The following is a 283,437-nucleotide window of genomic DNA, read 5'->3' on the forward strand; positions in this document are numbered from 1 at the left end:
CTGCCCCGCAGCCTCCAAGAGAGACACCCCCGGGCCCCCCCAGACCCCCCTCTCCCCCGCCTAGACGCCCCTTCGCAGCCCCGGAGCCCCAGGCAGAGAGAGGGGCTCCTCCTCCCAGACACGGGTTCCCCCTTCCCACGCACACGCGCCCAGTCCGGCTTCTTCCCGGCCAGGCGCCCCTCCTCTCGGCCCGGGGGCCCCGCACCCTGCCAGGCCCCCCCCAGGCCCCCCCTCTTGCTGGGACAGGGCTCACTGCCCCGCAGCCCCCCCCCAGAGAGACATCCCCATCTGGGCCCCCAAGACCCCCCTCTCCCCCGCGTAGACGCCCCTTCGCAGCCCCGGAGCCCCAGGCAGAGAGAGGGGCTCCTCCTCCCAGACACGGGTTCCCCCTTCCCACGCACACGCGCCCAGTCCGGCTTCTTCCCGGCCAGGCGCCCCTCCTCTCGGCCCGGGGGCCCCGCACCCTGCCAGGCCCCCCCCTTGCTGGGACAGGGCTCACTGCCCCGCAGCCTCCAAGAGAGACACCCCCGGGCCCCCCCAGACCCCCCTCTCCCCCGCCTAGACGCCCCTTCGCAGCCCCGGAGCCCCAGGCAGAGAGAGGGGCTCCTCCTCCGGGACACGGGTTCCCCCTTCCCACGCACTCCGCTCCCCCATTGCGGGCCCAAGGGCGGCCTCTTCCCCTCCGAGGGAGCAGCTCTGCGCCTGCGCGACGCCTCCGCCGGGAGAGAGAAGGGCGAAGGGGCGCCGAGCTGGCTTCCTAGAGAGGACAGGAAGGGAAGGCGGGCCGCTCCTCCCCCCCTCTGACGTCCCTTCCGGCCTGGCCTTCGCCTGCCGGGCTCCTCTCGGGGGAAGCCTGCGGAACTCCCTGCCCCGCGACGCTGAGGTAAAAGCTCCTTGGCTTTCCTCTTCCTCGGACCAGGCTCGGCCTGGCTTCTCCTCCCGGAGGGGGCGAAGGAGGGAGGGAGGGAGGGGCCTTGCCGGGAAGGGGGGGGGCTCTCTTTCCCAGGCTGGACGGGGGGGTCTCCGAGGGACTCTCGGCCTCTGGGGAGTCTGGCTTGGCAGATGCAGCCCGGGCGGGGGGGGCGGCGGGGGGGCTCTCTCTCTTTTATTTCCCCTTCTTTTTCTTTCTTGCAATAGACCTTGCTCATGTCTGGAAGGAGAGGGGCGAAAGGGGGCATCCCAGAGCCCTTGTCTCTTTTTATCCAAGAGAAAGTCATCTAAAGAAGCGCCCAAACAGAAAGGAGGATCCCGTCCTACGTCTCTTTCCTGGGCATCTTGCAATAACCTCCATTTTAACTTGGCATAAAAAGAGGTAAATATTTCTGCATCCCCCCATCTTGACATAGGCTTTAATTTCAGCACATAATGATTTTGAAACAACATAAATGGGTATTTGTCACAGTAACACACAAATATTTTATCTTCAGTTTGAAACCCTGTTTCCTCCACCAAAACCTTCTGGTCTTCTCCTCTCATATTCTTTGATAACCTTTTCCTTTTCTGGTGATTAATTTAAAGCCTTCTAACATATCAGATGCAACACAGATGGAGCCTGTGTGTGTGTGTGTGTGTGTGTGTGTGGTTTCCTCTTGTTTTTTGAATAACTTTTTATTGGGTTTTATAAAGAAGGATCATAGGAATAATAAAGAATACAGATAAATAAAGCAACTCTCCTCATGCCATCTGTATATCACAAAAGCAGCATAATAAATTTGCGACATCAGGTTCATTATCAGTGGTCAGCGTATGACTTTTGGGTTAATGAATTGGTTTGAACGCGACCAAAAATAAAGGGGAAACGGAACAGAGTGAACAGAGAGCATTCCACATGGCAAAGCCCTTGTGGTTGTGCTTCGATTAAGGGTGAGTCCTGGGCCTTTCTCCTCTTCCATTGACAACTAAACAATATAAAGTGTTGGTCTGTTGATGAACTTAGGCCCAGAAATGAACTGGCAACCAATGCAGGTACCATATTTTTCGCAACATAGGACACACCGGACAATAGGACGCACCTTGTTTTAGAGGGGGGAGAACAAGGGGAAAAAATTATCCCCCTCTCTGCCCAGTGCCCCTTCAGCGAAGCGGCAGGAGGCGCTGCGCAGAGAGGGGGAGAATTTCCCCCCTCTTGTTTTCCCCCTCTAAAACAAGGTGCCGTTTAAGGTGCGTTCAGACGCCTTCAGGCAGCTACCTTGGAATTCTGGAGAGCGAGAGGGGTCGGTGCGCACCGACCCCTCTCTTTTTTTCCCCTTTTTTTATATTTTTTTATTTAATAACTTTTATTTCCAATATTCACTCTTTTAAAATCACAATAGAAAAGAAAAAAAAGACATCGCAAAATAAACAGATGTAGACAATAAAATATCAAGAGACCCCTCTCACTCTCCAGGCTTCAGGTTCCTTTCGACCTGCTCTTTGGGGCTGGCGGGGGGGAGCCCACCACCAGCCCCAAAGAGCAGGTCAGGGAGCAGCGCAAAGGTGCGCGGCTATAGAGGCTCTTGCCATAGCTGCGTGTCACCTCTCCAGCCGGGGGAGGGTTGCGGGGCTATGCTGTCTTCGCCCCATAGGACGCACACACATTCCCCCCTTCATTTTTGAAGGGGAAAAAGTGCGTCCTATGGTGCGAAAAATATGGTATTTTAAAACAGGAACTACATGTATGCTAAAGGATTTTCGTGGGTCTTCAATGAGGAGGGGTAGATGCCACCTGTCAGGCTTCAGGGAATCCCATCCCTCCCCCAGTGGCCAGCCAAGAAGTAGACAACAAGAAGAGTTCCTGCCGAGTCCTTTATTCAATATTTACAGAGAGAGACTTTGAACAGCGCCTCTCCATTGCAGTAATGGCGTTGTTCTGAGTAAGGTCCCACCCCTCTGTCTCTCCTCTTCTACGTCATCCCTGCGTCGGCTGATCTGTGCTTTCTGCCTCTGAGCTTCCTGTTCTCCTACTCTCAATGCACGCTGGATCCTGGGAGAAGGAGGGTCAGGAATGCTTTCTGAAGACACGGAGTCTGTCAGCTGTCTCTCCCCTGGTGCTGCTTCTTCCTCCTGCTGCAGCTCTCCCAATATTTCCCAGCTTCTCCCCTCTGCAGCCTCTGAACTATGGCCTTCTGCAAACCACTGTTGTCAATCTATACTGTCCTCCTCTTCTCGGGAAGGTTCAGGAGGAGGGAAGGGGGTCTCCAGCATTCCTCTTGGGTCCAGTCCCTGACACCACCTGGAACCTGTTGGAGAAAAAGGTGGGATAGAAATGCCATTAGTAAAAGAGGGAACCCAGTTGAGAACCCAACCGCTGCATTTGGGTCCAGTTTCCGAGGCGTCTTCCAGGGCAGTTCCACCCAGAGGGCGTTGCAACCTTCCCATCGGATCCAGAGCAGGAAGTCCCATGGCCACATCCTGTCTGTGCCAAAGGGATGGTGGCTGGAGCTAGACGTGAGCCCTGCTGCTCACCAAGCCACCCAAGCAGATATGGCTGGGTTGGAGTGAAGCTCTGGACTATGAAGTGGGGTTGGGAGGGACCCCACTGTTGCCTTGGCTCCAGATTACACGTTATATAAATGACTCACTTGTCATTCACAGTTATGACTTCTTCCTCCTCCTCCTTTCCCCACGCTTCCTCAGGGAACATTCTTCTTCTCTTGGCTGTGCTTTGATCTTATAATAGAACGTGTTTGATTCGTAGGATTTGCTGCAGCTTGCATTAGGACACACAAAACTTGGCAGAGGACCAAGGGGCTCCTTCCGATCTCTTGGAGACTTCCCGGGAGCCCAGATGGATGAGCAAGACTCAGCTGGCCCTGAAGCAGGAAGAGGCCATGCCCTGGAAACTGGGAACAGTGGGGGATTCTGGGAAAACTCTGTGAGGAAGAACCCGGGTCAGGAGGACACCCCTTGCTCAGAGGTGCAGAGCCAGCAGCTCAGGCAGTTCTTCTCCCAGGAGGCCAAAGGACCCCAAGAGGTTTGCAGCCAGTTCTACCATCTTGACCATCAGTGGCTGAAGCCAGAAAGGCACACAAAAGCTGAGATGTTGGACCTGGTGATCTTGGAGCAGTTCCTGGCTGTCCTTCCTCTGGAGATGGAGAGCTGTGTGAGGGAATGCGGAGCGGAGACCACTTCCCAGGCGGTGGCCCTGGCCGAAGGTTTCCTCCTGAGTCAGGCAGAGGAGAGGAAGCAGGCAGAGCAGCAGGTGAGAGAGACTTTCCTCTGGATACTCCCCAGGGGCTCCAAAGAGGAGGGAGAGTATTCCCAAATCATTTCCTAATGGCCCATCCTTTTTTTGGAAAGCATATTATTATTATTATTATTATTATTATTATTATTATTTATGACACCCATGTGGCTGGGTGCCTTCCAGCACATGTAAAAGCATAAGAAGACATCAGATGTCTTCTAAAAGTTATGCATTTTCTTATCTCCTTCTCACCTGATGGGAGGGCATTCCCCAGGGTGGGTGCCACTGTGGAGAAGGTCTTCTGCTTGCTTCCCTGTAACTTCGCTTATCAGCAGAAGACCCTCGGAACTGGACCTCAGTCCATGGAGACGCTCCTTTGGGTATACTGGGCCTTTGATGCCAACACTTTGAATTGTGCTGGGAAACGTTCTGGGAGCCAGTGAAGATCCTTGAGGACCAATGTTTCATGGTCCTGGCAGCCAACCCCAGACACCAGTCTAGCAGAAGCAGGAAGCAGCTTTCACCTCTGTCCCCCGAAAGCGCTTGCCTCCGCCATTCCTTCTCTAACCCTTCTCCCCATTCTCTGTTTTGAATCCTTGTTGCTCTTTCAGAGGAAGGATCTTTTGGCAGAAATGGGTCTTGATTCTTCTGAGGCAGAGAAGACTCCACTGGACGCCAGAGTGAGGCCTCTGGGTAAGGAGGAAGGAGGGTTTTCTCCCCCGTTTTGTCACATTCTCTTGGTTTCAAAACTAATCTCTGAGTTCTTTGCATCTTTTAGGGGAAGACACCTGGAGCCCAGAGCTCGGGGGGGGGGGGGAGATGTATTTTTGCACAACTATTATGTGAAATGGGTACAAATGTCCAAATGTACGCAGCAGGGGAGACATTTATGATAGTAATTTGATTAGTTTAAAATTACAGTTCCTTAATGGCCTCATTATAACAATGCGAAATTACAATACGATTAGTAATACCAATCTTTAAGATACCAAATTATATAATATAGGTCCCCCCCAGCATGCTAAAACTGATGGTTTGATGATTTTCTTGATTTCTGCATTCCAAAATCTTATTATTTTCTTTTCTTTTTTTATAATAATATTTTATTAAGTTTCACAATAAAGAAAATTGACAACAACCAAACAAAAAACAATAAAAACACAGGGGAAATATAAACACAACAATTTCACAATACAAAAATACAAACATTTAACCTAACAGGGGGAAAAGAAAGAGTTAATAAACACACACACAAAAAAAAGAAAAAACATATATCCCTCTTTTCTAGTTGTTCATTTTAAATTAACTTATTTTCCTAACTTCCTCACACCTCCCTTTTTTGTATCCCTCTTAAAAAGTTAGTTCAGCAAATTCATCCAATTTACTTTATCCTTAATTATTTTACCTCCCGAATTTATAACTTCAAATTTTTATCTATCTTGTTGCTAGCACCCCTTCATTTCATTTCAATGTCATCAGCATTCATACATTTTACAATATTTCTGTAAATAAATTTTAAATTTCCTCCAATCTTCTTCCACCGACTCTTCTCCCTGATCTCGGATTCTGCCAGTCATCTCAGCCATTTCCATATAGTCGATTACTTGCATCTGCCATTCTTCCAGAGTGGGTACTTCTTGTGTCTTCCAATGCTTTGCGATGAGTATTCTTGCTGCTGCTGTAGCATACATAAAGAAAGTTCTATCCTTCTTTGACACCAATTGGCCAACAATGCCCAGGAGAAAGGCCTCTGGTTTCTTCACGAAAGTATATTTAAATACCTTTTTTCATTTCTGTAGGAATGAAAATCAGGACAGACGAGTAGCAGGTATGATGTGAGAGGCGTCTGCGGGGCAAACCCCGGGAACTCTCTTTTATTGAATATTACAAACATTGCCACAGGTGTGCTCGTGGCTGATTGGTTGATACAAACACAAAGCAACTTGTTGATGATTGGTTAACATAAGGACAAGGTGGGAGTTACATATGATCATCAATCTCCTATAGATTAAAGGCTGGGAAAGGGAGTTGGGACTAGACAGGCATGGAAGCCTCCTAATTAAATTATAACCAATGATTAATATATTTAGACTAAAACAATTACATTTCAATATATGTGGTCAACTAAGCATTAAGGAATAGGTCAAAGTGTCATGTTGTCTTGAACTCAAACTGAACTGGAACATTTGAACTCAAACTGAACTGGAACATTTTGGGATGATGAGAGAATGTCCCAAGAATGGTTTGTGCAGTGTGTGCAGAGGCAGAGAAAAGCTTATAAGTGAGACTTCCCAGAATGCCAGAGAAAAGAAGCAAGACTTCCCATAAGGCCACAGTTATGTGCAGGAACAGAATTTCCCTTCACATTTCATTATAAATCATCTCCCAGAAAGCCTTAATCCTTGGGCACGTCCACCAAAGGTGAAAGAATGTGCCTTCAACTTCCTTACATTTCCAGCATTTATTATCAGGCAGATGATAAATTTTTGCAAGCTTGACTGGGGTCTGTTGGAATCAAGCCTTATCAGAGGAATTGGCCACTCTCCAGGCACCGGGCTTAATTCCTTGTTTACCTCCCCATCTGCGACTCCCGGCAAGACCAGGGGAGATCTTCTATCGGCGATCCTCCTCTAACGTGAGAAGAACACACCACTCTTCCCCTCCTCCCTGCCATTTCCCAGGGAGGGGAAAGAGTCAGACAGAAATGTATTTACATGCCTTTTATTTCTGTCTTTCAGCAGTACAGAGAAACGTGTCTATTCTCTTAACACCAATAGCAGAGAGAGAGAAACTCCTCCCCTGTATTTCCTGTACTTCCAGTACAGGTCAGATGACACTCTGAGCTAACATCCGGTGCTCAGCACAGTGAATAGACTGCCCCTTTGTTCCCACGGTACAGTCACAAGCATCAACATCCTGTCTGGCATTCCAGCCATCTGGAGCTCGCTTCTGCATTGCTCCTTTTTCGTAACACCTGTACATCATTTTCATAATATTCTCTCTTAGGGCATTACATGCCGTAAATTTAATCCCAGTGGTCCACAATTGTTCCCATTCAGCAAACATAATGTTGTGTCCAACATCTTGTGCCCATTTAATCATAGCAGATTTTACCGTTTCTTCCTCAGTACTCCATTTCAACAGCAAATTATACATTCTTGATAGTATCTTAGCATTGGGTTCTAGCAATTCTGTTTCTAATTTTGATTTTTCCACCTGGAAACCAATTTTTTTATCTTGGTTATAAACGTCTCTTATTTGAAAATAATGTAACCAGTCTCACACCTTCCCTTTAAGCTTCTCATAGCTCTGCAATTTCAACTTGTCACCTTCCTGTTCCAAAATTTCCCAAAACTTTGGCCATTTGGCCTCCATATTAAGTTTTTTCAAGGCTTTCGCTTCCATAGGTGATAGCCACCTTGGGGTTTTACTCTCCAGAAAGTCTTTATATCTTGTCCAGACATTGAATAGTGCTTTTCTGACAATATGGTTTTTAAATGCCTTATGCGCTTTGACCTTGCCATACCATAAATATGCATGCCACCCGAATACATTATCATAACCTTCAAGATCTAAGATGTCAGTATTCTCAAGAAGCAGCCATTCCTTCAACCAGCAAAAAGCTGCTGATTCATAATAAAGTTTAAGGTCCGGCAGGGCAAACCCCCCTCTGTCTTTAGTCTCAGTAAGTATCTTAAATTTTATTCTGCGCTTTTTGCCCTGCCAGACAAATCTAGAAATAACTCTTTGCCACCTCTTGAAACAGTCCATCTTGTCAATTATTTGCAATGATTGAAACAAAAACAGCATTCTCGGCAATACATTCATCTTAATAACAGCAATTCGACCAAGCAAGGAAAGCTTCAAATTCGACCAAATTTCTAAGTCTTTCTTCACTTCTGACCAACATTTCTCATAATTATCTTTAAATAATTTCGCGTTCTTAGCAGACATATTTACCCCCAGGTATTTTACCTTCTTTACTAATGTTAAATCTGTCTCATTCTGAAACCTCTCTCTCTCAATCGGCGTCAAATTTTTCTCCAAAACCTTAGTTTTTGACTTATTTAGCTTAAAGCCTGCCACTTGACCAAACTCCTGGATTAGTTCTAGAGCCCTCTTGGTACTAGATACTGGCTCCTGTAGTGTCAATACAAGATCATCTGCAAAGGCTTTAAGTTTATATTGTTTGGATCCGACCTGAATCCCTTGTATCCGCTGGTCCCTTCTAATCATATTTAGCAAAACCTCCAGGACCAAAATAAAAAGCAATGGGGAAATTGGGCAGCCTTGTTGTGTCCCTTTCTCAATTTTAAATTCTTCTGTCACTATGTTGTTAACTATCAATTTAGCCTTTTGTTCAGAGTAAATCGCACCTATACCATTTTCAAAGTTTTGTCCAACCCCCATCCCCTGTAAGTTTTTCTTCATAAAACTCCAGGAAATATTGTCAAAGGCTTTCTCCGTGTCTACAAATATCAAAACTGCTTTTGTGTTGATATTCACTTGTAGCTTTTCCAAAATATTAACTACATTCCTCATGTTATCAGATAAATGTCTACTGGGGAGAAAGCCAGCCTGGTCTTTATGTATCATCTCTGCTAGTACTTTTTAAAATCTTTTGGCCAAAATGTCTGCAAAAATTTTGTAATCCACATTAAGCAGGGATATGGGGCGGTAGTTCTTAAGTTGTGTCTTCTCAGACTCAGTTTTAGGTATAAGTGTGATATAAGCTTCTTTCCACGACTCCGGCGCCTTTCCCCCCTCCATAATTTCATTACAAACCTCCTTTAATGGTTGAATCAAATAGTCTTTCAAAGTTCTATAGTATTTGGAGGTTAATCCATCAGGCCCTGGAGATTTTCCCAGTTGCATACTCTGTATGGCACCTTCGACCTCTTGTTCCGATATTTTGTAGTTCAGAAGTAATTTATTTTCTTGAGAGATTTTTTGTAATCCATTGGTTTTCAAAAATTGATCAATTTTAGTCTCTATCTGTGGCCCTTGTGTATAAAGTTGTTTAAAGTATCTCTGGAAGCAATTTCTGATCTCCTGTGGGTTTTGTATATTCTTTCCATTCACTTCAAGATTAGTCACAGTATTTAACTTATGTCTTTTCTTCAACTGCCATGCTAGCAGCTTCCCACACTTATTAGCAGATTCAAAGGTCTTTTGTCTCATCTGTTTAATTTCCCATTCTATCTCCTGGTTTGTCATTTTCATATATTGAGCTTGATAAAACTTAATTTCTCTCAAGATCTCCTGCGACTTTGGTTTGACTCTAAGCTTCTTCTCCCCTTCTCTTATTTTATCCAGGATCTTTCCTTTTTTCTCATCTTGAATTCTCTTTTTTATTGCATTCTGCTGGATCAAAAACCCTCTCATTACAGCTTTGCTTGCGTCCCAGATTACCCTTTTTTCCACTTTGGTCTTCAAATTTATCTCAAAATAGTCTTTCATGATTTTTTGGGCCTTCCTGATGATTTCTGGATCTCTGAACAAGGTGTCATTCATCCTCCATCTAAAAGAACAGTCGATGTTAGTTTCATTTCCAGTTTCACAGGATTATGGTCAGAGCATGTTTTTGGGCAAATTTCCACCTTTCGGATCTTTGGAGCCATTCCTCTAGTTATCCAGATTTGGTCAATTCTTGTCCAGGTCTTTTTGGCTTCAGAAAAAAAAGTCCCTTCTTTACCTAGGGGGTTCTTTGTTCTCCAAGTGTCAATCAAATCCATATTGTCTGTCATTTCAAAGAAAGATTTCGGTAGTCTTCCATCTTTTGTTATTACTTGTCTTTCTGACTTGTCCATGTTTGTCGATACCACTCCATTCATATCTCCAAGCATAATAATATTGTAGTCCATAAAATCCAACAACGTCTCATGCAGTTTCTTAAAAAATTCTGATTTCCCCTCATTTGGTGCATAAACACCTACTATCAAAAGTCTCTCTCCTTGAGATTGTATTTCAATTGCCACAAATCTTCCTTGTTCATCTTTAAAGATTAATTTTGGTGATAGACTTTCTTTCGCGTAGATCACAACTCCTCTCTTTTTTACTTTGTCTGATGAGATAAATTCTTGGCCTAATCTTTTATTAATCAACACTTTCCTATGTGTTCTAGTCACATGGGTTTCTTGCAGGCAAATCAATTCCAAATTTTCTTTTTTCAACATATGAAAGATTCTTTTCCTCTTGTCAGGGGAATTCAGACCCCGAATGTTCCAACTTAATATCTGCAGAGACATTGTAAGATTATTCTGTTGTCCCTCCAACTGCTCCCATCAATTGTTCTTGGTCAGTGGGTGGTATTACTTTCTCTATTTTCTCCAATCCCGGTGGTAGCTTCCCTGTATCCAAAACTCCTGGTCCTGGTATCTTCGGCTCTTTTTCCGCCTCTTTTTGTAGATCTTCCTCGTGTTGATTCAAAAATCTCACTTTATCCTCCTCTGATCTTATCTTCACTTTTTCCCCTCTGTAGTTGAAAGACAGGCCCTGGGGGAACTCCCACCTGAAGATTATGCTATTCCTTCTTAACAAATGGACTAGGTCTCCGTAGTTGGCTCTAAGGTCCAATAAGTGTTTTGGTATATCTTTAAAAATTTCAATTCTCGAATCTTCTATCTCCAAAGGATTCTTGTAATGGAGGCTCAATATTTTGTCTCTCTCTTCTTTGGATCTAAGTGAGATCAAACAATCTCTTACTCTGTTCTTTCTTCCCCCTTTGCCAATTCTAAAGGCACTCACTATCTTGAAATCTTTGTCCGATTCAAGGCCCTAAAATTCTTCAAACTCCTGTGTGAGAAAATCACACAAGTTACCTCCTTCCGCGTCCGGTACTGCTCTGATTCTTAAATTAGTCTGTTTATCTCTAAGTTCAATTAGAGATAGTTGTGCCTTATGGTCCTCCAGTTCCTTATTGATTGGCAATATCTTTTCCTCTACCTCCAACACCTTCCCCTTCGTTTCCTCAGCAATTTTCCTTGTCAATTTCGATTCCTGGAGCAGCCGGTCAATAGCCTGTGTATTAGAGCTGATAGTTGTAGTGTTTAAGTCAATTTTAGCTGACAATTTTTCCAAAGCTCCAAATATTTTGTCTAGTGATGCATTTAATGTCTCTCCTGTCTGCACAGTATCTTCTTTTTCTAAAGCAGAGTGGGCTACTATTGATTGTCTTCGTTTCTGCTGCCTGGTTTTTATCCTTGTAGATTTTTCCTGGGGTTTTTCCTGATCCATAACTTGTTTTTTTGATCTCAAGGTCGTTCTCACAGCCTTAGCTTATTTTGTTATGAGAAAGTCTCCAAGCCAGCTGCAATGGAAAATCCCCAGTTATATCACAGGCCTCCTCTAGGGGAGCACATTAGCAACAATGTTCTTTTCAGGGTTAGTTGTATCTAAAGGCAGCAGTGTGTATTTTTTTTGATTTTCCAACTTTCCAATAAAAGGCAACAGTTTCCAATAAAAGGCAACTTTCCAACAAAAGGCAACACTTACAAAGATAATCCTTCAATATTTTCAGTTCAATTGCGGATCAGTCACATATAGTTACAATGTCTCTAAACGGTGCAGTGCTTTCTACTGTCCTGTCAGACCAACATCAGGGATTAAGAGGCGGCGGTCTTTCTTTCCTTTCCTCACTTTTTCCTTCAATCAAAATATTTTCTTCTCCTCCCCCCCACTCTGGAAGGGAGTTCTTAAGTCTGACATTAAAATTAGTTCCTTTTAAACTCAACTTTCCCGGTTCTTAGTTCCAACAGTCTTTGCTTTAGTTCTATTTACAAAACCGGAAGACGGACTTCCTTTTTACGCCTTCCCGCTTCAGAGCCAAATTCAAGTTCTTTGTCCCGATCAAAGGCACAAGTCCTTTGATCTTTCGATCTTTGCAAAGTCTTAGTCACGGGTTGTAGTTTAGAAACCGAGATTTCAAAGGAAGAAAGGTCAGCGCTTTCCGGCAACAGCTGCACGGCTTCACTCCACAGAAGTAGCGATCGACTCTCAGTGCCGCGCCACCCCGTTCCGCTCCGGAGCCCCTCGCGGGGTCCCTTTGCCACTTGGGGGGCGCTTCTGGCACCCGCCGAGTCCCACGGCTGCTGGCTTTCCCCGCCTGCGGTTTTTTAAAGGGTCTCCGCTGTGCCGTAGCGGATAAACCCGATTTCTGCGGAGCTTCTCCCTCGTAGTTAGAGGGTGACCGCCATTGCCGTTGGCGCCGCTTCTGGAAGTCCAAAATCTTATTATTTTCAATTACCCTCCTGTCAAGATAAGAATCCTTTATACAAGTAATATATAAAACTACAAGTGAGGCACTCCGGCGATATCCTTACTCTTCCCATGTGTGGCAATCTTCCTGTTCATGATTTTTTTCCTGTCCTTGTAAAATATTTTATCTTTTCCTGGTTGTTGCTGTTCTCCATCAATCCTTGGGCGGAGCTAATATCCCATTGTGGTTTCAGAAATTGTCCATCGCTCTGTCCTGTGCTTTGTTGTTTGGCAACTTTAACAGCAGCTGCAAAAATCACACTGTCCCAATAAATAACCTCTTTTTGCCATTTTTCTTCTCTGCCTGGGAAGGAGAGGGATCGGTCAAACTGCAATTGACTCAGTAATGAACCTTATCAGCTCCTGCACAATTTTCAGATTCCTTACATCCCTCTGTCTGGCCGAAGATAAATGTGCATTTATCCAATTAAATTAAATTCCAAGTCCTTTTAGCATTAATCAGTTCAGTCTGTATATAATACAGGATGGGGAACAGTCAGCTCTAATTTTCCATCGTAAACATTTTGCAAAATAGAGCTTCCCTCCCTTTTTCCTTTTTGTTTTTACACACACAGTTCCATTTGATGTTATATTCCATATCTGCAATCCAGTTTCATCCCTGCTCACCCGTACATAGATATTTTGAACTAGTATCCAATGGCGGGCTGCCAAATCATAAATGCAGAGAAGAAAACTTTATATAAAGAAGCCATAGGCTCCCCTCCCCCCACCCACTGTCTTTTGCAGCAAATGAAGTTTATTCCCAAATTAAAACCTTAAAGACCTTGCAGCTGGTTCAATTCCGCAGTTTATGATCTCATCTCTTCCAGCAACGCTTGTACATTAGTCCAAATTGAGCTCTAATTGACAGGAGAACCTCTGCTTCTTAATGGCAGTGAAGGAGGGTTTTCGGCAGGCAAAGAGCTTTTGCACTCAGCGCCTCCCTGCCTCCCACAATCCATGCCGGAGCCGGAGCCTGGTACCGAGACAAACTGGGAGTGAAGCCCGTTCCCCCCTGTCCCTGGGAGAAACTTGCAAGGAGAATTACCCTCAGTCATCCTTGTTTTTCCTTTGCCAACGCTCTCCCGCTGCCTCCATTAAGGCAGAGCGAAACCGGAAGCTAGCAGGGGAGACTTTGACAAGCCCCATCTGTACTTAGAGATGCACTGTTTCACCTCTGAGAGAAGCAGGCGCTCACGGCTTCCACTTACCTTTGTCTCTCCCAGGTGACGGAATGATGCCACCAAGACCTGCTCCTTCATCTTTTCATGGTGGTGGAGGGGAGGCAGCAGCTGTGGACCCAGATCAGGTAGGGGGCAGGAGCCTTGTGGGGAAGGACTGCTTGGATGCAGACTGGCTGGACACAGTTGGATGCAGAGGAATGGTGGGAGGAGCCAGAGAAGAGGGAGCCGACTGGGAGGAGGAGGAGGAGGTGTCTGAAGCTGGAGAGGGAAGAGGGCTCAGGGAGCAGAGGGAGTCTGTGGCAGAGAGCAGCCCAGACTCCGAGGCAGAAGCTGCAGCAGGAGAGAGGAGGGATGAGGAAGGCAGAGAGGGGTCTGGCCGCTGTAGAAAACAACAGAGCCAAGTGAATGTTCTCTAAGAGGACAGCCTTTTTCCTGTTCTGTTAGGGTCCAGTGTGCTTTGAAGATGTAGCTGTCCATTTCACAGACGAGGAGTGGGCGTTGCTGGATCCTGACCAGAGAGCTCTCCATAAGGAAGTCATGGAGGAGAATCGTGGGATCTTGGACTCTCTCGGTAAGGCTCCCTATTGGATCATCCTATCTGTTTTGTAATGCAAGACATCTCTCTATGTGACGAACCTCTGATATTTTGATGGGGCTCAACAGCGCCACCCACAGCCCCTGGGATGTTAACACTCCCACAGCAAACCTTGGAGGGATGGCTATTGATTGTTTTCCCTGTGAATATTCTTCTTTCAGTTCTGTCGTTTAAAACCATGATCAGGCTGTCTGAACTGCCCAGGCCTTCTTAAATGTAGGATTCAGAGTGATTTGGGATGTTGAAGTAGCTTCAGTCAAGTTTCCTGCTTTTGTTCTTCCTTCTGTCTCTCTCTGGTTGACCAAAGAGTCGCTTGACCTTGGAGATGGCACAGATTCCACGACTGAACCAAACAAACTCCATCCCAAAACAGAGCCAGGCTTTTTGAATCTCAGGCAGTGAACCCTGTAGTAACAATAATGATAATTTTATTATTTTCACCCTGCCCATCTGACTGGGTGGCCCCAGCCAACAAATAGAAAAACATAATAAAACATCAAACATTAAAAACTTCCCAATACAGAGGTGCCTTCAGAAGTCCTGTAAAAGTTGCATAGTTATTTCCTTGACATCTGATGGGAGGGCGTTCCACAGGGTGGGTGCCCCTACCGAGAAGGCCCCCTGCCTCGTCCCCTGTAACTTCTCACAGTAATGTAACATTTAAGTACAGTGCTACTTCGGGTTAAGAACTTAATTCGTTCTGGAGGTCTGTTCTTGACCTGAAACTGTTCTTAACTTGGAGCACCACTTTAGCTCATGGGGCCTCCTGCTGCCGCTGCGCTGCTGCTGCACGACTTATGTTCTCATCCTAAAGCAAAGTTCTTAACCCAAGGTACTATTTCTCGGTTAGCGGAGTCTGTAACCTGAAGCTTATGTAAACCGAGGTGCCAGTGTAACGAAACTTGCATAATGATACTAATGCTGATATGACAAGTTTCTGCTGCATTCTGTGATGTCAAGAATTTAAGAAAACATTCAAATTGGTTTAAGGTGATGCACATCATCATTAAATTTTTAGCCACTAAAGAAATTTAAATTTGGCAGCTGCTACACACATTTGTTCAATATACGAAAAGTGTTCTTCAGCACATAGAAGTGACGTGCAGCGTAAATTAATAATGCAGAGTTTTAAAGAATAAGAGCTTTACTGAGTTAAAATAAACTTCTTGATAAACAACATGGTTCCAAACAGTTTGACTGAGATTCCATACTGACTCTGCTCACAACTGAGGCAGAGTGACTCTGACTGAAATCTTTCAGAGAACACACAGAGAAACTGGCTGCTAAGTCACATGTCAGAGTGACTCAACAGTTAGCAGTTAGGCCTGAATAACTTTAGTAGGCCCAAATGATGGTGCAGTCCCAGCACTTCCCAGCCTGCTTTGCTGCTTCTGCTCTCATGTGTCTTCGTCACATGATAAGAAGTTCACGTTTGCCATTTTTATTCCTTTACTCTTACATCGCCCACCACAAGGCAGCTGACTATGACCAAGTCAGTCCAGAGTCAATGTTCCCAAATATTTCTCCAGCTCTTAAAATTTGTTTAGATTTATTACTGCATACTGAACAACTTAGCATATTGAATATATCTTAATTTTAACAGGGAACTTCCACATTGGCCACCTTTTTCCATAAAAGCACATTTTATTTATTAAGATAGTAGATCCATATTTAAATTTGAACAAAATGACATTACCAGGTTAAGCTGTACTTTTAAAAACTTGAGAGAGAAAACATCTAATATTCAACTTGATTCGTATATGAAACTAGACATTTTTACAGAACAAAAGGAACATTATACCATCTAACTCCCTTCTGTTCTTCCCCTGTCCCAAGCATTAATGAGCATTGTTCCGTAATTTGGGACTGCACTTCTTCCCCAGACTCTAATCCGTTTGCCTCTTAGTTTCAGGTGGTGATGAATTGGAAATGAAGAACAAGGGAGACCACAACGAAATCCACACAGTGGAGGAGCCATATCAGGATTCAGACTGTGGAGAGAGCTTCAGTCAGAGCTCCCATTCCACTTCCCATCAAAGAAATCCCGTTGAGAAGAAACACTATCAGTGCTTGGAATGTGGAAAAAGCTTCACCTGGAAACAGAGTTTGGCTGCCCATCAAAGAATTCATACAGGGGAGAAACCCTATCACTGCTTGGAGTGTGGAAAGAGCTTCAGTCACAGTCACAATCTCACTTCCCATCGTAGAATTCATACAGGAGAGAAACCATATCACTGTGTGGAATGTGGAAAGAGCTTCAGTCACAGCTCCCATCTCACTGCACATCAAAGGATTCATACAGGGGAAAAACCCTATCACTGCTTAGAGTGTGGAAAGAGCTTCAATCAGAGGGCTAAGCTCACTTCCCATCAAAGGATTCATACAGGGGAGAAACCCTATCAGTGCTTGGAATGTGGAAAGAGCTTCAATCAGAGGGCCAAGCTCACTTCCCATCAAAGGATTCATACAGGGGAGAAACCATATCAGTGCTTGGAATGTGGAAAGAGCTTAACTCGGAGTGCCCATCTCAATTCTCATCAAAGGATCCATACAGGGGAGAAACCCTATCAGTGCTTGGAATGTGGAAAGAGCTTCAGTCAAAAAAGCAGTTTTACTTCCCATCAAAGAATTCATACAGGGGAGAAACCCTATCAGTGCGTGGAATGTGGAAAGAGCTTCAGTCAAAAAAGCAGTTTTACTTCCCATCAAAGAATTCATACAGGGGAGAAACCCTATCAGTGTGTGGAATGTGGAAAGAGCTTCCGTAACAGCCGCAATCTCACTTCCCATCAAAGGATTCATACAGGGGAGAAAGCATATCACTGCTTGGAGTGTGGAAAGAGCTTCAGTCACAGCCACGATCTCACTTCCCATCGTAGAATTCATACAGGGGAAAAACCCTATCAGTGCTTGGAATGTGGAAAGAGCTTCACTCGGAGTACCCATTTCACTTCCCATCAAAGAATTCATACAGGGGACGAACCCTATCAGTGTGTGGAATGTGGAAAGAGCTTCACCAGGAAAGAACATCTAACTGTTCATCAAAGAATTCATACAGGGGAGAAACCGTATCAGTGCTTGGAATGTGGAAAGAGCTTCACCTGGAAAGAAAGTCTAACTGTCCATCAAAGAATTCATACAGGGGAGAAACCCTATCAGTGCTTGGAATGTGGAAAGAGCTTCATTAGAAAGCACAGTTTCACTTCCCATCAAAGAATTCATACAAAAGAGAAACCCTATCACTGCTTGGCGTGTGGAAAGAGCTTCAGTCACAGTTATACTCTCACTTCCCATCGTAGAATTCATACAAGGGAGAAACCCTATCAGTGCGTGGAATGTGGAAAGAGCTTCAATCGGAGTGTCCATCTCACTTCCCATCAAAGGATTCATACAGGGGAGAAACCCTATCAGTGCGTGGAATGTGGAAAGAGCTTCAGTCAAAAGAGCAGTTTCACTTCCCATCGTAGAATTCACACAGGAGAAAAACCCTATCCGTGTATGGAATGTGGAAAGAGCTTCAATCTGAGGGCCCATCTCACTTCCCATCAAAGGATTCATACAGGGGAGAAACCCTATCAGTGCTTAGAATGTGGAAAGAGCTTCAGTCACAGCTATAGTCTGACTTCCCATCGTAGCATTCATACAGGGGAGAAACCATATCAGTGCATGGAATGTGGAAAGAGCTTCACCAGGAAAGAAAGTCTCACTTCCCATCAAAGAATTCATACAGGAGAAAACCCCTTTCAGTGCCTGGAATGTGGAAAGAGATTCATTAACAGCTCCACACTCACTTCCCATCAAAGAATTCATACAGGGGAGAAACCCTTCAAGTGCTTGGAATGTGGAAAGAGCTTCACCTGGAAAATAAGTTTCACTTCCCATCAAAGAATTCATACAGGAGAAAATCCCTTTCAGTGCCTGGAATGTGGAAAGAGCTTCACCAGGAAAGTAGGTCTCAGTGCCCATCAAAAATTACACACAGCAGAGAAGTCAGATCAGTGTTAGGAATGTGGAAAGAGCTTCAGTCAAAAAGGAAATCTCATTTCATCAAAGAATACATACAGGGGAGGAATCATATCAGTGCCAAGAGTGTGATCGGAGGGATTTATGAAAGTCTCATTTTTAAAGCTCTCTAAAAAAAATACAGTTGTAGCTCTTAAAAGGACTTAGAGCTGGCTGAAAACGCTAAAATCAAGACAGGCTTCGACAAGTTTGTTTCTCTTTGAAGGAAAATATTTCTTCTACTCAGAGCCACTTAAAGAGAATTGGATTCCTGCAAGACAACCACTCATATCTGGACATCTAAATTGCTAGGTCCTCTTGGACACATTATTTCTTTTTTCTGTTTTATGGTTCCTCTCTTAAAGTAATTATTTGGTTTATTTGTTTAATTCAAATCTTAATTTAAGAAATTGGATTTTATGTTAAACATCTTTTGTGTGTTGGGTATCAGGCTGGAAGGAAGAGGGAGGGCTGGAAAAATGCAGGAAACAGGATCTCTTAGGAAAGATTTATTCTGTGACCTTGACAAACTGATAAGGTGCTACTGGAAAATAGGGAGAGGGAGATTTTGAATATGGCAGTTCAAAAACAGTTTACACCAGGCCTGTGTTAAATTTGGAGAAGCTATTAGCCCGAATTGATAGAAATAATGAAATGGAGACAAATTTGACCACTAAAGTAGAGGCACTGACAAAGAAAACAGAAGCACTAGATATCTCCATGAAAGGAAGGGAGGTGAAGTCTGAAAAGCTGGAAAAGAAGAGAAACAACAGCCAAGTAGGTTCCTAGAATGCAACAACTGATTGACTTGCAGGAAAAGACCAATCAGGCTCCAGGAGGGAAGCAGAATCAGCCAATCAGAAGGGACTAATTGTGTAAATAATGTATACAAAAGCCTGATCGTGGTCAAGGGGTGCTACGTTAGCTTACTGGGGTTGGCGTGGTTTGGGCCACTGGGGCTAGCCATCACCGGGGTGAACCTCACCAGCTCCCACGTGGACGCCATGTGCAAAGAGTTTCCGGAGGTTTTCGATGGGCCATTGGGATGATATACTGCCCCGCCTCCCCGTTGGCCTACAACTGGGCCCCGCCATCAGGTTCAAGGCCCACCAGGTCCCGTTCACCCTCAAAACCCCGCATTGACGAGGAATTAGACTGGCTTGTGGAGCAAGGAGTGCTCTAGCCGGTGCCTAATGCCCCCTGAGAAACCCCAATCATATTAAAAAGATAAATATGGAAGGTGAGAGATTGACCTATGAAGATCTACTGGAAAGGTCAGAAAGAGGATGGAAAATTAGACCCTATGAAGAGTTGAAAAGTAGATTGACAGGTTGGCTGCAGTACCATCAAATTAATGTCTTATGGAAGGAAGATAGAAAGATTGGAATGAATGAGAAAAAATCTAAATTTCAAGTAGAAATAAAAGAAAGCAAAACTAAACTGCTATCTAAAATGTATAGTCAACTGTTAGATTGGGACACCAAGGATGAAGAGGTTAAAAAAGTTATGGTAAAATGGGCCATAGATATTGGATATAATTTGGATTTTGAAAAATGGACGAAGCTGTGGACTAAAGGAATGAAATTTACAGCCTGTACTGCCCTCAGAGAAAATATGGAAAAGATGATGTATCGTTGGTACATCACTCCTGTGAAACTGCAAAAAATGTATAAGACCGGGGACAGAAGGTGTTGGAAATGTAAATCTAAAGAGGGAAGCTTCTACCACATGTGGCGGAAATGTGAAGAAGTTAAGAAATTCTGGGATTCCATCTATAATGAATTAAAGAAAATACTTAAATACACCTTTGTCAAAAAGCCCGAAGCCTGCCTTCTGGGAATGATCGGAGAGGAGATTAAGAAAGAAGATTATGTAATATTTCAATATGCAACTGTAGCTGCCAGGATTCTATTAGCACAAAATTGGAAAACCCCAAATATCCCGACCGTTAAAGATTGGCAAATTAAATTATTTGAGTATATGGAGTTAGCAAAAATGACGCAGAACATTAGACAGCAAAAAGGGAGAAAGTTTATTGATGAATGGTCTAGATTTATAACATATATAGAAACAAATTCTAAAGATATAAAAATCACAGTAGGTGTAACATAATTCTTGTGACGTGTAGATGTTTTATAATGAAAAACTGCAGATTGGATTTAATATTCATATAACCCAAAACCGAGATGGAGGGAAGTCAATAGTTAATTGTTGTAATGTTTGTTTTCTGGTTGGTTTAGGGGTTTTGATTTGGTTGATGGTCTTTTTTGTCTTTGATATGTGATTGTTATTTTACTTTTACTTTTTTGTTGTTGTTTGGTAATAGAAAATGAATAAAAAATAAAAAAAGAAACCCCAATCATCACACCCGTCAAGCCCAATGGCTCAGTCCACATCTGCGTAGACTACAAATGTACCATAATCAAGGCCCTTATGGCTCATGCATCCCCGGTGCCAATGGTCAGCCATGTCCTCGCCACCCTGGCGGGTTCTAAGAGTCCACCTGATCGGGGACAAGGTGAGGGCTATTTGCGTCGCCCCTGCACCTAAGGGCAAGGCGGAACTCCAAGCCTTCTTGGGACTATTGAACTTCCGAATGATTCCTGGGGGGGAACTGCAAGGAGGGCTGGAGAGAGGAATCCCAAGGGGATAGCAGAAGGGTGAGGCCCATAGAGCAGGAGGAGCGGGTAAGGGAGGCAGAACTAGGAAGTCCAGAAGTGACCGAGGCTGAGCAGCGTCCAACCCAACGATCCCATCACAGCCGGCAGCCCTGGAACAAGAGCCAGAACCAGGGATCCCTACCGAGACGCCCAAGACCACAAGGCATACGTAGGTGACCGGCATATCTCAACGACTAGGAATGCTAACCTCCTGGGCACAGCGGGAACTTAGAGGGGAGGGGGATTATGTACTAAGCTTTGATCCTAGAACAAAGGTAAGTAGGATCCTAGAATGCAGCAACTGATTGGCCTGCAGGAAAAGACCAATCAGGCTCCAGGAGGGAAGCAGATTCAGCCAATCAGACAAGACTCATTGTGTAAATAATGTATATAAAAGCCTGAGGTTTGGGGGCAATTAAATCACTGCTTTACAAGCTGCAATAAAGAGCATGAAATCACTACAGGACTCCTGAGTAGATTTCAGAGAATCTAATGCATCTTTGGTTGGGATTGTCCAGGAAGGAGATTGGAGATGGTTGCCAGTCAAAGGGTAGTTTAAGACGCGGGGGGGAAAGACCTCCTTGTGAAAGGGGGGCAGTTTTGGGAGACATTCCAGCTGTGGCATTGGCAGCCAGATGAGGAATCCTGGAAGAGGACACTCCAGGCTCATCTAGTCCGACCCCTGCAATTCAGGAACCCTGGTTCCTAGTCCCGCCAGCTCCCTTGAACTGGAGCAGCGCCCCGTTGGAGAGCAGCCTTGGGTCGCCTCTGGAGCTGGCTGGACCTTTTGGACGGCTGTTTCCATCCCCCCTGCCTTCTGCTGGCAGGCCCGGTTGGGAGTTGTAGTCCAAAGCCCATTGAGGGTGCCTGGTCCTGGAGGTGGTTTTCAAGTTGGAACTATGTTTTGACCCTTTGCCAAAAGGAGATGCCACAAAGTGTGTGTCGGGAGGGTGTCTTTTCAGTGCCAGGATACAAGGTGCTCTCTTGACCCGGGAGCCCAGTCCCTCTCCCCCACCCCTAGAAAAGGGGGTCTTCCCCTCATCCTCTCCTTGCAGGACCCCCTTTTCCTTCCTCTTTGCAACTCTCTCTCAAGGGACCCTGGAGCCAAACACTTGCAGAGTTTTACTTCTCAAGCAAAGGGTGGGAAGGAATACATTCTTGTTACTCTTGAGATGTACAGAAATCTGTTCCCCGTGGAAGGAGAAGCTTGCAAGTCCCCCAAAGTCCCCCGATGGAGCAGCTCTGCGCCTGCGCCACGCCTGGGGCTCCTCCGCAGGGAGAGAGGAACCAGCAAAAGGGTTAAGTGGCACCAAGCTGGCTTCCTAGAGAGGAATAAAGGGAGGAGGCTATCCAGAGCACAAGCTCCGCCCCCATCAGGGCTTTTGTCTCTCTGCTCTGCAAGTGCTGCCTGGGGGCGCCTTCTGGGATCTGGTGAGTGGTCTTGGGGAGATGGGGGGTCCTAGGGCTGCAGGGGAGGGTCCCCCCAAGAAGACCCCTCGGGGGCCCTGGCTCCTGAAGAGAGAGAGAGAGAGAGAGAAGGGAGCAGGGCGAGCTCCACTTTGCAAGGGCTCAGAAGAACAGCCACGAGGGCCAGGGAGTCATGATGAGGGACCCCCAAAGTCATTAGCCCACCCCCGGCCAGGCAGGAATCTTCTGCCCAGCCTGGGTCTCGAACCCAGGGGCCTGAGATCAAAGAGACCCGTGCTCTACCCACTGAGCTCTCCTGCCTTGTTCGGGTTCATTTCTGGAAGAGTCTGAGAGAGAGAATGTGAGCTTGGTTTGCTCCTCCTTGCAAGGGTTAAAAGGAACTGAGCTGGATTCCTAGAAAGGACAGGGAATAAGGGGAGGGATGAGGTCCTCCCAAGCAAATGCCCCTCCCTCCTTCCCAGGATCCTCCCTGCCAGAGGGTGAGGGGGCTTTCATTTCCTCTGCAGGAGCTTCCTCAGTTTCCCTTCTGGCATCAGGTGAGTTTCCTCTCTTTTCTGCCCTAGGGTGCATTGGGGAGAAGTGGGGCGGGGTGTCCCAGGGCTGCAGGGGACGGATCCGTGGGGATTTTGCTCAGCTCCTGCAAGGGGATCCCCAAGCCAGGGCTAAGAGGTTCTGCCCCCCTTCCTCTCTGCAAAGCCAGGGAGGCTGCAAGTAGCAGGAGGTCTGCAACTCTTGTCTTGCTCCTTTGGGGAGGGGTCCCTGAGTCAGGAAGAAAAGGGCCTGCAAAGGAACCCTGATGGGACTGAGGAATCAGCCCAGGTTGCAGCCAGATGGAAACATCTGGAGGCAGAAATAAAAACTTGGCCTCTGTGCTAAAGAAAGTCCTTCCATCTCCCAGTGCGCAGTTAGACCCATGGAACTCCCTGCCTCAGGAGGAAGAGATGGCTTGAGAAGAGGACGAGGCCCATTCAGGGAGGAGCAGAGGGCTAGCGATGGCTCCAGGCCCCCCAATTGGAGGCAGCCATGCTTCTGAAGGGGGAGAGAGTTGCCCTCAGAACAAAGACAGAGGTCTGTCTTCAGAATATGGGAATATGGTGCTTGAACTCCGCGTCTGGGCTGTGATTCAGACTCATCCATGCTGGCCCAGGGAACATTTCTCTTCTCCTGACTGTGTATCAATCTCGTAGTAGAAGAATGCATTTGCTTTACAGGATTCTCTGGCACCTCATTAGGACAGGCGGAACTTGGCAGAAGACCTAGGGACTCCTTCCGATCTCCTGGGAACAGAGATGGATGAGCAAGACTCAGCTGGCCCTGAAGCAGGAAGAGGCCTTGCAACTCACCATGGGAGCAGTGGGGGATTCTGGGAAAACTCTGTTTGGTCACATTATGTGGATTTTGAAACTAATCTATGAATTTGTTTAATCTTTGGGGGTGGGGGGGAGTCACAGGGGCCAAGAGCCCAGAGAAAGAGAGATGTGCTTTTGCACTGTAGTATGTGAAATGGGTACAAACGTGTTGGGAATCAAGCCTTTATCAGGAGAAACTGGCAACTCTCCTAGGCACCCGGCTTGATCTCCTGTTCACCTCCCTGTCTGCTTTCCCGGCAAGATCCAGGCAGAGGTCGCGATAGGCGATCCTTCTCATACGTGAGAAGAACACACCCCTCTTTCCTGCCCCCCCCCCCCCCGGGCAGGGGAAAGAGATAGGCAGAAACGTATTTACATGCCTTTATTTCTGTCTTTGCAGCGTTACGAAAAACATGACTGCTCTCTTCAAATTCCAACAGTCGAGAGAGAAACTCCTCCTGTACTTCCTTTACAGCTCATATTACACTCTGAGCTAATTCCGGTGCTTCGCACTGTGAATAGACTGTCCCTCTGTTTCCCACGGAACAGTCCCAACATTCCCATTATTTTTTTGCTTTCAAGCTACCAGCAGCTCGCGGGTGCATTGCTTCTATATCGTAACATACTTCCCCATATGAATCAATGTGCGCTGCGAGCAAAGCGTGATCCAGAGAAGAAAACAAACAGTTGTTATTCATCTAACACTCCCCTGTTGTTTCAGTTCCACCCTTGGAACTACCCACCACTGGTTTCCCCAGTGTACCTCTCTGGTTGTCTGACTTCCAAGGAATGAGTGCATCTGCATTACCTTGGCTAGGGAATGTAGTGTTACGCTTAGCAACTCCCTGTTGTGTCTTTGTCTCTGACTTAGACACAGCTTCCACCTGTCTTGAGTTGTCAACAATAGTAACACATGCAACAGCTGAGTTAGCAAACTCTTTTGAATACCTCTTGGGTGGTACACCCTTTGTAACTCTCTCAGACCTACGTATGAGGTGCTGATCCTCTCTGCTCACTGGTTCAGTTTCAGGACTCTTTGGAGAACCAGTTCCAATAGTAAACAGTGGTTCATCCTTCACCTGTGAAGGTCTAGCCATTGTGTGAGATTTCCTCTCAATGACCGTGTCAACTGAGCTCTTTGAGCTATCACTGTCACTCTCAGTACCACTGTAATCAGTAAAATCATCATCATCATCTGAGTTGTCCTCTGTTGGAAATGTGTGAACAATTACTCTCTCCTGTTCAGGAGCACTCTCTAGAAATTTCGTGAGAATCACCTGACCAGATTCAGGCAAAATTACTCTGTAGATACCCTTTTCATAACCCACAAAAATGCCTCTAGCATTCTTTACTCCACCTGGAGCATTAGATTTTACATGAGACCCAAAAACCTTAAAATGGGCAGCAGAAGGTTTTCTATGGAACAGGTTCTCAAAAGGAGAACTTCCCAAATCTTTTGAAACCTTTCTCATCCAAGTGTAACAATAATACATTATCAACTCCGCCCAAAACTCATGTGGCAAATGTGAACTCAGCAATTGCACCTTCATCCCATTTTGCAATTCTCTGTTCACTTTTACACAAATACTTTTGTTCCATGCTTCTGCAGAAACAGCAGTCTTGTGCCTTATCCCTTTCTTATCCAGGAAATCCTGAAAATCCTGTAAAAGAAAAACTGGCTTTTCATCTGTGAAAAGACAATCAATGTTAGCATCATGAACATTTTCAACCTTGTCACAAAACTCTAAACCTTTCTAAGGCTTCTTTTGGTTTCTGCAATATATATATCCACACATAATGAGAAAAATAATTCACACACACAAGATAATATATTGCATTGCCTCTAGATGGTGCTAGAGGACCAATCACACCAGCATACACTCGCTGAAATGCCCTGTCAATTTTGGTCGCCTTCTGGACGTCCTTCGTCATACCTGCAAGAGAAATCATGTTAGATTCAGATGCATTACAATTTATGCAATCACTTTGATCAAAAGTCAACAAATACAGTCCATCTTTCTCTCTGGCAGAAAGATACAGCTCTCCATCTTTGAAGATTTTGCAGCTTTCTCTATCATAGGACAAAGTCAGTCCTTTCTTTGTGATCTGCGAAACACTCAGCAGATTAAACTTTAAATCAGGAACCAAATACACATTGTTTATAGTCAAGTTCAGACTCTCAAGATACACAGTTCCAAACCCGGTCGCTTGCAGCTCCTGGCCATTGGCCTGTTTCACAGTGAAGCTTTGCTGCTTAAATGTTGAAAACAGATCTCTGCGCGACGTCATGTGTTGCGTGCATCCCGTGTCAAGAACAAAAGCGTTCTCCGTTGAAAATGCGGCTTTTGTTGACAGCAATGCCTTTGCAGGTTTCATCTGGGACTTGGTACGGCTTTTGCCTGACGCCTCAGGCTTTGCAGAGCTCCCCTTAGCTCCTTTCTGCTGACGTGGCCTCTTACAGTTCCGCTGAAGATGCTCAGGTAGGCCACAATTGAAACAACGGACAACGTTCAAAGCAACAGCCTGTTCTTCACTTGCAGTAGCAGTGGGGGTGTCAGAACTCCAAGCTTCTCTCCCCCTGTCTTTGACATCTATTGCAGCAAGTCTGTCTCTCTCATTGAGAATCACAGCACAAATTCTCTCTGCCGTAAGATCTCTGGCAGGTAGAGAACCCAGCTGACTTGCAACTGTTTTATAAGTCTGATTAAGGCTGTTGATAATCATGAAGCAGAATATCTCTTCCTGTAGAGGAAAATTCCGTTGCGCCATCTGCTGGCGTAAGAATTTCATCTCTGTCAGATGAGCTTGTACATCTCCATCAGGTGCTAGTTCACATTTAGGTGGCAACTCCTACTTGTTTGAAGGCGCACCTGTAGTTTCCTTCGGAGTGAAGCATGCGCTCTTGGCTTCCCACTTACCTTCTTCTCTCGCGGGAGACGGAACGAGGCCAGCAAGACCTGTTTGTCCATCTTGGTGGCGGAGGGGAAGCTGCCCCTGTGGACCCAGAGCAGGTAGGAGGAAGGAGCCATGTGGGGAGAGAGGATGTCATGGACTGGTGGACACAGAGGAATGGTGGGAGGAGCCGCCAAGGAAGGAGGGTTGAAGGCTGAAATAGGCTTCTAAGCAGTTCACACCCCATACCAAAGAGTGGCCAGGATTCACCCCATCAGTCCCACAATGGGGCTTTCCCCCTCTCATTCCCCTGCGCACCTTGAGGATGTCTATAGGGCTTCAGGAGGGTCCTCCCTGTTGTGAAATTTTTGCGGCGCTTTAGCAGAAATGCTTAGAGTTCCAGGTTCTTCAGTGCAGTATATTTATTGTGAGCTCTATATCTACAAATATCTACAGGCTATAATACAGGAGCAGTTCATACAGTCAAACGGAGTACCTGGCTGCACCTTAAGGCAAAGAGGAAGACTCTCTCTCTCTCTGACCACACTCCTCTGCACCACCACCTTGACTGCTGGACAGGTTTCCCTTTTAAACCAAGGACAGCCAATCAACTGACAGCACGTTATTCTGACCCACATCATTCTGACCCTGAACTTGCATAGAAAGTATTGCAGGCCGATTGCATCAGCCAGTTGCATCAGCTAGCAGACTCAAGCCTGCAGACCTACTATCTCACACAGCCTTCTGGGATCCCAACACTCCCCACCCGGCAAGAACAGCACAGAGGGACAGAAGAAGGGATCCTTCCATGTGGCAAACGGGAATGTTTGTGCACAGGATTTGAAGAATGATTTGAAGAACACCAGTTTCTTAATGCCCCTCATTAAAATACACAACGAATAATTCCATTAAAACATCAAAATATGCATCCATAAAATGTACAGAAAAAGAATCCAAGTAATACAAAACATCAATTAAGAGGCAGAAAACAACAGAGTGTAACAGTTCACCCTTATGTTATCTAAGAGGACAACCTTTTTCTTTTAGGGTCCAGTGTGCTTTGAAGATGTAGCTGTCCATTTCACAGACGTGGAATGGGCATTGCTGGATCCTGACCAGAGAGCCCTCCATAAGGAAGTCAGGGAGGAGAATCGGGGGATCTCGGACTCTCTCAGTAAGGCTTAATATTATGCCTACCCCCCTCCAAGATGGCCCCTTTTTGCTCTTGAAGGGCTGGCCTGTCTCCAGCCCCCACAGCCTCCCATCAGGGCCCCTTCACGGGGGCAGAAGCAGAGGAAGGGCCTCAGGAAAGCAGCCATGGCTCTGGCCAGATGCACAGGAGGAGGAGGAGGGGCGCTGACCGCTCTCCTTCCCCCTCAGACTCCATCCATCAGCAGCCCCTCATCCCCTCATTGGGGCAGGGCCACCAGAGGTGCAAGGTGCTGAGCAGGGGGGAAGATCCTCCAGGGCAGATAAGACCCCCCCATAAAGCTCATCTTCTGGAATCGCCTCAATGTGATTGACGACCTGAGCCTCTGATAAGGCTCCAGGCACATTCCCCATTCAGCAGAGTTTCCAGCACAGGGAAGAGACGAGAGGTTTGGGCTACATTGCTAGGGGTTTTATTATCCAGCTATACATCCTCTCTCTGTGAGAGCAGAGAGCAACTGAACAACAAAGGAACAAAGGAAGAGGAATCCGTCTCCCGTGAGACTTCCAACAGTATGGAATGTGTGGAATGTAATGAGAGTCTTGTGACTCCAAAGCACTGCTCAGTGGCAAACCGAAACTAACAGCTCCGTCCAGCTGCCTGAATGGGAGAGAGAGGAAGCAGGGCTCCTCCAGGGACCTCCTAGCCCTGACGTCTTTCCCTGCCGGCTGGCCATTATCAGAAAGACTCTTTGACTATTGGGGGTCTGGGCTGGCTCTTTCCCATGTGGGGCATTCCTTCTGCCGTGGGGCATTAGGTGAGTTTTACGTGTGTTTCTTTCATCACACTTAACTCTGGACATTACCATGTTTACATTTTTCTGTGTTTTGCTGTTTCCTTTGCCTTTAGAAGTATATTTTATACCTACTCACTACTTACTGAGTCTTGATGTATTAACCCAAGTGGTGAATAGAATTCTGTCGACAAAGGTGTGGAAAATTCCAATTCTTGAAAGTCACGAAATAGTCGTCATCTTGCCCCCACCCCCCGCCCTGATATGCCTAGCTTACCTGGCCTGCAGCGCAGGAGGTTGCATGGATCATCTTCCTTCCGGATGCAATTGCGCAGCCTCCGGACCAAGCGCTGGAACCTCCCCTTGGGCTGATGTACAAAAGCCCGATGCACAACACAGATGGCGCTGCCCTCCTCCTGCTCATGTTTAAACATCCCTTCAAGCCCTGAGGGGGCAAGAGAGAAAGGCCGAGCTGGTCAGAAGCAAACATTGTAAATCTATGGTCCTCCTTTTTAAATGCAAAGAGCATTAAATGATAAATCACATTGCAAAACCAAGAAATGGAAATGGACAGCTTCACCCATCGCAAGCGTCCACAAGCAGTGGGGGTTTCCGTTTTGGAGGAGGGACCATTCTTGTCCCCTTTCCCTTCAACTATACAAGGTTTTGTCAAGCCCACCCCAAACTCCTTCCATCCAATAGGGGGGATGTTTGAGGGCAGTGAAGTCCCTTTCAGGTCACTTCAGATATGAATCTCTCTTCACTCCACACCCTTCTCAGCACAAGCATTTTCTCCTCACTTACAGGAACAGTGGGAAGACAAGCTGGCCTTGATGTGAGCCAGGTGTCCTAGAGAGACTCTGAAAGGCCCATGGAATCAAAGGGAGGCTGGGGAGGAGAACTGGTCCTCTCAGGAGTGGCTTCCGAGGGCCATGATGCACTGCCTGCCAATCCAATTCCCCGAAATTCATCACCCATCCTGAGACCCTCAGAAGAAGATTCAGGAGGGGCCTGGGCCCCTGACCAGCTACATGGCTGGATGGTCATTTCCACCATTCCAGAGGCGAGACCCTCCATCCTAACCAGGGAGGGTGTTGCTTTACTTGCCAACAAGCAGGACACACACGCCTGTTTGTTGGCATCAGGCTGCAAGAAGCTCAGGGGAAGTGGCAGGTTGGGGCACCTAGGAGAATATCCTACACCCGTTTAGCGGACAGACTAAGAGCCCTGGAGCTGGAGGAGGGAGACCTGGGCCCAGTTCCCCCCATGGCTAGGAGCTCTGGAGGGAGGTGGGGAAGATGGGGAGTGAGAGGAGCTGGTTCTGGGTGGAAACATCCACTCTGAGGAAAAGATCACCAGCTAGAGAAAGGAGTCTCTGAGCTTAGTGGGAAGGACAGTGTGTGGTGTCCTGGGAGAGTAATTCAGGCCAGGAATGAAGTGGGAGGCTGAGCCAGGAGAAGGAGGAGCTGGAAAGAGACCGGCTGCTGAGCTCTCATCCCAGTCAGGAGGGGAGAGATCCTTCTAGAAAGAGAAGACTCCCAAACCAGAGATCCCTTGGGTCTTTTGCTTGGAGTACCTCGGGAGTAGGGTGACTGGCAGAAAGTGCCACCTTGTTAAGAGCCAAAGTCTTACGTGTGAAACAACTGAGAAAACCTTGAAGGGAAAGAACATTGTAAACTGAAATATCCTACGTTTTATCCACTCGTGTCATAAACTTCCTTGTTAAATAAAATCGTTAATGTTTATTTGAAGAAATCCTGCCTGAGACTCCCAATTAGTAAGTTTTACCTCACGCGAGTCCCCCACAAGATAATCTGAGGTAGTTGGAGGGCATTTGTGGGAATTGTGTTCTGTGAGGGGGGTGCACTATATTTAAGAGAGAAGACGGGCCCAAGGCTGCCGGGGGGGGGGGGGGGAGAGCCCTTGCGTCGTCGCATATTAATTGGGGGCAGAGGTGGGATAGGAAGTTAAAACCCACACAGATCCTATTTAGTTTTGAGCAGACTGGCAGACTTAAACATTCATGAGGAAAATTGGGTGCTGCACTTACGCCCACAGATATGAGGAATATACTCAGATCTCAGAGAGGACGAAACCTCTGATTCCCTCACATTTAAAGAGAGAGTGAAAGTGCGCTTTGGACTGAGTGCAGAACAAATCCAAAAAGCCTTTCGTGAAATTCAATGGAAACCAGGAGAGACTTAGGCCCAACTGGGTAGCCGAACTGACCAAGCTCTGGACAGATGGGAGGAAAGTGAGAAGAGCTCAAACAGCTCATCACTTTAGAGCAATGTTTTCAAGAGGTTCCTGCTCATTTAGGCTGAAAACAGTAACTGAAGTCTCTACCTTGGGAGATGAAATCAAAGGAGACTCAGGGGGAGCAGTAATACTCAGTCCCTTCCAGAAAAAGCAACCCAGGGAGGAAGTGGGGTCTCAAAACGACAGCCCTGAAGGGCGGGCCCAAGGGTGCCGGGGGAAAAGGGCCGTGACACGAAGTAAAAACCCACACAGAAACGTACCCAGAGACACAGAACAACCAGTTTAATAAAGGAGTGAAGTTCTTTGATTAAAAAGAGAGAAAATTCCTGTCAGAAAATGACCAGCAAGCGCCAAGCCAAAGAGACTTCACACGCACACGCGCCCAGTCCCGGGTTCTGGGTCCGGCTTCTTCCCTGCCGCCCTCTTGACGCCCCGGGCTCCTCGGCAGGGAGAGAGAAGGATGAGCGGGGCGCGCCCGGCTCGCCAAGGGTTAAGAGGCGCCGAGCTGGCTTCCTAGAGGGGAGAGGAAAGGCGGAACGCTCCTCCTCCTCCTCCTCCTCCTCCCCTCTGACGTCCCTTCCGGCCAGAGCGGCCTCGCCTTCGCCTGCCGGGCTCTGGTGGGTCTCCTCTCGGGGGAAGCCTGGGGAACTCCCTGCCCCGGGAGGCGGGAAGGGGAGGGAAGAGAGGCTGGGGGTCCGGGAGGGAGCCAGAGGGACCTCAGGCCCTGGCCAGGGAGGTGGGACTGGAAGACAGTGAGGAGGGAGAAGGACATTCGGAGGGACATAATTGTGAGGGAGAAGGATATTAGGAGGGACATAATAATTGTGAGGGAGAAGTATACAGTGGTGCCTCGCAAGACGAAATTAATTCGTTCCGCAAGTTTTTTCTTCTTGCGAGTTTTTCGTCTTGCGATGCACGGTTTCCCATAGGAATGCATTGAAAATCAATTAATGCGTTCCTAGGGAAACCACCTTCAGACCAGGTCCGGGGACAGTCTGTTCCCCAACCTCTTCTGAAGGCTGGGGGGGGGGGGGAACAAGGGCTTTTTTCCCACTGCCAGCCTTCAGAAGGCTGTTCTGAAGGCTGGCGGTGGGGAAAAAAGCCCTTCTTCCCACCTCCCGCCACGCAAGCTCCGGGGACAGGAGGGCTTTGCTGCCGACCGCCAGCATTTTAAAAGCCCCTGCTGTCCCGGGGCGATTTTAAAATGCTGGCGGGCGGGAGCGAAGTCTCTGCTGTCCCGGGGAGATTTTAAAATGCTGGGGGGCGGGAGCGAACGCTTCGCTCCCGCCCGCCAACATTTTAAGTTCGCCCGGGGCAGCAGAGACTTCTCGCCCAAAGCAAGGGGAGCTCTCCGGAGGGCTCCCCGTGCTTCGGGTGACAGGCTGCCGCCCCAAGCCTCGCGCACCCGGCGGGACCTCCTGCGGGGTGCGCGAGGCTTGCAGACACTCGCCCGAAGCAGGGGAAGCCCTCCGGAGGGCTCCCCGTGCTTCGGGCGACAGGCTGCCGCCCCAAGCCTCGCGCACCCGGCGGGACCTCCTGCCGGGTGCGCGAGGCTTGCAGACACTCGCCCGAAGCAGGGGAAGCCCTCCGGAGGGCTCCCCGTGCTTCGGGTGACAGGCTGCCGCCCCAAGCCTCGCGCACCCGGCGGGACCTCCTGCCGGGCGCGCGAGGCTTGCAGACACTCGCCCAAAGATTTTAAAATGCTGGGGGTCGGGAGCGAAGCGTTCGCTCCCGCCCGCCAGCATTTTAAGATCGCCCGGGGCAGCGGAGAAGTCTCCGCTGTCCCGGGAAGGCAGGCGGGGGGGAGCAAAGACTTTTGCCCCCCGCCAGCCTTCAGAAGAGGTCCAGGACCTCTTCTGAAGGCCGGCTGTGGGCGAAAGTCTTTGCTCCCGACCACCAGCAATTTAAAACAGGTCCCCGGAGATTTCCCTATGGGCTTTCGTGTTGCGAAGCAAGCCCATAGGGAAATTCGTCTTGCGAAGCGCCTCCAAAACAGAAAACCCTTTCGTCTTGCGGGTTTTCCGTCTTGCGAGGCATTCGTCTTGCGGGGTACCACTGTATTAGGAAGGACATTATTGTGAGGGAGAAGGATATTAAGAGGGACATAATTATTCTGAGGGAGAAGGACATTCGGAGGGACATAATTGTGAGGGAGAAGGATATTAAGAGGGGCATTATTGTGAGGGAGAAGAAGAGTTTGGATTTGATATCCCGCCTTTCACTCCCTTTAAGGAGTCTCAAAGCGGCTAACATTCTCCTTTCCCTTCCTCCCCCACAACAAACACTCTGTGAGGTGAGTGGGGCTGAGAGACTTCAAGGAAGCGTGACTGGCCCAAGGTCACCCAGCAGCTGCATGTGGAGGAGCGGAGACGCGAACCCGGTTCCCCAGATTAGCAGACTACCGCTCTTAACCACTACACCACACTGAAGGATATTAAGAGGGATATTATTATGAGGGAGAAGGATATTAAGAGGGATATTATTATGAGGGAGAAGGATATTAGGAGGGATATTATTGTGAGGGAGAAGTATATTAAGAGGGATATTATTATGAGGGAGAAGGATATTAAGAGGGACATAATTGTGAGGGAGAAGGATATTAAGAGGGACATAATTGTGAGGGAGAAGGCTATTAAGAGGGGGATTATTATGAGGGAGAAGGATATTAAGAGGGATATTATTATGAGGGAGAAGGATATTAAGAGGGGGATTATTATGAGGGAGAAGGATATTAGGAGGGACATTATTATGAGGGAGAAGGATATTAAGAGGGGGATTATTATGAGGGAGAAGGATATTGAGAGGGACATTATTATGAGGGAGAAGGATATTGAGAGGGACATTATTATGAGGGAGAAGGATATTAAGAGGGACATTATTGTGAGGGAGAAGGATATTAAGAGGGACATTATTATGAGGGAGAAGGATATTAAGAGGGACATAATTGTGAGGGAGAAGGATATTAAGAGGGACATTATTATGAGGGAGAAGGATATTAAGAGGGACATTATTATGAGGGAGAAGGATATTAAGAGGGACATTATTATGAGGGAGAAGGATATTAAGAGGGACATTATTATGAGGGAGAGGGATATTAAGAGGGACATAATTGTGAGGGAGAAGGATATTAAGAGGGACATTATTATGAGGGAGAAGGATATTAAGGGGGGGATTATTATGAGGGAGAAGGATATTAGGAGGGACATAATTGTGAGGGAGAAGTATATTAAGAGGGACATTATTATGAGGGAGAAGGATATTAAGAGGGACATAATTGTGAGGGAGAAGGATATTAAGAGGGACATTATTGTGAGGGAGAAGGATATTAAGAGGGGGATTATTATGAGGGAGAAGGATATTAGGAGGGATATTATTATGAGGGAGAAGTATATTAAGAGGGACATTATTATGAGGGAGAAGTATATTAAGAGGGACATTATTATGAGGGAGAAGTATATTAAGAGGGACATTATTATGAGGGAGAAGTATATTAAGAGGGACATAATTGTGAGGGAGAAGGATATTAAGAGGGGGATTATTATGAGGGAGAAGTATATTAAGAGGGACATTATTATGAGGGAGAAGTATATTAAGAGGGACATAATTGTGAGGGAGAAGGATATTAAGAGGGACATTATTATGAGGGAGAAGGATATTAAGAGGGACATAATTGTGAGGGAGAAGTATATTAAGAGGGACATTATTATGAGAGAGAAGTACATTAGGAGGGACATAATTGTGAGGGAGAAGGATATTAAGAGGGATATTATTATGAGGGAGAAGTATATTAAGAGGGACATAATTATGAGGGAGAAGTATATTAGGAGGGACATTATTATGAGGGAGAAGTATATTAAGAGGGATATTATTATGAGGGAGAAGTATATTAAGAGGGACATTATTATGAGGGAGAAGTATATTAAGAGGGACATTATTATGAGGGAGAAGTATATTAAGAGGGACATAATTGTGAGGGAGAAGTATATTAAGAGGGACATTATTATGAGGGAGAAGTATATTAGGAGGGACATTATTATGAGGGAGAAGTATATTAAGAGGGATATTATTATGAGGGAGAAGTATATTAAGAGGGACATTATTATGAGGGAGAAGTATATTAAGAGGGACATTATTATGAGGGAGAAGTATATTAAGAGGGACATTATTATTAGGGAGAAGTATATTAAGAGGGACATAATTGTGAGGGAGAAGGATATTAAGAGGGGGATTATTATGAGGGAGAAGTATATTAAGAGGGACATTATTATGAGGGAGAAGTATATTAAGAGGGACATAATTGTGAGGGAGAAGGATATTAAGAGGGACATTATTATGAGGGAGAAGGATATTAAGAGGGACATAATTGTGAGGGAGAAGTATATTAAGAGGGACATAATTGTGAGGGAGAAGTATATTAAGAGGGACATTATTATGAGAGAGAAGTACATTAGGAGGGACATAATTGTGAGGGAGAAGGATATTAAGAGGGATATTATTATGAGGGAGAAGTATATTAAGAGGGACATAATTATGAGGGAGAAGTATATTAGGAGGGACATTATTATGAGGGAGAAGTATATTAGGAGGGACATTATTATGAGGGAGAAGTATATTAAGAGGGATATTATTATGAGGGAGAAGTATATTAAGAGGGACATAATTGTGAGGGAGAAGGATATTAAGAGGGACATTATTATGAGGGAGAAGGATATTAAGAGGGACATAATTGTGAGGGAGAAGTATATTAAGAGGGACATTATTATGAGGGAGAAGTATATTAGGAGGGACATTATTATGAGGGAGAAGTATATTAAGAGGGATATTATTATGAGGGAGAAGTATATTAAGAGGGACATTATTATGAGGGAGAAGTATATTAAGAGGGACATTATTATGAGGGAGAAGTATATTAAGAGGGACATTATTATGAGGGAGAAGTATATTAAGAGGGACATAATTGTGAGGGAGAAGTATATTAAGAGGGACATTATTATGAGGGAGAAGTATATTAGGAGGGACATTATTATGAGGGAGAAGTATATTAAGAGGGATATTATTATGAGGGAGAAGTATATTAAGAGGGACATTATTATGAGGGAGAAGTATATTAAGAGGGACATTATTATGAGGGAGAAGTATATTAGGAGGGACATTATTATGAGGGAGAAGTATATTAAGAGGGACATTATTATGAGGGAGAAGGATATTAGGAGGGACATTATTATGAGGGAGAAGTATATTAAGAGGGATATTATTATGAGGGAGAAGTATATTAAGAGGGACATTATTATGAGGGAGAAGTATATTAAGAGGGACATTATTATGAGGGAGAAGGATATTAGGAGGGAAAGACCATGAAGAAGGACAGAAATACCTCTGCTTACAAACCGTCCTCCTTGCAAACGCTTTAGCTTCTCTCTCTATTCATAAATCTCTGTATGTAGGGCATTTCCCCTCCCTAATTCTTTATTTGTTTGACTAAACTGCAGGAGGCAGTGAATGACAGGAGGGCCTGGCGTGCTCTGGTCCGGGGGTCACAAAGAGGCGGACACGACTACACAACAATAGGGACGGTGGCAATCCAGCCCTGGTTCCTAGGAAGACTCATCCATGCTTCTTCAGGGAACATTCTTCTTCTCTTGGCTGTGCTTTGATCTTATAATGGAAGAATGTGTTTGATTCGTAGGATTTGCTGCACCTTGCATTAGGACACACAGAACTTGGCAGAGGACCAAGGGGCTCCTTCCGATCTCTTGGAGACTTCCCGGGAGCCCAGATGGATGAGCAAGACTCAGCTGGCCCTGAAGCAGGAAGAGGCCATGCCATGGAAACTGGGAGTAGTGGGGGATTGCGTGAAAACTCCATGCAGAAGATCCTGGGTGAGGAGGACACCCCTTGCTCAGAGGTGCAGAGCCCGCAGCTCAGGCAGTTCTGCTACCAGGAGGCCAAAGGACCCCGAGAGGTTTGCAGCCAACTCTACCACCTTTGCCATCAGTGGTTGAAGCCAGAAAGGCACACGAAAGCTGAGATGCTGGACCTGGTGATCTTGGAGCAGTTCCTGGCTGTCCTTCCTCTGGAGATGGAGAACTGGGTGAGGGAATGCGGAGCAGAGACCAGTTCCCAGGCGGTGGCCCTGGCCGAAGGTTTCCTCCTGAGTCAGGCAGAGCAGAGGAAGCAGGCAGAGCAGCAGGTGAGAGAGACTTTCCTCTGGATACTCCCCAGGGGCTCCAAAGAGGAGGGAGAGTATTCCCAAATCATTTCCTAATGGCCCATCCTTTTTTGGAAAGCATATTATTATTATTATTATTATTATTATTATTATTATTATTATTTATGACACCCATGTGGCTGGGTGCCTTCCAGCACATGTAAAAGCATAAGAAGACATCAGATGTCTTCTAAAAGTTATGCATTTTCTTATCTCCTTCTCACCTGATGGGAGGGCATTTCCCAGGGTGGGTGCCACTGTGGAGAAGGTCTTCTGCCTGCTTCCCTGTAACTTCACTTGTCAGAGTGAGGGAATCAGCAGAAGACCCTCCGAACTGGAGCTCAGTCCATGGAGACGCTCCTGTGGGTATACTGGGCCTTTGAGGCCAACACTTTGAATTGTGCTGGGAAATGTTCTGGGAGCCAGTGAAGATCCTTGAGGACCAATGTTTCATGGTCCTGGCAGCCAACCCCAGACACCAGTCTAGCAGAAGCAGGAAGCAGCTTTCACCTCTGTCCCCCGAAAGCGCTTGCCTCCGCCATTCCTTCTCTAACCCTTCTCCCCATTCTCTGTTTTGAATCCTTGTTGCTCTTTCAGAGGAAGGATCTTTTGGCAGAAATGGGTCTTGATTCTTCTGAGGCAGAGAAGACTCCGCTGGACGCCAGAGTGAGGCCTCTGGGTAAGGAGGAAGAAGGGTTTTCTCCCCCGTTTTGTCACATTCTCTTGGTTTCGAAACTAATCTGAGTTCTTTGCATCCTTTGGCGGAAGACACCTGGAGCCCAGAGCTCAGGGGGGGGGGGGGGAGATGTATTCTTGCACAACTATTATATGAAATGGGTACAAATGTCCAAATGTACTCAGCTGGGAAGACTTTTACTGCAGCTGGTTCAATTCCACAGTTTATTATCTCTTCCAGCAATGCCTGTACATTAGTCCAAATTGAGCTCTGATTGACAGGAGAACCTCTGCTTCTTAATGGCAGCAAAGGAGGGTTTTCGGCAGGCAAAGGGCTTTTGCACTCAGCGCCTCCCTGCCTCCCGCAATCCATGCCGGAGCCGGAGCCTGATAGCGAGACAAACTGGGAGTGAAGCCCGTTCCCCCCTGTCCCTGGGGGCAACTTGCAAGGAGAATTACCCTCAGTCATCCTTGTTTTTCCTTTGCCAACGATCTACCGCTGCCTCCATTAAAGCAGAGCGGAACCGGAAGCTAGCAGGGGAGACTTTGACAAGCCCCATCTGTACTGAGAGATGCACTTACAGTTTCCCACTTACCTTTTTCTCTCCCAGGTGACGGAATGATGCCACCAAGACCTGCTCCTTCATCTTTTCATGGTGGTGGAGGGGAGGCAGCAGCTGTGGACCCAGATCAGGTAGGGGGAAGGAGCCTTGTGGGGAAGGACTGCTTGGATGCAGACTGGCTGGACACAGTTGGATGCAGAGGAATGGTGGGAGGAGCCAGATAAGAGGGAGCCGACTGGGAGGAGGAGGAGGAGGAGGTGTCTGAAGCTGGAGAGGGAAGAGGGCTCAGGGAGCAGAGGGAGTCTGTGGCAGAGAGCAGCCCAGACTCCGAGGCAGAAGCTGCAGCAGGAGAGAGGAGGGATGAGGAAGGCAGAGAGGGGTCTGGCCGCTGTAGAAAACAACAGAGCCAGGTGAATGTTCTCTAAGAGGACAGCCTTTTTCCTGTTCTGTTAGGGTCCAGTGTGCTTTGAAGATGTAGCTGTCCATTTCACAGACGAGGAGTGGGCGTTGCTGGATCCTGACCAGAGAGCTCTCCATAAGGAAGTCATGGAGGAGAATCGTGGGGTCTTGGACTCTCTCGGTAAGGCTCCCTATTGGATCATCCTATCTGTTTTGTAATTCAAGACATCTCTCTATGTGACGAACCTCTGATATTTCGATGGGGCTCAACAGCGCCACCCACAGCACCTGGGATGTTAACACTCCCACAGCAAACCTTGGATGGATGGCTATTGATTGTTTTCCCTGTGAATATTCTTCCTCCAGTTCTGCCGTTTAAAACCATGATCAGGCTGTCTGAACTGCCCAGGCCTTCTTAAATGTAGGATTCAGAGTGATTTGGGATGTTGAAGTAGCTTCAGTCAAGTTTCCTGCTTTTGTTCTTGCTTCTGTCTCTCTCTGGTTGATCAAAGAGTTGCTTGACATTGGAGATGGCACAGATTCCACAACTGAACCAAACAAACTCCATCCCAAAACAGAGCCAGGCTTTTTGAATCTCAGGCAGTGAACCCTGTAGTAACAATAATGATAATTTTATTATTTTTACCCAACATCAGACATTAAAAACTTCCCAATACAGAGGTGCCTTCAGAAGTCCTCTAAATGTTGCATAGTTATTTCCTTGACATCTGATGGGAGGGCGTTCCACAGGGTGGGTTCCCCTGCCGAGAAGGCCCCCTGCCTCGTCCCCTGTAACTTCTCACAGTAATGTAACATGTAAGTACAGTGGTACTTTGGGTTAAGAACTTACCGTAATTTTCGCTCCATAACACGCACTTTTTTGCTCCTAGAAAGTAAGGGAAAATGCCTGTGCGTGTTATGGGGCGAATGCACTGGACCGGAGCCATGGCTGCCGTCAGTTAAACGAAGCGGGAGCCGCTTGCAAGGCTTCTGTCTCGCTTTGCACGGCTCTAGCATTGCCTGCTTTACAGCCAGGAGGAGGGGCTATCTGAAAGTAAGCAAAGCGAGAGCCGCTTACACGCTCTACGAGGCTCTCGCTTTGCTTGCTTTAAAGCAACCTACGGAGGAGCCGGGGAGGAGGGAGGGAAGGAGAGGCATGGCAGAAAAGCAGGCAGCAGCCACTTACACGGGAGGAGGGATAGACGGGAGCCATAGCGAGCTGGAAGGAGGCAGGCAATTCAAAGCCAGCAGGCGCTTTTAAAAGCGTTGCGTAGCCAGCAACAGCTGCTGCAGCCTCAGCTAGCAAAGGTCTGCGCGCTCTCTAAACGGAGCAATGAGGCTGCGCACCGGGGACAGGAGGGCATGGGATGAGGGAGATGGGGAAATTACGCGTCCCCAGCGATCCGCTGGCTCCTTCAGTGCGCCGGAGACAGGAGGGCACGGGATGAGGGAGAGGGGGAAATGCATGTCTCCCAGCGTCTCCCCTGATCCGCTGGCTGCTTGAGCGTGCTGGGGACAGGAGGGCACGGGATGAGGGAGAGGGGGAAATGCATGTCTCCCAGCGCCTCCCCTGATCCGCTGGCTGCTTGAGCGCGCTGGGGACAGGAGGGCACGGGATGAAGGTGAGGGGGAAATGCATGTCTCCCAGCGCCTCCCCTGATCCGCTGGCTGCTTCAGCGCGCTGGGGACAGGAGGGCACGGGATGAGGGAGAGGGGGAAATTACGCAGAATAGACTGGATAGGTTTGAGCACATGAGCAGGACTTGGATTGCAGGGGATTCTCCATTAGCTGTGTAAAGCAGCAAAGAGGGAGAGAAGAGAAGGAGCAAAGCGGGAGAGGAGAGGAGCTGCTTACACTGCTGTAAGCAGCTGCTGTCCGGTTGGCTCCTTTAAAGCAACAGTGCTCTTTCCGTCCCTCCTCCCCGCTCAGCTCGCGGAAAAGCTCCTTCTCCACACACCCCACGCGAGCTCCTTCTCCCCTTAAACCCCTCGCCTGCATTATTAGAAGCATCCTTCTTCACACACCCCACGCGTGCTCCTTGTCCCTTGAGTGCTTTCCCTTCCCTCCCCACTTAAAACGTGGTTACAAAGCACGGATCCACATGGATCCTCAGGATTTTTGAATTGGGCTACCCCAAACTCACCATCAGATCACATGTCTGTGGCCACAGCATGAAGCACAAAAATCATACATCCACTGTTTTGTTTAGAATTTTTTTTCTTGTTTTCCTCCTCTAAAAACTACATGCGTGTTATGGTCTGGTGCGTGTAATAGAGCGAAAAATACGGTAATTCGTTCTGGAGGTCTGTTCTTAACCTGAAACTGTTCTTAACCTGAAGCACCACTTTAGCTCATGGGGCCTCCTGCTGCCACTGTTAGTGGAGTCTGTAACCTGAAGCGTATGTAACCTGCAGCGTATGCAACCCGAGGTAACAGTGTATATCTGAATTTTGGACAGGGAACTTTCCTGCTTTGGCCACCTTTTAAATACCGTGTTTTTCGCTCCATAGGACGCACTTTTTCTGTCTTAAAAACTAAGGGGGAAATTCTGGGCATCCTATGGAGCGAATGCAGGGGGGGAGGCAGGCAGGAAAAGCCCCCAAGAGCCGCACACAAGCTTCGCGCGGGTCTTGCAGGCTTTTCCCCACGTGGGAGAAGGGACTGACGCGGCCAGTCAGTCCCTTCTCCCTCCTGGGGAAAAGCCTTGCGCAACCTCTCCAGCCGGGGGGGGGGGGGGGGGGGAGAGGCTGCGCAAGGCTAAAGAGGAAGCCAGGGCAGCGAGCGCGATCCATCCTCTTTAGCCTTGCACGCCTCTCCAGCTGCGGGAGGCTGAGCGAGGCTAAAGAAGCCAACTTTTAAAAAAATCTCTCTATCTCTCTTTTTCTTTTTCCGTCCTTTCTCCACCCCCTTCTATTCCTCTGGATCAGTGTTTTTATCTAACGTTTTAGTTTGAAGGGGGGGAAATTAAAAAAAAGGAAACTTTGCAGCTTTTATTTTAGTATACAATAAAAACAGATTAAACAAAACTCAAAAGAAGGAAATAGCATAGAAGAGAAAAGGGAAAGAGGGGGGATACAAAGCCATTTACCAGAGGTAGATCTTAACCCTTGCCTCACCTGGGAGCTTCTCTGGGCAGGTATTCCCTCGGCTTAAGTGGGGTGGGGGAAGAGTGGCAGGTAGGGGGTACCTACCTAGACACTGAAGCCACATGTCTCTTAGATGAAAATTGGGAGTGGGCATTGTGTGAAGTGGCTGTGGATCTCCTGCCGCAGAATTGTAGGACTGTATAGAGTTGGGAGGGCCACCCGAGGGTCATCTAGCCCAGCCCCCTCACAATGTAGGAATTACAACTAAAGAACGCCAGGCAGATGGTCCCCCAACCGCTGCTTAAAAGCCTCCAGTGGTGGAGACCCCCAACACCTTCCGTGGTCATAGAATTGCGGGGTTGGAAGGGAACCCCAGGAGTCATCTAGTCAGGCCCGGTGGACAGCGGGCACGATCCATTCCATTGCGCAAGGCTAAAGAGGCCAAGGCAGTGAGCGGGATGGATTGCGCTGGCTGCCTTGTCTTCTTCTTTAGCCACGCTGGAGAGGTTTAGCTCCTGGCTGGAGAGGTTGCGTGGCTATGGATCCCGCTCGCTGTCTTGGTTTCTTTGCTCTTTGGGACTGGGGGGGGGGGGACCCGGGCTTCCCCCGCAGCCCCGAGAAGCTCTGGGAGAAGTGGACAGGCTGTGCACATCGTGTCCGTGGCTCTTTGGGTCTTGGGGGGGGGGAATAATATTTTTTCCCTTGATTTCCCCCTCTAAAAACAAGGTACGTCCTGTGGTCCGGTGCGTCCAATAGAGCGAAAAATACGGTAATAATAAAAGCACATTGTAATTATGAAGTACAGATCCATCTTTAAATTTGAACAAAATGACATTACCAGGTTAAGCTGCACTTTTAAAAACTAGAGAGAAAAAACATAATATTCAACTTGATTTGTATACGAAACTAGACATTTTTACAGAACAAAAGGAACATTATAACATCTAACTCCCTTCAGTTCTTTTTTTAAAAAAATAATATTTATTTTTAAACCTTACAAAAAAGAAAGAAGAAAAAAGAAGAAAAAAACATACAATACAATATATAAATACACGACACAACATTAACACATTAAACAAAGCAAAAGCAAAAACAGTTCAAAAAACACACATCATACCATCTCAATATCCTCTCTTTCATTCCCTTGTTTCATCGACCTCCTCTCACCTCCCTTTTTGTATTCCATTTCTATTAATTGTTTCAGCAAATCCTTTCCATCTTTCTCTATTTTCTGTCATATGATTATCTTAACATGGAATGTTGTAGCCTTTTTAGCTTTTGTCTGGAGCCCACGCGCTTCCACTCTCCGCGCTCTGCTCAGCTCTCCGGTCCAGCTACTTGCAGCAGAGTGTACGCAGCTGATAGACTGTTGCTGTGCGTGTGTGTATGATAAATCAGACTGCACGCACGGTGTCTTCCTTATCTTCTAAAAGTCTTTATTCGTGTGGAAAAACAAACCATAAATCTCCTCCTGGCGATTGAGCACACATCTTTGCTCGTCTCTCTCCGTTGCGAACGGAACAGCACTGAGTCACAGGAAACACTCCCCTCAGTAAACCACGCCTCAGAATGTGAGACGTCACTCAGAACTTCTTAACCCTGTAAGTTCTGATTCTCTCCACAATTTTAACCTTATTTTCCATTAAAATTATAATTACTTATTTATGCTTAATTCCTTAAAGCATTTCTACTAAAGCCATATAATTTCCTTTCAACATTTTTCTAACATTCATTAATTTTACATTATTTCCATATATAGATTTTAAACTTTTTCCAATATTCTTCCACCGTCTCTTCTCCCTGGTCTCGGATTCTGTCAATTCCATATAGTCCATCAACCTGGTGATCTGTCCGAGGCTCTTAACTCTTTTCCAAGTCCCTTCTGCGAGTCTTCTTCATGTTTATACATGCACTTTACTTTGTCTTCTCCTGATCTTGTTCTTATTTTCCTTCCTCTGATGCTGAAAAGTAAACCTCGAGGAAATTCCCACCTAGCAATGTTTTTATTCCTTCTCGACAAATCAGCCAGATCTCCATAGTTAAAACTAAAATTCACAAGGTATTTCCAGTCATATTTCAAAGTTCCTCCAAGTCTAGCAGTCCCCACAACTCCAGTCTCCTCCTGACCCAAGTCCAAGTCCCAAAAGTCAACAAATCCCTGCATGAAGGGATCTATCCAACTTTCCTTCTCCAGTCCAAGCGGGGCTCCAATCCTCAAAGTCTGGCTTTCTCTAGATTCCGTCATAAAAGGCATCCACTTATAGTCATCAATTTGCATCTGTGAGGCTGGGGCTTTCCCCCCCGCCTTCTCCTCAATTTGCCATGTCAAGGTAGATCCCTGTATTGATTCCTGAATAGTTTCTGTATTAATATTCACTTTTTGTCCAAAATTAGTCACTTTTTGTTCCAAGTTATCAATTTTTATAATCATCACACCCATCTTCCTATGGAGCTGTTCCAGTGAGTCATTAATCTTACATAATGCAACCACTAAGGCTTCTTCTGTCAACATTCTTAACAGTCCAAGGTCAATCCCAGATTCTCACGGTCTTGTCTTACAGCTGGAAATTCCCCACTCAGCTCATGTAACAATTTCAAAGGCTGCCTCTAGAGGGAAACAATTTCTATTTGTATCAATCCTTTTAAGCACAATTAAAACAATAAAGTTAGTTTCAATTTTCAATTACATTTACTCCTTTTTAAACACAGAAGGAGACAATGGAACCAATGTATTTCTCTTCTTTAACTTACTGTCAACAAACGATCTATTCACAGTCAATGAACATATCCAAAACTTCAGTCCTTCTAGCAGCCCGTTTCCATGTTCAGAGCGGTGGTAATTTGACTTTCTTCACTCTCTCCTGCAGGCTTGCGCGGTCTAAAAATTCCCCCCTCTCCTCTTGCTTCCAAGGGGGGTTTGATGATTTTAGCCAATGGAAGTTTAATCCTTTATGGAAAGCTTTCCAAGACGTTAGCTTGCAGCTTTTTTGCTCCAGTCTATTTACAAAAGGGGAAGGCGGACTTCCTGTTTGAAACCTCCCCGTTTCGGTACCAAATTAAGACGTTTAAAAATCCAATTTTCCGTTCTACTCACGGGTAGTTGTTTTAAAATCGAATTGTCCACACAAAAAAGTCAGCGTTCTCCGGCAACAGCAATGCGGCTTCACTCCGTGAAAGAAGCAGTCAATTTGCAGCACCGCGCCACTCACCCCACGTCGCTCCGGATCCCCGAAACCAGGTTTCCCCGCGAGTAGGGGAGGCGCAAAAGGTGCCAGCTGAATCCCACGTTCACAGGCTTCACCCGCCTGTGATTTTTTGTGGGTCCCCGCCTTCGCCGTGGCGGTCAGATCCTAATTTCCACGAAGCGAATTCCTCTCGGTCAGAGGAATTCAGCCATTACCGGAGGCACTACCCCAGAAGTCCTAACTCCCTTCAGTTCTTTGCCTCTCCCAAGCATTAATTAGCATTGTTCCATAATTTGGGACTGCACTTCTTCCTGAGACTCTAATCTGTTTGCCTCTTAGTTTCAGGTGGTGATGAATTGGAAATAAAGAACAAGGGAGACCACAACGAAATCCACACAGTGGAGGAGCCATATCAGGATTCAGACTGTGGAGAGAGCTTCAGTCAGAGCTCCCATTCCACTTCCCATCAAAGAAATCCCCTTGAGAAGAAACCTTATCACTGCTTGGAATGTGGAAAAAGCTTCACTCGGAGTGCCAATCTCACTTCCCATCAAAGGATTCATACAGGGGAGAAACCCTATCAGTGCGTGGAATGTGGAAAGAGCTTCAATCAGAGGGCCAAGCTCATTTCCCATCAAAGGATTCATACAGGGGAGAAACCCTATCACTGCTTGGAGTGTGGAAAGAGCTTCACTGATAGCTCCTCCCTCACCTCCCATCAAAGAATTCATACAGGGGAGAAACCCTATCAGTGCGTAGAATGTGGAAAGAGCTTCACTCGGAGTGCCAATCTCACTTCCCATCAAAGGATTCATACAGGGGAGAAACCCTATCAGTGCGTGGAATGTGGAAAAAGCTTCAGGACGAGCTTTGAACTCACTTTGCATCAAAGGATTCATACAGGGGAGAAACCCTATCACTGCTTGGAGTGTGGAAAGAGCTTCAGTCACAGGTACAATCTCACTTCCCATCGTAGAATTCATACAGGGGAGAAACCATATCACTGCTTGGATTGTGGAAAGAGCATCAGTCGCAGCCATGATCTCACTTCCCATCGTAGAATTCATACAGGGGAAAAACCATATCACTGCTTGGAGTGTGGAAAAAGCTTCAGGATGCGCTCTGAACTCACTTCCCATCAAAGGATTCATGCAGGGGAGAAACCCTTTCAGTGCATGGAATGTGGAAAGAGCTTCATTAGAAAGCACAGTTTCACTTCACATCAAAGAATTCATACAGGGGAGAAACCCTTTCAGTGCTTGGAATGTGGAAAGAGCTTCAAACAGAGGGCTCATCTCACTTCCCATCAAAGGATTCATACAGGGGAGAAACCCTATCAGTGCTTGGAATGTGGAAAAAGCTTCAGGACAAGCTCTGAACTCACTTCCCATCAAAGGATTCATACAGGGGAGAAACCCTGTCAGTGCCTGGAATGTGGAAAGAGCTTCAGTCAGAGGGCCAAGCTCACTTCCCATCAAAGGATTCATACAGGGGAGAAACCATATCAGTGCTTGGAATGTGGAAAGAGATTCACCTGGAAAATAAGCTTCACTTCCCATCAAAGAATTCATACAGGGGAAAACCCCTATCAGTGTCTGGAATGTGGAAAGAGCTTCACCAGGAAAGAAAGTCTCACATCCCATCACAAAATCCATACAGGGGAGAAACCCTAACAGTGAGTGGAATGAGGAAAGAGCTTCAGTCAAAGCAAAAATTTCATTTCCCATCAGAGAATTCACACAGAGAATTCAGTGCCAAGAGTGTGATCGGAGGGATTTATGAAAGTTTGGTCTCATTTTTAAAGTTCTTAACACAATTGGAGCTCTTAAAAGGACTTAGAGCTCCCTGAAAAAGCTAAAATCAAGACAGGTTTGGATAAGTTCGTTTCTCTTTGAAGGAAAATATTTCTTCTACTCTGAGCCACTTAAAGAGAATTGGATTCCTGCAAGACAACCACTCTTATCTGGACGTCTAAATTGCTATGTCCTCTTGGACACATTTTTTATTTTTTTATGGTTCCTCTCTTAAAGTAATTATTTGGTTTATTTGTTTAATTGAAATCTTAATTTGAGAAATTGGATTTTATGTTGAACAGCTTATGTGTGTTGGGTATCAGGCTGGAAGGAAGAGGGAGGGCTGGAAAAATGCAGGTAACAGGATATCTTGGGAAAGAGTTATTCTGTGACCTTGACAAACTGATAAGGTGCTGCTGGAAAATAGGCTGCTTTGAGAACAAGGGAGAGGGAGGTTTTGAATATAGCAGTTCAAAAACAGTTAACACCAGGCCTGTGTTAAATTTGGAGAAGCTATTAGCCCGAATTGATAAAAATCATTAAATAGTGACAAATTTGACCACTAAAGTAGAGACACTGACAAAGAAAACAGAAGCACTAGATATCTCCATGAAAGGAAGGGAGGAGAAGTCTGAAAAGCTGGGAAAAAAGACAAAAAAATGGAAATAAGAACAGGAGACGCTTAGGATTGATGTGGACGGTTTGGGTGGAAGATAAGAGGCAATTGCGGGCGCTTTGGCGGTTCTTGAGATGAGACAGAAATCCCAGCCTCTGAGACGGAGAGGAGGGAGGAGAGCAGGATTTTAGCAAAGGTTTGAGCAGAGTGGCTGGGAGTGGAAGAGGAATTCATGGAGGAGGCGCCACTCTCCTCACAGCCAGGGGTGGTGGCTTTTGGGTAGAAAACCAATGTGAATAAATCCCCCCAGTGCCACCCCCTGGCCGGTCTTCCTGTCTCCCTCTCCCTGTGCCCCCACCCTGCCCCAATCAAAGTCCCAGCCAGCAGCTGCCCCTCCAGGCCTTCCTCCACCCATCTTGGGGCCTCAAGGCATGCGGGCAGAATTTGGTGGGGGGCCCGGCTGGGCTCAGAGGTCTGCTTTCCTCTCCTTACACTGGGAAGCTTGTCTACTAACTAAGGGATAAAGAGTTGTTTGGAAGACTAAGCCCTCTCAACCCCCCACCCTGTTTTGAGGAAAACCCGCAGGAGGAGCGGGTAAGGGAGGCAGAACTAGGAAGTCAACCGGCAGCCCTGGAACAAGAGCCAGAACCAGGACCCCTACTGGGAGACACCCAAGACCACAAGACATACATAGGTGACCGGCGTACCTCAACGACTAGGAATGCTAACCTCCTGGGCGCAACAGGAACGTAGAGGGGAGGGGGCTTATGTACTAAGCTTTGATCCTAGAACAAAAGGCAAGTAGGATCCTAGAATGCAACAACGGATTGGCCTGCAGGAAAAGACCAATCAGGCTCCAGGAGGGAAGCAGAATCAGCCAGTCAGACGGGACTGATTGTGTAAATAATGTATATAACAGCCTGAGGTTTGGGGTGCAATTAAATCACTGCTTTACAAGCTGCAATAAACAGCATGAAATCACTACAGGACTCCTGAGTAGATTTCAGACAATCTAATGCATCTTTGGTTGGGATTGTCCATCAAGGAGATTGGAGATAGTTGCCAGTCAAAGGGTAGTTTAAGACGCGGGGGGGGGGGGGGGGAAGACCTCCTTGTGAAAGGGGGGCAGTTTTGGGAGACATTCCAGCTGTGGCATTGGGAGCCAGAAGAGGAATCCTGGAAGAGGACACTCCAGGCTCATCTAGTCCAACCCCTGCAATTCAGGAACCCCAGTTCTTAGTCCCGCCAGCTCCCTTGAGCTGGGCAACTCAGATGCCTGGAGCAGCGCCCCGTTGGAGAGCAGCCTTGGGTCGCCTCTGGAGCTGGCTGGACCTTTTGGACGGCTGTTTCCATCCCCCTTGCCTCCGGTTGGGAGTTGTAGTCCAAAGCCCATTGAGGGTGCCTGGTCCTGGAGGTGGTTTTCAAGTTGGAACTATGTTTTGACCCTTTGCCAAAAGGAGATGCCACAAAGTGTGTGTGTCGGGAGGGTGTCTTTTCAGTGCCAGGATACAAGGTGCTATCTTGACCTGGGAGCCCAATCCCTCTCCCCCACCCCTAGAAAAGGGGGTCTTCCCCTCATCCTCTCCTTGCAGAACCCCCTTTTCCTTCCTCTTTGCAACTCTCTCTCAAGGGACCCTGGAGCCAAACACTTGCAGAGTGTTACTTCTCAAGCAAAGGGTGGGAAGGAATACATTCTTGTTGCTCTTGAGATGTACAGAAATCTGTTCCCCGCGGAAGGAGAAGCTTGCAAGGCCCCCAAAGTCCCCCGATGGAGCAGCTCTGCGCCTGCACCACGCCTGGGGCTCCTCCGCAGGGAGAGAGGGACCAGCAAAAGGGTTAAGTGGCACCAAGCTGGCTTCCTAGAGAGGAATAAAGGGAGGAGGCTCCCCAGAGCACAAGCTCCGCCCCCATCAGGGCTTTTGTCTCTCTGCTCCCCAAGTGCTGCCTGGGGGCGCCTTCTGGGATCCGGTGAGTGGTCTTGGGGAGATGGGGGGTCCCAGGGCTGCAGGGGAGGGTCCCCCAAAGAAGACCCCTCTGGGTCCCTGGTTTCTGAGAGAGAGAGAGAGAGAAGGGAGCAGGGCGAGGTCCGCTTTGCAAGGGCTCAGAAGAACAGCCATGATGGCCAGGGAGTCATGATGAGAAACCCCCAAAGTCATCTAGCCCACCCCTGGCCAGCCAGGAATCTTCTGCCCAGCCTGGGGCTCGAACCCAGGAGCCTGAGATCAAAGAGACTTGTGCTCTACCCACTGAGCTCTCCTGCCATTTCTGGAAGAGTCTGAGAGAGAGAATGTGAGCTTGGTTTGCTCCACCTGGCAAGGGTTAAAAGGAACTGAGCTGCATTCCTAGAGAGGACAGGGAATAAGGGGGGGCAAGGTCCTCCCAAGCAAATGCCCCTCCCTCCTTCCCAGGATCCTCCCTGCAAGAGGGGGAGGGGGCTTTTATTTCCTCTGCAGGAGCTGCCTCAGTTTCCCTTCTGGCATCTGGTGAGTTTCCTCTCTTTTCTGCCCTAGGGTGCATTGGGGAGAAGTGGGGCGGGGTTTCCCAGGGCTGCAGGGGACGGATCCGTGGGGATTCTGCTCAGCTCCTGCAAGGGGATCCCCAAGCCAGGGCTAAGAGGTTCTGCCCCCCTTCCTCTCTGCAAAGCCAGGGAGGCTGCAAGTAGCAGGAGGTCTGCAACTCTTGTCTTGCTCCTTTGGGGAGGGGTCAAGAAGCTCAGGGGAAGTGGCAGGTTGGGGCCCCTAGGAGAATATCCTACACCCGTTTAGCGGACAGACTAAGAGCCCTGGAGCTGGAGGAGGGAGACCTGGGCCCAGTTCCCCCCATGGCTAGGAGCTCTGGAGGGAGGTGGGGAAGATGGGGAGTGAGAGGAGCTGGTTCTGGGTGGAAACATCCACTCTGAGGAAAAGATCACCAGCTAGAGAAAGGAGTCTCTGAGCTTAGTGGGAAGGACAGTGTGTGGTGTCCTGGGAGAGTAATTCAGGCCAGGAATGAAGTGGGAGGCTGAGCCAGGAGAAGGAGGAGCTGGAAAGAGACCGGCTGCTGAGCTCTCATCCCAGTCAGGAGGGGAGAGATCCTTCTAGAAAGAGAAGACTCCCAAACCAGAGATCCCTTGGGTCTTTTGCCTGGAGTACCTCGGGAGTAGGGTGACTGGCAGAAAGTGCCACCTTGTTAAGAGCCAAAGTCTTAAGTGTGAAACAACTGAGAAAACCTTGAAGGGAAAGAACATTGTAAACTGAAATATCCTACGTTTTATCCACTCGTGTCATAAACTTCCTTGTTAAATAAAATCGTTAATGTTTATTTGAAGAAATCCTGCCTGAGACTCCCAATTAGTAAGTTTTACCTCACGCGAGTCCCCCACAAGATAATCTGAGGTAGTTGGAGGGCATTTGTGGGAATTGTGTTCTGTGAGGTGGGTGCACTATATTTAAGAGAGAAGATGGGCCCAAGGGTGCCGGGGGGGGGGGGGAGAGCCCTTGCGTCATCGCATATTAATTGGGGGCAGAGGTGGGATAGGAAGTTAAAACCCACACAGATCCTATTTAGTTTTGAGCGGACTGGCAGACTTAAACATTCATGAGGAAAAGTGGATGGTGCACTTACGCCCACAGAGATGTGGAATTTTGAGTGAAATCTACCCAGATCTCAGAGAGGACGAAACCTCTGATTCCCTCACATTTAAAGAGAGAGTGAAAGTGCGCTTTGGACTGAGTGCAGAACAAATCCAAAAAGCCTTTCGTGAAATTCAATGGAAACCAGGAGAGACTTAGGCCCAACTGGGTAGCCGAACTGACCAAGCTCTGGACAGATGGGAGGAAAGTGAGAAGAGCTCAAACAGCTCATCACTTTAGAGCAATGTTTTCAAGAGGTTCCTGCTCATTTAGGCTGAAAACAGTAACTGAAGTCTCTACCTTGGGAGATGAAATCAAAGGAGACTCAGGGGGAGCAGTAATACTCAGTCCCTTCCAGAAAAAGCAACCCAGGGAGGAAGTGGGGTCTCAAAACGACAGCCCTGAAGGGCGGGCCCAAGGGTGCCGGGGGAAAAGAGCCATGACACGAAGTAAAAACCCACACAGAAACGTACCCAGAGACACAGAACAACCAGTTTAATAAAGGAGTGAAGTTATTTGATAAAAAAAAGAAAAAATTCCTGTCAGAAAATGACCAGCAAGCGCCAAGCCAAAGAGACTCAGGATGACCCAGCTGCTGCGTCTGAGGAGAATCCTAATATATTGAATTAGAGATGATGAGGCTAAGATTGGAATTGTCTAAGGTTGAAGGAGAGAAAGAAAGAGGCCAGAATGGCAGCTGCCCTTCATCTAGCAGAGATACAGAGAGAGAGAGAGAGAGAGAGAGAGAGAGAGAGAGAGAGAGAGATATGAGCCCAAGAAGAAAGAGACAGGGAGGCCAAGATGGCCCATGAAAAGGAGATGTTTCCGTTAAAAATGGAGGAGATTCAGGCGAGGGCAGAACTGCCGCAAGCAAAGTCGGGGGTGGAGATTTTGCCTCAGCAAATGTAAAGTATGTAAAAGGTGATGGTGTGCAAGCCTAATGGTCCAAGCTTCAAAATGCCAGTTTTCAAAATGAGGCAAGTCAAATATTTTGGTCCCGTCCCAAGGGGTGGAAATATACAACCTGATTGGAGCAAGGCAAAGGTCCTTCAAGAGGGGCCTAGACCCTCCACAGAAAGAGAAAGAAGAGCTTTTCTGGGGGGAGTGGGATATTGTCCTCCATTTATTTCTCCTTTTAGCCCCCATGATGCTCCTTGACATGACTGGGTGAAGAAAGACCAGCCAGACAAGAGCATTTGGAGGGAGCAGTGCCAGGCAGCGTTGGGACATTTAAAAACAGCCCTAGATCCGGGGTCAGCAAGCTTTTCCAGCCGGGGGCCGGTCCACCGTCCCTCAGACCTTGTGGGGGGCCAGACTATATTTGGGGGGGGGGGGATGAACCAATTCCTATGCCCCACAAATAACCCAGAGATGCATTTTAAGTAACAGGACACATTCTACTCATGTAAAAACACGCTGATTCCCGGACCGTCCGGGGGCCGGATTGAGAAGGCGATTGGGCCACATCCGGAAGAGGACGGAGTCTTCATCTCCTTGGTTGCCCTTCTCTGGGAGGGTGGGCAGATTGTGAGGAGCAAAAACAAGGACGCGATGATGACTCTCACTTTCAAGACTCCTCCTATAGGTAGGCTAGAGAAGCTGTGAGATGTTTTGCTGAGGGGGGGGGGCAGGAGAAGAGAAGAGGAACGCAAGTCTTCCACCCCCAGTTATGTCTCCTCCAGAACGTCTGGCCACAGACATTTTGACCAAAAAATCCACCTGGACAGAATTTTTACCCCTGAAAAAGAGGACGTGTCCTGGGAAAAGAGGACACATGGCAACCCTTCTTCTCTGGCGTCCCTCGTAGCCGAGTAAGACTGTTTTCCCTAAACACGGTTTCAACCATGAGGCCCTCAGTGACTGTGGGGGCCAATTCTGGATCCAGGCGTCCTTCCTTGCCTGGTTGAAGGAGCTGTGAAGACACACTGATTCCAGAGGATGAGGAGCGTCAAACACACCGTTGAATCCACACGGGTCTGGCACCTGGTGTTGGCAACCCAAGTCTAAACCCAATTCCAACATTTATGAAATTGAGGTATTTTGCGGGGCTTGGGCACCCACCAACTTAGAACAAGCTCACCAGAGGGGGAATAAAAGGCTTCCTAGGAAAACCCCCCTGGCTGCTCCTGGGTTGCTTCCAAGGCGACTTCACCAAGAACATACATTTATGGCTGAACTACAGACACAAAGCAGCAGGTGGGACAACACAAAATTGCCCCCCCCCAGCCATGTCTGGCAATGTCTCCCCCCTCCAGCTGCTCCTTCACCCCCTCCCCAGGACCCCCACTTGCTGGTACAGGGCTCTCTGCCCCGCAGCCCCCCCAGGGGCCCCCAAGAGAGACTCGCCCCCCCCCGGAGAAGAGACACCCCCCCGGTCCCCCATCTGCCCCCCACAAAGACACAAAGCAGCAGATGGGACAACACAGAATGGCCCCCCAGCCATGTCTGGCAATGTCTCCCCCCTCCAGCTGCTCCTTCAGCCCCCCCCCCAGGACCCCCTCTTGCTGGGACAGGGCTCTCTGCCCCGCAGCCCCTCCAGGGGCCCCCAAGAGAGACTGCCCCCCCCGGAGAAGAGACACCCCCGGGCCCCCCATCTGGCCCCCCTCTTGCTGGGACAGGGCTCACTGCCCCGCAGCCCCACCAAGAGAGACACCCCCATCTGGCCCCCCCTGGAAGGCTCTCCTCTCCCCCGCCCAGACGCCGCTTCGCAGCCCCGGGCAGAGAGACGGGCTCCTCCTCCCGGACACGGGTTCCCCCTTCCCACGCACACGCGCCCAGTCCGGCTTCTTCCCGGCCAGGCGCCCCTCCGCACCCTGCGATGACCCCCTCTTGCTGGGACAGGGCTCACTGCCCCGCAGCCCCCCAGAAGCCCCCAAGAGAGACATCCCCATCTGCCCCCCCAAGACCCCCCCTCCCCCATTGCGGGCCCAAGGGCGGCCTCTTCCCCTCAGAGGGAGCAACTCGCCAGGCCCCGGATGGAGCAGCTCTGCGCCTGCGCGACGCCCCGAGCTCCTCCGCCGGGAGAGAGAAGGGTTAAGGGGCGCCGAGCTGGCTTCCTAGAGAGGACAGGAAAGGAAGGCGGGCCGCTCCTCCTCCTCCCCTCTGACGTCCCTTCCGGGCAGAGGGTCTCCTGGGCCAGAGCGGCCTCGCCTTCGCCGGCCGGGCTCTGGTGGGTCTCCTCTCGGGGGAAGCCTGGGGAACTCCCTGCCCCGGGAGGCGGGAAGGGGAGGGAAGAGAGGCTGGGGGTCCGGGAGGGAGCCAGAGGGACCTCAGGCCCTGGCCAGGGAGGTGGGACTGGAAGACAGTGAGGAGGGAGAAGGACATTCGGAGGGACATAATTGTGAGGGAGAAGGATATTAGGAGGGACATTATTATGAGGGAGAAGGATATTAAGAGGGACATTATTATGAGGGAGAAGGATATTAGGAGGGATATTATTATGAGGGAGAAGGATATTAAGAGGGACATAATTATGAGGGAGAAGGATATTAAGAGGGACATAATTGTGAGGGAGAAGTATATTAAGAGGGACATTATTATGAGGGAGAAGGATATTAAGAGGGACATAATTGTGAGGGAGAAGTATATTAAGAGGGACATTATTATGAGGGAGAAGGATATTAAGAGGGACATAATTGTGAGGGAGAAGTATATTAAGAGGGACATTATTATGAGGGAGAAGGATATTAAGAGGGACATTATTATGAGGGAGAAGTATATCAAGAGGGACATTATTATGAGGGAGAAGTATATCAAGAGGGACATTATTATGAGGGAGAAGTATATTAAGAGGGACATTATTGTGAGGGAGAAGTATATTAAGAGGGACATTATTATGAGGGAGAAGTATATCAAGAGGGACATTATTATGAGGGAGAAGGATATTAAGAGGGACATAATTGTGAGGGAGAAGGACATTCGGAGGGACATAATTGTGAGGGGGAAGTATATTAGGAGGGACATTATTATGAGGGAGAAGGATATTAAGAGCGATATTATTATGAGGGAGAAGGATATTAAGAGGGACATTATGAGGGAGAAGTATATTAGGAGGGACATTATTATGAGGGAGAAGTATATTAAGAGGGACATTATTATGAGGGAGAAGTATATCAAGAGGGACATTATTATGAGGGAGAAGTATATTAAGAGGGACATTATTATGAGGGAGAAGTATATTAAGAGGGACATTATTATGAGGGAGAAGTACATTAGGAGGGACATAATTATGAGGGAGAAGTATATTAGGGGGGACATAATTGTGAGGGAGAAGTATATTAAGAGGGAGAAGGATATTAAGAGGGACATAATTGTGAGGGAGAAGTATATTAAGAGGGACATAATTATGAGGGAGAAGGATATTAAGAGGGACATTATTATGAGGCAGAAGTATATTAAGAGGGAGAAGTATATTAAGAGGGACATTATGAGGGAGAAGGACATTAGGAGGGACATTATTATGAGGGAGAAGTATATTAAGAGTGACATTATTATGAGGGGGAAGTATATTAAGAGGGACATTATTATGAGGAAGAAGGATATTAAGAGGGAAACACCATGAAGATGACGCTTCCCTTCTCTCTCTATTCATAAATCTCTGTATGTCGGCCATTTCCCCTCCCTAATTCTTTATTTGACGGAAAGTCCAGTTTCCGAGGCGTCTTCCAGGGCAGTTCCACCCAGAGGGCCTTGCCACCGTCCCCTCGGATCCAGAGCAGGAAGTCCCCAAGGGACGGTGGCTGGAGCTAGACATGGGCCCTGCTGCTCACCAAGCCACCCAAGCAGATATGGCTGGCTTGGGGCGAAGCTCTGGACTATGAAGTGGGGTTGGGAGGGACCCCCACTGTTGCCTTGGCTCCGGATTACACTCACTTGTCATTCACAGTTATGACCTCCCTCCCCTCCCCCCCCCCCCCGACAGCTTGGAGTCTGAGCTGTGGTGCAATCCAGCCCTGGTTCCAGATTACACTAGATACTAATTACACTTGATTCAAATGACTTGATACAAATGACTCACTTGTCACTCACAGTTATGACTTCTCCCCCCCTCCCCCCCCCCCCAGGCAGCTTGGAGTCTGAGCTGTGGTGCAATCCAGCCCTGGTTCCTAGCAAGACTCAGCCACGCTTCTTCAGGGAACATTCTTCTTCTCTTGGCTGTGCTTTGATCTTATAATGGAAGAATGTGTTTGATTCGTAGGATTTGCTGCAGCTTGCATTAGGACACACAGAACTTGGCAGAGGACCAAGGGGCTCCTTCCGATCTCTTGGAGATTTCCGGAGAGCCCAGATGGATGAGCAAGACTCAGCTGGCCCTGAAGCAGGAAGAGGCCATGCCATGGAAACGGGGAGCAGTGGGGGATTCTGGGAAAACTCTGTGCAGAAGATCCTGGGTGAGGAGGACACCCCTTGCTCAGAGGTGCAGAGCCAGCAGCTCAGGCAGTTCTGCTACCAGGAGGCCAAAGGACCCCGAGAAGTTTGCAGCCAGTTCTACCATCTTGACCATCAATGGCTGAAGCCAGAAAAGCACACGAAAGCTGAGATGTTGGACCTGGTGATCTTGGAGCAGTTCCTGGCTGTCCTTCCTCTGGAGATGGAGAACTGGGTGAGGGAATGCGGAGCAGAGACCAGTTCCCAGGCGGTGGCCCTGGCCGAAGGTTTCCTCCTGAGTCAGGCAGAGGAGAGGAAGCAGGCAGAGCAGCAGGTGAGAGAGACTTTCCTCTGGATACTCCCAAGGGGCTCCAAAGAGGAGGGAGAGTATTCCCAAATCATTTCCTAATGGCCCATCCTTTTTTGGAAAGCATATTATTATTATTATTATTATTATTATTATTATTATTATTATTTATGACACCCATGTGGCTGGGTGCCTTCCAGCACATGTAAAAGCATAAGAAGACATCAGATGTCTTCTAAAAGTTATGCATTTTCTTATCTCCTTCTCACCTGATGGGAGGGCATTCCCCAGGGTGGGGGCCACTGTGGAGAAGGTCTTCTGCCTGGTTCCCTGTAACTTCACTTATCACAGTGAGGGAATCAGCAGAAGACCCTCGGAACTGGACCTCAGTCCATGGAGACGCTCCTGTGGGTAGACTGGGCCTTTGAGGCCAACACTTTGAATTGTGCTGGGAAACGTTCTGGGAGCCAGTGAAGATCCTTGAGGACCAATGTTTCATGGTCCTGGCAGCCAACCCCAGACACCAGTCTAGCAGAAGCAGGAAGCAGCTTTCACCTCTGTCCCCTGAAAGCGCTTGCCTCCGCCATTCCTTCTCTAACCCTTCTCCCCATTCTCTGTTTTGAATCCTTGTTGCTCTTTCAGAGGAAGGATCTTTTGGCAGAAATGGGTCTTGATTCTTCTGAGGCAGAGAAGACTCCGCTGGACGCCAGAGTGAGGCCTCTGGGTAAGGAGGAAGGAGGGTTTTCTCCCCCGTTTTGTCACATTCTCTTGGTTTCGAAACTAATCTGTGAGTTCTTTGTATCTTTTGGGGGAAGACACCTGGAGCCCAGAGCTCGGGGGGGGGGGGAAGAGATGTATTTTTGCACAACTATTATATGAAATGGGTACAAATGTCAGCAGGGGAGACGTTTATGATAGTAATTTGATTAGTTTACAATTACAGTTCAATAATAGCCACCTTATAACAATGCAAAATTACAGTACAATTTCTAATACCAATCTTATACAAAATTATATACTATAGGTCTCCCCCGCATGCTAAAACTGATGGTTTGATGATTTTCTTGATTTCTCCATTCCAAAATCTTATTAATTTCAATTACACTCCTGTCAAGATAACAATCCTTTATACAACAACTGCAGTATTAATGACTTCCATTCATATGGAAACATCAAAGAATATATAAAACTACAAGTGAGGCACTCCAGCGATATCCTTACTCTTCCTGTGTGTGGCAATCTTTCTGTTCATGATATTTCTTCCTGTCCTTGTAAAATGTTCTGTCTATCTTTTCCTGGTTGTTGCTGTTCTCCATCATTCCTTGGGCGGAGCTAATATCCCATTGTGGTTTCAGAAATTCTCCATCGCTCTGTCCTGAAAGAGAGGGATCTGTCAGAATTCCAAATGACTCAGTAATGAACCTTATCAGCTCCCTCAAAACTTTCAGATTCCTTACATCCCTCTGTCTGGCCGAAGAGAAATGCGCATTTATCCAATTAGATTAAATTCCAAGTCCTTTTAGCATTATTCAGTTCAGTCTGTATATAATAAAGGATGGGGAAGAGTCAGCTCTAATTTTCCATCGTAAACATTTTGTAAAATACAGCTTCCCTCCCTTTTTCCTTTTTGTTTTCACACATACAGTTCCATTTGATGTTATATTCCATATCTGCAGTCCAGTTTCATCCCTGCTCACCTGTACATAGATATTTTCAACTAGTATTCAATCACAGGCTACCAATTCATTAATGTAGAGAATAAAACTTGATATAAAGAAGCCATAGTCTCCCCTCCCCCCACTCACTGTCTTTTGCAGCAAATGAAGTTTATTCCCAAATTAAAACCTTAAAGACCTTGCAGCTGGTTCAATTCCACAGTTTATGAGCTCATCTCTTCCAGCAACGCCTGTACATTAGTCCAAATTGAGCTCTGATTGACAGGAGAACCTCTGCTTCTTAATGGCAGCGAAGGAGGGTTTTCGGCAGGCGAAGGGCTTTTGCACTCAGCGCCTCCCTGCCTCCCGCAATCCATGCCGGAGCCGGAGCCTGATAGCGAGACAAACTGGGAGTGAAGCCCGTTCCCCCCTGTCCCTGGGGGCAACTTGCAAGGAGAATTACCCTCAGTCATCCTTGTTTTTCCTTTGCCAACGATCTCCCGCTGCCTCCATTAAAGCAGAGCGGAACCGGAAGCTAGCAGGGGAGACTTGGACGAAGCCCAATCTGTACTGAGAGATGCACTGTTTCACCTCTGAGAGAAGCAGGCGCTCACGGTTTCCACTTACCTTTGTCTCTCCCAGGTGACGGAATGATGCCACCAAGACCTGCTCCTTCCTCTTTTCATGGTGGTGGAAGGGAGGCAGCAGCTGTGGACCCAGATCAGGTAGGGAGAAGGAGCCTTGTGGGGAAGGACTGCTGGGATACAGACTGGCTGGATGCAGAGGAATGGTGGGAGGAGCCAGAGAAGAGGGAGCCGACTGGGAGGAGGAGGAGGAGGTGTCTGAAGCTGGAGAGGGAAGAGGGCTCAGGGAGCAGAGGGAGTCTGTGGCAGAGAGCAGCCCAGACTCCGAGGCAGAAGCTGCAGCAGGAGAGAGGAGGGATGAGGAAGGCAGAGAGGGGTCTGGCCGCTGTAGACAACAACAGAGCCAAATGAATGTTCTCTAAGAGGACAGCCTTTGTCCTGTTCTGTTAGGGTCCAGTGTGCTTTGAAGATGTAGCTGTCCATTTCACAGACGAGGAGTGGGCGTTGCTGGATCCTGACCAGAGAGCTCTCCATAAGGAAGTCATGGAGGAGAATCGTGGGATCTTGGACTCTCTCGGTAAGGCTCCCTATTGGATCATCCTATCTGTTTTGTAATTCAAGACATCTCTCTATGTGACGAACCTCTGATATTTCATAGAATCATAGAATCATAGAATCATAGAGTTGGAAGAGACCACAAGGGCCATCGAGTCCAACCCCCTGCCAAGCAGGAAACACCATCAGAGCACTCCTGACATATGGTTGTCAAGCCTCTGCTTAAAGACCTCCAAAGAAGGAGACTCCACCACACTCCATGGCAGCAAATTCCACTGTCGAACAGCTCTTACTGTCAGGAAGTTCTTCCTAATGTTTAGGTGGAATCTTCTTTCTTGTAGTTTGGATCCATTGCTCCGTGTCCGCTTCTCTGGAGCAGCAGAAAACAACCTTTCTCCCTCCTCTATGTGACATCCTTTTATATATTTGAACATGGCTATCATGTCACCCCTTAACCTCCTCTTCTCCAGGCTAAACATGCCCAGCTCCCTTAGCCGTTCCTCATAAGGCATCGTTTCCAGACCTTTGACCATTTTGGTTGCCCTCCTCTGGACACGTTCCAGTTTGTCAGTGTCCTTCTTGAACTGTGGTGCCCAGAACTGGACACAGTACTCCAGGTGAGGTCTGACCAGAGCAGAATACAGTGGCACTATTACTTCCCTTGATCTAGATGCTATACTCCTATTGATGAGGCCCAGAATTGCATTGGCTTTTTTAGCTGCCGCGTCACACTGTTGGCTCATGTCAAGTTTGTGGTCAACCAAGACTCCTAGATCCTTTTCACATGTACTGCTCTCAAGCCAGGTGTCACCCATCTTGTATTTGTGCCTCTCATTTTTTTTGCCCAAGTGCAATACTTTACATTTCTCCCTGTTAAAATTCATCTTGTTTGTTTTGGCCCAGTTCTCTAATCTGTCAAGGTCGTTTTGAAGTGTGATCCTGTCCTCTGGGGTGTTAGCCACCCCTCCCAGTTTGGTGTCATCTGCAAATTTGATCAGGATGCCCTTGAGTCCATCATCCAAGTCGTTGATAAAGATGTTGAATAAGACCGGGCCCAAGACAGAACCCTGTGGCACCCCACTAGTCACTCTTCTCCAGGATGAATAGGAACCATTGATGAGCACCCTTTGGGTTCGGTCAGTCAGCCAGTTACAAATCCACTGAGTGGTAGCATAGTCAAGTCCGCATTTTACCAGCTTCTTTACAAGAATATCATGGGGCACCTTGTCAAATGCCTTGCTGAAATCAAGGTAGGCTACATCCACTGCGTTCCCTTCATCTACCAGGCTTGTAATTCTGTCAAAAAACGAGATCAGGTTAGTCTGACATGACTTATTTTTCAGAAATCCATGCTGACTATTGGTGATCACAGCATTCCTTTCTAGGTGCTCACAGACTGTTTGCTTAATGATCTGCTCCAGAATCTTCCCTGGTATTGATGTCAGACTGACTGGGCGGTAATTATTTGGGTCCTCTCTTTTCCCCTTTTTGAAAATAGGGACAACATTTGCCCTCCTCCAATCTGCCGGGACTTCGCCTGTTCTCCAGGAATTCTCAAAGATGACTGCCAGTGGTTCTGAGATCACATCTGCCAGTTCTTTTAATACTCTTGGATGCAGTTCATCTGGCCCTGGAGACTTGAATACATCTAGACTAGCCAAGTATTCTTGTACTATCTCCTTAGTTATTCTGGGCTGTGTTTCCTCTGCTGAATCATTTGCTCCAAATTCTTCAGGTCGGGCATTGTTTTCTTTATCGGAGAAGACTGAGGCAAAGAAGGCATTGAGGAGTTCAGCCCTTTCTGTGTCCCCTGTTTGCATTTCACCATCTTCTCCTCTGAGTGACCCCACTGTTTCTTTGTTCTTCCTTTTGCTACGAACATACCCATAAAAGCCTTTTTTGTTGCTTTTAACCTCTCTAGCAAGCCTGAGTTCATTCTGTGCTTTAGCTTTTCTGACTTTGTGTCTACACGTGCTGGCTATTTGTTTGAATTCCTCTTTGGTGGTTTCCCCCCTTTTCCATTTTTTGTACACATCCTTTTTAAATCTTAACTCAGTTAAAAGTTCTTTAGATAGCCACCCTGGCTTCTTTAGGCACCTTCCATGTTTCTGTCTCATTGGTATTGCCTGAAGTTGTGCTTTTACTATCTCCCTCTTAACAAACTCCCAGCCATCATGAACTCCCTTTCCTTTTAGTATTACTGTCCATGGGATCTCACCCAGCACTTCCCTAAGTTTTATGAAGTCGGCTTTCTTAAAGTCAAGAAATTGAGTCCTAGTATGCTTGGCTGCTCCTTTCCGCTGTATAGTAAACTTCAGAAGAGCATGATCACTCGCGCCTAATGATCCTTCCACTTCTACCCCACTAACCAGGTCCTCAACATTGGTTAGGACCAGATCTAAAATGGCTGTTCCTCTTGTTGCTTCTCCCACTTTCTGGACAATGAAGTTGTCTGCAAGTCCAGTGAGGAATCTGTTTGACCTTATGCTCAATGGGGCTCAACAGCGCCACCCACAGCACCTGGGATGTTAACACTCCCACAGCAAACCTTGGAGGGATGGCTATTGATTGTTTTCCCTGTGAATATTCTTCTTTCAGTTCTGTCGTTTAAAACCATGATCAGGCTGTCTGAACTGCCCAGGCCTTCTTAAATGTAGGATTCAGAGTGATTTGAGGTGTTGAAGTAGCTTCAGTCAAGTTTCCTGCTTTTGTTCTTCCTTCTGTCTCTCTCTGGTTGACCAAAGAGTCGCTTGACATTGGAGATGGCACAGATTCCACGACTGAACCAAACAAACTCCATCCCAAAACAGAGCCAGGCTTTTTGAATCTCAGGCAGTGAACCCTGTAGTAACAATAATGATAATTTTATTATTTTCACCCTGCCCATCTGACTGGGTGGCCCCAGCCAACAAATAGAAAAACATAATAAAACATCAAACATTAAAAACTTCCCAATACAGAGGTGCCTTCAGAAGTCCTCTAAAAGTTGCATAGTTATTTCCTTGACATCTGATGGGAGGGCGTTCCACAGGGTGGGTGCCCCTACCGAGAAGGCCCCCTGCCTCGTCCCCTGTAACTTCTCACAATAATGTAACATTTAAGTACAGTGGTACTTTGGGTTAAGAACTTAATTCGTTCCGTAGGTCCGTTCTTGACCTGAAACTGTTCTTAACCCAAAGCACCACTTTAGCTAATGGGGCTCCTGCTGCCGCTGCGCTGCCAGAGCACAATTTCTCTTCTCATCCTGAAGCAAAGTTCTTAACCTGAGGTGCTATTTCTAGGTTAGCGGAGTCTGTAACCTGAAGCGTATGTAACCTGAGATACCAGTGTAAGGAAACTTGAATAATAATAATAATAATAATAATAATAATAATAATAATAATAATACTGATATGACAAGTTTCTGCTGCATTCTGTGATGTCGAGAATTTAAGAAAACATCCAAATTGGTTTAAGGTGATGCACATCATCATTAAATTTTTAGCCACTAAAGAAATTTAAATTTGGCAGCTGCTACACACATTTGTTCAATATACAAAATGTGTTTTTCAGCACACAGAAGTTCATTCCCCTACCACAAGGCAGCTGACTATGACCAAGTCAGTCCAGAGTCAATGTTCCCAAATATTTCTCAAGCTCTTACAATTTGTTTAGATTTATTACTGCATATTGAACAACGTAGCATATTAAATACAGTTGTACCTCGTTTTAAGAACTTAATTCGTTCCGGAGGTCCTTTCTTAACCTGAAACTGTTTTTAACCTGAAGCACCACTTTAGCTAATGGGGTCTCCTGCTGTTGCTGCCGCGCCGCCGGAGCATGATTTCTGTTCTTATCCTGAAGCAAAGTTCTTAAACTGAAGCATTATTTCTGGGTTAGCAGAGTCTGTAACCTAAGCGTATGTAACCTGAAGCGTAGGTAACCCGAGGTACCACTGTATATCTTAATTTTGAACAGGGAACTTTCCCGCTTTGGCCACCGTTAAAATAATAATGAAAGCACATTTTATTTATGAAGATAGTACAGATCCATATTTAAGTTTGAACAAAATGACGTTACCAGGTTAAGCTGTGTGTAATGGGAATTGGGGTTGCTTGTGTGTAAACCACCAACTGCTCCAAGCTGCTTGGGATGGTTGCACCTTTCCCTGGCTGAGCAGCCCTTAGGCGCGGCTACTTCAGTCGCTGGCAGAATCCGTCAGTGGGCGTTTTCTAAACTTCTTCCAACATAAAAATTCCTTGACGCCCAGTCTCCGCCTAGATTCTCTGCGCGGAAGCCTTCTGCGCAGTGTGGGCGTGCCAAGCGGGGGTCTGGTGCTCTCCCCGCTGATCTCACTTGAAGAGTCTCGGAGCCCTCCCTCCGAAGTGCTCTCAGCCTCCCCTTTCTTCCTGGTGTCTCCTTGATTGCCTTCCCCAGCGGAAGCTCTCTCTCTCTCCTTGCTAGTCCCCTCCCCTGCATCATTGGGGCGACCTCCCTCTCCTCTGGTCTCTGATGGCAGTTCCCTGACATCCACCTCCCTCCCAGGGCCCCCCTCCCCTCCCGTCCGTTCCTGGGACGGTGAAGTGGGGAACCCCCTGAACGAACTATCCTCCTCCTCAGATGATTCCAACACTGCTCTCCACCTGCTGTTGTCTCTTTCCGCTTCCCACTCTTCCCAGTCGGATTCCTCCCCTTCGGATCTTCCCCCTTCCTCCTCTTCGGAGGCGGGAAATCCCATAAACTCTTCCTCATCCTCCGTGTTGCCAAATTGCTGCTCCCAGAACCTCCCTAACGGCTTGGGTTTCCTTGGGAACCTGCGATGGAACTCCTCCTCCAGATACACATCCCAGATCTCTCCCGCTGGAACCCAAGTGTTCTCCGATTCGGGCTCCCCCTCCCAAGCCACCAGATATTCCACCTGTCTCCCTCTCCACCTGGAATCAAGAATTTCAGCTGCATGACTACTGAGTTCCCTTTCCTCCACCCGTGGATGCATGGGTGTTTCTCTTCCTTGTCCCAGAAATTCCCTCCCTTCCCTGTACGTTGAGAGTAGGGATCTGTGAAACACCGGGTGCAGTTTCATGTTGCTGGGCAATTTGAGTCTGAAAGCCACCGGGTTCACTTGTTGTGTTACCTCGAAAGGTCCCAATCGTCTTGGCCATAATTTCTTACAACCCCCTTTGAACGGTAACCCTTGGGTAGACAACCACACCTGATCCCCCACTCTTATAGTTTCCCCTTCTCTGCGGTGCTTGTCTGCCTGCCTCTTATACGCTTCTTTCGCCCTTTCCAGGTTAACCCTGAGTTGTTGGTGTAACGCCTCCATCTCTTCCACAAATTGTTCGGTCGCTGGCACACTCCACCTTCCCTCCCCCTCCCCTGGGAAAGCCCTGGGGTGACACCCGTAATTGGCCATGAAGGGACTCATCCCCGTGGGCACATGTTCCGCGTTATTGTATGCAAATTCAGCCAACGCTAGTTTGTCCACCCAATCGTTCTCCCTTTCGTTGACATAGCAGCGTAGGTACTGTTGAAGTATGCTATTAGCTCTTTCTGGTTGTCCGTTGGTCTCTGGATGTCTGGCCGTCGAGAAACTCATCTCTACGTCTAACAGGCTCATGAGCCTCCTCCAGAATCTGGAAGTAAATTGCCGGCCTCTGTCGGACAAAATCCTCAAGGGGGCGCCATGCAACCTGAAGACATGATTAACAAACAGCCTCGCTGTTTCTTCTGCTGTTACTGCATGCGAGCACGCAATAAAATGGCACATTTTGGTCATCAAGTCAACTACCACCATGACGGCTGTTTTCCCCCTGGACTTGGGTAAATCGGTCATAAAATCAATTGATACCACTTCCCATGGTCTTTCTGGTGTGGGTAAGGGTTCCAGTAACCCCGCGGGTGCTGCCCTCTCCCCTTTAGCGTGCTGGCAGCGCTCGCACCCCCGTACGTACTCCCTCACATCTTCCCTTACTCTCGGCCACCAGAACTGCCTGGTGACCAGCAACATGGTCTTGTGCTGGCCAAAATGTCCCGCCGTGGGGTTGTCATGAAGCTGTTTAAGTATTTTCCCCCGCAAGTCCTCTTCTGGTATGTACAACGCTCCCTTATAGTACAAAACCCCCTCCTTGACCTCAAAACCTCCCTGATTTTCTTCTGTGTCTCGGATCTCCCTGATTTTGGTTTGGGCGTACTGGTCGTCCCTTGTCCGCCCGGCCAGCTCTTGTCTCCCTACCAACACTCCCCCACACACCCATTGGTTCTCAGGTATGACATGACGTGCTTCTGGCACTCCCTCTCCTTCCAAGTACTATGGTTTGCGGGAAAGAGCGTCTGCTCTGACGTTTTCCTTCCCCGGCACGTACCTAATCTCAAAAAAAAACTTGGAAAACTCCTGTGCCCATCGCACCTGTCTTTGATTCACGCCGTCCTCCAATACTCAAGATTCTTATGGTCCGTGCACACCTGGATCTTGTGCTGTGCACCTATTAGAAAATGTCTCCAGCAGCGAAAAGCCTCATGTATAGCCAGCAGTTCCCGATCATACACCATGTAGTTTTGTTCGGACTTGTTCAGCTTCCTCGAGAAAAAGGCGCACGGCTTCCACTCTCCACGATTTCCCAGCTGGAGTAATACGGCCCCCACCGCTCGGTCTGACGCATCTGTCTCCAGCCTCATCGGCTTCTGCAGATCCACGTGTAAGAGTTGCTCTTCCGAAGCGAACTCCCTCTTTAGCTCCTCAAAGGACTGCTGAGCCTCTGCTGTCCATTCAAACTTCTTCTTGCTGCTGAGGCAATCGGTAATGGGAGCTGTCAGGTGGGCGAAGTTCTTGATGAATTTCCTGTAGAAATTTCCAAACCCCAAGAACTTCTGCACGTCCTTCCGGTTCTTGGGCGTCTTCCATTCCAGCACTGTCTACACCTTGCCTGGGTCCATGGCTAAGCCCTTGTCAGACAACCTGTAACCCAGGAACTCTACCTCTCGGGCGTGGAATTGGCATTTCTCTAACTTGACCCACAGCTGGTGCTCCTGCAGTCTCTGCAGCACTTCCCTGACTTCCTTCACATGCTGCTCCTCGTTCTCTGAGTAGATTAGCACGTTGTCCAAGAAAGCTACGCAATTCTTGTAGAGCAGGGACCCCAGCACATGGTGCATAAAACTTTGAAATGTGCTGGAGCCTGATTGGAGTCTGAAGGGCATAACTAGGTACTCAAAGGCTCCCAGAGGGGTGAAGATGGTGGTTTTCCATTCATCCCCCTCCCTCATCCTTATCAAATTGTACGCCCCTCGAAGGTTCAACTTGGTAAAAATCTTCCCTTTCCTTACTCTGGCCAAAATGTCATCGATTCTCGGCATGGGGAAGGTCACTGGTTCCGACACCAGGTTCAAGGACCTATAATCTATGACCAATCTGGGCTCTTTGGAGTCTCTCTTGTCCACAAAGAACACCGGACTGCCCCCCACTGCCCTTGATTCTCGTATGAAACCCCTCTTCAGGTTCTTATCAATAAACTTCTGCAACTCTTGCATCTCCCTCTCCGACATGGCATACAGCTTACCCACTGGCAGCTGGGCCCCTGGGAGTAGGTTGATCTGACAGTCAAAAGGCCTGTGGGGGGGGTAGCCTGTCCGCCTCCTTCTCACTGAAGACTTCTTCCAGGTCTGCATACTGAGGTGGCACTCTCCCCTTCTCTCCTACCGCCATTCCTGCCACTCTGGCCACTGCCATCCTCTGGGTCTCTCCCCCGTGGCAGTGCTCCATGCAGTAAGCTGACCCAAAGGAGACTGTTCGCTGGTGCCATCCCACCACTGGATCGTGCAGTGCCAGCCAGCTCATACCCAATATGATTGGTGGTCCTGCTAGTGTGGCTACGTGAAAGGCAATTGTCTCTGTGTGTCTGGAGACTTTCATTTTCATGGGAGGGGTCTGGTGGGTCACTCCCCCCCCTAGAAGTTCCCTCCCATCTATGGTCGTTACTTGCAAAGGGTGCTCTAGTGCCAATACGTGGAGCTGATGTTCTAGGGCAAATTCCCTGCTAAAAAAGTTGCAAGAGCTCCCTGAATCCAACAATGCCTTCACCTTGATTGGGTGCCCATTGGGGAGTTCTAGCACCACCTCTATGGCGATGGCTGCCTGGGGAGGGTCTGGCTTGGGCACTTTTACTGGGTGCTTGCCTGGCTGCTGTGCCCGCTCTTCGGCAGCCAAGCACTGGCGTTTCCCTGTTCCTTTTCCTCCTCCTGTTCCCCACCAACTGCCCCCACCATTCCTTGCCACGCCTTCCTCTGAGGGCAGATCCTGGCAAAATGTCCCGGCTGTTGGCAGAGAAAACATTTCTTGGCGGTTTTCCCCTCCTTCTTGCGAACCTCGCCAGAGTTTGAAACCCCGCGCGCGCCTCCAATCTCCATTGGCTCCTCTGGCGGTTGAGATTGCCTTGGCATCTCAGGAATGCGGTTGTCATGCCAACGCTCGCCTCTCCCTTCCCGCCTTTCCATCGCCCGCGTCTCTTGCCTTACTCCCACCGCAAGCGCCCTCTTGGTCAGCTGGTCCATCGACTCCGGGCGGGGTGAGCGGGAAAGTTCGTCTTTAACCCAAGGGGATAACCCCTCCTCAAATAACATCTGCACCGGTTCCGAACTCAGTTCCCACCCGTTTGTGGATCAACATGGCAAAACGTGACCAGTACTCCCTCACTGGTGGTTCCCTTGCTTGCAACCCATCAGTTCCTTGCGCGTCACGCTCCGCTCCACTTCGCTCGAAAACATATGGTCCATGGCGCTAAAAAATTTCCTCAGATCCTTTAACGCGGCATTATCGGACGCCATTAAGGCTCGAACCCATTCCCTGGCCCCGTCCAGAAGGTGCCCTATCACAAAAGCCACTCGAGCCCCATCATCCACAAAGTCATCATACTGCAGGTCCAGCGCATACTGCATCTCTGTCTTAAATGCGTTATAATCCCTTGGGTTGCCCACAAACTTCTGCACTAGTCCCGGTACCTTCCTTGCGATGGGGGTGGGCTTCCCCTGGGCATCCTGAGTCCACCTTTCATCCAGCCGCGCCGCCAGAATAGCCAGCTGCTATTCCAAATCTCTGTTTCTCTCCTCCAGAGTAGGTCCCCCTCTGGCTCCCTCCGCAGCGCCTGCTCCTCCGGTATGTCCTGCACACAAGCAACGTAAAAGACTGACGGATTGCTGTAATGGGAATTGGGGTTGCTTGTGTGTAAACCACCAACTGCTCCAAGCTGCTTGGGGTGGTTGCACCTTTCCCTGGCTGAGCAGCCCTTAGGCGCGGCTACTTCAGTCGCTGGCAGAATCCGTCAGTGGGCGTTTTCTAAACTTCTTCCAACATAAAAATTCCTTGACGCCCACTCTCCGCCTAGATTCTCTGCGCGGAAGCCTTCTGCGCAGTGTGGGCGTGCCAAGCGGGGGTCTGGTGCTCTCCCCGCTGATCTCACTTGAAGAGTCTCGGAGCCCTCCCTCCGAAGTGCTCTCAGCCTCCCCTTTCTTCCTGGTGTCTCCTTGATTGCCTTCCCCAGCGGAAGCTCTCTCTCTCTCCTTGCTATTCCCCTCCCCTGCATCATTGGGGCGACCTCCCTCTCCTCTGGTCTCTGATGGCAGTTCCCTGACACTGTACTTTAAAAAACTAGAGAGAGAAAACATATAATATTCAACTTGATTTGTATACAAAACTAGACATTTTTACAGAACAAAAGGAACATTATAACATCTAACTCCCTTCAGTTCTTCCCCTGTCCCAAGCATTAATGAGCATTGTTCCATAATTTGGGGCTGCACTTCTTCCCAAGACTCTAATCCGTTTGCCTCTTAGTTTCAGGTGGTGATGAATTGGAAATGAAGAACAAGGGAGACCACAACGAAATCCACACAGTGGAGGAGCCATATCCGGATTCAGACTGTGGAGAGGGCTTCAGTCAGAGCTCCCATTCCACTTCCCATCAAAGAAATCCGATTGAAAAGAAACCCTATCACTGCTTGGAGTGTGGAAAGAGCTTCAAGACGAGCTTTGAACTCACTTCCCATCAAAGGATTCATACAGGGGAGAAACCCTATCAGTGCGTGGAATGTGGAAAGAGCTTCACTGCTAGCTCCTCTCTCACCTCCCATCAAAGAATTCATACAGGGGAGAAACCCTATCAGTGCGTGAAATGTGGAAAGAGCTTCAGTCAGAGCTCTCAACTCACTTCCCATCAAAGGATTCATACAGGGGAGAAACCCTATCAGTGCGTGAAATGTGGAAAGAGCTTCAGTCAGAGCTCCCATCTCACTTCCCATCAAAGGATTCATACAGGGGAGAAACCATATCACTGCTTGGAGTGTGGAAAGAGCTTCAGTCACAGGCACTATCTCACTTACCATCGTAGAATTCATACAGCGGAAAAACCATATCAGTGCGTGGAATGTGGAAAGAGCTTCAATCGGAGTGCCCATCTCACTTTCCATCAAAGGATTCATACAGGGGAGAAACCCTATCAGTGCGTGGAATGTGGAAAGAGCTTCAGTCAGAGCTCCCAACTCACTTCCCATCGAAGGATTCATACAGGGGAGAAACCCTATCAGTGCATGGAATGTGGAAAGAGCTTCATTCAGAGGGCCCATCTCACTTCCCATCAAAGGATTCATACAGGGGAGAAACCCTATCTGTGCTTGGAATGTGGAATGAGCTTCACCAGGAAAGAAATTCTCACTTCCCATCAAAGGATTCATACAGGGGAGAAACCCTATCACTGCTTGGAGTGTGGAAAGAGCTTCAATCAAAGGGCCATGCTCACTTCCCATCAAAGGATTCATACTGGGGAGAAACCCTATCAGTGTGTGGAATGTGGAAAGAGCTTCATTGACAGACGCTATCTCATTACCCACCAGAGAATTCATACAGGGGAGAAACCCTATCAGTGCGTGGAATGTGGAAAGAGATTCAGAAAATGCTCAGATCTCACTTCCCATCAAAGGATTCATACAGGGGAGAAACCCTATCAGTGCGTGGAATGCGGAAAGAGCTTCCGTCAGAGGGCCAAGCTCACTTCCCATCAAAGGATTCATACAGGGGAGAAACCCTTTCAGTGCATGGAATGTGGAAAGAGCTTCACCTGGAAAGAAAGTCTCACTTCCCATCGTAGAATTCATATAGGGGAGAAACCTTATCACTGTGTGGAATGTGGAAAGAGCTTCACTAACAGCCACGATCTCACTTCCCATCGTAGAATTCATACAGGGGAAAAACCCTATCAGTGTGTGGAATGTGGAAAGAGCTTCAATCATAGTTCCCATCTCACTTCCCATCAAAGGATTCATACAGGGGAGAAACCCTATCAGTGCCTGGAATGTGGAAAGAGCTTCAGTCAAAGCAACAATCTCATTTTCCATCAGAGAATTCACACAGGGTAGAAACTATTTCAGTGCGAAGAGTGTGATCGGAGGGATTTATGAAAGTCTGGTCTCATTTTTAAATTTCTTTTAAAAAATAGAATTGGAGCTCTTAAAAGGACTGGCTGAAAAAGCTAAAATCAAGACAGGTTTGGACAAGTTTGTTTCTCTTTGAAGGAAAATATTTCTTCTACTCTGAGCCACTTAAAGAGAATTGGATTCCTGCAAGACAACCACTCTTGTCTGGACGTCTAAATTGCTAGGTCCTCTTGGACACATTTTTTCTTTTTTATGGTTTCTCTCTTAAAGTAATTATTTGGTTCATTTGTTTAATTCGAATCTTAATTTGAGAAATTGGATTTTATGTTAAACAGCTTATGTGTGTTGGTGATCAGGCTGGAAGGAAGAGGGAGGGCTGGAAAAATGCAGGAAACAGGATCTCTTAGGAAAGAGTTATTCTGTGACCTTGACAAACTGATAAGGTGCTGCTGGAAAACAGGCTGCTTTGAGAACAAGGGAGAGGGAGATTTTGAAGATGGCAGTTCAAAAACAGTTAACGCCAGGCCTGTGTTAAATTTGGAGAAGCTATTAGCCCGAATTGATTAAAATCATGAAATGGAGACAAATTTGACCACTAAAGTAGAGACACTGAAAAAGAAAACAGAAGCACTAGATATCTCCATGAAAGGAAGGGAGGAGAAGTCTGAAAAGGTGGAAGACAAAAAATGGAAATCAGAACAGGAGACGCTTAGGATTGATGTGGACGGTTTGGGTGGAAGATAAGAGGCAATTGCGGGCGCTTTGGCGGTTCTTGAGATGAGACAGAAAGCCCAGCCTCTGAGACGGAGAGGAGGGAGGAGAGCAGGATTTTAGCAAAGGTTAGAGTGGAGTGGCTGGGAGTGGAATTAGACTGGCTTGTGGAGTAAGGAGTGCTCTAGCCGGTGCCTAATGCCCCCTGAGAAACCCGTCATCACACCCGTCAAGCCCAATGGCTCAGTCCACATCTGCGCAGACTACAAATGTATCATAAACAAGGCCCTTATGGCTCATGCATACCCGGTGCCAATGGTCAGCCATGTCCTTGCCACCCTGGCGGGGTCTAAGATTTTTGGCAAGCTGGCCCAGGCCCAGGCCTGGTTTGGGTAGAAAACCAATTTGAATAAATCCCCCCAGTGCCACCCCCTGGCCGGTCCTCCTGTCTCCGTCTCCCTGTGCCCCCACCCTGCCCCAATCAAAGTCCCAGCCAGCAGCTGCCCCCCCCCAGGCCTTCCTCCGCCCATCTTGGGGCCTCAAGGCATGCGGGCAGAATTTGGTGGGGGGCCAGGCTGGGTTCAGAGGTCTGCTTTCTTCTCCTTACACTGGGAAGCTTGTCTACTAACTAATGGATAAAGGTTTGTTTGGAAGACTAAGCCCTCTCAACCTCCCACCCTGTTTTAAGAAAAACCCGCAGGAGGAGCGGGTAAGGGAGGCAGAACTAGGAAGTCCAGAAGTGACCGAGGCCGAGCAGCCACAGGAACCAGGACCATGACTGAGTGGACCAGCGGTGTCCAACCCAACGACCCTGTCACAACCGGCAGCCCTGGAACAAGAGCCAGAACCAGGAACCCCTACCGAGAGACACCCAAGACCACAAGGCATACGTAGCTGACCGGCATATCTCAACGACTACGAATGCTAACCTTCTGGGCGCAACGGGAACGTAGAGGGGAGGGGGCTTATGTACTAAGCTTGGAGCTTAGAAGAAAAGGCTAGTAGGTTCCTAGAATGCAACAACTGATTGGCTTGCAGGAAAAGACCAGTCAGGCTCCAGGAGGGAAGCAGAATCAGCCAGTCAGACGGGACTGATTGTGTAAATAATGTATATAACAGCCTGAGGTTTGGGGTGCAATTAAATCACTGTTTTGCAAGCTGCAATAAAGAGCATGAAATCACAACAGGACTCCTGAGTAGATTTCAGAGAATCTAATGCATCTTTGGTTGGGATTGTCCAGCAAGGAGATTGGAGATGGTTGCCATTCAAAGGGTAGTTTAAGACGCGGGGGGGGGGGGGGGAGACCTCCTTGTGAAAGGGGGGGCAGTTTTGGGAGACATTCCAGCCGTGGCATTGGGAGCCAGATGAGGAATCCTGGAAGAGGACACTCCAGGCTCATCTAGTCCAACCCCTGCAATTCAGGAACCCCGGTTCTTAGTCCCGCCAGCTCCCTTGAACTGGGCAACTCAGATGCCTGGAGCAGGGCCCCGTTGGAGAGCAGCCTTGGGTCGCCTCTGGAGCTGGCCGGACCTTTTGGACGGCTGTTTCCATCCCCGGTGCCTTCTGCTGGCAGGCCCGGTTGGGAGTTGTAGTCCAAAGCCCATTGAGGGTGCCTGGTCCTGGAGGTGGTTTTCAAGTTGGAACTATGTTTTGACCCTTTGCCAAAAGGAGATGCCACAAAGTGTGTGTGTCGGGAGGGTGTCTTTTCAGTGCCAGGATACAAGGTGCTCTCTTGACCCGGGAGCCCAATCCCTCTCCCCCACCCCTAGAAAAGGGGGTCTTCCCCTCATCCTCTCCTTGCAGGACCCCCTTTTCCTTCCTCTTTACTCAGAGAGTCGGAACCAACTCTCTCTGAAGGGACCCTGGAGCCAAACACTTGAAGAGTTTTACTTCTCTGGGCCCCTGACCAACCACATGGCTGGATGGTCATTTCCACCATTCCAGAGGCGAGACCCTCCATCCCAACCAGGGAGGGTGTTGCTTTACTTGCAAACAAGCAGGACACGCATGCCTGTTTGTTGGCATCAGGCTGCAAGAAGCTCAGGGGAAGTGGCAGGTTGGGGCCCCTAGGAGAATATCCTACACCCAAAGATGCCCCATGTGGTTTAGCGGACAGACTAAGAGCCCTGGAGCTGGAGGAGGGAGACCTGGGCCCAGTTCCCCCCATGGCTAGGAGCTCTGGAGGGAGGTGGGGAAGATGGGGAGTGAGAGGAGCTGGTTCTGGGTGGAAACATCCACTCTGAGGAAAAGATCACCAGCTAGAGAAAGGAGTCTCTGAGCTTAGTGGGAAGGACAGTGTGTGGTGTCCTGGGAGAGTAAATCAGGCCAGGAATGAACTGGGAGGCTGAGCCAGGAGAAGGAGGAGCTGGAAAGAGACCGGCTGCTGAGCTCTCATCCCAGTCAGGAGGGGAGAGATCCTTCTAGAAAGAGAAGACTCCCAAACCAGAGATCCCTTGGGTCTTTGGCTTGGGTACCTCGGGAGTAGGGTGACTGGCAGAAAGTGCCCCCTTGTTAAGAGCCAAAGTCTTAAGTGTGAAACAACTGAGAAAACCTTGAAGGGAAATAACATTGTAAACTGAACTATCCTAAGTTTTATCCACTCATGTCAAAAACTTCCTTGTTAAATAAAATTGTTAATGTTTATTCGAAGAAATCCTGCCTGAGACTCCCAATTAGTGAGTTTTACCTCACGCAAGTCCCCCACAAGATAATCTGAGGTAGTTGGAGGGCATTTGTGAAAATTGTGTTCTGTGAGGTGGGTGCACTATATTTAGGAGAGAGAATGGGCCCAAGGCTGCCAGGGGGAAAAGAGCCCTTGCGTCGTCGCATATTAATTGGGGGCAGAGGTGGGATAGGAAGTTAAAACCCACACAGATCCTATTTAGTTTTGAGCGGACTGGCAGACTTAAACATTCATGAGGAAAATTGGGTGCTGCACTTACGCCCACAGATATGAGGAATATACTCAGATCTCAGAGAGGACGAAACCTCTGATTCCCTCACATTTAAAGAGAGAGTGAAAGTGTGCTTTGGACTGAGTGCAGAACAAAGCCAAAAAGCCTTTCGTGAAATTCAATGGAAACCAGGAGAGACTTAGGCCCAACTGGGTAGCCGAACTGACCAAGCTCTGGACAGATGGGAGGAAAGTGAGAAGAGCTCAAACAGCTCATCACTTTAGAGCAATGTTTTCAAGAGGTTCCTGCTCATTTAGGCTGAAAACAGTAACTGAAGTCTCTACCTTGGGAGATGAAATCAAAGGAGACTCAGGGGGAGCAGTAATACTCAGTCCCTTCCAGAAAAAGCAACCCAGGGAGGAAGTGGGGTCTCAAAACGACAGCCCTGAAGGGCGGGCCCAAGGGTGCCGGGGGAAAAGGGCCGTGACACGAAGTAAAAACCCACACAGAAACGTACCCAGAGACACAGAACAACCAGTTTAATAAAGGAGTGAAGTTATTTGATAAAAAAAAGAAAAAATTCCTGTCAGAAAATGACCAGCAAGCGCCAAGCCAAAGAGACTCAGGATGACCCAGCTGCTGCGTATGAGGAGAATCCTAATATATTGAATTAGAGATGATGAGGCTAAGATTGGAATTGTCTAAGGTTGAAGGAGAGAAAGAAAGAGAAGAGGCCAGAATGGCAGCTGCCCTTCATCTAGCAGAGATACAGGCAGAAAGAGAGAGAGAGAGAGAGAGATGAGCCCAAGAAGAAAGAGACAGGGAGGCCAAGATGGCCCATGAAAAAGAGATGTTTCCGTTAAAAATGGAGGAGATTAAGGCGAGGGCAGAACTGCCGCAAACAATGTTGGGGGTGGAGATTTTGCCTCAGCAAATGTAAAGTATGTACAGTGGTACCTCGGGTTACAGACTCCGCTAACCCAGAAATAGTACCTCGGGTTCAGAACTTTGCTTCAGGATGAGAACAGAAATCGTGCTCCGGCGGTGCAACAGCAGCGGGAGGCACCACTAGCTAAAGTGGTGCTTCAGGTTAAGAACAGTTTCAGGTTACAAATGGACCTCCAGAGCGAATTAAGTACTTAACCCAAGGTACCACTGTAAAAGGTGATGGAGTGCAAGCCTAATGGTCAAAGCTTCAAAATGCCAGTTTTCAAAATGAGGCAAGTCAAATATTTGGGTCCCAAGGGGTGGAAATATTTATCCTGATTGGAGCAAGGCAAAGGTCCTTCAAGAGGGGCCTAGACTCTCCACAAAGAGAGAAATAAGAGCTTTTCTGGGGGGAGTGGGATATTGTCCTCCATTTATTTCTCCTTTTAGCCCCCATGCTGCTCCTTGACATGACTGGAGAAGAAAGACCAGCCAGACAAGAGCATTTGGAGGGACCAGTGCCAGGCAGTGTTGGGACATTTAAAAACAGCCCTAGATCCGGGGTCAGCAAGCTTTTCCAGCCGGGGGCCGGTCCACCGTCCCTCAGACCTTGTGGGGGGCCGGACTATATTTTGGGGGGGGGATGAACAAATTCCTATGCCCCACAAATAACCCAGAGATGCATTTTAAGTAACAGGACACATTCTACTCATGTAAAAACACGCTGATTCCTGGACCGTCCGGGGGCCGGATTGAGAAGGCGATTGGGCCACATCCGGAAGAGGACGGAGTCTTCATCTCCTTGGTTGCCCTTCTCTGGGAGGGTGGGCAGATTATGAGGAGCAAAAACGAGGATGCGATGATGACTCTCCTTTTAAGTACTCCTACTATAGTTAGGCTAGAGAAGCTGTGAGATGTTTTGCTGAGGGGGGGCAGGAGAAGAGAAGAGGAACGCAAGTCTTCCACCCCCAGTTATGACTCCTCCAGAACATCTGGCCAGAGACATTTTGACCAAAAAATCCACCTGGACAGAAATTTTACCCCTGAAAAAGAGGACGTGTCCTGGGAAAAGGGGACACATGGCAACCCTTCTTCTCTGGCGTCCCTCGTAGCTGAGTAAGACTGTCTTCCCTAAACACGGTTTCAACCATGAGGCCCTCAGTGACTGTGGGGGCCAATTCTGGATCCAGGCGTCCTTCCTTGCCTGGTTGAAGGAGCTGTGAAGACACGCTGATTCCAGAGGATGAGGAGCGTCAAACACACCGTTTAACCCACACGGGTCTGGCACCCGGTGTTGGCAACCCAAGTCTCAATCCAATTCCAACATTTATGAAATTGAGGTATTTTACGGGGCTTGGGCACCCACCAACTTAGAACAATGTCACCCGAGGGGGAATAAAAGGCTTCCTAGGAAAACCCCCCTGGCTGCTCCTGGGTTGCTTCCAAGGCGACTTCACCAAGAACATACATTTATGGCTGAACTACAGACACAAAGCAGCAGGTGGGACAACACAGAATGGCCCCCCCAGCCATGTCTGGCAATGTCTCCCCCCTCCAGCCCCCCCGGGACCCCCTCTTGCTGGGACAGGGCTCTCTGCCCCCCAGCCTCCCCAGGGGCCCCCAAGAGAGACACCCCCATCTGCCCCCCAAGACCCCCCACTCCCCCGTCCAGACGCCCCTTCGCAGCCCCAGGCAGAGAGACGAGCTCCTCCTCCCGGACACGGGTTCCCCCTTCCCACGCACTCCGCTCCCCCATTGCGGGCCCAAGTGCCGCCTCTTCCCCTCAGAGGGAGCAGCTCGCCAGGCCCCGGATGGAGCAGCTCTGCGCCTGCGCGACGCCCCTGACGGCTCCGCCGGGAGAGAGAAGGGTTAAGGGGCGCCGAGCTGGCTTCCTAGAGGGGAGAGGAAAGGAAGGCGGGCCGCTCCTCCCCTCTGACGTCACTTCCAGTCAGAGCAGCCTCGCCTTCGCCTGCCGGGCTCTGGTGGGTCTCCTCTCGGGGGAAGCCTGGGGAACTCCCTGCCCCGGGAGGCGGGAAGGGGAGGGAAGAGAGGCTGGGGGTCCGGGAGGGAGCCAGAGGGACCTCAGGCCCTGGCCAGGGAGGTGGGACTGGAAGACAGTGAGGAGGGAGAAGGACATTCGGAGGGACATAATTGTGAGGGAGAAGGATATTAAGAGGGACATTATTATGAGGGAGAAGGATATTAAGAGGGACATTATTATGAGGGAAAAGTATATTAAGAGGGACATTATTATGAGGGAGAAGGATATTAAGAGGGACATTATTATGAGGGAGAAGGATATTAAGAGGGACATTATTATGAGGGAGAAGGATATTAGGAGGGATATTATTATGAGGGAGAAGGATATTAGGAGGGACATTATTGTGAGGGAGAAGGATATTAAGAGGGATATTATTATGAGGGAGAAGGATATTAGGAGGGACATAATTGTGAGGGAGAAGTATATTAAGAGGGACATTATTATGAGGGAGAAGGATATTAAGAGGGATATTATTATGAGGGAGAAGGATATTAGGAGGGACATGATTGTGAGGGAGAAGGATATTAAGAGGGACATAATTGTGAGGGAGAAGTATATTAAGAGGGACATAATTGTGAGGGAGAAGGATATTAAGAGGGATATTATTATGAGGGAGAAGGATATTAGGAGGGATATTATTATGAGGGAGAAGGATATTAGGAGGGACATTATTGTGAGGGAGAAGGATATTAGGAGGGACATTATTGTGAGGGAGAAGGATATTAGGAGGGACATTATTGTGAGGGAGAAGGATATTAAGAGGGACATAATTGTGAGGGAGAAGGATATTAAGAGGGATATTATTATGAGGGAGAAGGATATTAGGAGGGACATGATTGTGAGGGAGAAGGATATTAAGGGGGACATAATTGTGAGGGAGAAGTATATTAAGAGGGACATAATTGTGAGGGAGAAGGATATTAAGAGGGATATTATTATGAGGGAGAAGGATATTAGGAGGGATATTATTGTGAGGGAGAAGGATATTAGGAGGGACATTATTGTGAGGGAGAAGGATATTAAGAGGGACATAATTGTGAGGGAGAAGGATATCAAGAGGGACATAATTATGAGGGAGAAGGATATTAAGAGGGAAACACCATGACGCTTCCCTTCTCTCTCTATTCATAAATCTCTGTATGTCGGCCATTTTCCCTCCCTAATTCTTTATTTGACGTAAAGTCCAGTTTCCGAGGCGTCTTCCAGGGCAGTTCCACCCAGAGGGCCTTGCCACCGTCCCCTCGGATCCTGAGCAGGAAGTCCCCAAGGGACGGTGGCTGGAGCTAGACATCAGCCCTGCTGCTCACCAAGCCACCCAAGCAGATATGGCTGGCTTGGGGCGAAGCTCTGGAGTATTAAGTGGGGTTGGGAGGGACCCCCACTGTTGCCTTGGCTCCGGATTACACTCACTTGTCACTCACAGTTATGACCTCCCCCCCCCCCCCCCAGACAGCTTGGAGTCTGAGCTGTGGTGCAATCCAGCCCTGGTTCCTAGCAAGACTCAGCCACGCTTCTTCAGGAAACATTCTTCTCCTCTTCATCTTACAATAGAATAGTGTGTTTGATTCATACGATTTTCTGCACCTTGCATTAGGAAACACAGAACTTGGCAGAGGACCAAGCGGCTCCTTCCAATCTCTTGGAGACTTCCGGAGAGCCCAGATGGATGAGCAAGACTCAGCTGGCCCTGAAGCAGGAAGAGGCCATGCCATGGAAACGGGGAGCAGTGGGGAATTCTGGGAAAACTCCGTGCAGAAGATCCTGGGTGAGGAGGACACCCCTTGCTCAGAGGTGCAGAGCCAGCAGCTCAGGCAGTTCTGCTACCAGGAGGCCAAAGGACCCCGAGAGGTTTGCAGCCAGTTCTACCATCTTGACCATCAGTGGCTGAAGCCAGAAAGGCACACGAAAGCTCAGATGCTGGACCTGGTGATCTTGGAGCAGTTCCTGGCTGTCCTTCCAGCGGAGATGGAGAACTGGGTGAGGGAATGTGGAGCGGAGACCAGTTCCCAGGCAGTGGCCCTGGCCGAAGGTTTCCTCCTGAGTCAGGCAGAGGAGAGGAAGCAGGCAGAGCAGCAGGTGAGAAAGACTTTCCTCTGGATACTCCCCAGGGGCTCCAAAGAGGAGGGAGAGTATTCCCAAATCATTTCCTAATGGCCCATCCTTTTTTGGAAAGCATCTAGGAACAGATCTTCTCCTTCTCCTCCTTCCTCCTCCTCCTCCTCCTCTTCTTCTTCTTCTTCTTCTTCTCCTTCTCCTTCTTGCTCTTCTTCCTCTTCTTATTTTTATCAATACCACACCCATGTGGCTGGGTGCCTTCCAGCACATGTAAAAGCATAAGAAGACATCAGATGTCTTCTAAAAGTTATGCATTTTCTTATCTCCTTATCACCTGATGGGAGGGCATTCCCCAGGGTGGGGGCCACTGTGGAGAAGGTCTTCTGCCTGGTTCCCTGTAACTTCACTTGTCACAGTGAGGGAATCAGCAGAAGACCCTCCGAACTGGACCTCAGTCCATGGAGACGCTCCTGTGGGTAGACTGGGCCTTTGAGGCCAACACTTTGAATTGTGCTGGGAAACGTTCTGGGAGCCAGTGAAGATCCTTGAGGACCAATGTTTCATGGTCCTGGCAGCCAACCCCAGACACCAGTCTAGCAGAAGCAGGAAGCAGCTTTCACCTCTGTCCCCCGAAAGCGCTTGCCTCCGCCATTCCTTCTCTAACCCTTCTCCCCATTCTCTGTTTTGAATCCTTGTTGCTCTTTCAGAGGAAGGATCTTTTGGCAGAAATGGGTCTTGATTCTTCTGAGGCAGAGAAGACTCCGCTGGACGCCAGAGTGAGGCCTCTGGGTAAGGAGGAAGGAGGGTTTTCTCCCCCGTTTTGTCACATTCTCTTGGTTTTGAAACTAATCTCTGAGTTCTTTGCATCTTTTGGGGGAAGACACCTGGAGCCCGGGGGGGGGGGAAGAGATGTATTCTTGCACAACTATTATATGAAATGGGTACAAATGTCCAAATGTACTCAGCTGGGAAGACTTTTACTGCAGCTGGTTCAATTCCACAGTTTATGATCTCATCTCTTCCAGCAACGCCTGTACATTAGTCCAAATTGAGCTCTAATTGACAGGAGAACCTCTGCTTCTTAATGGCAGCGAACGAGGGTTTTTGGCAGGCAAAGGGCTTTTGCACTCAGCGCCTCCCTGCCTCCCGCAATCCATACCGGAGCCAGAGCCTGGTACCGAGTCAAACTGGGAGTGAAGCCCGTTCCCCCCTGTCCCTGGGGGCAACTTGCAAGGAGAATTACCCTCAGTCATCCTTGTTTTTCCTTTGCCAATGATCTCCCGCTGCCTCCATTAAAGCAGAGCGGAACCGGAAGCTAGCAGGGGAGACTTGGACGAAGCCCCATCTGTACTTAGAGATGCACTGTTTCACCTCTGAGAGAAGCAGGCGCTCACGGTTTCCACTTACCTTGGTCTCTCCCAGGTGACGGAATGATGCCACCAAGACCTGGTCCCTCATCTTTTCATGGTGATGGAGGGGAGGCAGCGGCTGTGGACCCAGATCAGGTAGGGGGAAGGAGCCTTGTGGGGAAGGAGCGCTTGGATGCAGACTGGCTGGATGCAGAGGAATGGTGGGAGGAGCCAGAGAAGAGGGAGCCGACTGGGAGGAGGAGGAGGAGGTGTCTGAAGCTGGAGAGGGAAGAGGGCTCAGGGAGCAGAGGGAGTCTGTGGCAGAGAGCAGCCCAGACTCCGAGGCAGAAGCTGCAGCAGGAGAGAGGAGGGATGAGGAAGGCAGAGAGGGGTCTGGCCGCTGTAGAAAACAACAGAGCCAAGTGAATGTTCTCTAAGAGGACAGCCTTTTCCCTGTTCTGTTAGGGTCCAGTGTGCTTTGAAGATGTAGCTGTCCATTTCACAGACGAGGAGTGGGCGTTGCTGGATCCTGACCAGAGAGCTCTCCATAAGGAAGTCATGGAGGAGAATCGTGGGATCTTGGACTCTCTCGGTAAGGCTCCCTATTGGATCATCCTATCTGTTTTGTAATGCAAGACATCTCTCTATGTGACGAACCTCTGATATTTCGATGGGGCTCAACAGCGCCACCCACAGCACCTGGGATGTTAACACTCCCACAGCAAACCTTGGATGGATGGCTATTGATTGTTTTCCCTGTGAATATTCTTCCTCCAGTTATGCCATTTAAAACCATGATCAGGCTGTCTGAACTGCCCAGGCCTTCTTAAATGTAGGATTCAGAGTGATTTGGGATGTTGAAGTAGCTTCAGTCAAGTTTCCTGCTTTTGTTCTTGCTTCTGTCTCTCTCTGGTTGACCAAAGAGTCGCTTGACATTGGAGATGGCACAGATTCCACGACTGAACCAAACAAACTCCATCCCAAAACAGAGCCAGGCTTTTTGAATCTCAGGCAGTGAACCCTGTAGTAACAATAATGATAATTTTATTATTTTTACCCAACATCAAACATTAAAAACTTCCCAATACAGAGGTGCCTTCAGAAGTCCTCTAAATGTTGCATAGTTATTTCCTTGACATCTGATGGGAGGGCGTTCCACAGGGTGGGTGCCCCTACCGAGAAGGCCCCCTGCCTCATCCCCTGTAACTTCTCACAATAATGTAACATTTAAGTGCAGTGGTACTTCGGGTTAAGAACTTAATTCGTTCTGGAGGTCTGTTCTTAACCTGAAACTGTTCTTAACCTGATGCACCACTTTAGCTAATGGGGCCTTCTGCTGCCGCTGCGCTGCCAGAGCACGATTTCTGTTCTCATCCTGAAGCAAAGTTCTTAACCCGAGGTACCATTTCTAGGTTAGTGGAGTCTGTAACCTGAAGTGTATGTAACGTGAGGTACCACTGTAAGGAAACTGGAATAATAATAATAATACTGATATGATAAGTTTCTGCTGCATTCTGTGATGTCGAGAATTTAAGAAAACATCCAAATTGGTTTAAGGTGATGCACATCATCATTAAATTTTTAGCCACTAAAGAAATTTAAATTTGGTAGCTGATACATACATTTGTTCAATATACAAAATGTGTTTTTCAGCACACAGAAGTTCATTCCCCTACCACAAGGTAGCTGACTATGACCAAGTCAGTCCAGAGTCAATGTTCCCAAATATTTCTCAAGCTCTTAAAATTTGTTTAGATTTATTACTGCTGTCAGGGAACTGCCATCAGAGACAAGAGGAGAGGGAAGTCGCCCCAATGATGCAGGGGAGGGAACTAGCAAGGAGAGAGAGAGAGCTTCCGCTGGGGAAGGAAATCAAGGTGACACCAGGAAGAAAGGGGAGGCTGAGAGTACTTCGGAGGGAAGGCTCCGAGACTCTTCAAGTGAGATCAGCGGGGAGAGCACAGGACCTCCGCTTGGCACGCCCACTCTGCGCAGAAAGCTTCCGCGCAGAAAATCTAGGAGGAGACTTGGAGTCAAGGAATTCTTATGTTGGAAGAAGTTTAGGAAACGCCCACTGACGGATTCTGCCAGTGATTGAGACAGTCGCGTTGTAAGGGCTGTCAAACCAGGGAAAGGTTTAGCTATACAACCAGCTTGGAGCAGTTTGGAGTTTACGCACGAACAACCCCAATTCCCATTACAACTGCATATTGAACAACATAGCATATTAAATACAGTTGTACCTCGGGTTAAGTACTTAATTCGTTCTGGAGGTCCGTTCTTGTTCCACAGGGTGGGTTCCCCTATCGAGAAGGTCCCCTGTAACTTCTCACAAAAATGTAACATTTAATACAGTGGTACTTCGTGTTAAGAACTTAATTCGTTCTGGAGGTCTGTTCTTAACCTGAAACTGTTTTTAACCTGAAGTACCACTTTAGCTAATGGGGTCTCCTGCTGATGCCGCTGCACCACGAGGACATGATTTCTGTTCTTATCCTGAAGCAAAGTTCTTAAACTGAAGCATTATTTCTGGGTTAGCAGAGTCTGTAACCTGAAGTGTATGTAACCTGAAGCGTATGTAACCCGAGATACAACTGTATATCTTAATTTTGGACAGGGAACTTTCCCGCTTTGGCCACCGTTAAAATAATAATGAAAGCACATTTTATTTATGAATATAGTACAGATCCATATTTAAATTTGAACAAAATGATGTTACCAGGATAAGCTGTACTTTTCAAAACTAGAGAGAGAAAACATATAATATTCAACTTGATTTGTATAGGAAACTAGACTTTTTTACATAACAAAAGGACTCTAATACATTTGCCTCTTAGTTTCAGGTGGTGATGAATTGGAAATGAAGAACAAGGGAGACCACAACGAAATCCACACAGTGGAGGAGCCAAATCAGGATTCAGACTGTGGAGAGAGCTTCACTCAGAGCTCCCATTCCACTTCCCATCACATAATTCATACAGGGGAGAAACCATATCACTGCTTCAGTCACAGCCACAATCTCACTTCCCATCGTAGAATTCATACAGGGGAGAAACCCTATCAGTGCTTGGAATGTGGAAAAAGCTTCAGGAAGAGTTCCGATCTCACTTCTCATCGTAGAACTCATACAGGGGAGAAACCCTTTCAGTGTGTGGAATGTGGAAAGAGCTTCAGTCAGGGCTCCCATCTCACTGCCCATCAAAGAATTCATACAGGGGAGAAACCATATCACTGCTTGGAGTGTGGAAAGAGCTTCAGTCAAAGCCACAATCTCACTTCCCATCAAAGGATTCATACAGGGGAGAAACCATATCACTGCTTGGAGTGTGGAAAGAGCTTCAGTCAAAGCCACGATCTCACTTCCCATCGTAGAATTCATACAGGTGAAAAACCATATCAGTGCGTGGAATGTGGAAAGAGCTTCACTCGGAGTGCCCATCTCACTTACCATCAAAGAATTCATACAGGGGAGAAACCCTATCAGTGCGTGGAATGTGGAAAGAGCTTCAATCGGAGTGCCGATCTCACTTCCCATCAAAGGATTCATACAGGGGAGAAACCCTATCGGTGCGTGGAATGTGGAAAGAGCTTCAGTCAGAGCTCCCATCTCACTTCCCATCAAAGGATTCATACTGGGGAGAAACCATATCACTGCTTGGAGTGTGGAAAGAGCTTCAGTCACAGCCACGATCTCACTTCCCATCGTAGAATTCATACAGGGGAAAAACCATATCAGTGCATGGAATGTGGAAAGAGCTTCAATCGGAGTGCCCATCTCACTTTCCATCAAAGGATTCATACAGGGGAGAAACCCTATCAGTGCGTGGAATGTGGTAAGAGCTTCAGTCAGAGCTCCCATCTCACTTCCCATCAAAGGATACATACAGGGGAGAAACCATATCACTGCTTGGAGTGTGGAAAGAGCTTCAGTCAAAGCTACAATCTCACTTGCCATCGTAGAATTCATACAGCGGAGAAGCCATATCACTGCTTCAGTAACAGCCATGATCTCACTTCCCATCAAAGAAATCATACAGGGGAGAAACCCTTTCAGTGCGTAGAATGTGGAAAGAGCTTCAATCGGAGTGCCCATCTCACTTCCCATCAAAGGATTCATTCAGGGGAGAAACCCTATCAGTGCCTGGAATGTGGAAAGAGCTTCAATCAGAGGGCCCATCTCACTTCCCATCAAAGGATTCATACAGGGGAGAAACCCTATCAGTGCGTGGAATGTGGAAAGAGCTTCAGGACGAGGTCCGAACTCACTTCCCATCAAAGGATTCATACAGGGGAGAAACCCTATCAGTGCGTGGAATGTGGAAAGAGCTTCAGGAAGAGCTCCGATCTCACTTCCCATCGTAGAATTCATACAGGGGAGAAACCATATCACTGCTTGGAGTGTGGAAAGAACTTCAGTCACAGCCATGATCTCACTTCCCATCATAGAAGTCATACAATGGGAAAACCCTATCAGTGCGTAGAATGTAGAAAGAGCTTCAATCGGAGGGACCATCTCACTTCCCATCAAAGGATTCATACAGGGGAGAAACCCTATCAGTGCATGGAATGTGGAAAGAGCTTCATTCAGAGGGCCCATCTCACTTCCCATCAAAGGATTCATACAGGGGAGAAACCCTATCAGTGCGTGGAATGTGGAAAAAGCTTCAGTCAGGGCTCCCATCTCACTTCCCATCAAAGGATTCATAAAGGGGAGAACCCTATCAGTGCGTGGAATGTGGAAAGAGCTTCACATTTAAAATAAGCTTCATATCCCATCAGAGTATTCATACAAGGATATGTCAGACAATGTGAGAAACATAATAGACATTATGGAATTGTTAGAAGTAAACATTAATACGAAGGCTGTTTTAATTTTTGTGGACGCGGAGAAAGCCTTTGATAATATTTCCTGGAGTTATATCGGTCTTGGAGGTTTTGTTAAATATGATCAGAGGGGACCAGCTGGTTAAAGGAGTTCAGGTCGGAGCCAAACAATACAAACTGAGGGCCTTCGCAGATGACCTGGTATTGACTTTGCAACAGCCAGACACTAGTACAAAAAGAGTTTTAGAATTAATTGAAATATTTGGTCAGGTAGCAGGATTTAAATTGAACAAGCAAAAAACTAAAGTTTTGGAGAGAAAATTAACAAATGTTGAAAGAGAGAGGTTTCAGAGTGAAACGGGTTTAGTGGTAGCAAAGAAAGTGAAATACCTGGGGATTAATCTGACATCTAAGAATGTGAACGTATTTAAAGATAACTATGATAAATGCTGGACAGAAGTAAAGAAAGATCTAGAAACATGGTCAAGGTTGAGACTTTCCTTGTTAGGCCGAATTGCTGTTATTAAGATGAATGTTTTGCCTAGAATGTTATTTTTGTTTCAGACACTACAGATTGTGGACAAGGTGGACTGTTTCAAGAAGTGGCAGAAATACATATCTAAATTTGTCTGGCAGGGCAAAAAGCCCAGAATAAAATTTAAGATATTAACTGATGCAAAAGATAGAGGGGGGTTTGCCCTGCCGGACTTAAGACTGTATTATGAATCGGCAGCTTTCTGCTGGTTGAAAGACTGGCTAGTTCTTGAGAACACGGACATTTTAGATCTGGAAGGGTTTGACAATAGATTTGGTTGGCATGCATATATACGGTATGACAAGGTAAAAATTCATAAAGGATTTATAAACCATATTGTCAGGAAAGCATTATATAATGTTTGGATTCGTTATAAAGACTTGTTGGAAAGTAAAACTCCCAGGTGGTTGTCACCAATGGAAGCTAAGGAAGTGAAAAAACTTAATATGGGGTCAAAATGGCCAAAATATTGTGAAATTTTAGAGCAAGATGGTGGAAAAATCAAACTACAGAGCTATGAGAAATTGAAGTTTAAGGTTCATTATTATCAAATAATGGAGGTGTTCAAACAGGACAGGAAAATTGGCTTCCAGACGGAGAGGTCAAAATTAGAAACAGAACTGTTAGAACCCAATACTAAGAATTTGTCAAGAATGTATAACCTGCTGTTGAAATGGAATACACAGGATGAAACAGTGAAATCAGCTATGATTAAGTGGGCACAAGACATTGGTCATGACATTATGTTTGCTGACTGGGAACAGTTATGGACCACCGGTATAAAGTTTACGGCATGTAATGTGTTAAGAGAAAACATTATGAAAATGGTTTATAGGTGGTACATGACCCCAGTGAAGCTTGCAAAAATTTACCATTTGCCCAATAATAAATGCTGGAAATGTAATGAAACTGAAGGTACTTTTTATCACCTTTGGTGGACTTGCCCGAGGATTAAAGCCTTTTGGGAAATGATTTATAATGAAATTAAGAAGGTCCTTAAATGTACCTTTCCTAAGAAACCAGAGGCTTTTCTCCTGGGCATGGTTGGCCAATTGGTGTCAAGGAAGGATAGGACGTTTTTTATGTATGCTACCACAGCAGCAAGGATTCTCTTAGCAAAGTATTGGAAGACACAAGAACTACCCACGCTGGAAGAATGGCAGACGAAGGTGATTGATTATATGGGACTGGCAGAGATGACTGGCAGAATCCGTGACCAAGGGAAAGAGAAGGTGGAAGAAGACTGGAAGAAATTTAAAATATATCTTAAGAATTGTTGTAAAATTAACGAGTGTTAAAATGTCAAGGGAATGGGAAATATAGAATTGCAGCTGCAACTGAATAAGTTAGAGAAGAACTTAAAAAAAATAATGAATTGAATAATTAGCTAATTGGGGGGTTGCTGAAGAAATTTTAAAACAGGGATGCAGAAAAGGGGAGGCATGGGGAAGTCCGGGAAGCAAGGTTAGGAAAAAAAAGGTTATGAAATTATACATGTTTATATGTTTGTTTGTTTATGTATTGTGTATTGTTTGTGCTTATTTTGTGTTTGAAAAATCAATAAAAATTTATATATAAAAAAACAACAGAGTATTCATACAAGGGAAAACCCCTATCAGTGTCTGGAATGTGGAAAGAGCTTCAGTCAGAGCTCCCATCTCACTTCCCATCAAAGGATTCATACAGGGGAGAAACCATATCACTGCTTGGAGTGTGGAAAGAGCTTCAGTCAAAGCCACAATCTCACTTGCCATCGTAGAATTCATACAGGGAGAAACCATATCACTGCTTCAGTCACAGCCATGATCTCACTTCCCATCGTAAAATTAATGCAGGGGAAAAACCCTATCAGTGTGTAGAATGTGGAAAGTGCTTCACTCGGAGTGCCCATCTCACTTCCCATCAAAGGATTCATACAGCGGAGAAACCCTATCAGTGGCTGGAATGTGGAAAGAGCTTCAACAGGAACGAAAGTCTCACAGCCCATCACAAAATACATACAGGGGAGGAACCCTCAGAACCCTCAGACAACTCAGAATCCGACCGGGAGGACGTGCACTGAGTGCAGCAGCGCACATAAGCTGCACACCCACTACGACAGCCTCGTCCGGAAGACGGGAATTGCGCAAGTTGCAGGGAGAGCCACGAGCAGAGGACTTGCCATTTCCGCAACGCAGAATGCCGACAATGCAGGGTGTGCCGTGCCTGCCCTGCCCGACGCCTTGAACCAGATGGCCGACCCAAGAGTCCCAGGCCCCGTGGTCTGACACACCAAGGCAACTCGACGAAGACCACAGGCTGTCAGCTCACTCTAATGCGGACAAAATTTACATTGAAGCACAGATAGAGGCAGCCCCGTCCCGCCTGGAGCTTGATACAGGCTCAACCCTGTCCATAATTTTGGCATGGACATTAAGGAAATTGTGTCCCAGTGGCGGCTCCAAGTTTGGTCAGCCCCATTCACCCTCCGGGAGACTTCCACAAACACAAGGTCCCCATGATGGGGGTGGGAACCTTCAACGTACAATGTCGAGGGAGGGAGTGGCGGTTGGACTTGATCGTGGTCAAGGGGCGCTACATTAGCTTACTAGGGTTGGCGTGGTTTGGGCCACTGGGGCTAGCTATCACTGAGGTAAACCGCACCAGCTCCCACGTGGACGTGGACGCCATGTGCAAAGAGTTTCCAGAGGTTTTTGATGGGCCATTGGGATGATATACTGCCCACCCCATTGGCCTACAACTAGACCCTGCCATACGAGCCATCATGTTCAAGGCCCACCAGGTCCCGTTCACCCCTAAAACCCCGCATTGACGAGGAATTAGACCGGCTCATGGAGCAAGGAGTGCTCTAGCCTAATGCCCCCGAGAAACCCCAATCATCACACCCGTCAAGCCCAATAGCTCAGTCCACATCTGCACAGACTACAAATGTACCATAAACAAGGCCCTTACGGCTCATGCATCCCCGGTGCCAATGGTCAGCCATGTCCTCGCAACCCTGGCAGGGTCTAAGAGTCCACCTGATTGGGGACAAGGTGAGGGCTATTTGCGTCGCCCCTGCACCTAAGGGCAAGGCGGAACTCCAAGCCTTCTTGGGACTATTGAACTTCCGGATGATTCCTGGGGGGAAACTGCAAGGAGGGCTGGACAGAGGAATCCCAAGGGGATAGCAGAAGGAGCGGGTAAGGGAGGCAGAATTAGGAAGTCCAGAAGTGACCAAGGCCGAGCAGCCACAGGAACCAGAACCACAACCGAGTGGACCAGCGGTGTCCAACCCAACGACCCCGTCACAACCGGCAGCCCTGGAACAAGAGCCAGAACCAGGAACCCCTGCCGAGAGACACCCAAGACCACAAGACATACATAGCTGACCGGCATACCTCAATGACTAGGAATGCTAACCTTCTGGGCGCAACAGGAACGTAGAGGGGAGGGGGGGGTTATGTACTAAGCTTGGATCCTAGAAGAAAAGGCAAGTAGGATCCTAGAATGCAACAACTGATTGGCTTGCAGGAAAAGACCAATCAGGCTCCAGGAGGGAAGCAGATTCAGCCAATCAGACGGGACTAATTGTGTAAATAATGTATATAAAAGCCTGAGGTTTGGGGTGCAATTAAATCACTGTTTTGCAAGCTGCAATAAAGAGCATGAAATCACTACAGGACTCCTGAGTAGATTTCAGAGAATCTAATGCATCTTTGGTTGGGATTGTCCACCAAGGAAATTGGAGATGGTTGCCAGTCAAAGGGTAGTTTAAGACGCAGGGGGGGAAAGACCTCCTAGTGAAAGGGGGGGGCAGTTTTGGGAGACATTCCAGCCGTGGCATTGGCAGCCAGATGAGGAATCCTGGAAGAGGACACTCCAGGCTCATCTAGTCCAACCCCTGCAATTCAGGAACCCCGGTTCTTAGTCCCGCCAGCTCCCTTGAACTGGGCAATTCAGATGCCTGGAGCAGCGCCCCGTTGGAGAGCAGCCTTGGGTCGCCTCTGGAGCTGGCCGGATCTTTTGGACGGCTGTTTCCATCCCCCCTGCCTTCTGCTGGCAGGCCCGGTTGGGAGTTGTAGTGCAAAGCCCATTGAGGGGGGCTGGTCCTGGAGGTGGTTTTCAAGTTGGAACTATGTTTTGACCCTTTGCCAAAAGGAGATGCCACAAAGTGGGTGTCGGGAGGGTGTCTTTTCAGTGCCAGAATACAAGGTGCTCTCTTGACCCGGGAGCCCAATCCCTCTCCCCCACCCCTAGAAAAGGGGGTCTTCCCCTCATCCTCTCCTTGCAGGACCCCCTTTTCCTTCCTCTTTGCTCAGAGAGTCGGAACCAACTCTCTCTCAAGGGATCCTGGAGCCAAACACTTGCAGAGTTTTACTTCTCAAGCAAAGGGTGGGAAGGAATACATTCTTGTTGCTCTTGAGATGTACAGAAATCTGTTCCCCGCGGAGGGAGAAGCTCGCCAGGCCCCCAAAGTCCCCTGATGGAGCAGCTCTGTGCCTGCGCCACGCCCGGGGCTCCTCCGCAGGCAGAGAGGGACCAGCAAAAAGGTTAAGTGGCACCAAGCTGGCTTCCTAGAGAGGAATCATAGAATCATAGAGTTGGAAGAGACCACAAGGGCCATCGAGTCCAACCCCCTGCCAAGCAGGAAACACCATCAGAGCACTCCTGACATATGGTTGTCAAGCCTCTGCTTAAAGACCTCCAAAGACGGAGACTCCACCACACTCCTTGGCAGCAAATTCCACTGTCGAACAGCTCTTACTGTCAGGAAGTTCTTCCTCATGTTTAGGTGGAATCTTCTTTTTTGTAGTTTGGATCCATTGCTCCGTGTCCGCTTCTCTGGAGCAGCAGAAAACAACCTTTCTCCCTCCTCCATATGACATCCTTTTATATATTTGAACATGGCTATCATATCACCCCTTAACCTCCTCTTCTCCAGGCTAAACATGCCCAGCTCCCTTAGCCGTTCCTCATAAGGCATCGTTTCCAGGCCTTTGACCATTTTGGTTGCCCTCTGGACACGTTCCAGTTTGTCAGTGTCCTTCTTGAACTGTGGTGCCCAGAACTGGACACAGTACTCCAGGTGAGGTCTGACCAGAGCAGAATACAGTGGCACTATTACTTCCCTTGATCTAGATGCTATACTCCTATTGATGCAGCCCAGAATTGCATTGGCTTTTTTAGCTGCCGCGTCACACTGTTGGCTCATGTCAAGTTTGTGGTCAACCAAGACTCCTAGATCATTTTCACATGTACTGCTCTCAAGCCAGGTGTCCCCCATCTTGTATTTGTGCCTTTCATTTTTTTTGCCCAAGTGCAATACTTTACATTTCTCCCTGTTAAAGTTCATCTTGTTTGTTTTGGCCCAGTTCTCTAATCTGTCAAGGTCGTTTTGAAGTGTGATCCTGTCCTCTGGGGCGTTAGCCACCCCTCCCAGTTTGGTGTCATCTGCAAATTTGATCAGGATGCCCTTGAGTCCATCATCCAAGTCGTTGATAAAGATGTTGAATAAGACCGGGCCCAAGACAGAACCCTGTGGCACCCCACTAGTCACTCTTCTCCAGGATGAAGAGGAACCATTGATGAGCACCCTTTGGGTTCGGTCAGTCAGCCAGTTACAAATCCACTGAGTGGTAGCATAGTCAAGTCCGCATTTTACCAGCTTCTTTACAAGAATATCATGGGGCACCTTGTCAAATGCCTTGCTGAAATCAAGGTAGGCTACATCCACTGCGTTCCCTTCATCTACCAGGGTTGTAATTCTGTCAAAAAACGAGATCAGGTTAGTCTGACATGACTTATTTTTCAGAAATCCATGCTGACTATTGGTGATCACAGCATTCCTTTCTAGGTGCTCACAGACTGTTTGCTTAATGATCTGCTCCAGAATCTTCCCTGGTATTGATGTCAGACTGACTGGGCGGTAATTATTTGGGTCCTCTCTTTTCCCCTTTTTGAAAATAGGTACAACATTTGCCCTCCTCCAGTCTGCCGGGACTTCACCTGTTCTCCAGGAATTCTCAAAGATGACTGCCAGTGGTTCTGAGATCACATCTGCCAGTTCTTTTAATACTCTTGGATGCAGTTCATCTGGCCCTGGAGACTTGAATACATCTAAACTAGCCAAGTATTCTTGTACTATCTCCTTAGTTATTCTGGGCTGTGTTTCCTCTGCTGAATCATTTGCTCCAAATTCTTCAGGTCGGGCATTGTTTTCTTTATCGGAGAAGACTGAGGCAAAGAAGGCATTGAGGAGTTCAGCCCTTTCTGTGTCCCCTGTTTGCATTTCACCATCTTCTCCTCTGAGTGACCCCACTGTTTCTTTGTTCTTCCTTTTGCTACGAACATACCCATAAAAGCCTTTTTTGTTGCTTTTAACCTCTCTAGCAAGCCTGAGTTCATTCTGTGCTTTAGCTTTTCTGACTTTGTGTCTACACGTGCTGGCTATTTGTTTGAATTCCTCTTTGGTGGTTTCCCCCCTTTTTCATTTTTTGTACACATCCTTTTTTAGTCTTAACTCAGTTAAAAGTTCTTTAGATAGCCACCCTGGCTTCTTTAGGCACCTTCCATGTTTCCGTCTCATTGGTATTGCCTGAAGTTGTGCTTTTACTATCTCCCTCTTAACAAACTCCCAGCCATCATGAACTCCCTTTCCTTTTAGTATTACTGTCCATGGGATCTCACCCAGCACTTCCCTAAGTTTTATGAAGTCGGCTTTCTTAAAGTCAAGAAATTGAGTCCTAGTATGCTTGGCTGCTCCTTTCCGCTGCATAGTAAACTTCAGAAGAGCATGATCACTCGCGCCTAATGATCCATCCACTTCTACCCCACTAACCAGGTCATCAACATTGGTTAGGACCAGATCTAAAATGGCTAAGAGGAATAAAGGAAGGAGGCTCCCCAGAGCACAAGCTCCGCCCCCATCAGGGCTTTTGTCTCTCTGCTCCGCAAGTGCTGCCTAGGGCGCCTTCTGGGATCTGGTGAGTGGTCTTGGGGAGATGGGGGGTCCCAGGGCTGCAGGGGAGGGTCCCCCAAAGAAGACCCCTCTGGGGCCCTGGCTCCTGAGAGAGAGAGAGAGAAGGAAGCAGGGCGAGCTCCACTTTGCAAGGGCTCAGAAGAACAGCCATGAGGGCCAGGGAGTCATGATGAGGGACCCCCAAAGTCATCTAGCCCATCCCCAGCCAGCCAGGAATCTTCTGCCCAGCCTGGGGCTCGAATCCAGGAGTCTGAGATCAAAGAGACTCATGCTCTACCCACTGAGCTCTCCTGCCTTGTTTGGGTTCATTTCTGGATGTCCAGGGTGCACGTGGCTCCTCCTGGAAGAGCCTCAGTGAGCTTGGTTTGCTCCACCTTGCAAGGGTTAAAAAGAACTGGGCTGCAGGGATCAGAAACAGGTCCTCCCTGCCAGAGGGTGAGGGGGCTTTCGTTTCCTCTGCAGGAGCTGCCTCAGTTTCCCTTCTGGCATCTGGTGAGTTTCCTCTCTTTTCTGCCCTAGGGTGCATTGGGGAGAAGTGGGGCGGGGTGTCCCAGGGCTGCAGGGGACGGATCCGTGGGGATTCTGCTCAGCTCCTGCAAGGGGATCCCCAAGCCAGGGCTAAGAGGTTCTGCCCCCCTTCCTCTCTGCAAAGCCAGGGAGGCTGCAAGTAAAAGGAGGTCTGCAACGCTTGTCTTGCTCCTTTGGGGAGGGGTCACTCAGTCAGGAAGAAAAGGGCCTGCAAAGGAACCCCGATGGGATTGAGGAATCAGCCACGTTCCTTAGCCCTGGAAATATCTGGAGGCCGAAATAAAAACTTGGCCTCTGTGCTAAAGAAAGTCCGTCCATCTCACAGTGTGCAGTTAGACCCATGGAACTCCCTGCCGCAGGAGGAAGAGATGGCTTGAGAAGAGGATGAGGCCCATTCAGGGAGGAGTAGAGGGCTAGCGATGGCTCCAGGCCCCCCAGTGGGAGGCAGCCATGCTTCTGAAGGGGGAGAGAGTTGCCCTCAGAACAAAGACAGAAGTCTGTCTTCAGAATATGGGAATATAGTGCTTGAACTCCGAGTCTGGGCTGTGATTCAGACTCATCCATGCTGGCCCAGGGAACATTTCTCTTCTCCTGACTGTCTATCAATCTGGTAATCTGGTAAAGACCAACTAACTTAGTTGGTCTTTAAGGTGCTACTGGAAGGAATTTTTTTTGTTTTGACTATGGCAGACCAACACGGCTACCTAACTGTAACTGGAACTATGGATGCCACCACATTGAGCCGCATGAAATGGAAGTCCATCAACCTCACCAAGAAACTTGCACAGGTACAGACTGATATCTTCTTTCTTACTAAATGCAAGAACCTGGACATTATACCCAAGGGTCTTAGAATTAAGAACCCTCTACAATCCACGTATCCCACTGAATATGCAAGAAAACTATGCAACACTTTCTCTAAGAAGCTGCTCAAACATCTGATCAGCGTTCTCTACTCTAAACAGAAGCTAATAAAGGAGGAACTCCTTGTATTGGACAACTCTATCAGGAACCACCAAGCTTGGCAAGAGTTCCAAAAGGAAAAACAAAACATTTACCACTCTCAACTGGAGCTACTGAAAAAAACAGAAAAACAAGAAACTCTCTAACCTTTCCAACCTACAGGCTACTAATCAAAACAAGATCAACAATATTGTCAATCTCTCACAGCAAGCACTCAGCCCAGCTGAGGAATCAGTCCTTTCACGTGGACTGTCATTCTGCCCTGCCAAATCCCCACACATGATTCAGTTCTGTGGGGACTTGGAAGCATTTTTCCGCCGTTTACGCCTGAAGGAGTATTTTCAACACACACAACAACAAGACAAAGCAGAACAAGCAACAACTTCACAACACAACACCTCTCAACCCACTGGAGAACAACAACCACCCTCCCAACAGAACACTAACCACCATCTACCACCGAAAAAGTGTTACACAAAAAGGGACTCCACATGGACCCCTCCTGATGGACGCAATACCACACTGGACTTGTACATTGACTGCTTCCGCCACAGAATCCAAACAGATGTGACCAGAAAACACCATCGCTTACAACAAAATCTAAACCATGCTGAAAGGAGAGCCATAGATAATCTCAGAAACAACCCAGACATTATAATTAAAGAAGCAGACAAAGGTGGAGCTGTCGTCATCATGAACAAAACTGACTACATTCAGGAGGCTCACAGACAACTTTCCAATACCGCCTTTTACATAAAATTGGACTCAGACCCCACACAAGAATACAAAAAAGAACTGAACAAGATTGTTAAGGAGCTACCCCCACACATCCAAGAACAGATCCTCACCAACACACCAACAGAACCTCGACCAGGAACCTTCTATCTTCTACCTAAAATACACAAACCAGGAAATCCAGGACGCCCCATCATTTCAGGTATTGGCACTATCACAGTGGGTGTCTCTGGTTATATGGACACTGTTCTGAAACCATATGCCATCAGTGCTTCCAGCTATGTACGTGACACCACAGATTTTCTGAGGAAAATACAATCTTTAAATAATCTCCCCAACAATACTATACTAGCCACTATGGATGTGGAATCTCTGTATACCAACATCCCACACAACGATGGTTTACAAGCTATAAGGAACACCATTTCAGATAAAACCACAGCGGACTTTGCCACCAAACTCTGCCAATTTGTCCTTACCCACAACAACTTCAAATTCAGTGATGACCCGTTCCTTCAGATCAGCGGCACAGCAATGGGCACCCGCATGGCCCCACAGTATGCCAACATCTTCATGGCAGATTTAGAACAACGTTTCCTAAACTCCTACCCACTCAAACCTCTCTTGTACCTACGATACATTGACGATATTTTTATCATCTGGACACATGGTCAACAGACCCTGGACACCTTCCACCAGAAATTCAATGATTTTCACCCCACAATCAACCTAACAATGAATCAATCTACGCAAGAAATACATTTTTTGGACACTACTATAAAAATACAGGATGGGCGCATAGACACCACCTTATACCGTAAACCAACTGACCGACAAACATATCTACATGCCTCTAGCTACCATCCCAAACATACCAAACAGTCCATTGTATATAGCCAGGCACTACGTTACAGCCGTATCTGTTCCAATTCTACAGACAGAGACTCTCACCTAAGAGATCTACAGCAAACCTTTTTAGAACTAAAATACCCAGCAGATGAATTTAGACAACAGATCAACAGAGCCAGACTGATACCCAGAGAGAACTTGCTGCAAGACAGACCCAAAAAAGAAAATAGCAGAACACCTCTAGTCATCACATACAGCTCCCAAGTTAAAACAGTACAACGCATCATCAGAGATCTACAACCTCTCCTGGACAATGACAGTTCTCTTTCTCAAGCTCTGGGAGGAAGACCTTTCATTGCCTACAGACAGCCACCCAATCTTAAACAACTCCTAACCCACAATAATACTACAACCAGACTTAACACGGACACTGGCACCAGAGCCTGCAATAAACCCAGATGCCAACTTTGCTGCCACATACACCCAGACAACACCATTACTGGCCCCAACAACATCACACATACCATCTCGGGACTATTTAATTGCTCATCGTCTAACATTGTGTATGCCATCAAATGCCAACAGTGTCCTTCAGCTCTCTATATTGGACAAACAGGCCAAACCTTACGCCAAAGAATAAACGGACATAAATCTGACATCAAGAATCACAAGACAGAGAAACCAGTAGGAGAACACTTCAATCTCCCAGGACATTCTATACAAGATCTCAAAGTAGCTGTTTTACTACAAAGGAATTTCAGAAATAGACTGGAAAGAGAAGCTGCTGAATTGCAACTTATTACCAAACTTAAAACCTCGGAGAGACCTGGTCTGAACAAAGACATTGGATTCTTATCTCATTATACATGACAAAGCCATTTTTCACCTTCTCACCCCTTGCTTTTTCCTGTAAGACCTATTGCCGTCCTTAAGAGTCGTCAACAGGCTCATCACAGCTATCTGCCAATCACCCATTCCCACCACCCTTCTGAGTAATACCCCTCCCCACCTTCTCACTATATAGAAGGATCTGGCAACTTCTGTTTCAGTGTATCTGAAGAAGTGTGCATGCACACGAAAGCTCATACCAAGAACTAACTTAGTTGGTCTTTAAGGTGCTACTGGAAGGAATTTTTTTTGTTTTATCAATCTGGTAGTAGAAGAATGCATTTGCATTTGCTTTTGTTGCAGGAATTTATGTATAGGGTGGGGGGGGGGGGTTGCCCCTCCAGCAGATATCATGCATATGCAACTCATTACCAAAATCAGCACAATCACTTTTGTGATTTGTCCCCACAAAACACTTCATCACAGTTTCTTCGTATCTATTCAAAGGGCCTTTGCTGTACGATACCAAATGTAAGAATTCCCTGATAAATATATGTACTGGCTCACTGGGAAAATTCCTATAGACATGTGAGCTCAGCTCCTCAGCAGCCCCTCTGCCTGAGGGATAATCCCTGGCATCCTGATACCTGAGTGCCAGACAGGTAGCCATTCCAGAAATAACAAACCCAGATGAAGACAAAAGGGTGGGATGAACTTGGCTGGGAAACAGGGAAATGTAAATGTCTCTTTTGTGACACTTGATGGGTGTTTGGTGGAGGGCAAGGGGAACCATGGGGCAGGGTCCAGGATGTTCAGATTCCTGCCACAAGACCTCCCCTTTCATGATGTAACCATGATGTATTAGTGATGTAGTTTGGGGGGGGGGGCGTAACATGGGGATTAGCAGCTAATAAAAGTTTGGGGGCTCTTTTGTTCGGGGCTTCCATCTTGTTCCACCTTGTGGCAGGTGGGAGTCCTGTCGCGACAGTCTTCAATCAAGACCAAGCCTACTGGCTTCAGTTTTGCTCTAGTATTCCTGGCTGCTGTCCTTGTTTTTTTGTCCAAGGGAGCCCTCAGATTTCTCTGTTAACACTTTAAAGGATTCTCTGGCACCTCTCCTCAGGACGGACAGAACTTGGCAGAAGACCTAGGGACTCCTTCCGATCTCTTGGGAACAGAGATGGATGAGCAAGACTCAGCTGGCCCTGAAGCAGGAAGAGGCCATGCCCTGGAAACTGGGAAAAGTGGGGGATTCTGGGAAAATTCTGTGAAGAAGGAACTGGGTGAGGAGGACACCCCTTGCTCAGAGGTGCAGAGCCAGCAGCTCAGTCAGTTCTGCTACCAGGAGGCCAAAGGACCCCAAGAGGTTTGCAGCCAACTCTACCACTTTTGCCACCAGTGGCTGAAGCCAGAAAGGCACACGAAAGCTGAGATGTTGGACCTGGTGATCTTGGAGCAGTTCCTGGCTGTCCTTCCTCTGGAGATGGAGAACTGGGTGAGGGAATGCGGAGCGGAGACCAGTTCCCAGGCGGTGGGAATGATATTGGACAGCCCTAAATTGTTTGTCTCCTAAGTCATTCCATTTCTAATCTACTTTTTTTGAATCCTTGTTGCTCTTTCAGGGGAAGGATCCGTTAGCAGAAGTGGGTCCAGATTCCTCTGAGGCAGAGAAGACTCCCTTGGACTCCAGAGAGAGGCCTCTGGGTAAGGAGGAAGGAGTTTTTTCTCTGTCTGGTAACAAGCTGTGGATTTTGAAACTAATCTGTGATTTCTTTTCATCTTATTGGAGAATTCACAGGGGCCAAGAGCCTAGAGAAAGAGAGATGTGCTTTTGCACAACTAGTATGTGAAATGGGTAGAAATGTCCACATTTAGGTGGCAACTCCTACTTGTTTGAAGGCGCACCTGTAGTTTTCCTTCGGAGTGAAGCATGCGCTCTTGGCTTCCCACTTACCTTCTTCTCTCGCAGGAGACGTAACGAGGCCAGCAAGACCTGCTTGTCCATCTTTTTTTTGGTGGCGGAGGGGAAGCTGCCCCTGTGGACCCAGAGCAGGTAGGAGGAAGGGGCCATGTGGGGAGAGAGGATGTCATGGACTGGTGGACACAGGAATGGCGGGAGGAGCCGCCAAGGAAGGAGGGTTGAAGGCTCAAATAGGCTTCTGAGCAGTTCACACCCCATACCAAAGAGTGGCCAGGATTCACCCCATCAGTCCCACAATGGGGTTTCCCCCTCTCATTCCCTTGCACACCTTGCAGATGTCTATAGGGCTTCAGGAGGGTCCTCCCCACCCGGCAAGAACAGCACACAGGGACAGAAGAAAGGGGACCCTTCTATGTGGCAAATGGGAATGTGCACATGATCTGAAGAATGATTTGAAGAACACCATGTTCTTTTTTTCATAATTTTTTTCCATTTTCTAATTAAAACACATTCATATTAGTAACAAATCAAACCAAATCTTTCCATGTTCAAAAACAAAAAATAAATAAATAGCCAATTATATAATCCAAATTAATTAATTTCAATGGCACTTCCTGTGTTCTGGATTTCAAAAGCTAAATATCGATCCTTTATCTTTCTGCTATCTTCTCTATTACTTCACAGTTTTCCAATCCTGATATTAACAATCTTCTTTCTCTATCAGTCAGTTGTTGGTATAACTCACTATCTTGTTTTATTTTACCATTCCTTATTTCTGTAATCACGCAGGGGGCTTTTCCCACATTGTTCTTAGTTTTAATATTTTGAAGCACAGTCCACTTGGATGGGCCCTTCTTTTTCTGCTGATTGTTGTTCTAATAGGCTCTGGGCTTCCATCCAAGGTTGAAATTAATTAGCGACTTCTCACTGTCTTTGATGTTTCAAATGTACTGTCAAGGTGTACTGACTTACTGTCAATCAGTAAGTCACACAAAGATTGTTTCGGTTTCCTTATAAAAACCCATTCCAGCTCTCGTACAGCTGGCAGGCATCCAGAGTTCACCGCCACTCTTTTCTCAAACTGTAATCTTCCATGCAAACAAATGCATCCTCTGTACACCCCTTTTGCAATTCCAATAAAAAAAAATCTCCAATCTGCCCCCATTGAAGGAGGCTTTTTCTGATCATATCCTTTTTCTTGCTGCATCAGAGCTTTTACCATTGCCATCTTCCTCCTTAGCCTGAGCTGTTATGATCATATCTGATCTTCCTCTGCCAGTTTTGATCAGGACTCTCCACCAAGGACTGCGATGAGTCAATAAGTCCAATGATTTTACTCCTCCGGCGTTTCCTTCGAGTAATTAATTCTTTCTTGGTGGGGTTCACCAAATCATGAAATAGCAAATATAATAAATGCAAAAGTACAGCAGCCACTCACCTCATTCATCAAAATGGCATGAAAGGAATCTTTTTGAAGTCTGTAACTCCAACGACTGTGTAGTTTAGCAGATTTTTCTTTTAGCTCTTTCCTTCCAGAACAGGACTGTTTTTTGCCAAATCTTTTAATTTTAGGGAAACGGACTCCTAGCTGACAAGAGTTGCCAAATTTGTGCCTTGGACATAACCCAGAGTCCCTGCCTCCACAGCTGCTCTGGGCGCAAACAATGAAACGCCATTCAGTGATGTTTATGTGCTGAGAATAAGGAAGTGCTGCCTCACCTTCTGAATGTCACTAATTTTTTTTATCAACCGTTGCAGTTTTATTTCTAGATTGAATGCTAAAATAGACTTCTAAGCAGTTTGCACACTATACCAAACAGTGGCCAGGCTTCACGTCCTCATTCACACAATGGGGCTTTCCCCCTCTCTCCTCACATGCCCTCATGTGACCTTGAAGTTTGCCGGGGGGCACCTGGAGGTCTCTCTCTCCCCGCACCTCCCAGAACCAAAAACAGGGAGAGGAGAGAAGAGATCCTTCCATGTGGCAAACAGGAAAACTATGATCTGGAGAAGACCAGGTTCTTTATGTTCATCATTGAAATAAACAATAAGAGGATTCCATTAAGACATTAACATATGCACCCATAATCAAAATGTGCAGCAAAACAAACCCATTAAAACAGAACAGCAATTAAAAGGGAGAAAACAACAGAGTGTAACAGATCACCTTTATTAGGTCTAAGAGGACAGCCTTTTTCTTTTTCTGTTAGGGTCCAGTGTGCTTTGAAGATGTAGCTGTCTATATCACAGATGAGGAGTGGGCGTTGCTGGATCCTGACCAGAGAGCTCTCCATAAGGAAGTCATGGAGGAGAATCGTGGGATCTTGGACTCACTCGTTAAGGCTCCCTATTGGATCATCTTATCTGCTTTGTAATTCAATCTCTCTAGGTGACAAACCTCTGATATTTCGATGGGACTCAACACCACCACCCACAGCACCTGGGATGCTAACATTCCCACAGCAAACCTTGGATGGATGGCTATTGATTGTTTCCCCTGTGAATATTCTTCCTTCTATTCTGCCTTTGTGAAACATGGACAGGCTCCTCTGAACTGGCCAGGCCTTCTTAAATGTAGGCTTCAGATTGGTTTGGGAAGTAGAAGTGGGTTCTGTCAGGGTTTTTGCATCTGAAGAAGTGTGCATGCACACGAAAGCTCATACCAAGAACTAACTTAGTTGGTCTTTAAGGTGCTACTGGAAGGAATTTTCTTTGTTTTGACTAAAAGCAGTTTGTTTACAGCATTCTAGCCATTATCACAGAACCTTGTACAAATGTGTCTGTCCCGGACGAAAACGAAACTAGAGCAGAACAAAGAACTTGAGACTCTCAGAAGTGATGCAGAGTCTCTCTCTGTCCCACAGTAGGCAGAACGCACACTCTGAGCTGCTTAACCCTGTGATGTCAAGGACATCTAGGACTGCACAAATATTAGAAGACTGAAGGCAGCCCTGTATCAGGAAGTTTTTGATTCTTGATGTTTTACTATGCTTTTATACATGCTCTAAGCCGCCCAGAGTGACTGGGGAAAGCCAGCCAGATGGGTGGGGTATAAATAATAACGTTACTATTACTACTATTAGTATATAATTCCCTTCAGTTCTTTCTCTGTCACAAGCATTAATTGGCATTACTCTGTTAGTTGGGGCTGCATTTATTCCTGAGGCTCTAATCTGTTTGTCGCTCAGTTGCAGGTGGTGATGAATTGGAAATGAAGAGTGAGGGAGACCACAACGAAATCCACACAGTGGAGGAGCCATATCCATATTCAGAGTGTGGAGAGAGCTTCAGTCAGTGCTTGGAATGTGGAAAGAGCTTCAGTCAGAACGCCCATCTCTTTGTGCATCACAGAATTCACACCGGGGAGAAACCATATCAGTGCCAAGAGTGCTTCAAAAAAAGGGTCAGTGTCACTTCTCATCAGAGAATTCATTCAGGGGGGAAAATCCTGTCAGTGCCTGGAATGTGGAAGGAGCTTCAGTCACAGCCACCAGCTACTGTATTTTCCGCTCCATAAGATGCACTTTTTTCCTCTTAAGAATTAAGGGGAAATGTCTGTGTGTCTTGTGGAGCGATTGTGTGGTCCCTGGCAGAGGCGGAGCTGGGGACCTTGGTTCCTGCAGGGGCGTGGGTGTGGTGCGCTGCCTGTGTGAGTGTCCTAATGGCGATGCCCGCGCAAGGGGGTGGGTGGGGAGAGACGAGGCGGGGGAAGAGGGCTTGAGAACACTCTTTAGAGTTCCCTCCGTCCGAGGGGCTCTGTGGCTTGCATGGGAGCAGCCAGGAGCCAGCGCAGAGGGCGATCTTTCTCCCTCGCGCGCTCTGTCAAATTGGGACGGGGAGCTCCTGCCAAGCAATATATTCGCCTCTTCCCCCGAGGCTTAGCTGCCAGATGCCCATGTGTGGCTGAAGGCTCTGAGGGAGGCCTTGCCCCGAAGTAGAGGAAACAGGTCTCTCTATCCCTTGGATGAGCAAGCAAGGCTGACCGGCAACACTTTTGGGTTTTGCTAGCAAGGCGAGGCGGCAACCTTCACTTTTGCTCTGTTTCTGTTTTGCATTTTTATGTTGTGATCTTCGGATGGAGGGCAGTATACAAATTAACAACCACAACACCTGATCTAGACAAGCGCTCTCTCGCTCGCTCTCTCCACCCTGCTCCCCCAGCGTCCACTCTTCCAGGGGGCGGATTTACTGTAGTTGCAGCAGGAGTTTGCTGTGGCTTAATGCCAGGCCAGACAGAGAGAGAGAGAGAGAGAGAGAGGTACTACCGCCAGAGTCGAGTAATGTCTGAGCAAGCATTGCCCAGGGAGATAGATGTTGCGGCTGCAGAATGAGGCTCATTGAAAAGAGTGGCGACAGCTGTTGGTGCAGCGGCTGGGAAAGCTGATGAGTTCAGTTTCGTCTCTGCTGCTGCCTTTGAAGGCAGGCTGACTGAGCTGCAGGTGCTGTCCCATTGCCAAGGCTCCAGCGGGAGAAGGAAGGGAGGCCGTTCACAGGCAGTGGGAACGAGCCTGCAAGCACGGGCTCTCGCACGAGCGTCATCCCAATGGGGCGGCGTATCCTGGTCTGTCCGGCGGCGTGTTGCTTTCCCACTCGTCGCCTAGCAACTGGTCTGGCCAGGACAGCAGTGCCTTCCTTTACCTTGCCGATACTCCTTCAAGATAAAAAAATGCTATCTCGCGATGTACACAGCTGAGCCTGCCGATTAGTGGGGTGGGCTGAGCATGCTTTCCTGCTGTCCCCTGGCCCACGCACTGACTGCCTCCAGAGTTCAGTGGACACCCTTTGCCATGCCTGACATGATGAGTCTCTCAGCCAACATGTTCAGACCAACTACATGCCAGTTGCTTAACCTCAAACCTATTTTAATAGGGGTTTTACTGAGAAGAGGTTTCTTAATATAAGAAAATGAGAAAATATTCATTCTATTTAAATATATTTCACAATATGTATGTGATATATCAATCTCCATTTCAGATTTAATTTGAATTGCCAATTTTCTACATGAAAATTTATTCTTTTGGCGATACAAATTACAAATAAGCTCATATATTTCAGCAAAAAGTTTTGAATGTCTGCCATTTTTACTAACACATTTTAATAAGCTAGTCACTTTATATTTCTGAAGACTCTTACAAGTGATGACTTTCTTATTTTACAATTTAAAAATAAAACACTCATAAATAGTGAAAATGATATAGTATTTTATCACAGGAAAATATATAAAGGAATAATTTAGCAAATATATAATTAATCATATGGGTTTATGCTATAATATCAATAAACTTTTAGGGTGATAACTTTTTTTTTTTACAGATGGTATGTCGGCTATGTTTAATATGGGCAGCGCTCAGTGGTAAACATTGGAGATACATTACCCCCTTTCTACATACAAGGATGATAAAGCAGAGAAGACTAGCATATAGGATTCCTTTTAAACTAGAGGTAGTGAAATATGCTAGGGAGCATGGAAACAGAGCAGCGGAGAGACATTTTGGGCCACCTCCAACTGAAAAAATGATAAGAGGTTGGAGGAAACAGGAGGATCAGCTGCAAAAAGCAGATAAAAGCAAGCACACTTTTCGTGGACATGCTGCAAAGTGGCCACAGTTGGACGTGGCCATGAAAGAATGGATCACATATCACCAGAATAATGGCTTCCCAGTCTCTACAAAAATGATAATATGTGAAGCCAAACGCATTGCTGTAGAGAAAGGCATTCACGATTTTACTGGATCACCATCATGGTGCTACAGATTTATGAAGCGATGTGGCCTTGCTATGCGCACCAAAACTAGAACCGCACAAAAAATGCCAGAAGAATATGAATCTAAGATTCTGTCTTTTCATAAATTTGTAATTGATGCTAGGAAGAAAAATGGGTTTGAAAATGGCCAGATTGGGAATATGGATGAAGTCCCACTACCCTTTGATGTGCCATCTAATAGGGCTGTTGATCTGAAAGGTGCCAAAACTATCGCTGTGAAAACCTCCGGACAGGAGAAAACCCATTACACTGTTGTGTTGTGTTGCTGTGCAGACAGCACCAAATTGCCACCCATGCCAATTTTCAAAAGGAAAACATTTCCGAAAGAAGTGATTCGAAGAGGAGTTGTTGTACATGTTCATGAGAAAGGATGGATGGACGAAAATGGAATGAGAGTATGGGTTGAAAAAGTGTGGTCCAAACATCCTGGAGGGCTTTTGAAAAAACCTGCCTTATTAGTACTTGACCAGTTTAGAGCCCATATTAGCAAAACAAAAAAGTGCTTTGAAGAAGTGAAGACTCATCTAGCTGTAATTCCTGGAGGTCTTACCAGCCAATTGCAACCTCTCGGCGGTTCCATCAACAAGCCATTTAAGGTCTTTATGCGAGAAGAGTGGAACAAATGGATGGCTGCTGGTAATCATGTTCTGAAACCTACTGGACGAATGAAGATTCCCACTATCACTCAAGTTTGTGAATGGGTGAAAACATCATGGCACTCGGTGAAGGAGGAAATCGTTGCACAGTCATTCAAAAAATGTGGCATTAGCAATGCTTTGGATGGAAGCGAAGATGGTATTTTATATGAAGATAGCGAAGAAAGTGATGTTGGTGGTTATGAGCAACTGAGCTTCCTAAATTCTGACTCTAGCAATGATGAGTTCTTGGGGTTCACAGAAGACTAGAAGAGTTCTCAAACCTTAAAGTCTCTCTTCATTTTTTAATGACCGTTATGATAGTTCTTAATGCCACTGTTGACTGCTGTTCACTTTACATTGCTGAAATATTATTCTGATATACTGGTAGTTTATTAAGTAGTTTAGTACAACATTTGATTCAGAATATTATTTTTTTCCTTGCTTTCCTCCTCTAAAAACTAGGTATGTCTTATGGAGTGAAAAATACGGTAAGTGTCCATCAAAGAATTCATACAGGGGGAGAAGCCATATCAGTGTTTGGGATGTGGAAAGAGCTTCAGCAAGAGTGGCAATCTCATGGCCCATCAAAGAATTTATACAGGAAAGAAACCCTATCAGTGCCAAGAGTGTGGAAAGAGTTTCAGTCAAAAGGGCAGTTTCACTTCTCAGCAAATTCATTCAGGAGAAAAACCCTATCAGTGCTTGGAATGTGGAAAGGGCTTCAGTCACAGCCACCAGCTAAGTGTCCCATCAAATAGTTCATACAGGGGAGAAGCCATATCAGTGCTTGTAACATGGAAAGAGATTCACTGAGAAGCCTAAACTTGTTATCCATCAAAGAATTCACACTGGGGGGGGGGGAGATTTCAGTGCGGAAAGAGCTTCAGTCACGGGCACTGGCAGAGGAACGGGCTTGTGGGGGGAGCAGGCCGCCCCCGGCACCACTATTCCGGTAGGGTGCCATTGCAACACCCCCCCCCCCAGAATGCAGGAGACAGGGAGGGCAGTCTCTCTCTAACTGGCCAGGATGTCAAAAAGAACTACTGCTGCTGCCGCCCCATTCATATGCTCTCCTCCCGTGCGCTTGCCTGTCGTGGGGCCCCGGGGAGGGGAGCGTATCAATGGGGCAGCGGTGGCAATATTCCTTTTGGCCATGATCCTCACCAGTTAGAGAGAGACTGCTCTCCCCACTCCAGAGAAACAGGGCGGGGGGGGGGGGCACAGGCTCAACTTGCTGGCCATCATTTCCCTTTTCCCCTGCAACATGCACTTATAAACAACAGCCGCCAAACCTAGAAGCACTTTGCACAAGGCGTTCTGCTGCGGTCTCCTGGTTTGTTTCGTTAAAAAAACAAAGCGCTCACTTTAAGAAACTGAGTCTCCGTCTGTCCGTAGTCCTGGATAATCCTTGGCACGGGAAGGTATTTCTTGCCATTGAGAATTGCCGCCTGCCACCCCTGCCTTCTCTGTCTGCTCCTCAAGGTGACAACCGGCCAGTAATTTCTTTCAGCTGGTGGGGTTACAGGCAGCCCCACCCAGAGGAAGGGGAGCACATTCCTGGAACCAACCAGCGGCGGCTGCAGCGTGAAAAGAGCAGCAAATAAACACTACTTTTTATAAATAATGATAATATCTACAACAGCTTCCCTACAGTCTCCTGCCCCCAACTCGCTGGTGCCGAATGAGCCTCGGATTGAGGAAGTTGGCTCCATCTCGCCCAGTCTTGGATCATCTCCAGAGTATGGTTCCATTTTGATGTTTAGTTTTTGTTCTTGATATTTTTTGTCGTTTACGATGGTTGTGAGACGACATATAATAGCATGGCCCGTGCTAGGTTACTACATTTGTAGATTTGTATTCATAGAACTGCTGAAAATGTGGAGAATGTGTAATGCATGTTTGCACTCAATAAAGTGTTTGAAAATAAACTTGCATTTAGATGCATTTTACTTTAATTACATCAGTATTTTCATAACAAACAATACATGTGCTTAGGGGGTAAGGGTTTCTTTAACTAATCTAGTGGAAGAGACTCGAGTGCTAAAATCCACGGGTTAGGGGGCGCAAATTACTTGCCTTGCCCCGGGTGCTGACAACCCACGCTACGCCACTGTCCTCGCACCCCAGAATTTTCCATCTCAGAATCCAGAGCCCGCAGGCCCAGAGAGTCAACAACCAGCTGCACAGCCTTCCTCAGCCCAAGGGTCAGTCAGTAGTGGTACGTGCTACACTTTAATCAGTGGAAGGCTGCATGGAGCAGATAAGACTAGGCAAGCAAGCTCTCCCAAGTCTCTTCCATTCCTTCCCTCCTCCTTGGCTTGAACAGAGCAAGGCAAGCACACATGACTGGCACTGGCCCCACCCCTCCCAGGCAGAGAAGTCTATCTTTCACGCTGCACAGAGCCCTGTTGGTGCACTGCAGATTGCCCACAGGCAGAGAGAGGCCTTGGGGATCAGGGAAGGGATCCTCGGAGGGATCCAGAACTACCTGCAGAAGGCAGGAGGCCAGGCTGCAGGTTGGTAACTGGACCTCATCCTGACTCTGACGTTAAAGGGAAGGGGGAGACCAGGCTCCAAGCTAACAAACTTTTGCAGAAAATGGAAGAATTGGAATCTGTGTTTATGCTTCGTTTTTGGACCTGTGTGCTAGGTTATTTTCACAAGGTCAGCAAAGCCCTTAAAAAATCAGGCCTGTTATTGAGCTCTTGTGCAAGTTTGTACAGTTCACCTCTGGATTTTTTAAGGAAAATTAGAGATTTTGATGAGCTTGAGAAACAAGCAAAAGCCACCTTGCCAAATGTTAACTGCAAAACAAGGAGACAAAGAGTTAGGGAACGGTAAAGAAATGACTGAAGTTCACCTGATGCTTTAGGCTTAGATGCACTTTCTTCAAGAGAGAGGTTTAGGATAAAATCCCTTGTTCCTATATTAGATGCACTTGAAGCCAATTTAAACAGAAGTAGTGTGTATAGTGATACTGCACAATTGTTTGCCATTCTTGCTAATTTGACAGCATCTCAGCAAGAAATTCAGCAACGTGTTGAACTGTTGATGGAAGCATCCCCAGAAGATCTGGACCTGGAACCTATTGATGATCTTTTGCACTTTCACCTGTTCATGAGACAAAGCCATAGGCTTACAGCAGAGCACTCTCTGTCTCATACAGACCTTTCTCAAATTATATACAAGGAAAAAATTCAGATGGCCTTTCCTAATGTGGAAGCAATCTTGTGGCTATTTCTTTGCCTTATGGTCACTAACTGCTCAGGAGAGAGGAGTTTTTCAAGACTCAAAAGAATTAGAAATGAATTAAGGGCCACAATGTCTCAAGATGTTGTCCACACTGAGCATTCTGTACATTGAAAGTGACAAACTTAGACAAACAAATTTTGATGAAGTTTTGGATGATTTTGCTATGAGGAAGGCTAGGGGGGAAACATTTTAGCCTTACTGTATTTGATGGTTGTAGTTTACTTCTTAATATGTATTTTAAAACTGACTTGTTAAAGACAACATAAAGTAGATTCTAAAAGTACCACACTGTCAGGTAATCATGGTCATATTATTTACACTTCCCAGGCAATATAATTTGTAAACTCAAGGTGGTGTTTTTTTTAAGAATAACATTACAACTTCATTTTCCTAAAAATTAATGCTTATTCCACAAAAGGTTTACAAAGTTCGGTTATTGCAAAAAGTTTTTCAGTGTTAATGTTATGCATTTTTTAAAATCACCATGGAATTGAACAATAACGTCTTATCTCCTTTAGAGGAGAAATTGTGAATTGCAGAATTTTCAATCCCCGTCATCATCCTTGGCTTCACTCAATTTTGTTTAACACTCTTCCATTTTCTAGTCCTGAGGGTGGGGGATTGGGAGGGGTTGAAATAAAGGAGGAGAAGGACCGCCCGGAGGATGGCCTTGCAGAGACACTCCTGGCCCCTTGCAGGACAACAAAGCAGCCTTGTTGTGGGGGGGGGGGGACCTCAGGCGACCCCTCCGGGCCTTTCACCCCTCGAGCTGTTGGTAGAGCCGGGGACTAAGAGGCCATCCAAACACCCCAAATCCCTTTCACCCACGCAGGACGACGAGCCAGAGTGGCCCCCTCCACATATAAACTCCCCTCCTAGTGATCTGCAGCCAAGAGGCTTGTAAACCCTTCAATGGAGTCCCGAAACCCCTCAATGAAACATCAGGATTTCTCAAAGAACCATCGCTGACCAATCGGCATCGTCCAAAGGTGACAGGCAGCCAATCCGAAGTCAGGAAGCAGCAGCCCCGTCTCTGGAGCGCGCGATCCGCCAGGAGAGCGCAAGAAACGGAGAGCAGAAAGCGGGGAAGAAGCGCGCTGCAAAATGTAGCAAGAGCGGATACAATGTTTCCTCTGCAGATTCAAGACAGAAACAGGAATCCAGGGCTCCCCTCCCTCCCTCCCTCCCTCCCTCAAGCAGAAGGTCCTTTGCCCTTAGGGGGGAATCCAGCTTCGCCCCAGGAGGCAGCCCACACCCCAGGCAGAAACCCCTCGGGATGCAGAAGTGAATCCGGATCCTTCCAGAGGAGAAGCGCAGGAAAGCCTCGCGACTGGGAGGAGGTGTAAGCGCGCTACAAAATGTAGCAACAGCGGATACAACGCATCCTCCTGTTTCCTTGTTTCTTGCAAGACAGAAAGACAGGGCGATCCAGGGCTCCCCTCCCTCCCTCCAGCAGAAGGTCCTTTGCCCCTCCCTTAGCGGGAATCCAGCTTCGCCCCAGGAGGCAGCCCATACCCCAGGCAGTAATCCGGATCCTTCCAGAGGAGAAGCGCAGGAAGGCCTCGCGACTGGGAGGAGGTGTGAATCCCGTTCCTGCTCTTTGGGGAAGCAGCTCCTTCCAAGGCGGTGGGAGCTGGGATGAGGGGCGGGGGGGGGCACTTTCTCCTTTCTGCATGACAACCACTCCTCTTTTGTGACGAGGACATGACGTTTTGTTTTTTTAAAAAAATAATTTTTATTAACAGGCCAATCAAATCACATTCATTCCAAATCACATCAGTTCCAAATTACATAGCCAAATTTTTAAATTTTTATTGGGGGTACCCATGCTTCAAGCTTCGAACAGGATCCAAGAGGTCATGACGCTTTGATGATGGTGGGAGGGATGCATTGTGGGAAAATCTCTTTCACCCCTTGCTGGGGGTTCTTTCTCTTTGTCACCTTTGATCCTTCCACGCAAAAAACAAAGATCAGGTCTACTGACCGCTATTTTCCTTCTTCAGCTTGGCTGGAGTCTCCTTCTTTTGCTGACCGGAGGTCACGGGGGGGGGAGCGGTGTGAGGCCCGTAAACCCGATTATTTTATTTAACCCTGTTGCTCCTGCTTCCCTTTCCAAAGGAGGGAACAGCTGAGAAGCCAGTCCAGAGGGTCGCCCACATACGACCCCCCTGGGGGCTGCGATGCCGGGTCTCCTGCTTTGCAGAGGGAGGGGGGAGGAGCCCGGCTCGCCAAGGGTTAAAAGGAACTGGGCTGGATTCCTAGAGAGGACAGGAAATAAGGGGGGGGGGAGACGAGGCCCCCTCCCGCCCCCCCATTTCCTCTCTTCCAGGGGGAGGTTTTCGTCTCCTTTGCAGGAGCTGCGTCGGTGGCACCTTTGGGATCTTGTAAGTCTCCTCTCTCTTCCCCATAGGGCGCAGGGGGGAGAAGGGGGCAAGTCCCAGGTTTGCCGGGGAGGGGGCGGGGGGGGGGGAGTTTATCTTCTTCTTCTTGGTCTTCCACGAACACGGTTTTAACAGTGAGTCCGTAAGTGACTGTGGAGGCCAATTCTGGATCCACACCTCCTTCCACAGTGGGGACATTGGTTTCCGGGCTGGAGCCGATCACGTTGCGGATTTGCCAAGTGTGCCTTCCTCCTAGCACATTTCCCCCTGCGTCCTGAGTTCGAGCCTTTGGTCAAGGCTGTTCCTCAACTGGGGCGCTCGCAGGCCAGTGTTTCCCAGTTGTCGGTGTTTATACTACTTCTTAAAGATTTGCCTTGAGACGATCTTTAAACCTCTTTTGATCACCAGCTTTATGCTTTCCATTTTTAAGTTTGGAATAGAGTAGTTGCTTTGGAAGACGATCATCAGGCATCCACCCGACATGACCAGTCCAATGAAGTTGATGTTGAAGAATCATTGCTTCAACACTCGTGATCTTTGCTTCTTCCAGTACACTGGCATTAGTTCTCCTGTCTTCCCAAGTGATGTGTAAAATATTTTGGAGACACCGTTGATGGAATCTTTTGAGAAGTTGGAGATGGGGTTTAAAAGTGGTCCATGTTTCACAAGCATACAGTAAGGTTGGTAGTGCAATAGCTTTGTAAACAAGCATTTTGGCTTCCCTGCGAATGTCCCGGTCCTCAAACACTCTGCACTTCTGCTACAACTGGACAGTGCCAATCCTGGATGTGTTGCATTTGTGACCATTATGCTCCTTTGCCTTGGCTAGCAGTAAAGCTCTGCTGGATGAAATATATAATTGCCTCTGATCTATTTTGGGGGAATCCTGCAATGTGTTTGAGTTTTTACTCTGCTAACTATATGCGAGAGTTCTGCTCTGGATCAATATCCAGTAGAATTTAAAAGACATAAATGGATATTCAATGAGGAGGGGCAGACCCATGGATTGGAGAAAAAGGTGGGATAAATACAGCACAAATCAAAAGAGGGAGCCCATCCATTAGGGGCCAGTTTCGGAGCCGTCTTCCAGGGCAGTTCCACCGAGAGGACTTGCAACCACCCCATGGGATCCAGAGCAGGAAGCCCCATGACCACATCCTCTCTGTGCCAAAGGCTGGAGCTTCAAGTGGGCACTGCCAGTCTCCGAGGCCACCTGAGGGACCATGCTGGATGCCAAAGAACCTCCAAGCAAATGGGGCTGGGGGGGTTAAGCTATGTACCACCTTCACCATCATCATCATCGCCATCCCATTTTCACCCTCAGTTCCCAAGGCAGATTACAACATTAAAACACAATACTGAAAAGAACTTTAAGCCACGTACAATCACAGAATGAAGTGCAGTCCTACTTTTCTTGCTTTCGAGAGCTGTCCTTTGGTCAGGTCAGGATCTGGCCCTCAGAACAAAGGAAAAAGGGACCCCACCCCAGTAGTCTGTCTTGAGAACAGGGGAGATTCCAAGTTCTGGAAAAGGAGACAGGAGCTGGAAAGAAAAGTGCCCTGGCATTTTGGGGGGGGGGAGGGACCCCCACTCTTGCCTTGTCTCCAAACTACACTTGGTACAAATGACTCACTTGTCAATTCTGACTTCATTCTTTCTCTTTTAAAAAAGAAACTCTGAGTCTGGGCTGTGATTCCTGCAAATACTTCTCCATGCTTGCCCAGGGAACCCTTTTCTCCTCCTTACTGTGTATCAATTTTATATCAGAAAAATGTATTTGCTTTTTAGGATTTGCCAAAACCTCTCATTAGGACAGGCAGAACTTGGCAGAGGACCTAGGGACTCCTTCCGATCTCCTGGGAACAGAGATGGATGAGCAAGACTCAGCTGGCCCTGAAGCAGGAAGAGGCCATGCCCTGGAAACTGGGAACAGTGGGGGATTCTGGGAAAACTCTGTGAAGAAGGAACTGGGTGAGGAGGACACCCCTTGCTCAGAGGTGCAGAGCCAGCAGCTCAGGCAGTTCTGCTACCAGGAGGCCAAAGGACCCCGAGAAGTTTGCAGCCAACTCTACCACCTTTGCCGTCAATGGCTGAAGCCAGAAAGGCACACGAAAGCTCAGATGCTGGACCTGGTGATCTTGGAGCAGTTCCTGGCTGTCCTTCCCCCGGAGATGGAGAGCTGGGTGAGGGAATGCGGAGCAGAGACCAGTTCCCAGGCGGTGGCCCTGGCCGAAGGTTTCCTCCTGAGTCAGGCAGATGAGAGGAAGCAGGCAGAGCAGCAGGTGAGAGAGACTTTCCTCTGGATACTCCCAAGGGGCTCCAAAGAGGAGGGAGAGTATTCCCAAATCATTTCCTAATGGCCCATCCTTTTTTGGAAAACATCCAATGAACGATATCGGACAGCCCTAAATTGTTTGTCCCCCAAGTCATTCCATTTCTAATCTACGTTTTTGGAATCCTTTCTGCTCTTTCAGGGGAAGGATCTGTTAGCAGAAATGGGTCCGGATTCCTCTGAGGCAGAGAAGACTCCGCTGGACGCCAGAGTGAGGCCTCTGGGTAAGGAGGAAGGAGTTTTTTCTCTGTTGGGTCACTTTTTGTGGATTCTGAAGCTAATCCGTGAATTCTTCTCATCTTTGGGGGGAGGTCACAAGGGACCAAGAGCCCGGGGTGTGTGTATTTTTGCACTCTAGTATGACAAATGTGTGACAAACGTCCATATTTAGGTGGCAACTCCTACTTGTTTGAAGGCGCACCTGTAGTTTTCCTTCGGAGTGAAGCATGCGCTCTTGGCTTCCCACTTACCTTCTTCTCTCGCAGGAGACGTAACGAGGCCAGCAAGACCTGCTTGTCCATCTTTTCTTGGTGGCGGAGGGGAAGCTGCCCCTGTGGACCCAGAGCAGGTAGGAGGAAGGGGCCATGTGGGGAGAGAGGATGTCATGGACTGGGGGACACAGAGGAATGGTGGGAGTAACCGCCAAGGAATGAAGGCTCAGGGCCAGGGAAGGGGGGGGGGGCGATGATGAGAGGTTAGAGGGATAAAAGGAGACTGGGAGGAGGAGGTGTCGGTAGCTGGAGAGGCAACAAGTCTTAGTGAGCAGATGGAGTCTGGCAGAGAGCAGTCCAGACACAGAGGCAGAAGCGGAGGCAGGGGAGTGAGATGCGGGAGACAGAGAGGCAGAGAGGATTCCAGCTGGTACTCCACAGCCCAGAGAGCAATAAATACAATAATCTTTATTGACATTGTCCCATACAGAACAATGAAATTGAAAAAAAAACTACAGCAGACATTCAGAAACCAACAAGCCTGCTATCCCAGCCTCATTAACCCCCTAAAAACTCTGATCCCCCATAATTAAATACAATAGACTCCCACAAAGACTACCTTACATTGCGTTTAAAACCAAAATTGCATTTGGATAGAAACTGTTTCTCAGGCAGCTAGTCCTAGTCTTTATAACCCTGTACCTTCTTCCAGAAGGCAGAAGCTGAAAGAGATCATTTCCGGGGTGCACACTATCCTGCGCTATCTCTTCAGCTTTCTTATGGCACTTGGAAGCATAGATTTGATCCAAGGTGGGAAGAGTGCACCCAGTTATTCTCTCCGCAGTCTTTACAACCCTGGACAACATTGAAGCTGGAGGAGCAGCCTCAGATTGCCTGGGGAGAGCCCTGGAGGGGGGGGGGAACCCATCAGTCGCACAATGGGGCTTTCCCCCTCTCATCCCCCTGTCGTTGCCCCCCTGCACACTTTGAAGTTGTCTATAGGGCATAAGGAGGGTCCTCCCCACCCGGCAAGAACAGCACAGAGGGACAGAAGAAATGGGATCCTTCCATGTGGCAAAAGGGAATGTAGCCATAATGAAATGTGCAGAGAAAGGATCCCATTAAAACATAATATCAATAAAGAGGCAGAAGACAACAGATGAAAGTGTAACTCTTGACCTTGATACTGTCTAAGAGGACAACCTTTTTCTTTTAGGGTCCAGTGTGCTTTGAAGATGTAGCTGTCCATTTCACAGACGAGGAGTGGGCGTTGCTGGATCCTGACCAGAGAGCTCTCCATAAGGAAGTCATGGAGGAGAATCGTGGGATCTTGGACTCTCTCGGTAAGGCTCCCTATTGGATCATCCTATCTGTTTTGTAATTCAAGACATCTCTCTATGTGCCAAACCTCTGATATTTCGATGGGGCTCAACAGCGCCACCCACAGCACCTGGGATGTTAACACTCCCACAGCAAACCTTGGAGGGATGGCTATTGATTGTTTTTCCTGTGAATATTCTTCCTCCAGTTCTGCCTTTTCAAAGCATGAAACTCAGCCAGGTGGCTGGCATATAAATAATAAAACCATCATCATCTTGCCTACCCCCCTCCAAGATGGCCCCCTTTTGCTCTTGAAGACCTGGCCTGTCTGCAGCCCCCACAGCCTCCCATCAGGGCCCCTTCATGGGGGCAGAAGCAGAGGAAGGACCTCAGGAAAGCAGCCATGGCTCCAGCAGGGCTGGGAAGCATCTGGCCAGATGTACAGGAGGAGGAGGTGACCGCTCTCCTTGCCCCTCAGGCTCCTCTCATCCCCTCATAGGGGCAACGCCACCAGAGGTGCAAGGTGCTGAGCGGGGGGGGGGGGGAAATGCTCATCTGAAGATCCTTCAGGGCAGATAAGACCCCCCCCCCCAATATTTTTTCAGGGTCCTCTAAACTGCCCAGGCCTTCTTAAATATAGGCTTCAAAGTGATTCAGGAAGTTGAAGTAGCTTCTGTCGGATGTTTTGTTTCTGTTCTTGCTTCTTTCTGTCCTTGGCTGACAAGTGACATTGGAGACGAGTGACATTGGAGATGGCACAGATCCCATGATTGGGCCAAACAAAATCCGTCCCAGAAAATAACCAGGCTTTCTGAATCTCAGGCAGTGAACCCTGGAGGAAGACCTCACATCTAGCTCCCTTCAGTTCTTTCCTTGTCACAAGCTTTAATTAGCACTGCTCCATAATTTGGGGCTCCATTGCTTCCTGAGGCTCTAATCTGTTTGTCACTTAGTTGCAGGTGATGATGAATTGGAGAAGGAGAATGAGGGAGACCGTGACAAAAGCCAAACAGTGGGGATGTCATATCCATATTCAGAGTATGGAAAGATCTTCAGCCAGAGCTCCCATTCCACTTCAAATCAAAGAAATCCCCTAGAGAATAAACGCCATCAGTGCTTGGAATGTGGAAAGAGCTTCATTCACAGAGGCCTTCTCAGTGTCCATCAGAGAATTCATACAGGGGAGAAGCCATATCAGTGCTCAGAATGTGGAAAAAGATTCACTCAGAGTGCCCATCTCACAACCCATCAGAGAATTCATACAGGGGAGAAACGCTATCAGTGCTTAGAATGTGGAAAGAGATTAATTGACAGACGCCAGCTCATGGTCCATCACAGAATTCATACAGGGGAGAAACCCTACCAGTGCTTGGAATGTGGAAAGAGATTCATTGACAGACGCCAGCTCACGGTCCATTACAGAATTCATACAGGGGAGAAACCCTACCAGTGCTTGGAATGTGGAAAGAAATTCACTCAGAGAGCTAATCTCACAACCCATCACAGAATTCATACAGGGGAGAGACGTTATCAGTGCTCAGAATGTGGAAAGGGCTTCATTGACAGACGCCAGCTCACTGTCCATCACAGAATTCATACAGGGGAGAAACCCTATCAGTGCGTGGAATGTGGAAAGAGCTTCACTGATAGACGCACGCTCACTGACCATCAAAGAATTCATTCGGGGGAGAAGCCATATCAATGCTTGGAATGTGGAAAGAAATTCACCCGGCGCACCCAACTCACAACCCATCACAGAATTCATCAGGGGATAAACCCTATCAGTGCTCAGAATGTGGAAAGAGCTTCATTGACAGAAGCCAGCTCACTGTCCATCAAAGAATTCATGCAGGAGACAACCCCTATCATTGCTTGGAATGTGGAAAGAGATTCATTGCAAAGGCCAAACTCACAATCCGTCCGAGAATTCACAGTGGGCGGAAACAATTTCAGTGCTTGGAATGTGGAAGGAGCTTCAGTCACAGGGTCCGTCTCGCTTCCCATCAATGAACTCACATTGGGGGCACTCTATAGTAGTGGCTATATACAGATTTAATTTTAGGAGACTTTAGTTCATATGAGGTGAGGATTGCAGCTGAGTTCTTTCCCACATCAGGTGCCCAACAGCAATTCCTACCACGTACCCAGAGCTGTGACTTGCAAGTTCTTGGCCAAGGTGTTTAATACCTTCTTCACAGCGTCCTTTCTCTTGGCAGATCAAGATGAGCAGGTGACAGCAAAGGTTGCAAGGTTTTTAGCTGGGGCAATTAGAATAAGATCCACCGTTTGACTATTGACTCAAAACCCTTAGAGGTATTTTATATAACTGACTTTTTATTTTTATTCTTTGTATATCGTATTGTTATTTTATTGCTATGGCCGGTGGCTGACGCAAATTAAGATTTATTCATTCCTTCAATAGCTTCTTCACATCATGCCTGGGGAGAGGGATAACAGTGATTGGGCAACACTGATGAGGTTGCTGTCCATGCTGAACTTTCCTAGGAAGGACTTGGTGTAAAAAATGTGATAGTTCATTGAATATTAGATATTATAGATTTTGGTTTTGTTCGAAGTGTCCAAGTATTAATTGCATTTAACATTTTAGATAGAATGCATTAGGCTTGATTTTTGTATGCCTGCATTTTGTAAAGCTGTGATGTGTATGTTTCCTACAGCTTCCATTCTTATCAGACCCTAGAAGGGCAGATGATGTTTTGGGAAAGAGGTATGCGTTGAGCTAGCATCCATGTGAGATCTGGCATCTCTCCTCAAAGGCTTTTGACATCTTTTGGTACCAGGGAAGTAAGATAGGGGATAGAAATGTCAACAGTCCCATGGAAGTCCTGGTCTGCCCTGGGCATGGTGTCAAAGTGAGACATATGAGACCCAAATGACCTGGGCACTCTGGGACACCTCAAGGTAATATCCACATTAAGCCACACATCCCATGATCTGAGACCTTTCTTGATGCAAGTGGAAGAGTGTTGTGGCATTTCATGAGTCTTTGTGTGCTGTGTATATAAACTTTCTTCTAATATGCCTCCTGGCAGCCTTTTCACACTATCCGTTCTGCTGAACAACTTGTTAGGAAGGCTGTTCTATTTGAATAAACTGGGTCCCTGCAGGATGTTGAGATTGCTCTCATTCTCTTGGTTCTGAGCTTGTTTCAGGTGTTCCCTTGCCTAGGTAATGAACAGGTGATATGGAAACAAATTCTGATCACACGAGCAATTCACAGAATTTTAATTTTTCTTTCCTCTGTGAGAAGCCTAAGTCAAGGATTCCCTTTCTGCTGTCCTCCTTTGATCATTCACAATGGGCCAAGGGGAAAGAATTGTCTCCAGGAGGAAGCGGAGTTCTTGGTCCATCGTGCGCCAAAGGGAGTTGGGAGCAAGAGCAGGACAAGTTTGTTTGCTTCAGGGCAAGCTCCTCTTCTTCATTTACGAAGTTGAGCAGTTAAGCAAACACTCTACTCCTTGCACAAGTGTGTACATACAGACACACAGAGAGAAGCATATTCAAAGCAACAATTGATGTGAAGGGTTGAAATTGCTGTAAAAATATGTTGGTGGTTCGGGAGACCTTACCAGGCTCCTCAATGGTCAGAAGCGAAGCGAAGGCACTTATACAATGGTCCTTTATTCTGTTGCAACCAGGTATACAAGCAGGAAGAGGAGCAGGAAGAGGAAGCCCTATGCAAGGCAAGTCTGGGTTTCTTACACCCCTTGGATTGTGGGGGGTCCTAAATGCCATGGATCCCTCATTTTGCAAGATTAGGGGAGTTGCAATGGCGTGGGGTGCAAGAAGGTGGAAGGGTTGCAAGTGAATTCATTTCCCCAACCCACAAAGACCCCGTGGAAAATCATCTTTAGTGACATGACCATCAATTTCTTAGAATAACAATAGGGCTGGAGATGGGATGGGAACTTCTCTAATCCGAGTTCGAGCTCTTTCTTCGTGGGAGGAAGCGGATCTGTCCCTTCTAGTGCCTCCAAAGACAGAAGAAAGGAGAGAAAGAAAGAGCTAAGGGCAGGAAGGGGTTTAGAAAGGGAATAGCATCTTGCCGCATTTCTTCAATAAAATGTTGCATCCCAGGTACAAAGTTCCCATTCTCATTTCCGTCGCTGATTGTAAATTGGGAGAAGCAAGGTTACATAGTGACATCTACAGGATACCAGAGAAATAGAAATTGAATCAGACCGGACACGGGCTAGAGCTCAACGTCAAGCCTACCAAGTGGCAATGGCGACGGCGAAGAGGGCCTTCTTCGCCGCCTCCATTACATCTGCAGAAAACAGCAGCAGGAGACTTTTTCAGGTGGTTCGCAATCTATCGGAACCACCTGTACCACCGGGGCCTGGTAGGGACCCCAAGATCTCCTGCAATGCTTTTGCAAAGTTTTTTTGCAGATAAAATCGCTCAGATTCGGGAAGAAGTAGACTCCACCGTGGGAGCAGGGCCGGGGCGGGAGAGTGCTAGAGTTCTGTCTGGTCCTGTTACATGGGATCAATTCCAATCTGTTACCTCCGAGGATGTGGACAGGCTGCTTGGACGAGTGAAACCGACCACCTGTCTCCTTGATCCTTGCCCATCCTGGCTGATAAAAGCAAGCCGGGAAGGGCTGGGCGATGGGCTCTGCGGGGTGGTGAATGCTTCCCTCTGTGAGGGAGCCTTCCCAGACCCGCTGAAAGAGGCGGTCATTAAACCGCTTCTTAAAAAAAAATCTTTAGACCCGGCCAATTTAGCCAACTATTGCCCAGTCTCAAATCTGCCATTCTTGGGCAAGGTGATTGAGCGGGTGGTTGCTGAACAACTCCAGGCACGCCTGGAGGATGCGGACCATTTGGATCCCTTCCAGTCGGGGTTCAGGCCTCACCATGGGACTGAAACTGCCTTGGTCGCGCTGGTTGATGATCTCCGGCGAGCTAGGGACAAAGGTGAGAGCTGTTTCCTCGTTCTGCTGGATCTCTCAGCGGCCTTTGATACAATCGACCATAACATCCTTCTGGACCGTCTAGAGGGGTTGGGAGCTGGGGGCACTGTTATACAGTGGTTCCGCTCCTTCCTCCTGGGCCGTGTTCAGAAAGTGGTGGTGGGGGATGAGTGTTCAGACCCCTGGGCTCTCACTTGTGGGGTGCCTCAGGGTTCTGTCCTCTCCCCCATGCTTTTTAATATCTATATGAAGCCGCTGGGAGAGATCATTAGGGGGTTTGGACTGGGTGTTCATCAGTATGCAGATGACACCCAGCTCTACCTCTCCTTTAAATCAGAACCAGTGAAGGCGGTGAAGGTCCTGTGTGAGTGCCTGGAGGCGGTTGGAGGATGGATGGCGGCTAACAGATTGAGGTTGAATCCTGACAAGACAGAAGTACTGTTTTTGGGGGACAGGCAGCGGGTTGGTGTGGGGGATTCCCTGGTCTTGAATGGGGTAACTGTGCCCCTGAAGGACCAGGTGCGCAGCCTGGGAGTCATTTTGGACACACAGCTGTCCATGGAGGCACAGGTTAACTCTGTGTCCAGGGCAGCTGTCTACCAGCTCCACCTGGTACGGAGGCTAAGACCCTACCTGCCCGCGGACTGTCTTGCCAGAGTGGTACATGCTCTAGTTATCTCACGCTTGGACTACTGCAACGCGCTCTACGTGGGGCTACCTTTGAAGGTGACCCGGAAACTGCAATTAATCCAGAATGCAGCAGCTAGACTAGTGACTGAGAGAAGACATCTGAAGGCAGCCCTGTTCAGGGAAGTTTTTAATATGTAACGCTGTACTGTTCTTAACACTGATTGGGAGCCGCCCAGAGTGGCTGGGGAAACTCAGCCAGATGGGCGGGGTATAAATAATAAATTATTATTATTATTATTATTATTATTATTATTATTATTATTTAAAGTTTCTACACAGGGATACTAAAGGTTATCCACAAATTTATCTAGAGGTTCTACGAGTTACAAGAAGAGTTCCTTTGTTTTGGAAAGTAGCAAACACTAAAAGCAAAAGGCTTCATTAGGAAGGAAACATAAGAGAGCAAGGCTGAAGGAAATGGGGCGGGGGGAGAGCCTCCCTCGACCTCCGAGTAAAGGTCGCATTGCCTTATTTCTCGCTTGAGGGTCCCAATCCTTTCAAGGTGCAGTTTACGCCAAAGTCAAGCCAGGCTGGTGTCGGGAGAGCTTTTTGCAGAGCCCCCCCTCCCCCTCCGGGCCTTTCGTGCTTCTCCTGCTTCTGTTTCCAGGGGAAGGGAGAGCTCAGGAGCCGGTCCAGGGGGTCCCCCAGAGAAGACCCTCTAGGGTAGTTTCCCAGAGGATGGGGTGCCGCGGGGGAGCGCGCGAAGCTCGGCCCCGATCCAGCCTCTCTGGAGCTCCCCGGCGCAGGACCGTCTTGCCGGGCACGCGCGCCTCCTGCTTGGCGAGCCCAGCCCCCTCCGTCGACCTGGGCGGGGGCGCGCCTGAGGCTGCTGCTGCTGCTGCTGCTGCGAGGCATCCCCTGGCCGGGCGGGCTCCCTCCTGCTCCGAGGCAGGCGCGCGCCTGGTGCAGGGCAGAGGGAGTGCCCAGCCCTGCCTTGGGGGCGGCGGAGTCGGCTGGGGAGCCGCTGCCAGCCAGGTGCCCTTGCTGGCCAGGACGGAGCCCCAGCACCTCCCTGGCTACCTCCTCCTCCTGCTCGCTGGTGCCCCCAAAAAGACCCCCCCTGGATGTATGCAATGCATGTGATTCCAGAGAGAGAGAGAGAGAGAGAGAGAGAGAGAGAGAGAGAGAGAGAGAGAGAATGTGAGCTTGGTTTGCTCCACCTTGCAAGAGTTAAAAGGAACTGAGCTGCATTCCTAGAGAGGACAGGAAATAAGGGGGGAGGACGACGACGAGCAAAAGCCCCTCCCACCTCCCAAGGTTCCTCCTTGCAAGGGGGTGACTATTATTTCCTCTGCAAGAGCTGTCTAGGTAGCCCCTTCTGTCATCTGGTGAGTTTCCTCTCTTTTCTGCCCTAGGGTGCATTGGGGAGAAGTGGGGCGGGGTGTCCCAGGGCTGCAGGGGACGGATCCGTGGGGATTCTGCTCAGCTCCTGCAAGGGGATCCCCAAGCCAGGGCTAAGAGGTTCTGCCCCCCTTCCTCTCTGCAAAGCCAGGGAGGCTGCAAGTAGCAGGAGGTCTGCAAGAGCCAGTGTGGTGTAGTGGTTAAGAGCAGTGGACTCGTAATCTGGGGAACCGGGTTCGCGTCTCCGCTCCTCCACTTGCAGCTGCTGGGTGACCTTGGGCCAGACACACTTCTCTGAAGTCTCTCAGCCCCACTCACCTCACAGAGTGTTGTGGGGGAGGAAGGGAAAGGAGAATGTTGGCCGCTTTGAGACTCCTTCGGGTAGTGATAAAGCGGGATATCAAATCCAAACTCTTCTCTTCTTCTTCTTCTCCTTCTTCTTCCTTCACATTCAAGAGGCCGCTTGCTCCTTTGGGGAGGGGTCACTGAGTCAGGAAAAAAAGGGCCTGCAAAGGAACCCTGATGGGATTGAGGAATCAGCCATGTTCCTTAGCCCAGGTGGCAGCCAGATGGAAACATCTGGAGGCAGAAATAAAAACTTGGTCCCTGTGCTAAAGAAAGTCCTTCCATCTCGCAGTGCACAGTTAGGCCCATGGAACTCCCTGCCGCAGGAGGAAGAGATGGCTTGAGAAGAGGATGAGGCCAATTCAGGGAGGAGCAGAGGGCTAGTGATGGCTCCAGGCCCCCCAGTGGGAGGCAGCCATGCTTCTGAAGGGGGAGGGAGTTGCCCTCAGAACAAAGACAGAGGTCTGTCTTCAGAATATGGGAATATGGTGCTTGAACTCCGCGTCTGGGCTGTGATTCAGACTCATCCATGCTGGCCCAGGGAACATTTCTCTTCTCCTGACTGTCTATCAATCCTGTAGTAGAAGAATGCATTTGCTTTACAGGATTCTCTGGCACCTCTCAGTAGGACAGGCAGAACTTGGCAGAAGACCTAGGGACTCCTTCCGATCTCCTGAGAACAGAGATGGATGAGCAAGACTCAGCTGGCCCTGAAGCAGGAAGAGGTCATGCCATGGAAACGGAGAGCAGTGGGGAATTCTGGGAAAACTCTGTGAAGAAGGAACTGGGTGAGGAGGACACCCCTTGCTCAGAGGTGCAGAGCCAGCAGCTCAGGCAGTTCTGCTACCAGGAGGCCAAAGGACCCCGAGAGGTTTGCAGCCAGTTCTACCATCTTGACCATCAGTGGTTGAAGCCAGAAAGGCACACGAAAGCTGAGATGTTGGACCTGGTGATCTTGGAGCAGTTCCTGGCTGTCCTTCCAGCGGAGATGGAGAGCTGGGTGAGGGAATGCGGAGCGGAGACCACTTCCCAGGCGGTGGCCCTGGCCGAAGGTTTCCTCCTGAGCCAGGCAGAGGAGAGGAAGCAGGCAGAGCAGCAGGTGAGAGAGACTTTCCTCTGGATACTCCCAAGGGCATGTGTTAGCAAACTATGGCCCGGGGGCCAGATCTGGCCCAATCGCCTTCCCAGTCCGGCCCATGGATGGTCCAGGAATCGACGTGTTTTTACATGAGTAGAATGTGTCCTTTTATTTAAAATGCATCTCTGGGTTATTTGTGGGACATAGGAATTCGTTCATTTCCCCCCCAAAAATATAGTCTGGCCCGCCCACAAGGTCTGAGGGACAGTGGGCCAGCCCCCTGCTGACAAAGTTTGCTGATCCCTTCCCAAGGGGCTCCAAAGAGGAGGCAGCGTATCCCCCAATGCTCTACTAATTTGCCCATCCTTTTTTGGAAAGCATCCAAGGAATGATATTTGACAGCCGTAAATTGTTTGTGTCTGCTGCTCCTTTTCTAATCCTTTTCCCCACTCTTTCTTGAATCCTTGTTGCTCTTTCAGGGGAAGGATCCGTTAGCAGAAATGGGTCCGGATTCCTCTGAGGCAGAGAAGACTCCCTTGGACTCCAGAGAGAGGCCTCTGGGTAAGGAGGAAGGAGTTTTTTCTCTGTTGGGTCACTTTTTGTGGATTCTGAAGCTAATCTGTGAATTCTCATCTTTGGGGGGAGGTCACAGGGGACCAAGAGCCTGGGGTGTGTGTATTTTTGCACTCTAGTATGTGAAATGGGTGCAAATGTCCATATTTAGGTGGCAACTCCTACTTGTTTGAAGGCGCACCTGTAGTTTTCCTTCGGAGTGAAGCATGCGCTCTTGGCTTCCCACTTACCTTCTTCTCTCGCAGGAGACGGAACGAGGCCAGCAAGACCTGCTTGTCCATCTTTTCTTGGTGGCGGAGGGGAAGCTGCCCCTGTGGACCCAGAGCAGGTAGGAGGAAGGGGCCATGTGGGGAGAGAGGATGTCATGGACTGGTGGACACAGAGGAATGGTGGGAGGAACCGCCAAGGAACGAAGGCTCAGGGCCAGGGGAGGGGTGGGGTGGGGGATAATGATGAGAAAAGGAAGGAGACTGGGAGGAGGAGGTGTCTGAAACTGAAGAGGCAACAGGGCCTAGTGACCTGGGGGAGTCTGTGGCAGAGAGCAGCCCAGACACAGAGGCAGAAGCGGAAGCAGGGGATGGGAGGAGAGAGGCAGAGAGGGCTCTGGTTGCTGTAGAGGCATGGGAGTCTCCCTACCCTCCTGTGACAAGCTCTCCTCCCTGCTTGTCTCCCACAACTCAGAGAGCCAAGAAGCGGGAGGAGCAGTCTCAGATTGCAAGGGAAGAGCCCTGGGGAGGAGGGGAGTTTGGCAGTTGGGGGAAGGCAGGGACCTTCAGCCCCTGAAACACCTTCATGGAGGCAAGACCTACAAGAAGTGTTCCTGTGCTCATTAGGCTTCTTCTAATAAAGAGTTAACTCCACCTACAGTGGGTGAGGCAGCGAGTTGGGGCAGCCAGAGTTGCTCGGGGTGCAAACGATGAAACACCATTCAGTGAGGTTTATGTGCTGAGAACAAGGAAGTGCCACCTCACCTTCTGAAGGTCACTAATTTTATTTATTAACTATTGAGGTTTTATTTCTAGATTGAAGGCTAAAATAGACTGTCAGAAGGCACGGGTGGTTGCTCACGAGTAACCAGGCAGGACTTTTACAGGTTTTTTTAGGTGCAAAACTATTTACAGTGCAGAGCCCCAAAGCTCATGTCTGCCTCAATAGCTGGCAGAATCTGGGAGTGCTTGTTTCCTGGACCTTCCCCAGCATAAAAGCCTCGTCACGCCCAGCCTTTTCCTTCCCTCGTTGCGCTTTAGACTTCTGCGCAGGGTGGGTGACAGAAGGGGCATGCTTCCCTCCTGGCCGGCTTGGCCAGGAGCAGTGTTCAGGCTCCCACCAGCATCCTCTGGTCCTTTCACCTCTTCCCCACTGGAGGTGGGGCTTTCCTCATCACCGGAGGAGGAACTGCTTCGGAGGCTCCCTCTAACACAACTGCCCCTCTATTTCCTGCCCCTGTTCCGATGGCAGTTCCCTGACATAGACTTCTAAGCAGATTGCGCACTATACCAAACAGTGGCCAGGCTTCACGTCCTCATTCACACAATGGGGCTTTCCCCCCTCTCCTCACATGCCCCCATGTGACCTTGAAGTTGGCTGGGGGGCACCTGGAGGTCTCTCTCTCCCTGCACCCCCCAGAACCAAAAACAGGGAGAGGAGAGAAGGGATCCTTCCATGTGGCAAACAGGAAAACCATGATCTGGAGAAGACCAGGTTCTTTATGTTCATCATTAAAATAAACAATAAAAGGATTCCATTAATAATAAATTTAATAATAATACTGTATTTTTCGCCCTATAGGACACACTTTTTCCCCTCCAAAAATGAAGGGGAAATGTGTGTGCGTCCTATGGGGCGAATGCAGGCTTTCGCTGAAGCCTGGAGAGCGAGAGGGGTCGGTGCGCACCGACCCCTCTCGCTCTCCAGGCTTCAGGAAGCTCTGCGCAACCCTCGGGAGACCAGCTCCGAGGGTTGCACAGAGCTCCCTGCAGTCCCGGGCTCAGCGCAGCTCTGCGCGGCCACCGGGAGCTGGGCGCGGAGTCCCGCCCCACTCCCAATGGCCGCACAGAGCTGCCTGCAGTCCCGGGATCAGCGCAGCTCTGCGCAGCCATTGGAAGCGGGGCGCGAAGTCCCACCCCGCTCTGGATGGCCGCGCAGAGCTGCCTGCAGTCCCGGGATCAGCGCACTTCTCCCCATCGCCAGCCCCACAAGCTCGAGGGACAGCGGGGAGGCAGAGCGCGCCTTCCCGCTGTTCCCCGACCTGGTTCTTCCAGCCCCGCACCTGGGGGGGAAATAATTTCCCCCCCCTATATTTCCCCCCCCCCAAAAAAAACTAGGTGCGTCCTATGGGCCGGAGCGTCCTATGGGGCGCAAAATACGGTAAATTTTATTTATATCCTGCCCTCCCCAGCCAAAGCCGGGCTCAGGGCGGCTAACAACAATAAAATAGTGCAACATTCTAAAAACATTTCATTATAAAAATTAATATAAATCAAATTGATGGCAACCGTAAGCTTAAGTTCTGTAAAGATTGCCAAAGGAGGGAGTCAGGCTGCGCCCTGACCAAAGGCCTGGTGGAACAGCTCTGTCTTGCAGGCCCTGCGGAAAGATGTCAAATCCCGCAGGGCCCTAGTCTCTTGTGAAAGAGCGTTCCACCAGATTGGAGCCACAGCCGAAAAAGCCCTGGCTCTAGTTGAGGCCAGCCTAACCTCTCTGTGGCCTGGGACCTTCAAGATGTTTTTGTTTGAAGACTGTAAGTTCCTCTGTGGGACATACCAGGAGAGGCGGTCCCATAGGTACGAGGGTCCTAAGCCGTATAGGGTTTTAAAGGTTAAAACCAGCACCTTAAACCTGATCCTGTACTCCACCAGGAGCCAGTGCAGCTGGTATAGCACTGGGTGAATGTGATCCCGCAGCGAGGACCCCGTAAGGAGTCTCGCTGCGGCATTCTGCACCCGCTAGAGTTTCTGGGTCAATCTCAAGGGCCCCACATAGAGTGAGTTACAATAATCCAGTCTGGAGGTGACCGTTGCGTGGATCACAGTGGCTAGGTCAGGGCGGGAGAGGTAAGGAGCCAACTGCTTAGCTTGGCGGAGATGAAAAAATGCCACCTTTGTTATAGCTGCTATCTGCGCCTCCATGGAGAGGGAGCTATCGAAGATTACACCCAAACTCTTAACGGACGGTGCTGGCACTATTTGCACCCCCACAAGAGATGGGAGTTGCCCCCTCAATCCCATATCGTCCCGTCACAGCCAGAGGACCTCTGTCTTCGAAGGATTCAACTTCAACCGGCTTCCACGTAACCATCCAGCCACAGCTTCCAAACATCTGGTCAGTGTGTCTGGGGCCGAGTCAGGATGGCCATCCATCAACAGATAGAGTTGGGTGTCATCGGCATACTGATGGCAACCCAGCCCAAAACTCCGGACAAGCTGGGCGAGGGGGCACATAAAGATGTTGAAAAGCATCGGGGAGAGTATCGCACCCTGAGGCACTCCACGCACCAAGGAGTGACGCGATGACAGTTCCCCCCCAAGCGCCACCCTCTGTCCCCGAACAGAGAGAAACGAGCGCAGCCATTGAAGGACTGTGCCCTGGATCCCCACGTCGGCAATGCGGTGGTCCAGGAGTTCGTGATCGACCATGTCGAAGGCTGCTGACAGGTCTAGAAGAATCAGCAGCCCCAACCCGCCTCGATCCAGCTGCCTGCAGAGATCATCTGTTAGGGCGACCAGAGCCGTCTCGGTCCCATGACCAGCACGGAAGCCGGACTGGCATGGATCCAGAGCCGATGTTTCATCCAAAAACCTGCCAAGCTGTTCAGCAACCGCTCTCTCAATCACCTTACCCAGGAATGGAAGATATTAAGACATTAAAATATGCACCCATAATCAAAATGTGCAGCAAAACAAACCCATTAAAACAGAACAGCAATTAAGAGGCAGAAAACAACAGAGTAAAGTGTAACAGATCACTTTTATTAGGTCTAAGAGGACAACCTTTTTCTTTTTCTGTTAGGGTTCAGTGTGCTTTGAAGATGTAGCTGTCTATATCACAGATGAGGAGTGGGCATTGCTGGATCCTGACCAGAGAGCTCTCCATAAGGAAGTCATGGAGGAGAATCGTGCGATCTTGGACTCACTCGGTAAGGCTCCCTATTGGATCATCTTTTCTGCTTTGTAATTCAATCTCTCTATGTGACGAACCTCTGATATTTCGATGGGGCTCAACACCGCCACCCACAGCACCTGGGATGTTAACACTCCCACAGCAAACCTTGGATGGATGGCTATTGATTGTTTCCCCTGTGAATACACTTCCTTCTATTCTGCCTTTGTGAAACATGGACAGGCTCCTCTGAACTGGCCAGGCCTTCTTAAATGTAGGCTTCAGATTGGTTTGGGAAGTAGAACTGGGTTCTGTCAGGGTTTTTGTTTCTGTTCTTGCTTCTTTCTGTCTTTGGTTGACCAAAGGTAGGATGGGCATTGGAGTTGGCAAAGTTTCCATGATTGGGCCTAATAAAATCCATCCCAGAAAAGAGCCAGGCTTTTTGAATCTCAGGCAGTGAACCTGTAGGAAGACCTCCCATCTTCTCAGTCATGGCAGGTAAAAGTAAAGGAAAATGACTCCTGGACTGTTAAGTCCAGTCAAAGGCGACTATGGGGTGCAGCGCTCATCTCACTTTCAGGCCGAGGGAGCGGGCGTTTGTCCACAGACAACTTTCCGGATCATGTGGCCAGCAGGACTAAACCGCTTCTGGTGCAACAGAACACCATGATGGAAGCTGTGGGACCCCCCATTCAGATGTCAAGGACACAAATATTAGAAGACAGAAGGCAGCCCTGTATCAGGAAGTTTTTAATTCTTGATGTTTTACTATGCTTTTATATATGCTCTAAGCTGCCCAGAGTGACTGGGGAAAGCCAGCCAGATGGGTGGGGTGTAAATAATAATGTTACTATTACTATTACTGTTACTATATAATTCCCTTCAGTTCTTTCTTTGTCACAAGCATTAATTGGCATTACTCTGTTAGTTGGGGCTGCATTTATTCCTGAGGCTCTAATCTGTTTGTCTCTCAGTTGCAGGTGGTGATGAATTGGAAATGAAGAGTGAGGGAGACCACATCGAAATCTGCACAGTGGAGGAGCCATATCCATATTCAGAGTGCGGAGAGAGCTTCAGTCAGAGCTCCCATTCCACTTTCCATCAAATTAATCCCATCTGGAATAATACCTATCAGTGCTTGGAATGTGGAAAGAGCTTCAGTCGAAAGGACAGTTTCACTTTCCATCAAAGAAATCATACAGGGGAAAAACCATATCGGTGCTTGGAATGTGGAAAGAGCTTCAGTCGAAAGGACCTTTTCACTAGACATCAGAGAATTCATACAGGGGAGACCCCATATCATTGCTTGGAATGTGGTAAGAGCTTCAGTCAAAAAGGCCAGCTCACTGTCCATCAAAGAATTCATACAGGGGAGAAACCCTACCAGTGCTTGGAATGTGGAAAAAAATTTACTCAGAGCACCCATCTCACAATCCATCAGAGAATTCATACAGGGGAGAAACCCTATCAGTGCTTGGAATGTGGAAAGAGCTTCATTGAAAGACGCCAGCTGAATGACCATCAGAGAATTCATTCGGGGGAGAAACCATATCAATGCTTGGAATGTGGAAAGAGCTTCATTGAAAGACCCCAGCTCACTGACCATCAGAGAATTCATACAGGGGAGAAACCCCATCTGTGCTTGGAATGTGGAAAGAGCTTCGTTAGCAAAAGCAAGTTTACTGTCCATCAGAGAATTCATACAGGGGAAAAACCATATCAATGCTTAGAATGTGGAAAGAGCTTTGCTCAACGGCATCACCTCATGGGCCATCAAAGAATTCATACAGGAGAGAAACCCTATCAATGCCAAGAGTGTGACAAGAGCTTCAGTCGGAAGGACAGTTTCACTTTCCACCTGCAAATTCATACAGGGGAGAAACCATATCAGTGTTTGGAATGTGGAAAGAGCTTCACTCGCAGCAGCCAACTCAATCCCCATCACAGAATTCATAGTGGGGAGAAACCCTATCAGTGCTCAGAATGTGGAAAGAGCTTCAGAACCAAAAGCCAGGTCACCGTCCATCAAAGAATTCACAGAGGGGAGGAATCCTTTGAGTGCCAAGAGTGTGGCAAGAACTTCAGAAGAAAGGACAGTTTCACTTCCCATCTGCAAATTCATAGAGGGGAGATACCTTATCAGTGGACAGAGCTTCAATCCGAGTGCATGTCTCACTTTCCATCATATAATTCATACAGGGGAGAAACCATATCAGTGCTTGGAATGTGGAAAGAACTTCAGAACCAAAATCCAGCTCACCGTCCATCAAACAATTAATACAAGGGGAGAAACCATACCAGTGGAAAGAGCTTCAATCAGAGTACATCTCCCACTTTCCATCAAAGAATTCATTCAGGAGAAAAGCCCTATCAGTGCTTCGAATGTGGAAAGAACTTCACTCAGAGTGCCCATCTCACTTCCCATTGGATAATTCATACAGGGGAGAAACCGTATCAGTGCTTGGGATATGGAAAGAGATTCACTGAGAAGGCCAAACTCAAGATCCATCAAAAATTCACAGCTGGGGGAAATGATTTCAGTGCTTGGAATGTGGAAGGAGCTTCAGTCACAGGGCCCGTCTTGCTTCCCATCAATGAACTCACATTGGGGGCAATCTATAGTAGTGGCTGTATACAGATTTAATTTTAGGAGACTTTAAATAATATGAGGGTGAGGTTTGCAGCTAGGTTCTTTGCCACATCTGGTGCCCCATAGTAATTCCTACTACGTACCCAGAGCTGGGACTTGCAAGTCCTTGGCCAAGGTTTTTAATATCTTCTTCACAGTGTCCGTTCTCTTGACAGCTCAAGATGAGAAGTGACAGCAAAGGTTGCAAGGTTTTCATCTGGGGCAACTAAATAAGATCCACTGTTTGACTATTGACTCAAAACCCTGAAATGTATTTTATATAACCGACTTTTTATTTTTATTCTTTGTATATCATATTGTTATTTTATTGCTATGGCTGGTGGTTGATGCAAATTAGGATTTATTCATTCCTTCAATAGCTTCTTCACATCATGCCTGGGGAGAGGGATAAGAGTGATTTGGCGACACTGATGAGGTTGCTGTCCATGCTGAACTTTCCTAGGAAGGACTTTGTGTAAAAATTGTGATAGCTGATTGAAGATTAAATATTATAGATTTTGATTTTGTTCGAAGTGTCCAAGTATTAATTGCATTTAACATTTTAGATAGAATGTATTAGGCGTGATTTTTGTATGCCTGCATTTTGTAACCCTCATGCCACCCTCCTGCTCCGTGTAAAGCTGTGATGTGTATGTTTCCTACCGCTTCCATCCTTATCTGACCCCAGAAGGGCAGGTGATGTTTTGTGAAAGATTGAGGAGTTGCGCTAGAATGAATATGAGAATTCACGTCTCTCCTCTGAGGTCTTTCACATGCTTTTGGGAAAAGAGAATTAAGATAGGGGATCAGAACGTCAAGAGCCCCACTGAGGTCCTGGTTGTAAAGAGAACGGTGCAACATTTTATTGTTGTTGTTTAGTCATGTCCGACTAATCTTTAAGATACCAAATTATATAATGTAGGTCCCCCCCCCCCGCATGCTAAAACTGATGGTTTGATGATTTTATTGATTTCTGCATTCCAAAATCTTATTAATTTCAATTACACTCCTGTCAAGATAACAATCCTTTATACAACAGCTGCAGTATTAATGACTTCCATTCGTATTGAAACATCAAATAATATTTGTTGCTGTTTAGTCGTGTCCGCCTCTTCGTGACCCCCTGGACCAGAGCACGCCAGGCACTCCTGTCTCCCACTGCCTCCCGCAGTTTGGTCAAACTCATGCTTCGAGAACACTGTCCCACCATCTCGTCCTCTGTCCTCCCCTTCTCCTTGTGCCCTCCATCTTTCCCAACATCAGGGTCTTTTCCAGGGAGTCTTCTCTTCTCCTGAGGTGGCCAAAGTACTGGAGCCTCAGCTTCAGGATCTGTCCTTCCAGTGAGCACTCAGGGCTGATTTCCTTCAGAATGGAGAGGTTTGATCTTCTTGCAGTCCATGGGACTCTCAAGAGTCTCCTCCAGCACCAGAATCCAAAAGCATCCATTCTTCGGCGATCAGCCTTCTTTATGGTCCAGCTCTCACTTCCATACATCACTACTGGGAAAACCAGAGCTTGAACTATGCGGACCTTTGTTGGCAAGGTGATGTCTCTGTTTTTTAAAATGCTGTCTAGGTTTGTCATTGCTTTTCTCCCAAGAAGCAGGCGTCTTTTAATTTCGTGGCTGCTGTCACCATCTGCAGTGATCATGGAGCCCAAGAAAGTGAAATCTCTCACTGCCTCCATTTCTTCCCCTTCTATTTGCCAGGAGGTGATGGGGCCAGTGGCCATGATCTTCGGTTTTTTGATGTTGAGCTTCAGACCATATTTTGGGCTCTCCTCTTTCACCCTCAATAAAAGGTTATTTAATTCCTCCTCACTTTCTGCCATTAAGGTGGTGTCATCTGCATATCTGAGGTTGTTGATATTTCTTCCGGTGATCTTAATTCCGGCTAGGGATTCATCCAGCCCAGCCTTTCGCATGATGAAATCTGCATATAAGTTAAATAAGCAGGGAGACAATATACAGCCTTGTCGTACTCCTTTCCCAATTTTGTTTTTTTTTTTATAAAATATTTATTGAAATTTTTAAACATTATAATCACCCAGCTCATATAAACCCATCACCAAAATACAGTAAACAAAGAAAAACATAAAAAGAAAAAATTAACACATAATCCAAAAAATATAACCATACTTTCTTCACTTTTTGCACTTCCTCACATCTCTCGTTCCTGCGTTCCTAGTTTATAAAATTTTAAACAGCAAATTATCACCTTGTTTCAGATCTTATTTTATATTCTTCCAATATTCTGTCTCCAGTTTTGAATACTTTTATCAAAAACTTAAATACTTAATTTAGACGTAACATTACTCCAAAATTTATCTTCTTCTCTAATCTCACCTATTCTCATGTTCCTTTCAGCTAGTTTGCTGGTGCCATGTTATTTTCAATCTTGCATCCTTCCTAGCACTCATACAATTTACAGTGTTTTTGTAAATAGTCCTTAAATTTATTCCAGTCCTCTTCCACTGCTTCTTCTCCCAGGTCTCGGATTCTGCCAGTCATTTCTGCTAGTTCCATGTAGTCTATCAGTTGCATCTGCCATTCTTCCAGCATGGCCAAATCTTGGGTTTTCCAGTGTTTAGCGATAAGTATCCTGGGACGCGGGTGGTGCTGTGGGTTAAAGCCTCAGCACCTAGGACTTGCCGATCGAAAGGTCGGCAGTTCGAATCCCCGCGGCGGGATGCGCTCCTGTCGCTTGGTTCCAGCGCCTGCCAACCTAGCAGTTCGAAAGCACCCCCGGGTGCAAGTAGATAAATAGGGACCGCTTACTAGCGGGAAGGTAAACGGCGTTCCGTGTCCTGCACTGGCTCGCCAGATGCAGCTTGTCACGCTGGCCACGTGACCCGGAAGTGTCTGCGGACAGCGCTGGCCCCCGGCCTATAGAGTGAGATGGGCGCACAACCCTAGAGTCTGTCAAGACTGGCCCGTATGGGCAGGGGTACCTTTACCTTTTACCTTTTATCCTTGCTGCAGTTGTTGCATACATAAAAAACGTTCGGTCCTTCTTTAACACCCTCTGGCCAACACCCTCTTTAACACCCTCTGGCCACCCTCCTTTCCCAATTTTGAACCACTCAATTTTTCCATATCCAGTTCTAACTGTAGCTTCTTGTCCCACATAGAGATTTCTCAGGAGACAGATGAGGTGATGAGGCACTCCCATTTCTTTAAGAACTTGCCATAGTTTGCTGTGGTCGACACAGTCAAAGGCTTTTGCATAGTCAATGAAGCAGAAGTAGATGTCTTTCTGGAACTCTCTAGCTTTCTCCATAATCCAGCGCATGTTTGCAATTTGGTCTCTGGTTCCTCTGCCTCTTCGAAATCCAGCTTGCACTTCTGGGAGTTCTCGATCCACATACTGCTTGAGCCTTCCTTGTAGAATTTTAAGCATAACCTTGCTAGCGTGTGAAATGAGTGCAATTGTGCGGTAGTTGGAGCATTCTTCTCCAATCTTCTGGCCACTGCGGAGTTTTCCAAATTTGCTGGCATATTGAGTGTAGCATCTTAACAGCATCATCTTTTAAAATTTTAAATAGTTCAGCTGGAATACCATCACTTCCACTGGCTTTGTTATTTGCAGTGCTTTCTAAGGCCCATTTGACTTCACTCTCCAGGATGTCTGGCTCAAGGTCAGCAGCCACACTACCTGGGGCGTACGAGACATCCATATCTTTCTGGTATAATTCCTCTGTGTATTCTTGCCACCTCTTCTTGATGTCTTCTGCTTCTGTTAGGTCCTTACCACTTTTGTCCTTTATTATGGTAATCTTTGTACGAAATGTTCCTTTCATATCTCCAATTTTCTTGAACAGATCTCTGGTTCTTCCCATTCTGTTGTTTTCCTCTATTTGTTTGCATTGCTCGTTTAAGGCCGCCTTCTTGTCTCTCCTTGCTATTCTTTGGAAATCTGCATTCAATTTCCTGTATCTTTCACTATCTCCCTCGCATTTTGCTTGCCTTCTCTCCTCCGCTATTTGTAAGGCCTCGTTGGACAGCCACTTTGCTTTCTTGCATTTCTTTTTCACTGGGATGGTTTTAGTTGCTGCCTCCTGTATAATGTTACGAGCTTCCATCCATAGTTCTTCATGCACTCTGTCCAGCAAATTTAAATCCTTAAACCTTTCGGGTTTGGCCCAGCCGCTTCATCAGCTCTGAATCTACTTGTACTTGTCCTCCGCTCTTCCCCAGTAGCATGTTGGATGCCTTCCGACCTGAGGGGCTCATCTTCCAGTGTCATAACTTTTATATGCCTGTTGTCTTTGTCCATGGAGTTTTCTTGGCAGGGATACTGGAGTGGCTTGCCGGTTCCTGCTCCAGGTGGATCACGTTTGGTCAAAACTCTCCACTGTGACCTGTCCACCTTGGGTGGCCCTGCACGGCATAGTTCATAGCTTCTCTGAGTTATTCAAGCCCCTTCACGACGACAAGATGGTGATCCATGAAGGGGCAACATATGAGACCCAAATGACCTGGGCACTCTGGGACACCCCAAGGTAATTTCAGAGGAGTCGATATCCACATTGAGCCATGTGTCCCATGACCTGTGACCTTTCTTGATTCAAGTGGAAGAGTGTTGTGGCATTTTATAAGTCTTTGTGTGCTGTGTATATAAGCAAGGCTGTCCTATTGCAATAGTTTGAATAAACTGGGTCCCTGCCGGACTCTGAGTTTGCTCTCATTCCCTTGGTCCTGTGTTTCTATTTCAGGTGTTCCTTCACCTGAGTAACAAACTCCTGGCATAGAAGTAAATTTTTACCACACAAGCAATTCAGATACTTTATTTATTATTTCTATAGCTATTAAATTTGTGCAGTGCCCTTGATCTGAAGATGCCAGGGTGGTTCACATCATGGGTAGAGAGGTTCACAGTGCTTCCTCTTCCAGCGCCTCCAAGCTGCAAATTGGTGGGGCTCCTTCTTTTCTCCTGCTCTGGAGGGTGGGATCCGAACCAACGGCTTCAAGATAACAGGAATGGAGATTCTGATTAAAGTTCAGAAAGGTCTCTTTGACAGTAAGAACAGAAGAAACAGTGGAAGAGACTCCGTCAGAAGGTGGTGACCTCTTCTTCCCGGGAAGTTTTTAAGCGGAAGTCGGATGGCCACCTCTCATTGAGTTGAGATTCTTGCATTGCAGGGGGTTGGACTAGATGTCCTTTGTGGTGCCCATCTTATATTTGTGCATCTGGCTCTTCCTGCCCAAGTGCAGAACTTTACATATGTCCCTGTTGAAATTCCTTTTGTTAGCTTCTGCCCAGGTCTCCAATCTGTTAAGCTCACGTTGAATCCTGATTCTGTCTTCTGTGACATTAGCTACCCCTCCCAGTTTGGTGTCATTGCAACTCTGATGAGCGTCCCCTCACGGATTGTCAAGCAAAGACACCAGCCAGGAATACAGGAGCAAAACAGCAGCCTGTAGGCCTGATCTTTATTTAAAATACGTTGCAACAGGACTTCCACCCACCGCATGGAAGAAGCAGGAAGAAGCCCCAAACAAAGGGATGCTTGTTCTTTAATTCGTTTTCCCTTTTCCTATAAACACCTTGGGTGAAGCATCATTCATACATCTTAGATACATCATGCATATGTCACAAAGAGGGAGGGTGTTTTCTTGGCAGAAACCAGTTCATCCCTCCCTTGCCCTCCACCTCACACCCATCAAGTGATGCAAAGGAAATATCTACAAGTTCCTGGGTTTCCCTGTCAGGTAATCACACTTCTTTGTCCTGACCAGGACCTACTCCATTCCGGGATGGTCTGCTATTGTCCATGGGAAGACTACCTGTCTGGCAGGTGATTATCTCTTGTTCAAGAGGCTGCTGAGTACAAGATCTCAGGTTTCGGGGATTATGGCTGTCTTGTTTCCCAAATTCCCCCTTTGGGAGCCATTCGTTCCCTGAGTAAAATGAAGTTGGAATGGTGTTGATCTGACATAGGGCTGATTTTATATGAAGGTTTTGCTGCATATAATAATAATAATAATAATAATAATAATAATAATAATAATAATAATAATTTATTATTTGTACCCCGCCCATCTGGCTGGGTTTCCCCAGCCACTCTGGGCGGCTTCCATAAAAACCAAAGATACAGTAAAATATCACAGATTAAAAACTTCCCTGAACAGGGCTGCCTTAAGATGCCTTCTGAATGTCAGGTAGTTATTTATCGCTTTGACATCTGATGGGAGGGCGTTCCACAGGGCGGGCGCCACTACCGAGAAGGCCCTCTGCCTGGTTCCCTGTAACTTGGCTTCTCGCAATGAGGGAACCGCCAGAAGGCCCTCGGAGCTGGACCTCAGTGTCCGGGCAGAACGATGGGGGAGGAGACGCTCCTTCAGGTATACTGGGCCGAGGCCGTTTAGGGCTTTAAAGGTCAACACCAGCACTTTGAATTGTGCTCGGAAACGTACTGGGAGCCAATGTAGGTCTTTCAAGACCGGTGTTGTGTGGTCTCGGCGGCCGCCCCCAGTCACCAGTCTAGCTGCCGCATTCTGGATTAGTTGTAGTTTCCGAGTCACCTTCAAAGGTAGCCCCACGTAGAGCGCATTGCAGTAGTCCAAGCGGGAGATAACTAGAGCATGCACCACTCTGGCGAGACAGTCCGCGGGCAGGTAGGGTCTCAGCCTGCGTATCAGGTGGAGTTGGTAGACAGCTGCCCTGGATACAGAATTAACCTGCGCCTCCATGGACAGCTGTGAGTCCAGAATGACTCCTAGGCTGCGCACCTGGTCCTTCAGGGGCACAGTTACCCCATTCAGGACCAGGGAGTCCTCCACACGAGCCCGCTCCCTGTCTCCCAAAAACAGTACTTCTGTCTTGTCAGGATTCAACCTCAATCCATTAGCCACCATCCATCCTCCAACTGCCTCCAGGCACTCACACAGGACCTTCACTGCCTTCACTGGTTCTGATTTAAAAGAGAGGTAGAGCTGGGTATCATCTGCATATTGATGAACACCCAGTCCAAACCCCCTGATGATCTCTCCCAGCGGCTTCATATAGATGTTAAAAAGCATGGGGGAGAGGACAGAACCCTGAGGCACCCCACAAGTGAGGGCCCAGGGGTCTGAACACTCATCCCCCCCCACCACTTTCTGAACACGGCCCAGGAGGAAGGAGCGGAACCACTGTATGACAGTGCCCCCAGCTCCCAGCCCCTCTAGGCGGTCCAGAAGGATGTTATGGTCGATTGTATCAAAGGCCGCTGAGAGATCCAGCAGAACCAGGAAACAACATAGGGGAAGGTGAGTACTATGTAAGGTAAAAAGGTAATGGACCCCTGGACGTTTAAGTCCAGTCCAAGGCGACTATGGGGTTGCAGCGCTCATCCCTCTTTCAGGCCAAGGGAGCTGGCGTTTGTCCACAGACAGCTGTTGTAAGAAAAAACTGCTCCTTTTCCCTTATGGGGTACCCAAGAGCCCATATAAAGTCCTTTTGTAGGTTCCCTATCGGTAAGAGAAAATAACAGAGGCCAACCAGAGAATATTGAGAAGCAAAGCAGCTCGTAAGCCTCATTTTTATTAACTGTGGCAACAGGGCGTTCACTGCCACATGCAGGAGGGACCCCAAACAATGGTGCGCAAGCCCTTATATAGGCATTTGAAATTGCCCAGCCTGGAGCCCATGACCACCCCCCAATACATCATACATACATCACAGAAGAGGCCGACTACAGCAAAAATCCTGTCTGCTAGCTTACCTCAAAAATGACCACGGATTGCATCACTTGGGCCGTCTGGCGATTCTTTTGTGATGGTAAATACCCAGTTCCTGAATCCAGGTCACAGGCTCACCCTATTCAGACACAGATACTACCCCTCAAGACAGGATTTGTGAGCACAGAGACAAGGGGGAGGTTTTCTCATTTCCTTTGTTCTTTCAGAGAAACATTTGAAGTCAGTTGGGGAGAGACAAAATGGTTTCAGGACTTTCCTCCGCACTGATTCAGGTATGTGGTGGTTTATAGGTGTATGTATGTGTTTGCCTGGTACATTTATGAACATTTATTTTATATCTTAGACCTTATAATTCTCATAACGCAGCTTTCCAGGTCATGTGGCCAGCAGGACTAAACCGTTTCTGGTGCAACGGGACACCATGACGGAAGCCAGAGCGCATGGAAACACTGTTGACCTTCCCGTCGCAGCGGTACCTATTTATCTACTCGCTTTCAAACTGCTAGGTTGGTGGGTTTTTATGAGGATATTTACCAAAAAAAATAGTTGTTTAAATAATTTTTATTGGTTTTACACAATAAATCTCACATTTAACACATTTAAATTTTGAACTCAAACAAGATTCTTCCGAATCTCCCCTCCTCCCCTGCATGGTCCTTTGTGTATCTAAGAAACTGCATATTATAGTCCATCCGCACTATAGTCCTCCAAAATGTCCAAAGTCTTTGTAACATTGCAGGAGTTACTGAGACCTGCCAAAGAGCTCGAGTGATTACTGTGTTCTTTTAAGTACAGTCTGTATTTGTCCCATTCCCCACTGAAGTTTCCATCCTCCTGGTTTATGATTTTCCCTGTCAGCCTTGCCATCTCTCCATATTCTACGAGTTTCATCTGCCAGTCTGCCTTTGTCGGCATCTCCTCCTCTTTCCATCATGGCTGGGCAAACAGCATCCTTGCAGCTGTAGTTGCGTACATGAGTTGTCTTCTCAATTCCTTGGGCATGTCTGCACCTAAAATTCCCAAGAGAAAGGCTTGTGGTCTTTTGACACAAGTTATTTTTTAAAAATCCATTATATATCATTTCCCATAAGTCTTTATCTTTTTATAATTCCACCACATATGGTACAAGGTGCTCTTCTTTTTCTTAAATTTCCAATTCAAAACTGAATGGTGGTTTGTGGGGTGGTCTGGGGGTGCAGCGTCCTGTTTCACTGGAAACAACTTCCCCCCAAAAACCATTATAAAAATTCCAGTAACAGTGCACACACACGGCTACTAACAGTTGCCCTTGGGCTGTCCATAAGAAGTTTATACCTTGTAGTTTATACAATGCAAATACCTTTGGATTTATACCATAAAGTTGGCTAACTGAAAGGACAAGCAAATTGTTCAGGGCTGAAGCAGCTTCCTTATGAGGAAAATTTGCCACATGCAAAAGGTATTCTCGGGTGGAATTCAGTCACAGCTAGAGAAGCCTCAATCAGATCTGTAACAGCAGCCAAGAGCGGAAAGATGCTACTTTTAAGGACGGTCCCCAAGAGAACCTAGTGTCATAGAGAAATTACAAAGTGGAATACAGGCGCCCTTTTCCTCCTCTGCATTTCGGATTTGATGTTTTCATGCGTTGCTATATCGTTGTAACATTTTGAAGAGGGGGTCCCAGGGGGCTGGGAGGGGGGCAGAAAGAGCAGGTGGACTGGGGAGACATGCTTCATAGACATTGGATACAAATGTATGTACGGTATTCCACTTCGGGGGGGGGGGGGCATCTGTATAGTAGCATCATTTGCTTTGTGTCTATATTTCTGCAATAAATATCCTATGTTCTTCTCTGTTAGCGAAGCCACATTGGAAGCAACCCAGGAGCAGCCAGGGGGGTTTTCCTAGGAAGCCTTTTATTCCCCCTCGGGTGACATTGTTCTAAGTTGGTGGGTGCCCAAGCCCCGTAAAATACCTCAATTTCATAAATGTTGGAATTGGATTGAGACTTGGGTTGCCAACACCAGGTGCCAGACCCGTGTGGATTAAACGGTGTGTTTGACGCTCCTCATCCTCTGGAATCAGCGTGTCTTCACAGCTCCTTCAACCAGGCAAGGAAGGACACCTGGATCCAGAATTGGCCCCCACAGTCACTGAGGGCCTCATGGTTGAAACCGTGTTTAGGGGAGACAGTCTTACTCGGCTACGAGGGACGCCAGAGAAGAAGGGTTGCCATGTGTCCTCTTTTCCCAGGACACGTCCTCTTTTTCAGGGGTAAAATTTCTGTCCAGGTGGATTTTTTTGGTCAAAATGTCTCTGGCCAGACGTTCTGGAGGAGTCATAACTGGGGGTGGAAGACTTGCGTTACTCTTCTCTTCTCCTGCGCCCCCCCCCTCAGCAAAACATCTCACAGCTTCTCTAGCCTAACTATAGTAGGAGTACTTAAAAGGAGAGTCATCATCGCATCCTCGTTTTTGCTCCTCACAATCTGCCCACCCTCCCAGAGAAGGGCAACCAAGGAGATGAAGACTCCGTCCTCTTCCGGATGTGGCCCAATCGCCTTCTCAATCCGGCCCCCGGACGGTCCAGGAATCAGCGTGTTTTTACATGAGTAGAATGTGTCCTTTTACTTAAAATGCATCTCTGGGTTCTTTGTGGGGCATAGGAATTTGTTCACCCCCCAAAAAAAATATAGTCCGGCCCCCCACAAGATCTGAGGGAGGGTGGACCGGCCCCCGGCTGGAAAAGCTTGCTGACCCCGGATCTAGGGCTGTTTTTAAATGTCCCAACGCTGCCTGGCACTGGTCCCTCCAAATGATCTTGTCTGGCTGGTCTTTCTTCTCCCAGTCATGTCAAGGAGCATCATGGGGGCTAAAAGGAGAAATAAATGGAGGACAATATCCCACTCCCCCCAGAAAAGCTCTTCTTTCTCTTTCTGTGGAGGGTCTAGGCCCCTCTTGAAGGACCTTTGCCTTGCTCCAATCAGGATAAATATTTCCACCCCTTGGGACCCAAATATTTGACTTGCCTCATTTTGAAAACTGGCATTTTGAAGCTTTGACCATTAGGCCTGCACACCATCACCTTTTACAGGGGTACCTTGGGTTAAGTACTTAATTCGCTCTGGAGGACCATTTGTAACCTGAAACTGTTCTTAACCTGAAGCACCACTTTAGCTAGTGGGGCGTCCCGCTGCTGTTGCACCGCCGGAGCACGATTTCTGTTCTCATCCTGAAGCAAAGTTCTGAACCCGAGGTACTATTTCTGGGTTAGCGGAGTCTGTAACCTGAAGCGTCTGTAACCCGAGGTACCACTGTACATACTTTACATTTGCTGAGGTAAAATCTCCACCCCCAACATTGCTTGCGGCAGTTCTGCCCTCGCCTGAATCTCCTCCATTTTTAAAGGAAACATGTCTCTTTCTTCTGTTTTCTAACAGACTTCAGTTACTGTTTTCAGCCTAAATGAGCAGGAACCTCTTGAAAACATTGCTCTAAAGTGATGAGCTGTTTGAGCTCTTCTCACTTTCCTCCCATCTGTCCAGAGCTTGGTCAGTTCGGCTACCCAGTTGGGCCTAAGTCTCTCCTGGTTTCCATTGAATTTCACGAAAGGCTTTTTGGATTTGTTCTGCACTCAGTCCAAAGCGCACTTTCACTCTCTCTTTAAATGTGAGGGAATCAGAGGTTTCATCCTCTCTGAGATCTGGGTAGATTTCACTCAAAATTCCACATCTCTGTGGGCGTAAGTGCAGCATCCACTTTTCCTCATGAATGTTTAAGTCTGCCAGTCCGCTCAAAACTAAATAGGATCTGTGTGGGTTTTAACTTCCTATCCCACCTCTGCCCCCAATTAATATGCGACGACGCAAGGGCTCTCCCCCCCCCCCGGCAGCCTTGGGCCCATCTTCTCTCTTAAATATAGTGCACCCACCTCACAGAACACAATTCCCACAAATGCCCTCCAACTACCTCAGATTATCTTGTGGGGGACTTGCGTGAGGTAAAACTCACTAATTGGGAGTCTCAGGCAGGATTTCTTCAAATAAACATTAACGATTTTATTTAACAAGGAAGTTTATGACACGAGTGGATAAAACGTAGGATAGTTCAGTTTACAATGTTATTTCCCTTCAAGGTTTTCTCAGTTGTTTCACACGTAAGACTTTGGCTCTTAACAAGGTGGCACTTTCTGCCAGTCACCCTACTCCCGAGGTACCCAAGCCAAAGACCCAAGGGATCTCTGGTTTGGGAGTCTTCTCTTTCTAGAAGGATCTCTCCCCTCCTGACTGGGATGAGAGCTCAGCAGCCGGTCTCTTTCCAGCTCCTCCTTCTCCTGGCTCAGCCTCCCAGTTCATTCCTGGCCTGATTTACTCTCCCAGGACACCACACACTGTCCTTCCCACTACGCTCAGAGACTCCTTTCTCTAGCTGGTGATCTTTTCCTCAGAGTGGATGTTTCCACCCAGAACCAGCTCCTCTCACTCCCCATCTTCCCCACCTCCCTCCAGAGCTCCTAGCCATGGGGGGAACTGGGCCCAGGTCTCCCTCCTCCAGCTCCAGGGCTCTTAGTCTGTCCGCTAAACCACATAGGGCGTCTTTGGGTGTAGGATATTCTCCTAGGGGCCCCAACCTGCCACTTCCCCTGAGCTTATTGCAGCCTGATGCCAACAAACAGGCGTGCGTGTCCTGCTTGTTTGCAAGTAAAGCAACACCCCTCCCTGGTTGGGATGGAGGGTCTCGCCTCTGGAATGGTGGAAATGACCATCCAGCCATGTGGTTGGTCAGGGGCCCAGAGAAGTAAAACTCTTCAAGTGTTTGGCTCCAGGGTCCCTTCAGAGAGAGTTGGTTCCGACTCTCTGAGCAAAGAGGAAGGAAAAGGGGGTCCTGCAAGGAGAGGATGAGGGGAAGACCCCCTTTTCTAGGGGTGGGGGAGAGGGATTGGGCTCCCGGGTCAAGAGAGCACCTTGTATCCTGGCACTGAAAAGACACCCTCCCGACACACACACTTTGTGGCATCTCCTTTTGGCAAAGGGTCAAAACATAGTTCCAACTTGAAAACCACCTCCAGGACCAGCCCCCCTCAATGGGCTTTGGACTACAACTCCCAACCGGGCCTGCCAGCAGAAGGCAGGGGGGATGGAAACAGCCGTCCAAAAGGTCCGGCCAGCTCCAGAGGCGACCCAAGGCTGCTCTCCAACGGGGCGCTGCCCCAGGCATCTGAGTTGCCCAGTTCAAGGGAGCTGGCGGGACTAAGAACCGGGGTTCCTGAATTGCAGGGGTTGGACTAGATGAGCCTGGAGTGTCCTCTTCCAGGATTCCTCTTCTGGCTGCCAATGCCACAGCTGGAATGTCTCCCAAAACTGCCCCCCCTTTCACAAGGAGGTCTTTCCCCCCCTGTGTCTTAAACTACCCTTTGACTGGCAACCATCTCCAATCTCCTTGGTGGACAATCCCAACCAAAGATGCATTAGATTCTCTGAAATCTACTCAGGAGTCCTGTAGTGACTTCATGCTCTTTATTGCAGCTTGCAAAACAGTGATTTAATTGCTTCCCAAACCTCAGGCTGTTCCCGTTGTGCCCAGAAGGTTAGCATTCCTAGTCATTGATGTATGCCGGTCACCTATGTATGCCTTGTGGTCTTGGGTGTCTCAGTAGGGGTTCCTGGTTCTGGCTCTTGTTCCAGGGCTTCCGGCTGTGACGGGGTCGTTGGGTTGGATGCCGCTGGTCCACCCGGTTGTGGTTCTGGTTCCTGTGGCTGCTCGGCCTCGGTCACTTCTGGACTTCCTAGTTCTGCCTCCCTTACCCGCTCCTCCTGCTCTATGGGCCTCACCCTTCTGCTATCCCCTTGGGATTCTTCTGTCCAGCCCTCCTTGCAGTTCCCCCCCAGGAATCATCCAGAAGTTCAATAGCCCCAAGAAGGCTTGGAGTTCCGCCTTGCACTTAGGTGCAGGGGCGACGCAAATAGCCCTCACCTTGTCCCCAGTCAGGTGGACTTTAAGACTCCGTCAGGGTGGCGAGGACATGGCTGACCATTGGCACCGGGGATGCATGAGCCGTAAGGGCCTTGTTTATGGTACATTTGTAGTCTGCGCAGATGTGGACTGAGCCATTGGGCTTGACGGGTGTGATGATTGGGGTTTCTCAGGGGGCATTAGGCTTGAGCACTCCTTGCTCCACAAGCCAGTCTAATTCCACTCCCAGCCACTCCGCTCTAACCTTTGCTAAAATCCTGCTCTCCTCCCTCCTCTCCGTCTCAGAGGCTGGGATTTCTGTCTCATCTCAAGAACCGCCAAAGCGCCCACAATTGCCTCTTATCTCCCACCCAAACTGTCCACATCAATCCTAAGCGTCTCCTGTTCTGATTTCCATTTTTTCTCTTCTTTTCCAGCTTTTCAGACTTCTCCTCCCTTCCTTTCATGGAGATATCTAGTGCTTCTGTTTTCTTTGTCAGTGTCTCTACTTTAGTGGTCAAATTTGTCACCATTTAATGATTTTTATCAATTCGGGCTAATAGCTTCTCCAAATTTAACACAGGCCTGGTGTAAACTTTTTTTTGAACTGCCATATTCAAAATGACCCTCTCCCTTGTTCTCAAAGCAGCCTGTTTTCCAGCAGCACCTTATCAGTTTGTCAAGGTCACAGAATAACTCTTTCCCAAGAGATCCTGTTTCCTGCAGTTTTCCAGCCCTCCCTCTTCCTTCCAGCCTGATCCCCAACACACATAAGCTGTTTAACATAAAATCCAATTTCTCAAATTAAGATTCGAATTAAACAAATGAACCAAATAATTACTTTAAAAGAGGAATCATAAAAAAGAAAAGAATGTGTTCAAGAATCCATAGTGTCAGAGCTGGCTCCAGGTCCCAGCTCACAGAGGACCAATGCTAGCCGGTAGTAATGTACAAAAGTCTTTATTGAAGTACAGTTTCCATTTTCGAGCCGCAGCGCCCAGCTCTACGTCTTAGAGGCTAGACCGGCGAAGCTCCATCTGAGTCTCCACCCCCCGTACACCAACTTAAGACTCTAACCTTACTCCACCTCTTCCGTCTCTCCTTTCTCCTCTGGGTCCTTCTGCCCCCCGGGGTCTCCTCCTTTCTGGACTCTGCTGACGCTGACCCCCCTGACTCCTCCCCCTCTTTTCGGCGGGCTTTGGGACCTGGCTCCCTATCCGGGCTGCCAACTGCGCCGCCCTCCTGTACATTTGAACTTGGCGCGCGCGCCCAGCCTTCAACCTTCCTCTTGACCGTTTCCTCGCTCTCCGATGGAGGCGTGGCCAACCCTGACTCCTCTCCTCCCGCTGGTGGTGAGCCTCCTGATCCCGATACCTGGGACTCCTCCCCCTTACTGCGCTCTGGTGGGGAAGCTGGTCCTGATTTCCAACTGCTGCTCTCTGAGTCCCCTCTGGCCCCTTCTTCCTGGGGTGTCCCCCTAGGCACCCCCCTTGCTCTGACCATGGGAGCCCCTTTCTGTGAATCTTCCGATTCGCTGGAAAGACTCAGAGACCTCGGACCGCTGTCATCGCTAACATTTCCTTCGGATTCCTCCCCCTCGCTCTCTATTTCCTCCCTTTCCTGTGCCTCTACTCCTGAGCCCCTGACATCCATCCCCCCCTCGAAGCCCCCCTTCCCCCCTCCCCTCCTTCAGGTGTGGGTATTGGGTGCTCCGTCGTTGTGGGGGTGAGTGCCGGATACAGTTCGTCCCCCTTGGCGTGCATCCAGCCGGATAAGTCCGGCTCGTCCTCCGTGCTCTCGCCGACGTCAATCTCCTCTGCTTCCATCTCTTTGCCTCCGTGCTCGAACCCAAGGTCCTCCCCCAACACGTTAATGTCCGTCTCTCCCCCGGTCTCCTCTGGGGACGTTGCCTGCCAAGGACCCCCCAGCCACTTCCTGCGCCACTGCTCCTCTGGTCGATCGTCCCACCAATAAGAGCGGTCTGAGGCAGACCCCGAGGGTGATTCCTCCGGGGAACGTGTGTCTAGTGCCGGTTCCTCGTCCGAGGCGAACCCCTGGAATGTGCTGGCTGAAAGTGTGGGTGTGAAAAGCCAGTCGTCGAAATACTCGGCTGGCATGGGCCTGTGTGGGAAAAGGGCATGAAACTCGTCTTTGAGCAGAGGTTCCTCCAAAGCATAGTCCGGCACCCAACTGTTGGCGCTGGCCGGGGTACCTTCTTTGGCGAGAAGATATTCTACTCCCTCTTCCCCCCATCTCGAGTCTAAAATCTCTGTGACCTCGTTGATGGGTTCCCCCCTTGGTGACCCCCCCTTTGTGGGCGTTTCCCTGAGCGGGTCTGGTGCCGTGCGTGGCTCCTGAAATCTGTGAGGTGCTTTGTAGGGCATGAGCACTGATCTATGGAAAACTGGGTGCATTCTGGATCCCTCCGGAAGTGTCAACCGGAAGGCCACTGGATTAACCTGTGCCTCGACTTGGTAAGGCCCTAGCTGCTTATGTCCGAGCTTCTTCTTCGCTAACGATCTGGCCGGCACTGCCTGGGCTGCTAACCAAACCCAGTCTCCCACCTGTATGTCTTCCCCAACCCTTCTGTGTCTGTCAGCCTGCAGTTTGTATGCGTGCTTTGCTAGTTCTAACTGCCTCCGAAGCTGTTCGTGGACCTCCTGCAACTCCGACGCTAAGGCTTCTGCTGCCTGTGGCTCCCCCTCCCCCACTCTCTCTCTTCCCGGGAAGGTTCTGGGATGCCTCCCGTTGTTGGCGAAGAACGGTGTCACCCCCATGGACACGTGCTTCGTGTTGTTGTAGGCGAACTCGGCGAGCGGCAGGTAGTCCACCCATGTTGCAGGCTGCTGATTTGCGTAGCATCTCAGGTACTGCTGCATGATGGCATTGACCCGCTCCGCTTGTCCGTTGGTCTGCGGGTGTCTCGCCGACGCTAGGTTGATCTTGACGTTCAGGATGCCCATCAGCTTCTGCCAGAAGTTCGAGATGAACTGTCGCCCCCGGTCGGACAGGATAGACCGTGGTAGACCGTGAACCCTGAACACGTGGTCTATGAACAGTTTGGCGGTCTGCTCCACCGTGGCCACCTTCGCGCACGGAATGAAGTGGGCCATTTTGGTGAACATGTCCACCACCACTAGCACTGCTGTCTTGCCCCTCGAGCTGGGCAGATCCGTGACAAAGTCCAGGGCCACCCTCTCCCACGGTTCGAGCGGTGTCTGCAGCGGTTCCAGCAGTCCCGCCGGCGGTTTGTGCACTGACTTGGCCCTTTGGCAGGTGTCGCACCCCGAGACGTAATCAGCGACTTCCCCCCGCATCTTGGGCCACCAAAAATCTCTGGCTACTAATTCTACAGTCTTCTCTTTGCCAAAGTGCCCGGCGGTGGGTGCGTCGTGCAACTGCTGCAGTACCTTCGCGCGGAGGTCGTCTCCCGGTACGTAGAGGGCCCCTTTGCGGATGAGCAATCTGTCGCGTATCTGGAACTCGTCGTCCTTTGCCGTGCCCCTGTGACCTCCTCCATCTTGGCTTTTGCGAAGGGGTCCTCCTGCAGCGCGCGACGTACAGCATCCAGGTCCACGGTTGCCGAAGCGCACGCCCACGCTTTCAGTGCGAAAATGTGCTTGGCCGCCGCTGGTGCCGCCTCCTCGAGGTATTGCGGCTTCCTGGACAGTGCATCCGCCATGACGTTGTTGTCGCCTGGGATGTACTCTATCCTGAAGTCGAAGTCCGCAAAGAACTCCGCCCATCGTATGTGCCTCTGGTTCAGAAACCTTGCCGTGCGCCAGTACTCCAGGTTCTTATGGTCTGTGCGGACCTGCACTGTGTGTTTGGCTCCGATAAGGAAGTGCCGCCACGCCTTGAATGCTGCATGAATGGCTAGCAACTCCCTGTCCCAGATGGTGTAGTTCTGCTCTGACTTGCTGAGCTTCCTGGAGTAGAAGGCGCACGGTCTCCAGTCCCCATGCGGGTCTTGCTGCAACAATACTGCTCCCACGGCCCTGTCTGAGGCGTCCGTTTCAACCCTCATCGGTCTGCTGGGATTCACATGCAGTAGCTGCTCTTCGGACGAGAAGAGACGCTTGAGTTTCTGAAAGGACTGCTCCGCTTGCTCCGTCCAGATGAACTTCTTCTTGGAGCTGAGCGTGTCGGTAATGGCCGCCGTCTGCATAGCAAACCCCTTGATGAACTTGCGGTAAAAGTTAGCAAAGCCAACAAACCTCTGGACCTCCTTCCGATTGCGCGGGCTCTTCCAGTCCAACACTGCGCGAACCTTGGCGCTGTCCATGGCGAGCCCCTTGTCCGATAATTTGTAGCCCAGGAAATCCACCTCCGTCATGTCGAACTGGCATTTCTCCAGCTTGGCGTACAGTCTGTGCTCCTGCAGTCTCTGCAGAACTTCCTTGACGTCTCTCTCGTGAGCCTCCTGCGATTCTGAAAATATCAGGATGTCGTCCAGGAAGCAGACGCACTTCTTGTAGAGGAGTCCCGCTAACACGTGATGCATGAAGGCTTGAAAACAGTGGGAGCCATTTTGTAATCCAAAGGGCATAACTCTGTATTCATAGGTGCCCAGGGGCGTGAACATGGCCGTCTTCCACTCGTCGCCTTCCCGTATGCGAATCAGGTTGTACGCCCCTCTCAGATCCAACTTGGTGAAAACGCGGCCTTTTCTCACCGTCGCGAGCAGGTCGTCGATCTTGGGCATGGGGAAGGCTGTGGGCTTGGTTTTCGAGTTCAAAATTTGATAGTCCACCACAAGCCTTTTTTGGGGCGTGTCCTTTTTCTTCACAAAGAATACGGGACTGCCCCCCACTGCCTTCGACTCCCGGATGAAGCCGCGCTTCAAGTTGTGATCTATGAACTCCCTGAGTTCCTGCAGTTCGTCTTCAGACATGGAATACAGTTTCCCGGTCGGCAGCGTCGCCCCCGGCAGGAGGTCAATTTTGCAGTCATAGGACCTGTGGGGAGGTAGCTTGTCCGCTTCCTTCTCGCAGAAAACCTCCAAAAACGCTGCATACTTGATGGGCACTGCTTGCAGCGTGCCTAATTGTAGCTGCGGGTCATCCTCTTCCCCTTCCGTGCTAGGCAGAATGCAATGTTCCGCACAGTAGGAGGAGCCGAAAGTCAGTTGGCGCTGGTACCAAGCCAATGCTGGGCTGTGCCTGTGCAGCCAACTCATGCCTAATACTACAGGCGTGTCTGACAGTTGGGTGACATTGAAGCTGATGACTTCTCGGTGATTCCCAATTTGCATCACCATCGGAGGCGTTTGCTTCACCACCTGCCCCCCCAGCAATTCCCTGCCATCCACCGTGACAACCTTCAGGGGTAGCGTGGCTGGCAGTAGCGCTATGCTGTGTTGTTGAATGAAATCCAGTCCTATAAAGTCTGCGTTACTGCCAGAGTCAATGGTAATTGGTACTTCCATAGTGAGTCCATTGGGTAGCTGGAGCGATGCGGTGAGCTGCACCACTGGTTTGGGCGGGAGGGGGTCTGTGGGCTGCAAAATTTCTGGGGACTGCTTCACTGACTCGTCTGGCTGGGCCCCAGTGCCTCTTCCTCCAGCCAGACTCCGTCGTTTCCCTGCTGTGGTTCTCTCTGCTGAGTTGCTTCTGTTACTGTTGCTGAGGCTGCAGTGTGCTTGTGGAGCCTCTGGGGACACTCTTTCGCCATGTGCTGAGCACTGTCGCAGATGTAGCACTTCCTGTTCCCTCTAGGAGGCTTCGCTTTGACTGCTCCCGGTGTTAGGGCTCTGGTAGCTGACTGAGCCCTGGCGCCTCCAATCTCCATCGGTTCCTCTCCCCCTCCCTGCGGAGGCGTGGATTGCGCACGCGCTGCATCCTTGGGAAAGAGGGGAGGTGCTCTCGCTGGCGTGCATCCCCAACGCCCTTCTTCTCTGCTCCATGGACGTTCTTCCAGGCGCACCCCAATCGTCAGCGCCCTCTGGACCACCTCCTGAGTGCTCTGGGGTCTCTCCCCCCTTGCAATTTCGTCTTTCACATTTGCATTCAAGCCTTCCCAAAAAAGGTCTCTGACTGGAACGGAATCTTTCTCCCATCCCAGCGCATTGACTAATGCAAAAAAGCGGGAATGATACTGCCTTACACTGGCTCTCCCTTGTTTAAGCCCATGTATGTCTTTTCTGGCGATATCAACGTCTATATTTGATAAAAAACACGAATCCATCGCTTTAATGAATGCATCCGCACTTCGGAGTGCCGGATCCTTATCTCTCCACAGATTGCGCAGCCACGCTTTAGCTTCTCCATGCAAATGGGATAGGATAAACCCCACCTTCTCTTGCTCATCTCTAAAGTCTTTATCCAGCAGTTGCAGCGCAAACAGCACGTCTGCTCGGAAGTTAGGGTACTGCTGTAAATTCCCATCGAAATGAGATACAAGGCTGCCTCCTCTCTTCCCCAGCCCAATCCCCTCTGATTTGGGTCCCGGTTGCCCTTGCTTGGTAAGCACTTCCAACCTGGTTTGGAGATCCTTGCAGGCTGCAGCCACTTCATCTTCCCTCTTCCTGGATGCGAGTATCTCCGCGTTAAGTTGTGTCACTGCATTTTGCAGGGCTGCTATTTGCTGTTCTGTAGTCATCTTGCCTGACTTTTGTGAGCTTGCGAAGCACCAATCTTCGCCCCTCGCTGCGTCCACTTACGTTGCGAGGTTTTTGGTGCAGAAGGGAGATGGAGCTTACTGTCAGAGCTGGCTCCAGGTCCCAGCTCACAGAGGACCAACGCTAGCCAGTAGTAATGTACAAAAGTCTTTATTGAAGTACAGTTTCCATATACAAGCCGCAGCGCCCAGCTCTATGTCTTAGAGGCTAGACCGGCGAAGCTCCATCTGAGTCTCCACCCCTCATACACCAACTTAAGACTCTAACCTTACTCCACCTCTTCCGTCTCTCCTTTCTCCTCTGGGTCCTTCTGCCCCCCGGGGTCTCCTCCTTTCTGGACTCTGCTGACGCTGACCCCCCTGACTCCTCCCCCTCTTTTCGGCGGGCTTTGGGACCTGGCTCCCTATCCGGGCTGCCAACTGCGCCGCCCTCCTGTACATTTGAACTTGGCGCGCGCGCCCAGCCTTCAACCTTCCTCTTGACCGTTTCCTCGCTCTCCAATGGAGGCGTGGCCAACCCTGACTCCTCTCCTCCCGCTGGCGGTGAGCCTCCTGATCCCGATACCTGGGACTCCTCCCCCCTACTGCGCTCTGGTGGGGAAGCTGGTCCTGATTTCCAACTGCTGCTCTCTGAGTCCCCTCTGGCCCCTTCTTCCTGGGGTGTCCCCCTAGGCACCCCCCTTGCTCTGACCATGGGAGCCCCTTTCTGTGAATCTTCCGATTCGCTGGAAAGACTCAGAGACCTCGGACCGCTGTCATCGCTAACATTTCCTTCGGATTCCTCCCCCTCGCTCTCTATTTCAGTGTTTCCCAACCTTTTTTGGGCAAAGGCACACTTGTTTCATGAAAAAAATCTCGAGGCACACCACCATGCCAGATGGGGAAAGGTCACTTTTTACTTATGTAAAAAAATAAAAATAAAAATAGTAACAGCATAGAAGGTAATGGTTAGGCTAGCATCCCTCTTCCAAATATGCTAGGTTTTTATTTGCAGGGACTGTTCTACATGGGAAAGCATTCAGCACTGTCATTCCCCCATCTGCCATCTGAATTGGTACTATTCTGGGTCAACTTACTCTGCTGCATGTGTAGATGAAAATGGCACCAAGTGTGGGGGTTTTTGGCCCTCTCTGAAGTGCTTCTCTGCAAGATGTGGTAGGATGTGTTACACAAGTAAACACTTGCAGGGTATGATAAAGAGAGCATTCCAAGAGTGACTTGGGATGCTATGAAGATGCTGCAAAAGTGGGCATGTGATTATTGCACGCCTTAAGCTAATGCTGAATACCCAAGAGTGTACAACTGGACTGCTGAATCCTAACTGGGTGTACTGAAAAGATGCTGGATGAGACCCAGACCAATAGTACCTGCAAAAGCAGCGTTATTAAAAGCAGCTTTCCCTTTGAACATCTCTTTGTTCAAAGTGCATCTGAAAGCCTAATGACCCACTGGTTCCTTAGGAGTGAGCTTTAATGCAAGGATTTTGATGTTAATCCATGGATCAGATGTGTGTGTGTGGATAATCGCATTGTTGGACAGTCCTTTCTGCCTGTTGGCCATTAGCCAACGACCCCCTCCTCCGCCTGAATGAAATGTGCCCCGTGGGAGCGTTGGGACATCAGAACCACGAGTTATAGTTATCGGGGGCGCCGACTTATAAAAAATATTGGGGGGGCCCATACCGGGGTCCTGCCGCTGGTTCGCTCGGGTAGCTGGGAGAACGCAGTTCAAGGTGGCGGTGTTGGGGAGAGACCCTCGCTCAGGGCGCCACGAGACTTGGCGGCCGGCGGCCTATCTGGGGGGTTTTGGAGCATATTTCGGCGGAGCGATTGGGGAGGAGGGGGCTTGTTGCCGGATTCTTCAGCTGGGCCGGAGATCCGCTGCTGGGGGTCCCTGGGCCGAGTTGTGAGCACGGCCTGCTGAAGGGAGATCCAGCCGATTGCGCGACGGGGACGGCCGGGGCTCTCCGGCTAGGGCGCGCGGCTGGCTGGCTGGCGAGGGAGCAGGTGGGGAGGAGGCGGGGGTCCTCACTCTCTTAGGAAACGCACCCGCGCGCCCGATTGCCACGAAGTCCGAAGGGTGCGTGTGTGGAATTAAAAAGCAAAAACGAGATACGGGCAGGGCAGGCAAAGAGTTTTCCGCAAGAGGATGGAGGGCAGGTTGAAGAGAAAATCACTCAGGATGAGACAGTCAAATCAGCCATGATAAAATGGGCTCAGGATATTGGGTATAACATCATGTTTGAGGACTGGGAAAGGTTATGGACCACCGGAATGAAATTCACGGCATGTAATGCCTTGAAGGAAAATATTATGAAAATGATTTATAGGTGGTACATGACCCCAGTCAAGCTTGCAAAAATATATCACCTGTCTGATAATAAATGTTGGAAATGTAAGGAGGCTGAAGGGACATTCTTTCACCTCTGGTGGACTTGTCCAAAAGTGAAGGCCTTCTGGGAAATGATCTATAATGAGTTAAAAAAGGTATTTAAGTATACCTTTCCCAAGAAACCAGAGGCCTTCCTCTTGGGCATTGTTGGCCAGAAAGTGTTAAAGAAGGATAGAACTTTCTTTATGTATGCAACTACAGCAGCAAGAATACTTATCACAAAATATTGGAAGACACAAGATTTGCCCACACTGGAAGAGTGGCAGACGCAATTGATGGACTACATGGAACTGGCTGAAATGACTGGCAGAATCCGAGATTTGGGAGAAGAAACAACGGAAGAGGACTGGAAAAAATTTAAGGACTATTTCCAAAAGCAATATAAGTTGTATGAATGTTAAAAATTTACACGATTCGGAAACTATAGCTTCAGCAATTAGATTTGGGAAACAGGAAATTATATTTTAAGTAAGAAAAGGTCAAAATCTAAGGTAATACTATGTTTAATTTAAGATATAAGTAACTGATGAAAAGTATGTTAAATTTAGAGGTATAGTATTTGAAAAGTACAAAATAAGGTACGAAACAAGGTAATAATTTGCTGATATCTTTATTATAAAGAATGCAGGGTAAGGGAGATGCGAGGAAGTCCAGTTAGTTATATAAAAAATGTGTTGAATGGTTGGTTTTCTTTTCTTCTTTTTCTTTTTTTCTTTTTCTTGTTCTTTTACTTTTTTCTTCAGTGTATGTTTCTAACTTTGTATTTGAAAACTTAATAAAATATTTATATATAAAAAAAGGGGAAATCCTTTCGCTTTTCTGGGGTGCAGGGAAGTCTCAGAGCCGGAGGTTGGGGAAGGGACCCCCTTTGCTCTGCCCTCTTCTCCCGTCTTAGATTCGCATGGGGGTCCCCGCCCGAGCTTGCCTGGCCACCGGGCCACACAAGGGCCGCGCTCTACGCGGCGCACCTTGCTAGCCGCGCAGCTGTCCTCCGCGGCTGCGGAGCGGCCCTGCGCCAGTGCCCAGCCCCTCTGGGCGCCCGCTGCGCTGCCAATGACAAGCGGGCGACGTCGCGGGCAGGGAAGGCGTCGCTTTCTTTCCCGATCCTTCATCCTCCCAGTCTTCCAGCCCTTTTTTGGGTTGGAAGCTCGTCTCGTTCGCCCTTCTCCTTTCTTCACCCTGCGTGCAATTTTCCTCCCTCGTCTTCCTCCCCATTTCTCCTTCCTTCCTTCCTTCCTGACTGACTGACGGGCTCGGGCTTCGGCTCGGGCAGCCACAGCGTTGGCGGTGTTGGCGATCGGCGGCGCGGGGGGATGGCCCTCCCGGGGGAGCCGGCGCTGCTCAATGGGGTTGCCAAGGAGACAGGCCGGCCGCCCCCCTCCCCTGGCCCGGCGCCCCCCGCCGCGCCGGTGCCCGTTATCGAGCTGGTGCGCGCCGGGCGCCCTATAAAAGCCGCGGACGCGCCAAGCTCCCTCTCCCGCCGCGCAGGAGCGATGCCTCTCTCTGGCTCTCCCTCCGCGCAGGCTGAGGGAGGGAGGGAGTGGCGCGTGTGACCCGTCTCTGCTGGGAGACCAAACCCAGTGAGGCAGAGTCGCGCGGAGGCGCCCAGGCAGCGCTGCCGGCTGCGAGGAGGAGCGCCAGGCAGCAGCAGGAGGCGCGGCCTCTCCTCGCCGCCGCCGCCCCACCTCTCGCCGCCGACTCGCCCGCCTCCCTCCAGGCAACATCTCGCGGCACACCAGGCAACGTCTCGCGGCACACTAGTGTGCCGCGGAACACCGGTTGGGAAACACTGCTCTATTTCCTCCCTTTCCTGTGCCTCTACTCCTGAGCCCCTGACACATAGCAATTTAGGTGTCCAGATAAGAGTGGTTGTCTTGCAGGAATCCAATTCTCTTTAAGTGGCTCAGAGTAGAAGAAATATTTTCTTTCAAAGAGAAACGAACTTATCCAAACCTGTCTTGATTTTAGCTTTTTCAGGGAGCTCTAAGTCCTTTTAAGAGCTCCAATTGTGTTAAGAACTTAAAAAATGAGACCAGACTTTCATAAATCCCTCCGATCACACTCTTGGCACTGAAATAGTTTCTACCCTGTGTGAATTCTCTGATGGGAAATGAGATTGTTGCTTTGACTGAAACTCTTTCCACATTCCAGGCACTGAAAGGGTTTCTCCCCTGTATGGATTTTGTGATGGGCTGTGAGACTTCCGTTCCTGGTGAAGCTCTTTCCACATTCCAGACACTGATAGGGTTTCTCCCCTGTATGAATTCTTAGATGGGAAGTGAAACTGCGGTTTTGACTGAAGCTCTTTCCACATTCCAAGCACTGATACGGTTTCTCCCCTGTATGTATTTTTTTATGGAAAGCAAAACTCTGTTTCCAGCTGAAGCTCTTTCCACACTCCAAGCACTGATAGGGTTTCTCCCCTGTATGAATTCTTCTATGGGAAGTGAGATCTGAGCAATTTCTGAATCTCTTTCCACATTCCACGCACTGATAGCGTTTTTCCCCTGTGTGAATTCTACGATGGGAAGTGAGATCGTGGCTGTGACTGAAGCAGTGATATTGTTTCTCCCCTGTATGAATTTTACGATGGCAAGTGAGATTGTGGCTTTGACTGAAGCTCTTTCCACACTCCCAGCAGTGATATGGTTTCTCCCCTGTATGAATTCTACGGTGGGCAGTGAGATTGGAGCCCTGACTGAAGCTTTTTCCACATTCCACACACTGAAAGGGTTTCTCCCCTGTATGAATCCTTTGATGAGAAGTGAGATGGGCCCTCTGACTGAAGCTTTTTCCACATTCTAAGCACTGATAGGGTTTCTCTCCTGTATGAATTCTACGATGGGAAGTGAGATCGTGGCTGTGACTGAAGCTCTTTCCACACTCCAAGCAGTGATATGGTTTCTCCCCTGTATGAATCCTTTGATGGGAAGTGAGATGAGCACTCCGTTTGAAGCTCTTTCCACATTCCACGCACTGAAAGGGTTTCTCCCCTGTATGAATTCTTTGATGGGATGTGAAATGGGCACTCTGAGTGAAGTTCTTTCCACATTCCAAGCACTGATAGTGTTTCTTCTCAAGGGGATTTCTTTGATGGGAAGTGGAATGGGAGCTCTGACTGAAGCCCTCTCCACAGTCTGAATCCTGATATGTCTCCTCCACTGTGTGGATTTCATTGTGGTCTCCCTTGTTCTTCATTTCCAATTCATCACCACCTGAAACTAAGAGGCAAACGGATTAGAGTCTCGGGAAGAAGTGCAGCCCCAAATTATGAAACAATGCTAATTAATGCTTGGGACAGAGGAAGAACTGAAGGGAGTTAGATGTTATAATGTTCCTTTTGTTCTGTAAAATTGTCTAGTTTCGTCTACAAATCAAGTTGAATATTAGATGTTTTCTCTCTAGTTTTTAAAAGTACAGCTTACTGTACTGGTAACATTTTGTTTAATTTTAAATATGGATCTGTACTATATTCATAAATAAAATGTGCTTTTATTATTATTTTAACGGTGGCCAAAGCGGGAAAGTTCCCTGTCCAAAATGAAGATATACAGTGGTACCTCGGGTTACATACGCTTCAGGTTACAGACTCTGCTAACTCAGAAAGAATGTTTCAGTTTAAGAACTTTGCTTCAGGATAAGAACAGAAATCATGCCCCAGCGGCGCAGCGGCAGGAGACCCCATTAGCCAAAGTGGTGCTTCAGGTGCAAAACAGTTTCAGGTTAAGAACGGACCTCAGGAATGAATTAAGTACTTAACCCGAGGAACCACTGTATTCAATATGCTAAGTTGTACAATATGCAGTAATAAATCTAAACCCGAAGTACCACTGTACTTAAATGTTACATTATTGTGAGAAGTTACAGGGGACGAGGCAGGGGGCCTTCTCGGTAGGGGCACCCACCCTGTGGAACGCCCTCCCAACAGATGTCAAGGAAATAACAATGCAACTTTTAGAGGACTTCTGAAGGCACCTCTGTATTGGAACGTTTTAATGTTTGATGTTTTATTACGTTTTTCTATTTGCTGGAAGTTGCCCATAGTGGCTGGGGCAATCCAATCAGATTGGAAGGGCAAAAATAATAAAATTATCATTATTGTGAACATTTAATAATCTGGTGGAAAATTTAGATCTGATTGATATCTGGAGACATAAAAATCCAATAACAAAACAATTTACACACTTTTCAGAATCTCACCAAAGCTGGGCTAGGTTGGACCAAATATGGGTTTCAAGAGAATTAACAACAAGAGCAGTGAAATGTGAAATCCAACCTAGAACCCTTTCTGATCACAGCTCAGTAACCTTGGAGTTAAAAAGTAGAATACAAGGGACATACAGATGGAGAATGTATGAATTCCTTTTTGAAAATGAGGAGATAATTGAGAAGGCCAAAAGAACTTTAAAAGATTATTTTGACATGAATATGAACAAAGAAACAAATATTAATACAGTCTGGGATGCCAGTAAGGCAGTGCTAAGAGGATTCCTAATTAATCAGAATAGCTACAGGAAAAAGTTAAGAGAACAAAAAATAAGAAGAAATACTTAATCAATTAAGAGAATGCGAAAGAAAACTAATAATAAACCTAAGTGAGGAACAGATCAAACAAACCTACAGAATACTTCAAACGCAATACTCAATTTTAATAGGTCAAGAAGTAGAATGGAGAATTAAGGTATGGAAACAAAAATATTTTGAATCAGCAAACAAAACTGGGAAACTATTAGCGTGGCAACTACGAAAAAGTAAAAATTAAAATGTGATCAATAAAATAAGAATAGAAGATCAAATTGTGGAAGCCCCCAAGAGAATAAAGGAAATTTTTATTAAATTTTATGAAAAACTATATAAAAGGAAAAAAGAAGACATAATTGGAATAAAGAAGTACTTAGAAGAAAATAGAATGAAAGGATTAACAGAAGAGGAGAAAATACAATTAAATAAACCTATAAAAACGGAAGAAATCCAGGAGGCGATAAAAAAATGAAACTGGGAAAAGCTCCAGGGCCTGATGGCTTATCTGCTAAATACTATAAAGTTTTAGAGGAATACTTAGCCCCGTTACTATGCGAAGTAGCAAATAACATCTTAAGAGGAGGTAAAACACCAGACTCATGGAAGGAAGCCTATATTACATTGATATCTAAGCCAGATACAGAGAAGTTGGACATGAAAAATTATAGACCAATATCATTATTAAATAACGATTATAAAATATTCGCAGAAGTAACGGCCAATCATCTCAAGAAATGCTTAACAAACCTTATTCATACAGACCAAGTTGGATTTTTACCCAATAGACAATTAAAAGATAATATAAGACAACACATAATAAATATTATTGAATATCTAGACTGCAAGAATGATATCCCTGCAGCAATAATCTTTATTGATGCCGAAAAGGCTTTTGATAATGTATCCTGGCAATTCCTTTTGGGGTGTTTGGAAACAGTAGGGATAGAGGGCTCCTTTTTGGAGGGTATAAAAGCTATCTACTCAAGCCAAAGAGCAAAATTAATCATCAATAATGACTTAACTGACTCTTTTGAAATTTCAAAGGGCACGAGACAGGGATGCCCTCTGTCTCCTCTTCTATTTATAATGGTACAGTGGTGCCTCGCAAGACGAAATTAATTCGTTCCGCGAGTTTTTTCGTCTTGCGAAGCACGGTGTCAGGAAAGTTTTGAAAAAGCTTCAAAAATCACCAAAGTCTTTAAAAACCTAAAAAAAGGCTACCACACCACGTGCTATGAGTTGCTCCTCGAAGTCAAGTCGCAACTGTATTAACGGTGTTAAGAAAAAGGAAACAAACTTGCAAGACATTTCCGTCTTGTGAAGCAAGCCCATAGGGAAAATCGTCTTGCGAAGCAGCTCAAAAAACCCTTTCGTCTTGCGAGTTTTCTGTCTTGCGAGGCATTCGTCTTGCGAGGTACCACTGTATTAGAAATTATCACGAATAAGATAAGAACAACACCAGAAGTACGTGGAATTAAAATCAGGAAAAAAGAATATAAATTGAAAGCATATGCTGATGATTTGATGCTATCATTAGAAGATCCACAAAAAAGTGTACACAGGGTAATAGAATTTGGAAAGTTATCGGGTTTTAAGTTAAACAAATCAAAAACTAAAATGATGACTAAAAACATCGAAGAAGTTGTGAAAAATCAGTTAGAGGTACAAATTGGAATTAAGGCGTTAAAAAAAGCAAAATACTTAGGAATTTGGCTTACTGTGAAGAATATAAATTTAATGGCGGATAATTATTTAGTTACTTGGAAAGAAATAAAAAAGGACCTAGATATCTGGAACAGGATGAAATTATCATGGTCAGGAAGAATGGCCGCAATTAAGATGAACATACTTCCAAAGCTGCTATTTTTGTTCCAAAATATTCCGGTGATAAGGGGAACCACAGTTTTTAAAGATTGGCAAAAAATTCTATCCAAATTCATTTGGCAGGAAAAAAGGCCTAGAATTAAATTCAAATTATTTACAGATAGAAGGGAAGTGGAGGATTTGCGGTACCGAATTTGAAACTGTACTACGAGGCTTCATGCCTCTGTTGGATTAAAGAATGGATTGTCATAAAAAATACTGACCTGTTAGATCTAGAAGGCTTCAATACCAGATTCGGATGGCACGCATATTTGTGGCACAACAAAGTAAAAGTACACAAAGGATTCTCCAATCATATTATCAGAGGACCACTGATAGAGGTATGGGACAGAAACAAAAATTTACTTGAAAGAAACACTCCCTGGTGGCTGTCACCAATAGATATTTTAACAACCAAAAAAGTAAATCTAGAAGGTGAAAGATGGACATATGAAGACTTGTTGGTTAGAACAGAGAAAGGTTGGAAAATCAAAACTTATGAAGAATTAGGACAGGGGTCTGCAACCTTTAAGACAAAAAGAGCCACTTGGACCGAAGAAGAAAAAACTGGGAGCCGCAAAACCATTGCGACATTTAAAACAGTGGGGAGTGTTGGGGCACACAATGCGCCTCCTCCCCTCGCTATTATCCGCCCCGGAGCCGCGGCAAAGGTGTAAAAGAGCCACATGCGGCTCCGGAGCCGCGGGTTGCTGACCCCTGAATTAGGAGATAAATTAACGAGTTGGTTACAATTCCATCAAATTAACGCACTGTGGACAGAAGATAAAAAGATTGGGATGAGCGGGGAAAAATCCAGATTTCAGATAGAAATATTGGAAGGAAATTCAAAACTTTTATCAAAAATGTATAACCAATTGTTAGAAGGGGATACTAAGGACGAGGAGATAAAAGACGTCATGGTGAAATGGGTGATAGACCTGGGATATAATTTGGAATATGATAGCTGGATAAAGCTCTGGAATAAAGGTATGAAGTTTACAGCGTGTGTCGCACTAAGAGAAAACATGGAAAAAATGATGTACAGATGGTACATCACCCCTGTAAAATTAGAAAAAAATAAGACTGGAGACAAAATGTGCTGGAAGTGCAAAAATAAGGAAGGAAGTTTCTGCCACATGTGGTGGACCTGCGAAAAAATTAAAAAGTTTTGGGAGCTTGTTTATAATGAATTTTTTAAAAAATGTTCAAATACACTTTTGTTAAAAAACCGGAAAACTTCCTTCTGGGGATGATTGGTAATGAAATTAAGAAAGAGGACCAGACTTTATTCCAGTATGCAACAACAGCTGCTAGAATATTAATAGCACAAAATTGGAAGTCAATTAGTATCCCAACGGTAAGAGATTGGCAAAGTTAACTATTCGAATACTTAGAATTGGCAAAAATAACACAAAAAAATCAGAGATCAGAAAGAAACAAAGTTTATTAAGGAATGGAATAAATTCATAACATATATTGAAGCAGATTTAAAAAATCTAAAGATCACAGTAGGCTAAATATAACCCTCCAACGGGCAGAAGTCTTAAAGATAAACTGCGGAAAAAATCCTCTTTATATAACCCAAAACCGAGGTGGAGGGAAGTCAATTAGTTATATGTTGTTTTTTGTTCTTAGCTTTTTTTTTCTATTCAGCCGTGTTGTTTGGTTTATTTTTTTGTTTGTGATGAATTTGTCTTGTGTGTGTTGGTGTGTAATGAAAATAAAGAGAATGCAAATATATATATATATATATATATATATATATATATATATATATATATCATTATTGTTACTACAGGGTTCACTGCCTGAGATTCAAAAAGCCTGGCTCTGTTTTGGGATGGAGTTTGTTTGGTTCAGTCGTGGAATCTGTGCCATCTCCAATGTCAAGCGACTCTTTGGTCAACCAGAGAGAGACAGAAGCAAGAACAAAAGCAGGAAACTTGACTGAAGCTACTTCAACACCTCAAATCACTCTGAATCCTACATTTAAGAAGGCCTGGGCAGTTCAGACAGCCTGATCATGGTTTTAAATGGCAGAACTGGAGGAAGAATATTCAGAAGAAAAAGAAGAAGAGTTTAGATTTGATATCCCGCCTTTCACTCCCTTTAAGGTGTCTCAAAGCGGCTCACATTCTCCTTTCCCTTCCTCCCCCACAACACTCTGTGAGGTGAGTGGGGCTGAGAGACTTCAGAGAAGTGTGACTGGCCCAAGGTCACCCAGCAGCGGAGACGCGAACACGGTTGCCCAGATTACGAGACTACCGCTCTTAACCACTACACCACACTGGCTCTCTTCACAGGGGAAACAATCAATAGCCATCCATCCAAGGTTTGCTGTGGGAGTGTTAACATCCCAGGTGCTGTGGGTGGCGCTGTTGAGCCCCATCGAAATATCAGAGGTTCGTCACATAGAGAGATGTCTTGAATTACAAAACAGATAGGATGACCCAATAGGGAGCTTTACCGAGAGAGTCCAAGACCCCACGATTCTCCTCCATGACTTCCTTATGGAGAGCTCTCTGGTCAGGATCCAGCAACGCCCACTCCTCGTCTGTGAAATGGACAGCTACATCTTCAAAGCACACTGGACCCTAACAGAACAGGAAAAAGGCTGTCCTCTTAGAGAACATTCACTTGGCTCTGTTGTTTTCTACAGCGGCCAGACCCCTCTCTGCCTTCCTCATCCCTCCTCTCTCCTGCTGCAGCTTCTGCCTCGGAGTCTGGGCTGCTCTCTGCCACAGACTCCCTCTGCTCCCTGAGCCCTCTTCCCTCTCCAGCTTCAGACACCTCCTCCTCCTCCTCCTCCCAGTCGGCTCCCTCTTATCTGGCTCCTCCCACCATTCCTCTGCATCCAACTGCGCCCAGCCAGTCTGCATCCAAGCAGTCCTTCCCCACAAGGCTCCTGCCCCCTACCTGATCTGGGTCCACAGCTGCTGCCTCCCCTCCACCACCATGAAAAGATGAAGGAGCAGGTCTTGGTGGCATCATTCCGTCTCCTGGGAGAGACCAAGGTAAGTGGAAACCGTGAGCGCCTGCTTCTCTCAGAGGTGAAACAGTGCATCTCTCAGTACAGATTGGGCTTCGTCCAAGTCTCCCCTGCGAGCTTCCGGTTCCGCTCTGCTTTAATGGAGGCAGCGGGAGATCGTTGGCAAAGGAAAAACAAGGATGACTGAGGGTAATTCTCCTTGCAAGTTTCCCTCAGGGACAGGGGGGAACGGGCTTCACTCTCAGTTTGTCTCGGTACCAGGCTCCGGCTCCGGCATGGATTGCGGGAGGCAGGGAGGCGCTGAGTGCAAAAGCTCTTCGCCTGCCGAAAACCCTCCTTCACTGCCATTAAGAAGCAGAGGTTCTCCTGTCAATGAGAGCTCAATTTGGACTAATGTACAGGCGTTGCTGGAAGAGATGAGATCATAAACTGTGGAATTGAACCAGCTGCAGTAAAAGTCTTCCCAGCTGAGTACATTTGGACATTTGTACCCATTTCATATAATAGTTCTGCAAAAATACATCTCTCCCCCCCCTCTGAGCTCTGAGCTCCAGGTGTCTTCCCCCAAAAGATGTAAAGAAATCACAGATTAGTTTCAAAATCAAGAGAATGTGACAAAACGGGGGAGAAAACCCTCCTTCCTCCTTACCCAGAGGCCTCACTCTGGCGTCCAGCGGAGTCTTCTCTGCCTCAGAAGAATCAAGACCCACTTCTGCCAAAAGATCCTTCCTCTGAAAGAGCAACAAGGATTCAAAACAGAGAATGGGGAGAAGGGTTAGAGAAGGAATGGCGGAGGCAAGCGCTTTCGGGGGACAGAGGTGAAAGCTGCTTCCTGCTTCTGCTAGACTGGTGTCTGGGGTTGGCTGCCAGGACCATGAAACATTGGTCCTCAAGGATCTTCACTGGCTCCCAGGACGTTTCCCAGCACAATTCAAAGTGTTGGCCCCAAAGGCCCAGTATACCCAAAGGAGCGTCTCCATGAACTGAGGTCCAGATCCGAGGGTCTTCTGCTGATTCCCTCACTGTGACAAGTGAATTTACAGGGAACCAGGCAGAAGACCTTCTCCACAGTGGCCCCCACCCTGGGGAATGCCCTCCCATCAGGTGAGAAGGAGATAAGAAAATGCATAACTTTTAGAAGACATCTGATGTCTTCTGATGCTTTTACATGTGCTGGAAGGCACCCAGCCACATGGGTGTCATAAATAATAATAATAATAATATGCTTTCCAAAAAAGGATGGGCCATTAGGAAATGATTTGGGAATACTCTCCCTCCTCTTTGGAGCCCCTGGGGAGTATCCAGAGGAAAGTCTCTCTCACCTGCTGCTCTGCCTGCTTCCTCTCCTCTGCCTGACTCAGGAGGAAACCTTCGGCCAGGGCCACCGCCTGGGAACTGGTCTCTGCTCCGCATTCCCTCACCCAGTTCTCCATCTCCAGAGGAAGGACAGCCAGGAACTGCTCCAAGATCACCAGGTCCAGCATCTGAGCTTTTGTGTGCCTTTCCGGCTTCAGCCATTGATGGCAAAGGTGGTAGAACTGGCTGCAAACCTCTCGGGGTCCTTTGGCCTCCTGGTAGCAGAACTGCCTGAGCTGCTGGCTCTGCAACTCTGAGCAAGGTGTGTCCTCCTCACCCAGGATCTTCTGCACGAAGTTTTCCCAGAATCCCCCACTGCTCCCCGTTTCCATGGCATGGCCTCTTCCTGCTTCAGGGCCAGCTGAGTCTTGCTCATCCATCTCTGTTCTCAGGACACCTCCAGGAGATCGGAAGGAGCCCCTTGGTCCTCTGCCAAGTTCTGTGTGTCCCAATGTGAGGTGCAGCAAATTGTATGAATCAAACACATTCTTCTCTTATAAGATGAAGAGAAGAAAAATGTTTCATGAGGAAGTGTGGCTGAGTCTTGCTAGGAACCAGGGCTGGATTGCACCACAGCTCAGACTCCAAGCTGCCTGGGTGGGAAAAGGGGGAGGGAGAAGTCATAACTGTGAATGACAAGTGAGTGTAATCTGGAGCCAAGGCAACAGTGGGGGTCCCTCCCCACCCCACTTCATAGTCCAGAGCTTCACCCCAACCCAGCCATATCTGCTTGGGTGGCTACCTTTCTGAAGAAACCAGAGGCCTTTCTTTTGGGTATTGTCGGCCAATTGGTGTCAAAGAAGGATAGAACTTTTTTATGTATGCTACAACAGCAGCAAGAATACTTATCGCAAAGTACTGGAAGACACAAGACCTACCCACCTTGGAAGAATGGCAGATGAAGGTGATAGACTGGCAGAGATGACAGGCAGAATCCGAAACCAGGGAAGAGAAACAGCGGAAGAAGATTGGAAGAAATTCAAGGACTATCTTAAGAAATATTGTAAAATTAATGAATGTTAGAATGACGTTGGGTCAGAAAATATGTGGTTATCAGCGGTAATGGATAAGTAAAAAAGAAAAGAAAGGTCAAAAATTAAGTGAAAAACAAGGGAAGGATTTGCTGAATAATAAATTAGAAATTGGAATACAGGAAGGGGAGGTATGAGAAAGTCGGGGAAGTAAGTTATAAGAAAATAAGGGTTGAAATTATACTTGTTTTTTATTTTCTGTTTGTTTGTTCTATTGTATTATTTTGTTTTGTTGTTATAAAAAACTTTTGAAACTTTAACAAAAAAAATTCATATCTGTTTGGGTGGCTTGGTGAGCAGCAGGGCCCATGTCTAGCTCCAGCCACCGTCCCTTGGGGACTTCCTGCTCTGGATCCGAGGGGACGGTGGCAAGGCCCTCTGGGTGGAACTGCCCTGGAAGACGCCTCGGAAACTGGACTTTCCGTCAAATAAAGAATTAGGGAGGGGAAATGGCCGACATACAGAGATTTATGAATAGAGAGAGAAGGGAAGCGTCATCTTCATGGTGTTTCCCTCTTAATATCCTTCTCCCTCACAATAATGTCCCTCTTAATATCCTTCTCCCTCACAATTATGTCCCTCTTAATATCCTTCTCCCTCATGTCCCTCTTAACATACTTCTCCCTCAGAATAATCCCCCTCTTAATATCCTTCTCCCTCACAATAATGTCCCTCCTAATATACTTCTCCCTCACAATAATGTCCTTCCTAATATACTTCTCCCTCATAATAATGTCCCTCTTAATATCCTTCTCCCTCATAATAATGTCCCTCTTAATATACTTCTCCCTCATAATAATGTCCTTCCTAATATACTTCTCCCTCACAATTATGTCCCTCTTAATATACTTCTCCCTCACAATTATGTCCCTCTTAATATCCGTCTCCCTCACAATTATGTCCCTCTTAATATCCTTCTCCCTCATAATAATGTCCCTCTTAATATACTTCTCCCTCATAATAATGTCCTTCCTAATATACTTCTCCCTCACAATTATGTCCCTCTTAATATACTTCTCCCTCACAATTATGTCCCTCTTAATATACTTCTCCCTCATAATAATGTCCCTCTTAATATCCTTCTCCCTCATAATAATGTCCCTCTTGATATACTTCTCCCTCATAATAATGTCCCTCTTAATATACTTCTCCCTCATAATAATGTCCTTCCTAATATACTTCTCCCTCACAATTATGTCCCTCTTAATATACTTCTCCCTCACAATTATGTCCCTCTTAATATACTTCTCCCTCATAATAATGTCCCTCTTAATATCCTTCACCCTCATAATAATGTCCCTCTTAATATACTTCTCCCTCATAATAATGTCCCTCTTAATATCCTTCACCCTCATAATAATGTCCCTCTTAATATACTTCTCCCTCACAATTATGTCCCTCTTAATATACTTCTCCCTCACAATAATGTCCCTCTTAATATACTTCTCCCTCACAATAATGTCCCTCTTAATATCCTTCTCCCTCACAATTATGTCCCTCCTAATGTCCTTCTCCCTCAGAATAATTATGTCCCTCCGAATGTCCTTCTCCCTCAGAATAATTATGTCCCTCCGAATGTCCTTCTCCCTCAGAATAATTATGTCCTCCTAATGTCCTTCTCCCTCATGTCCCTCTTAATATCCTTCTCCCTCACAATTATGTCCCTCTTAATATCCTTCTCCCTCACAATTATGTCCCTCCGAATGTCCTTCTCCCTCCTCACTGTCTTCCAGTCCCACCTCCCTGGCCAGGGCCTGAGGTCCCTCTGGCTCCCTCCCGGACCCCCAGCCTCTCTTCCCTCCCCTTCCCGCCTCCCGGGGCAGGGAGTTCCCCAGGCTTCCCCCGAGAGGAGACCCACCAGAGCCCGGCCGGCGAAGGCGAGGCCGCTCTGGCCCAGGAGACCCTCTGCCCGGAAGGGACGTCAGAGGGGAGGAGGAGGAGCGGCCCGCCTTCCTTTCCTGTCCTCTCTAGGAAGCCAACTCGGCGCCCCTTAACCCTTCTCCCCGCGGAGGAGCCCGGTGCGTCGCGCAGGCGCACAGCTGCCCCTTGGGGGGGGGGGGGGGAGGGCAGGGAAGAAGCAGGACCCAGAACCCGGGACTGGGCGCGTGTGCGTGTGAAGGGGGAACCCGTGCCCGGGAGGAGGAGCCCGTCTCTCTGCCCGGGGCTGCGAAGGGGCGTCTGGGCGGGGGAGAGGGGGGTCTTTGGGGGGCCAGATGGGGGAACCGGGGGGCGAGTCTCTCTTGGGAGCCCCTGGGGGGGGGGCTGGGGGCACAGAGCCCTGTCCCAGCAAGAGGGGGTCCCGGGGGGGCTGGAGGGGGGAGACATTGCCAGACATGGCTGGGGGGGCCATTCTGTGTTGTCCCATCTGCTGCTTTGTGTCTTTGTGGGGGGCAGATGGGGGACCCGGGGGTGTCTCTTCTCCGGGGGGGCGAGTCTCTCTTGGGGGCCCCTGGGGGGGCTGGGGGCAGAGAGGCCTGTTCCAGCAAGAGGGGGTCCCGGGGGGGCTGGAGGGGGGAGACATTGCCAGACATGGCTGGGGGGGCCATTCTGTGTTGTCCCACCTGCTGCTTTGTGTCTGTAGTTCAGCCATCAATATCCTATGTTCTTCCCTGTTAGCGAAGTCGCCTTTGAAGCAAGACAGGAGCAGTCAGGGGGGTTTTCCTAGGAAGCCTTTTATTCCACCTCAGATGACATTGTTATAGGTTTCAGCAAGATAAGTCTGGATAGAATTATGAACTTTGTTTGGACTGATTTGGACATTAACGCAGTAGCAAGAAGATGATTAGAATCCCCCTTCGGATCTTGAAACATGGGTTCCCTCAACAAAATTTAAAATTCGGCTTTGTAATTCGGAATTTATGTGATGTGATGTGATTGGCCGGTTAATAATTATTATTTTTTTAAAGACATTGTTATAGGTTTGCAGGTGCCAAACACCCCAAAATTCAGGCGCGTCTTTGGGGGCTTCTACGCAATGCCCTCTAGTCTAGTTGCAGCAGGAAGTGATCTGACCACAGCACTTCTTATGTTTTAGCATATGTTGTTTTGTGTCTATATTTCAGTAATAAATATCAAATGTTCCATGAGCATATAAGCCATGAACTAAATAAATAAGCGTCCGTTGTATATCAAGCAACAGGAAAGGACCACACAAAAAACAATAAGTTTAGTCCACAGATTATGTTTTATTCAAACCCAGAAGAGAAAAAAGCAGCAGTAAGTGCAGTGTCTTAAAGATGCAGCGTAACATCTTTACCTTAAAAAAAAGTAATTAAACATAACAATTGGCAAAGAGTCTATTAACTGGAATTTTTTAGTAGCGGGGGGGGGGGGGGAGCCCATCAGAGCAGGCCTGTGTTGTTAAAAATCTGGACAAGAGATCTTCTATACATCTCAAGAGCAACAAGAATGTATTCCTTCCCACCCTTTGCTTGAGAAGCTAGAGGAAAACTCTGGAAGAGTTTGGCTCCAGGGTCCCTTGAGAGAGAGTTGGTTCTGACTCTGAGCAAAGAGGAAGGCAAGGGGTCCTGCAAGAAGAAGAAGAAGAGGGGAAGACTCCATTTTACAGGGGTGAAGAAGAGGGATTGGGCTCCAGGTCAAGAGAGCACACTGGATCCTGGCACTGAAAAGAGCCCCCCCCCCCCACTTTGTGCCAAAAGTTAGTTCCAACTTGAAAACCACCTGAAACGCCCCCTAGTCCAGACCTCACAAGGGAACATTTTAGCTGCACTTCCTGCATTGCAGGGGGCGGGCCTAGATGACCCTTGGGGTCCCTTCAACTCAAGGATCTCAGACTCAGAAGAGCCACAGAAACACACACGCCCGATATCAGGGGTGGGGGGCTGGCCCAGGAGGCCTTGCCAGGCCGGGGGGCAGAGCACAATGGCTTCAGCCGGCCCTCCAGAACCAGCCCCCCTCAATGGGCTTTGGACTACAACTCCCAACCGGGCCTGCCAGCAGAAGGCAGGGGGGATGGAAACAGCCGTCCAAAAGGTCCAGCTAGCTCCAGAGGCGACCCAAGGCTGCTCTCCAACGGGGCGCTGCTCCAGGCATCTGAGTTGCCCAGTTCAAGGGAGCTGGCGGGACTAAGAACCGGGGTTCCTGAATTGCAGGGGTTGGACTAGATGAGCCTGGAGTGTCCTCTTCCAGGATTCCTCTTCTGGCCCCCAATGCCAGGGCTGGAAATTTGCCCTGAAGCTGCTTCACAAGGAGCTCTATTCCCCCCTGCGTCTTAAACTACCCTTTGTCAGGTGTGCGTGCAGGAGCCAGGCCCTGTGACCAATCGGACTCTGCAGGACTGGGGCCTTCCTAAGTTTGTTCTGGAGAGGCAAGGTGCGGCCTCACAGGTGAGACCACTTGGTAACTCACTGCACCTGGTGGCAAGAGCCGGGAAGGGATAGAAGGTCAGCATTTTCCCTTCGGCTCTTTGCCACAGCAACATGTTCCCTGCCTTGCTGCGTTTGGTTCCTTGACTCCTTGCTTCTTGATCCTCGGACCCTTGGCTTCCTGATTCAACCACTTGGATGATGGACTCAAGGGCATCCTGATCAAATTTGCAGATGACACCAGGGACTTCCGGGTTGGCACCAGCGCCGAATGGCGGACTCCCTCTGAGCTCCGGAGGGAGTCTGCTCGGCAGGGGTCGGGTCCCGCCGCGCCGGCGACGCGGGGACCCTCAGAAACCATGGGCATGGATGCCCATGGACCTGGTGACTCGACGGGCACCGTTTGCGCCCTCCCGACCCGCGAAGGAGCCTTTTTAAAGGCTGCGGAGCGGGGGATGGGGGGTGGCGTGGTGCTATGAGTCTTCCGCTTCCCCTGCCGAGCGAAGCCGCATGCCATTCGACGGAGAGCGCTGACTTCTTCTTTTGGAAATTTGGACTAAAAATAACAACCCGTGAGTAATTTGGAAATCGGACCTAAAAGGGAAAATGTTTTTTTTTTTGATTCGGTACGAGCGGGGGAGGTGCAAAAAGGAAGTCCGTCTCCCCCCTATTGTAGACAATTTAAAGCAAGGATTTGACAACTAAGGTCGAGAGAAGAGCTTGCTCTTTTTTATTGATAAAAGCTATTAATTTCATGATGGGAAATTACAAGTAACTGTGCTGGAGGAGAAGAGTGGATGAGCTAAAGTGCAACCCCCCCGGGAACCGGGAGAGATCCGTGAGAGAGCCTGGTGAAGAGATATAGAGATTTTGACAGCTGTCAAAGTAGCTGTCAAAGTTGGAGAATAAAAAGAGAACTTTGTTATGAGGACTTTGCTGGTTAGATTTGTTACAATTTGGATATAAATTGCCGAAAATAAGGAATAACAAGTTAGCTTGACTTTTGGGTTTGATTTGGAAGGAAACTAAGTTACCATAATCCCCCTAGAGGGGCTTTTGGACATTACAAGAATGACTGTAAGTGGAAAAATACTCATGGAATGGGGCTGGACTATTTTATCTCCTGGGAAAGCTGCAAAAACGAAACATTTTGTCTACAGAGGTTTATACACTAAAGGAGACAATAGATTTATCTATTGAAGAATGGAAGGGACTTGACGTAAGTTTTTGTTCCTGAACAAATAACACCTCTGTAGAGGAACCAGAAGTTTTTGAATTAGTATGTTTTTGCAGCGTAACAGGAAAAGAAATTTGAGGAAAAAGAACAAGGGATCCACGACGATTTGGAAGAGAATGAAGGAGGAGCCATATTATTGTAAAAGATCAAGGAAGGCCAAAAGCCTGTCAGGGAGGACACAAAGGAAAACAAGAATTGGACTAAGCTGGAAGTTAGAACATTTGAGACATTCAGACTTAAAAGGATTAAGAAACAGAATTTGAGTTTTACTCTTAAATATAGAGGTCTGGATGGAAGAAAAATGGACTTTCTTGAGATAGAACTTTTTTAAGATTGGGTGTTTGAAGTTAAAGATTACCAAGAAAATCGGCAAAGTGGAGCTGAGAGAGATTTGGACATGGACGTGAGGCCTCCAGGCTGATAGCAGTTAGACTGATGGACATTGGGGATCGATACCGGGAAAGGGGGGAGGGAGATTTGGAATCCAAAGGGTGTAAAATTATATTTTGAATCTTTTTTTTTTTTACTTCTTTTAATTTTTGTGTGTATTAAAAAGGGGAATTCGTGGAAGGGAATTGGGGCCGTCCTTAGGGAGAAAAAAAAAATTAATGTTGAAAGAAGGTATCTTTAAGGGAAAGTGATTATATAAGATGAATTAAATTGAATATTGGGTTAAATATAATAAGTTTTAAATTTGGGGTAAAAACTTGTGGAACTAATCTAATGGAAATGGAATGCAAGAGGGGGAGGGGTGGGGAAGTCCTGGAAAGATGTTAATGAAAATAAGGTTTTAAATGCTCTTTTTTCCCTTTTTCCTTTTTTATTTCTTTATTTCTTTTTTATGTTTTGGATTTTTTGGAAACTTCAATAAATATGATTTTTTTAAAAAAATAAATTTGCAGATGACACCAAACTGGGAGGGGTGGCTAACACCCCAGAGGACAGGATCACACTTCAAAACAACCTTGCCAGATTAGAGAACTGGGCCAAAACAAACAAGATGAACTTTAACAGGGAGAAATGTAAAGTATTGCACTTGGGCAAACAAAATGAAAGGCACAAATACAAGATGGGGGACACCTGGCTTGAGAGCAGTACATGTGAAAAGGATCTAGGAGCCTTGGTTGACCACAAACTTGACATGAGCCAACAGTGTGACGCGGCAGCTAAAAAAGCCAATGCAATTCTGGGCTGCATCAATAGGAGTATAGCATCTAGATCAAGGGAAGTAATAGTGCCACTGTATTCTGCTCTGGTCAGACCTCACCTGGAGCACTGTGTCCAGTTCTGGGCACCACAGTTCAAGAAGGACACTGACCAACTGGAACGTGTCCAGAGGAGGGCAACCAAAATGGTCATAGGCCTGGAAACGATGCCTTATGAGGAACGGCTAAGGGAGCTGGGCATGTTTAGCCTGGAGAAGAGGAGGTTAAGGGGTGATATGATAGCCATGTTCAAATATATAAAAGGATGTCATATGGAGGAGGGAGAAAGGTTGTTTTCTGCTGCTCCAGAGAAGCGGACACGGAGCAATGGATCCAAACTACAAGAAAGATGATTCCACCTAAACATTAGGAAGAACTTCCTGAGAGTAACAGCTGTTCGACAGTGGAATTTGCTGCCAAGGAATGTGGTGGAGTCTCCTTCTTTGGAGGTCTTTAAGCAGAGGCTTGACAACCATATGTCAGGAGTGCTCTGATGGTGTTTCCTGCTTGGCAGGGGGTTGGACGCGATGGCCCTTGTGGTCTCTTCCAACTCTATGATTCTATGATTCCTGGACTCCCGTTCCTGCTCCCACCCTGCCATCTTGCCCCCGGTCCCGACGTCCCCAGCCGGGACTTTGATCGCCCATGAACTGGTCTGTGACACTTGGACTGGCAACCATCTCCAATCTCCTTGCTCGACACTCCCAACCGAAAATGCATTAGATTTTGCTTCCTCCATGTGCCCAATTCTTAAATAGGATTTATTTTAAAATTGGCGGGGGGGAGGTAGAGATGGTTTGTCTTCTGAACAACCCTTTATCTATAATAATAATAACAATAATAAATTATTTATACCCTGCCCATCTGGCTGGGCTTCCCCAGACACTCTGGGCGGCTTCCAACAAAATATTAAAATAACAGTAATGCATCTAACATTAAAAGTTTCCTTAAACAGGGCTGCCTTCAAATGTCTTCTAAAAGTGTGGTAGTAGTTGTTCTCTTTGACATCTGGTGGGAGGGCGTTCCACAGGGAGGGCGCCACTACCGAGAAGGCCCTCTGCCTGGTTCCCTGTAACTTGGCTTCTTGCAGCGTGGGAACCTCCAGAGGGAACCTCGGTGCTGGACCTCAGCGTCCAGGTAGAATGATGGAGGTGGAGACACTCCTTCATTAGTTAGTAGACAAGCTTCTCAGTGCAAGGAGAGGAAAGCAGACCTCTGAGCCCAGCCTGGCCCCCTACCAAATTCTGTCCGCATGCCTTGAGGCCCCAAGGTGGGCGGAGGAAGGCCTGGAGGGCAGCTGCTGGTTGGGACTTTGATTGGGGCAGGGCGGGGGCACAGGGAGAGGGAGACAGGAAGACCGGCCAGGGGGTGGCACTGGGGGGATTTATTCACATTGGTTTTCTAGCCAAAAACCACCACCCCCAGCTGTGAGGAGGGTGGCGCCTCCTCCATGAATTCCTCTTCCACTCCCAGCCACTCCGCTCAAACCTTTGCTAAAATCCTGCTCTCCTCTCTCCTCTCCGACTCAGAGGCTGGGCTTTCTGTCTCATCTCAAGGACCGCCAAAGCGCCCACAATTGTCTCTTATCTTCCACCCAAACCGTCCACATCAATCCTAAGCGTCTCCTGTTCTGATTTCCATTTTTGGTCTTCCAGCTTTTCAGACTTCTCTTCCCTTCCTTTCATGGAGATATCTAGTGCTTCTGTTTTCTTTGTCAGTGTCTCTACTTTAGTGGTTAAATTTGTCACCATTTCACTATTTCTATCAATTTGGTCTAATAGCTTCTCCAAATTGTCCATCTCTTCAGTCAGGTCTTTTTTAAGTCAGCAAAAGTTCCACCAATTCAGATGGGGACCTGTCCCCTGGGTCTTGCTGTGAAGATCTACTCAGGCCCGGTGTTAACTGTTTTTCAACTGCCATATTCAAAATCTCCCTCTCCCTATTTTCCAGCAGCACCTTATCAGTTTGTCAAGGTCACAGAATAACTCTTTCCTAAGAGATCCTGTTTCCTGCAGTTTTCCAGCCCTCCCTCTTCCTTCCAGCCTGATCCCCAACACACATAAGATGTTTAACATAAAATCCAATTTCTCAAATAAAGATTCGAATTAAACAAATGAACCAAATAATTACTTTAAGAGAGGAACCACAAGAAAGAAAAAAGAAACGATGTGTCCAAGAGGACATAGCAATTTAGGTGTCCAGATAAGAGTGGTTGTCTTGCAGGAATCCAATTCTCTTTAAGTGGCTCAGAGTAGAAGAAATATTTTCCTTCAAAGAGAAGCAAACTTGTCCAAACCTGTCCTATTTTGGCTTTTTCAGTGAGCTCTAAGTCCTTTTAAGAGCTCCAATGGTTTTTTAAAGAACTTTAAAAGCCAGTGTGGTGTAGTGGTTAAGAGCGGTAGTCTCGTAATCTGGGGAACCGGGTTCGCGTCTCCGCTCCTCCACCTGCAGCTGCTGGGTGACCTTGGGCCAGTCACACTTCTCTGAAGTCTCTCAGCCCCACTCACCTCACAGAGTGTTTGTTGTGGAGGAGGAAGGGAAAGGAGATTGTGAGCCGCTTTGAGACTACTTAGGGGAGTGATAAAGCGGGATATCAAATCCAAACTCTTCTCTTCTTCTTTAAAAATGAGACCAGACTTTCATAAATCCTTCCGATCACACTCTTGGCACTAAAATGGTTTCTACCCTGTGTGAATTCTCTGATGGGAAATGAGATTGTTGCTTTGACTGAAGCTCTTTCCACATTCCACACACTGATATGGTTTCTCCCCTGTATGGATTTTGTGATGGGCTGTGAGACTTTCTTTCCTGGTGAAGCTCTTTCCACATTCCAGACACTGATAGGGGTTTTCCCCTGTATGAATTCTTTGATGGGAAGTGAAGCTTATTTTCCAGGTGAAGCTCTTTCCACATTCCACGCACTGATAGGGTTTCTCCCCTGTATGAATCCTTTGATGGGAAGTGAGTTTCGCATTATTAATGAATCCCTTTCCACATTCCACACACTGATATGGTTTCTCCCCTGTATGGATTTTTTTATGCGAAGCGAAACTCTGTTTCCAGCTGAAGCTCTTTCCACACTCCAAGCACTGATATGGTTTCCCCCTTGTATGAATTCTTTGATGAGAATTGCAATCTGAGCAATTCCTGAAGCTCTTTCCACACTCCAAGCACTGATATGGTTTCTCCCCTGTATGAATTCTTTGATGGGAAGTGAAACACTTTTTCCAAGTGAAGCTCTTTCCACATTCCAAGCACTGATAGGGTTTTTCCCCTGTATGAATTTTTTGATGGGTAGTGAGACTGGAGCTTTCACTGAAGCTCTTTCCACATTCCAAGCAATGATAAGGTTTCTCTCCTGTATGAATTCTTTGATGGGAAGTGAAACTGTCCTTTCGAACGAAGCTCTTTCCACATTCCGCACACTGATAAGGTTTCTCTCCTGTATGAAGTCTACGATGAGAAGTGAGATGGTAGCTGTGACTGAAGCTCTTTCCACATTCCGCGCACTGATAAGGTTTCTCCCCTGTATGAATTCTTTGATGGGAAGTGAAACTTTCTTTCCTTGTGAAGCTCTTTCCACATTCCAAGCACTGATAGGGTTTCTCCCCTGTATGGATTTTTTGATGGGAAGTGAAATTGTCCTTTCGACTGAAGCTCTTCTCACATTCCAAGCATTGATAGGGTTTTTCTCCTGTATGAATTCTTTTATGGGAAATGAAACTTATTTTCCAGGTGAAGCTCTTTCCACATTCCAAGCACTGATAGGGTTTCTCCCCTGTATGAATTCTTCGGTGGCAAGTGAAACTGTCCTTTCGACTGAAGCTCTTTCCACATTCAAAGCATTGATAGGGTTTCTCCCCTGTATGAATTCTTTGATGGGCAATGAGATGGGAGCACTGACTGAAGCTCTTTCCACATTCTAAGCACTGATAAGGTTTCTCCCCTGTATGAATTCTTTGATGGGAAGTGAAACTTTCTTTCCTGGTGAAGCTCTTTCCACATTCCAAGCATTGATAGGGTTTCTTCTCAAGAGGATTTCTTTGATGGGAAGAGGAATGGGAGCTCTGACTGAAGCTCTCTCCACAGTCTGAATCCTGATATGGCTCCTCCACTGTGTGGATTTTGTTGTGGTCTCCCTTGTTCTTCATTTCCAATTCATCACCACCTGAAACAAACAGGAATTATATTAGAGCCTTGGGAAGAAGTGCAGTCCCAAATTATGCAGCAATGCTCATTAATGTTTTGACAGGGAAAAACTGAAGGGAGTTAGATGTTATAATGTTCCTTTGTTCTGTAAAAATGTGTAGTTTCATATACAAATCAAGTTGAATATTGGATGTTTTCTCTCTTGAGTTTTTAAAAGATAACTGTACAGCTTGACTTGGTAACATCATTTTGTTCAAACTTAAATATGCACCTGTACTATATTCATAAATAAAGTGTGCTTTTATCATTATTTAAATGGTAGCCAATGAACGAAAGTTCCCTGTTCAAAATTAAAATATATTATATATGCTAATAAATAATAAAAAAATATTATTTATACCCCACCCATCTGGTTGGGTTTTCCCAGTCACTCTGGGTGGGTTCCAACAAAATATTAAAATATAATAGGCCTTCACATATTAAAAGCTTCCCTAAACAGGGCTGCCTTCAGATGTCGTCTAAAAGTCTGGTAGTTGTTCTCTTTGACATCTGCTGGGAGGGTGTTCCACAGGGCAGGTGCCACTACCAAGAAGGCCCTCTGCCTGGTTCCCTGTAACCTCACTTCTTGCAGGGAGGGAACTGCCAGAATACCCTCGGAGCTGGACCTCGGTGTCTGGGTAGAACGATGGAGGTGGAGATGCTCCTTCAGGGATACTGGACCAAGGCCGTTTAGGGCTTTAAAGGTCAGCACCAACACTTTGAATTGTGCTCGGAAACATACTGGGAGCCAATGTAGGTCTTTCAGGACCAGTGTTGTGTGGTGTCAGTGGCGACTCCCAGTCACCAGTCTAGCTGCCGCATTCTGGATTAGTTGGTAGTTTCCAGGTCACCTTCAAAGGAAGCCCCACGTAGAGCACATTGCAATAGTCCAAGCGGGAGATAACTAGAACATGCACCACTCTGGCGAGACAGTCTGCGGGCAGATAGGGTCTCATCCTGCGTACCAGATGGAGCTGATAGACAGCTGCCCTGGACACCAAATTGACCTATACCTCCATGGACAGCTGCAAATCCAAAATGACTCCCAGGCTGCGCACCTGGTCCTTCAGGGGCACAGTTACCCTATTCAGGACCAGGGAGTCCTCCACACTTGCCCACCTCCGGTTCCCAATTTGGATGTTTTCTTAAATTCTCGACAGATTGCAGCAGAAACTTGTCATATGAGCATTAGTATTATTATTCAAGTTTACTTACTTAAATGTTACATGACATGGAGAAATTACAGGGGACAAGGCAGGGGGGCTTCTCGATAGGGGAACCCACCCTGTGGAACGCCCTCCCATCAGATGTCAAGGAAATAACGATGCAACTGTTAGAGGACTTCTGAAGGCACCTCAGTATTGGGAAGTTTTTAATGTTTGATGTTTTATTATGCTTTTATATTTGTTGGAAGTTGCCCAGAGTGGCTGGGGCAATCCAATCAGATGGGAAGGACAAAAATAATAAAATTATCATTATTATTATTTTTTAATGATATTTATTACTTTTCGAACAGTTACAACACAACACTACAAAAAAAGAAAAAAAGAAAAAGAACAATACAAATACAATACAAAAACACTACATAACACATTAAACTAACAAAACAAAACAAAAACAATTTAAAAACACCTCAAACATTTTCAATATCTTATCTTTCATTCGCTTATTTCCAACGACCTCCTCACACCTCCCTTTTTGTATTCCACTTCTATTGTTTCAGCAATTCCTTTCCATCTTCTTCTGTTTTCTATCCTATAATTATCTTAACACATCCTTGCCTTATTTTTTCCTTTAATTTTCTATTAATCTATTTATACTTAATTCCTTATAACATTTCTACTAAAGCCATATAACTTCATTCCAACATTCTTCTAACATTCATTAATTTTACAATATTTCTATAAATAGTCTTTAAACTTTTTCCATTCTTCTTCCCCCAACTCTTCTCCCTGGTCTCGGATCTTGACAGTCATTTCCGCCAATTCCATATAGTCCATCAACTTCATCTGCCATTATCCAACACTTCAGTGCTTTCAAGAAGCAGCCCTTCTCTCAGCCAGCAAAAAGCAGATGGTTCACAACAAAGTTTAGGGGTCTGGCAGGGCAAGTCCACCTTCTTCTTTGGCATCCGTCAATATCTTAAATTTTACTCGAGGCTTCCTGCCCTGCCAAACAAATCTAGAGACGTCCCTCTGCCACCTCCTGAAACAACCCATCCCATCCAAAGCTTGCAATGTTTGAAACAAAAGCAACATCCCTGGCAACACAGCAACCCTCATCCCCACCACAACTCGGCCCAACAATAACAACTTCAGATTTGTCCATATTTCCCAATCCCCCTTCTCTTCAATCCAACGTCCTTCACAGTTGTCCTTAAATAGATTCACATTTTTGGCGGTCATACTGACCCCCAAATACCTCTCTTTCTCAACCGATGTTAGTCCTGTCTCCTCCTGAAACTCTGTCAAACTTTCCTTTCCCAATTCAGGTAGGGCTCTGGTCCTCAAATTCGTCTGTTTTTCTTTAAGTTCCATCATAACAAATGTCAGCTTATGTTCATCAAGTTGTCTTTGAATGGATGGGACTCTCTCACTCTCCATTTGTATTATTTTACATTCAGCAACAAGGGTTTTCTCCCTGACTTCATCCGCAGTTTGCCATATCAAAGTAGATTCCTGTATCAATTTCTGGATGGTTTCTGTATTGGTGTTCACCTTTTGTCCCAGATTATTTAAACTTTCTACAATTAAGTCGATTTTAATATTTGCGGCATCCACTTTCACATTTATCACATCTGTTTTCTTGTGAAGCTGCAGGCATACTCCTGTCCTCTTCTCCTGCCTCCAAGGGGGGTTTTATGCTCTTTACCGATGGAAATTTAGTCTTTTACAAAAGGCTTTCCAAGACTTCAGCTTCCAGTCTCATTGCTTCAGTCTATTTACAAATAGGGAAGGCGGACTTCCTGTATTGAACCTCCCCATTTCGATGCCAAATTAAACGTTTAAAATCCAATCCTCCCGCTTCAGCTCTACTCACGGGTAATTACTTTGGAGTCAAATTGTCCACAGGAAAAAGTCAGTGCTCTCTGGCAACAGCTATGCGGCTTCGCTCCGTAAAAGAAGCAGACGATTCGAAGCACCGCGCCGCTCACCCCACTTCGCTCCAGATCCCCGAAACCGGGTTTCCCCGCGAGTAGGGGAGGCGCAAAAGGTGCCCGCCGAATACCACATTCACAGGCTCTCCCGCCTGTGATTTTTACAGGTCTCCGCCTTCGTCGTGGTGGTACAGACCCAAATTCCCACGGGGCAAATTCCTCCCGATTAGAGGAATTCCGCCATTGCCGGAGGCACCAACCCGGAAGTCAATAAAATTATCATTATTGTTACTAGAGGGTTCACTGCCTGAGATTCAAAAAGCCTGGCTCTTTTCTGGGATGGAGTTTGTTTGGTTCAGTCGTGGAATCTGTGCCATCTCCAATGTCAAGCAACTCTTTGGTCAACCAGAGAGACCCAGAAGCATGAACAAAAGCAGGAAACGTGACTGAAGCTACTTCAACATCCCAAATCACTCTGAATCCTACATTTACGAAGGCCTGGGCAGTTCAGACAGCCTGATCATGGTTTTAAACGACAGAACTGGAGGAAGAATATTCACAGGGAAAACAATCAATAGCCATCCCTCCAAGGTTTGCTGTGGGAGTGTTAACATCCCAGGTGCTGTGGGTGGCGCTGTTGAGCCCCATCAAAATATCAGAGGTTCGTCACATAGAGAGATGTCTTGAATTACAAAACAGATAGGATGATCCAATAGGGAGCCTTACCGAGAGAGTCCAAGACCCCACGATTCTCCTCCATGACTTCCTTATGGAGAGCTCTCTGGTCAGGATCCAGCAACGCCCACTCCTCGTCTGTGAAATGGACAGCTACATCTTCAAAGCACACTGGACCCTAACAGAACAGGAAAAAGGCTGTCCTCTTAGAGAACATTCACTTGGCTCTGTTGTTTTCTACAGCGGCCAGACCCCTCTCTTCCTTCCTCATCCCTCTCTCCTGCTGCAGCTTCTGCCTCGGAGTCTGGGCTGCTCTCTGCCACAGACTCCCTCTGCTCCCTGAGCCCTCTTCCCTCTCCAGCTTCAGACACCTCCTCCTCCTCCCAGTCGGCTCCCTCTTCTCTGGCTCCTCCCACCATTCCTCTGCATCCAGCCAGCCTGCATCCAAGCAGTCCTTCCCCAAAAGGCTCCTTCCCCCTACCTGATCTGGGTCCACAGCCGCTGCCTCCCCTCCATCACCATGAAAAGATGAGGGACCAGGTCTTGGTGGCATCATTCCGTCACCTGGGAGAGACCAAGGTAAGTGGAAACCGTGAGCGCCTGCTTCTCTCAGAGGTGAAACAGTGCATCTCTAAGTACAGATGGGGCTTCGTCCAAGTCTCCCCTGCTAGCTTCCGGTTCCGCTCTGCCTTAATGGAGGCAGCGGGAGATCGGTGGCAAAGGAAAAACAAGGATGACTGAGGGTAATTCTCCTTGCAAGTTTCCCCCAGGGACAGGGGGGAACGGGCTTCACTCTCAGTTTGTCTCGGTACCAGGCTCCGGCTCTGGCATGGATTGCGGGAGGCAGGGAGGTGCTGAGTGCAAAAGCTCTTCGTCTGCCAAAAACCCTCCTTCACTGCCATTAAGAAGCAGAGGTTCTCCTGTCAATTAGAGCTCAATTTGGACTAATGTACAGGCATTGCTGGAAGAGATGAGATCATAAACTGCGGAATTAAACCAGCTGCAGTAAAAGTCTTCCCAGCTGAGTACATTTGGACATTTGTACCCATTTCATATAATAGTTGTGCAAAAATACATCTCCCCCCCGAGCTCTGGGCTCCAGGTGTCTTCCCCCAAAAGATGCAAAGAACGCACAGATTAGTTTCGAAACCAAGAGAATGTGACAAAACGGGGGAGAAAAGACTCCTTCCTCCTTACCCAGAGGCCTCACTCTGGCGTCCAGCGGAGTCTTCTCTGCCTCAGAAGAATCGAGACCCATTTCTGCCAAAAGATCCTTCCTCTGAAAGAGCAACAAGGATTCAAAACAGAGAATGGGGAGAAGGGTTAGAGAAGGAATGGCGGAGGCAAGCGCTTTCGGGGGACAGAGGTGAAAGCTGCTTCCTGCTTCTGCTAGACTGGTGTCTGGGGTTGGCTGCCAGGACCATGAAACATTGGTCCTCAAGGATCTTCACTGGCTCCCGGAACGTTTCCCAGCACAATTCAAAGTGTTGGCCTCAAAGGCCCAGTCTACCCACAGGAGCGTCTCCATGAACTGAGGTCCAGTTCCGAGGGTCTTCTGCTGATTCCCTCACTGTGACAAGTGAAGTTACAGGGAACCAGGCAGAAGACCTTCTCCACAGTGGCCCCCACCCTGGGGAATGCCCTCCCATCAGGTGATAAGGAGATAAGAAAATGCATAACTTTTAGAAGACATCTGATGTCTTCTGATGCTTTTATATGTGCTGGAAGGCACATGGGTGTAGTATTAATAATAAGAAGAAGAAGAAGAAGAGGAAGAAGGAGAAGATCTGTTCCTAGATGCTTTCCAAAAAAGGAGGGGCCATTAGGAAATGATTTGGGAATACTCTCCCTCCTCTTTGGTGCCCCTTGGGAATATCCAGAGGAAAGTCTCTCTCACCTGCTGCTCTGCCTGCTTCCTCTCCTCTGCCTGACTCAGGAGGAAACCTTCGGCCAGGGCCACCGCCTGGGAAGTGGTCTCCGCTCCGCATTCCCTCACCCAGTTCTCCATCTCCAGAGGAAGGACAGCCAGGAACTGCTCCAAGATCACCAGGTCCAGCATCTGAGCTTTTGTGTGCCTTTCTGGCTTCAGCCATTGATGGCAAAGGTGGTAGAGTTGGTTGCAAACTTCTCGGGGTCCTTTGGCCTCCTGGTAGCAGAACTGCCTGAACTGCTGGCTCTGCACCTCTGAGCAAGGGGTGTCCTCCTCACCGAGGATCTTCTGCATGGAGTTTTCACGCAATCCCCCACTACTCCCAGTTTCCATGGCATGGCCTCTTCCTGCTTCAGGGCCAGCTGAGTCTTGCTCATCCATCTGGGCTCCCGGGAAGTCTCCAAGAGATCGGAAGGAGCCCCTTGGTCCTCTGCCAAGTTTTGTGTGTCCTAATGCAAGCTGCAGCAAATCCTACGAATCAAACACGTTCTATTATAAGATCAAAGCACAGCCAAGAGAAGAAGAATGTTCCCTGAGGAAGCGTGGGGAGAGGAGGAGGAGGGAGAAGTCATAACTGTGAATGACAAGTGAGTGTAATCTGGAGCCAGGGCAACAGTGGGGGTCCCTCCCCACCCCACTTCATAGTCCAGAGCTTCGCCCCAAGCCAGCCATATCTGCTTGGGTGGCTTGGTGATGAGCAGGGCTCATGTCTAGCTCCAGCCACCGTCCCTTGGGGACTTCCTGCTCTGGACCCGCGGGGACGGTGGCAAGGCCCTCTGGGTGGAACTGCCCTGGAAGACGCCTCGGAAACTGGACCCAAATGCAGCGGTTGGGTTCTCAACTGGGTTCCCTCTTTTACTAATGGCATTTCTATCCCACCTTTTCTCCAACAGGCTGCAGGTGGTGTCAGGGACTGGACCCAAGAGGAATGCTGGAGACCCCCTTCCCTCCTCCTGAACCTTCCCGAAGAGAGGAGGAGAGTATAGATTTACAACAGTGGTTTGCAGAAGATCATAGCTCAGAGGCTGCAGAGGGGAGAAGCTGGGAAATATTGGGAGAGCTGCAGCAGGAGGAAGAAGCAGCAGCAGCACCAGGGGAGAGACAGCTGACAGACTCTGTGTCTTCAGAAAGCATTCCTGACCCTCCTTCTCCCAGGATCCAGCGTGCATTGAGAGTAGGAGAACAGGAAGCTCAGAGGCAGAAAGCACAGATCAGCCGACGCAGGGATGATGTAGAAGAGGAGAGACAGAGGGGTGGGACTTTACTCAGAACAACGCCATTACTGCAATGGAGAGGCGCTGTTCAAAGTCTCTCTCTGTAAATATTGAATAAAGGACTCGGCATGAACTCTTCTTGTTGTCTACTTCTTGGCTGGCCACTGGGGGAGGGATGGGATTCCCTGAAGCCTGACAGGTGGCATCTACCCCTCCTCACTGAAGACCCGCGAAAATCCTTTGGCATACATTAATTCCTGTTTTAAATACCTGCATTGGTTGCCAGTTCATTTCTGGGCCTAAGTTCATCAACAGACTAACACTTTATACTGTTTAGTTGGCAATGGAAGAGGAGAAAGGCCCAGGACTCACCCTTAATCGAAGCACAACCACAAGGGCTTTGCCATGTGGAATGCTCTCTGTTCACTCTGTTCTGTTTCCCCTTTATTTTTGGTTGCGTTCAAACCAATTCATTAACCGAAAAGTCATACGCTGACGACTGATAATGAACCTGATGTCGCAAATTAATTATGCTGCTTTTGTGATATACAAATAGCATGAGAAGAGTTGCTTTATTTATCTGTATTCTTTATTATTCCTATGATCCTTCTTTATAAAACCCAATAAAAAGTTATTCAAAAAACAAGAGGAAACAACACACACACACACAGGCTCCATCTGTGTTGCATCTGATATCTTAGCAGGCTTTAAATTAATCACCAGAAAAGGAAAAGGTTAGCAAAGAATATGAGAGGAGAAGACCAGAAGGTTTTGGTGGAGGAAACAGGGTTTCAAACTGAAAACAAAATATTTGTGTGTTACTGTGACAAATACCCATTTATGTTGTTTCAAAATCATTATGTGCTGAAATTAAAGCCTATGTCAAGATGGGGGGATGCAGAAATATTTACCTCTTTTTATGCCAAGTTAAAATGGAGGTTATTGCAAGATGCCCAGGAAAGAGACGTAGGACGGGATCCTCCTTTCTGTTTGGGCGCTTCTTTAGATGACTTTCTCTTGGATAAAAAGAGACAAGGGCTCTGGGATGCCCCCTTTCGCCCCTCTCCTTCCAGACATGAGCAAGGTCTATTGCAAGAAAGAAAAAGAAGGGGAAATAAAAGAGAGAGAGCCCCCCCGCCGCCCCCCCCGCCCGGGCTGCATCTGCCAAGCCAGACTCCCCAGAGGCCGAGAGTCCCTCGGAGACCCCCCCGTCCAGCCTGGGAAAGAGAGCCCCCCCCCTTCCCGGCAAGGCCCCTCCCTCCCTCCCTCCTTCGCCCCCTCCGGGAGGAGAAGCCAGGCCGAGCCTGGTCCGAGGAAGAGGAAAGCCAAGGAGCTTTTACCTCAGCGTCGCGGGGCAGGGAGTTCCGCAGGCTTCCCCCGAGAGGAGCCCGGCAGGCGAAGGCCAGGCCGGAAGGGACGTCAGAGGGGGGGAGGAGCGGCCCGCCTTCCCTTCCTGTCCTCTCTAGGAAGCCAGCTCGGCGCCCCTTCGCCCTTCTCTCTCCCGGCGGAGGCGTCGCGCAGGCGCAGAGCTGCTCCCTCGGAGGGGAAGAGGCCGCCCTTGGGCCCGCAATGGGGGAGCGGAGTGCGTGGGAAGGGGGAACCCGTGTCTCTGCCTGGGGCTGCGAAGGGGCGTCTGGGCGGGGGAGAGGGGGGTCTTTGTGGGGGCCAGATGGGGGCCCGGGGGTGTCTCTCTTGGGGGCTGCGGGGCAGTGAGCCCTGTCCCAGCAAGAGGGGGGGCCTGGCAGGGTGCCGGACTGGGCGCGTGTGCGTGGGAAGGGGGAACCCGTGTCTCTGCCTGGGGCTGCGAAGGGGCGTCTAGGCGGGGGACCGGGGGGGGCGCAGGGGCCAGATGGGGGACCCGGGGGTGTCTCTCTTGGAGGCTGCGGGGCAGTGAGCCCTGTCCCAGCAAGGGGGGGAGCCTGGGGGGGGGCCTGGCAGGGTGCGGGGCCCCCGGGCCGAGAGGAGGGGCGCCTGGCCGGGAAGAAGCCGGACTGGGCGCGTGTGCGTGGGAAGGGGGAACCCGTGTCTGGGAGGAGGAGCCCCTCTCTCTGCCTGGGGCTCCTGGACTGCGAAGGGGCGTCTACGCGGGGGAGAGGGGGGTCTTGGGGGGGCAGATGGGGGTGTCTCTCTTGGGGGGGCTGCGGGGCAGTGAGCCCTGTCCCAGCAAGGGGGGGAGCCGGGGGGGGGCCTGGCAGGGTGCGGGGCCCCCGGGCCGAGAGGAGGGGCGCCTGGCCGGGAAGAAGCCGGACTGGGCGCGTGTGCGTGGGAAGGGGGAACCCGTGTCTGGGAGGAGGAGCCCCTCTCTCTGCCTGGGGCTCCGGGGCTGCGAAGGGGCGTCTACGCGGGGGAGAGGGGGGTCTTGGGGGCCCAGATGGGGATGTCTCTCTGGGGGGGGGCTGCGGGGCAGTGAGCCCTGTCCCAGCAAGAGGGGGGGCCTGGGGGGGGCCTGGCAGGGTGCGGGGCCCCCGGGCCGAGAGGAGGGGCGCCTGGCCGGGAAGAAGCCGGACTGGGCGCGTGTGCGTGGGAAGGGGGAACCCGTGTCTGGGAGGAGGAGCCCCTCTCTCTGCCTGGGGCTCCGGGGCTGCGAAGGGGCGTCTACGCGGGGGAGAGGGGGGTCTTGGGGGGGCAGATGGGGGTGTCTCTCTTGGGGGCTGCGGGGCAGTGAGCCCTGTCCCAGCAAGAGGGGGGGCCTGGGGGGGGCCTGGCAGGGTGCGGGGCCCCCGGGCCGAGAGGAGGGGCGCCTGGCCGGGAAGAAGCCGGACTGGGCGCGTGTGCGTGGGAAGGGGGAACCCGTGTCTCTGCCTGGGGCTGCGAAGGGGCGTCTAGGCGGGGGACCGGGGGGGGCGCAGGGGCCAGATGGGGGACCCGGGGGTGTCTCTCTTGGGGGCTGCGGGGCAGTGAGCCGTGTCCCAGCAAGGGGGGAGCCTGGGGGGGGCCTGGCAGGGTGCGGGGCCCCCGGGCCGAGAGGAGGGGCGCCTGGCCGGGAAGAAGCCGGACTGGGCGCGTGTGCGTGGGAAGGGGGAACCCGTGTCTGGGAGGAGGAGCCCCTCTCTCTGCCTGGGGCTCCTGGACTGCGAAGGGGCGTCTACGCGGGGGAGAGGGGGGTCTTGGGGGGGCAGATGGGGGTGTCTCTCTTGGGGGGGCTGCGGGGCAGTGAGCCCTGTCCCAGCAAGGGGGGGAGCCTGGGGGGGGCCTGGCAGGGTGCGGGGCCCCCGGGCCGAGAGGAGGGGCGCCTGGCCGGGAAGAAGCCGGACTGGGCGCGTGTGCGTGGGAAGGGGGAACCCGTGTCTGGGAGGAGGAGCCCCTCTCTCTGCCTGGGGCTGCGAAGGGGCGTCTACGCGGGGGAGAGGGGGGTCTTGGGGGGGCAGATGGGGGTGTCTCTCTTGGGGGGGCTGCGGGGCAGTGAGCCCTGTCCCAGCAAGGGGGGGGGGCCTGGAAGGGTGCCGGACTGGGCGCTTGGGAAGGGGGAACCCGTGTCCCGCCGGGGTCTGTGGGGGAGAACCATGTCTCTGGCACCTGGAGCCCCTGGAGAAAAAAGGGGGATGGAAATGCCACGGACAACTAAAGAAATAAGCGTCCGCTGTATATCAAGCAAGAGAAAAGGACCACACAAAAAGCAAGAACGTTAGTCCACAGATTTATGTTTCATTCAAACCCAGAAGAGAAAAAAGCTGCAGAAAGTGCAGTGTCTCAAAGATGCACTTAAAAATCAGGAGAAGAGATTTCTGTACATCTCAAGAGCAACAAGAATGTATTCCTTCCCCCCCTTTGCTTGAGAAGTAAAACTCTGCAAGTGTTTGGCTCCAGGGTCCCTTGAGAGAGAGTTGCAAAGAGGAAGGAAAAGGGGGTTCTGCAAGGAGAGGATGAGGGGAAGACCCCCTTTTCTAGGGGTGGGGGAGAGGGATTGGGCTCCCGGGTCAAGAGAGCACCTTGTATCCTGGCACTGAAAAGACACCCTCCCGACACCCACTTTGTGGCATCTCCTTTTGGCAAAGGGTCAAAACATAGTTCCAACTTGAAAACCACCTCCAGGACCAGCCCCCCTCAATGGGCTTTGCACTACAACTCCCAACCGGGCCTGCCAGCAGAAGGCAAGGGGGATGGAAACAGCCGTCCAAAAGGTCCAGCCAGCTCCAGAGGCGACCCAAGGCTGCTCTCCAACGGGGCGCTGCTCCAGGCATCTGAGTTGCCCAGTTCAAGGGACCTGGCGGGACTAAGAACCGGGGTTCCTGAATTGCAGGGGTTGGACTAGATGAGCCTGGAGTGTCCTCTTCCAGGATTCCTCATCTGGCTCCCAATGCCACAGCTGGAATCTCTCCCAAAACTGCCCTCCCCCCCCCCCCCCCCGCGTCTTAAACTACCCTTTGACTGGCAACCATCTCCAATCTCCTTGCTGGACAATCCCAACCAAAGATGCATTAGATTCTCTGAAATCTACTCAGGAGTCCTGTAGTAATTTCATGCTCTTTATTGCAGATTGTAAAACAGTGATTTAATTGCCCCCCCCCCCCCAAGCTCAGGCTTTGATATACATTACCGGTATTTACACAATGAGTCCCGTCTGATTGGCTGAATCTGCTTCCCTGCTGGAGCCTGATTGGTCTTTTCCTGCAGGCCAATCAGTTGTCACGTTCTAGGATCCTAATAGCCTTTTCTTCTAGGATCCAAGCTTAGTACATAACCCCCCTCTCCTCCAAGTTCACGTTGCGCCCAGGAGGTTAGCATTCGTAGTGTTTAAGGTACGCCAGTCACCTACGTATGCCTTGTGGTCTTGGGTTTCTCTTGGTAGGGGTTCCTGGTTCTGGCTCTTGTTCCAGGGCTGCCGGCTGTGACGGGGTCGTTGGGTTGGATGCCGCTGGTCCACTCAGTCGTGGTTCTGGTTCCTGTGGCTGCTCGGCCTCGGTCACTTCTGGACTTCCTAGTTCTGCCTCCCTTACCCGCTCCTCCTGCTCTATGGGCCTCACCCTTCTGCTATCCCCTTGGGATTCCTCTGTCCAGCCCTCCTTGCAGTTCCCCCCCAGGAATCATCGCAGCGCCAGCGCCAAGCTTTCCCCCCTTCGTTAGCACCTCGTATGACACTGGGCCAGTCGCCCTGGCGACTGTGGCGGGTACCCATGCCAGGCCCTCCCCGAAGTTCTTTGCGTACACTGGGTCGCGGAGCTGGAAGGTCTGGGGGTTCCTACCTTCCCCCCTGCTGCCTCGTAATGGGCCCTGTTGGGGTGAAGGCGGTCCGGTCTTGTTGTGAGGCGCCAGCCCATGAGTAGTTCCGCTGGGCTCCAGCCATCGTTGTGCTGGGGGTGCTATGCTGGGCCAGGACAAATGCAGCTAGGCGATACTCCCAGTCCCCTTGTGTCATGCGGCGGAGGGTGTCCTTGGTGGTCCACACCATCCGCTCTGCTTGGCCATTGGTGGCGGGGTGGAACAGCACTGATCGTGCATGGCGGATGGCATTGTCTGTTGCGGAAGTCTGGAACTCCTGTGATGTGAATGCTGTTCCGTTGTCGGAGACGAGGGTGTCAGGGAGTCTGTGGGTTGTGAACAGCCTGCATAGTACTTGGATGACTGCAGCCGTGGAAGTGGACAGTACCTGGATGACCTCCAGCCATTTGGAGTATGAGTCCACCTCTTTGAAGAATGTCCTTCCCTGGAAGGGGCCAGCAAAGTCCACATGCAGGTGGGACCACAGTGCTCGGGTGGACTCCCAGGGTTGGATGGGGGGCCCTTGGGGGATCTGGGCAGGACTCCTTTCAGCTCTGGCAGTATTTAAGCCAGGCCTCTATCTCCCCGTCAATTCCTGGCCACCACACATAGCTTAAGGGCCTCACTACTCCTGGGTGTGTTTCATGTAGGGCTGTGAGGACCTTTTGGCGCAGAGGCTGGGGAACAATCACCCTGCTTCCCCGTAACAGGCACCCCTTGTGGGCTGACCACTTGTGTTTGCGGGTTGTATAGCCCGCAAATTCCGGCCCAGGGTTGCTACTGGGCCATCCCCACCACACCCAGTCCAGGACCCAGGAGATGACCCTGTCCTTCATGGAGTGGTGTGCTACTTCCAGCACCTGAATGGGGCGGTCAGGAAGCTGTTCCAGGCTCATGACCTCATGTGCGGGTGCTGGGTCGAGGATGGTCTCAGGTAGTGGCAGTCTGCTGAGGGCATCCGCGTGGCCCATTGCCTTCCCAGGCTGGTGGACCATGTATACTGGTAGCCGGTGAGGAAAATCAACCACCTGAGGACGCAGGGTGACAGTATTTGAGGGGTCTGCTTCTCGGGTGTGAATAGGCCAAGCAGCGACTTGTGGTCGGTCATGACGGTAGAGGGGCGCCCATACAAGAAATCGTGAAATTTCTTTACTCCCTTCACAATTGACAGGCCCTCTTTGTCTATTTGCGGATAGTTCCTCTCGGCTGTGGAGAGGGTCTGGGAAAAGGAAGCCACCGGCACCTCTCTTCCATCCGGAAGTTGGTGCCTTAGTACGGCACCGACACCATAGGGCGAGGTGTCGCATGTCAGCACCACCGGCAACCTCTCGTCAAAGTGCGCCAGGACTGAGTTCAAGATGAGCAGATCTTTGACTGCTTGGAATGCAGCCTCATGACACTGCCCCCACACCCACGGGGCCCGCTTATCTAACAGTCTGTCTAGGGCCTCCTCTAGGGCAGCCTGGAGCGTCAGGTCCTTCTTGGCGTAGAGGCACCACTGCAGCTTCTCGTCCCTCAGGCCGCCCACGAGACAGTCACGGAGCATGTTCTCCAGCTCTGTGAAGTTGCAGAGCCAGGCAGCCTGGCGGAGGGAGGTCACATTCCCGGTTATGGTTTCTCCGGAGACCTGCCACTTTGCCTAGAAGGCATTTTGACACGCTACCCCCGAGGGTTGTTGCGAGAAGTGTCCCTTCAGCCGTTCTATTATCGTGTCATAGGGAACGGTCGCAATATTTGTGGGAGCGAGGAGGGCTCGGGCGATCTTGAACGTTTCTTCTCCACAGATGCTGAAGAAGGTTGCCCTCTACTTGGCTGTGTCTCATGACATCCTTTGCCTCCAGGAGGAACTGGAAGCGGGTGGCGTATCCTTCCCAGTCTCCTGAGGCTGGGCTGAACGGCATGAAGCGGTTGTCTGTCGCCATTCTGGGTCCTTGGGTCCTGGAGCTGTAGCCTGGATGCGCGGTGCGGTGCTGTGTTGCCTGTGGCAGCTATGTGCGTTGTGCAGCAGACAGCTCAGCAGGATCCCACCTTCATCGCCAGTGAAATATATTCGGAGTCCTGTAGTGATTTCATGCTCTTTATTGCAGTTTGTAAAACAGTGATTTAATTGCCCCCCAAACCTCAGGCTTTTGTATACATTATTTACACAATTAGTCCCGTCTGATTGGCTGATTCTGCTTCCCTCCTGGAGCCTGATTGGTCTTTTCCTGCAAGTCAATCAGTTGTTGCATTCTAGGATCCTACTTGCCTGTTGTTCTAGGATCCAAGCTTAGAACATAACATTCTCCTTCCTCTGTGCCCCCAATTCTTAAATTGGCTTTATTTCAAAACAGGGTGGGGGGTACAGAGGGCTTAGTCTTCCAAACAATCCTTTATCCATTAGTTAGTAGACAAGCTTCCCAGTGCAAGGAGAGGAAAGCAGACCTCTGAGCCCAGCCTGGCCCCCCACCAAATTCTGCCCGCATGCCTTGAGGCCCCAAGGTGGGCGGAGGAAGGCCTGGAGGGCAGCTGCTGGCTGGGACTTTGATTGGGGCAGGATGGGGGCACAAGGAGAGGGAGACAGGGAGACCGGCCAGGGGGTGGCACTGGGGGGGATTTATTCACATTGGTTATCTGCCAAAAAACCACCACCCCCGGCTGTGAGGAGGGTGGCGCATCCTCCATGAATTCCTCTTCCACTCCCAGCCACTCTGCTCAAACCTTTGCTAAAATCCTGCTCTCCTCCCTCCTCTCCGTCTCAGAGGCTGGGCTTTCTGTCTCATCTCAAGAACCGCCAAAGCGCCCGCAATTGTCTCTTATCACCCACCCAAACCGTCCACATCAATCCTAAGCGTCTCCTGTTCTGATTTCCATTTTTTGTCTTCTTTTCCAGCTTTTCAGACTTCTCCTCCCTTCCTTTCATGGAGACATCTAGTGCTTCTGTTTTCTTTGTCAGTGTCTCTACTTTAGTGGTCAAATTTGTCTCCATTTCATGATTTTTATCAATTCGGGCTAATAGCTTCTCCAAATTTAACACAGGCCTGGTGTTAACTGTTTTTTTTTAAAAAAAAAAATATTTATTAAAGTTTCAAATGGTACAAAAAACAAAAAGAAAAAAGAAAAGGAAACAAGAAAAAAAAAAAGATTCACTCATTACAGTCCAAATTTTCAATAACTTCTTTCCACAACTTCCCCTCACCTCCCCTTCTTGTATTCCATGTCCAAATATTTATCCAACAAGTTCTTATCCCTAAATTTTTAACCTTGATTTGTTATTATATTTAGTTCAATTTATATATCAACTTTTAACTTATATACATCAATCATTTATGCTTAAATTTTTCCCCCCTAAGGTCGACCCAGTTTCCCTTCCACGAATTCCCCATTTTTATACTAATAACAACACAAAATTAAAAAGAAAAAAGTAAGAAAAAAAATCAGACACCCTTTGGATTTCCAGGGCCCACCCTCCCTTCCCCGGTTTCGATCCCCAAACCGATGTCCATTAGTCCATCTACCATCAACCTGGCAACCTCACGTCTGAGGCCTTTAAATCTCTCTCAGTCCCTCTCTGTCGGTTTCTTTGGAAGTGCTTTGTGTTTAACACCAAATCTCGGAGGGGCACTATCCCTATAATGTCCATGTTCCTTCCAGCCAGACCTCCCTGTTTAAAGGTGGAGCTCAAATCTTATTTTTTAATCCTTTTAAGTCCAAATAATCCAAAGGCTCCAACTTCCACCTTGGTCAAATTTATAGTCCATAGATCTTCAGATCCCCACAAAAGGAGATCTTTCCATTCCTCATTTTTAAATTCAAACCAAATTTTCCTCTTCCAGTCTTTATTTTCATCCATCTTGACAGGCCTCCGGCTCTTCTTTGCCTTCTGCAGCACTGCAGCCCCTCCTTCTTGTTCCTCTTGTTCAGCATATATCTCTTTCTCCACTTCCTCAATTTTCTCTAATTTCTTTTCTTGTTCAGCTGCCTGGGTTTTGTACATCAAGTCCTTTCCAACTCAGTAGATACATTTGCTGTTGACTTCAAAGTTACGGCACATGTAGACAAAATATGACCTTGCTCATGCAACTTTCACAACTTTCCCAAGAGAAAAGCAACCTCGGACTTCCGGGTTAGCGCCAGCGTCTAATGGCGGATTCCCTCCGAGCTCCGGAGGGAATCGGCTCAACAGGGGTCGGGTCCTGCCACGGCGGCGACGCGGGGACCCTTTAAAACCACAGGCGCGGAAGCCTGTGGACTTGGTGACTCGGCGGGCACCATTTGCGCCCCCTGACCCGCGAAGGAGCCTTTTTAAAGGCTACGGGGACGGGGAGCGGCGTGGTGCTGAGAGTCCTCTGCTTCCCCTGCTGAGTGAAGCCGCATGCCATGGATGGAGAGCGCTGACTTCTTCCTTTGACCATTTGGATTAAAAGCAACAACCCGTGAGTAACATGGAAATTGGACTTAAAAGTGAATTTTTTTCTGTTTAATTCGGCACGACCGGGGAAGGGGCAAAGAGGAAGTCTGCCTCCCCCGCCTTGTAAACAACTGAAAACAAGGACTAGATATCTAAGGTTGAGGAACCTTTTTTTTCTTACAAAAGTTACTAATTTCACGATTGGACAATACAAGTATTTTTTACTGGAGGATAAGAAGTGTCTTAAGAGCTGAAGTGCAACCCCCCCAGGAAACCGGGAGTGATCCGCGAGAGAGCCTGTTGAAGAGATATAGAAGATTTTGACAGCTGTCAAATCAGCTGTCAAAGTGGGGGAATAAAAAGAGAACTTTGTTTCTGGTGCCTTTGCCGGCTAGATTTGTTACAATTTGGATATAAACTGTTGAAAATAAGGAAGAACAAACTATCTTGTTTTTTGGGCTGGAACTGGAAGGATACTAAGTGACCATAATCCCTCTAGAGGGGTGTTGGGACATAACAAGAATGGCTGCAAGTGGAAAAATACTCAGCAGTCTGAACAGGACTTTTTATCTCCTGGGAAAGCTACAGGAGGTAAGCAATATTTTGGCTACAAGAACAAACACAATGTATAAAACTGTAAATAATCTTACTGAAACTGGAAAGGACTTGACTCAAGTCATAGTCACTGAACAAAAGGTTCTTGTAGCAGGAAAAAAAGCTTTTGCAGCTGAGCAGGAAGAGAATTTTGAGGAATTTGAGAAAGTGGAACAAGAGATTTATCTGGAGGGAAATGAAGGAGGAGTTATAATGATGCAGAAGATCAAAGAAGGCCAGAGGCCTGTTAGGGAAGACACAAAGGAAAATAAGAACTGGTGGATGGAAATTCGGTTTGAACAGGACAAGGAAGAATGGAGAGATCCCCTCATGGGGAGATCTGAAGACCTATGGATTACAAATTTGATCAAGATAGAAGTTGGAGCTTATGGGACATTTGGACTTAAAAGGAGTAAGAAACAAGATTGGAGCTTCACTTTTAAAAGCAGAGGTCTGGCTGGAAGAAAAATGGACATCATTGAGACAGAGCTTCTCCGAGATTTGGTGTTGTATATAAAGGATTATCAAGAAAACCGGCAAAGGGGAATTGAGAGAGAATTAAGGGCCTTGGACATAAGGTCTCCAGGCTGAGAGCAGATAGACTGATGGACATTGGGGATCGAAACTGGGACCAAAAGGGGGGTTGGAACATGGGAATCCAAAGGGTGTACAATTATATTCTGATTTTTTCTTCTCTTCTCTATTTTGCTTTTTTATGAGTAATAAATTGGGGAATTCGTGGAAGGGAACTGGGGTCAACCTTAGAAAAAGGATTTAAATGTACAGTGGTGCCCCGCAAGACGAACGCCTCGCAAGACGGAAATCCCGCTAGACGAAAGGGTTTTCCGTTTTGGAGGCGCTTCGCAAAACAAATTTCCCTATGGGCTTGCTTCGCAAGACGACAGCCCATAGGGAAATCTCCGGGACAGCGGGGAAGCGCAGCGCGTCTTCCCCACTGTCCTCAGACCTCCTCTGAAGCCTGGCGGCGGGGCGGGAACACCTCCTCCCGCCGCCACCGGGCTTCGGAAGGCTCCTCCGAAGCCGGGCGGTGGGGCGGGAACACCTCCCCCTGCCGCCCGGCTTCGGAACGATGCTCCAAAGCCGGGCGGCGGGGCGTGAACACCTGCCGCCGCTCGGCTTTGGAAAGCTCCTCCGAAGCCGGGCGGCGGGGCGGGAACACCTTCTGAAGGCCGGCGGGGGGCAAAAGTCTTTGTCCCCCCCTGCCTGCCTTCCCGGGAGAGCGGAGAAACGCAGCACGTTTCTCCATTGTCCCGGACGGCTTTTGAAGGCAGGCAGGGGGGAGCAAAGACTTTTGCCCCCCGCCTGCCTTCAGAAGAGGTCCTGGACCTCTTCTGAAGGCCGGCGGGGGCCAGAAAGAGGTCCAGGAAGGCTGGCGGGGGCCAAAAGGCTTTGCTCCCCACCACCAGCATTTTAAAAGCAGTCCGGGATAGCAGGGAAGCGCTTCCCGCTATCACGGACGGCTTTTGAAGGCAGGCGGGGGGAGCAAAGGCGGGGGACGAAGGTCTATGCTCCCCCCGCCTGCCTTCAAAAGCCGTCCAGGACAGCGGAGAAACGCACTGCGTTTCTCCGCTCTCCCGGGAAGGCAGGCAGGGGGGACAAAGGCTTTGCTCCCCCCGCCTGCCTTCAAAAACCGGCCACGATAGCTTTCCGTTCTCCCGGGAAGGCAGGCAGGGGGGAGCAAAGACTTTTGCCCCCCGCCGGCCTTCAGAAGAGGTCCTGGACCTCTTCTGAAGGCTGGTGGGGGGCAAAAGTCTTTGTCCCCCCTGCCTGCCTTCCCAGGGGCTTTTAAATTGCCCCGGACAGCGGAGAAGTCCTCCGCTGTCCCGGGGCGATTTTAAAATGCCGCCCGTCAGCATTTTAAGATCGCCCCGGACAGCAGAGAAGTCCTCCGCTGTCCCAGGGTTTTTTAAAATGCTGGGAGTGGGAAGAAAAGCCCTTGTCCCCCCCCCCCAGCCTTCAGAAGAGGTCGGGGGACAGACTGTCCCCGGACCTGGTCTGAAGGCGGTTTCCATAGGAACGCATTTATTTTCAATGCATTCCTATGGGAAACCGTGCATCGCAAGATGAAAAACTCGCAAGATGAAGAGACTTGCGGAACGAATTAATTTCGTCTTGCGAGGCACCACTGTATAAAGATTGTGGTTTATAAGTTAAAAATGGCTATATAAAATGAACTAAATATAGTGAACTAAATATAATAAGGTTAAAGATTGGGGTTAAGAACTTGTTGAGCTAAAAAACTGGAATTGGAATACAAGAAGGGGAGGTGTGGGAAAGTCTTGGAAATATGTCATTGAAAATAAGGCCTGAAATGTCAATGTTTTCTTTTTTCTTTTCTTTTTTGATTTTTTTCTTTTTTCTGGAAAGTTCATTAAATATATTTAAAAACAAAAAAAAAAAAAAAAAGAGAGAGAGAGAGAAAAGCAATCTCGTCCAGGTCAGCTAGTATTTTCCGACCTATTTCCATTCTTGTAATGTCCCTGAACCCCCTCTAGAGGGATTCTGGTTATTCAATATTCCTTTCACTTCCAACCCAAAAGTCAAGTTAGTTTGTTTCAGTCCTTCTTTATTTTCAGCAACTTGTAACTATATTGTATCTAATGTAACCGGCAAAAACATCACAAATAAAGTTCTCTATTTTTCCGACTTTGACAGCTAATCTGACAGCTGTCAAAATCTTCGGTGTCTCCTCAGCAGGCTCCTCTCGCGGATCACTCCCGGTCCCGGGGGTGGCGGCACTTTAACTCAGAAAGTTAGCTCTTATCCTCCAGCACAATTACTTATGCTATCAATCCGTGCAATTAATAACTTTTATCCAATAAAGAAAAGGCTCTTCACTCGACCTTAGTTGTCAAATCCTTGCTTTAAATTGTTTACACTGGGGGGGAGACGGACTTCCTCTTTGCACCTCCCCCGCTCGTACCGAATCCAAAAGAAATTTTTAGTCCAATTTCCAAATTACTCCACAGGTTGTTGTTTTTAGTCCAAATTTTCAGAAGAAGTCAGCGCTCTCCGTCGAATGGCATGCGGCTTCGCTCGGCAGGGGAAGCAGAGGACTCACAGCACCGCGCCGCTCCCCGTCCCCCGCTCCGCAGCCTTTAAAAAGGCTACTTCGTGGGTCGGGGGGGCGCTAACGGTGCACGCCGAGTCACCAGGTCCACGGGCTTCCGCGCCCGTGGTTTTTGAGGGTCCCCGTGTCGCCGGCGAAACAGGACCCGACCCCTGCAAACAGATTCCCTCTGGAGCTCGGAGGGAATCCGCCATTCGGCGATGGCGCCAACCCAGAAGTCTGGTGTTAACTGTTTTTGAACTGCCATATTCAAAATCTCCCTCTCCCTTGTTCTCAAAGCAGCCTATTTTCCAGCAGCACCTTATCAGTTTGTCAAGGTCACAGAATAACTCTTTCCCAAGAGATCCTGTTTCCTGCATTTTTCCAGCCCTCCCTCTTCCTTCCAGCCTGATCCCCAACACACATAAGATGTTTAACATAAAATCCAATTTCTTAAATTAAGATTCGAATTAAACAAATAAACCATATAATTACTTTAAGAGAGGAACCATAAAACAGAAAAAAGAAAGAATGTGTCCAAGAGGACCTAGCAATTTAGGTGTCCAGATAAGAGTGGTTGTCTTGCAGGAATCCAATTCTCTTTAAGTGGCTCAGAGTAGAAGAAATATTTTCCTTCAAAGAGAAACGAACTTGTCCAATCCTGTCTTGATTTTAGCGTTTTCAGCCAGCTCTAAGTCCTTTTAAGAGCTACAACTGTATTTTTTTAAAGAACTTTAAAAATGAGACTTTCATAAATCCCTCCGATCACACTCTTGGCATGGATATGATTCCTCCCCTGTATGTATTCTTTGATGAAATGAGATTTCCTTTTTGACTGAAGCTCTTTCCACATTCCTAACACTGATATGATTCCTCGACTGTGTGTAATTTTTGATGGGCAGTGAGACGTACTTTCCTGGTGAAGCTCTTTCCACATTCCAGGCACTGAAAGGGGTTTTCTCCTGTATGAATTCTTTGATGGGAAGTGAGACTTTCTTTCCTGGTGAAGCTCTTTCCACATTCCAAGCACTTAAAGGGTTTCTTCCCTGTATGAATCCTTTCATGGGAAGTGAGATTTGCTTTCCAGGTGAAGCTCTTTCCACATTCCAAGCACTTAAAGGGTTTCTCCCCTGTATGAATTCTTTGATGGGAAGTGAGATTGGCACTCCGATTGAACCTCTTTCCACATTCCACTGCTCTTTTGACTGAAGCTCTTTCCACATTCCACGCACTGATAGGGTTTCTCCCTTGTATGAATTCTTTGATGGGAAGTGAGATTGTTTTTTTGACTGAAGCTCTTTCCACATTCCACGCACTGATAGGGTTTTCCCCCTGTATGAATCCTTTGATGGGAAGTGAGATGGGCCCTCATATTGAAGCTCTTTCCACATTCCAAGCACTGATACGGTTTCTCCCCTGTATGAATTCTTTGATGAACAGTTAGATATTCTTTCCAGGTGAAGCTCTTTCCACATTCCAAGCACTGATACGGTTTCTCCCCTGTATGAATTCTTTGATGGACAGTTAACCTTTCTTTCCGGGTGAAGCTCTTTCCACATTCCACGCACTGATAGGGTTCATCCCCTGTATGACTTCTTTGATGGGAAGTGAGCTTGGCCCTCTGACTGAAGCTCTTTCCACACTCCAAGCAGTGATATGGTTTCTCCCCTGTATGAATCCTTTGATGGGAAGTGAGATTGCTTTTTTGACTGAAGCTCTTTCCACATTCCACACACTGATAGGGGTTCTCCCCTGTATGAATTCTTTGATGGGAAGTGAAACTGATTTTTTGACTGAAGCTCTTTCCACATTCCAAGCACTGATAGGGTTTCTCCCCTGTATGGATCCTTTGATGAGAAGTGAGATGGGCACTCCGAGTTAAGATCTTTCCACATTCCAAGCACTGATAGGGTTTCTCCCCTGTATGAATCCTTTGATGGGAAGTGAACTTGGCCCTCTGATTGAAGCTCTTTCCACATTCCAAGCACTGATAGGGTTTCTCCCCTGTATGAATCCTTTGATGGGAAGTGAGGTTAGCCCTCTGACTGAAGCTCTTTCCACACTCTAAGCAGTGATAGGGTTTTTCCCCTGTATGAATTCTACGATGGGAATTGAGATGGGAGCTGTGAATGAAGCTCTTTCCACATTCCACACAGCGATATGGTTTCTCTCCTGTATGAATTCTACGATGGGAAGTGAGATTGTGACTGTAACTGAAGCTCTTTCCACACTCCAAGCAGTGATAGGGTTTCTCTTTTGTATGAATTCTTTCATGGGCAGCCAAACTCTGTTTCCAGGTGAAGCTTTTTCCACATTCCAAGCACTGATAGGGTTTCTTCTCAAGGGGATTTCTTTGATGGGAAGTGGAATGGGAGCTCTGACTGAAGCCCTCTCCACAGTCTGAATCCTGATATGGCTCCTCCACTCTGTGGATTTCGTTGTGGTCTCCCTTGTTCTTCATTTCCAATTCATCACCACCTGAAACTAAGAGGCAAATGGATTAGAGTCTCTGGAAGAAGTGCAGTCCCAAATTACGGAACAATGCTAATTAATGCTTGGGACAGGGGAAGAACTGAAGGGAGTTAGATGGTATAATGTTCCTTTTGTTCTGTAAAAATGTCTAGTTTCATATACAAATCAAGTTGAATATCAGATGTTTTCTCTCTCAGGTATTTAAAAGTACAGCTTAACCTGGTACTGTCATTTTGTTCAAATTTAAATATGCATCTGTACTATCTTCATAAATAAAATGTGCTTTTATTGAAAAAGGTGGCCAATGCGGGAAAGTTCCCTGTTAAAATTAAGATATATTCAATATGCTAAGTTGTTCAGTATGTAGTAATAAATCTAAACAAATTTTAAGAGCTGGAGAAATATTTGGGAACATTGACTGGACTGACTTGGTCATAGTCAGCTGCCTTGTGGTCAGCGATGTAAGAGTAGAGGAATAAAAATGGCAAACGTGAACTTCTTGTCATGTGACGAAGACACATGAGAGCAGAAGCAGCAAAGCAGGCTGGGAAGTGCTGGGACTGCACCATCATTTGGGCCTACTAAAGTTATTCAGGCCTAACTGCTAACTGTTGAGTCACTCTGACATGTGACTTAGCAGCCATTTTCTCTGTGTGTTCTCTGTAAGATTTCAGTCAGAGTCAGTCTGCCTCAGTTGTGAGCAGAGTCAGTATGGAATCTCTGTCAAACTGTTTGGAACCATGTTGTTTATCAAGAAGTTTATTTTAACTCAGTAAAGCTCTTATTCTTTAAAACTCTGCATTATTAATTTACGCTGCGCGTCACTTCTATGTGCTGAAAAACACATTTTGTATATTGAAGAAATGTGTGTAGCAGCTGCCAAATTTAAATTTCTTTAGTGGCTAAACATTTAATGATGATGTGCATCACCTTAAGCCAATTTGAATGTTTTCTTAAATTCTCGACATCACAGAGTGCAGCAGAAACTTCTCCTATCAGCATTATTATCATTATTCAAGTTTCGTTACACTGGCACCTCGGTTTACATAAGCTTCAGGTTACAGACTCCGCTAACAGAGAAATAGTACCTTGGGTTAAGAACTTTGCTTTAGGATGAGAACTTAAGTCGTGCAGCAGCAGCGCAGCAGCAGCAGGAGGCCCCATGAGCTAAAGTGGTGCTCCAGGTTAAGAACAGTTTCAGGTCAAGAACAGACCTCCAGAACGAATTAAGTTCTTAACCCAAAGTAGCACTGTACTTAAATGTTACATTACTGTGAGAAGTTACAGGGGATGAGGCAGGGGGCCTTCTCGGCAGGGGCACCCACCCTGTGGAACACCCCCCCATCAGATGTCAAGGAAATAACTATGCAACTTTTAGAGGACTTCTGAAGGCACCTCTGTATTGGGAAGTTTTTAATGTTTGATGTTGGGTAAAAATAATAAAATTATCATTATTGTTACTACAGGGTTCACTGCCTGAGATTCAAAAAGCCTGGCTCTGTTTTGGGATGGAGTTTGTTTGGTTCAGTCGTGGAATCTGTGCCATCTCCAATGTCAAGCGACTCTTTGGTCAACCAGAGAGAGACAGAAGCAAGAACAAAAGCAGGAAACGTGACTGAAGCTACTTCAACATCCCAAATCACTCTGAATCCTACATTTACGAAGGCCTGGGCAGTTCAGACAGCCTGATCATGGTTTTAAACGGCAGAACTGGAGGAAGAATATTCACAGGAAAAACAATCAATAGCCATCCCTCCAAGGTTTGCTGTGGGAGTGTTAACATCCCAGGTGCTGTGGGTGGCGCTGTTGAGCCCCATCGAAATATCAGAGGTTCGTCACATAGAGAGGTCTTGAATTACAAAACAGATAGGATGATCCAATAGGGAGCCTTACCGAGAGAGTCCAAGATCCCACGATTCTCCTCCATGATTTCCTTATGGAGAGCTCTCTGGTCAGGATCCAGTAACGCCCACTCCTCGTCTGTGAAATGGACAGCTACATCTTCAAAGCACACTGGACCCTAACAGAACAGGACAAAGGCTGTCCTCTTAGAGAACATTCACTTGGCTCTGTTGTTTTCTACAGCGGCCAGACCCCTCTCTGCCTTCCTCATCCCTCCTTTCTCCTGCTGCAGCTTCTGCCTCGGAGTCTGGGCTGCTCTCTGCCACAGACTCCCTCTGCTCCCTGAGCCCTCTTCCCTCTCCAGCTTCAGACACCTCCTCCTCCTCCCAGTCGGCTCCCTCTTCTCTGGCTCCTCACACCATTCCTCTGCATCCAACTGCGCCCAGCCAGTCTGCATCCAAGCAGTCCTTCCCCACAAGGCTCCTTCCCCCTACCTGATCTGGGTCCACAGCTGCTGCCTCCCCTCCACCACCATGAAAAGATGAAGGAGCAGGTCTTGGTGGCATCATTCCGTCACCTGGGAGAGACCAAGGTAAGTGGAAACCGTGAGCGCCTGCTTCTCTCAGAGGTGAAACAGTGCATCTCTAAGTACAGATGGGGCTTCGTCCAAGTCTCCCCTGCTAGCTTCCGGTTCCGCTCTGCCTTAATGGAGGCAGCGGGAGATCGTTGGCAAAGGAAAAACAAGGATGATTGAGGGTTATTCTCCTTGCAAGTTTCCCCCAGGGACGGGGGGAACGGGCTTCACTCCCAGTTTGACTCGGTACCAGGCTCTGGCTCCGGCATGGATTGCGAGAGGCAGGGAGGCGCTGAGTGCAAAAGCCCTTCGCCTGCCGAAAACCCTCCTTCGCTGCCATTAAGAAGCAGAGGTTCTCCTGTCAATTAGAGCTCAATTTGGACTAATGTACAGGCGTTGCTGGAAGAGATGAGATCATAAACTGAGGAATTGAACCAGCTGCAAGTTCTTTAAGGTTTGAATTTGGGAATAAACTTCATTTGCTGCAAAAGACAGTGGGTGGGGGGAGGGGAGCCTATGGCTTCTTTATATAAAGTTTTCTTCTCTGCATTTATGATTTGGCAGCCTGCCATTGGATACTAGTTCAAAATATCTATGTACAGGTGAGCAGGGATGAAACTGGATTGCAGATATGAAATATAACATCAAATGGAACTGTGTGTGTAAAAAGAAAAAGGAAAAAGGGAGGGAAGCTCTATTTTGCAAAATGTTTACGATGGAAAATTAGAGCTGACTCTTCCCCATCCTGTATTATATACAGACTGAACTGATTAATGCTAAAAGGACTTGGAATTTAATTTAATTGGATAAATGCGCATTTATCTAAGGCCAGAGAGAGGGATGTAAGGAATCAGAAAATTGTGCAGGAGCTGATAAGGTTCATTAAGGTGCTCTGATGGTGTTTCCTGCTTGGCAGGGGGTTGGACTCGATGGCCCTTGTGGTCTCTTCCAACTCTATGATTCTATGATTACTGAGTCAATTGCAGTTTGACCGATCCCTCTCCTTCCCAGGCAGATAAGAAAAATGGCGAAAACTGATTATTTATTGGGACAGTGTGATTTTTGCAGCTGCTGTTAAAGTTGCCAAACAACAAAGCACAGGACAGAGCGATGGAGAATTTCTGAAACCACAATGGGATATTAGCTCCGCCCAAGGATTGATGGAGAACAGCAACAACCAGGAAAAGATAAAATATTTTACAAGGACAGGAAGAAACATCACGAACAGAAAGACTGCCACACATGGGAAGAGTAAGGATATCGCTGGAGTGCCTCACTTGTAGTTTTATATATTATTTGTATAAAGGATTCTTATCTTGACAGGAGGGTAATTGAAAATAATAAGATTTTGGAATGCAGAAATCAAGAAAATCATCAAACCATCAGTTTTAGCATGTGGGGGGTGGGGGACACACCTATATTATATAATTTGGTATCTTAAAGATTGGTATTACTAATTGTATTGTAATTTCGCATTGTTATAACGTGGGCATTAATGAACTGTAATTGTAAACTAATCAAATTACTATCGTAAATGTCTCCCCTGCTGACATTTGTACCCATTTCATATAATAGTTGTGCAAAAATACATCTCCCCCCCCCCCCCCGAGCTCTGAGCTCCAGGTGTCTTCCCCCAAAAGATGCAAAGAACTGAGAGATTAGTTTCATAACCAAGAGAATGTGACAAAACGGGGGAGAAAACACTTCTTCCTCCTTACCCAGAGGCTTCACTCTGGCGTCCAGCGGAGTCTTCTCTGCCTCAAAAGAATCAAGACCCATTTCTGCCAAAAGATCCTTCCTCTGAAAGAGCAACAAGGATTCAAAACAGAGAATGGGGAGAAGGGTTAGAGAAGGAATGGCAGAGGCAAGCGCTTTCGGGGGACAGAGGTGAAAGCTGTTTCCTGCTTCTGCTAGACTGGTGTCTGGGGTTGGCTGCCAGGACCATGAAACATTGGTCCTCAAGGATCTTCACTGGCTCCCAGAACGTTTCCCAGCACAATTCAAAGCCCTAAACGGCCTCAAAGGCCCAGTATACCCAAAGGAGCGTCTCCATGAACTGAGGTCCAGTTCCGAGAGTCTTCTGCTGATTCCCTCACTGTGACAAGTGAATTTACAGGGAACCAGGCAGAAGACCTTCTCCACAGTGGCCCCCACCCTGGGGAATGCCCTCCCATCAGGTGAGAAGGAGATAAAAAACTGCATAACTTTTAGAAGACATCTGATGTCTTCTTATGCTTTTACATGTGTTGGAAGGCTCTCCAGGGCCGGATGGTTTAACCTCTAAATAGTATAGAACTTTGAAGGATGGGATAATTCAACCACTAAAGCAGGTTTGCAATGAAATTTTGGAGGGGGGAAACTGCCAGAGTCGTGGAAAGAAGCATATATTACACTTATACCAAAAACTGAGTCTGAAAAGACACAACTCAAGAATTACCGACCCATATCCCTGCTTAATGTGGATTACAAAATATTTGCTGACATTTTGGCCAAAAGTTTAAAAAAAGTATTAGTGGAAGAGATACACAAGGACCAAGCTGGCTTTCTCCCAGGCAGACACTTGTCTGACAATACGAGGAACATAATTAATATTTTGGAGAAGTTGCAAGTGGACATCAACACTAAAGCAGTTTTAATTTTTGTGGATGTGGAGAAAGCCTTTGATAATATTTCTTGGAGCTTTATGAAGAAAAATCTTCAGGGGATGGGGGTTGGTCAAGGGTTTGAAAATGGTATAAGTGCAATTTATTCAGAACAAAAGGCGAAATTAATAGTTAACAATGTGGTGACAGAGGAATTTAAGATAGAGAAAGGGACACGACAAGGCTGCCCAATTTCCCCATTGCTCTTTATTTCGGTCCTGAAGGTTTTGTTAAATATGATTAGAAGGGACCATCTGATCAAAGGCATAAAGGTCGGAGCTAAACAATATAAATTGAAAGCTTTTGCAGATGACTTAGTATTGACTTTAGAGGAGCCAGAATCTAGTACTAAAAGAGTATTAGAACTGATTCAAGAATTTGGTCATGTGGCAGGATTTAAGTAGAATAAGCTAAAAACTAAAGTCCTTGAGAAAAATTTAACACCGATTGAGAAAGAGAGGTTTCAGAATGAGACAGGTTTAACAGTGGTCCAGAAAGTGAAATACCTGGGGATTAACATGACAGCTAAAAATGGGAATTTATTTAAAGATAACTATGAAAAATGTTGGTCAGAAGTGAAAAAGGACTTAGAAATATGGTCAAATTTGAAGCTTTCCTTGTTGGGTCGAATTGCTGCGATAAAGATGAATGTATTGCCAAGAATGTTGTTTTTGTTTCAATCATTACAAATTCTGGACAAAATGGACTGTTTCAAGAAGTGGCAGAGAGACATCTCTAGATTTGTCTGGCAGGGCAAGAAGCCCAGAATAAAATTTAAAATACTAACTGATGCAAAGGAAAGAGGTGGATTTGCCCTGCCAGACCTTAAACTTTATTATGAATCAGCAGCATTCTGCTGGTTGAAAGATTGGCTGCTTCTTGAGAACACAGACATTTTGGACTTAGAAGGTTTTAATAATGTTTTTGGGTGGCATGCATATTTGTGGTACGACAAGGTTAAAGCACATAAGGCATTTAAAAACCATATTGTCAGGAAAGCATTGTTTAATGTCTGGATAAGATATAAAGACTTACTTGAAAATAAAACCCCAAGGTGGTTGTCACCGATGGAGGCTAAGGCTCAGAAAAAGCCTAATATGGAGGCCAAGTGGCCAAAGTATTGGGAAATTTTGGAGCAAGAAGGAGACAAACCGAAATTGCAGAGTTTTAAGAAATTAAAAGACAAAGTGCGAGATTGGCTTCATTATTATCAAATAAGAGAGGTATACAATTTGAACAAAAAAATTGGCTTTCAGGTGGAAAAATCAAAGTTGGAAACAGAACTGTTAGATCCCCAAACTAAGATACTTTCAAAAATGTATAACTTGCTGTTAAAATGGAACACTCAGGATGAAACGGTTAAATCTGCTATGATTAAATGGGCACAAGATGTTGGACATAACATTATGTTTGCTGACTGGGAACAGTTGTGGACCACAGGTATGAAATTCACGGCATGTAATGCCTTAAGAGAGAATATTATGAAAATGATATACAGGTGGTACATGACACCAGTCAAGCTTACAAAAATCTATCATTTGCCCGATAATAAATGTTGGAAATGTAAAGAAACTGAAGGTACATTCTTTCACCTTTGGTGGACGTGCCCAAGGATTAAGGCTTTTGGGGAAATGATCTATAATGAAATGAAAAAGGTATTTAAATATACCTTCCTGAAGAAACCAGAGGCCTTCCTCTTGGGCATAGTGGGCCAACTGGTGCCAAAGAAGGACAGAACTTTTTTTATGTATGCAACAACAGCAGCAAGAATACTTATTGCAAAGTACTGGAAGACACAAGATTTACCCACACTGGAAGAGTGGCAGATGAAGGTGATAGACTATATGGAATTGGCAGAAATGACTGGCAGAATCCGAGACCAGGGAGAAGAGTCGGTGGAAGAAGATTGGAAGAAATTTAAAGACTACTTGCAGAAATACTGTAAAATTAATGAATGTTAAAATGATGTTGGATTGAAAATAAGTGGTATTGGTAATAAGATTAATAACAATATGTAAATACGGATTGATAATGGATGAAAATATATAGTTATAATAGGTTAAGATACAGAGTTAAGATAAATGAAAGAGGGAAAGGATTTGCTGAATCGATTATGTAAATGGGAATACAAAAAGGGGAGGTGTGAGGAAGTCAAGAAAATAAGCAAATGAGTCTAAAGATATTGAAAATTGGATTCGTTTCTTAAATTCTTTTTTAGCTTTTTGTTTTTTGTTTTTTGTATTTTCTTTTTTTCTATTTTTTTTATAACTCTTGTATTTTTCTTATCTCTTTTTTTCTTCTATGTTTTCTTTTTATTTTTGCAAATCTCTGTTTTTATCCTTTCTATTCTGTAAACCTATGTTTTTTGTAAAAAGCTAATAAATATTTTATATAAAAAAAATACATGTGCTGGAAGGCACCCAGCCACATGGGTGTCATAAATAACAACAACAACAACAACAACAACAACAACAACAACAACAACAACAACAACATGCTTTCCAAAAAAAGGATGGGCAAATTAGTAGAGAACTGGGGGATACTCTCCCTCCTCTTTGGAGCCCCTTGGGAGTATCCAGAGGAAAGTCTCTCTCACCTGCTGCTCTGCCTGCTTCCTCTCCTCTGCCTGACTCAGGAGGAAACCTTCGGCCAGGGCCACCGCCTGGGAACTGGTCTCCGCTCCGCATTCCCTCACCCAGCTCTCCATCTCCAGAGGAAGGACAGCCAGGAACTGCTCCAAGATCACCAGGTCCAGCATCTGAGCTTTTGTGTGCCTTTCTGGCTTCAGCCACTGATGGTCAAGATGGTAGAACTGGCTGCAAACTTCTCGGGGTCCTTTGGCCTCCTGGTAGCAGAACTGCCTGAGCTGCTGGCTCTGCACCTCTGAGCAAGGGGTGTCCTCCTGACCCGGGTTCTTCCTCACAGAGTTTTCCCAGAATTCCCCACTGCTCCCAGTTTCCAGGGCATGGCCTCTTCCTGCTTCAGGGCCAGCTGAGTCTTGCTCATCCATCTGGGCTCCCGGGAAGTCTCCAAGAGATCGGAAGGAGCCCCTTGGTCCTCTGCCAAGTTTTGTGTGTCCTAATGCAAGCTGCAGCAAATCCTACGAATCAAACACATTCTTCTATTATAAGATCAAAGCACAGCCAAGAGAAGAAGAATGTTCCCTGAGCAAGTGTAGGGAGAGAAGGAGGAGGGAGAAGTCATAACTGTGAATGACAAGTGAGTCATTTATATGACGTGTAATTTGGAGCCAGGGCAACAGTGGGGGTCCCTCCCAACCCCACTTCATAGTCCAGAGCTTCGCCCCAAGCCAGCCATATCTGCTTGGGTGGCTTGGTGAGCAGCAGGGCCCATGTCTAGCTCCAGCCACCGTCCTTGGGGACTTCCTGCTCTGGATCCGAGGGGACAGTGGCAAGGCCCTCTGGGTGGAACTGCCCTGGAAGACGCCTCGGAAACTGGATCCAAATGCAGCGGTTGGGTTCTCAACTGGGTTCCCTCTTTTACTAATGGCATTTCTATCCCACCTTTTTCTCCAACAGGCTCCAGGTGGTGTCCGGGACTGGACCCAAAGGAATGCTGGAGACCCCCTTCCCTCCTCCTGAACCTTCCCGAGAAGAGGAGGAGAGTATAGATTTACAACAGTGGTTTGCAGAAGATCATAGCTCAGAGGCTGCAGAGGGGAGAAGCTGGGAAATATTGGGAGAGCTGCAGCAGGAGGAAGAAGCAGCAGCAGCACCAGGGGAGAGACAGCTGACAGACTCTGTGTCTTCAGAAAGCATTCCTGACCCTCCTTCTCCCAGGATCCAGCGTGCATTGAGAGTAGGAGAACAGGAAGCTCAGAGGCAGAAAGCACAGATCAGCCGACGCAGGGATGATGTAGAAGAGGAGAGACAGAGGGGTGGGACTTTACTCAGAACAACGCCATTACTGCAATGGAGAGGCGCTGTTCAAAGTCTCTCTCTGTAAATATTGAATAAAGGACTCGGCATGAACTCTTCTTGTTGTCTACTTCTTGGCTGGCCACTGGGGGAGGGATGGGATTCCCTGAAGCCTGACAGGTGGCATCTACCCCTCCTCACTGAAGACCCGCGAAAATCCTTTGGCATACATTAATTCCTGTTTTAAATACCTGCATTGGTTGCCAGTTCATTTCTGGGCCTAAGTTCATCAACAGACTAACACTTTATACTGTTTAGTTGGCAATGGAAGAGGAGAAAGGCCCAGGACTCACCCTTAATCGAAGCACAACCACAAGGGCTTTGCCATGTGGAATGCTCTCTGTTCACTCTGTTCTGTTTCCCCTTTATTTTTGGTTGCGTTCAAACCAATTCATTAACCGAAAAGTCATACGCTGACCACTGATAATGAACCTGATGTTTCAAATTAATTATGCTGCTTTTGTGATATACAAATGGCATGAGGAGAGTTGCTTTATTTATCTGTATTCTTTGTTATTCCTATGATCCTTCTTTATAAAACCCAATAAAAAGTTATTCAAAAAACAAGAGGAAACAACACACACACACACAGGCTCCATCTGTGTTGCATCTGATATCTTAGCAGGCTTTAAATTAATCACCAGAAAATGAAAAGGTTAGCAAAGAATATGAGAGGAGAAGACCAGAAGGTTTTGGTGGAGGAAACAGGGTTTCAAAGTGAAAACAAAATATTTGTGTGTTACTGTGACAAATACCCATTTATGTTGTTTCAAAATCATTATGTGCTGAAATTAAAGCCTATGTCAAGATGGGGGGATGCAGAAATATTTACCTCTTTTTATGCCAAGTTAAAATGGAGGTTATTGCAAGATGCCCAGGAAAGAGACGTAGGACGGGATCCTCCTTTCTGTTTGGGCGCTTCTTTAGATGACTTTCTCTTGGATAAAAAGAGACAAGGGCTCTGGGATGCCCCCTTTCGCCCCTCTCCTTCCAGACATGAGCAAGGTCTATTGCAAGAAAGAAAAAGAAGGGGAAATAAAAGAGAGAGAGCCCCCCCGCCGCCCCCCCCGCCCGGGCTGCATCTGCCAAGCCAGACTCCCCAGAGGCCGAGAGTCCCTCGGAGACCCCCCCGTCCAGCCTGGGAAAGAGAGCCCCCCCCCTTCCCGGCAAGGCCCCTCCCTCCCTCCCTCCTTCGCCCCCTCCGGGAGGAGAAGCCAGGCCGAGCCTGGTCCGAGGAAGAGGAAAGCCAAGGAGCTTTTACCTCAGCGTCGCGGGGCAGGGAGTTCCGCAGGCTTCCCCCGAGAGGAGCCCGGCAGGCGAAGGCCAGGCCGGAAGGGACGTCAGAGGGGGGGAGGAGCGGCCCGCCTTCCCTTCCTGTCCTCTCTAGGAAGCCAGCTCGGCGCCCCTTCGCCCTTCTCTCTCCCGGCGGAGGCGTCGCGCAGGCGCAGAGCTGCTCCCTCGGAGGGGAAGAGGCCGCCCTTGGGCCCGCAATGGGGGAGCGGAGTGCGTGGGAAGGGGGAACCCGTGTCTCTGCCTGGGGCTGCGAAGGGGCGTCTGGGCGGGGGAGAGGGGGGTCTTTGTGGGGGCCAGATGGGGGCCCGGGGGTGTCTCTCTTGGGGGCTGCGGGGCAGTGAGCCCTGTCCCAGCAAGAGGGGGGGCCTGGCAGGGTGCCGGACTGGGCGCGTGTGCGTGGGAAGGGGGAACCCGTGTCTCTGCCTGGGGCTGCGAAGGGGCGTCTAGGCGGGGGACCGGGGGGGGCGCAGGGGCCAGATGGGGGACCCGGGGGTGTCTCTCTTGGAGGCTGCGGGGCAGTGAGCCCTGTCCCAGCAAGGGGGGGAGCCTGGGGGGGGGCCTGGCAGGGTGCGGGGCCCCCGGGCCGAGAGGAGGGGCGCCTGGCCGGGAAGAAGCCGGACTGGGCGCGTGTGCGTGGGAAGGGGGAACCCGTGTCTGGGAGGAGGAGCCCCTCTCTCTGCCTGGGGCTCCTGGACTGCGAAGGGGCGTCTACGCGGGGGAGAGGGGGGTCTTGGGGGGGCAGATGGGGGTGTCTCTCTTGGGGGGGCTGCGGGGCAGTGAGCCCTGTCCCAGCAAGGGGGGGAGCCGGGGGGGGGCCTGGCAGGGTGCGGGGCCCCCGGGCCAAGAGGAGGGGTGCCTGGCGGGGGAGAAGCCTGACTGGGCGCGTGTGCGTGGGAAGGGGGAACCCGTGTCCCGAGGAGGAGCCCCTCTCTCTGCCTGGGGCTCTGGGGGAGAACGAGGTCTCTGGCACCTGGATGGAAATGCCACGGACAACTAAAGAAATAAGCGTCCGTTGTATATCAAGCAGCAGGAAAAGACCACACAAAGAGCAATAAGATTAAGATTTATTCAGACCCAGAAGAGAAAAATGCAGCAGTAAGTGCAGTGTCTCAAAGATGCAGCGTAACATCTTTACCGTAAAAGAAGTAATGAAACGTAACAATCGGCAAAGAGGCAGTGAACTGGAATTTTTCAGTGGCAAGGGGGGAAAAGGAAGCCCATCACAGCAGGCCTGCGCTGTTAAAAATCAGGAGAAGAGATTTCTGTACATCTCAAGAGCAACAAGAATGTATTCCTTCCCACCCTTTGCTTGAGAAGTAAAACTCTGCAAGTGTTTGGCTCCAGGGTCCCTTGAGAGAGAGTTGCAAAGAGGAAGGAAAAGGGGGTTCTGCAAGGAGAGGATGAGGGGAAGACCCCCTTTTCTAGGGGTGGGGGAGAGGGATTGGGCTCCCGGGTCAAGAGAGCACCTTGTATCCTGGCACTGAAAAGACACCCTCCCGACACACACTTTGTGGCATCTCCTTTCGGCAAAGGGTCAAAACAGTTCCAACTTGAAAACCACCTCCAGGACCAGGCACCCTCAATGGGCTTTGCGCTATAACTCCCAACCGGAGGCAGGCGGGATGAAAACAGCTGTCCAAAAGGTCCGGCCAGCTCCAGAGGCGACCCAAGGCTGCTCTCCAATGGGGCGCTGCTTCAGGCATCTGAGTTGCCCAGCTCAAGGGAGTTGGCGGGACTAAGAACCGGGGTTCCTGAATTGCAGGGGTTGGACTAGATGAGCCTGGAGTGTCCTCTTCCAGGATTCCTCTTCTGGCTGCCAATGCCACGGCTGGAATGTCTCCCAAAACTGCCCCCCTTTCACAAGGAGGTCGTTCCCCCCCCCCCCCGCGTGTCTTAAACTACCCTTTGAATGGCAACCATCTCCAATTTCCTTGGTGGACAATCCCAACCAAAGATGCATTAGATTCTCTGAAATCTACTCAGGAGTCCTGTAGTGACTTCATGCTCTTTATTGCAGATTGTAAAGCAGTGATTTAATTGCACCCCAAACCTCAGGCTTTTATATACATTATTTACACAATGAGTCCCGTATGACTGGCTGATTCTGCTTCCCTCCTGGAGCCTGATTGCTCTTTTCCTGCAGGCCAATCAGTTGTTGCATTCTAGGATCCTACTTACCTTTGTTCTAGGATCCAAGCTTAGTACATAATCCCTCTCCCCTCTACGTTCCCGTTGCGCCCAGAAGGTTAGCATTCCTAGTCGTTGATGTATGCCGGTCACCTATGTATGCCTTGTGGTCTTGGGTGTCTCTCGGCAGGGGTTCCTGGTTCTGGCTCTTGTTCCAGGGCTGCCGGCTGTGACAGGGTCGTTGGCTTCGACGCCGCTGGTCCACTTGGTTGTGGTTCTGGTTCCTGTGGCTGCTCGGCCTCGGTCACTTCTGGACTTCCTAGTTCTGCCTCCCTTACCCGCTGCTCCTGCTCTATGGGCCTCACCCTTCTGCTATCCCCTTGGGATTCCTCTGTCCAGCCCTCCTTGCAGTTCCCCCCAGGAACCATCACAGCAGCTCTGCTACTGCTGCCTTGTGGGGTAAGAAGGCATGGGAAAAGTTCAATAGTCTCAAGAAGGCTTGGAGTTCCGCCTTACCCTTAGGTGCAGGGGAGTCGCAAATACTTCACACCTTGTCCCCGGTCAGGTGTACTCTGTCTACATCTACCATAAATCCTAGAAAAACCACCTATTGAACTCCTAGCAGACAGTTTCCCCACTTCACCTTGAGGCTGGCCGTCTGGAAACAGTGAAGGACGGTGCGGAGTGTGTCCCCAAACTCCCCCAGCGTGGACCCGGTGATCAACACATCATCAAAGAAGGGTGTGACGCCGGGAATTCCTTTGAGGAGAGAGTCCATTGGATTTTGGAATATGCCTGGGGCCACGCGGACGCCAAATTGCAGCCCCTTGACACGGAACGGGCCCCCGTGCGTTACAATCGTCTGTGCCTCCACAGTGGCCTCGTCCACTGACAACTGCTGATAGGCCTGGGCCTGGGCCAGCTTGCCAAAAATCTTAGACCCCGCCAGGGTGGCAAGGACATGGCTGACCATTGGCACCGGGGATGCGTGAGCCGTAAGGGCCTTTTTATGGTACATTTGTAGTCTGCGCAAATGTGGACTGAGCCATTGGGCTTGACAGGTGTGATGATTGGGGTTTCTTGGGGGCATTAGGCTAGAGCACTCCTTGCTCCATGAGCCGGTCTAATTCCTCGTCAATGCGGGGTTTTAAGGGTGAACGGGACCTGGTGGGCCTTGAACATGATGGCTCGTATGGCAGGGTCTAGTTGTAGGCCAATGGGGTGGGCAGTATATCATCCCAATGGCCCATCAAAAACCTCTGGAAACTCTTTGCACATGGCGTCCACGTCCACATGGGAGCTGGTGCGGTTTACCTCAGTGATACCTAGCCCCAGTGGCCCAAACCACGCCAACCCTAGTAAGCTAATGTAGCGCCCCTTGACCACGATCAAGTCCAACTGCCACTTCCGCCCTCGATATTGTACATTGAAGGTTCCCACCCCCATCGTGGGGACCTTGCATTTGTGGAAGTCTTCCGGAGGGTGAATGGGGCTGACCAAACTTGGAGCCGCCACTGAGACACAATTCCTTAATGTCCATGCCAAGATTATGGACAGGGTTGAGCCTGTATCAAGCTCCAGGCAGCACGGGGCTGCCTCTATCTTTGCCTCGATGAAAATTTTGTCCGCATTAGAATGAGGCAACTGGTATACCTGACAGCCTGTGGTCTTCGTCGAGTTGCCTTGGTTTGTCAGACCACGGGGCCTGGGACTCTTGGGTCGGCCATCTGGTTCGAGGCGTCGGGCAGGGCAGGCACGGCACACCCTGCATTGTCGGCATTCTGCGTTGCGGAAATGGCAAGTCCTCTGCTCGTGGCTCCGAACAACATGCACAGTTCCCATCTTCCGGAAGAGGCTGTCGTGGTGGACGTGCAGCTTATGTGCGCTGCTGCACTCAGTGCACTTCCTCCCGGTCGAATTCTGAGTCGTCGGTGAGGTCCTGGTGGTGGATCCTCGGTTGGGACGACATGTTTGACTGGAATCCTTGCGCTGACCTTTCGGCAGCTTCAGTTACTAAAGCCTCCTCTAATGCAGCCTGGAGCGTCAGGTCCTTCTTGGCGTAGAGGTGCCACTGCAGCTTCTCGTCCCTCAGGCCGCCCACGAGACAGTCGCCGAGCATGTTCTACAGCTCTGTGACGTTGCAGAGCCAGGCAGCCTGGCGGAGGGAGGTCACATTCCCGGTTATGGTTTCTCCGGAGACCTGCCACTTTGCCTAGAAGGCATTTTGACACGCTACCCCCGAGGGTTGTTGCGAGAAGTGTCCCTTCAGCCGTTCTATTATCGTGTCATAGGGAACGGTCGCAATATTTGTGGGAGCGAGGAGGGCTTGGGCGATCTTGAACGTTTCTTCTCCACAGATGCTGAAGAAGGTTGCCCTCTTCTTGGCTCTGTCTCATGACATCCTTTGCCTCCAGGAGGAACTGGAAGCGGGTGGTGTATCCTTCCCAGTCTCCTGAGGCTGGGCTGAACGGCATGAAGCGGTTGCCTGTCGCCATTCTGGGTCCTTGGGTCCTGGAGCTGTAGCCTGGATGACCGGTGCAATTCTGTGCTGCCTGTGGCGGCTATGTGCGGTGAGCGGCAGACAGCTCAGCAGGATCCCACCTTCATCGCCAGTGAAATATACACAGCGTCCTGTAGTGATTTCATGCTCTTTATTGAAGCTTGTAAAACAGTGATTTAATTGCTCCCCAAACCTCAGGCTTTTATATACATTATTTACACAACAAGTCCAGTCTGACTGGCTGATTCTGCTTCCCTCATGGAGCCTGATTGGTCTTTTCCTGCAAGTCAATCAGTTGTTGCATTCTAGGATCCTACTTGCCTATTGTTCTAGGATCCAAGCTTAGAACATAACATTCTCCTTCCTCCATGTCCCGAATTCTAAAATAGGGTTTATTTCAAAACAGGGTGGGGGGTAGAGAGGGCTTAGTCTTCCAAACAACCCATTATCCATTAGTTAGTAGACAAGCTTCCCAGTGCAAGGAGAGGAAAGCAGACCTCTGAGCCCAGCCTGGCCCCCCACCAAATTCTGCCCGCATACCTTGAGGCCCCAAGATGGGCGGAGGAAGGCCTGGAGGGGCAGCTGCTGGCTGGGACTTTGATTGGGGCAGGGTGGGGGCACAGGGAGATGGAGACAGGAAGACCAGCCAGGGGGTGACACTGGGGGATTTATTCACATTGGTTATCTGCCAAAAAACCACCACCCCCGGCTGTGAGGGTGGCGCATCCTCCATGAATTCCTCTTCCACTCCCAGCCACTCCGCTCTAACCTTTGCTAAAATCCTGCTCTCCTCTCTGTCTCAGAGGCTGGGCTTTCTGTCTCATCTCAAGAACCGCCAAAGCGCCCGCAATTGCCTCTTATCTTCCACCCAAACCGTCCACATCAATCCTAAGCGTCTCCTGTTCTGATTTCCATTTTTTGGTCTCCCTTTCCAGCTTTTTAGATTTTTCCTCCCTTCCTTTCATGTAGACATCAAGTGCTTCTGTTTTCTTTGTCAGTGTCTCTGCTTTAGTGGTCAAATTTGTCACCATTTCACTATTTCTATCAATTCGGGCTAATAGCTTCTCCAAATTTTCCTTCATCTCTTTAGTCAGATTCTGTTTCCTGCATTTTTCCTGTTCTCCCTTTTCCTTCTAGCCTGATCCCCAACACACATAAGCTGTCTAACATAAAATCCAATTTCTCAAATTAAGATTCGAGTTAAACAAATAAACCAAATAATTACTTTAAGAGATGAAACATGAAAAAGAAAGAAAGTGACCAAGAAGACATAGCAATTTAGATGTCCAGGTAAGAGTGCTTGACTGGCAGGAATCCAATTCTCTTTAAGGGGCTCAGAGTAGAAGAAATATTTTCCTTCAAAAAGAAACAAACTTGTCCTGATTTTGGCTTTTTCAGCCAGCTCTCAGTATTTGTAAAATGTCCTTTTTTTTTTAAAGAGCTTTAAAAATGAGGCCAGACTTTCAAAACTCCTTCCAATCACACACTTGGCACTGATATGATTCCTCCCCTGTATGTATTCTTTGATGAAATGAGATTTCCTTTTTGACTGAAGCTCTTTCCACATTCCTAACACTGACCTGACTTCTCTGCTGTGTGTAATTTTTGATGGGCACTGAGACCTACTTTCCTGGTGAAGCTCTTTCCACATTCCAGGCACTGAAAGGGGTTTTCTCCTGTATGAATTCTTTGGTGAGAAGTGAAACTTATTTTCCAGGTGAAGCTCTTTCCACATTCCAAGCACTTGAAGGGTTTCTCCCCTGTATGAATTCTTTGATGGGAAGTGAGTGTGGAGCTGTTAATGAATCTCTTTCCACATTCCAAGCACTGATACGGTTTCTCACCTGTATGGATTTTTTTATGGAAAGCAAAACTTTGTTTCCAGCTGAAGCTCTTTCCACACTCCAAGCACTGATAGGGTTTCTCCCCTGTATGAATTCTTTGATGGGAAGTGAGATCGTAGCTGTGACTGAAACTCTTTCCACATTCCATACACTGATAGGGGTTATCCCCTGTATGAATCCTTTGATGGGAAGTGAGCTTGGCCCTCTGACTGAAGCTCTTTCCACATTCTACACACTGATAGGGTTTCTCCCCTGTATGCATTCTTTGATGGGAAGTGAGATCGTAGCTGTGACTGAAACTCTTTCCACATTCCACGCACTGATGGGGGTTATCCCCTGTATGAATCCTTTGATGGGAAATGAGCTTGGCCCTCTGATTGAAGCTCCTTCCACATTCCATGCACTTAAAGGGTTTCTCCCCTGTATGAATTCTACGATGGGAAGTCAGACTATAGCTGTGACTGAAGCTCTTTCCACACGCAAAGCAGTGATATGGTTTCTCCCCTTTATGAATTCTTTGATGGACAGTGAGACTTTCTTTCCGGGTGAAGCTCTTTCCACATTCCACGCACTGATAGGGTTTCTCCCCTGTATGAATCCTTTCATGGGAAGTGAGCTTGGCCCTCTTACTGAAGCTCTTTCCACATTCCACGCACTGAAAGGGTTTCTCACCTGTATGAATCCTTTGATGGGAAGTGAGATGGGCCCTCATATTGAAGCTCTTTCCACATTCCACGCACTGATAGGGTTTCCCCCTTGTATGAATCCTTTGATGGGAAGTGAAACTGCTCTTTTGACTGAAGCTCTTTCCACATTCCAAGCACTGATAGGGTTTCTCCCCTGTATGAATTCTTTGATGGACAGTGAGACTTTCTTTCCTAGTGAAGCTCTTTCCACATTCCACACACTTACAGGATTTATCCCCTGTATGAATCCTTTGACGGGAAGTGAGATGGGCACTCCGATTGAAGTTCTTTCCACATTCCACGCACTGATAGGGTTTCTCCCTTGTATGAATTCTACGATGGGAAGTGAGAGTATAGCTGTGACTGAAGCTCTTTCCACACGAAAAGCAGTGATAGGGTTTTTCTTTTGTATGAATTCTTTGATGGGTAGTGAAAATTATTTTCCTGGTGAATCTCTTTCCACATTCCAAGCACTGATACGGTTTCTCCCCTTTATGATTTCTCTGATGGACAGTTAGACTTTCTTTCCTGGTGAAGCTCTTTCCACATTCCACACACTGATAGGGTTTCTCCCCTGTATGAATCCTTTGATGGGAAGTGAAACTGCTTTTTTGACTGAAGCTCTTTCCACATTCCACGCACTGATATGGTTTCTCCCCTGTATGAATTCTATGATGGGAAGTGAGATGGGCCCTCTGGCTGAAGCTCTTTCCACATTCCAAGCACTGATAGGGTTTCTCCCCTGTATGAATCCTTTGATGGGAAGTGAAATGGGCACTCCGAGTGAAGCTCTTTCCACATTCCAAGCACTGATAGGGTTTCTCCCCTGTATGAATCCTTTGATGGGAAGTGAGCTTAGCCCTCTGATTGAAGCTCTTCCCGCATTCCAAGCACTGATAGGGTTTCTCCCCTGTATGAATCCTTTGATGGGAAGTGAGCTTAGCCCTCTGATTGAAGCTCTTTCCACACTCTAAGCAGTGATAGGGTTTCTCCCCTGTATGAATCCTTTGATGTGCAGTGAGATGGGAGCCCTGACTGAAGCTCTTTCCACATTCCACACAGTGATATGGTTTCTCTCCTGTATGAATTCTACGATGGGAAGTGAGATTGTGACTGTGACTGAAGCTCTTTCCACACTCCAAGCAATGATAGGGTTTCTCTTTTGTATGAATTCTTTGATGGGCAGCCAAACTCTGTTTCCAGGTGAAGCTTTTTCCACATTCCAAGCACTGATAGTGTTTCTTCTCAAGGGGATTTCTTTGATGGGAAGTGGACTGGGAGCTCTGACTGAAGCCCTCTCCACACTCTGAATCCTGATATGTCTCCTCCACTGTGTGGATTTCATTGTGGTCTCCCTTGTTCTTCATTTCCGATTCATCACCACCTAAAACTAAGAGGGAAACGGATTAGAGTCTCAGGAAGAAGTGCAGTCCCAAATTATGGAACAATGCTAATTAAAGCTTGGGACAGGGGAAGAACTGAAGGGAGTTAGATGTTATAACGTTCCTTTTGTTCTGTAAAAATGTCTAGTTTCGTATACAAATCAAGTTGAATATTAGATGTTTTCTCTCTCAGGTGTTTAAAAGTACAGCTTAACCTGGTACTGTCATTTTTTTCAAATTTAAATATGTATCCGTACAATCTTCATAAATAAAATGTGCTTTTATTGAAAAAGGTGGCCAATGCGGGAAAGTTCCCTGTTAAAAGTCCATCAACTGGAGGAACGTGTAGCTACGCTCCAAAGAATTAGAGAGCTGGAGCTCTTCTTGGAAGCAACAGAGAACACCGTCTCCAAGGAGGAGACAGGGGACACCCCTGAGAAGGAGGCTAGTTCACCAACACAGGTGCCAGATATATGGAGAAACGTGACTCAAAGAAGTAGGAGGCCCAGGGTTCGCTCTGATTGTTTAGAAATACACAATCGCTTTGAAGTCCTCTCCCCTAGCATGGAAGACGAAGAACGGACTCCATTTGAGGATCTCTCCCTCATTACAGTTGATCAGGTATATGAAGACGAGGAGCAAAGTCAGTCCTCAGGGAATGTGCAGGCGACCTTGGAACGGACAGCTCACGGAAGAACCCCGACCAGACCTAAGAGGAGGCGTGTAGTGGTGATAGGGGATTCCCTACTGAGGGGAACAGAAGCAGTGATCTGTGGGCCTGACAAGATGTCTCGGGAAGTGTGCTGTCTCCCTGGGGCTAAGATCCAAGATGTAACTGAACGACTGCAAGGAATCATAAAACCCACTGACAAATACCCCTTCCTCTTGGTTCATGGGGGAACCAATGACACTGCAAGCAATAGCCTCCAGAAGATCAAAAGAGACTACGAGGCTCTGGGCAGGAAATTGAAGCAATTAAATGCACAAATTGTCATCTCATCTGTCCTCCCAGTTGAACGACGTGGCCCAGGGAGAGAGGGAAAAATAGTGGAAGTGAACAGCTGGCTTCGCAAATGGTGTAAACAGGAACGGTTTGGATTCTTAGATCACGGACTGCAGTTTCTTGAAGATGGACTTCTGGCAAGCGATGGGCTGCACCTCACAGCGGTTGGGAGGAATGTTTTTGCCAAAAATCTCAGAAACCTCATCAGGAGGGCTTTAAACTGACTAATGTGGGGGAGGGAGACAGTGCACCTGAAGGTAGGAGTCTATCAATTGATGAAGATGATCATCCAAATGTCATAGACCGAATGGAGCAAACAGCACGCAGACCTAGTGGTGGGAGGAAAAAATCCTTAAATAAGAGACACGGGGGAATGATTAATGGACTTCAATGTCTGTACACTAATGCGCAAAGCATGGGAAATAAACAAGATGAGCTTGAGCTCTTGGTACAGCAAACTAAATATGACATAATAGGCATCACTGAAACCTGGTGGGATAAGTCCCACGATTGGAATGTAATAATGGAGGGATACAATCTATTTCAGAGAAACAGACCAGACAAGAAAGGAGGAGGAGTGGCGCTATATGTCAGGGATGTGTATACCTGTGATGAGATCCAAGATTTAGAACCTCAAAGCCAAAGTGAGAGCATTTGGGTCAAAATTAAGGGAGAGAAGAATAACAGAGACCTCATTGTGGGAGTTTACTATAGATCCCCAAGCCAAACGGAGGACATAGATGATGCCTTCCTGGAACAGATGGCCAAGCATGCAAAAGGAAGGGAGATAGTAGTAATGGGGGACTTCATTTACCCGGATATTTGTTGGATGTCAAACTCAGCCAAGAGCATAAGGTCAAACAGATTCCTCACTGGCCTTGCAGACAACTTCATTGTCCAGAAAGTGGGAGAAGCAACAAGAGGAACAGCCATTTTAGATCTGGTCCTAACCAATGTTGAGGACCTGGTTAGTGGGGTAGAAGTGGAAGGATCATTAGGCGCGAGTGATCATGCTCTTCTGAAGTTTACTATACAGCGGAAAGGAGCAGCCAAGCATACTAGGACTCAATTTCTTGACTTTAAGAAAGCCAACTTCATAAAACTTAGGGAAGTGCTGGGTGAGATCCCATGGACAGTAATACTAAAAGGAAAGGGAGTTCATGATGGCTGGGAGTTTGTTAAGAGGGAGATAGTAAAAGCACAACTTCAGGCAATACCAATGAGACGGAAACATGGAAGGTGCCTAAAGAAGCCAGGGTGGCTATCTAAAGAACTTTTAACTGAGTTAAGATTAAAAAAGGATGTGTACAAAAAATGGAAAAGGGGGGAAACCACCAAAGAGGAATTCAAACAAATAGCCAGCACGTGTAGACACAAAGTCAGAAAAGCTAAAGCACAGAATGAACTCAGGCTTGCTAGAGAGGTTAAAAGCAACAAAAAAGGCTTTTATGGGTATGTTCGTAGCAAAAGGAAGAACAAAGAAACAGTGGGGTCACTCAGAGGAGATGGTGAAATGCAAACAGGGGACACAGAAAGGGCTGAACTCCTCAATGCCTTCTTTGCCTCAGTCTTCTCCGATAAAGAAAACAATGCCCGACCTGAAGAATTTGGAGCAAATGATTCAGCAGAGGAAACACAGCCCAGAATAACTAAGGAGATAGTACAAGAATACTTGGCTAGTCTAGATGTATTCAAGTCTCCAGGGCCAGATGAACTGCATCCAAGAGTATTAAAAGAACTGGCAGATGTGATCTCAGAACCACTGGCAGTCATCTTTGAGAATTCCTGGAGAACAGGCGAAGTCTCGGCAGACTGGAGGAGGGCAAATGTTGTCCCTATTTTCAAAAAGGGGGAAAGAGAGGACCCAAATAATTATCGCCCAGTCAGTCTGACATCAATACCAGGGAAGATTCTGGAGCAGATCATTAAGCAAACAGTCTGTGAGCACCTAGAAAGGAATGCTGTGATCACCAATAGTCAGCATGAATTTCTGAAAAATAAGTCATGTCAGACTAACCTGATCTCGTTTTTTGACAGAATTACATCCCTGGTAGATGAAGGGAACGCAGTGGATGTAGCCTACCTTGATTTCAGCAAGGCATTTGACAAGGTGCCCCATGATATTCTTGTAAAGAAGCTGGTAAAATGCGGTCTTGACTATGCTACCACTCAGTGGATTTGTAACTGGCTGACTGACCGAACCCAAAGGGTGCTCATCAATGGTTCCTCTTCATCCTGGAGAAGAGTGACTAGTGGGGTGCCACAGGGTTCTGTCTTGGGCCCGGTCTTATTCAACATCTTTATCAACGACTTGGATGATGGACTCAAGGGCATCCTGATCAAATTTGCAGATGACACCAAACTGGGAGGGGTGGCTAACACCCCAGAGGACAGGATCACACTTCAAAACGACCTTGACAGATTAGAGAACTGGGCCAAAACAAACAAGATGAACTTTAACAGGGAGAAATGTAAAGTATTGCACTTGGGCAAAAAAAATGAGAGGCACAAATACAAGATGGGTGACACCTGGCTTGAGAGCAGTACATGTGAAAAGGATCTAGGAGTCTTGGTTGACCACAAACTTGACATGAGCCAACAGTGTGACGCGGCAGCTAAAAAAGCCAATGCAATTCTGGGCTGCATCAATAGGAGTATAGCATCTAGATCAAGGGAAGTAATAGTGCCACTGTATTCTGCTCTGGTCAGACCTCACCTGGAGTACTGTGTCCAGTTCTGGGCACCACAGTTCAAGAAGGACACTGACAAACTCGAACGTGTCCAGAGGAGGGCAACCAAAATGGTCAAAGGCCTGGAAACGATGCCTTATGAGGAACGGCTAAGGGAGCTGGGCATGTTTAGCCTGGAGAAGAGGAGGTTAAGGGGTGATATGATAGCCATGTTCAAATATATAAAAGGATGTCACATAGAGGAGGGAGAAAGGTTGTTTTCTGCTGCTCCAGAGAAGCGGACAGGGAGCAATGGATCCAAACTACAAGAAAGAAGATTCCACCTAAACATTAGGAAGAACTTCCTGACAGTAAGAGCTGTTTGACAGTGGAATTTGCTGCCAAGGAGTGTGGTGGAGTCTCCTTCTTTGGAGGTCTTTAAGCAGAGGCTTGACAACCATATGTCAGGAGTGCTCTGATGGTGTTTCCTGCTTGGCAGGGGATTGGACTCGATGGCCCTTGGGGTCTCTTCCAACTCTATGATTTTATGATTCTATGGATTGCAAAATGATGCAAAGCTCTGGGGGAAAGCTCTCCTGACTGCCAATCAGAGGAACAACAAAATGATGAGCTGGAGGAGCAACAAGAGAAGGAACCCCAGTGGTTATTCCTAGAAGGTCTACATGGACTACCAAGGGTATTCCCCCGATAAATTGACTTTTGGCACAACAAAAGTGTGTCATGTTAATTGTACACAGCCACAGGACTTTGCTCAAGTTCTGAAACTACCTTCTAAGGAACAAACCCAGTGGTTTGACGCCATGAAAGAAGAGTTGGGATCATTCAAAGAAAATAAGGTTTACACACTAGCCAAATTGCCACCAGGTGAAAAGTTAATTTTTCATGTTTATACTTCTGCTCTCTAGGTCTTTGGGGGAGTGTCATGTGACAAAGACACATGTGAGCAGAAGCAGCAAAGCAGGCTGGGAAGTGCTGGGACTGCACAATCATTTGGGCCTACTAAAGTTATTCAGGCCTAACTGCTAACTGTTGAGTTACAGATAGGTAGCCGTGTTGGTCTGCCATAGTCAAAACAAAAAAAATTCCTTCCAGTAGCACCTTAAAGACCAACTAAGTTAGTTCTTGGTATGAGCTCATACCAAGAACTAACTTAGTTGGTCTTTAAGGTGCTACTGGAAGGAATTTTTTTTGTTTTGCTAACTGTTGAGTCACTCTGACATGTGACTTAGCAGCCATTTTCTTTGTGTATTCTCTGTAAGTTTTCAGTCGGAGTCACTCTGCCTCAGTTGTGAGCAGAGTTAGTATGGAATCTCAGTCAAACTGTTTGGAACATGAAGAAGTTTATTTTAACTCAGCAAAGCTCTTATTCTTTAAAACTCTGCATTATTAATTTACGCTGCACGTCACTTCTATGTGCTGAAAAACACTTTTCATATATTGAACAAATGTGTGTAGCAGCTGCCAAATTTAAATTTCTTTAGTGGCTAAAAATTTAATTATGATGTGCATCACCTTAAACCAATTTGGATGTTTTTTTAAATTCTTGACATCACAGAATGCAGCAGAAACTTATCATATCGGCATTATTATCATTATTCAAGTTTCCTTACAGTGGCACCTCGGTTTACATAAGCTTCAGGTTACAGACTCCGCTAACCGAGAAATAGTACCTCGGGTTAAGAACTTTGCTTCAGGATGAGAACAGAAGTCATGCAGCAGCAGCGCAGCAGCAGCAGGAGGCCCCATTAGCTAAAGTGGTGCTTCAGGTGAAGAACAGTTTCAGGTTAAGAACAGACCTCCAGAACGAATAAAGTTCTTAACCCGAAGTACCACTGTACTTACATGTTACATTATTGTGAGAAGTTACAGGGGACGAGACCTTCTTGGTAGGGGCACCCACCCTGTGGAACGCCCTCCCATCAGATGTCAAGGAAATAACTATGCAACTTTTAGAGGAAGTTTTTAATGTTTGATGTTTCATTATGTTTTTCTATTTGTTGGAAGTAGCCCAGAATGGCTGGGGCCACCCAGTCAGATGGGCAGGGTGAAAATAATAAAATTATCATTATTGTTACTACAGGGTTCACTGCCTGAGATTCAAAAAGCCTGGCTCTTTTCTGGGATGGAGTTTGTTTGGTTCAGTCGTGGAATCTGTGCCATTTCCAATGTCAAGCGACTCTTTGGTCAACCAGAGAGAGACAGAAGGAAGAACAAAAGCAGGAAACGTGACTGAAGCTACTTCAACATCCCAAATCACTCTGAATCCTACATTTAAGAAGGCCTGAGCAGTTCAGACAGCCTGATCATGGTTTTAAATGACAGAACTGGAGGAAGAATATTCACAGGGGAAACCATCAATAGCCATCCCTCCAAGGTTTGCTGTGGGAGTGTTAACATCCCAGGTGCTGTGGGTGGCGCTGTTGAGCCCCATTGAAATATCAGAGGTTTGTCACATAGAGAGATGTCTTGAATTACAAAACAGATAGGATGATCCAATAGGGAGCCTTACCGAGAGAGTCCAAGACCCCACGATTCTCCTCCATGACTTCCTTATGGAGAGCTCTCTGGTCAGGATCCAGCAACGCCCACTCCTCGTCTGTGAAATGGACAGCTACATCTTCAAAGCACACTGGACCCTAACAGAACAGGACAAAGGCTGTCCTCTTAGAGAACATTCACTTGGCTCTGTTGTTTTCTACAGCGGCCAGACCCCTCTCTGCCTTCCTCATCCCTCCTCTCTCCTGCTGCAGCTTCTGCCTCGGAGTCTGGGCTGCTCTCTGCCACAGACTCCCTCTGCTCCCTGAGCCCTCTTCCCTCTCCAGCTTCAGACACCTCCTCCTCCTCCTCCCAGTCTGCTCCCTCTTCTCTGGCTCCTCCCACCATTCCTCTGCATCCAACTGTGTCCAGCCAGTCTGCATCCAAGCAGTCCTTCCCCACAAGGCTCCTTCCCCCTACCTGATCTGGGTCCACAGCTGCTGCCTCCCCTCCACCACCATGAAAAGATGAAGGAGCAGGTCTTGGTGGCATCATTCCGTCTCCTGGGAGAGAAAATGTAAGTGGGAAACTGTAAGTACATCTCTAAGTACAGATGGGGCTTGTCAAAGTCTCCCCTGCGAGCTTCTGGTTCCGCTCTGCTTTAATGGAGGCAGCGGGAGATCGTTGGCAAAGGAAAAACAAGGATGACTGAGGGTAATTCTCCTTGCAAGTTGCCCCCAGGGACAGGGGGGAACGGGTTTCACTCCCAGTTTGTCTCGCTATCAGGCTCCGGCTCCGGCATGGATTGCGAGAGGCAGGGAGGCGCTGAGTGTAAAAGCCCTTCGTCTGCCGAAAACCCTCCTTCGCTGCCATTAAGAAGCAGAGGTTCTCCTGTCAATTAGAGCTCAATTTGGACTAATGTACAGGCGTTGCTGGAAGAGATGAGATCATAAACTGTGGAATTGAACCAGCTGCAAGGTCTTTAAGGTTTTAATTTGGGAATAAACTTCATTTGCTGCAAAAGACAGTGAGTGGGGGGAGGGGAGACTATGGCTTCTTTATATCACGTTTTCTTCTCTACATTAATGAATTGGTAGCCTGTGATTGAATACTAGTTGAAAATATCTATGTACAGGTGAGCAGGGAGGAAACTGGACTGCAGATATGGAATATAACATCAAATGGAACTGTATGTGTGAAAACAAAAAGGAAAAAGGGAGGGAAGCTCTATTTTACAAAATGTTTACGATGGAAAATTAGAGCTGACTCTTCCCCATCCTTTATTATATACAGACTGAAAATAATGCTAAAAGGACTTGGAATTTAATCTAATTGGATAAATGCGCATTTATCTTCGGCCAGACAGAGGGATGTAAGGAATCTGAAAGTTTTGAGGGAGCTGATAAGGTTCATTACTGAGTCATTTGGAATTCTGACAGATCCCTCTCTTTCCCAGGTGTAGAAGAAAAATGGCAAAAAGAGGTTATTTATTTGGACAGTGTGATTTTTGCAGCTGCTGTTAAAGTTGCCAAAAAACGAAGCACAGGACAGAGCGATGGAGAATTTCTGAAACCACAAGGGGATATTAGCTCCGCCCAAGGAATGATGGAGAACAGCAACAACCAGGAAAAGATAGACAGAACATTTTACAAGGACAGGAAGAAATATCATGAACAGAAAGATTGCCACACACAGGAAGAGTAAGGATATCGCTGGAGTGCCTCACTTGTAGTTTTATATATTCTTTGATGTTTCCATATGAATGGAAGTCATTAATACTGCAGTTGTTGTATAAAGGATTGTTATCTTGACAGGAGTGTAATTGAAATTAATAAGATTTTGGAATGGAGAAATCAAGAAAATCATCAAACCATCAGTTTTAGCATGCGGGGGGGCGGGGACCTATATTATATAATTTTGTATAAGATTGGTATTAGAAATTGTACTGTAATTTTGCATTGTTATAAGGTGGCTATTATTGAACTGTAATTGTAAACTAATCAAATTACTATCATAAACGTCTCCCCTGCTGACATTTGTACCCATTTCATATAATAGTTGTGCAAAAATACATCTCCCCCCCCCCCCCCGAGCTCTGGGCTCCAGGTGTCTTCCCCCAAAAGATACAAAGAACTCACAGATTAGTTTTGAAACCAAGAGAATGTGACAAAACGGGGGAGAAAACCCTCCTTCCTCCTTACCCAGAGGCCTCACTCTGGCGTCCAACGGAGTCTTCTCTGCCTCAGAAGATTCAAGACCCATTTCTGCCAAAAGATCCTTCCTCTGAAAGAGCAACAAGGATTCAAAACAGAGAATGGGGAGAAGGGTTAGAGAAGGAATGGCGGAGGCAAGCGCTTTCGGGGACAGAGGTGAAAGCTGCTTCCAAAAAAGGATGAGCCATTAGGAAATGATTTGGGAATACTCTCCCTCCTCTTTGGAGCCCCTTGGGAGTATCCAGAGGAAAGTCTCTCTCACCTGCTGCTCTGCCTGCTTCCTCTCCTCTGCCTGACTCAGGAGGAAACCTTCGGCCAGGGCCACCGCCTGGGAAGTGGTCTCTGCTCCGCATTCCCTCACCCAGTTCTCCATCTCCAGAGGAAGGACAGCCAGGAACTGCTCCAAGATCACCAGGTCCAGCATCTCAGCTTTCGTGTGCCTTTCTGGCTTCAGCCACTGATGGTCAAGATGGTAGAACTGGCTGCAAACCTCTCGGGGTCCTTTGGCCTCCTGGGAGAAGAACTGCCTGAGCTGCTGGCTCTGCACCTCTGAGCAAGGGGTGTCCTCCTGACCCGGGTTCTTCCTCACAGAGTTTTCCCAGAATTCCCCACTGCTCCCAGTTTCCAGGGCATGGCCTCTTCCTGCTTCAGGGCCAGCTGAGTCTTGCTCATCCATCTGGGCTCTCCGGAAGTCTCCAAGAGATCGGAAGGAGCCGCTTGGTCCTCTGCCAAGTTCTGTGTTTCCTAATGCAAGGTGCAGAAAATCGTATGAATCAAACACACTATTCTATTGTAAGATGAAGAGGAGAAGAATGTTTCCTGAAGAAGCGTGGCTGAGTCTTGCTAGGAACCAGGGCTGGATTGCACCACAGCTCAGACTCCAAGCTGTCTGGGGGGAAAAGGGGGAGGGAGAAGTCATAACTGTGAATGACAAGTGAGTGTAATCCGGAGCCAAGGCAACAGTGGGGGTCCCTCCCAACCCCACTTAATACTCCAGAGCTTCACCCAAGCCAGCCATATCTGCTTGGGTGGCTTGGTGAGCAGCAGGGCCCATGTCTAGCTCCAGCCACCATCCCTTGGGGACTTGCTCTGGATCCGAGGGGACGGTGGCAAGGCCCTCCGGGTGGAACTGCCCTGGAAGACACCTCGGAAACTGGACTTTCCGTCAAATAAAGAATTAGGGAGGGAAAATGGCCGACATACAGAGATTTATGAATAGAGAGAGAAGGGAAGCGTCATGGTGTTTCCCTCTTAATATCCTTTTCCCTCATAATAATGTCCCTCTTAATATCCTTCTCCCTCACAATTATGTCCCTCTTAATATCCTTCTCCCTCATAATAATGTCCCCCTTAATATACTTCTCCCTCATAATTATGTCCCTCCTAATATACTTCTCCCTCATAATAATGTCCCTCTTAATATCCTTCTCCCTCATAATAATGTCCCTCTTAATATACTTCTCCCTCACAATTATGTCCCTCTTAATATACTTCTCCCTCATAATAATATCCCTCTTAATATACTTCTCCCTCATAATAATGTCCCTCTTAATATCCTTCTCCCTCATAATTATGTCCCTCCTGATATACTTCTCCCTCATAATAATGTCCCTCTTAATATCCTTCTCCCTCACAATTATGTCCCTCTTAATATCCTTCTCCCTCACAATTATGTCCCTCTTAATATCCTTCTCCCTCATAATAATGTCCCTCTTAATATCCTTCTCCCTCATAATAATATCCCTCTTAATATACTTCTCCCTCACAATTATGTCCCTCTTAATATCCTTCTCCCTCATAATAATGTCCCTCTTAATATACTTCTCCCTCACAATTATGTCCCTCTTAATATACTTCTCCCTCATAATAATGTCCTTCTTAATATACTTCTCCCTCATAATAATATCCCTCTTAATATACTTCTCCCTCACAATTATGTCCCTCTTAATATCCTTCTCCCTCATAATAATGTCCCTCTTAATATACTTCTCCCTCACAATAATATCCCTCTTAATATCCTTCTCCCTCATAATAATGTTCCTCTTAATATCCTTCTCCCTCATAATAATATCCCTCTTAATATACTTCTCCCTCACAATTATGTCCCTCTTAATATACTTCTCCCTCACAATTATGTCCCTCTTAATATACTTCTCCCTCATAATAATGTCCCTCTTAATATACTTCTCCCTCATAATAATCCCCCTCTTAATATCCTTCTCCCTCATAATAATCCCCCTCTTAATATCCTTCTCCCTCATAATAATGTCCCTCTTAATATACTTCTCCCTCATAATAATGTCCCTCTTAATATCCTTCTCCCTCATAATAATGTCCCTCTTAATATCCTTCTCCCTCATAATAATGTCCCTCCTAATATACTTCTCCCTCATAATAATGTTCCTCTTAATATCCTTCTCCCTCATAATAATGTCCCTCTTAATATCCTTCTCCCTCATAATAATGTCCCTCTTAATATCCTTCTCCCTCACAATAATGTCCCTCTTAATATCCTTCTCCCTCATAATAATGTCCCTCTTAATATCCTTCTCCCTCACAATAATGTCCCTCTTAATATCCTTCTCCCTCATAATAATGTCCCTCTTGATATACTTCTCCCTCATAATAATGTCCCTCTTAATATGCTTCTCCCTCATAATAATGTCCCTCTTAATATCCTTCTCCCTCACAATTATGTCCCTCTCAATATCCTTCTCCCTCATAATAATGTCCCTCTTAATATCCTTCACCCTCATAATAATGTCCCTCTTAATATACTTCTCCCTCACAATAATGTCCCTCTTAATATCCTTCTCCCTCATAATAATGTCCCTCTTAATATCCTTCTCCCTCATAATAATGTCCCTCTTAATATACTTCTCCCTCATAATAATGTCCCTCTTGATATACTTCTCCCTCATAATAATATCCCTCTTAATATACTTCTCCCTCATAATAATATCCCTCTTAATATCCTTCTCCCTCATAATAATGTCCCTCTTAATATCCTTCTCCCTCATAATAATGTCCCTCTTAATATCCTTCTCCCTCATAATAATATCCCTCTTAATATCCTTCTCCCTCATAATAATGTCCCTCTTGATATACTTCTCCCTCATAATAATGTCCCTCTTAATATACTTCTCCCTCATAATAATCCCCCTCTTAATATCCTTCTCCCTCATAATAATGTCCCTCTTAATATCCTTCTCCCTCATAATAATGTCCCTCTTAATATCCTTCTCCCTCATAATAATGTCCCTCTTAATATACTTCTCCCTCATAATAATGTCCCTCTTAATATCCTTCTCCCTCATAATAATGTCCCCCTTAATATACTTCTCCCTCATAATTATGTCCCTCTTAATATCCTTCTCCCTCACAATAATGTCCCTCTTGATATACTTCTCCCTCATAATAATGTCCCTCTTAATATCCTTCTCCCTCATAATAATGTCCCTCTTGATATACTTCTCCCTCATAATAATATCCCTCTTAATATCCTTCTCCCTCATAATAATGTCCCTCTTGATATACTTCTCCCTCATAATAATATCCCTCTTAATATCCTTCTCCCTCATAATAATGTCCCTCTTAATATCCTTCTCCCTCACAATAATGTCCCTCTTGATATACTTCTCCCTCATAATAATGTCCCTCTTGATATACTTCTCCCTCATAATAATGTCCCTCTTGATATACTTCTCCCTCATAATAATGTCCCTCTTAATATCCTTCTCCCTCATAATAATGTCCCTCTTGATATACTTCTCCCTCATAATAATATCCCTCTTAATATCCTTCTCCCTCATAATAATGTCCCTCTTAATATACTTCTCCCTCATAATAATGTCCCTCTTAATATCCTTCTCCCTCACAATAATGTCCCTCTTAATATCCTTCTCCCTCACAATTATGTCCCTCTTGATATACTTCTCCCTCATAATAATGTCCCTCTTAATATGCTTCTCCCTCATAATAATGTCCCTCTTAATATACTTCTCCCTCACAATTATGTCCCTCTTAATATCCTTCTCCCTTATAATAATGTCCCTCATAATATCCTTCTCCCTCACAATTATGTCCCTCTTAATATCCTTCTCCCTCATAATAATGTCCCTCTTAATATCCTTCTCCCTCATAATTATGTCCCTCTTAATATCCTTCTCCCTTATAATAATGTCCCTCCTAATATACTTCTCCCTCACAATTATGTCCCTCTTAATATACTTCTCCCTCACAATTATGTCCCTCTTAATATCCTTCTCCCTCACAATTATGTCCCTCTTAATATACTTCTCCCTCACAATTATGTCCCTCCTAATATCCTTCTCCCTCATAATAATGTCCCTCTTAATATCCTTCTCCCTCATAATAATATCCCTCTTAATATACTTCTCCCTCACAATAATGTCCCTCCTAATGTCCTTGTCCCTCAGAATAATTATGTCCCTCTTAATATCCTTCTCCCTCATAATTATGTCCCTCTTAATATACTTCTCCCTCATAATAATGTCCCTCTTGATATACTTCTCCCTCATAATAATGTCCCTCTTAATATCCTTCTCCCTCATAATAATGTCCCTCTTGATATACTTCTCCCTCATAATAATATCCCTCTTAATATCCTTCTCCCTCATAATAATGTCCCTCTTAATATACTTCTCCCTCATAATAATGTCCCTCTTGATATACTTCTCCCTCATAATAATGTCCCTCTTAATATACTTCTCCCTCATAATAATGTCCCTCTTAATATACTTCTCCCTCATAATAATGTCCCTCTTAATATACTTCTCCCTCATAATAATATCCCTCTTAATATCCTTCTCCCTCATAATAATGTCCCTCTTGATATACTTCTCCCTCATAATAATATCCCTCTTAATATCCTTCTCCCTCATAATAATGTCCCTCTTAATATACTTCTCCCTCATAATAATGTCCCTCTTGATATACTTCTCCCTCATAATAATATCCCTCTTAATATACTTCTCCCTCATAATAATATCCCTCTTAATATCCTTCTCCCTCATAATAATGTCCCTCTTAATATACTTCTCCCTCATAATAATGTCCCTCTTGATATACTTCTCCCTCATAATTATGTCCCTCTTAATATCCTTCTCCCTCATAATAATGTCCCTCTTAATATACTTCTCCCTCATAATAATGTCCCTCTTGATATACTTCTCCCTCAGAATAATTATGTCCCTCTTAATATCCTTCTCCCTCATAATAATGTCCCTCTTAATATCCTTCTCCCTCATAATAATGTCCCTCTTAATATCCTTCTCCCTCATAATAATTTCCCTCTTGATATACTTCTCCCTCATAATAATATCCCTCTTAATATCCTTCTCCCTCATAATAATGTCCCTCTTAATATACTTCTCCCTCATAATAATGTCCCTCTTGATATACTTCTCCCTCATAATAATATCCCTCTTAATATACTTCTCCCTCATAATAATATCCCTCTTAATATCCTTCTCCCTCATAATAATGTCCCTCTTAATATACTTCTCCCTCATAATAATGTCCCTCTTGATATACTTCTCCCTCATAATAATATCCCTCTTAATATCCTTCTCCCTCATAATAATGTCCCTCTTAATATCCTTCTCCCTCATAATAATGTCCCTCTTAATATCCTTCTCCCTCATAATAATGTCCCTCTTAATATACTTCTCCCTCACAATTATGTCCCTCTTAATATCCTTCTCCCTCATAATAATGTCCCTCCTAATATCCTTCTCCCTCATAATAATGTCCCTCTTAATATACTTCTCCCTCACAATTATGTCCTTCTTAATATACTTCTCCCTCATAATAATGTCCTTCTTAATATACTTCTCCCTCATAATAATGTCCCTCTTAATATACTTCTCCCTCATAATAATGTCCCTCTTAATATCCTTCTCCCTCACAATTATGTCCCTCCTAATGTCCTTCTCCCTCAGAATAATTATGTCCCTCTTAATATCCTTCTCCCTCACAATTATGTCCCTCTTAATATCCTTCTCCCTCACAATTATGTCCCTCCGAATGTCCTTCTCCCTCCTCACTGTCTTCCAGTCCCACCTCCCTGGCCAGGGCCTGAGGTCCCTCTGGCTCCCTCCCGGACCCCCAGCCTCTCTTCCCTCCCCTTCCCGCCTCCCGGGGCAGGGAGTTCCCCAGGCTTCCCCCGAGAGGAGACCCACCAGAGCCCGGCCGGCGAAGGCGAGGCCGCTCTGGCCCAGGAGACCCTCTGCCCGGAAGGGACGTCAGGGAGGAGGAGGGGGAGGAGCGGCCCGCCTTCCTTTCCTGTCCTCTCTAGGAAGCCAGCTCGGCGCCTCTTAACCCTTGGCGAGCCGGGCGCGCCCCGCTCATCCTTCTCTCTCCCTGCCGAGGAGCCCGGGGCGTCAAGAGGGCGGCAGGGAAGAAGCAGGACCCAGAACCCGGGACTGGGCGCGTGTGCGTGGGAAGGGGAATGCGGTGTCCGGGAGGAGGAGCTCGTCTCTCTGCCCGGGGCTGCGAAGGGGCGTCTGGACGGGGGAGAGGGGGGTCTTGGGGGGGGCCAGATGGGGGACCCGGGGTGTCTCTTCTCCGGGGGGGGCGAGTCTCTCTTGGGGGCCCCTGGGGGGCTGGGGGGCAGAGAGGCCTGTTCCAGCAAGTGGGGGTCCCGGGGGGGGGCTGGAGGGGGGAGACATTGCCAGACATGGCTGGGGGGGGGGCCATTCTGTGTTGTCCCACCTGCTGCTTTGGGTCTGTAGTTCAGCCATAAATGTATGTTCTTGGTGAAGTCGCCTTGGAAGCAACCCAGGAGCAGCCAGGGGGGTTTTCCTAGGAAGCCTTTTATTCCCCCTCGGGTGACATTGTTCTAAGTTGGTGGGTGCCCAAGCCCCGCAAAATACCTCATAAATGTTGGAATTGGATTGAGACTTGGGTTGCCAACACCAGGTGCCAGACCCGTGTGGATTAAACGGTGTGTTTGACGCTCCTCATCCTCTGGAATCAGCGTGTCTTCACAGCTCCTTCAACCAGGCCAGGAAGGACGCCTGGATCCAGAATTGGCCCCCACAGTCACTGAGGGCCTCATGGTTGAAACCGTGTTTAGGGGAGACAGTCTGACTCGGCTAGAGGGACGCCAGAGAAGAAGGGTTGCCATGTGTCCTTTTTTTCCCAGGACACGTCCTCTTTTTCAGGGGTAAAAATTCTGTCCAGGTGGATTTTTTTGGTCAAAATGTCTCTGGCCAGACATTCTGGAGGAGACATAACTGGGGGTGGAAGACTTGCGTTCCTCTTCTCTTCTCCTGCCCCCCCTCAGCAAAACATCTCACAGCTTCTCTAGCCTACCTATAGTAGGAGTATTGAAAGTGAGAGTCATCATCGCACCCTCACAATCTCACAATCACATCATTGCTCCTCACAATCTGCCCACCCTCCCAGAGAAGGGCAACCAAGGAGATGAAGACTCCGTCCTCTTCCTTCTGTGATGGCAGGTTGCTCTTGCTCCTTGTCCACCTTCCAAAATGAAGAGCAGAATCCTAAAGGTGGAAGGGACCCCAAGGTCCATCTAGGCCAGGGGAGGCAACCTAAGGCCCGGGGGCCGGATGTGGCCCAATGCGGCCCCCGGACGGTCCGGGAATCAGCGTGTTTTTACATGAGTAGAATGTGTCCTGTTACTTAAAATGCATCTCTGGGTTATTTGTGGGGCATAGGAATTTGTTCACCCCCCAAAAAAAATATAGTCCGGCCCCCCACAAGGTCTGAGGGACGGTGGACGGGCCCCCGGCTGGAAAAGCTTGCTGACCCCGTATCTAGGGCTGTTTTTAAATGTCCCAACGCTGCCTGGCACTGGTCCCTCCAAATGCTCTTGTCTGGCTGGTCTTTCTTCTCCAGTCATGTCAAGGAGCAGCATGGGGGCTAAAAGGAGGAAGAAATGGAGGACAATATCCCTGACCCCCCAGAAAAGCTCTTCTTTCTCTTTCTGTGGAGGGTCTAGGCCCCTCTTGAAGGACCTTTGCCTTGCTCCAGTCAGGTTGTATATTTCCACCCCTTGGGACCCAAATATTTGACTTGCCTCATTTTGAAAACTGGCATTTTGAAGCTCGGACCACTAGGCCTGCACACCATCACCTTTTACATACTTTACATTTGCTGAGGTAAAATCTCCACCCCCGACTTTGCTTGCGGCAGTTCTGCCCTCGCCTGAATCTCCTCCATTTTTAAAGGAAACATGTCTCTTTCTTCTTGGGCTCATCTCTCTCTCTCTCTCTCTCTCTCTCTCTCTCTCTCTCTCTCTCTCCCTGTATCTCTGCTAGATGAAGGGCAGCTGCCATTCTGGCCTCTTCTCTTTCTTTCTCTCCTTCAACCTTAGACAATTCCAATCTTAGCCTCATCATCTCTAATTCAATATATTAGGATTCTCCTCAGACGCAGCAGCTGGGTCATCCTGAGTCTCTTTGGCTTGGCGCTTGCTGGTCATTTTCTGACAGGAATTTTTTCTTTTTTTAATCAAATAACTTCACTACTTTATTAAACTGGTTGTTCTGTGTCTCTGGGTACGTTTCTGTGTAGGTTTTAACTTTGTATGCCACCCCTGCCCCCAATTAATATGCGACGACGCAAGGGCTCTTCCCCCCCCCCGGCAGCCTTGGGCCCGTTCTCTCTCCTAAATATAGTGCACCCACCTCACAGAACACCATTTTCACAAATGCCCTCCAACTACCTCAGATTATTTTGTGGGGGACTTGCGTGAGGTAAAACTCACTAATTGGGAGTCTCAGGCAGGATTTCTTCAAATAAACATTAACGATTTTATTTAACAAGGAAGTTTATGACACGAGTGGATAAAACGTAGGATATTTCAGTTTACAATGTTCTTTCCCTTCAAGGTTTTCTCAGTTGTTTCACACGTAATACTTTGGCTCTTAACAAGGTGGCACTTTCTGCCAGTCACCCTACTCCCGAGGTACTCCAAGCAAAAGACCCAAGGGATCTCTGGTTTGGGAGTCTTCTCTTTCTAGAAGGATCTCTCCCCTCCTGACTGGGATGAGAGCTCAGCAGCCGGTCTCTTTCCAGCTCCTCCTTCTCCTGGCTCAGCCTCCCACTTCATTCCTGGCCTGAATTACTCTCCCAGGACACCACACACTGTCCTTCCCACTAAGCTCAGAGACTCCTTTCTCTAGCTGGTGATCTTTTCCTCAGAGTGGATGTTTCCACCCAGAACCAGCTCCTCTCACTCCCCATCTTCCCCACCTCCCTCCAGAGCTCCTAGCCATGGGGGGAACTGGGCCCAGGTCTCCCTCCTCCAGCTCCAGGGCTCTTAGTCTGTCCGCTAAACGGGTGTAGGATATTCTCCTAGGGGCCCCAACCTGCCACTTCCCCTGAGCTTCTTGACCCCTCCCCAAAGGAGCAAGACAAGAGTTGCAGACCTCCTTTTACTTGCAGCCTCCCTGGCTTTGCAGAGAGGAGGGGGGGGGGCAGAACCTCTTAGCCCTGGCTTGGGGATCCCCTTGCAGGAGCTGAGCAGAATCCCCACGGATCCGTCCCCTGCAGCCCTGGGACACCCCGCCCCACTTCTCCCCAATGCACCCTAGGGCAGAAAAGAGAGGAGACTCACCAGATGCCAGAAGGGAAACTGAGGCTGCTCTTGCAGAGGAAATGAAAGCCCCCTCCCCCTCTTGCAGGGAGGATCCTGGGAAGGAGGGAGGGGCATTTGCTCAGGAGGACCTCATTCCCCCCCCCCCCCGCTTATTCCCTGTCCTCTCTAGTAATGTAGCTCAGTTACTTTTAACCCTTGCAAGGTGAAACCAAGCTCACATTCTCTCTGTCAGACTCTTCCAGAAATGAACCCGAACAAGGCAGGAGAGCTCAGTGGGCAGAGCACGAGTCTCTTTGATCTCAGGCCCCTGGGTTCGAGCCCCAGGCTGGGCAGAAGATTCCTGCCTGGCCGGGGGTGGGCTAGATGACTTTGGGGGTCCCTCATCATGACTCCCTGGCCCTCATGACTGTTCTTCTGAGCCCTTGAAAGCGGAGCTCGCCCTGCTCCCTTCTCTCTCTCTTGCTCTCTCTCTCAGGAGCCAGGGCCCCCGAGGGGTCTTCTTTGGGGGACCCTCCCCTGCAGCCCTGGGACCCCCCATCTCCCCAAGGCAACTCACCGGATCCCAGAAGGCGCCCCCGGGCAGCACTTGCGGAGCAGAGAGACAAAAGCCCGGATGGGGGCGGAGCTTGTGCTCTGGGGAGCCTCCTCCCTTTATTCCTCTCTAGGAAGCCAGCTGGGTGCCACTTAACCCTTTTGCTGGTCCCTCTCTCCCTGCGGATTTTTATCTCACCAGCTGCTCAGAGAGCAGCTCAATGGTTGTTTACATCATGTGAGTGTCTGAGAGTGTGAGACAGGAAGTCCCAGCACAGTCTCAGTACTGTGAAAAGTTACTTTCGCTTCTGTGTGAAGTGCGCTCTTCTGTTCTGCTGCTCAGAGAGAGCAGACATGCTCAGAGAGAGCAGACATGCTGGTAGTTTATAGCTACTGATTGTCTCTTTCTTCTGCAATGAGACGCCAGAAGACGAGTGTGCTCCTCTCAGGAGGGAGGGGTTGCTTATTACCAGTCTCTCTGGACTGAGGAAGATTTACAGCCAGAGAGTGACCATTGGAGAGATGCCTCGGTGTCTTGCGAAGGTGGCGGCCTTCCCAGGCGTTTTTCCAACACCCAGGGCGTGGTGCAGGCACAGAGCTGCTTCATCTGGGGACCTTGGGGGCCTGGCGAGCTTCTCCCTCCGTGGGGAACAGATTTCTGTACACCCTTTGCTTCAGAAGCTAGAGGAAAACTCTGCAAGTGTTTGGCTCCAGGGTCCCTTGAGAGTTGGTTCCGACTCTCTGAGCAAAGAGGAAGGAAAAGGGGGTCCTGCGAGGAGGAGGAGGAGGAGGAGGAGAAGAAGAAGAAGAGGAGGAGGAGGAGGAGGAGGAGTTTGGATTGATATCCCGCCTTTCACTCCCTTTAAGGAGTCTCAAAGCGGCTAACATTCTCCTGTTCCTTCAAAGAGAAACGAACTTGTCCAATCCTGTCTTGATTTTAGCTTTTTCAGACAGCTCTAAGTCCTTTTAAGAGCTACAAGTATATTTTTTTAGAGAACTTTAAAAATGAGACCAGACTTTCATAAATCCCTCCGATCACACTCTTGGCACTGATAGGGCTTCTCCCCTGTAAGATTTGTCTGATGGGAAGTGAGACTTTCTTTCCTGGTGAAGCTCTTTCGACATTCCAAGCACTGATATGGTTTCTCCCCTGTATGAATTCTTTGATGGGCAATGAGACTTTCTTTCCAGGTGAAGCTCTTTCCACACTCCAAGCATTGATAGGGTTTCTCCCCTGTATGAATTCTTTGATGGACAGTGAGACTCCCTTTCCTGGTGAAGCTCTTTCCACATTCCGCACACTGATATGGTTTCTCCCCTGTATGAAGTCTACAATGAGAAGTGAGATGGGCCCTCTGATTGAAGCTCTTTCCACACTCCATGCACTGATAGGGTTTCTCCCCTGTATGAATCCTTCGATGGGAAGTGAGTTGGGAGCTCTGACTGAAGCTCTTTCCACATTCCACGCACTGATAGGGTTTCTCCCCTGTATGAATCCTTTGATGGAAAGTGAGATGGGCACTCCGATTGAAGCTCTTTCCACATTCCACACACTGATAGGGTTTCTCCCCTGTATGAATCCTTTGATGGGAAGTGAAACTGTGCTTTCTAATGAAGCTCTTTCCACATTCCGCACACTGATATGGTTTCTCCCCTGTATGAAGTCTACGATGAGAAGCGAGATGGGCACTCTGATTGAAGCTCTTTCCGCATTCCAAGCACCGATAGGGGTTTTCCCCTGTATGAATTCTTTGATGGTAAGTGAGTGTGGCGCTGTTAATGAAGCTCTTTCCACATTCCAAGCACCGATAGGGGTTTTCCCCTGTATGAATTCTTTGATGGGAAGTCAAACTTATTTTCCAGGTGAAGCTCTTTCCACATTCCAAGCACTTAAAGGGTTTCTCCCCTGTATGAATTCTTTGATGGGAAGTGAGTGTGGCGCTGTTAACGAAGCTCTTTCCACATTCCAGGCACTGAAAGGGGTTTTCCCCTGTATGAATTCTTTGATGGGAAGTGAAACTTATTTTCCAGGTGAACTTCTTTCCACATTCCATGCAGTGATATGGTTTCTCCCCTGTATGAATTCTTTGATGGACAGTGAGACTTTCTTTCCTGGTGAAGCTCTTTCCACATTCCAGGCACTGAAAGGGGTTTTCCCCTGTATGAATTCTTTGATGGGAAGTGAAACACTTTTTCCAGGTGAAGCTCTTTCCACATTCCACGCAGTGATATGGTTTCTCCCCTGTATGAATTCTACGATGGGAAGTGAGCTTGGCCCTCTGACTGAAGCTCTTTCCACATTCCACACAGTGATATGGTTTCTCTCCTGTATGAATTCTACGATGGGAAGTGAGGTTGTGGCTTTGACTGAAGCTCTTCCCACACTCCAAGCAGTGATAGGGTTTCTCTTTTGTATGAATTCTTTGATGGACAGCCAAACTCTGTTTCCAGGTGAAGCTCTTTCCACATTCCAAACACTGATAGGGTTTCTTCTCAAGGGGATTTCTTTGATGGGAAGTGGAATGGGAGCTCTGAGTGAAGCCCTCTCCACAGTCTGAATCCTGATATGGCTCCTCCACTGTGTGGATTTCGTTGTAGTCTCCCTTGTTCTTCATTTCCAATTCATCACCATCTGAAACTAAGAGGCAAACGGATTAGAGTCTCGGGAAGAAGTGCAGCCCCAAATTACGGAACAATGCTCATTAATGCTTGGGACAGGGGAAGAACTGAAGGGATTTAGATGTTATAATATTCCTTTTGTTATGTCTAGTTTCGTATACAAATCAAGTTGAATACTAGATGTTTTCTCTCTCATGTTTTTAAAAGTACAGCTTAACCTGGTAACGTCATTTAAATATGGATCTGTACTATCTTCATAAATAAAATGTGCTTTCATTATTATCTAAAAGGTGGCCAATTTCTTTAGTGGCTAAAAATTTAATGATGATGTGCATCACCTTAAAGCAATTTTCATAAATTCTCGACATCACAGATTGCAGCAGAAACTTGTCATATCAGCATTGGTAATATTATTCAAGTTTCCTTACTTAAATGTTACATTATTGTGAGAAGTAACAGGGGACGAGGCAGGGGGCCTTCTCGGTAGGGGAACCCACCCTGTGGAACGCCCCCCCCCCATCAGATGTCAAGGAAATAACTATGCAACTTTTAGAGGACTTCTGAAGGCACCTCTGTATTGGGAAGTTTTTAATGTTTGATGTTTGATTATGTTTTTCTATTTGTTGGAAGTTGCCCAGAGTGGCTGGGGCCACCCAGTCAGATGGGCAGTGTAAAAATATTAATATTATCATTATTGTTACTACAGGGTTCACTGCCTAAGATTCAAAAAGCCTGGCTCTGTTTTGGGATGGAGTTTGTTTAGTTCAGTCGTGGAATCTCCAATGTCAAGCGACTCTTTGGTCATCCAGAGAGAGACAGAAGCAAGAACAAAAGCAGAAAACTTGACTGAAGCTACTTCAACATCCCAAATCACTCTGAATCCTACATTTAAGAAGGCCTGGGCAGTTCAGACAGCCTGATCATGGTTTTAAACAACAGAACTGGAGGAAGAATATTCACAGGGAAAACAATCAATAGCCATCCCTCCAAGGTTTGCTGTGGGAGTGTTAACATCCCAGGTGCTGTGGGTGGCGCTGTTGAGCCCCATCGAAATATCAGAGGTTTGTCACATAGAGAGATGTCTTGAATTACAAAACAGATAGGATGATCCAATAGGGAGCCCTACCGAGAGAGTCCAAGACCCCACGATTCTCCTCCATGACTTCCTTATGGAGAGCTCTCTGGTCAGGATCCAGCAACGCCCACTCCTCGTCTGTGAAATGGACAGCTACATCTTCAAAGCACACTGGACCCTAACAGAACAGGAAAAAGGCTGTCCTCTTAGAGAACATTCACTTGGCTCTGTTGTTGTCTACAGCGGCCAGACCCCTCTCTGCCTTCCTCATCCCTCCTCTCTCCTGCTGCAGCTTCTGCCTAGGAGTCTGGGCTGCTCTCTGCCACAGACTCCCTCTGCTCCCTGAGCCCTCTTCCCTCTCCAGCTTCAGACACCTCCTCCTCCTCCTCCTCCTCCTCCCAGTCGGCTCCCTCTTCTCTGGCTCCTCCCACCATTCCTCTGCATCCAGCCAGTCTGCATCCAGGCAGTCCTTCCCCACAATGCTCCTTCCCCCTACCTGATCTGGGTCCACAGCCGCTGCCTCCCCTCCACCACCATGAAAAGATGAAGGAGCAGGTCTTGGTGGCATCATTCCGTCATCTGGGAGAGACCAAGGTAAGTGGAAACCGTGAGCGCCTGCTTCTCTCAGAGGTGAAACAGTGCATCTCTCAGTACAGATGGGGCTTGTCAAAGTCTCCCCTGCTAGCTTCCGGTTCCGCTCTGCTTTAATGGAGGCAGCGGGAGATCGTTGGCAAAGGAAAAACAAGGATGATTGAGGGTAATTCTCCTCGCAAGTTTCCCTCAGGGACAGGGGGGAACGGGCTTCACTCCCAGTTTGTCTCGCTACCAGGCTCCGGCATGGATTGCGGGAGGCACGGAGGCGCTGAGTGCAAAAGCCCTTTGCCTGCCGAAAACACTCCTTTGCTGCCATTAAGAAGCAGAGGTTCTCCTGTCAATCAGAGCTCAATTTGGACTAATGTACAGGCGTTGCTGGAAGAGATGAGATCATAAACTGTGGAATTGAACCAGCTGCAAGGTCTTTAAGGTTTGAATTTGGGAATAAACTTCATTTGCTGCAAAAGACAGTGGGTGGGGGGAGGGGAGACTATGGCTTCTTTTTATAAAGTTTTCTTCTCTACACTAATGAATTGGTAGCCTGCGATTGAATACTAGTTCAAAATACACAGGTGAGCAGGGATGAAACTGGACTGCAGATATGGAATGTAACATCAAATGGAACTGTGTGTGTAAAAAGAAAAAGGAAAAAGGGAGGGAAGCTCTATTTTGCAAAATGTTTACGATGGAAAATTAGAGCTGACTCTTCCCCCTCCTGTATTATATACAGACTGAACTGATTAATGCTAAAAGGACTTGGAATTTAATTTAATTTAATTGGATAAGTGCGCATTTATCTTAGGCCAGACAGAGGGATGTAAGGAATCTGAAAATTGTGCAGGAGCTGATAAGGTTCATTACTGAGTCATTTGGAATTCTGACAGATCCCTCTCTTTCCCAGGCAGAGAAGAAAAATGGCGAAAACTGATTATTTATTGGGATAGTGTGATTTTTGCAGCTGCTGTTAAAGTTGCCAAACAACAAAGCACAGGACAGAGCGATGGAGAATTTCTGAAACCACAAGGGGATATTAGCTCCGCCCAAGGATTGATGGAGAACAGCAACAACCAGGAAAAGATAGAAAGAACATTTTACAAGGACAGGAAGAAATATCATGAACAGAAAGATTGCCACACACAGGAAGAGTAAGGATATCGCTGGAGTGCCTCACTTGTAGTTTTATATATTATTTGATGTTTCAATACAAATGGAAGTCATTAATATTGCAGGTGTTGTATAAAGGATTGTTATCTTGACAGGAGTGTAATTGAACTTAATAAGATTTTAGAATACAGAAATCGAGAAAATCATCAAACCATCGGTTTTAGCATGCGGGGGGCCACCTATATTATATACCATATTTTTCGCCCTATAGGACGCACTTTTCCCCCTCCAAAAATGAAGGGGAAATGTGTGTGCGTCCTATGGGGCTAATGCGTCCTATGGGGCTAATGTGCGTCCTATGGGGCTAATGCAGGCTTCAGGAAACTATCTGCAAGCCTTGGGAGCTCCGCGGGAGTTCCCGTCGGGCTCCCAAGGCTTGCGGATAGCAGCCTGCATCCCGAACCAAAGAAACAGTGGGGTGACTCAGAGGAGAAGATGGTGAAATGCAAACAGGGGACACAGAAAGGGCTGAACTCCTCAATGCCTTCTTTGCCTCAGTCTTCTCCGATAAAGAAAACAATGCCCGACCTGAAGAATTTGGAGCAAATGATTCAGCAGAGGAAACACAGCCCAGAATAACTAAGGAGATAGTACAAGAATACTTGGCTAGTTTAGATGTATTCAAGTCTCCAGGGCCAGATGAACTGCATCCAAGAGTATTAAAAGAACTGGCAGATGTGATCTCAGAACCACTGGCAGTCATCTTTGAGAATTCCTGGAGAACAGGCGAAGTCCCGGCAGACTGGAGGAGGGCAAATGTTGTACCTATTTTCAAAAAGGGGGAAAGAGAGGACCCAAATAATTATCGCCCAGTCAGTCTGACATCAATACCAGGGAAGATTCTGGAGCAGATCATTAAGCAAACAGTCTGTGAGCACCTAGAAAGGAATGCTGTGATCACCAATAGTCAGCATGGATTTCTGAAAAAGAAGTCATGTCAGACTAGCCTGATCTCGTTTTTTGACAGAATTACAACCCTGGTAGATGAAGGGAACACAGTGGATGTAGCCTACCTTGATTTCAGCAAGGCATTCGACAAGGTGCCCCAAGATATTCTTGTAAAGAAGCTGGTAAAATGCGGTCTTGACTATGCTACCACTCAGTGGATTTGTAACTGGCTGACTGACCGAACCCAAAGGGTGCTCATCAATGGTTCCTCTTCATCCTGGAGAAGAGTGACTAGTGGGGTGCCACAGGGTTCTGTCTTGGGCCCGGTCTTATTCAACATCTTTATCAACGACTTGGATGATGGACTCAAGGGCATCCTGATCAAATTTGCAGATGACACCAAACTGGGAGGGGTGGCTAACACCCCAGAGGACAGGATCACACTTCAAAACGACCTTGACAGATTAGAGAACTGGGCCAAAACAAACAAGATGAACTTTAACAGGGAGAAATGTAAAGTATTGCACTTGGGCAAAAAAAATGAGAGGCACAAATACAAGATGGGTGACACCTGGCTTGAGAGCAGTACATGTGAAAAGGATCTAGGAGTCTTGGTTGACCACAAACTTGACATGAGCCAACAGTGTGACGCGGCAGCTAAAAAAGCCAATGCAATTCTGGGCTGCATCAATAGGAGTATAGCATCTAGATCAAGGGAAGTAATAGTGCCACTGTATTCTGCTCTGGTCAGACCTCACCTGGAGTACTGTGTCCAGTTCTGGGCACCACAGTTCAAGAAGGACACTGACAAACTGGAACGTGTCCAGAGGGCAACCAAAATGGTCAAAGGCCTGGAAACGATGCCTTATGAGGAACGGCTAAGGGAGCTGGGCATGTTTAGCCTGGAGAAGAGGAGGTTAAGGGGTGATATGATAGCCATGTTCAAATATATAAAAGGATGTCACATAGAGGAGGGAGAAAGGTTGTTTTCTGCTGCTCCAGAGAAGCGGACAGGGAGCAATGGATCCAAACTACAAGAAAGAAGATTCCACCTAAACATTCGGAAGAACTTCCTGACAGTAAGAGCTGTTCGACAGTGGAATTTGCTGCCAAGGAGTGTGGTGGAGTCTCCGTCTTTGGAGGTCTTTAAGCAGAGGCTTGACAACCATATGTCAGGAGTGCTCTGATGGTGTTTCCTGCTTGGCAGGGGGTTGGACTCAATGGCCCTTGGGGTCTCTTCCAACTCTAGGATTCTATGAAGCCTGGGGCGCGCTGCACAGCAGATATCGGGCAGCCCCACAAGCTTGGGGGACAATGGGGAAGCGGAGCGTCACCATCCCGCTGTTCCCCGACCTGGTTTGCGGAGTTGCCTGCATCCCGAAGCCTTCGGGCAGATATCCGCAAGCCTGGGGAGACGGGCGCGACTTCCCGCAGGCTCCCTAGGCTTGTGGATAGTAGCCTGTTCTGGGGGCTGGGGTCGGGGGAAGCTCAGACTTCCCCCGCCCCCGCCCCGCGCCTGGGGGGGGGAAATAAATTTTTTTTCTTTATTTCCCTCCCAAAAAACTAGGAGCACCCTATGGGCCAGGGCGCCCTATGGGGCAAAGAATACGGTAATTTTATATCTTAAAGATTGGTATTAGTAATTATATTGTAATGTCACATTGTTATAAGGAGGCAATTATTGGACTGTAATTGTAAACTAATCAAATTACTATCGTAAACGTCTCCCCTGCTGAGTACATTTGGACATTTGTACCCATTTCACATAATAGTTGTGCAAAAATACATCTCCCCCCCCCTCTGAGCTCTGGGCTCCAGGTGTCTTCCCCCAAAAGATGTAAAGAACGCACAGATTAGTTTCGAAACCAAGAGAATGTGACAAAACGGGGGAGAAAACCCTCCTTCCTCCTTACCCAGAGGCCTCACTCTGGCGTCCAGCGGAGTCTTCTCTGCCTCCGAAGAATCAAGACCCATTTCTGCCAAAAGATCCTTCCTCTGAAACAGCAACAAGGATTCAAAACAGAGAATGGGGAGAAGGGTTAGAGAAGGAATGGCGGAGGCAAGCGATTTCGGGGGACAGAGGTGAAAGCTGCTTCCTGCTTCTGCTAGACTGGTGTCTGGGGTTGGCTGCCAGGACCATGAAACATTGGTCCTCAAGGATCTTCACTGACTCCCAGAACGTTTCCCAGCACAATTCAAAGTGTTGGCCTCAAAGGCCCAGTCTACCCACAGGAGCGTCTCCATGGACTGAGGTCCAGTTCGGAGGGTCTTCTGCTGATTCCCTCACTGTGATAAGTGAAGTTACAGGGAACCCGGCAGAAGACCTTCTCCACAGTGGCCCCCACCCTGGGGAATGCCCTCCCATCAGGTGAGAAGGAGATAAGAAAATGCATAACTTTTAGAAGACATCTGATGTCTTCTGATGCTTTTACATGTGCTGGAAGGCACCCAGCCACATGGGTGTCATTAATAATAATAATAATAATAATAATAATAATATGCTTTCCAAAAAAGGATGGGCCATTAGGAAATGATTTGGGAATACTCTCCCTCCTCTTTGGAGCCCCTTGGGAGTATCCAGAGGAAAGTCTCTCTCACCTGCTGCTCTGCCTGCTTCCTCTCCTCTGCCTGACTCAGGAGGAAACCTTCGGCCAGGGCCACCGCCTGGGAAGTGGTCTCCGCTCCACATTCCCTCACCCAGTTCTCCATCTCTGCTGGAAGGACAGCCAGGAACTGCTCCAAGATCACCAGGTCCAGCATCTGAGCTTTCGTGTGCCTTTCTGGCTTCAGCCATTGATGGCAAAGGTGGTAGAGTTGGCTGCAAACCTCTCGGGGTCCTTTGGCCTCCTGGAAGCAGAACTGCCTGAGCTGCTGGCTCTGCACCTCTGAGCAAGGGGTGTCCTCCTCACCCAGGATCTTCTGCACGGAGCTTTCCCCAAATCCCCCACTGCTCCCTGTTTCCATGGCATGGCCTCTTCCTGCTTCAGGGCCAGCTGAGTCTTGCTCATCCATCTGGGCTCCTGGGAAATCTCCAAGAGATCGGAAGGAGCCCCTTGGTCCTCTGCCAAGTTCTGTGTGTCCTAATGCAAGGTGCAAAAAATCCTATGAATCAAACACACTATTCTATTGTAAGATCAAAGCACAGCCAAGAGAAGAAGAATGTTCCCTGAGGAATCGTGGGGAGAGGAGGAGGAGGAAGAAGTCATAACTGTGAATGACAAGTGAGTCATTTATATGCCAGGGCAACAGTGGGGGTCCCTCCCAACCCCACTTCATAGTCCAGAGCTTCACCCCAACCCAGCCATATCTGCTTGGGTGGTTTGGTGAGCAGCAGGGCCCATGTCTAGCTCCAGCCACCGTCCCTTTGGCACAGACAGGATGTGGCCATGGGACTTCCTGCTCTGGATCCGATGGGAAGGTTGCAACGCCCTCTGGGTGGAACTGCCCTGGAAGACGCCTCGGAAACTGGACCCAAATGCAGCGGTTGGGTTCTCAACTGGGTTCCCTCTTTTACTAATGGCATTTCTATCCCACCTTTTTCTCCAACAGGTTCCAGGTGGTGTCAGGGACTGGACCCAAGAGGAATGCTGGAGACCCCCTTCCCTCCTCCTGAACCTTCCCGAGAAGAGGAGGACAGTATAGATTGACAACAGTGGTTTGCAGAAGGCCATAGTTCAGAGGCTGCAGAGGGGAGAAGCTGGGAAATATTGGGAGAGCAGCAGCAGGAGGAAGAAGCAGCACCAGGGGAGAGACAGCTGGCAGACTCCCTAATGGAGAAGCAATTCTGAGAATGCTCCTTTGGATGAGGAATGCACGTGGCCCCGGAGAAAGAGCCTTTTCTCAGCTGAAGAGGAAACAAAATCAAAAGTTACCTCGGCGTCGGGCTGCACAAAAGGAGAAGCTTCCCGGAGCTGCTTCCGAGGCCCGCCTTGGCCCCTTCCCGGGGCAGGGAGTTCCGCAGGCTTCCCCCGAGAGGAGCCCGGCAGGCGCAGGCGAGGCCGGAAGGGACGTCAGAGGGGAGGAGGGGGAGGAGCGGCCCGCCTTCCTTTCCTGTCCTCTCTAGGAAGCCAGCTCGGCGCCCCTTAACCCTTGGCGAGCTGCTCCCTCCCCGGCCAAGACGGTCCTTTCCAGGAGAGCCGGGATCGGGCCGAGCTTCGTGGGGAACCCCCGGGGGGAGGCGCGGGGCCAAGGCCGGAGAACATCCGGAGAGCCTGCAGGATCGGGCCGGGGGGAAGCAGCAAGCAGGATCGGGCTCCCGAGCCCCCCTCGCCCGGGGGTCCAGAGGATGAACTGGGCGCCGCAAGAAGCAGCAGCGGCGGCGGCGGCGCCTCCTCCTTCTCGGCCTCCTTCTTCCCGCAGCCTCGCTCTTGGTCGGCTTGGCCTGCTTGCCATATCCAGTGGTACCTCGGGTTAAGAACTTCATTCGTTCCGGAGGTCCGTTCTTAACCTGAAACTGTTCTTAACCTGAAGCACCACTTTAGCTCATGGGGCCTCTCGCTGCCGCCGCGCGATTTCTGTTCTCATCCTGAAGCAGAGTTCTGAACCCGAGGTACTATTTCTGGCTTAGCGGGGTCTGTAACCTGAAGTGTATGTAACCCGAGGTACCACTGTATTGATCTTTTCCAAACGTTTTCACAATAACCTCCAGGTCAAATACAGTGGTACCTCAGGTTGCACACGCTTCAGGTTACAGACATTCAGGTTACAGATGCTTCAGGCTACAGACTCCGCTAACCCAGAAATAGTACCTCGGGTTAAGAACTTTGCTTCAGAACAGAAATCACGCGGTGGCAGCAGGACGCCACATTAGCTAAAGTGGTGCTTCAGGTTAAGAACAGACCTCCAGAACGAATTAAGTTCTTAACCCGAGGTACCACTGTGTTTGGGTAGAAGGCGCTTGCTAACACGATCCAGAAGGAAGGCTGGCATGCATTAAGAAGCGCAGTACAGTGGTACCTCGGGTTACATGTGCTTCAGGTTACAGACTCCGCTAACCCAGAAATAGTGCTTCAGGTTAAGAACTTTGCTTCAGGATGAGAACAGAAATCGTGCTCCGGCGGCAGCAGGAGGCCCCATTAGCTAAAGTGGTCTTCAGGTTAAGAACAGTTTCAGGTTAAGAACGGACCTCCAGAATGAATTAAGTACTTAACCCGAGGTACCACTGTATTTCGTGTCGAAATGCCTGGCTCTCTTCCTCAATGCGCCTGATTCGTCCATCTGAAGGGAGTTTCTTTGCCTGCCTTTTTCTCCCGGACTCAAAGACCCCCAGACGAAGGAAGAGGAGAGTGGCAGAGCTCTTGCAAACTCGCCCCCTCCCTGGTTTTGCAGAGAAGAAGGGGGCCAGGACCCGCTGCTCCCTGACTCGGGGGTCCCCCCTGCAGGAAATGAACAGCTGCCCCCCATGCACACCCCCCCCCCCGGGACCCTGGCACGAGCGCCAACTGGAATAAAATACGGGGGGAGGCTGGCAAGCCCCGTCCCGCATTATCAACCACATGAAGAGGCACACCATTTGAATGGCAATGCCCCTCAACTGTGGGGTGGCTGGCCCCCCCTCAAATACTTTACTGCGCGGCTGAACCCCCCCCCCCTTCTCCTCAATGCACCCTAAGCGGGAAGAGAAAAGAGACTCGCCGGATCCCAAAAGGCGCCCCCGAGGCAGCACTTGCGGAGCAGAGAGGCAACACCCCCCCCCCTTGCAGGAAGGGATGGGGAGGAAGGGTCTTTGGCTCTGGGGGACCCGGCCCCCTTTATTCCCAGTCCTCTCTCGGAATCCAGCCCAGTTCCTTTGAACCCTGGGCGAGCCGGGCTCCTCCCCCCTCCCTCTGCAAAGCAGGAGCCCCGGGCATGGCAGCAGCACCCAGGGGGGGGTCTTCTCTGGGGGACCCCCTGGACCGGCTCCTGAGCTCTCCCTTCCCTTGGAAACAGAAGCAGGAGAAGCACGAAAGGCCCGGAGGGGGAGGGGGGCACTGCAAGAAGCTCTCCCGGCACCAGCCTGGCTTGACTTTGGCGTAAACTGCACCTTGAAAGGAGTGGGACCCTCAAGCGAGAAATAAGGCAATGCGACCTTTACTCGGAGGTCGAGGGAGGCTCTCCCCCCCCCCCCGCCCCATTTCATTCAGCCTTGCTCTTCCGGTGACAGAATAGCCCTGCACCCAGATTTTTCCGTAACACTGTGTAGAAACTTTATTTCTCTGGTATCCTTTGGGTGTCACTATGTAACCTTGCTTCTCCTGACTCACAAAGGAAACCCACCCGGGGAGTTGTGCCTTTTCTGTGTGTTCAGCAGATCCCAGGAAGAGCTGACATTGCCCCCTTCCTGGAGATGCAGAAGATGGCTGTGGCAGACAGAAAGAGAAGAGAATGGGAGAGGAGGAAGGCACCTCAAAGATGTCGGCTAGGTCGCTGGGAGATTTACGATCTGTTTTTCTACACGAATAAAGGCATTTAGAAGATAAGAAAGACACCGTGCGTGCAGCCTGATTTATTACACACACTCACAGCAACAGTTTCTCGCTGTGTATGCTCTGCTGAAAGTAGCTGATTCGGAGAGGTGAGCAGAAAGCGCTGAGGGTGGAAGCGTGTGGGCTCGAGAAGGAAGCTACAAAGGCTACAAGGACTGTGGCCACAACATTCCAAACATTCCACAAAAGGACATCTAGTCCAGTGTTTCCCAACCTTGTGCCTCCAGCTGTTTTTGAACTACAACTCCCATCATCCCTGACTAGCAAGACCAGTGGCAAGGGATGATGGGAATTGTAGTCCAAAAACAGCTGGAGGCACAAGGTTGGGAAACACTGATCTAGTCCAACCCCCTGCAATGCATGAATCTAAACTCAGTGACAGAGGACCATTCAATCTCTGCTTAAGAAGCTCTTTCGGAGGGAGTCTGATCCACAGTTCAACACGTCATGCAGTCAGAACGTTTTTCCTGATCTTTAATCAGAATCTCCATTCCTCTTATCTTGAAGCCGTTGGTTCAGATCCCACCTTCCAGAGCAGGAGAAAAGAAGGAGCACCACCAATTTGCAGCTTGGAGGCAGATGCTTGAGCAAGAAGTAGAACTTAATTTGTCAATTTTGAACATGCTGGCTGTCTCCTATTTGGGAGGTTGAGGGGATGGGCCTCTGCAGAAACAGGAGTGTAAATACCATAATAAAAGGTAAAGGTAAAAAGGTACCCCTGCCCGTACAGGCCAGTCTTGACAGACTCTAGGGTTGTGCGCTCATCTCACTCTAGAGGCCGGGAGCCAGCGCTGTCCGCAGACACTTCCGGGTCACGTGGCCAGCGTGACATCGCTGCTCTGGCGAGCCAGAGCCGCACACGGAAACGCCGTTTACCTTCCCGCTATAAAGCGGTCCCTATTTATCTACTTTGCACTTAAGAGTGCTTTCGAACTGCTAGGTGGGCAGGAGCTGGGACCGAAAGACAGGAGCTCACCCCACCGCGGGGATTCGAACTGCCAACCATACGATCGGCAAGTCCTAGGCACTGAGGTTTTACCCACAGCACCACCTGCGTCCGTTTTACCATAATACCATAATACAGGCTGCGAAACAACTGTACTAAAGATGGCCAATGCATATTTCTCACTGTGCTGGAAGAAAGTGACAATTGCCGCAGGGTTCTGTCCTGGGCCTGTTGCTGTTGTTCAATGCCTTTATTAGACAACTTGGACAGAAGAGTTGAGGGGACGCTCATCAGAGTTGCAATGACACCAAACTAGGAGGAGTAGCTAATGCCACAGAAGAAAGAATCAGGATTCAACGTGAGATTAACAGGTTGGAGACCTGGGCACAAGCTAACAAAAGGAATTTCAACAGGGACATACGTAAAGTTCTGCACTTGGCAGGAAGAGGCTGATGCACAAATATAAGATGGGCACCTCAAAGGACATCTAGTCCAACCCCCTGCAGTGCAGGAATCTCAACTCAATGAGAGATGGCCATCCAACTTCTGCTTAAAAACCTCCTAGGAAGAAGAGGCCACCACCTTCTGACAGAGTCTCTTCCACTGTTTCTTCTGTTCTTACTGTCAAAGAGATCTTTCTGAATTTTAATCAGAATCTCCATTCCTGTTATCTTGAAGCCGTTGGTTCGGATCCCACCCTCCAGAGCAGGAGAAAAGAAGGAGCCCCACCAATTTGCAGCTTGGAGGCGCTGGAAGAGGAAGCTCTGTGAACCTCTCTACCCATGATGTGAACCACCCTGGCATCTTCAGATCAAGGGCACTGCACAAATTTAATAGCTACAGAAATAATAAAGTATGTTACCTGCTTGTGTGGTAAGAATTTGCTTCTACGCCAGCAGTTTGTTACACATGTAAGGGAACATCCGAAATAAAAACACGGGACCAAGGCAATGAGAGCAAACTCAGAGTCCTGCAGGGACCCAGTTTATTCAAACTATTGCAGTCGGACAGCCTTGCTATCCAGTTCTTCAGCAGAAGGGCTGGTTCGAAAAGGCTGCCAGGAGGCATATTAGAAGAAAGCTTATATACACAGCACACAAAGACTCATAAAATGCCACAACAATCTTCCACTTGAATCAAGAAACGTCACAAGTCATGGGACGCGTGGCTCAATGTGGATATCGACTCCTCTGAAATTACCTTGGGGTGTCCCAGAGTGCCCAGGTCATTTATGTCTCATATTTTGCGCCGTTCCCTTGGCAACCAGACCCATGGTGGGGCTGTTGATGGTCCTACCCCCTAACTTACTTTCCTGTTCCCAAAACATGTCAAAGACATCATCTGCCCTTCTAGGGTCTGATAAGGCTGGAAGTAGGCAACTTACACATGACAACTTTACACAGAGTAGGAGGGTGAAATGAGGTTTACAAAATGCAGGCATACAAAAACCAAGCCTAATTCATCCTATCTAAAAGGCTGGATGTGATTAATACTAGGACACTTTGACCAAAATCAAAATCTATAATATCTAATATTCAATCAACTATCACATTTTTTACACTAAGTCCTTCCTAGGAAAGTTCAGCATGGACAGCAACCTCATCAGTGTCACCCAATCTCTCTTATCCCTCTCTCCAGGCATGACATGAAGAAGGAATTCAACACCTTGGCCAAGAACTTGAAATTCACAGCTCTGGGTACGTAGCAGGTATTACTATGGGGCACCAGATGTGGCAAAGAACCCAGCTGCAACCATTACCTCATATGAACTAAGGTAAAAGGTAAAGGTACCCCTGCCCGTACAGGCCAGTCTTGCCAGACTCTAGGGTTATGCGCCCATCTCACTTAAGAGGCCGGGGGCCAGCGCTGTCCAGAGACACTTCCGGGTCACGTGGCCAGCGTGACGAAGCTGCTCTGGCGATCCAGCACCAGCACAGCACACGGAAACGTCGTTTACCTTCCCACTAGAAACCGGTACCTATTTATCTACTTGCACTTAGGGGTGCTTTCGAAATGCTAGGTGGGCAGGAGCTGGGACCGAAAGATGGGAGCTCACCCTGTCGTGGGGATTCGAACCACTGACCATGCGATCGGCAAGCCCTAGGCACTGAGGTTTTTTTTTAATATATATATATATATCGATTTTTATTAGAGTTTGGAAATTACAGGGGGAAAAAGAAAAAAGATATAACAGTCAAAAAGAAAAAAGCAAAAGCAATACACATAGAAAAGCATCAAAAACAGCAAAATAGAAAAAAGAAATAATAATAATATAAAAAACAACAACAACAACAAGTCAAACCTTTGCATCACTTACTTACATTCACTTATTTCCTTGACCTCCTCACACCTCCCATTTTTGTATTCTAATTAAGATTGATATTTCAGCAAATCCTTCCAACCTTGTTTTTATCTTAATTTATCTTGGTATACTATATTTTTACATTCTCTCTCTCACCAATTCATTTTTACTTAATCCATTATATCTTTTCTGCAAAAATCGCATATCTTTCCTTTCCCAACCTCTTTCTAACAATCCTTAATTTTACAATATTTTTGAAGATAAACTTTAATTTTTTTCCAATCTTCTTCCACCGACTCTTCTCCTTGGTCCCAGATTCTGCCAGTCATCTCAGCCAATTCCATGTAGTCCATCACCTTCATCTGCCATTCTTCCCGGGTGGGTAAATCTTGTGTTTTCCAGTGCTTTGCGATAAGTATTCTTGCTGTTGTTGTGGCGTACATAAAAAAAATTCCATCCTCCTTTCACACCAATTGGCCAACCATGCCCAGGAGAAAGGCCTCTGGTTTCTTCTGAAAGATATATTTAAATACCTTTTTCATTTCATTGTATATCATCTCCCAGAAAGCCTTAATCCTTGGGCACGTCCACCAAAGGTGAAAGAATGTACCTTCAATTTCTTTACACTTCCAACATTTATTATCGGGCAAGTGATAAATTTTTGCAAGCTTGACTGGTGTCATGTACCACCTGTAAATCATTTTCATAATATTCTCTCTTAAGGCATTACATGCCGTAAACTTGATACCTGTGGTCCATAACTGTTCCCAGTCAGCCACCATAATGTTATGTCCAACATCTTGTGCCCATTTAATCATAACAGATTTAACCATTTCATCCTGTGTATTCCATTTCAACAGCAAGTTATACATTCTTGACAAATTCTTAGTTTTAGGATCTAGCAATTCTGCTTCCAATTTTGATTTCTCCACCTGAAATTATCTGAATTATAGGTCTCCCTTATTTGATAATAGTGAAGTCTCCTAAAATTAAATCTGTATACAGCCACTACTGTCGTTTGCCCCCACTGTGAGTTCTTTGATGGCAAACAAGACGGGCCCTGTGGCTGAAGCTCTTTCCACATGCTTGCCACTTTTAGGGTTTCTCCCCTGTATGAATGCTCTGATGGGACATGACACTATCCATTTTTCTGAAGCTCTTTCCACACTTGTCACTGATAGGGTTTTTCTCATGGATTAACTCTTTGATGGGCCCTAAGATGGCATTTTTGAGTAAAGCTCTTTCCACACTAAAAGCACTGATAAGCACTGGTATCCGAAGAAGTGTGCATGCACACGAAAGCTCATACCAAGAACTAACTTAGTTGGTCTTTAAGGTGCTACTGGAAGGAATTTTTTTGTTTTGACTATGGCAGACCAACACGGCTACCTATCTGTAACTAGCACTGATAAGGTTACTCCCTTGTATGAATTCTTTGATGGGAAGTGAGTTTGCTGCTCCTATTGAAGCTGCTTCCACATTCCAAACATTTATAGGGTTTCTCCCCTGTATGAATTCTGTGATGGGTTGTGAGACTGGTGCCCTGGATGAAGCTCTTTCCACATTCTAAGCACTGATAGGGTTTCTCTCCTGTATGAATTCTTTGATGGGAAGTGAGAGTGCTGCTCCTACTGAAGCTCTTTCCACATTCCAAGCACTGGTATGGCTTCTCCCCTGTATGAATTCTTTGATGGACAGTGAGCTGGCCTTTGTTTATGAAGCTCTTTCCACATTCCAAGCACTGATGGGGTTTCTGCCCTGTGTGAATTATTTGATGGACAGTAAGCTGGCGTCTGTGAATGAAGCTCTTTCCACATTCCAAGCACTGATAAAGTTTCTCTCCCGTATGAATTCTTTGATGGGCCATGAACTCGCCTTTGTGAATGAAGCTCTTTCCACATTCCAAGCAATGATAAGGTTTCTCCCCTGTATGAATTCTTTGATGGGAAGTGAGCTTGGACCTCTCATTGAAGCTCTTTCCACATTCCAAGCACTGATAGGGTTTCTCTCCTGTATGAATTCTCTGATGGACAGTAAGATTGCGTCTCTGAATGAAGCTCTTTCCACATTCCAAACATTTATAGGGTTTCTCCCCTGTATGAATTCTCTGATGGAAAGTAAGATTGCGTCTGTCAATGAAGCTCTTTCCACATTCCAAGCACTGAAAGTGTTTTCCCCCTGTATGAATTCTTTGATGGGTTGTGAGACTGGCGCTCTGGGTGAATCTCTTTCCACATTCCAAACATTTATAGGGTTTCTCCCCTGTATGAATTCTCTGATGGGAAGTGAAACACTCTCTTCGACTGAAGCTCTTGTCACATTCTTGGCACTGATAGGGTTTCTCTGTTGTATGAATTATTTGATGGGACATAAGTTGGCCTTTTAGAATGAAGCTCTTTCCACACTCCCAGCACTGATACGGTTTCTCCCCTGTATGAATTCTTTGGTGGGAAGTTAAACTGCTCTTTTGACTGAAGCTCTTTCCACATTCCAAGCACTGATAAGGTTTCGCCCCTGTATGAATTCTTTGGTGGGAAGTTAAACTCTCCTTTGTTCTGAAGCTCTTTCCACACTCTTGGCACTGGTATGGTTTCTCCCCTGTATGAATTCTTTGGTGGGAAGTTAATCTGTCCTTTTTTCTGAAGCTCTGCCCACAATCTTGGCACTGATAAGGTTTTTCCATTGTATGAATTCTCTGATGGACAGTGACCTTGTATCTCTGACGGAACCTCTTTCCACATTCCAAGCACTGGTAGGGTTTCTCCCCTGTATGAATTCTTTGATGAGTCCTGAGCTGGGAGCTCTGAGTGAATGTCTTATCACATTCCAAGCACTGATATGGCTTCTCCCCTGTATGAATATTTTGATGGACACTTAGTTGGTGGCTGTGACTGAAGCTCTTTCCACACTCCAAGCACTGATAGGGTTTCTCTCCTGTATGAATTCTTTGATGGGAAGTGAGATTGCTGCTCTTATTGAAGCTCTTTCCACATTCCAAACATTTATAGGGTTTCTCCCCTGTATGAATAAGTTGATGAACAGTAAGCTGGCCTCGGCGACTGAAGCTCTTTCCACATTCCAAGCACTGATGGGGTTTCTTCTCAAGTGGATTTATTTGATGGGAAGTGGAATGGGAGCTCTGACTGAAGCCCTCTCCACAGTCTGAATCCTGATATGGCTCCTCCACTGTGTGGATTTCGTTGTGGTCTCCCTCGTTCTTCATCTCCAGTTCATCACCACCTGCAACTACGTGGCAAACAGATTAAAGCCTCAGGAATAATAATGATAATGATGATGATGATGATGATGATAATAATAATAATAATAATAATAATAATAATAATAATAATAATAATTTATTTGTACCCCAGCCACTCTGGTCGGCTTCCAACAAAGATTTAAAAATACATTAAAATTTCAGACATTAGAAAACTTCCCTAAACAGGGCTGCCTTCAGATGTCTTCTAAATGTCACATAGTTTATCTCCTTGACATTTGATGGGAGGGCGTTCCACAGGGTGGGCTTATCACAGTGAAGGAACCACTAGCAGGCCCTTGGCACTGGACTTCAGTATCCGGGCAGAACAATGGGGGTGGAGACACTCCTTCAGGTAAACTGGGCTGAGGTCATTTAAGGCTTTCAAGGTCAGCACCAGCACTTTGAGTTGTGCTCGGAAACATACTGGGAGCCAATGTAGGCCTTTCAGGACCAGTGTAATGTGGTCTCAGCGGCCGCCCCCAGTCACCACTCTGGCTGCCGCATTCTGGATTAATTGCAGTTTCTGGGTCACCTTCAAAGATGAGAGCCGCAACCCCAGAGTCGGCCACGACTGGACTTAATGGTGATGGGTCCCTTTACCTTTAAAGATTTTTTTTTAAAGAATCGGTTTAATGATCGCCTCTTTCAGTGGGTCTGGGAAGGCTCCCTCACAGAAAGAAGCATTCACCACCCCGCAGAGCCCATCGCCCAGCCCTTCCCGGCTCGCTTTTATTAGCCAGGATGGGCAAGGATCAAGGAGACAGGTGGTTGGTTTTACTTGTCCAAGCAGCCTGTCCACATCCTCAGAGGTAACTGATTGAAATTGATCGCATATAACATGACTAGACAGGATTCTAGCACTCTCCCGCCCCAGCCCTGCTCCCACAATGGTGTCTACTTCCTTCCGAATCTGAGCAACTTTATCTGCAAAAAGCAATAGAGGCGGTGAAGAAAGTCTTCTTCGCCATCACTATCACCACTTGATAGGCTTGATGTTGAGCTCTAACCCGTGTCTGGTCTGATTCAGAATGAATTTTCTACCACCGGCACTCTAGCCATCTCAGATATCGTTTCCTCACCCTCAGCTCTGGAGAAAACCACAGGGCTGTCCGGGCTCCATGCAATCGGAGAGGGCACTTCGGAGCCAGACAGTCGATAGCCCTGGTTAACTCCGCATTCCAGCGGGCCACCAGGGAATCAGCTGAAAGGCCATCAACATGTGATGAAGCATCCCCTACCACTCTCTGGAAACCATTTGGATCCATTAAGTGGCGGGGGCGGACCATCTGAATTGGTCCCACCTCCCTGCAGAGGTGAATGGTTGCAGAGATGTCCAGTTGCACCAGCAAGTGATCTGACCATGGCACTTCAGTTGTTTCACTTTTAGCTAGTGTCAGATCACCCATGTCACTAGAGGTGAACACCAGGTCTAAGGCATGTGTTATGGGTTGGACCAAACTCATTCAGGGACAGCCCCATGGAGGCCATGCTTTTCACGACGTCCCAAGCAGCCCCTTGTAAGGTCGTGTCGGCGTGGATGTTAAAATCCCCCAGGACAACCAAGCTAGATGTCTCCAGGAGAACATCCACCACGACCTGAAGCAGCTCGGGCAGGGAATCCTTGGTGCAGCGGGGAGGTTGGTACACCAAAAGGAATCCTGTACTGCCCCTACCGCCCAACTTCCAGAACATGCACTCGGAGAACTGGGTCTTCCCAATAGGACACCTGGTGCGTGGATGTTAAAATCCCCTAGGACGACCAAGCTATTCCAGAATCCATCCAGTCAAGACCAGACCTGGAGGCAGAGATAATCTTCAAACAATAACTAAGCCTGCTTCCTCGGTAATGACATGTTCTGGTCTTAGCGTAACTCCTCCTCCTGCCCATGATCACTGAGATTGGATGTCCCAGTGCACCCCCCCCTCCCCGTGGAACTTGCCCCAGCCATTCTGTTGGATGGGGCCCACTCCCAGGCAGCCCTGATCCCGCCCCTTAAAAACAAAACACAAACTATACAACAACCAATAAAACAAAACAAAACAACGTTATACCTAAATGAATCCCCAACCAGATATCCTTTTAGAAGACATCTGAAGGCAGCCTTGTTTAGGGAAGCTTTTAATGTTTGATGGACTACTGTATTTTCAAATTTGTTGGAAGCTGCCCAGAGCAGCTGGGGAAACCCAGCCAGATGGGCGGGGTATAAAGTATATGTTGTTGTTGTTGTTGTTGTTATCCATTCCACCCCCCAACAGAGCAAGGGGGGGGGAGAAGAGGAAAAATAACATGCCACTGACTGCTTAAGGACATTTTAAAGCACATTAGATTAGACACTTGGAACAGGGAAGCAATAGCAGAAGAACTCCACCCTTCCCCAAGAGTTTCTTCCAGTGAGTCCAGCCCCACCCTCTGGGCACTGCAGCAGGAGTCCTTTTGTAGCTGAGAATGGGCGGGCCTGGCCCCCGTCCCCCAGGCCAGTTGGGAAAGGCCTTGGAGGGGAGCAGGCCCTGCAGTCCTCACCACAGCCGATGGTCCCAAATTAGGGAGCAGCGCTAATTAATGCTTGTGACAGGGAAAGAACTGAAGGGAGCTAGATGTGAGGTCTTCCTCCAGGGTTCACTGCCGGGGGTTCGAAAAGCCTGGTTATTTTCTGGGACGGATTTTCTTTGGCCCAATCATGGGATCTGTGCCATCTCCAATGTCACTCGTCTCTTTAGTCAGCCAAGGACAGAAAGAAAAACAGAAACAAAACATCTGACAGAAGCCACTTCAACTTCCTGAATCACTTTGAAGATACATTTGAGAAGGCCTGGGCAGTTTAGAGGAGCCTGGAAAAAATATGGATGGGGGGGGGGGCGTTTATCTGCCCTGGAGTAACTTCATCTGAGCAATTTCCCCCCTGCTCTGCACCTTGCACCTCTGGCGGCCCTGCCCCTATGAGGGGATGAGGGGCTGCTGATGGATGGAGTCTGAGGGGGAAGGAGAGCGGTCAGTGCTCCTCCTCCTCCTGTGCATGTGGCCAGATGCTTCCCAGCCCTGCTAGAGCCATGGCTGCTTTCCTGAGGCCCTTCCTCTGCTTCTGCCCCCATGAAGGGGCCCTGATGGGAGGCTGTGGGTCCTGCACACAGGCCAGCCCTTCAAGAGCAAAAGGGGGCCATCTTGGAGGGGGGTAGGCAAGATGATGATAATGATAATTTTATTATTTATGCTTTGAAAAGGCAGGACCGGAGGAAGAATATTCACAGGGAAAGCAGTCAACAGTCTTCCATCTAAGGCTGGCTGTGAGAGTGTTAACATCCCAGGTGCTGTGGGTGGCGCTGTTGAGCTCCATCGAAAAACCAGAGGTTCCTCCCATAGAGAGATGTCTTGAATTACAAAGCAGATAGGATGATCCCAGAGGGAGCCTTACCAAGAGAGGCCACAATCCCACGATTCTCCTCCATGACTTCCTTATGGAGAGCTCTCTGGTCAGGATCCAGCAACGCCCACTCCTCATCTGTGAAATGGACAGCTACATCTTCAAAGCACACTGGACCCTAAAAGAAAAAGGTTGTCCTCTTAGACCAAATAAAGGTTAACAGTTACACTTTGTTGGCTTCTGCCTCTTAATTGATGTCCTGTTTTAATGGGAATCTTTTTCTGCGCATTTTATGGATGCATATTTTGTAACTGAAGTAACTGAAAATTTAAACTAATTTTATCGCTTGAACCGTGGTTAAAAGGATTGATACAAATAGAAATTGTTTCCCTCTAGAGGGAGCCTTTGAAACTGTGACAAGAGTTGAGCTGGGGGAATCTCCAGCTGCAAGATAAAAAACCGTGAGAACCAGGGATTGACCTTGGATCGGCAAGAATGTCGACAGAAGAAGCCTTAGTGATTGCATTATGCAAGATAAGTGATTCATTGGAACAGCTCCACAAGAAGACCGATGTGATGACTATCAAAATTGATAACTGGGGACAAAAAGTGACTAATTTGGGACAAAAAGTGAACATCTATACAGAAACTATTCAGGAATCGATACAGGAATCTACTTTGACATGGCAAATTGTGGAAAAGGCGAGGGAGAAAGTTGTTGTTGTTGAACCTAAAGTAATACAAGTGGAGAGGGAGAGAGCCCCAGCCTTACAGAGGCAATTTGATGAAGATAAGTTGTTGCCTTCTATGACTGAATTTAGAGAAAGTCAGATTTTGAGGATTGGAGCCCCGCTTGGACTGGAGAAGGAAAGTTGGATAGATCCAACTTTCAGCCCCATGGTTTTCTTTGGAGCTGAGGGCGATGAAACAATCGCTGAGAGGGCTAGAGCGTCGGTGGCAAAAAACTCACTCCGAATCTGACCGGACACAGGTTAGAGCTCAATGTCGAGCCTACCAAGTGGCGATAGCGACGGCGAAGAAGACTTTCTTCACCGCCTCTATTGCATCTGCAGAAAATAGTAGCAGGAGACTCTTTCAGGTGGTTCGCAATTTAACGGAACCACCTTTACCACCGGGGCCTTGTAAAGACCCCAAGATCTCCTGCAACGATTTTGCAAAGTTTTTTGCAGATAAAATCACTCATATTCGGAAGGAGCTAGACACCACCGTGGGAGCACGGCTGGGGCGGGAGAGTGCTAGAGCTCTGTCTGGTCAAGTTGCATGGAATCAATTTCAATCCGTTACCCCCGAGGATGTGGACAGGCTGCTTGGACGCGTGAAACCAACCACCTGTCTCCTTGATCCTTGCCCATCCTGGCTAATAAAAGCAAGCCGGGAAGGGCTGGGCGATGGGCTCTGCGGGGTGGTGAATGCTTCCCTCTGTGAGGGAACATTCCCAGATCCGCTGAAAGAGGCGGTCATTAAACCGCTTCTTAAAAAACCATCTTTAGACCCGGCCAGTATGGCCAACTATCGCCCAGTCTCAAATCTTCCATTCTTGGGCAAGGTGATTGAGCGTGTGGTTGCTGAACAACTCCAGGCACGCCTGGAGGATGCGGACCATTTGGATCCCTTCTAATCGGGGTTCAGGCCTCACCATGGGACTGAAACTGCCTTGGTCGTGCTGGTCGATGATCTCCGGCAAGCTAGGGACAAAGGTGAGAGCTGTTTCCTAGTTCTGCTGGATCTCTCAGCGGCCTTTGATACAATCGACCATAACATCCTTCTGGAGCGTCTAGAGGGGCTGGGAGCTGGGGGCACTGTTATACAGTGGTTCCGCTCCTTCCTCCTGGGCCGTGTTCAGAAAGTGGTGGTGGGGGATGAGTGTTCAGACCCCTGGGCCCTCACTTGTGGGGTGCCTCAGGGTTAGGTCCTCTCCCCCATGCTTTTTAACATCTATATGAAGCTGCTGGGAGAGATCATCAGGGGGGTTTGGACTGGGTGTCCATCAATATGCAGATGATACCCAGCTCTACCTCTCTTTCAAATCAGAACCAGTGAAGGCGGTGAAGGTCCTGTGTGAGTGTCTGGAGGCAGTTAGAGGATGGATGGCGGCTAATGGATTGAGGTTGAATCCTGACAAGACAGAAGTACTGTTTTTGGGGGACAGGGGGCGGGCTGGTGTGGAGGACTCCCTGGTCCTGAATGGGGTAACTGTGCCCCTGAAGGACCAGGTGCGCAGCCTGGGAGTCATTTTGGACTCACAGCTGTCCATGGAGGCACAGGTCAATTCTGTATCCAGGGCAGCTGTCTACCAGCTCCATCTGGTACGTAGGCTGAGACCCTACCTGCCTGCGGACTGTCTCCCCAGAGTGGTGCATGCTCTGGTTTTCTCCCACTTGGACTACTGCAATGCGCTCTACGTGGGGCTACCTTTGAAGGTGACCCGGAAACCACAATTAATCCAGAATGCGGCAGCTAGACTGGTGACTGGGGGCAGCCGCCGAGACCACATAACACCGGTCTTTAAAGACCTACATTGGCTCCCAGTACGTTTCCGAGCACAATTCAAAGTGCTGGTGTTGACCTTTAAAGCCCTAAACAGCCTCAAAGGCCCAGTATACCTGAAGCTCCACCCCCATCGTTCTGCCCGGACGCTGAGGTCCAACACCGAGGGCCTTCTGGCGGTTCCCTCATTGCGAGAAGCAAAGCTACAGGGAACCAGGCAGAGGGCCTTCTCGGTAGTGGCGCCTGCCCTGTGGAACCCACTCCCATCAGATGTCAAAGCGATAAATAACTATCTGACATTCAGAAGACATCTGAAGGCAGCCCTGTTCAGGGAAGTTTTTAATCTGTGATATTTTAGTGTATTTTTGGTTTCTATGGAAGCCGCCCAGAGTGGCTGGGGAAACCCAGCCAGATGGGCGGGGTACAAATTATTATTATTATTATTATTATTATTATTATTATTATTATTATTATCCCCCCATGCAGGAGGAGATTGGAGTTGTGGGGACCTTCAGATTTGTTGGGATTTTGAAACACGTCCTGAAATATCTTTTGGATTTTAGTTTTAACAACGGAGATTTGGCTGACCTGTTGAGAAGGAATAAAAACATTGCTAAGTCGGAGCTTCCCCGAGACCTACTCTTCAGCATCAAAGGAAGGAAATTAAGAACAAGATCAGCAGAAGACAAAGTAAAGTGCATGTATAAATATGAAGAAGATCTGCAGAAGGGACTTGGAAAAGAGTTAAGAGCCTTGGACAGAAGATCACCAGGTTGATGGACTAGATGGAATTGACGGAAAGGACTGGCAGAATCCGAGACCAGGGAGAAGAGACGTGGAAGAAGATTGGAAAAAGACTAAAGTTTATTTATAGAAATACTGTAAAATTAACGAGTGTTAGAAAAATGTTGGAATGAAATTATATGGCTTTAGTAGAAATGTTATAAGGAGTTAAGCACAAATAAGTATTATAGTATTAATGGAAAATAAGGTTAAAATAGGTTAAGAAAATTATATGACAGAAAATAGAGAAAGATGGAAAGGAATTGCTGAAACAATTAACAGAAGTGGAATACAAAAAGGGAGGTGAGAGGAGGTCGATAAAACAAGGGAATGAAAGATAGGGCATTGAAATGGTATGATGTATGTTTTTAAATTGTTTTTGCTTTGTTTTGTTTAGTCTAATGTGTTAATGTTGCGTTGTGTATTGTTTATATATTGTATTGTATTTTCTTTCTTTTGCTTCTTCTTCTTCTTTTCTTCTTCTTCTCTTTTTCTTCTTTTTTGTAATGTTTAAAAGTAATAAATATTATTTCTTTTTTAAAAAAGGAAGACACAAAGATCACCAGTTTTGAAGCAATGATTCTTCAACATCAGCTTCGTTGGACTGGTCATGTTGTCAGGATGCCTGATGATTTTCTTTCAAAACAACTACTCTATTCCGAACTTAATGAGACGCAAGTGGCGCTGTGGGTTAAACCACAGAACCTAGGACTTGCCGATCAGAAGGTCGGAGGTTCGAATCCCCACGACGGGGTGAGCTCCCATTGCTCTGTCCCTGCTCCTGCCAACCTAGCATTCGAAAGCACGTCAAAGTGCAAGCAGATAAATAGGTACCACTCCAGCGGGAAGGTAAACGGTGTTTCCGTGCGCTGCTCTGGTTCGCCAGAAGCGGCTTAGTCATGCTGGCCACATGACCCAGAAGCTGGACGCCGGCTCCCTTGGCCACTAAAGCGAGATGAGCGCCGCAACCCCAGAGTCGGCTACGACAGGACCTAACAGTCAGGGGTCCCTTTACCTTTTATTCCGAACTTTGAAATGGAAAGCGTAATGCTGGTGGTCAAAATAGGTTCAAAGACTCTCTCAAGGCAAATCTTTAAGAAGTAGTATAAACACCGACAACTGGGAAACACTGGCCTGCGAGCGCCCCAGTTGAGGAACAGCCTTGACCAAAGGCTCGAACTCAGGACGCAAGGGAGAAACGTGCTAGGAGGAAGGCACACTTGGCAAATCCACAACGTGATCGGCTCCAGCCCGGAAACCAATGTCCCCACTGTGGAAGGAGGTGTGGATCCAGAACTGGCCTCCACAGTCACTTACGGACTCACTGTTAAAACCGTGTTCGTGGAAGACCATCTTACTCGGCTACCAGGGATCGCCCAAGAAGAAGAAGATAAACCCCCCCCCCGCCCCCTCCCCGGCAAACCTGGGACTTGCCCCCTTCTCCCCCCTGCGCCCTATGGGGAAGAGAGAGGAGACTTACAAGATCCCAAAGGTGCCACCGACGCAGCTCCTGCAAAGGAGACGAAAACCTCCCCCTGGAAGAGAGGAAATCGGGGGGGGGGCGGGGGGCGGGAGGGGATTTCCTCGGGAGGACCTCGTCCCCCCCCCTTATTTCCTGTCCTCTCTAGGAATGCAGCTCAGTTCCTTTTAACCCTTGCAAGGCGGAGCACTTCAGACTCACATCCTCTCTATTCCGGAGCCCGGGAGGAGCCTCGTACTTTGCAGACGCGTCGAGGCGCCTTATTTGCGGAGACCGAAATGAATCCCAAGGGGGCGGGAGACCCAGGACGCCCAAAGGGGGAAGAGAAAGGAGACTCACCGGATCCCCGAAGGCGCCCCCGAGGCAGCACTCGCGGAGCAGAGAGACAACAGCCCCCCCCCCCTTGCAGGAAGGGAGGGGGAGGAAGGGTCTTTGGCTTCTGGGGGACGTGGCCCCCTTTATTCCCAGTCCTCTCTCGGAATCCAGCCCAGTTCCTTTGAACCCTGGGCGAGCCGGGCTCCTCCCCCTCCCTCTGCAAAGCAGGAGCCCCGGCATCGCAGCCCCCGGGGGGGGCGTATTTGCATCCCTCCCACCATCACCAAAGCGTCACGAACTCGTCACAAAAGAGGAGTCATCCCAGCTCCCCCCCCCCCCCCCGCCAGTCATCCAGCTCCCTCCGCCTTGGAAGGAGCTGCTTCCCCAAAGAGCAAGAACGGGATTCACACCTCCTCCCAGTCGCGAGGCCTTCCTGCGCTTCTCCTCTGGAAGGATCCGGATTACTGCCTGGGGTATGGGCTGCCTCCTGGGGCGAAGCTGGATTCCCCCTAAGGGCAAAGGACCTTTTGCTTGAGGGAGGGAGGGGAGCCCTGGATCGCCCTGTCTTTCTGTCTTGCAAGAAACAAGGAAACAGGAGGATGCGTTGTATCCGCTGTTGCTACATTTTGTAGCGCGCTTACACCTCCTCCCAGTCGCGAGGCTTTCCTGCGCTTCTCCTCTGGAAGGATCCGGATTCACTTCTGCATCCCGAGGGGTTTCTGCCTGGGGTGTGGGCTGCCTCCTGGGGCGAAGCTGGATTCCCCCCTAAGGCAAAGGACCTTCTGCTTGAGGGAGGGCAGCCCTGGATTCCTGTTTCTGTCTTGAATCTGCAGAGGAAACATTGTATCCGCTCTTGCTACATTTTGTAGCGCGCTTCTTCCCCGCTTTCTGCTCTCGGTTTCTTGCGCTCAAAGCGTCGCGCAAAAGAGCCGAGCTCTCCTGGCGGATCGCGCGCTCCAGAGACGGGGCTGCTGCTTCTTGACTTCGGATTGGCTGCCTGTCACCTTTGGACGATGCCCATTGGTCAGCGATGGTTCTTTGAGAAATCCTGATGTTTCATCGAGGGGTTTCGGGACTCCATTGAAGGGTTTACAAGCCTCTTGGCTGCAGATCACTAGGAGGGGAGTTAATAGGTGGAGGGGGCCACTCTGGCTCGTCGTCCTGCGTGGGTGAAAGGGATTTGGGGTGTTTGGATGGCCTCTTAGTCCCCGGCTCTACCAACAGCTCGAGGGGTGAAAGGCCCGGAGGGGTCGCCTGAGGTCCCCCCCCCCCCCCCCGCCCCACAACAAGGCTGCTTTGTTGTCCTGCAAGAGGCCAGGAGTGTCTATGCAAGGCCGTCCTCCGGGCGGTCCTTCTCCTCCTTTATTTCAACCCCTCATCCCCAGGGGCCTGAGCACTGGATCCCACCCCCTACCCCCTAGCAATGGAACGGGTTTCAGATATATATCTGATACAAAAGTATCCAGCTTGCCTGTGGGGCAGGTGGGGGAACATAATGGAACCCTCTTGCAGGCCCCACGGCCTCCTCCGGGGAAGGGGTCCTGGTGTTCTGGGACTCCCAGCTGCTCTCTTGTGAGTACGCAGTCTAGCAGAGTAAAAGCAGCGCAGACGGAGGTGAGGAGGTATCTGGCCATACCGACTTTATTTCTACTAATTACAGATTAAAGAACGGAACACGTATGAGAGGAGCAGCTCTCATACAGACATCCTGTCTCGTCGCAGAAAGAAAAAGTGCAATAGCACCAGAGACGGAATTCACACAGACTGGATTCCTTCCTCACAGAACAGAAAGGAAAAAAGAATCAGATGGTCCTTGCAATGGGAGGAGTGAAATGCTAACAGAATGTGTGTATTGTAGCATATCTGATGTTGTCTTCTGCTTATAAATATGTTACTGCCAGAAAGTTCTTTCTGAAGTTTAATAGGAATCTCCATTCCTGTTATCTTGAAGCCGTTGGTTCGGATCCCACCCTCCAGAGCAGGAGAAAAGAAGGAGCCCCACCAATTTGCAGGTTGGAGGCGCTGGAAGAGGAAGCACTGTGAACCTCTCTACCCATGATGTGAACCACCCTGGCATCTTCAGATCAAGGGCACTGCACAAATTTAATAGCTATAGAAATAAGAAAGTACGTTACCTGCTTGTGTGGTAAGAATTTGCTTCTATGTCAGCAGTTTGTTACACAGGTAAGGGAACATCTGAAATAAAAACACGGAACCAAGAGAAGGAGAGCAAACTCAGAGTCCTGCAGGGACCCAGTTTATTCAAACTATTGCAATAGGACAGCCTTGCTATCCAGTTCTTCAGCAGAAGGGCTGGTTTGAAAAGGCTGCCAGGAGGCATATTAGAAGAAAGCTTATATACACAGCACACAAAGACTCATAAAATGCCACAACACTCTTCCACTTGCATCAAGAAACATCTCAGGTCATGAGATGCATGGCTCAATGTGGATATCGACTCCTCTGAAATTACCTTGGGGTGTCCCAGAGTGCCCAGGTCATTTGGGTCTCATATGTTTCACTTTGACACCATGCCCATGGCAACCAGGACTTCCATGGGACTGTTGATTTTCCTATCCCCTATCTTACTTTCCTGTTCCAAACATGTCAAAGACCTTTGAGGAGAGGTGTGAGTTCTCACACGGATGCCAGCTCAACACAGATCTCTCTCCCAAAACATCATCTGCCCTTCTAGGGTCTGATAAGGATGGAAGCGGTAGGAAACTTACACAGGACAACTTTACAGGAGGGTGGAATGAGGGTTACAAAATGCAGGCATACAAAAATCAAGCCTAATGCATCCTATCTAAAAGGCTGGATGCAATTAATACTAGGACACTTTGACCAAAATCAAAATCTATAATATCTAATTTTCAATCAACTATCACAATTTTTACACCAAGTCCTTCCAAGAAAAGATCAACATTGACAGCAAACTCATCAGTGTCACCCAATCTCTCTTATCCCTCTCTAAAGGCATGACGTGAAGAAGGAATTCAACACCTTGGCGAAGGACTTTCAAGTCACAGTTCTGGGTATGTAGTAGGAATTACTATGGGGCACCAGATGTGGCAAAGAACCCAGCTGCAACCATTACCTCATATGAACTAAAGTCTCCTAAAATTAAATCTGTATACAGCCACTACTGTCGTTTGTCCCCAATGTGAGTTCTTTGATGGCAAACAAGACGGGCCCTGTGGCTGAAACTCCACACTCCAAGCACTGATAAGGTTATTCCCTTGTATGAATTCTTTGATGGGAAGTGAGTTTGCTGCTCGTATTGAAGCTGCTTCCACATTCCAAACATTTATAGGGTTTCTCCCCTGTATGAATTCTGTGATGGGTTGTGAGACTGGTGCTCCGGGTGAATCTCTTTCCACATTCCAAGCACTGATATGGCTTCTCCCCTGTATGAATTCTTTGATGGACACTTAGCTGGTAGCTGTGACTGAAGCTATTTCCACATTCAAAGCACTGATACGGTTTCTCCCCTGTATGAATTCTTTGATGGGAAGTGAAACTGTCCTTTCGACTGAAGCTCTTTCCACATTCCAAGCACTGATAGGGTTTCTCTGCTGTATGAATTATTCTATGGGAAGTGAGATTGCTGCTCTTAATGAAGCTCTTTCCACATTCCAAACATTTATAGGGTTTCTCCCCTGTATGAATTCTCTGATGGTCAGTAAGCTGCCTTCTGAGAATAAATCTGTTTCCACATTCCAAGCACTGATATGGTTTCTCCCCAGTATGAATTCTCTGATGGGAAGTGAAACTCTCTCTTCGACTGAAGGTCTTGTCACATTCTTGGCACTGATAGGGTTTCTCTGTTGTATGAATTATTTGATGGGACATAAGATGGCCTTTTTGAACGAAGCTCTTTCCACACTCCCAGCACTGATAAGGTTTCTCCCCTGTATGACTTCTCTGATGGACAGTGAAACTCTCCTTTGTTCTGAAGCTCTTGTCACATTCTTGGCAGTGATAGGGTTTCTCCCCTGTATGAATTCTTTGGTGGGAAGTGAAACTGTCCTTTTTTCTGAAGCTCTGCCCACAATCTTGGCACTGATAAGGTTTTTCCATTGTATGAATTCTCTGATGGACAGTGACCTTGTATCTCTGACGGAACCTCTTTCCACATTCCACGCACTGATAGGGTTTCTCCCCTGTATGAATTCTTTGATGAGTCCTGAGCTGGGAGCTCTGAGTGAATGTCTTTCCACATTCCAAGCACTGATATGGCTTCTCCCCTGTATGAATATTTTGATGGACACTTAGTTGGTGGCTGTGACTGAAGCTCTTTCCACACTCCAAGCACTGATAGGGTTTCTCTCCTGTATGAATTCTTTGATGGGAAGTGAGATTGCTGCTCTTATTGAAGCTCTTTCCACATTCCAAACATTTATAGGGTTTCTCCCCTGTATGAATAAGTTGATGAACAGTAAGCTGGCCTCGGTGACGAAAGCTCTTTCCACATTCCAAGCACTGATGGGGTTTCTTCTCAAGGGGATTTATTTGATGGGAAGTGGAATGGGAGCTCTGACTGAAGCCCTCTCCACAGTCTGAATCCTGATATGGCTCCTCCACTGTGTGGATTTCGTTGTGGTCTCCCTCGTTCTTCATCTCCAATTCATCACCACCTGCAACTAATTGGCAAACAGATTAGAGCCTCAGGAATAATAATAATAATACAGTGGTGCCTCGCAAGACGAAAATAATCCGTTCCGCGATTCTCTTCGTCTAGCGGTTTTTTCGTCTTGCGAAGCAACCCTATTAGCGCCTTAGCGGATTAGCGCTATTAGCGGTTTAGCGGCTATTAAAGGCTTAGCGGCTTAGAAAAAGGGGGGAAAGCGCGGGGGGGGAAATTGCAAGACTTGCAAGACGTTTTTGTCTTGCGAAGCAAGCCCAGCCCATAGGGAAAATCGTCTTGCGAAGCAACTCAAAAACGGAAAACCCTTTCGTCTAGTGGGTTTTCCGTCTTGCGAGGCATTCGTCTTGCGGGGCACCACTGTAATAATAATAATAATAATAATAATAATAATAATAATAATAATAATTTATTTATACCCCAGCCACTCTGGGTGGCTTCCAACAAAGATTAAAAATACATTAAAATGTGATACATTAGAAAATTTCCCTAAACAGTGCTGCCTTCAGATGTCTTCTAAATGTCACATAGTTGTTTATCTCCTTGACATTTGATGGGAGGGTGTTCCACAGGGCGGGCTTATCACAGCGAAGGAACCACCAGCAGGCCCTGGGCACTGGACTTCAGTATCCGGGCAGAACGATGGGGGTGGAGACACTCCTTCAGGTAAACTGGGCTTAGGTCATTTAAGGCTTTCAAGGTCAGCACCAGCACTTTGAGTTGTACTCGGAAACATACTGGGAGCCAATGTAGGCCTTTCAGGACCGGTGTTATGTGGTCTCAGCGGCCGCCCCCAGTCACCAGTCTGGCTGCTGCATTCTGGATTAATTGCAGTTTCTGGGTCACCTTCAAAGGTTGCCCCATGGAGAACGCATAGCAGTAGTCCAAGCGGGAGATAACCAGAGCATGCACCACTCTGGCAAGACAGTCTGCGGTCAGGGAGGGTCTCATCCTGTGTACCAGATGGAGCTGGTAGACAGCTAGCGTGGACACAGAATTGACCTTGACCTCCATGGACAGCTGTAAGTCCAAAATGACTCCCAGGTGGCGCACCTGGTCCTTCAGGGGCACAGTTACCCCATTCAGGACCAGGGAGTCCTCCACACCTGCCCGCCCCCTGTCCCCCAAGAATAGTACTTCTGTCTTGTCAGGATTCAACCTCAATCTATTAGTCACCATCCATCCTCCAACTGCCTCCAGACACTCACACAGGACCTTCACCGCCTTCACTGGTTCTGATTTAAAAGAGAGGTAGAAATGGGTGCCATCTGCATACTGATGGAAACCCAGCCCAAACCCCCTGATGATCTCTCCCAGCGGCTTCATATAGATATTAAAAAGCATGGGGGAGAGGACAGAACCCTGAGGGACCCCACATGTGAGAGCTCAGGGGTCTGAACACTCATCAACCCCCCCCCCCCTTTCTGGACACAGCCTAGGAGGAAGGAGTAGAACTACTGTATGCCAGTGCCCCCAGCCGCTCAACACGGTCCAGAAGGATGCTAAGGTCGATGGTGTCAAAGGCCACTGTGAGATCCAGCAGAACTAGGAAACAGCTCTCACCTTTGTCCCTAGCCCGCCGGAGATCATCAATCAGCACACCCAAGGCAGTCCCAGTCCCATGATGAGGCCTGAATCCCGAATGGAAGGGATCAAAATGGTCCGCATCCTCCAGGCATGCCTGGAGTTGTTCAGCAACCACTCGCTCAATCACCTTGCCCAAGAATGGAAGATTTGAGACTGGGCGATAGTTTGCGATATTGGGCGGATCTAAAGATTTTTTTTAAGAAGCGGTTTAATGATCGCCTCTTTCAGTGGGTCTGGGAAGGCTCCCTCACAGAGGGAAGCATTTACCACCCACAGAGCCCATCGCCCAGCCCTTCCCGGCTTGCTTTTATCAGCCAGAATGGACAAGGATCAAGAAGACAGGTGGTTGGTTTCACTCGTCCAAGCAGCCTGTCCACATCCTCAGAGGTAACTGATTGAAATTGATTCCATGCAATTCGACCCGACAGGACTCTAGCACTCTCCCGCCTTGGCCCTGCTCCCACAATGGTGTCTACCTCCTTCCAAATCTGAGCGACTTTATTTGCAAAAAACTTTGCAAAATCATTGCAGGAGATCTTGGGGTCTTTACAAGGCTCTGATGGTAAAGGTGGTTCTGTTAAATTGCAAACCACCTGAAAGAGTTTCCTGCTGCTATTTTCTGCAGATGCAATAGAGGCGGTGAAGAAAGTCTTCCTCGCCATAACTATCACCACTTGATAGGCTTGACATTGAGCTCTAACCCGTGTCCGGTCCAATTCAGAATGGATTTTCTGCCACCGGCGCTCTAGCCGTCTCAGATATCGTTTCCTCACCCTCAGCTCTGGAGAAAACCACAGGGCCGTCCGGGCTCCATGCAATCGGAGAGGGCACTTCGGAGCCAGACAGTGATAGCCCTAGTTAACTCCACATTCCAGTGGGCCACCAGGGAATCAGCTGAAGGCCATCAACATGGGAAACCATTTGGATCCATTAAGTGGCGGGGGCGGACCATCTGAATCGGTCCCACCTCCCTGCAGAGGTGAATGGTCGCAGAGATGTCCAGTTGCACCAGGAAGTGATCTGACCATGGCACTTCAGTTGTTTCACTTTTAGCTAGTGTCAGATCACCCACGTCACTAGAGGTGAACACCAGGTCTAAGGCATGTCTGTGGCTATGGGTTGGACCAAACTCATTCAGGGACAACCCCATGGAGGCCATGCTTTTCACGACGTCCCAAGCAGCCCCTTGTAAGGTCGTGTCGGCGTGGATGTTAAAATCCCCCAGGACAACCAAGCTAGATGTCTCCAGGAGAACATCCACCACGACCTGAAGCAGCTCGGGCAGGGAATCCTTGGTGCAGCGGGGAGGTTGGTACACCAAAAGGAATCCTGTACTGCCCCTACCGCCCAACTTCCAGAACATGCACTCAGAGAACTGGGTCTTCCCAATAGGACACCTGGTGCAAACTAATGACTTCCTAAAAATCACTGCAACCCCCCCTCCCCGCCCACATGACCTGGGTTGCTGTGCAAAAGAGAAACCTGGTGGACAAGCAGCAGCAAGGACAGGCCCATCTGCTTCATCCAACCAAGTCTCTGTTACACATGCCAGGTCAAGTCCCCCATCCACGATCAAGTCATGGATGGCAGTGGTCTTATGAATCATTGACCTGGCATTGCACAGCAGCACCTTCAGGTCATGTGGGTTTCCCTTGTTGATTCCAGAATCCACCCAGTCAAGACCAGACCTGGAGGCAGGGATAATCTTCAAACAATAACTAAGCCTGCTTCCTCGGTAATGACATGGTCTGGTCTTAGCGTAACTCCTCCTCCTGCACCCCCCCCTCCCCGTGGAACTTGCCCCAGCCATTCTGTTGGATGGGGCCCACTCCCAGGCAGCCCTGATCCCGCCCCTTAAAAACAAAACACAAACTATACAACAACCAATAAACAAAACAAAACAAAACAAAACAACGTTATACCTAAATGAATCCCCAACCAGATATCCTTTTAGAAGACATCTGAAGGCAGCCTTGTTTAGGGAAGCTTTTAATGTTTGATGGACTACTGTATTTTCAAATTTGTTGGAAGCTGCCCAGAGCAGCTGGGGAAACCCAGCCAGATGGGCGAGGTATAAAGTATATGTTGTTGTTGTTGTTGTTGTTATCCATTCCACCCCCCAACAGAGCAAGGGGGGGGAGAAGAGGAAAAATAACATGCCACTGACTGCTTAAGGACATTTTAAAGCACATTAGATTAGACACTTGGAACAGGGAAGCAATAGCAGAAGAACTCCACCCTTCCCCAAGAATTTCTTCCAGTGAGTCCAGCCCCACCCTCTGGGCACTGCAGCAGGAGTCCTTTTGTAGCTGAGAATGTGCAGGCCTGGCCCCCGTCCCCCAGGCCAGTTGGGAAAGGCCTTGGAAGGGAGCAGGCCCTGCAGTCCTCACCACAGCCGATGGTCCCAAATTAGGGAGCAGCGCTAATTAATGCTTGTGACAGGGAAAGAACTGAAGGGAGCTAGATGTGAGGTCTTCCTCCAGGGTTCACTGCCGGGGGTTCGAAAAGCCTGGTTATTTTCTGGGACGGATTTTGTTTGGCCCAATCATGGGATCTGTGCCATCTCCAATGTCACTCGTCTCTTTAGTCAGCCAAGGACAGAAAGAAAAACAGAAACAAAACATCTGACAGAAGCCACTTCAACTTCCTGAATCACTTTGAAGATACATTTGAGAAGGCCTGGGCAGTTTAGAGGAGCCTGGAAAAAATATGGATGGGGGGGGGGGGCGTTTATCTGCCCTGGAGTAACTTCATCTGAGCAATTTCCCCCCTGCTCTGCACCTTGCACCTCTGGCGGCCCTGCCCCTATGAGGGGATGAGGGGCTGCTGATGGATGGAGTCTGAGAGGGAAGGAGAGTGGTCAGCGCTCCTCCTCCTCCTGTGCATCTGGCCAGATGCTTCCCAGCCCTGCTAGAGCCATGGCTGCTTTCCTGAGGCCCTTCCTCTGCTTCTGCCCCCATGAAGGGGCCCTGATGGGAGGCTGTGGGTCCTGCACACAGGCCAGCCCTTCAAGAGCAAAAGGGGGCCATCTTGGAGGGGGGTAGGCAAGATGATGATAATGATAATTTTATTATTTATGCTTTGAAAAGGCAGGACCGGAGGAAGAATATTCACAGGGAAAGCAGTCAACAGTCTTCCATCTAAGGCTGGCTGTGAGAGTGTTAACATCCCAGGTGCTGTGGGTGGCGCTGTTGAGCTCCATCGAAAAATCAGAGGTTCCTCCCATAGACAGATGTCTTGAATTACAAAGCAGATAGGATGATCCCAGAGGGAGCCTTACCAAGAGAGGCCACAATCCCACGATTCTCCTCCATGACTTCCTTATGGATCCTCTCTGGTCAGGATCCAGCAACGCCCACTCCTCGTCTGTGAAATGGACAGCTACATCTTCAAAGCACACTGGACCCTAAAAGAAAAAGGTTGTCCTCTTAGACCAAATAAAGGTTAACAGTTACACTTTGTTGGCTTCTGCCTCTTAATTGATGTCCTGTTTTAATGGGAATCTTTTTCTGCGCATTTTATGGATGCATATTTTGTAACTGAAGTAACTGAAAATTGAAACTAATTTTATCGCTTGAACCGTGGTTAAAAGGATTGATACAAATAGAAATTGTTTCCCTCTAGAGGGAGCCTTTGAAACTGTTACAAGAGTTGAGCTGGGGGAATCTCCAGCTACAAGATAAAAAACCGTGAGAACCAGGGATTGACCTTGGATCGGCAAGAATGTCGACAGAAGAAGCCTTAGTGATAGCATTATGCAAGATAAGTGATTCATTGGAACAGCTCCACAAGAAGACCGATGTGATGACTATCAAAATTGATAACTGGGGACAAAAAGTGACTAATTTGGGACAAAAAGTGAACATCTATACAGAAACTATTCAGGAATCGATACAGGAATCTACTTTGACATGGCAAATTGTGGAAAAGGCGAGGGAGAAAGTTGTTGTTGTTGAACCTAAAGTAATACAAGTGGAGAGGGAGAGAGCCCCAGCCTTACAGAGGCAATTTGATGAAGATAAGTTGTTGCCTTCTATGACTGAATTTAGAGAAAGTCAGATTTTGAGGATTGGAGCCCCGCTTGGACTGGAGAAGGAAAGTTGGATAGATCCAACTTTCTTTTTTTTTTTTAAATATATATTTATTAAAGTTTTTCACATAAAACATATATTATATAAACACAAATCAACATTGTCCATTTAGCATCTTTCAATTGTTACATAAGACTCCCCCACACCTCCCACATACACTTGCATCATTATTAAATTAGTTTCAAACAAATTATTATTTTACTCATAATCTTAATTTAGTTAGTATATAATTCATCCTTAAATCTAATTTAGTGATAGACAGTTATTTTCGGCTCTGGCATCCGATTCAGCACTCAACCAAATTACAATATTTTTGTAAATAAGTCTTAAATTTCTTCCAATCTTCTTCCATCCTTTCTTCTCCCTGGTCTCGAATTCTGCCGGTCATTTCGGCTAACTGCATGTAGTCTATCAGCTGCATCTGCCATTCTTCCACAGTGGGTAGCTTCTGCGTTTTCCAATTCTTGGCGATCAATATTCTTGCTGCTGTTGTTGCATACATAAAGAATGTTCTGTCCTTTTTTAACACACCCTGGCCTACAATACCCAAGAGAAAGGCCTCTGGTTTTTTGGTAAAGGTGTATTTAAACACCTTTTTTAATTCATTATATATTGTCTCCCAGAAGGCCTTCACTCTAGGGCATGTCCACCAGAGGTGGAAAAATGTTCCTTCATTTTCCTTACATTTCCAACATTTACTATCAGACGAATGGTATATTTTGGCTAATTTAACAGGAGTCATGTACCATCTATACATCATTTTCATCACATTTTCCTTCAATGCATTACATGCAGTGAAGTTCAACCCAGAGGTCCACAACCTTTCCCAATCTTCAAACATAATATTATGCCCAATGTCTTGAGCCCATTTTATCATTGTTGATTTTACCATTTCGTCTTGTGTGTTCCATTTCAGCAGCAAGTTATACATTTTTGAAAGTACTTTAGTCTTAGGTTCTAACAGTTCAGTTTCTAACTTTGACTTTTCCACTTGGAATCCTAACTTTTTGTCATTTTTAAACAATTCTTTAATCTGAGCATAGTGTAACCAGTCTCGCACTTTGTCTCTCATCTTTTCTAAACTCTGCAATTTCCAGTTGTCTCCATCCTTTTCTAGTATTTCCCAATATTTTGGCCAGTTGGCCTCCATATTGGCTCTTTTTCGAGCCTTGGCCTCCAGGGGTGACAGCCACCTCGGAGTTTTGTTCTCCAGTAAGTCTTTGTATTTTATCCAGACATTAAAAACTGATTTTCTAACAATATGGTTCTTAAAGGCCTTATTTATCTTAGCTTTGTCATACCATAAATACGCATGCCATCCAAATGCATTGTTAAAACCTTCCAGATCCAAGACATCCGTATCTTCAAGAAGTAGCCAATCTTTTAGCCAGCAGAAAGCTGCAGCTTCATAGTACAACTTTAAGTCTGGCAGGGCAAAGCCCCCTCTTTCTTTTGCATCTGTTAATATTTTAAATTTAATTCTGGGCTTTTTGCCCTGCCAGACGAATTTAGATATGTCTTTCTGCCACCTCCGGAAGCACTCTGTCTTATCTACAATCTGTAATGTCTGAAACAAAAATAACATTTTTGGTAATACATTCATCTTGATGGCAGCTATTCGGCCTAACAAAGAAAGTCTTAATCTTGACCAACTATCCAAGTCTCTCTTAATTTCTGACCAGCATTTTTCATAATTGTCTTTGAATAGACTCAGATTTTTTGCTGTTATATTTACCCCTAGGTATTTGACTTTTTTAACCACATTTAAATCTGTCTCTTTCTGAAACCGTTCCAACTCAGTATCTGTCAAGTTCTTCCCCAACACCTTAGTTTTTTGTTTATTTAGCTTAAATCCGGCCACTCGACCAAAGTTTTGTATCAGTTGTAATACATTTTTCGTACTAGATTCCGGCTCCTGTAATGTCAGAACTAGGTCATCTGCAAAAGCTTTAAGTTTATATTGTTTCGCTCCGACCTGGATCCCCTCCACCAACCGGTCCCCCCTAATCATATTCAGTAGCACTTCCAGAACCGAAATGAACAGTAATGGGGAAATCGGGCAGCCCTGTCGTGTGCCTTTTTCAATTTTGAACTCTTCAGTAACCACATTGTTAACTATCAGTTTGGCCTTTTGTTCTGAATATATTGCATCAATCCCATTCTCAAACCCCCGTCCCACTCCCATTTCTTTTAGGTTCCCCTTCATAAATCTCCAGGATATGTTGTCAAAGGCCTTCTCCGCGTCTATGAAAATTAAGACTGCTTTAGTGTTTATGTTTGTTTGTAAAAGTTCCAATATGTCTATAATGTTCCTTGTATTAGCAAACATGTGTCTGCCCGGGAGAAAGCCTGCCTGGTCTTTATGGATTATCTCACTTAGAACTTTCTTAAATCTTCGTGCCAGTACATCTGCAAATATTTTGTAATCCACATTTAGAAGGGAGATGGGACGGTAGTTCTTAAGTTGTGTCTTCTCAGTTTCCGACTTTGGAATCAATGTGATAAATGCTTCTTTCCACGATTCAGGCGCCTTCTTCCCCTCCATTATTTCGTTACTGACCTCCAACAGTGGCTGTATCAAGTAGTCCTTCAATATCTTGTAGTAGTTAGAGGTCAGTCCATCTGGTCCTGGTGATTTGCCCTGTTTCAAACTCTGGATGGCCTGCTCGATCTCTTGTCGTGTTATTTTGCCATTCAAAATTGTTCTGTTTTCTTCTGACAGCTTTGCTAGTCCATTTCTCTTCAAAAATTGTGTAATCTCTGTTTCATCTTGTGGCCCTTGAGTGTATAACTTTTTAAAATATCTCTGGAAACACTTTCTAATCTCTCCCGGATTCTGGATGTTCCTTCCTTCAACCTCTAAGTTCGTTACTGTATTTAATCTTTGTCTTCTTTTCAACTGCCAGGCTAGCAGTTTCCCACATTTATTAGCCGATTCAAAAGTTTTTTGTTTCATTGTTTTAATCTTCCATTCTATTTCCTGATTTATCAATTTAGAATATTGTGTCTGATGAAGTTTGATTTCTCTCAGGATCGGTTGGGACTTCGGGTTAGATCTTAACTTCTTCTCCAACTCTTTGATGCTTTCCAAAATTTTATCTTTCTTTTCATTTTGCAGTCTTTTCTTTAAGGAATTCTGTTGAATCAGGAACCCTCTCATCACAGCTTTGCTTGCGTCCCAGATAGTTCTTTTTTCCACCGTAGTATTCAAATTAATCTCAAAATAGTCCTTTAAGGTTTTTTGGGCCTTCTTTACAATTCTTTGATCTCTAAGCAGGCCATCATTCATCTTCCATCTAAAGGAGCCGGTTGGAGTCAGTGTCATATCCATTCTCAAGGCGTTATGGTCGGAGCATGTTTTGGGGCAGATTTCCACCTTCCTCACCTTAGGTGCCAGACTTCTAGTTATCCATATTTGGTCGATTCGTGTCCAGGTCAGTTGGGCTTCAGAAAAGAATGTTCCCTCTCTTCCCAAGGGGTTTCTGACTCTCCAAATGTCAACCCAGTCCATATTGTCGGTCATTTCAAAAAAAGTCTTAGGTAATCTTCCTTCTTTAGTGATGTTTTGATTCAATGACTTATCCATGTTCGTTGATACGACCCCATTCATGTCCCCCATCATGATGACGTTGTTATAATCCAGATAGTCCAGCATGGTCTCGTGCAATTTCTTATAAAAGTCTGATTTGCCTTCATTTGGAGCATAAATTCCTAATATCAAAATTTTTTCTCCTTGATATTGTACTTCTATTGCGAGGATTCTTCCACTTTCATCTTTAAAGAGAAATTTTGGTGAAAGGCTCTCTTTTGCATAGATCACTACACCTCTCTTCTTGACTATGTCCGATGATATAAATTCTTGACCAAGCCTTTTATTTATTAACACCTTTCTATGGAGCCTAATCACATGTGTTTCTTGTAAACATATAATGTCCAATTGTTCCTTTTTTAATATATGAAAGATTTTAGACCTTTTTTCGGGGCTGTTACAGCCATTTATGTTCCAACTCAAAAGCTGCAGAGACATCCTGGGCAAGTCCGGTTATTCTTTCTGGGGTGGTACCTTGTTCTCTGGTCCTTGAGGATCCGGGGGGGCGGGTTCCCCTGGGGGTTCCGGCGCTGGCAATCCAAGTCCTTTATGGAGGTCTTCTCCGTGTGCTCCCAGAAATTTGTCTCTGTCTTCCGCTGTTTTAATTTTGATCTTTCTCCCTCTATAGGTAAAGGATAATCCTTGTGGAAACTCCCACCTGAAGAAGATTGCGTTGCTTCTTAACAATCTTGCCAGTTCTGTGTAGTTAGATCTGAGATCCAGCAACTGTCTAGGGATGTCCTTGTAAATTTCAATTCTCTTGCCCAAAATGTCTAGTGACCTTTCGTAGTGCAGGCCCAAAATCTTGTCCCTTTCCTCCTTTGATCTCAATGTTATCAAGCAGTCTCTGGGCCTCTCTATCCTTTTGACTCTGCCAAGCCTAAAAGCAGATACTATTTTGAAGTCTTTTTCCTCTAGATTCCAAAACTTGGCAATTTCCTTAGTTAGGAATTCAGTAAAATTATCTTCTTCCACCTCTGGAATCGACCGTATCCTCAAGTTGGTCTCCTTACTTCGCAGTTCTGACATCAAAAAATGAATCTGGTGTTCTCCAACTTGTTTGCTAAGTGGTCTTACTTCTTTCTCAAGTTTTTCCACTCTTTGACCAGTATCTTCAGCCAGTTTACGGTTTTCACCTACAGCCTCCTTTAATTCTCCAATAGCCTGAGCATTCTGTGCCACTTGCCCAGTCAACTTGTTCAAACTTTCTGTGTTCTGATCAATTTTAGCTGTATGTAGGTCAGCCTTCTTGTCCAAAACCTCTAACTTCTCCAAGATTTTATCCAAGACAGAGCTACTTGTCCCTGAAGCCATATCTTCCAAGTGCAGCTCCTCTGTCTCACCCTCCCCTGTTTGTAATAGGGAGGCCGCCTCTATGTCTGGAGGCAAAGCGGAAGGCAAGGCCGGCACAGATGATCTACGCTGTGAGGCTGCAGATAAAGTTAAAGTTGTTTGTTTAGTTCTTCCTCTTCTCCTTGCGCCACTCATTCCAGAGTTGTCTGTAATCCAAGGTCAATCCAAGTTGTTCCCATGAGAGAGTGAAGTCCCAGGTGCAGTAGTCAAACAAAGGCCAGGAAAGGGAAAGTAAAACAAAGTCACTGCTGTAAGTCCAAAATCCTCTAGAGGGAGCTTAATACGTCTTCAGGGAAAAGATCAAATCCAAGTTAAACTTGTAAATTTAAGTCCATGTCCACAGCCTCCACAGTGTATTATTTTTAGCAGAGTAAACTTAAAGCAAAACAATGTTTCTACAGTGCCTTGACTGCATCAGTTTCAATGTGTTCAATTCCAGCTCAGAATGTTTCAAAATTGAGTTCAATGTAACCAAAGTTGCAGACTGGTGCTCAGCCAGGCAGCTCCAGCACCAGGGGTTCTTACTTATTTTGTAATCCACTGGTACCACAGAAGAAGAATATCAGTGCACCCCAACTATCCCAAGAAGAATCAATAGCTCAAAGTCTTTCACTCAGAAATCTGCTTTTAAGGGTGCCGGCAATTGGTTAAAGCATAACTTTTTGTCTCCACTCCTCCTGCTCTTTGCTTAAAGTTCAGTATAGTGGGAGGCAGGCTTCCTGCTTATCCTCACTCCGTTTTCAGCCAAATTTCCACTTTTTTAAAAAAGTTTTGAAAGTTTCAGAAAAGTTCTCAAAAGTTTCAAAAAGTTGATAAAAGTTTCAGAAAGTTTTCATCGTCCAAATTTACTCATGGGTTGTAGTTTCCAAAGTTCCGAAAAGTTGCAGGAAGAAAGGACAGCGCTGACCGGGAACAGCAATGCGGCTTCACTCCGCTGTTTGCGGAACGACCCACAGCGCCGCTACCCCCTCCGCGATCCGGAGCCCCTTACGGGGTTCCTTCAACGTTTTGGGGGCTGCTTTTGGCGCCCGCCGGGTCCCGGGACCACAGGCTTCTGCTACCTGTGGTTTGCCTAGTTGGGTCTCCGCTTTGCCGTAGCGGACGACCCTTTCGCAGCGGAGCTCCTTCTCCTCAGTCGGAGAAGGCAGCCATTGCCGGTCGCGCCGCCTCCGGAAGTCGGATAGATCCAACTTTCAGCCCCATGGTTTTCTTTGGAGCTGAGGGCGATGAAACAATCGCTGAGAGGGCTAGAGCGTCGGTGGCAAAAAACTCACTCCGAATCTGACCGGACACAGGTTAGAGCTCAACGTCGAGCCTACCAAGTGGCGATAGCGACGGGGAAGAAGACTTTCTTCACCGCCTCTATTGCATCTGCAGAAAATAGTAGCAGGAGACTCTTTCAGGTGGTTCGCAATTTAACGGAACCACCTTTACCACCGGGGCCTTGTAAAGACCCCAAGATCTCCTGCAACGATTTTGCAAAGTTTTTTGCAGATAAAATCACTCATATTCGGAAGGAGCTAGACACCACCGTGGGAGCAGGGCTGGGGCGGGAGAGTGCTGGAGCTCTGTCTGGTCAAGTTGCATGGAATCAATTTCAATCCGTTACCCCCGAGGATGTGGACAGGCTGCTTGGACGCGTGAAACCAACCACCTGTCTCTTTGATCCTTGCCCATCCTGGCTAATAAAAGCAAGCCGGGAAGGGCTGGGCGATGGGCTCTGCAGGGTGGTGAATGCTTCCCTCTGTGAGGGAACATTCCCAGATCCGCTGAAAGAGGCGGTCATTAAACCGCTTCTTAAAAAAACACCTTTAGACCCGGCCAGTATGGCCAACTATCGCCCAGTCTCAAATCTTCCATTCTTGGGCAAGGTGATTGAGCGAGTGGTTGCTGAACAACTCCAGGCACACCTGGAGGATGCGGACCATTTGGATCCCTTCTAATCGGGGTTCAGGCCTCATCATGGGACTGAAACTGCCTTGGTCGTGCTGGTCGATGATCTCCGGCAAGCTAGGGACAAAGGTGAGAGCTGTTTCCTCGTTCTGCTGGATCTCTCAGCGGCCTTTGATACAATTGACCATAACATCCTTCTGGAGCGTCTAGAGGGGCTGGGAGCTGGGGGCACTGTTATGCAGTGGTTTCGCTCCTTCCTCCTGGGCCGTGTTCAGAAAGTGGTGGTGGGGGATGAGTGTTCAGACCCCTGGGCCCTCACTTGTGGGGTGCCTCAGGATTAGGTCCTCTCCCCCATGCTTTTTAACATCTATATGAAGCTGCTGGGAGAGATCAACAGGGGTTTGGACTGGGTGTCCATCAATATGCAGATGATACCCAGCTCTACCTCTCTTTCAAATCAGAACCAGTGAAGGTGGTGAAGGTCCTGTGTGAGTGCCTGGAGGCAGTTAGAGGATGGATGGCGGCTAATGGATTGAGGTTGAATCCTGACAAGACAGAAGTACTGTTTTTGGGGGACAGGGGGCGGGCTGGTGTGGAGGACTCCCTGGTCCTGAATGGGGTAACTGTGCCCCTGAAGGACCAGGTGCGCAGCCTGGGAGTCATTTTGGACTCACAGCTGTCCATGGAGGCACAGGTCAATTCTGTATCCAGGGCAGCTGTCTACCAACTCCACCTGGTACGCAGGCTGAGACCCTACCTGCCTGCGGACTGTCTCCCCAGAGTGGTGCATGCTCTGGTTTTCTCCCGCTTGGACTACTGCAATGCGCTCTACGTGGGGCTACCTTTGAAGGTGACCCGGAAACCACAATTAATCCAGAATGCGGCAGCTAGACTGGTGACTGGGGGCAGCCACCGAGACCACATAACACCGGTCTTTAAAGACCTACATTGGCTCCCAGTACGTTTCCGAGCACAATTCAAAGTGCTGGTGTTGACCTTTAAAGCCCTAAACAGCCTCAAAGGCCCAGTATACCTGAAGCTCCACCCCCATCGTTCTGCCCGGACGCTGAGGTCCAGCACCGAGGGCCTTCTGGCGGTTCCCTCATTGCGAGAAGCAAAGCTACAGGGAACCAGGCAGAGGGCCTTCTCGGTAGTGGCACCTGCCCTGTGGAACGCACTCCCATCAGATGTCAAAGTGATAAATAACTATCTGACATTCAGAAGACATCTTAAGGCAGCCCTGTTCAGGGAAGTTTTTAACGTGTGATATTTTAGTGTATTTTTGGTTTCTATGGAAGCCGCCCAGAGTGGTTGGGGAAACCCAGCCAGATGGGCGGGGTACAAATTATTATTATTATTATTATTATTATTATTATTATTATCCCCCCATGCAGGGATGTACTGACCTTTGGGACCTGGACTTGGGTCAGGAGGAGATTGGAGTTGTGGGGACCTTCAGATTTGGAGGGATTTTGAAACACGTCCTGAAATATCTTTTGGATTTTAGTTTTAACAACGGAGATTTGGCTGACCTGTCAAGAAGGAATAAAAACATTGCTAAGTCGGAGCTTCCCCGAGACCTACTCTTCAGCATCAAAGGAAGGAAATTAAGAACAAGATCAGCAGAAAACAAAGTAAAGTGCATGTATAAATATGAAGAAGATCTGCAGAAGGGACTTGGAAAAGAGTTAAGAGCCTCGGACAGAAGATCACCAGGTTGATGGACTAGATGGAATTGACGGAAAGGACTGGCAGAATCCGAGACCAGGGAGAAGAGACGGTGGAAGAAGATTGGAAAAAGACTAAAGTTTATTTATAGAAATACTGTAAAATTAACGAGTGTTAGAAAAATGTTGAAATGAAATTATATGGCTTTAGTAGAAATGTTATAAGGAGTTAAGCACAAATAAGTATTATAGTATTAATGGAAAATAAGGTTAAAATAAGTTAAGAAAATTATATGACAGAAAATAGAGAAAGATGGAAAGGAATTGCTGAAACAATTAACAGAAGTGGAATACAAAAAGGGAGGTGAGAGGAGGTCGATAAAACAAGGGAATGAAAGATAGGGCATTGAAATGGTATGATGTATGTTTTTAAATTGTTTTTGCTTTGTTTTGTTTAGTCTAATGTGTTAATGTTGCGTTGTGTATTGTTTATATATTGTATTGTATTTTCTTTCTTTTGCTTCTTCTTCTTTTTTTCTTCTTCTTCTCTTTTTCTTCTTTTTTGTAATGTTTAAAAGTAATAAATATTATTTCTTTTTTAAAAAAGGAAAACACAAAGATCACCAGTGTTGAAGCAATGATTCTTCAACATCAACTTCGTTGGACTGGTCATGTTGTCAGGATGCCTGATGATTTTCTTTCAAAACAACTACTCTATTCTGAACTTAATGAGACACGGGTGGCAATGTGGGTTAAACCACAGAGCCTAGGACTTGCCGATCAGAAGGTCGGTGGTTCGAATCCCCACGACGGGGTGAGCTCCCGTTGCTCGGTCCCTGCTCCTGCCAACCTAGCAGTTCAAAAGCACCTCAAAGTGCAA

At 47.8% G+C, this 283,437-nt stretch overlaps 9 protein-coding genes, 3 long non-coding RNA genes and 1 pseudogene across 15 annotated transcripts in view; 9 read left to right on the forward strand and 4 right to left on the reverse strand.

The window, feature by feature from the left end:
• Nucleotides 1-709: 709 nt before the first annotated feature.
• On the forward strand, nt 710-48,241 carry LOC114603038 (uncharacterized). Its single transcript, XM_077932442.1, is given in 9 exon segments — nt 710-883; nt 1,138-1,312; nt 3,677-4,180; nt 4,777-4,858; nt 13,648-13,730; nt 14,050-14,176; nt 16,107-18,181; nt 31,563-31,568; nt 45,339-48,241. Coding segments are annotated over 7 exon segments (4,065 nt in total). The 5' UTR covers nt 710-883; nt 1,138-1,312; nt 3,677-3,766; the 3' UTR covers nt 46,617-48,241.
• LOC114603042 (uncharacterized) lies at nt 31,300-72,636 on the forward strand. Its single transcript, XM_077932431.1, has 6 exons — nt 31,300-31,350; nt 55,934-56,571; nt 57,187-57,268; nt 58,842-58,924; nt 59,234-59,360; nt 69,147-72,636. The coding sequence occupies exons 2-6, from the start codon at nt 56,158-56,160 to the stop codon at nt 70,721-70,723; spliced, it is 2,283 nt and encodes a 760-aa protein (XP_077788557.1). The 5' UTR covers nt 31,300-31,350; nt 55,934-56,157; the 3' UTR covers nt 70,724-72,636.
• Nucleotides 53,951-86,025, forward strand: LOC114603030 (uncharacterized). The gene is given in 7 exon segments (XM_077932430.1): nt 53,951-54,039; nt 78,910-79,391; nt 80,078-80,159; nt 80,793-80,875; nt 81,185-81,311; nt 83,557-85,431; nt 85,434-86,025. Coding segments are annotated over 6 exon segments (2,679 nt in total). The 5' UTR covers nt 53,951-54,039; nt 78,910-78,977; the 3' UTR covers nt 85,532-86,025.
• A 1,606-nt stretch (nt 86,026-87,631) lies between these two features.
• Nucleotides 87,632-107,193, forward strand: LOC144328556 (uncharacterized; annotated as a pseudogene).
• On the forward strand, nt 92,996-101,202 carry LOC144328530 (uncharacterized). The gene is made up of 4 exons (XR_013393794.1): nt 92,996-93,531; nt 98,043-98,646; nt 98,912-98,995; nt 101,074-101,202. It is a non-coding gene; the product is annotated as an uncharacterized LOC144328530 (long non-coding RNA).
• A 3,623-nt stretch (nt 107,194-110,816) lies between the features above and the next one.
• Nucleotides 110,817-131,198, forward strand: LOC114603029 (uncharacterized). The gene is given in 10 exon segments (XM_077932443.1): nt 110,817-110,901; nt 112,687-113,180; nt 113,373-113,454; nt 113,716-113,798; nt 114,878-115,004; nt 115,935-116,741; nt 116,744-116,967; nt 129,211-130,181; nt 130,183-130,334; nt 130,337-131,198. Coding segments are annotated over 9 exon segments (3,210 nt in total). The 5' UTR covers nt 110,817-110,901; nt 112,687-112,766; the 3' UTR covers nt 130,687-131,198.
• Nucleotides 120,899-129,193, forward strand: LOC114603028 (zinc finger and SCAN domain-containing protein 32-like). The gene is made up of 5 exons (XM_077932439.1): nt 120,899-121,935; nt 122,899-123,392; nt 123,851-123,932; nt 124,190-124,272; nt 129,017-129,193. Exons 2-5 carry the CDS (start codon nt 122,979-122,981, stop codon nt 129,041-129,043), a joined length of 606 nt encoding a protein of 201 aa, XP_077788565.1. The 5' UTR covers nt 120,899-121,935; nt 122,899-122,978; the 3' UTR covers nt 129,044-129,193.
• A 22,687-nt stretch (nt 131,199-153,885) lies between the features above and the next one.
• On the reverse strand, nt 153,886-184,484 carry LOC114603035 (uncharacterized). Of its 2 annotated transcripts, none has more exons than XM_077932449.1 (7): nt 184,263-184,484; nt 181,676-182,179; nt 180,976-181,057; nt 180,260-180,342; nt 179,830-179,956; nt 174,535-175,986; nt 153,886-156,230 (listed from the first exon to the last, which is right to left on the reverse strand). In XM_077932449.1, the coding sequence occupies exons 2-7, from the start codon at nt 182,087-182,089 to the stop codon at nt 155,374-155,376; spliced, it is 3,015 nt and encodes a 1,004-aa protein (XP_077788575.1). In that variant the 5' UTR covers nt 182,090-182,179; nt 184,263-184,484; the 3' UTR covers nt 153,886-155,373. The 2 variants fall into 2 exon arrangements, with proteins under 2 accessions (XP_077788575.1, XP_077788574.1); XM_077932448.1 differs by lacking the exon at nt 153,886-156,230 and adding an exon at nt 183,834-184,008 and having other exon boundaries at nt 172,561-175,986; nt 184,263-184,347.
• Nucleotides 184,485-197,370: 12,886 nt separating this feature from the next.
• Nucleotides 197,371-209,182, reverse strand: LOC144324926 (uncharacterized; the record flags this gene model as incomplete). Its single annotated transcript, XM_077932521.1, has 6 exons — nt 208,905-209,182; nt 206,302-206,805; nt 202,782-202,863; nt 200,984-201,066; nt 200,541-200,667; nt 197,371-198,659 (listed from the first exon to the last, which is right to left on the reverse strand). Coding segments are annotated over exons 2-6 (1,995 nt in total), but the record flags the coding sequence as incomplete, so codon positions are not given.
• A 1,748-nt stretch (nt 209,183-210,930) lies between these two features.
• Nucleotides 210,931-246,519, reverse strand: LOC114603022 (uncharacterized). The gene is made up of 10 exons (XM_077932444.1): nt 246,189-246,519; nt 244,915-245,396; nt 244,230-244,311; nt 240,167-240,249; nt 239,722-239,848; nt 226,119-226,600; nt 225,845-225,926; nt 224,124-224,206; nt 223,678-223,804; nt 210,931-217,483 (listed from the first exon to the last, which is right to left on the reverse strand). The coding sequence occupies exons 2-10, from the start codon at nt 245,326-245,328 to the stop codon at nt 215,133-215,135; spliced, it is 3,831 nt and encodes a 1,276-aa protein (XP_077788570.1). The 5' UTR covers nt 245,329-245,396; nt 246,189-246,519; the 3' UTR covers nt 210,931-215,132.
• LOC114603046 (uncharacterized) lies at nt 240,172-241,520 on the forward strand. The gene is made up of 2 exons (XR_013393797.1): nt 240,172-240,264; nt 241,166-241,520. It is a non-coding gene; the product is annotated as an uncharacterized LOC114603046 (long non-coding RNA).
• Nucleotides 246,520-250,677: 4,158 nt separating the features above from the next.
• Nucleotides 250,678-283,437, reverse strand: part of LOC114603026 (uncharacterized) — a 33,978-nt gene continuing 1,218 nt past the window's right edge. Inside the window, exons 2-5 of one of the 3 annotated variants that reach the window (XM_077932446.1) lie at nt 282,297-282,422; nt 258,698-258,824; nt 253,430-255,274; nt 250,678-253,282 (exon numbers count right to left, since the gene is read on the reverse strand). In XM_077932446.1, the coding sequence (XP_077788572.1) occupies nt 253,443-255,274; nt 258,698-258,824; nt 282,297-282,422 (2,085 nt within the window). In that variant the 3' untranslated portion in view covers nt 250,678-253,282; nt 253,430-253,442. Of the gene's footprint in view, nt 255,275-258,697; nt 258,825-267,004; nt 268,376-273,244; nt 273,371-282,296; nt 282,423-283,437 lie in introns of all 3 variants that reach the window. The other 2 variants (XM_077932447.1, XM_077932445.1) reach the window with 2 other exon arrangements.
• Nucleotides 263,500-266,878, forward strand: LOC114603044 (uncharacterized). Its single transcript, XR_013393796.1, has 2 exons — nt 263,500-264,205; nt 265,393-266,878. It is a non-coding gene; the product is annotated as an uncharacterized LOC114603044 (long non-coding RNA).

Source organism: Podarcis muralis, chromosome 7 (genome assembly GCF_964188315.1).
Source record: "Podarcis muralis chromosome 7, rPodMur119.hap1.1, whole genome shotgun sequence".
Lineage (NCBI taxonomy): Eukaryota > Metazoa > Chordata > Lepidosauria > Squamata > Lacertidae > Podarcis > Podarcis muralis.

Excerpts from the sequence above, each read along its gene's own strand:
- LOC114603022 (XM_077932444.1), bottom strand. The coding sequence starts at position 245,328 with ATGGATGAGCAAGACTCAGCTGGCCCTGAAGCAGGAAGAGGCCATGCC. Across the intron at positions 244,312-244,914 it reads GGAAGCAGGCAGAGCAGCAG|AGGAAGGATCTTTTGGCAGA; the intron begins GTGAGAGAGACT and ends TTGCTGTTTCAG. Across the intron at positions 239,849-240,166 it reads CGGCTGTGGACCCAGATCAG|GGTCCAGTGTGCTTTGAAGA; the intron begins GTAGGGGGAAGG and ends CTGTTCTGTTAG.
- LOC114603042 (XM_077932431.1), top strand. The coding sequence starts at position 56,158 with ATGGATGAGCAAGACTCAGCTGGCCCTGAAGCAGGAAGAGGCCATGCC. Across the intron at positions 58,925-59,233 it reads CAGCTGTGGACCCAGATCAG|GGTCCAGTGTGCTTTGAAGA; the intron begins GTAGGGAGAAGG and ends CTGTTCTGTTAG. Across the intron at positions 59,361-69,146 it reads TGGGATCTTGGACTCTCTCG|TTTCAGGTGGTGATGAATTG; the intron begins GTAAGGCTCCCT and ends TTTGCCTCTTAG.
- LOC114603028 (XM_077932439.1), top strand. The coding sequence starts at position 122,979 with ATGGATGAGCAAGACTCAGCTGGCCCTGAAGCAGGAAGAGGTCATGCC. Across the intron at positions 123,933-124,189 it reads CTCCAGAGAGAGGCCTCTGG|GAGACGGAACGAGGCCAGCA; the intron begins GTAAGGAGGAAG and ends CTTCTCTCGCAG. Across the intron at positions 124,273-129,016 it reads CCCCTGTGGACCCAGAGCAG|TTGCAGGTGGTGATGAATTG; the intron begins GTAGGAGGAAGG and ends TTTGTCTCTCAG.
- LOC114603035 (XM_077932449.1), bottom strand. The coding sequence starts at position 182,089 with ATGGATGAGCAAGACTCAGCTGGCCCTGAAGCAGGAAGAGGCCATGCC. Across the intron at positions 181,058-181,675 it reads GGAAGCAGGCAGAGCAGCAG|AGGAAGGATCTTTTGGCAGA; the intron begins GTGAGAGAGACT and ends TTGCTCTTTCAG. Across the intron at positions 180,343-180,975 it reads CGCCAGAGTGAGGCCTCTGG|GTGACGGAATGATGCCACCA; the intron begins GTAAGGAGGAAG and ends GGTCTCTCCCAG.